Genomic DNA, 288,358 nt, shown 5'->3' on the forward strand with positions numbered 1-288,358 from the left:
GGAGGAAGTGAAAACAAGAAGGCGGAGGAGCGGAGGGTGAGGGATATACAGACAGTTCATTTACCCAGAACATCAGCCCACCGCGCATTGTCTGAAAGATAAGGAAAGTGAATGCATCATGCCTGATGGAAAACAAAGGCAGCAATTTAAAACCATCTGCATCCAACACATGCACTCTCTCCCTCCACCTTTCTGTTTCTGTGTCCTGACTGATATTGAAACATAATCCATTTGGAGCGCCGACGTGTCATTATATTTCTGCTCCCTCTCCCCATTCAGGACAATTTCAGGTGGCTGCAGGTTGAACAGGAATGTTTTATTTCAACCAGTCAGACAGTCAAGAGTCTTCACTTTGAATCTGCTCAGAAGACAAAAAAAAAGAAACTCCCCAAAAAACTGAGATACAAAAACAGGACTTACAGTTTTACTTTAAATTCTTCTTAAGGAGACCTCAGCTGCTCCTGCTAGCTTCTGCAGGTTCAGAAATAAATATATATATATATTTATATATAAAAAACAATCATTCACAAAGATTCCGAGATCAAAACTCGTCTTTACTGGGCGACTGTCTTTACTAGAAACATCACACACCACAAAGGCCTCTGACTACTGTATTCTGCACTTAGATCTTAGCAAAGAAAGAAGAAAAGAATCAAATGTAGGTTTTCCAAGAGTTTTCTTCAAAATACGTGTTGAGTCTTCCTTTTGTTTTACTGTGTATTTCTCCAAGCCAGTGGTTCTCAAACTGTGGGGTGCAGGGGCCCCACTGGTGGGGCGTGGATGACTGGGGGGGTAAAACACGAAGAGAAAACAAAATGATATTTCACCAAAAAACACAACTTATTTGATCAATCTACTATAAAATCCTAAACGCTCAGAAGTGTTTGTTGATGAAAAACATAAATACAGTACAGAATTATATTTGTTAGGTTTGGGAAGTTTAAAATATAAAAGATGTCAGAATCTTGACCCACACTAAAGTAAGCATGTTCAAATTTAATTTTTAAGTATTATTTTAATATACTTTTAATGAAGACATTACTAATCCATGTAATCAGTTAGGTCTTTGGTCTTTTTCTAAAATCTAAAGTTAGAAAGGAAGCTGGAAAAAAAGGTTAGATTATGGGAGTTTTTGTTTTTTAAAAATCTACAAAAATCATTTTACAATAACTTATTTATTAGTTTTTTGACTAACTGTTTCAGCTTTATTGCATACTCAGTTACCAGGGGCAACAAACCTACCTTATTTTTCACCATTCTAGTACCTGGTCAGGCACTTTTGTTTTTTTTTTTAGATCTGTCTTAATTTCTAAACCTTGTTTAGATTCAACAAGGTGCTGGACAACATTTGTCAGAGATTTTGGTCCATATTGACATTAGAGCATCACACAGTTGCTGCAGATAGGTTGGCTTCATATCCAATGTGCCGTAGAGTTTTAAAAATGCTTAGTTGGTGCTAAGGGGCCCAAAATGTGCCAAGAAAATATCCCCTACACCGATGATATAAAGCAGGATGCATCCATGCTTTCGTGCTTACACTAAATTCCCTACCATCTGAATGTGACAGCAGAAATCAAGACTCATTACGCCAGGAAAGATTTTCCAATGTGTTACTCTCCAGTTTGGTGACCCATAATGAATTGTAACCTCAGTTTCCTGTTCTTAGTTAACTGGAGTGTCATCTGGTGTGGTGTTCTGCTGCTGCTGCAGAACACCACACCAGATGCCACTTGTTACTTTTGTAACAAACTCAAATAGCTATTTGTTACTCTGGTTACAAAGAGTGGTAATTTGACCTACCAACCTATCAGCTTGAAACAGTTTGACCTCTTCTCCTCTGACATCAACAGGCATGTTCATCCAGAGAGATGCAACTCACTGGATATTTTTCACTGGAGCACATCACGTTCAAAAGCACTTAAATGACCTTTCCTTCCCTTTCTGATGCTCAGTTTGAAATTTAGCAAGTCATCTTGATCATGTCCACATGCCTAAATGCATTTAACTGATGCCATGTGACTGGCTGATTAAATTTTTACATAAATGAGCAGTTGAACAGGTAAAATTGGCTGGCAAGCGTAGAAGAAGAGGTTGTCTTGTGAAGATGATCAGCTTTGTACATTTTAACCTTTGATTTTGCTCTTTTCTTTTTCTTTTTATCGTCTGTTTTGTCTTATTCTGACATACAGTATCCTAAGCTGAAACTGAAAGAGCATTAATAAAGGTGCTCTAAGTGCATTCGTATCATTTTTTGAAAAGTTTTGTGAGTGTGAGGAGATTCCTTTGTATACATTCCTTTGATCAGCTAATAAATAAAAAAAAACGCTTTCAAATGTTTGTGATGTCTCAACATAGTTTGAGTCCCTTTACAAAAAGGATGAAGAGCATCAACAACAGACAGGCTTTAGCAATAGGATTCAGCGTTCTTGATTCAACAAGATTTAAGTGGTTAAAACTTAAAAATTGCGCACAAATACGAACAAAACCTGTCAGCGTGACACATTCATACCCTATTCACGACCGATTCATGACTGATAAAAAGCTCGACATTTACTCCATAATATATGATGAGAGCTCCTTTTAACTGAGCCGTTAGACTTCAATCAAAAGCCGTGCGGTACTGCTGCAGAGAGAGGATGGAAAGTAAACTTTTATCAGCAGCAGAATACAAACAGCTCGAGAAAACAGATATGGGTCAGGAGCTGCATCTGCACAATTACATTGTTAATGGCAAAGACAATGAAAATGGCGCGGATGGAAAACAAAAGAATATCAAATAACTCGCTCGAGCTGCGTACACCTCAGCCATCGCTACTCAAAAATACATCCAGCGTTTTGAAATGAAGGGCGGAGAGGGAGTGAGAGAGAGGGCTGAAAGGAAGACGAAAAAGCATCTTGAACATCAGTTTTCAGTCTAATGTTAATAATTTATGTTGTCTGTGCTTTTTATTATTATTATTTATTTATTTACTACTTTCTTTTCAGCAGCCTGCCCATTTTTCAAAGGCATCATGGACAGGGAAGCTGTATCAAACTTTTGAGTTTAGTTTCAAAAGGCTTTCTCCCTGTTTATTTATATATTTCTCCTTCTTTACACTTGTCTTGTTGTTATTTGGTGAGGCGAACACATGAAGCTTTGATGAGAAGCAAACCTGACACGTATTCTTCTCTGGTGACCCCAAGCAAATGCAAATAAAGAGGTAAGTATTAAAATACACGCCTCTTTTTTTTTACAGCGTCTTCTCTCATCAAAACACTTTAAATGGCCAGTTACATGCATTCACCCACCCTTCCATTAACAATAGGTCAAACGGGTCAAATAACTCTACATCACCTCTGATGTGGAAGTTTGTTCGGGGTGATTCAAGATCCATGACCTCCCAAAGAGAGAGAGTCAGGACAAGTGATTTTATTTGGCACTCTCAATAACTCTGACTTTGAAAAGATGAAAGGAGAATCAGAGATGTTTTTAAAAAAAATATTTGTATGTTGCTCAAAACTTTGAACTCGACAGCACCTTGTGCCCTGAAACACAAAATAGCTCAACGGTATTTGGGAGAAAATATAGTGTAACAAAAAAATTTGTTTCAACTTGATTACATTTATTCAGAGTATTTACTGTCAATGATTATTATCGTTTAAATATTTTGTGTATAAATAGAGCAAACTGTAGCTACAAAGCCAAAATGGTTGCTGATGTTACTACCCTCTGCTAGCTTGTTACATTTTTTCCTCCATAATGACCTAATTTCAATTAAAAGATGTACAATAACAAACAGGTTAACCAACAGGGAAATAAATAGGCAATCTATCAAAATCAATCTAAACTGCATAAATTGCACTAGAGACATAAGCTAATGTGGCTTATAACTGCTACTCGCCTATGCTAGTTGCCGTTAGCTGGAGGTTAGCTAGAATTTTTAATTTAGCCGCAGAGCAGCACAGTGCCACGGTGGTTAATACTGTTGCCTTACAGCAAGAAGCTCCTGAATTTAATTCCACCATCAGGCCTGAGCTGTTTTATGTGGACTTTGCATGTGTTTGCGTGGGTTTTCTCCTGGTACAGTCCAAAAGACATGCAGTAAGTGGGGTTAGGTTAGCTGGTGATTCTAAATTGCCCGTAGGTGTGAATGTGAGTGCAAATGGTTGTCTGCCTCTCTGTGTTAGCCCTGCGACAGACTGGTGACCTGTTCAGGGTGTACCCTGCCTCTCGCCCTATGGTAGCGATATGATAGGCTCCAGCCCCGCCCCCCCGCAGATAATTTAGCAGCTGTTTTAAGGTTGTGAAATTGAAATTGACCTGTGATGTCAGTGAAACGTTTTTGTCCAGAGAACCTACGCTCACTGGATATTTTCTCTTATACCATCCTCTTTAAACCCTGAGATGGTTGTGTGGGAATAGTCAGAACGGCCAGCACCAACAACCAACTCGCTTAAATCACCTTTCATCCCCTGAACATTTCTGATACACAGTGTGAACTTCAGCAGATCTTATTTACCGTTTTTACAAGCCTAAATGAATTGAGTTTCTGCCATGTAGATATAATAGTGTATTAAATAAAGTTATAAATTACTTCCTGACTTTTGACCCAGTGCTGACTGTGAATTTAATTCAGTTTTTATGTACTCTTTTATTTAGCTTCTTTGCAGCCCCATATCTTTTATCTTGGCCTGTGTTTGTCCTTAATGTTTGGTTTCACTGCATAGCTCTTTGAACAGTCTCGTTGTTGGTTTTTAAAGTGCTTTTAAAGAAAGTGGTATGTTTTGTATTAATGTGTAATAAAACACTTACTTGCCTAGACTGAACTAAATAATGCATTAAACTTCAATATTGCTGTCCTATTTCTATTTTAATCCCCAGCCAATTTAAATATAAAGCAATATTTAGAGCTGGCATAATCAGCATTACTAAGCTAGTTAGGTGAACGTTTTTTTTCTACATCATAAGAAAATTTATCTGCCATAAGGGGGACTTCCAGGGTGTTTTTTAATAGTATGGCACAGGGGGAGACCAAGAACAAAACAGGTGGTGACAGGAAATTACAGTATGTATACAAAAGAAAATTCCCATAAAAAAAACCACTGAGCATAATTTTCAGGCTCATGCTCAGCCTCCTGTCCTACTACAGATTTATTACAGGCAGGGTTTGCACATAATTGTGCGTCGGATAGCTGTTTTGTGAAATTGAAAACATTTCTCTAGTCAGAAAGGCACATTTTAAAAACATCAGTGCAATTTCCATTGAGGCAAGCAAGGCACTTGCCTAGTGAAATCTAAAAGTAGACAATTTTACCACTGTGAACATGTTCTCTCTCCTTTGTTCTCAAACATTGTTCTGTTATAGTGCTTATTGGGTGTTTTTCCTGTCACCTTGTGGCTGCTGTTGCCTGTGGTCTCTGGAAGCAGGATTGACTCTGCTTGACATCCAACAACAGAAATCTTATGTTAGTGTCTGAGTCCTGTTAAAAAAGGCTTGAGCTATTCAAGCTGAGAGGCTTGTTTGCACATATGCATTGTGGATAAACCTCTTGTATTTGATTGGAAACTGATGAGAGACCAGCATGCTAGCCAAGCTGCCACTAGCTGCTTTCACTGTTCTGAGATCTGTTAGCATCTCTGCTTTGTGTGCAAACAGCATCATCATCTCAACAGATGAGTTTTCTCTTACTAACGACCTTGGTCAAAATGTGATGTAGAGAAGTTAGAGTGTGGCGCAAAATAAATTTTTATGAATTAATTGAGCACATTAGCAATGTCAGTTCCTGCCAATCATATTTCTAGTGGCTATTTTGGACGTCGTTTCATAGAAAAAGCATAACTATATTAGCTAAAACAATCACAGGTTCCCACACGTTACTATGTTCTGGCCTTAAATGACAGATTCTATCATAACACACAAACACAAAAGTCATGTCAAACAATTGTTTATTACTAATTATGGTACAAATCAATGTGACAGACTTGAAGCTTTTTTTTTTATTTTTGTTTTTTAGAAATACACAAAGTGCTGCTTAACTGACCAAACAGATATTGCTCTATAGATTACAGTTTTCAGTCTATATATAAAAACGAAAATAAAATAAATCAACCTCTGCAGGCTCTTCAGCTTTGGTTTCTAGTTCTTTGACTATGAACAAAATTTCAAGCCAGTTTGTCTGTGTTAGTAAAATTTCACAAACGTATTTAAGGGTGGTAAACAAATAATCCTAATTGAGCTAAGAGCAACATTACTGTAATCTCCTTTTCCCTCTATGTAGGTCTACAGAGCTGTGGAAACTGAGAGGTGAACGTATGGCACAAAAAAAAAGAAATAATACTACAACAATATAAAAGATGAGTCACATGTGGCTCAGGAGACCACTTCACAAAAATAAAACAATCATGTGTCACGTAATAAAAAGAAAACCCACAAGCGTCTCCTTCCCATTGAAGGTGAACATGGACACACACAGTGCAGAGTTGTCATCTTTTTCATCTTTTCTACTGACCTGCGGATGCTTGTATGGCATTTTTATGATTCTCACAAGAACAGTACTGAGGTAAACCTTGGATGAACTAATGTACAATTCTACTCTTCAATCCTTTTCTTCTCAGATTTTAAAGATTGTCAACATCATGAATCTATTTCTCTGTACAATGTGCATAACTATAGAGCTTTGGTCCAGCATTGAAAAGTTGAGCAAAGGCATGACTCCTTTCTGTGTCGTCCTTTATTTTTTTTGTTTTGGTTACAGCTTTTATTGTTAAGCGTCACAACGGATCCACTGCTGCTTTCTAACATCTGTGCAGAGGTTTATTTCTTGGCCAAAGGTTTGCCTGAAGTTAAGTGTTTTTTCTTCTTCTAGAAGCAAAATAAAAATGCACAAAATCTGTAAGTGTGAATGCATCGAAAAGAAAAACAAAACAAATATCTGTGAAAAGAAGTACAGCAGGAGCTGCTGTGGATGTGCAGATGAAAATTTAGTGAAATTCTCCACAGTCTGCGATTGCCTTTTCTGCCTTTTCAAGACAACCTCAGTGATTTCTTTAAAAACACAGACATGTAAAGCTTTTTCAAGTGTTTTTCTACCATTTACAGTGGGTGTGTGTTTTCCAGGCAGCGCAGAAGAACCTGGCAGTTCACAAAAAGGAGTGAAAAACTGAGATAACCAATGTGACATGAAAGGACATATATCGAGCAGACACATGATTCTGAATAAATTGCATCAAATTTCACCTCACTTCAAATTAAGTTCACTCACTCTGACATGTGACACTTATTCTCAGCATTCACCTATTTTTTTTTTCATATGAGGGTTTTTGCAGGAGCCAAATATTTGCAGTGACGGTTTAAGAGGGTTTTCTTTCTCTTTTCTTTTTTCCCCCCTGGATTATTGACGTTTCTGACAAAGTAAGAGCGCGCAGGAATGGAGTGTGAATTACTCAAAAAATCAGTGGACTGAAATTGAACTCTTCAAGTTAACCTCTTAAATTAAAAGGTGTAAGATAAAGGATGGTGTATTTTTTGATTTTATGAGCATGACATTGACTTAGTTGAAAGGAATGCAAAATACAGTGGAAAAAGAGCAATTTATCTTTGCAAAAGAACACACTGATGTTTAGTCAGTGGCAACAAAAAATGCTTCAACCACACGTTTGGCTCATTTCATGTAAAATAATTATGAAAATTCCGATTTTTAATGTTAATTTTGGCCTTCCTGGTGAAATTCATATACACTATCTTATCATGTGGTGCGATTTGAAGCATGCAGTAGCAAATCGGCTCAAAAAGAAAATACATTTTCATCACGGCAGACACTTTTTGGAGCTGTTTGACATGACAGTTTTGACTCTTTTTTTGTTGTTTCGTTCAACTTGACCCACAGAATAAAACACTTTAGAAAAAGGGGAGAGAAAGTCGTGGGAACAGATAAATAAAAAGGTAAAATTTTCCCCCAGTCCTTGAGCTGAAGTTGTGTGTGTTCTTTGGCTATCAGGCTTTGGCAATAGAATGACACAGTAGCTCGAAACAAAGCTGCAGTAGACTTGACAGACACCGAAACCCCTCCTCCTCCTCATCATCATCGTCATAGTTATCATGTGACAGTCCATAGTTTCTTAAGTCCATCCTTCGAATCCATCTCATTAACTTATTAATAAATACCTGTAAAAGTTGTACAAAGTTACACCGTGACTGAAAATATTTGCAGATGAAACACAAGTCGGAGGCAAACAACATTATTATGCAATTGTTTAACAGCAACGGTTAAATTTTTTTTATGTCCAAAAAGAGATTTTTTTTTTTTAATCAGCGTGATTTCAATTTGAAGACAGCATTTTTCTTTTTTCCCTTTTTTAAGTATTTACATACAAACAATGAAGAAAAAAGTAAGCGAGACAAAGATAAAATGTATACTCAACCTCACAGATATAGCTTAGATTCTGCCAGTACAAATGTAAAAATTTAGAGCACATTTACATTACAAAATTATTCAGATGCAACAGACTTTGGTAAATAGTGTTTCGATTTGGTATGATCTCTCTACTAAATCCCTCCTGGTGGGAACCAAAATTTGGGCGACAGTCTGGTCTGTAAGGCCAGAATCTAAAAACTCTTTGAAACAGCACACCGTATGTTTTTTACATAATTCTCAGATATTAATCTCTTTTTTCATGTTTTTGGTTTCGCCAAGGTAATTTACATAATTGTGGTAATCACACTGACAACACATAGTTTTTCGTTTGCAAACTCATGACTGTCCATCCGGGTGACTTGGGCAACATTTTGTCAGTTCTCATTTCGAGAGGAGTTCATCCACCTTTTGTTGTTTTTAATGGCTGCCACTTTTCCACTCCACTGTTTGGTCAGAGAGCTCGTTCATTTCGGGAGCTCCTCTAGAGAATCAGTGAGAGGGTCCATTGGTGCGCCAGCGCCGAGGTCGGGCTGTTTCAAACGCTTTATTGTGTTTTTCAAGGCTTGCCTCTTGTTGCAGAACCAGACACGCACCACCTCCCTGTCATAGTTCAGTTTCTCCGCTATTTCCGTCATTTCCTGTCCGGAGGGGTGCGTGTTCTTCTCAAAGTGGCTGTTGAGGATCTCGAGCGCCTGTGGGGTGAAAGAGGTCCTCCGCTTGCGTTTTTTCGAAGGTTCGCTGCCGATAAACTCAGTCAGGTTCTGCATGCCGGATCGGTGGCGGGCTTCAGCCTCGGCCATCCAGCGCTCCAGAACGGGCTTAATCTTCTGGGCGCTTTTAGGGGTGATGTCCAACTTCTCAAACCTGGCAGGATATAAAAGGCCAGGGTTCAGTTTGCCTGTAAGACTGTTACCTATAGTGTTCTCTTGGGCTTCCTGTGGTAGGAAAAAGTGGCTTCTCAGGATGGTGTGTCTGGGGAGAATTGAGAAAAAACAATCTTACTTAGGTGCCCTGCCAGAACAAGGGATAAGCTGCCTGCCTTTAAGTCTCCTCAACCAGAATGCCACAGGGACTGAGACTAACATCCAGGTGAACAAACTCTGCATCCTGCACCTGGACACACCTGAGCTGCAGCAGCTCGAGGCGATGCTTTGCCAGTGATGTGTTAATTTTCTGGACGAGGCTCTGGTTCTCTGTCCCAAACTGGCAATAGTGGAACAAGGAGATATGGCCAATGGCTAGCAATCGAAATATTTGCTCTTTTAAATATTTCTCATGAACCAAAATCACAAAAATCTTCTGCTCAGGTGAAATAAACCCCCACCCCATCTTCCCCCCAAAAATCCACTTATGCATGCAGTTAAATATGGCACCATCATTTATTTACAAAAAGAGCTTGAATTATTCATCAAAATGTACATTTAATACATTTTTAACCTTTCTTTCATCTTCTAACAACCTCTCATTTTATATTTAATAAGAATACATTTACAAGTCCTGCAACTTTACTCATAATTCAGCCATTTCTCTGCATTTCTCAAGTCACAGGAAGTAAGACGAGAGGAAGGCAGAGTTTTAAAAAGCAATGCTAGCTGGCAGCTCAGCGACTGTCGGGTGCAGTTTGGACATGATATGAAGTCTGAATTAGATGATGTTTACTAAGAATGGAAGAACAACTATTTAGGATTCAACATCATGTCATTTTGTTCAGGAGTTTGAATGGCAACAGCCCAAATATCAGTGTGTTCACTGCTTTTTTCCTTGTATGGAACTGAATAACAACAGTGCAGTTTGAGGTAAGTATTTGATAAGAAAGACATGACAGAGTTTGGAAAATCTGTTAATAAACTAAGAGCACATTTGCCTTTTTGTTAAAGACACTAGTACTTTAACAAGTTTTTGAAAGAAATATCCATGACTGTGGACTTTGCGAGCCTTACGACAGTTTGTGTTCTGTAATCATTACAAAGGTGATTGTACGAAAATGTACATATTTCTAATAAAAGAAACCACAAACCGGGCGGCTAATATTTGCCGAAGATATTATTTGGACATAAAAACTTGATCAACAAAGCTGAAGTGACAATGTTTTGTGGCTATTTGTCACGTTGACAAAAAAACATGAGAAGAAACGGCAGACGCTGCAGTTTTAATAAGTTTCCAACAAGTGTCCAATTACAGTACACCGCTATGAGCAGTTCCTTGCACTAGTGATATTAGCATGGTAATTTCCATTTATTTCTTCAAAGTATGTCATAATTTTTTTAATAGCAGGTTATGGAAAGTGGCAGAAATTTAGATAGTGAGATGAGACATAACGACACATGATTCAGTTCTAATAACAGTTACTCTTAAAGGCCTTATTCCCAAACATTATGGGAACATGACAGACACAAGTGTTATTTTCAAATGTTTTTTAGTCTAAAAACCTACAAAGGTTAACTGTACCAAAAAAGTTGTAGTGCGGTTTTGTGGCTATTTCTCATTTTGACAAGAAAGAAAGTCACGGACACGACACTTTCACCATGTTTCCAAATGCATGTCCATTTAAAGTAGTCCAGTATCAGCAGTTTTTATTCAAGGAGAAAATCAGGATGTTTAATTACAATATTTTTATTTCTCTGTTCCAGGAAAATAAAAATCTTTATCACTTTTACCTCTTTCCATTAATCTTTGCACTGGTGATTTGAGCATTCTCTGGATTATCTCAGGATTTTTGCTTTTATTTGATAGCAGATTACAGAAAGCAGCAAATATTTAGGTAGCAAGATGAAACATACCAAAATTTAGTCTCAAACCAGAGATGCTGTGGTTATGGTTTTAGTTAACCTTAAATTTAACTACATACCCAATAAATAAGGTCTACAGATGATTTGGTACTAACAACATCAACTCTTAAAAGCATCACTTCCAAACATTATTGGATAAATGGGGACAGAAAGTGTTGGTTTCAAATGTTTTTCAGTGAAATAACTCTAGAAAGAAAGCTACACTGAAGCACTGCTCTCTGTGGAGCAAACAATGCAAAAAGAGACGGTTTTTAATAGCGAGGGAAACAGAGGCCCAGATGCCCATGCATGCATGAACTTTCTCTGTTTCTACACCTCGTTGGTGCATTCCTCTTTGTCGACAGGCGGTATTATTTATAACCCCGTCCTCCTCCTAAACACAGGAAAAAGAGGAGGGCTCCATACTGAGGGGAATACATTAGTAAATATGAAGAGTCACCAGAGACAGGACATTTCATGGATCAACAGGAACCGCGGATACTAAAATGAGTTGAGAGCTGCTCAGCTGGGGTATGCACTCCCCTCCTCTAGTGCATCAGCACGAGGGAGCGAGCCTCTCTGGCTCTTCTTAAAAGTACCTAAGGAGCTCTGCTTAGACATGCTGCATGTTTGGACTGAGTTACAGTTTGCTGCAGGGTTTACATTCAATACCCACAGAGAGCTATCTGAGTGGGACATACATACAATCAGGCTCGCCTCACTCTACTCTCATTTTACGTCAGGTTTATTACAAGTCCAGACTTTGTGTTCTTGTTTCCTTTTAAACTCTAAATGCAAAATTGTTGCAAAATGATGTATCTTGACAGTTACCATCATAATTATTCAAAGACTAACACTGCTCATGTTGCTCGGCTTGTTTAGATTGATTTCGATTGTGTCGTTGTTAAGGCTGCATTATGTTGATGTTAAAATGTTTGGCTACGTTTGTTGAACCATTACGGAAATCTGAATTTAGTTTATAGCTCTCATATGAGCCATATAAAACTATATATATGACTGGTGTTCTTCTTTCCTAAGCTTGTTATTTTTATTAACTGTTTGTTCATATCTGGATAAAAAATATGTTTAAACCATCAAATATTTTAAACCTGAGCTCAGCAGTTTGAAACAATTCAAAATATCCATCTTAAACCCTGTAATAAAAACAAAAGATAGCGATTTTATTTACTTTAAGTTTTCATTTAGCGTATTTTCCCAAAAGGGGCCACTCAGGCACATCCCTGGCTTGATGTTACCCTCATGTAAAGCCTGTGCCTGTTTAGATAAACTAATAAAGTGCCTGGAAACATTGTGAGCAATGAAAGCAGACAAGATGGAAGCATCTGTCAGTGTCTGTTCACTGTCTACGTCGGGAGCCGCAGCCCCAGAGCTACTGTGACGTCCCGTTTCCTCCTCAAACTTCATGTCTATGTTGATGTTAACTAAACTAAAGCATGTGAAGTTAGCCCCACTACTTAAAACATCAGGACATCATGTCCAGTGTCATACAAACAACAAAAAAATTGTCTTAACGGCATGAATAACAGCCCACAGAGTGTTTATTTTTGAAGCTAATGGCTTTTAATGTGTGTTATAAATATTTGAATTATGTCTGGCTGTAAATATTTCATGTGTGATTTGACGACTTTAAACATTAGTGCGGGCCTCATAAGAACCCCCCGCTCCTGTAGTGTTTCACATTTTATCGGCTGTTTGATGTTGATGTGATGAAATTTTTAAAGGTGCGTGGCAGTGCCGTGTCACATAAACAGTACAGGTCATCAGCAAATGCACATGCACTTTGAAGGGACATTAAATTTAATACAGAAACAAGATTAGGGACTTTTATTGAAAGAGATGGATGCAAAACAAGAGAAGATTAGATTTGAGGAAAACAAAACCCAGTTAGCGTTAACTTCCATATCTAATCTGGACACTTAAAATACTTTTGTTTTCTATTTTACACCGTTTAGTTCTCTTTTAAAAGCAATATTTGGACACCATGTGGCCCAATTATTCTGTCTCGAAATGGAAACGTGGCTCATTTGGTATCTGCATGCAAAACGTTAGTCAAGTGGAACAACAGGAGGAATGAAACACTGATTGTCTGATAGTCTCATGAATGTATAATGTCCCATTTATGACTAAACTGTCCTCGTGGAAGCAGTAAGACACAGCAGTCTTATTAATACATCATTGCCGTCAAGCTCCCTCATGTTCAGCCAGAGCGAACAGCACCGGGCCTTAGTAATTATTAAATGCTTTAAGTGCTCCGTGTAATACTTGTGTATGTATTTTGCATAAGTGACGGCCAGCTGTCATGTCAGGGGAAGGAGTTTAAGTAGAGACATGAGAGCTTCGTTTGTCAGCCAATTATATATTTTAATATGTTAACGATGCCTGTTAAAACACGGATGAGAGCACCCGACAGCTCATTGCAGCTGCGCTGCTTTCACTGATTAGAAATACAGGTAGACAATAGTAGTCGAGTTGTTTTTATTTTTTCCCCCTGCGTTTGTCCTTACCTGCAGATGGCAGACTGGCTGTAAGCCGGCCCCTCGGCTGCGCTGAGCGCCTGGCCCACCTGAGTCTGTGTCAGGCCCAGGGACAGCCGGCGGATCTTGAATGCTTTGGCAAATTCACGAATCTCCTCCAGGTTGACCCCGTCCACCTCGCTGGGGGCGGTTTGCGGGTCTACAATACAACACACACATCTCATTTTATTAGCCCTCTGCTCACCTTATTTTTCAGAGTGAATGAGGCAAACATCCAACCATATGCGATCATGATGCCTCTAAACAACTTTAAAAAAAAATAGTCCTGCTCTGGGTCAGAACTTATTATTTCTCTCTACACATATCTGAGAAATGTTTTGAAGAATAAACTCATCTGAGGTTTGAATACAGGCGTGTTGTGGCTTCGGCTTTGGCAAGTGTAAATCTTTAATCTCACATATAAAAGCATATGGACAAAAAACAGACGACACATGGCTTGTTAATTCAAAGGAAAGACAGATAGGTGCTGTGCTACTATAGCTCTCTGTATGAATACACATATATTTTGAAGCTGGCTTTCTCAGAAAAACATTAAAGAATGTATAAAGAAATTATTTCACCCATCTGACCCCCCAAGTCAACACAGTTCAAGCCTACAAAGCAGCGGCGAGCCTCGCTCACAAACGATACCCTGCTTTTACACAAAGAGAGGCTGTTTGCGAAGCTCCACATTTGAAAACTTCACTGAAGAATTTCTCCGCTAATAAAAAGTGATTTCACGTTGTACATCAATGTCAGGTGCCCTGGCATCCTGCTTACTAAAGCAAAGTTTGTGCCTCTGAATTATTCATCCTGGTCATTATCAATGAATTATTAAAGGAATCCTCCAAGCGTATTTAAGCAAAAATCTATGGGCCTGCCATCTCGCTGTGCCTCATAAGTGACGTGTAGCGTATGCGCCGTGCTCCATACGTGTGAACACACAGAGGACTCGCAGCTTCCTATCATCTTCACAGTGATGAGCATCCTCCCATCATTCCCACTGGAGCCTATTTGCGTAGCAGTTTGAAAGACTAGCGGCAGCCGGATCCATATTTTTCTTTACCCAAACACGATTTAAGATTAAAGACCTTCTCATTTACCTCGCAATAATGAGAGGCCTCACAAAAACAGACAGATTAGTGGACAAAAGGCTCACTTTTAAAAGCACTGAAACAAAGAAAAGGAGGCTGACTTTTCTTTACAACAGTAATACACTTTTTACTCTTAATAATTACGACAGGACAAAAACAAGTGAAGCAATCAATGTATCTGCTTGAAAGGAAAATTAGGAAGAAAATGCTGCCTCCATAAATTACAGGCTAGACTTGTGCTATTATGTGCCAATGTTTGTCTTTCAGTTTAGCAGAAAAATACTTCTTTTATGCTTTTATTTTTACTTGAAGTGCTAATAACTGATGATGAAGTTTGTAGTGTAGAAATTTGGAAAACATGACTCAGAAAAGTGCAAACACCAGGCAAACCTGATGATCAGACATCCTATTTATCCGAACACGTGATTTGATCCCACGGGCCTCTGCAATCGCAAAAAGGTTTAAGCTATTTAAGCATCTTTGTTCTGGAAGCAGCTGTATGGATATGATGTAAAAACAATGTTATTGTTGTTGCTTACGATGATGAATCTACAGTATCTGCTTAGTAGTACTCTGATTAACTGTTTCTTGTTCACAAAACCCAATAATGTCTACTTCAAATTAGGAAGGTGATCAATGATCATTACTCCTCCAAATAGCTGTCTGATCGCAATATATGCATCCACACCTGCATTAGCTTAAATGAATCCTAACACTCTTCCAGATTATATTAAGGAGAGCACTTTTTTCTGCTTCAATAGCTTAGCTGTCCTTCTCCACTCCAAATAAAAAAAATTAAAACAAACTCAATAAAAAATATTGCTGGCGTTAGTCCTTCTATTAACAGAAATCCTGAGGTTTTCAATCTGTTTCTGGCACTTTGTTTTTGGCCAGCGAATGCTTCTGTCGCTCTGATTCTGTCACGGGATTTTGCTTTGCCTATGAATGCTGTAAGTGATATTGAGAGGAAGTGATATGGCTCGCACTCAGCATAAAACATTAATTTCATTTACCATACAAGTGGCCCGCTATGATTTTTGTCCTCATAAGATATTTTCTGAGCTGCAAGTAAACATAAACTAAACACAAAGTCCACAACAAGTTGATCAATGGCGACTTTTTTTTAAAATTAGATTCAGTGGCATTGTAGCTGCCTTTGAAATGAGTTTACATGGAGCTTAAGAGAATCGACTCTGACAAATGAAATTTATCTGAATAAAACAGAGTTTTTAAAGGCAATAGCTGCACGCTGACAGGCTGTGGACCAGTGATTTATAAGGCCCTGCCAAAGCCCACGCGCTGGCAGAATGAAACTTATGCTCATTTTACATAACAGACGCCAGTTTAGATTGTCTAATAAACCAAAGAAATGACAGTAAAGGAAAAAATAAAACAATCCTAGCAGGCAGGGATCAGTCAAAAGCTGTCTACACTGAGAGTAATGAAGATGTGAAGTAGCGATGCTAAAGGTTTGTTTATTAGAATTAGAAAAAAAGGAGAAACATGTAGTTAATGCAGCAATGCAGATTTTGTTTTTATTTTCTCTGGTTTTAATATATTTGTTTCTGAGATTTCTGTCATTGATGTTGCAGTATTGGGCAAAAAATTTAAATTAACATCTCTTTCAGTGATTCTATTTATTTGAAAGGGACTATTTGTTAAATAGTTTTCTATTATATATATTTATTCTGTTCATATTAGATTGCAACAGTTTACAAGTTTGAGTTTGTGTCAGCTTATGTTAACTCCTGATCGTTAAATCTTTTTATTATTGGTTATTCATATATAAATCCAGCTGCTTTAAATTCCAACTAGAACACCAAATGTTTTAATCCGCAGCTTTAAATTTGGTCCTCAATTTTGGTTTCTGTGTTGGATTTCCTTGTTTTGGTTTGGTTTTGATTGTTTAAAAATGCTGCTTTAGATCAGTTTTCAGTAGTTGTGTGTTATTGCGACTGGTACACGCCCACTTTATGGTTTTGTTTGCCCTGTGTTTTTAGCCTATTGTTAGGTAGTTGTTTTTGATTTTACTGTAACAAAATGAAAACTCTACAATGTTTATAGGTATTATATGTGCATAAATGCTAAAAATGAGTCATGTTAGCCTGTTGTTAGGTAGTTCATAGGCTGTGTTGCTAGGCAATGTACTGCCATAGTATTGATGTATAGTATAGATGAGAACCTTCAGATGTACCTGTTTACCACATCAGGTTGCTTAGTTTGCAGACAGAGATTTTGTGTATTACAGTACGTTATGGTTGGTATTTCTTAAACTGCAAGTTCAGAGCATAGTCAAACTCTTATGGTTAACTTTTTTATATATAGTTCAATAATGGCACTATTCCCTGTTTTTAATCATATTTATGCATATTTAAGGTTGTTTTTTAGTTCTTGCCTTCGCTTAGATGCTGACTTCATTTTCTGTTTTTCTTTATTTCATTTTATCATTGTGACGTGCTTATCTTCTCTCAGTTTCACTAAATTCTGTCGACATCTAAATATATTATTTCTACTTTTATTTCCTTATAAATGGACTTATATTGAGCAAAAAAGTTAAATAAACATATAATAAATAAAGATTGTAGGTATAGAACGATGCAATAATGTAATGCAACCACACAAAGCATTTGATATAGACCTTTGTAGAGACCTTTGTCACAAAGTGCTGAGATGTGAACTAACACACGGAATGTTGTTACTTTTATTCTTTAAGAAAATAAGAGCATGCCTCAACTTGAAATAAAAACATCTCTGACAATTGGAGAAATCCGCAGTGTTATGTGGCATGAAACACCGGGGATAATGACAACACATTGCTCTTTCAGCGATCGACAACCTTCCACCTCGGCTGTATTGAATGACAGAAAAATATTTCCATGGCTACGTTCCGCTAGTTGTGTAATTCCTCTCGTTATAAATCACATTATAAAATGCTGTGAGCTGAGCTGTGTTGGACACTTACTGCTGACCAGCTGCCCCACGCTGAGAGCCGAGGAAGAGGAGGAGGTGGAGGAGGAAGAAGAGGCCTGGTGGAGAGGACTCTGTCTGTGGGGCATGTGGAGCAGGTTGGGCTGAGATGATGCGGGGCCTGTCTGACCCTGCTGAGCCTGAGGCAGCTGGACACAAACACACAGAGAGAGAGAGAGCTGACACGATATACTGACAGCATGTTTTACTCTCTGTGCACATCGTCACAATAATCAGAATTTACAGTAATCATGTCATTATGGTGATTGGGCCACAATATCAAATCTAATCAATTAATCAGCAGCTATTAAATTAGCCACTTAGAAGGTGAATATAATTAGATTTACCTTGTACCTGATGATTACTGCCTGCAGTATTTGCACTGACAGAGCAGACTATAGTGCCAATAGTCTGCTCAATAGACTAGAGCAGTAGTTTACCACTGTATTTGACAGTGAGGGTCTAAAAGGAAGCTTGTTCAGCTCAGGCACTCCACTGTCTCTGTGAGCTTTATAATCGCCTATCTGCAGAAAAACAATTAAGAATCTTCTTCTGCTCTGTATCTTGATACTAATAACGGCAGCCTGAATCCTAAATAAAAACATGTGGACACAGCAGTCCCCATATCAAACATAATTCATGATCTGCAGGCTACGTGCTCTGATGGAAAAAAAAAAGAAACAGTGTATTTTCATGTTTTATGCACATTTGAATTGCTTTTACAAGATCAAGATGGTGTGTCTCCACTCTTAAAAGCTGTCTCCGCCATAAACTGGGCAGGCTTCTTCTTCTCCTTCTGTGCTATTAATTATTTTCTCTGTGGCATGTGTTTGTTTGGATGGTGGGGGGTGTCAACAGCAATGCACACACTGTCAGGACTGTTGACAGGCTCAGAGAATTATCTAGCTTCACTGGAAATATTCGAGACTGCAGGCTGTGACAACCGTAAATTATGCCCGCGGAACAATGTGTACATGCGGGGCTTTGAAGTGGAGACAAAAGTATAAACATTATTACAAATGCATTAATTCATTCAAGAGTATGATCTGCCGTTCTCGGGGGGGGGGGGGACCCACAATTAGGTGTCCGCCCGCTAAGAGTTCATCCATCCTGGACTGTAGAGGCCTTCAATGTGAACTTTTACCCTATAATTCAGCCCTGACATCATCATTATCAAGTCAATAACTTTTCACTGTCGGCGTGAATGCATCTGGTGCTGCACGCGTTCGCCGAAATTGGGAGGAGGTGTTTGCTCGAGTGTTCCTACTTACAGTGTGAACTCAAACAAAAAGGAAAAAACAGAGCTGGGGTTTTTTGTGTGTCTCTCTTTAAATAAAACAAAATGTTTCATGTTCAGGTCAGAAAGGACAAATCGTAAGGATGGAGAGTGTGACTGAGGCAGGAGGAGGAGGGTGAGTGAAACGGAAAGCAGGTGGAAAACAGAGCGAGGAGTGTTTCAGTTTTAAGTGGGGTGATGAAAAGTGGTGTGTTTTTTTTTTTCTTATGTTGGGCTCTGCAGGGGTTTAGCAGTCTCGCTGAGACTGAAGCTGAAAGGTTGGTTGACAAGCACACACACACACACACACACACATGCATGCATTGTGAAAATTGTACCAGGAGCTACAATTTTCCAAGTGGAGTGATGCAAATGAGCATTATGAGTGTTGAAGCGGGAAAAATATGAGGTGTTTATCATAAAACAGAGCTGCCTTGGCTTTTGCTTTCATGAATAAACAGGCTAACTCTAGTTTGACTCCACTAGGTGTTGCTCATTCGACAGTTTTTAAAACACAGCTCGTGATCACTTGAGGAGTACGAGTTTAAGAATGTAATAAGCTGCTCTGCAAGCCTTCCTCCTTTTTATACGTGTGTGTGAGAGTGTGTTTGTACATGAGCATATATGTTACCTGCTGTCCAGGCTTGATTGGTGACAGCGTGATTCCCTGGGTGTTGATGACAGGCAGGATCTGATTGCCGATCACTGTGGCGATGATCTGGCCTTGAGCGTTGGTCAGAAGCTGAGGTGTAATTGGCTGTACCTGCAGTGCTGGGTTGCCACCCCCTGATTGGCTGGAGGGCCCTGCAGAGTTGGGCATCAGTGGGATTGTTCCAATTATCTACAAAGGGGGTAAGAGAGGAGACAAAATCAGCTGGGTGGTTTTAAAAAGTAGAAAGAGCGGAGAGGCTAAATGCTACTGGAGGTATCAGTTGTAATGATATCTACTGCTGTGAGTCTTTAGGCTTTTTTTTATGTGTTTCTGATTGGAAATGAAGTTTAAACTGGTCATATCTCATGTTCTGTGGTTAATGAGAGCGCTCTGCTTTTGAGCTGGTCTGTTTGTGATTCGGGGAGGAAAAAACATGCAGAAGTGTCCACTGATCATCTGTCACTGAGGTGGTTTTACAGCCTAGAGCAAGTGAAGCCAAAGCAGACTGCTGGGAGCGCACTGCAAAGGTCAGCGCTGAATACCTGTGTGTGTGATGGTGCACACCACTGAGTGTATTATCCATCACCAGGCCAAGACTGGGATGATTGTGAGTGTGTGTGTGTGTGTGTGTGTGTGTGTTTGTGCTTAAGTGTCTTTGTCTGTCTCTGGTGAGAAGCAGTGAGGCTGCTGAGAGACAGAGACCCCCATTTCACCCACTCACACACACACCAGGCCAGGGAGGAAGAAGTGGAGAGAACAAGTAAGAAAAGAAACAATAAGAGGAGAGAAGAGGAGCAGCAGAGAGTGAGACAGGACCCCGTGTCTCTAATTCAACTCTCAGGGTCCCAGGGGTACTTCACCCCTCCTCCTCCCTCCCTCCATCCCCTGCTCTCCTCTCCTCTGTGGCTGTAATCAGGAAGGGCAGATCAAAGGGGGCAGCAGAGTGTCACTGCAACATTTTAGCTCTCAGAGCTGCCAGAGTGTGGCCAAGAGTGGCGCTTTAGGGGGGACTTAGCGCCTCTTCACCATGATGAAGGTTAATGTCATCTGGGGACTGGTTCTGGGCAGCTCCTGAGCAGCAGTCGCCCTGGCTCCCCCGCTGGCCGCCCTCCTCCACCAAGCCTCATTACACCAGAGAGCAGCTCAACACGGATGAGACGCCCATCATTCTAAATTCTGTTATTTGGCAACCGGGCAAAGAGCTACTTTTGCTAAGATTGCACTGTCTTGGAAGCTTTCTTTTTATGTTTATATTTCAGTCCGAGCTTCTGCACCTCAGCCCAGAGCAAAGCAGAGGCACAGGCTTCTCTGGTCCCTAGCTCCTGTTTCCACCACCGCTAATGTGTTTTAGCGCACGGTCCGCCTCCCCCTTCCCCCTACCCCCGTCTCTTTGACATAATAGGGAGGGATCAGCGAGAGAAAGGTGGGCCGACAATCTGTAATTCATCCCTGCCACGGCTCATTTGCTTACGTTGCTTCGCATTAGGGGAGAGATAATTTATCTCTCTCTCTGCGCTGGCTTTACAAATTCTCTGCAATGCTCTTCTGCCACTTAGCATATTTTATTGCCCTGCCTGACGCTTGTGTCTCCTGAGTCCCACTGATCCCGCTTTGCATGCCACGGTGGCAGGGAACTTGTTCCGCTCAATTATTCATCGTCATTGGACTAAGTGGTTGTTCTATAAGCATAATAAAAGAGCAGGCGACTGACAGCTTAGCTCTCATCCCCGTCCCGCTATGCCATCCTTCACCATCTGCATATCTCAGGCAGATGTTTCGTGGCGCTGTCACAACTCTTCACTCAGGCTGGAAGGGCAGGGCAGGGATGTGACAGTGTAGTGAAGTACCTCGGTGTTAACTTATGGTCAGGAGGGAGGGCTTTGTTGTATAAGCTTATGGGAAGTCCTGAATCAACTAATCCTATTTATTTTTCATTTCTGAGCACTGAGCCTCAATGATTTTTTTATGACCACAATTAATCTTTTAGCAGTGAGTGTTGAGCAGAACGCTTTGGTCAAAGGCCATCATTTAACCGTAATGCAAGAGACACTTTGTTGTAGTAGAGGAAAAGGAACCTCTCTTTTTCCTTATTTACCTTAAAAAACAAGAGTCCCAAACAATTAGGTCAGTTTATGTGTGAGTGATCTCTGTCAGTCAAAGCAACTTTTTTCCTTCTAATCATTATCACTCCTCAGGAAACACCTGGAAAATATGCACCTTTTCTGTCTTTCTCCTCAGACACAGTTGTTTTCGTTTCTTCAGTTCTCCTGCGTTTTTGCCTTAGGCTTGGTTATTGGAACAACTTTTTCCATATATAACAAAATGTGGGGATGGCATCGTGCAGACTGCAGGTAGCAAGCATAAGTTAATTGGTTGTGAACAAAACTGAGTGGTGCACGTTTTACAAATTGAAAGCTACATTTTTCCAAAACATACTTCTACACACGAGTTAGTGAATGAGTGAATGACGTTATCTCTGGCAGTGAGCATAGAAGCCCCACCCACCAGCACTTCAGATCTTCTGTTTGTAAGGGACAGCCAATCAGAAGAAAGGCGGCTTAAAGAGCAGGGGGAGGGAGCTGAACTATGATTCAACCAAAGGTACTCTAGTAGTGAAGCTAGAAAATGTTTTTATGTGACAAACTAATTTATCTAGTTAACAGCACAGTTAAAGTCCTGTTTTTGAGTCTTTTTTAGCAATTGCTAAAGCTATTATGATAATATATTTATATATGAAGCTACTCTGCTCATGTTTTCTGACTGTGTACTTCCAAACCTGCAGTCCCCTGAAGCAACCAGAAGTGAATTCTCTTACTCTACAGCTAGCCTGAATTTCATGGATAAATAAAATCATTTCCTATTTGAAAATGTCCAGCTGTCGGTTTCTTTCATCACACAACCATTTCATAAATACGCAGCCAAAGGAGCTTGCAAAGAAAAGCGTCTGGACTTCTTTAAGTTGCTTGAAGACGTTTCACCTCTCATCCGAGAAGCTTCTTCAGTTCTAAGGTCAAATGGTGGAGAGTCCCAGATATAAACCTAGTGGGAGTGACCCCCCACAGAGGGACAGAGAACCTTCACAGACATAAATACGCAGCCTTCAGGTACTCCTCCCATTCACTGCTAACTCCCTCTCCTCGCATGCCTTTCCGTTTTCTCGCCTTTATTTGGCTTCCCATGTTTGCTTCCCTTTCCAGTTCGTGGAATGACATGTGAGAAACGTGCCTCTATCCACCCAGCAGAACTCATTAAGATTATGCTGCTCTTGTTTCCGCAGAAATGCCATCTCATCTCTCCGGCCAGGGCAATCTGTGTCTTTAGCCATGGTGGCCAGGCAATATCTCTGCCCATTTTCTCTCCACCACTGTTCATGCAGTGAATTGAAACTCGGGAAGGAAAATGTTTGGGAAGTTTGGACTTGTGTCAACATACAAGTCTAAAGAAAGCTAGCGCTTACAGCAAATTAAAGCTTCAAACAGCAGACTAATAATGGTGCACCACAGAAGATATTTCCTGTTTCCTATCTGCCTCTATTCTATCACTATTTCCTGTATTCATATACAATTAACCCTATATGGTATTGTGGCTCAGCTTCACCTGTTTTAACTAACTTTGCAGGTTAACAGCAAGTGCAACTCTTACCTGTTGCGTCAGCACATGTCGTGAAAGGTAGAAGATGCTGGGAGAGATGTGATGTTCATGCACAAAGCCAAGGAATCTGTCCTAACCATACCAGGATCGTTTCAGGGATTTAAGTCAGGAAACAGCCCTTAATGTCCCCAGTGCTCAATGCAGTTTTAACTGCATTTTAAAACAGTGAGAAAAGAATTTGCACCGAAGAGAAGAGGTTCAAAAACGGCCAGAGATTTGTTTAAAAAGAAAAAAAAGATCTCAGGAGTGACAGTGACTTAATAATTGTGCCTTTTATCCGCAACTGTTAATCACTGTTGCAGAGGCAGTGAGGATAAAAGAGCCTCATTGATTTCCCTTGGAGAATAAAAAAAAGCTTGGGCCAATATAATTAAGATTTAAAAACATACTGAACTCCAAACATCCACCAGGTCTGACACTTCTCAAGGTTCTCAGAACGCTTGCTTATGAAAAGGTCTTTTGGGAGAGTTGGCAGAGGAAGCGGCACAGAGGCACAATTTAAATTCAAGGAAAGGTAACTTTTTACTCATGTATTACAGACATGACACATAACTTGTCCCTAAATTCAGTTTAAGACACATCTTAAAGATAATAGCTGCTCTCTAGTAAAGACAAAATAAAGCCGCTGTGTGTGTTTGTTAGACCTCCAGCCTTGTTTGAGGTACGCATTAGCCTGTATAATATTTTCTGTGGTTGGGGGGAGGAGGGGCAGGACCTTCTGATAGGGCAGTGCATGTTTCAGAGCCCTCCGTCTGAATAATGCTGAGGAATAATGAGGTGGGGAGCAAAGGATGTAGCCTAAGGCTTTGACCGTCTCTGTGACCTGATTATGTCAGGGAGTGTCAGCCACCAAGACACTACAAAAGCACAGAGCATCCCGTCAAGTCCATATCCACAGTGATCTGTTCCCAGTGCTCCAGGCACCTTGTGAGCCAGGGAAGTCCATACTGTCTCATTAGCAACGTTTAGCATCAAGAGTTCGGACACACTTTACTATACGCAGTGAAGCGCGGTCGAACTGGTGGCTCTGAAATGCTCCTGCAGTCGGTTAATTTTAAAATCCAGCATGTTTTTGTGCTAAGAAATGCTTCAACATCAGCATACAGTGCAAGTGTGAAACAGCGATGAAACAGGGGTTAAAGTAAATAACACGATGTGGCACGAAAGGGCACGCGGTCCATACAATCTTCCTTTAATATGTGCTGTGTGCACCTGAGATAAGATGATTCATTAGATAAGGCCCTGCAATGACAAGCATCATCGTTCAAGCCTCTGGCTACTGATGGAACAATTCTGCAGCCACCCTGTGAATATGACAAGGTCAGCGTTTTGCTGCGCGTGAGGATAAAAGAAGGAAGGGCTTTGTTTATTCCCAAAATGCTTAACATGATGTGGGGCGGCTACTGGATTGTAGACAAACAACTTTAAGACTAGCTACTAGAAGTCTGCGTGGAAAGATCAGACTGTTTATTCTGAGCTGCACTTTTTTATACGTGATAGATGAACTCCCAGCATCTTCTAGAGCTCTCTGGAGTTTTTATTCAGCCCTATATTTAAGCTCGTTGCACTCACCTGTCCTTGTGCGTTGGTGACCAGCTGCCCGGTGGCCCCTTGCAGGTTTGACAGGGCGTTGCCAAACACCTGTGAGCCGGCGATGGATCCCATGGCTGCTGCTGCCGCTACCGCCGCCTGGCTGGCCAGAGGATTCATCTGGAGAGGGCGAAGACATTGTTTGATGGCACCAGTGCAGATGTTTACAGCACAATACAGATTCCTACAGATGCAGGTTTACAGGCGTCACACTTTTGTTTATTGTTTGTGGGGCCAGAATAGGCCAACTGCAGTGAGGGCTGCACAGTCCATCATATAGTTCCCAGAGGTCTGTGCTCCTGGACCCAGTGGGAGGCTCGAGGGTAGGGAGGAGCAGCGAAAACAGGAGGGCGGCTGTGAATAAGTGGCCATTTTACCACTCTAAGTGCTTTCTCTGGCCCCCGGGGCTCCCCACGGGCCGAGCCGAGTCTTTCCACCCGCAGCAATGACCCAACAGCTTCCCGCTCTCACAATAGAGCCAGGCGGCGTGGCCATGCATCACTGTATCGTAAAACCGCTTCAATATGCTTCGACTCAGAAATCCTCTGACTCACTGTTACAGCTGAAGCAAAGGAGGGTTAAAATGACCGCCTTTGCCCTCGCTGTAATGGACTCATCTGGTCTGGCCTGTGGTTGTGAAAAGAGGCTCGGTGCATCAGGGAGAGGTTGTAGAGCTCTGCCACATTGCTGAGATTACCCATATAAATCAAGCTAACCACTTATTAGGGGGCTGAAAATGCACTGCTGATTTGGTTGTAGTGCAGCAGAGCAAAGTCTTATTAGGTTGAGTAAGTAGATCAAAGACCAAGAAGAGATAGGAGACCTCCCAATTACTCAACAGAATAGAGAAATAATAGAAACACTGCTTAAGAAGCAGGCTGCCCGCTCCCCGCTGCTAATGCTGGTCGGGTACATGCTTAAATTAAAAGCAGGGTTTATTTACAAGATTTAAAATACAGCATGCTGCGACAAAAAGTCTCCCCAGAAACATCAACTTTTCCACACTTTCTCTGCAGCGAATTCAGCTCTGTTCATCTGAGATCACCCAGTCGCCATTCATCTTTTACCGTACCCCACCACCATATATATATTATTACACTTTTCGAAATCAAATGATGAAAAAATGCCACCGAGCGATCGATACTTTTTCATTGACAGTAAAGGTTAAGCACATTAAGAATGACACTGCATTTGTCTTATGAAATCATATTTCATGTTGGTGGCCTCAAATTGGCCGTGATTGATATTGCCTCCTCTCGTCTGAAAGTCATCCAGTTTTTCCTCGATAATCGCAAGATTGTCTTTTATGTGTCCAGCAGTTGTCCTTTGGATATCTGAACATCTCAAAACGCTGAAAAACTGCGCGCCTACTTTTAGCTGTATATATGTAGCATAAGAGAATTCAGGCTGAAATAAAGACTAACCTAAGCAGCACAGCTACAGCACATCGACTACAGGCAGGATTATCTGAGTTTACAGTGCTGCTACATTAAAGAGCATCAATGTACAGAAGCAACAATGGGAGATGCATGTACGTATCATATGGCAGCCAGTATTTCTTACACAATGTGTCATTTTTAGTATGTTTGAATCTCCATTATGTCCCCATTAGAAGATAAAAAACAAGAGTAAGACTTTACTCTTATATTTTCTCTAAAAGATGCATTTGCTTTTACTAAACTGCCCTTTGACCCACATCCTTGCTAAACACTGATAAATTATAATTCAAATTTCATGTGCACATTAATAATCTCAAGGGGCTGGAAGCATTTGGCACTGTAAGCAATTAATTAGGTTTTATACGTGACTACTTATCAGTGACATATTTAAAGGATTTTTCATGCAAAAATGTTTAATTTTTTGCAGCGGTTTTAAGTAGAATCAATAAAACCAACATTATTGTTATTTAACCAGCTTTGTTAATTGGGTTTCATTTTGTCAGACAGTCATAAATAACAGGGAAACACAGTTTTCTTTCAAGTAACACAGACTCACTGCCTTTACTGCATACACACCGATTGTGCTTAGGTACAAAGTAGCCCCCCAGAGGCTCCTACATAACCCAGGAAAAACCTGATTTATAACGGTGACTGTACTGACAAATGGCATATCCTGATAAAAGTGTAAGTGGTTATATTACACATGGATTTTTTTCTATGTACAGAAAACTTTGGCTCCCACTAAACAGGTTTTGGCTTTCCAGATGCAACTTTTAAGTGGGGTTTAATTTACTCAAGCTTATCCTCCGGAGGCCTGAGCTCTTGTTTGGGGTGCATTTATAATTTCCTCTAGCTATTTGGCATTAGTTGGACCTTATAAAGATAAAAACTGAGCATCAAATTTAAACAGACACAGATGGGGACAGTGGGTTTATTTTACAGCATAGCACAGCTCTGTCACCGTTGTTTAAAAACTGTATTTATTGATTAGAAGGAAGTATAAGAGGCAGAAAAGCCAAAATGTAATGTTCCCATAAGAGGATGAAGAGTCTCGATAGGATAAGATGAAATTTTATTAATTATATAGCCAAAAAAATAACTGCCGTATGGAGCCCAATTTTGTGTCTGGAAAAGCTTTGATTATACTTTTACCTTTATTACTATCATTATACAAAAGCAAAAATTGTAGAGAGATTCGTAGCAAAAGTACCTTTATTGCGATGAAAAAATAACAGCAGTAATGCTTTCCTGGAAGAGGGATAAAAAGGAGTCATCACCGCTGACTTCGTATACGCTCAAAGGCGAATGTGAATTGATGATTGTTGTGGAAAAACTTTGAGAATCAGTCGAGAATGTTTTGAAAAGTCGGTGACACATGAAAGCTGAAACGGCTCCACATCCTCCTCTGGCATGCTGCTCCCAGTAGTGCTTTCTTGGCTTTTAAAATGTCTTTTCAAAAACAAAAACAAAAAAAGAAAAGCAAAAAAAAAAAGAAAAGAAATGGAGATCACAGGGCGTGATCTATTTGACCAGCTTTGTCTTTCACACAGAACGCACATAAAGCAGCATTATCGCCCACGTTATCATCAGCAGCAAAGCCTAAAAACTGCTAATCCTGAAAAATACCACAAGTATGAAGCGACTTGTAGCGAGACTGAGAAACTGAGAGGCAGACGATCTCCTCCCCTCGTCTACCTGAAGAAGAAATAAAAGCTGCTCCGGCCGCTGTGGTAGCCCAGGTGAGACAGGCTGTGAATGTAAAATGCTGACTTGAGAGTTCTTTGAGCCGTTTGGGTGAAAACACAGCACTGAGGGTGCTGCGATTGTGAATGGGGACACAGAGAAGAGCCAACACGGTCAGTTAAACAGAGTTAAACAGAGGCTACAGATCAACACACAGATAATATGATCTGCTCAGGCGAGCACGCCCAGAGTCTGCCTGAAAATCTGCTGCGCTCGGCGTCATTGTGTGAGTGATGGGTTGTTGGAGAAGCTTTCAGATTTATCTGAAATATTATCATTGAGCCTCATTCGATGATAGGCCTTTCAGATGCTATGTTATTCGGGTAAATCTAGGTGAAAAGAGAGCAGGCTTTATTGCCGCGTCTCTGGCACGGGATAATATGGATAGCAGTTGGAAGGAGAGCAAGGAATAAGGAGAGGCGAGGCTGTGTTCAACACCTAAACAGGTGATTTTCCGCCACGGTGACTCCTCTCAACACCTCGGCGGGAGGCACAAAATGACAGAGCTGGCCTAGCATTTGTACTGATTGCATGTGTTGGAAGAGATAAACAGTGATCATCCAGTTTGTAGAGCCTGCATGTTAACCATTGTGGTTTATTCTTTTCATTCGCTACGAAAAAGGGCGTCTGAGAAGATTTTTGGCAGATCGGGATGCTCCGGTTTAACGCAAGTGTTGAAATAAGCTCACGTCGGTGTGTTTATTTAAAAAAAAAAACAACTAACAGTTTTAAGGTAAAATTCAAGCCAGCAAATTCAAAGCCTCCATTATATCATGTGACAACATTTTGTCACCTTTAGCCCCCTCTAGCTGCTTCGCTCTCCTGGTTTAATATAGGCAAACTTGCAAGGATACACGGGGATAAACACACACAAAATAAATGTGTCTGGCGGGGAGGAAAAAAAAAGCCTGCAAATTGTTAAAAATGCATCTTTTTCGGTATGAAGGGGGGAGTCTTTAAACTCCGCCGGGCTCTCCGTCGCCTTGTTTGACCATGAGGGTCACCTGGTGCAGCAACCCGTGTAATCTCAGGAATAGAGGGAAAAATAGTGTCCCCGCAAACCGTGGAGAGACCCCTGAAAATAAAATCGTCTGACACGAACAACTGGAGTTTATTCTTGGTTTTTGCTCTTTTCATGTGGCCGTTTTAAACTTAATTGCTTTTCCCCCCCCTTTTCGGGGCCTGCACTAGACAAAAAAAGAGCAAAGATAAATGGACAAGTGGTGGAGGTGCAAGCAAGAAGGGGGGGCAGATTTGTCTACGCTCGGGCTCTGGGATTTGTGCGAAGCGTATTTTCTGCTCATCTGTGAGTCAAGAAAAGAATCAAACGTGCGTTTAACCTAACAGGGAAATTTCAAAGAGAATTGACCTGATGCTGAAAGTGGTTACATACAAACTTTTTACAGGTAGAAACAATCATCTACAAAAATATCGGAAAGTTTTACCCTCAATCATCCAGCCACAGCTGAATCAAAGTGGACCCAGCAGGGTAAATCATCAGTCAATACCACTATTGTTTCTGTATGAGGAGAATGTCCTTTATCTGGAGCAACATGGAAGCTTCCCTCGTCCGTCCTCGCCCCACATCTCTGTCTCCTCCCTGCTCTTTTCCCACTCCGGAGTGAATGTAATCAGCTGTGACATGAGAAAACACGTTCTGTGTCTGTCAGGACTCTGCAAGTCTTCCGCTGACAGTCCTCTGCTGACTCCCCTCCTCCCCCAAAAAAGCCTCTCGCCCACCTCCCTGTCTCCCCTTCCTCACATCTGCTGTGCTTATGAACATCAAAATGCCATTAGGCCCTCCAAAACACCTCTAGTCCCTTGGTTGGCGGGGGCCTCGCACCGTGGTTGTGCACTCTGAGCCCTCCCAGCGCCAAATATTGCTCACCACTGGGCCTCAGCTCCAGCCGTTGTGAAAAATAAACCCCAAAAAGAGCCATTTTTGAGGAGAAATATTGGAACGTGAAAGACAGATAGAACAACTGGGGCAGATAACACCCGGCAAAATACAATAACGCTGCATCCGGTGACAGTCGGGCATTGTAATTGCTTAAGGCAGCGTAGGGATGGTGGTGGCAGCGGGTGTGGACGTGGAGGTGGCCAAGGTGGCACGGCGGGTGCTAATGGAGTGATGTCATATGGAAGACCAGAATGACAGCTAGTTAACTGAGGCGGTTTGGCTGATCAAATAAAATGCATTAACTCCAGGAAATGGATATCGCGGGCGGTCTCAGAAATGGCCATATCTAATGAGGCGAAATGCAAATGAGGGAGGAAAAGAGTCGTGAAAACGTTTAAACTAACTATAAAGGGATGATGGAGTGTCGGACAGTGGCCGTCAATCTCCCCGCTCATTACCTTCATGTGAAATTAACAGCAGCTTTAATCATTACATAAAATCTGCTCCAGCCCATTTGTTGATAATTGTGAGGCACGGCGGTTCAGAGCGGGTTCCTTGTCATTAATCACCGCAGCAGTATATTTCCACTGGTTAGGGGACACTCGGAGAGTAAAAATATAAGTTATACTACAGTCCTCCAACACTATTCCTCTTCCTGGAGAATGATCTATAATATTTAGCTGTTTCCAGATGTATTAAATTTGAAACTACTTGGTGATTAAGTATCTACAGGAAAGTGCTGACCATTTCAGCTCATGATGTGACATATTTGGTGCAGTTATTTCTGTACCATACTAGCGCTGGGCTGGAAATCACAGCCGCGACCAGCGTTGCGGGAAAATATACTGCTGCTCCGGCTATGATTTCTTAAAGTGGGTACCTGGCCACGGGAGAAAATGAAAAATCAAATCATTAGGCGATCCGACTGTGGAGAATCAACAAAGACTCTTTGCAGCCTTTAGATGAGCATTACCTCAAATATTCAATGTTTAATAAACCATATTTCTTGATTCTTGAGTTGTATTTCCACTGGACTGATTACATCCCATTGCTTTTCGTTTAGGTGGAAATGGCATCTCTTTTCACTCTGCTGTTGTTTGACATATAAATATAGCATTTGAATGACTTTAATATCTTCCTAATCAATGTCCAGTGATCTTTTGATGTCCTCAATTCAATATAGGAAGGGTCATCCATGCCGCAGCTTTATAAACACAATAAAGGTAAATGATTACTCTCCACAGTGGTGTCCAAAAATACGGCCAGTAATGAAGAGAAATGGAGGAGTTTGAGGAGGAGGCCTGTCATGTGTCATTGGCCAACTCTGAGCCCTAAGATTAATCACGAGAGAGGGGCTCTGTGGCTAAGATGTGGTCACTCTTGATCAATAAATCCACCACCCTCCCTCCCCTCCGTCCATGTCTCCTTCGCTCCCCCCCCCCCCAAAAAAGAAAAAAAAGAAAAAGAAACAAATACAGAGTTGTTGGCATGAGCTAAATCAGCATAAGTGGAGAAGTGAATTGATGAAATATGCCGCCGTATTTGTATTGATTATCTCAGTTTCGACTTCAAAGGTTTCCCCCCACCTTTGAGGAGTTGACTCAAGGAAGTGCACTTTTCTTGGATTCCAGTTGAGTCTATTTACAAAACCCATCAATTGTACATTCCCGCTAATAATGAAAAAGGGCAGGTAGACAGAGGAGGTGGGGGTTGGGGTTGGGAGAAAATGCAAAAAAGCTCCTCAGAGAGTGCAGGTGCAAATGAAAGGAATTTAAACCCACACAGCCCACTTCATATTACAAAAATATACACCAAATCCAGCCTCGGCTTACTACGACTGGAAACACTGCAGAGAAGAATTTCTGATAATATTCTGCAGAGACCACAAATGGGACTTTTGACTTGCTCTATGAGGAGGGTATAATGCAATAACATTGCATTAAAAGGGCCTTTTTACAGCGTGGCAGAGCCGCGCAGCTGTATTCCTCGTGCGAGCCCGGTGCTCTGTTTGCGGTCACTAATGGGCATCAGAAATTACAGGCAGTGGAATCGCGCCCCGCGGGGGGACTGGCCTCCTCAGCAGAGCGGAGCACTTAGACGGTGTCTGGGAGGCTGCTGGAGGAGAAAGGGGGGAACTCAATGTCACAGCCCTGCCTCATAATTAAAGAAACCCTATTCCTTTTCCACTGTTAGGTGAGCCCTAGCTCGGTGCTCCATCTGAGGGCTCCCCTGTGGGCGTCTAATGCGTGTTGCCCCCAGTGTCCATGTGGGCTGATCAGGGAGCTGTGCCTTTCTGCTGGGTGTCTGAGCTGCAAGCCCTCTGCCCACCTCGAGAGTAATGGGGCCAGGCTTAGAAGGATTGCAGATTTAAAAAAAGAAAAAAAAAGAAAAAGTGACGGAAATATCAACTTGGCGAGCTCTGAAAACTCAACAAAACCAGAAAAGCCAAAAAGTAAGTGCAAGGTGCAATGTGGGTGCAGTTTTAAAAGTGAAAGTGCCCTCACAGTTTTCCAGAGGATCCTTGCGAAATATGATAAATTTAACTTTCGCCTTATTTAGAAATTCAAGGCTCATCGTCGCTCCTTAAGTCTCTAGATTTTCTCCCTGCCTAATCCCTCATTTGAAGTAAATAAAAGTAGTAGAGCTGTCATGGTCAGGTTGTTTTCCTCATCTAGCTCCCATGCTTTATAATTATTCATATGAAATGTGGTGCTGTTGATGGGCAACAGTCTTATTTTCTGCTTCAGTCAACAGTGCACATTTGTATTTCTAAATTGTGGAGCGCTTGTTATGTAAGGCAATTTTCTGCCTTCTTAAGAGCCGGATCTCCTGTGCATTAATAAGAGGCTAGGCTGAGCTGCTGGAGAGCCGAGGGCCCGCTCATGCTCTAAAACCACGCAGCTACCAGCAGCCATTTAAACACACAGCCTGCCATCATATACCGCGAGTATATATTTAAAAGTTTTATTTGAAATCTGGGGATTTAAAGCAGGTGTTATTGCGGATAATGCCAGGACGTGAGGACACTTTAAAGCTTCTACATGAAAGTAAAATTATAAGAGAAGAACGCCCAACTTTTATTCTCATGCATAAATATTTTTAAATGGTCTTTTTAATTGTCATTTCCATTAATTGTATCTTCCTCGCCAAAACTGGCAGAAAAAAGACACTCAAAACACTTTTTACTGGAAGAAATCATTTCAAATAATGTGTTTTTGTAATTCTTTTTATTTCAACATTTAAGAGCGACTTTTCCCTTTTAACGTAAACGCTGCCCAGCGTGCGCCACTGGGCCCACATTTAAGCATGTCATTTTAATTTTGATTTAATATCCTGCAGAATGACGGCGGCTCCCTCTTTGCTAAATTCAATGAGCACGGAGCTGATCTGGAAAATCAATTAATCGATGTGCAAGACTCATTTAATACACATGATAATATAATGGGAAAAATGTCCCCCCCCCCTACAAAAAAAAAAAGGGAGACATTTGGAGCAAATTGGACAGTGGTGATTTTAACAGTGGTTGACATAAGTAAAAGTGCACTGCAGCGGAAAACAGTGACATGAGTGTCTGAAGGGGCCTCAGCTGGAGACAAAAGCAGCAGTGATGGGCCCGAGATTTGAGGAGGATGGTGGAGTGAGCAGGAATGGGGAGGAAAAGGAGGAGGAGGAGGAATGGGAGGATGGCAAGGAGGTGAGGAAAGATGGAGAGTGCAGACAGCCAGGCCTCTGAAAGGCCGTTGTGGTTGGCAGCGGCTGACCTTGGTGACGATGGGTTTTCACCAGAGGCTTCTAATGAAGGCTGATTGCCAGGGAATAGTGAGGGAGCCAAAGGGGTGGAGAGGAGAGCGTGGAGGGGGGAGAGAGAGAGGAGAGGGAGAGAGAAAAGGATTGAGGAGAGACTCAGGTAATTGCAGCACTTGTGGGTTGAGGCCCTGCAGTCTTGTGATGTCGGGGTGCAGTGGGGAAGAAGAGAGATGTCTGTGGACGCTTTGGTGGTAAATTGTGGAGCACAGGGATAGGAGGCAGGCCCCTAGGCTGTAATTACCCCTATGAGTGTGTGGATGGAGAGTGGACAGGCCCAGTGTGGGGCTCTGACAGCGATCAAGGAGACGACTACGAAGGGGAGAGAGACAGACGGCGGGAGTCTGACGGAGGAGGAAGACAGGACGCCTCCACCTCCGCCAGGCCCCCCGAAAACCAGCCAGCCAGACACTGGACCAAGGTCAGAAGCTATTAGTGAACACACAACACGCTGGTGACAAGACAGCCATGACAAGAACAGCAGCACTGTAAAGGGTGCAGTTTCTGGATGGAGGAAGACATAATGTAGAAGGGGGAAAAAAGGGGCAATAAAAAGCAACTAATTAGATTAGAGGCACAAAGAGACGGATGCCGGGCCTCCGCTGGATGGCGCAGCAGGGTCAGGAGGGTCCGGGCAGACGAACTGGAATAAGACATTTGATAGGCTGGCCTAAGCTTCCCGCTGCCATGGATCAGTATGTACTGCCTCTCCTTTCCCCTGCCTGGGCTGATGTAACTCACTGGAGTGGCAAATTACACCAGACCTACAGCTGTAGCCCGACATTATGATTAATTTGATCAGTAATTTCTCCTGTTTTTCATTTTAATCGCCGAGACCATTCTGCTGTGGCAGGTCTTTCAGATCTAATTAAGATCAATTCCGGTGTAACAGACTTGGCGCGCCTTTACCCCGTCAAATCCCTGAGCTCTCCGGGCGTGGAGAAAACCCGCAGCTCTAATCAATCAACTTCCAGCAAAATCCAGCGGGCTCCCACAATCAGCCCATTAACGCACTTAAGCAAATTTCATAATCTTCCTCTGTCTATTTGTCATCACTGTGGTGGCTATTTCAGGCAGCTCCAGGCTGCCTCTGACTGCACTCTGCATGTTGGGGAGCTGCAGACAGAGTGTGTGAAAGGTGTAGGAAGGTAAATTCTCCCTTCATTTAACCACATTAGCTTCACTAATATAAGTTTAAAACACCGACTCGAGGGGGTTCGGTCTGCTGCCGTACGATTTGTAGTCTAATACGAGTATTAATGAGCTAATTAATGAAATTTGACTCACAAATTAAAAAATGCCAAACCCTCAAAAACACCAGGGATGTAATGAAGGCTTAGGATTTCTTCTCTGTGAGTTTACAAAGAATATCACACACCTCCCATGAGAAGAGAATTACAATGGGACATTAATTGGAACATAATGAGTGTTTGTCTCTCTGCGGCGCTGTGCAGTCTTTTCTGCAAATAGTTGAATGGCTGAGTGATTCTACTTGTTTGAATAATGACGGTAGGAAATAGGGGTGTTATCTGCAAAATGCTCATTGTATTATGGTAATTATGACTCCACTTTACTGCACACACTGGTTCCTCTGGGTAAAACACAGAAACACCAGAAATGCCCTTCTGTGCTGTTCATTAAAACATACAAAAGCACGATCGGGGTGACGGTGCTCACGTGCGCACGAGAAAGTCTCCACTCGGGGAAGTGCTTTGAATTTAAAAACTTCTGTAAATGAACCAGAGACGTGGGACTGAAAATCCAATCACTGACCCAAGCGGCGGAGGGAGGCGGAGCTGCTGTTTAAATCCTATTGCAGCCATGAGAGGGTGCTGAGGCCGCGGCCTGTCCTTCAGAGAGCCCCTCCCTGTGTAACTCACCCCTTGAAAATCCCAGCAATGACCCAGAGAAACTAAACCTTTTATGGCCATTTTGCTTCTTCTTCTACACACACACACACACACACACACACACACACACACACACACACACACACACACACACACACACGCACACACACACTATAATCCTATTTGATGAGGCAATATCTTAATGATACCCGATGTGGCCCCTCTGGCCCCCTCAAAGAAGGTCTGTCCTCAGCCATCGTAATCAGCAACCCTGCTTCCTTCACAGAAACACCACCTCGATAAAGCTCGGGAACTCAGACACGCAGTGAGCTTGTTTCGAAATAACAATGGTTCTGCTGCTTTTGTTTAGATTCTTGGAAATTTAACCAAGTGGTGGTTTCCTAGCATATTAAAGCTTAAGAGAGTATCTGTTACTTAAGGTGTTTACACACTGTCTGATGCAAGCTTAATGTGTGGATCTGTATGTTGGTCAGGAGCTCTTGTATCCACAGTCAGACCGGACAGCCTGTTTGGCGCGATGTAGCGGCCAGCCTTTGGAGCCCATTAAATCCAGAGGCTGTTTTTCCTGCTGAGTCTCACTAGGCCGTGACAGGGCCGGAGAGGGCTGCGAGGGGAAACAAATAGCCCAACTCATCCTGGCCATAAAGAAGCTTGCACCACAACCCAATAAGGGTCTGACGCTGATGAATGTGACCAGGGACAGAAAGGCGACCCTGGCCAGTCTCCACCAGAAATGAAACCACAGGGATATAAAATAGGTTATTATCGTCACACAGTGACAGGCAGACGGACAGAAGGGCAGAGATGGATGGACAGACAAAGTGACTAAAAAGGAGGTTGAGTGGGAAGAGCAGCAAAGATTAAAGGACTGATTACGACTGGAAAGCCTAAGGATAGATAACCTCAGAATCCCTCCTCGATCTGCAGCAGCAGGATACGATTAATGCGTCTCGCCTGGCTGTGAGGTTGGATGTGCTCAAGTGCGTCAAGGCTTCAATAAAAACATGCATATTCTAATAGGTCCACATGGACACCACTTGATAAAGATCATCTGCAGACAAACAATCGAGCGCAGAGTATACAGCTGCTGGTAAAGGCCACAATGATGCGATTCCCATCCACATGTCAGCTCATGAAGCACTTTTCTTTTTAAAAAGAAACACTTCTTGGCCTTACTGCAAGATCAGTGAGCAGAGCTATTGTTACTATGGTTGACGTAGATAATCTGTATTAATAAAAAGAACAAATTAATGGGCAACGGCAGTGACATGATGATAAATACGTTTTAACTCTGTTCTGATGTAATTTAAAATAGCCTTTAAATATTTACATTCTAAACCAAAACAGAACTAATAAAGACCAAAAATGAAACCTCAATCCACGTAAATATAAGAGTACTGATGTAGGTGAACAGGTTGGATTAAAACCAATCAGAAGTGCCAAATCCTCTTTAGATCTACCCTCACTCATACCAGTTGGCAACCCCCTGGCAACCTCTAGAGACAAGGACAAATGTATATTCCCTGAATGGTTGGCAAGTGGTTGCTGTTGCTGGAATAGATAGATCTCAAAGTGTGCGGCACCAAAAACCTCCTTATGATTGTTTTGGTTACTAGAAGATTGATGTAGTTTGCAAGGAAGATGCCAACTTGCCAACTTCGCCTTCAAAGTAAAAGCTCGGTTTTTTTAAAACATGCTAGTTTAAGTGGTTTTCCATTTCCAGTTTGTTAGAGAGACTTTGCAGACAAGTCATCATCTTACATGTGAATCTGCTAGCAGCCAAAGCAATCACAAGGAGGATTTTGGTGCTGCACCTTCTTTGCGATTTACTTAATCTAACGACACCAATCACTCGCCTATGTCTTTGACACTGCATATGTCTTTAAGACCGATTTTGCCTAGTGACACCAAGTGGCCTCCACCAATCACTCATTAACTTGTCAGGGAGTACACATTTTTTACGTATCTGGGGCTTAGCAATTAATTTTCCAGCAACCTCCAGCCAAAAATCCAAATAGAGTGTGCTGAATTAGAAGTTGTTTTAGAGAGAGGAGAAGCTGGACCTGTGCTTATCTACAAATACATGTTAGTTTGTGGACTCACGGGCAAAGGCATGGGTGGAGTGACGGGTGACGGGAGGCTGCGGGCTGGAGACTGGTTGGGTCGGTGCGGCGGGGACTGCTGCGGCTGCCCGGAGGTGGAGGAGCAGGTGGAGGCTGGAGACGGGACGGAGGTCTGCTGCTGCTGCTGGCTGGGTGGGGTCATGTGATGCTGGGATGACAGCTGGTTCTGGTTATGGGAGTGAGACTGTTGGTGATGGTGGTGCTGCTGTTGCTGCTGCTGATGTTGCTGTTGCTGCTGCTGCTGTTGTTGCTGCTGCTGCTGGTGGTGCTGCTGCATCTGTTGGAGCTGCTGCAGGTGCTGGAGCTGGGAGTTCAGTGATGAGGTAGCTGTTGATGAAAGGACAGGAGTTTGATTCTTCGTAGTGTCTGAGCCACACGCTGCAGAAGTGTTTCAGCACATAAACAAGAGGCCTTCATTATCTGAAGAATATTTTCACACCAAAGACAGAAACACATGCACACATAGAGTGTGGGATGCATAGGGTAAACAGTGAAAGACAGATGTAAATTGCATGGAGCCACAACAAGGTCCTCCTGGGTTTTTAGCCTGCATGATGGAGTCACTGAATTCAATTTAGCTAGTTGGAGGACAAAGCTATCAAGCCTGACTGATATAATTGCTCTCCGGAGCCAAAAGTCGTCATTGTCACTCGGAGAAAGAAAGAATCTTTGGTTTAATGGCTCAAAATCTCATAAGAAAGAGACATCCATCTTCTCTGTAAGAGTTCAGAAATAAACCCATTAACTAATTGGATCCAATAATAGCGTGCCATTAGAAAGTAATTCCAACATTTAAATGCTTATAAATTTTTATGCTGTTTAAAAAAAAAAATCAGTTAACACTCAAGCTGCAGCCACACCAGACATGCAGATACTACCAAGTAGGGCTGGGCGATATGACCCAAAATTCATATCTCGATATTTTTTACCTGGATGGCGATATAAGATATATATCTCGATATTATTATTTTTTTAAGCCATAAGTTAAGAACAAAAAGAGAGTTCTTAGTCACACTGTGTCCCAGCTGTCACACGGGCACTTTTACTTACATACAGCGTAGATGTACATGAAGAAATTACTCAAAAATAAATTATCAGCATTTATTAAATAATCATGGTCCATAAATAAAAGAAAACAATGTTGTTTTTGTGCATAACAAAAAGCTCACAATTGTGCAGTCAAAATGTAAACTAATAGATGCTGAGCGTAATAACAAAGAGACAGATTTCACAGCTGCACCACGTCTCTGAACAGGTCCTTATACACACACAGTACGTATCACTCCGCGAGGCTCCTCCTCGGTAGCCGTAGTCCTCTGACAATCCATCAAGCGGTGCAACTCCGTAGCTTAGCAAAGTCATATTAAAACATTTTTTGACAGATTGCTGAGCGCTGTGTACCACATAAAATCGGTTCGCGGTCAGTAAGCACAACCAGAATTCATACATAAGGTGCACTGTCGATTTCTGAGAAAATGAAAGGATTTTAGGCCGTGCAGCACCTCCGGGCTGCATGTCGTTAGCGCGGTTAGCTCGCTAACACGTTGACACCGTCCAGCCCCACGCACGGTAACTCGCTAACGGAGATTTTCCGCTTTCATCTTGTCATTGCCTGCAGGTGAAGCTATGGGGGAGGCGGAGTTGTGTTCAGTGAAGGAGAGGCGAGGCCGAGTAACGCAGCGTAGAGACAAAAGTGGACGAAAGAGAGGCAAACCTGCGGCTCCACAAGTATAATTATAACGTAACATAGACTATATCGATATAAACGATATTGTCACATCTTATATCTCGTATGAAAATATATCGATATTTTTTAAAAAACTCGATATATCGCCCAGCCCTACTACCAAGTACCCAGAGAGCACACCTGACATAAAACAAATGTAAAAACATGTTGGTGTGACCGCTGTGCAGTTCACTCCAAACACCCGAATACACAACTTGGTGGATCTTCTGTCATTTCACACACACAAACACACACTTTATGTTTGAATGTCAGACGAAAGCCACAGCACAACACAGACAACGAATGATTTCTACTAAAGGAATCAACCGTAACACCATATGTGCGAAATGGGCTAAAAACAACAACATCTAAGCTGACCTTCACACCCTAAACAGAAGAAAGGACAAACTGAGTTTACACACAGATGTGATGGATAGAAGAGACTTTTTAAAACCGGTGTATGTCTTAACATGTTGACAGTTCAACCGCTTAAAAACAACTTTACATATCAGAACATATCATTGCTACGCTTGACTTCCAGCAGACTGCTGTGGACTGCTCGGTGATGCTACACAGCCTTAGACAGAAAAGAAAAGAGTGAAATCAACATTTGACTGTTTCTGTGCTGCAAAAGATAATTTGGGTTTAGTGGAGACAGGACTGATCTGTATGGAGATATTTCATCTAGCTTTTTACAGTGTAGTGCACAATAAAAAGACATTTCTGCCCTATGTAATTGTTTCCACAGTTAAAGTTACTTTCAGCTGCTCACTTATTCAGAAGAGGGTGACCACAGCAGGTAGCTCTGCATGTTTGATTTGCCCTTCTTAACACAACCCACAAAAGAGTTTGTTTCTCCTCCCAAAATTGAATTCAGCCTCATTTGCTTGTTAGGCAAAAGTGTAAACTACTGCACTATAGAGCCACTTCAGTTCTTAAAAAAAGTCAAAAAATAATCTTAAAACCTACAACTTCTTTGGATGGAAAGTAGACTCTGATCTTTCAGTACTAGCATTTCAATTCCATTCAATTCAGTTTATTTACAAATCCCATCAACAGTCGCCTCAAAGTGCTTAAAACATCAGAAAAATGAAAATGTAAACACAGAAAAACACCCTTCAATCATGCTATGAGTGTTGATGTTGCATAGTTTGCCCACCAGAGGGCACTCTACAATATGTCTCTGGGTTGCAACAACCACAACAGGCAGTTGATTCAAGAACTATCGGGCGGTGGTAAACGAATAATCCACGAGTTGTTGTAACAGCAAAATTACTTTTTAAACATCACTTTCGTTATCTTAGACTACACTATTAAATTACTCCATATAATTCTGCGTTGTGTGTCTGAATTAAAAAAATTTCGGATTTTTAAATCACCAAATATCGGTATCGGTCTTTAAAATCTCATATACTAAAAAGCAAGGTAATTATGCTGAGTAAAGCATATGCTGTCTAAACAAGCTAAATTAACAAGTTTTGCGAAAAATACACTTCCTGTTTTTAGAATTAGGAAAATAAAGACTAAATAAATACTTCAATTAAACTTCTATTAATAACTAAATTAACTATGTTTGCCTCTTTTAAGTCAAATGTTCATGCTTTAAAACTAAAAATCCACAAACTAGGGTGTAAACTGTGATGTCATTCTGAAAAACATATAAAGTGTCGCAGATAATGTATTTATACTATATTAACATACACGGCCGAACTAAGCTAAGCTAAATATTTACAGTGTCTATAACACAAAGGCCCTGATAACAAACACTGGAAAATGACTTGTGAACATCTATTGATAATACGGCCCAGCAATTGTGAACACATCGTAGACAAGCTTGTACACACACCGAATCAATGCACTTAAATTATTTAAGTATGCTTGTCTCATAAAAGATGAATAAAACATCAGGGCAGACAAGTCTTTGATTAGCGTGGTCACTTCGTCTCCAGGACAGGCACAGATGAACATTTGATGAAGATCAGATCATCCTCCTCTTTCCTCACTCTGCAGAAGCCCAGCCAAAGAGAGCCGGCATCTCTTGGCCAGTAAACAGCACACTTTTACATTTCTTCTACCTCCTGACACATTGACACCTCTCTCACACCCCCACCATGAATTATATATCATCTGTGCAAACGGCAAGAGTCCAATTCGCACTTGAAATGTTGGGGCAAGTTGTCTAGCAAGCGCTGAGCCCCTGACAGGACCGGCTCTTTTCCTTTGCAACTTCACAACGACAAAATGTTGAGCCCCATTTAAAGATGGAATAAAAGGGAACAAAGACGGACAAAACAAAAGGGGGGCAAAATGAGATTTCTGTCAAAAAATTATCGAAACCAGGCGAAGATCAAAGACGATTGAAGAATTTCCTCCAGCGCCAACCATTACGCCAAGGAACACGAGGCACAACAAAAGAATATGAAGCAGAAGAAAACAAATACAGAGGGAATATGGAAGAAGCCCCATGTGGCCTTATTATAAGGGCTACACTGCAGGTAACTATATTCTTTAACAGCAGTGCTTTATAAATTCTGTCATCTTGTTAAGACTGTCAGGACCACTGACCCTCCCTTCCTCTCTAACTGGGCAACTGGCATTTTGAAGCTCATTCTTTTAACCACAGCTGTCTGATTGCTTTGGTTGAGCACATAATCCAAACAGCTTGTCTCAGCTAATTGTTTGTGCTCCTTCCTCCAGCAGACACAGGGCCGAGGATGAGAGCGGGAGCTTCACTTGTGATGGAGAGAGGGCAAAAGGGTGCCGGGATCCTATAGAGCTCATTATATCTCCCACTGTCTCTTTGTTGTGTTTCATATTCACTAGTTCTCGTCTGCTGCGATGCAGTCAGCGCTCCCACTTAGTCATCGCGCCTGAGGGGTGGAAGAGCAAGGGTCTCACTTTCAGTGTTGTCACAACTTGCCTATGTTAATGTTTCTAATGAGGAATGAGCCAGATCATGCGGCGCAATGATCAGATGCAAACGAAACTCAATTTTAAACTTTTAACAACAATCATTTGGGACTCCGAGACACCAGCGCTGAGAAGTCTCAGGCCTTCAACCTCAGCGCTTTGAGAAACTGTCTGCCATCTCTCTTTCAGAGCTTCTTCTTCTTTTTCTTTTTTTTCGCTTTAGTGCCACAGTAGAAATCAACTGTTATCTCTGACTGTCCTGGCCCAGGCTTGTGAAGTAGTGGAGGACGAAGCGAGACTGATTGTCAGAGGTCGAAAGGCTAGGTCAAAGCCGGCTCGTTCGTCAGACAAAATGCTATTTTTGTTTCCTGTGCGGTTGAGTAGTGGGGTGGGAGGGCGGGCAGTCTGCTCTCTCATTACCAGCGCTATCTCAGTAGTCACTGCCAACCCACCTATTACAGCACTTTTCTCTCTGGGGCTGATTCAAGCTCCTTGTTTTCCTCCCGATGTACAACACCTGCCTTTGTAACTATTTCCCTTGAATTGCCTTATACACCCTTTGCCTGTGTGCTTGTTTGTGCATATGTAAATGAGTCTGGCTACCCGTTGGTATCGTGTCATCCTAACATCCACAGTGCATTTTTCGAGTTAAATGAAATATGAAAACATCTGTTGATGCATTTAGCCTTTCTGAAAAGCAAAAAATAGGTGGTCGTCATGTTATAGCGCTTAGAAAAGACCCGGGCAAGGCCAGCATGAAGAGTGATTGCAGGGTCATAGCAATCACATCTACACAAAGGGACTTTGACTATCATTCGTTCTATCAAACTGCACGTGATCTGTGTTGCATAAAGTATGGACAGAAGGAGTCGGAGACGATGATCTCATGTTGGAGGCATTCAGTATTTCTAGCCGTTAAAAAGGAAACGATAGTTCACAAAGCTTGGACAGAATGTACTGAGTTTCAGGACTGAATAAAATCTAATGGTACCTTTTGTATATTCATGCATGCACACTGGCTTTCATATGCATCTCTTCCTTTAAAGCCAAGAAAAAGTTTTTCAGCGTTCGATACTGTTGATCATAATATCCTATTAGAGCGATTAGAACATGCTGTAGGTATTACAAGTACTGCGCTGCAGTGGTTTGTATCATATCTATCTAATAGACTCCAATTCGTGCATGTAAATGGAGAGTCCTCTTCACACACTGAGGTTAATTATGGAGTTCCACAGGGTTCAGTGCTAGGACCAATTCTGTTTACATTATACATGCTTCCCTTAGGCAGTATCATTAGAAGACATAGCATACATTTTCACTGCTATGCAGATGACACCCAGCTCTATCTGTCCATGAAGCCAGATAACACACACCAATTAGTTAAACTGCAGGAATGTCTTAAAGACATAAAGACCTGGATGGCCGCTAACTTTCTGCTTCTTAATTCAGATAAAACTGAGGTTATTGTACTCGGCCCTGAAAATCTTAGAAATATGGTATCTAATCAGATTCTTACTCTGGATGGCATTACCTTGGCCTCCAGTAACGCGGTGAGGAACCTTGGAGTCATTTTTGACCAGGACATGTCCTTCAACGCACATATTAAACAAATATGTAAGACTGCTTTCTTCCATTTGCGCAACATCTCTAAAATTAGAAATATCCTGTCTCAGAGTGACGCTGAAAAACTAGTTCATGCATTTATTACTTCCAGGCTGGACTACTGTAATTCATTATTATCAGGATGTCCAAAAAACTCACTGAAAAGCCTTCAGCTAATCCAAAATGCTGCAGCAAGAGTCCTGACAGGGACTAGAAAGAGAGAGCATATTTCTCCTGTTTTGGCTTCCCTTCATTGGCTTCCTGTTAAATCCAGAATTGAATTCAAAATCCTGCTCCTCACATACAAGGTCTTAAATAATCACGCCCCATCTTATCTTAATGACCTTGTAGTACCATATCACCCTATTAGAGCGCTCCGCTCTCGCTCTGCAGGCCTACTTGTTGTTCCTAGAGTATTTAAAAGTAGAATGGGAGGCAGAGCCTTCAGTTTTCAGGCCCCTCTTCTGTGGAACCAGCTTCCAGTTTGGATTCGGGAGACAGACACTATCTCTACTTTTAAGATTAGGCTTAAAACTTTCCTTTTTTCTAAAGCATATAGTTAGGGCTGGACCAGGTGACCCTGAATCCTCCCTTTGTTATGCTGCAATAGATGTAGGCTGCCGGGGGATTCCCATGATGCATTGAGTTTTTCCTTTCCAGTCACCTTTCTCACTCACTATGTATTAATAGACCTCTCTGCATTGAATCATATCTGTTATTAACCTCTGTCTCTCTTCCACAGCATGTCTTCTATCCTGTCTTCCTTCTCTCACCCCAACCGGTCGCAGCAGATGGCCGCCCCTCCCTGAGCCTGGTTCTGCCGGAGGTTTCTTCCTGTTAAAAGGGAGTTTTTCCTTCCCACTGTCGCCAAAGTGCTTGCTCATAGGGGGTCATATGATTGTTGGGTTTTTCTCTGTATCTATGAAGCGCCTTGAGGCGACTTTTGTTGTGATTTGGCGCTATATAAATAAAATTGAATTGAATTGAATTGAAATTGAATTGAATTGAATCTAGCTGCTTATACACTGCTGCACTATCTGGATGTCTTTAGCCTCACTTAGGAGAGGAGTGCAGTAAATTAAGAGCTAATCAGAAGCTACAGAGGAGCCTTTCCAGGTTGATGAAATTGTCCTATGTGACCCACCCTGTATCTTTAGGAACTGCTCTCGTCTCTAAACACGGCTGTCATTCTCCGACGAGAGAGGTGAGGGGGGGACAAACAAGCTCCCCATTACTGCTCTGCCTCACGTTCCTCTATGGGAGTCCATAAACCACTGTCTCAATTGCCTTTTCAGTGAGTCACACTGATAATTACTCCACTGGAGGTAAGGAGATTTAGACTCTATGAGATCTGGTAATTATGAAGGTGGTCAAGGGAAGGTCATTTTTTACTCTGTGGATTAGATCGGCGCGCTCGCACACTGATGAAGGGGATAACATCACTGTTTCTGCTCTCATTTCCTTTGTGAAATGTTAACTTTTAGTTCACTTTCATAACACTGATTACGCGTCAAGGTAATTATTTCTATCACTGGTCATTCTGTCTGTCTTTTTTTTAAATTCAAAAGTGATTTATTAAAACACAGAAAGATGAAAAGAAAGTGGCATCAGAGGTGGAGCATTTAGTATTAACCTGATAAATGACAAAAGGCATGAATTTGTGTAAATTGACACAGTTTAGCACAGGAAACATTTATTTTTGTTTCCTAAAGGCCATACTGGTGAGATAAGCAAACAATAGAGGTCAGTTATCTTAAACTTCCTGCATTTAATACAAATGCTAGAATATTTTATAGCTTTTTCAGAGTCTGGAAATACTTTATGTTTCATAAAGCATTCATTTGGTGCCCACTGAGTTCAAAATGAAAATCTGACTTGCATAAAACAATCCACTTATCATAACTATCATACTAACATTTAAATTCACCTACATCTATCTAATTTTCTGACAATGGACCACTGCTTGCATGAAACACGATACATTATAAATATTGCGTCAACTGTTTTACTCTGACTTGAGCTTTAATATACAGACCTGCATCGCTGAATCAAGTAGAAATTAGACTTACATTTACTATTTATGAATAAAGGAATAATGGATCATTTCTGAGGATCATTGCTTCCTTTTTTAATAAGTAGCACAGACTCATTACAATCATTCACCTTAAAATTTATTAACACAATGGTTGGTTTTAATCAGTTTTTTAAGACACTGCAGGCTGGACTGAGATGGCCCGCAGGCTGTATTTTGCCCGTGTGTGGTTTGCAGCATATCTGGTTCAGTTTTGGTAGAAACACTTAGACCAGGAGTGTCAGTGTTTAAACCGTGGGCCACATACACCCATAAACTCGGATCTTAAATGTGCCGAACCAGCTAAACTCCCCTTTGTGTATAGATGTTTAGGTAAACGTTTAGTTTAGCAGTGCACTTTCAGCAGTGTGTCTCCGTTTTTCTACATGATCAAGAAATGCTGCTGTAGTAAAGAAAGAAATCTGCCAGCATGACTCTTTGGACTTAAATAGTTAGAAATCCACATGTAAAATTACAGGAAGAGTTCATTAGCCATAAAACCTCCTATTTCTTTTTCCCACTGTAGTCTCATTGTAAAAATATGAAATGTATATAGTAAATAGTGAAAATGAATTTTTATGTCATTGAATTATTTATCAATCATTTAATTGCTTTGGTTTAGTATGAACGACCATTGGGAAGGTCTTTATTGGTGGGAAAAGCTGTAAAACTTATGAAAATACAGTTAAAACTTCAAAAATTCATTCAGTACCTTCCTTCACTTGTTCTAAAGCACATCCAGTGGGCCGAATTAGAGTCTTAGGAAGGCCAGTTCTGGCCCCTGGACTTTATGTTTGATACCCTTGATTTAGACTGTCAAATAAAGGCAGCAATACTGAAAATACTTCAATACTAGCTCTGTATTAAAAAGTAAAAGTATGAAATACTTAATACTTCATAGTTTACACCTCATACAGTGGAAACTATGATAACAATGCTAATTAAAGTTTTATATATTAATTCATTGTTGTTGTCTACATCTCTAATGTCTGCTGATCAATACTTGTTGGCTGTACTTAGATCCAACTTAAAGACAAAGGTGATGGTGCTTTTGAGTTTGCGGATCCCGGTGGACACCGTTGATACCTTTAATAATAAACTTTAGACCCACCTGTTCAGGCTTGCTTCTATTTAGTTTGATCTATTTGCTGCAAACTGCTTGTCAAAGTTGTTCAGTGCGTTTGTACATGTTGCTGCTAAAGTGAAGGTTTTTCTTTCAGAAAACACTACGATTTTTCCATGCAGCAACCAGCTGGCATTAATAACGTCTCTTTCCTTGAGTAAAGAAATTACGAATCATCGAGTGGCCCATTTAGTCTTAAAGGCCATGAAACGCAACAATCTAGTTTGGTATTTTGGCAAAAAAATGCAAATAATCAAGTGAAGTATCTCATATTTGTGCCTAAATCCCTGAAATAAAAGTTTAGCTAGAGTTAGAAAGAAAAAGGCTTAGAAAAACAAACACACGTTCTCACTCAGAGCTTCTTTTTTTTACAGCTTGCAACATATTTGTGTTACATTCCTTCACCGGCGAGTGCATACAGCTGGTAATCACGTTAAGGGGATGGAGAATAGATACCTGCGTTGGCAATGGCTGGAATGAACACGTGGAAAATGAAACGTTAAAGGAGCTGGAGAACTACTGAATAAAAACATTACTCAGAGAGCCACAGCAGTCAATATCAGCATTTCAGCTGCAGGAGGAACTCAGCGACTACAAAAAAGAAAGAGAGAGAAAAAAAATATAGGTAGTTAAGATTTGAGCGGAGTCGCAGTTACAGGATTTTGGAGAGTAAACCACATCGCTTGTAGGGATCCAGAGATAATGCTTTCACTTTGTGATGCAAGGCAATATCAAGCAGTGTTGCAGGATTCTCACTCTGGGGGAAGCATTTCAAAGAATCAAATCCTCTCCATGGAGTTGTTACACATACAAGAAAATCCCCGTGTGCTCGATAACGTTGCCCTTTTGGTGTTGCTTACGCTTTGTTATTGATTTCCAAAGTGTGGTCCGGGAACCTCTGGGGAGGGGGGGGGTCCCGATAAAGTTCCAGGAGGTCCCAAGCAAAAAGAGAGAGACCGAGTTTATTTTCCCTCTGATTTCAATCCTTAAGATTTTTATTTTTTCATTTTTGTGCAGTGATCTTACAGGTGAGGGTTTTTAAAGATTAAACCAAAGCGACTAATTAGTTTATCTCGCTTTGCTTGAAAGTTTCTTAAATTAAGTGGCAAACTTTCTGCACTAATCCTGGTTTCAAACATTTTTTATAGCTGTCTCATTAAAATCTCTTTGAATAAATAAAAGAAATACTTTATTTTGTCTAAAGCAACTACAACGGCTTCATTTATGACCAAACCTTCACATTCTGAGATATTTTCAGGCTCCATTCAAACACACTCCACATAAACGGTATGTAATGCAGTGAAACCCAGTATGGGGTCTCCTGCTTTTGTCCTTCAAAGTCCAGAAGGTGTTGAGCCCCCCCCACCCGCGCTCCCCCTTCCTGAAAAGAGCCTGTCTGCCTGGCAGGACAGACCGGGTTATTACAGCGTGTTCATGGTCCCATCATGTGTCGTCAGACCAAAGCGGAGGCCGCGAGTAAAAGCCTCATGTAAAATTTATGTTCATGCGGCTGTTTCAGTGGGTGGAAAAATCAATATTGCGGGCCTGATGCACGGAGATGACTGAGTGCTCTCTGACTGACAGTAAAAGCTGAGAGAGATTGAGGGGCTGCATTTACTGCTCCAGAAATGGAGTGGAGTAGAGTCGCCCTAATAGTCTAGTTCACCTTAAATTTGAATTTCATTGTGGATTATTTTGGTAACAACTTGAATACTGAGGGGTTGAAGAATTACTCCATTAGATTAAAAAGAGGACTAAGCAGGATTGTTTCCAAATCGTCTCGAGCACATCTTGCATTGTGACTTCTGAGCAGCTACAGTATTGTATATTACGGGGTTATTAAGCCTTCCCTTCCTTCCCAACTTACACAGATATAAAAATGATTGTAGAATAATCAAAAGACAATGTGGGTATGAGGAGGACATCACAGGGCTTTTGTTCTGCGCTGCTTCGCTTACATATGCTTTTGATAACGTGCCGCATACCCACAGTGCATTTGGGGAGGAATGTGAGAAGAGAGCGAAAAGAAAGTGAGAAAAAGAAATTCAGTGGGATGAAATAACCCCAAACAATGGGATTTGCTTTCCATTCTTCTGCCTCCATCTTCTGTCTTTAATTATTCCCTTTGGTTGTCTGAGGGAGCGTGTAAGCACTTTCACACAGCACAACATGCCCAGCAGCACAACACTGTCTGCCTTAGTGATGTGGAGACTTCTGAGTGACACTGAGCCTCTTGTGATTATTAATGCTGTTTAATACAACACAGAGCAGCCACTATGACTGAGGGAAAAAACAGATTTCAAAATGCATGCATTCAAAATGCAATGTGAATGGAATTATGTACTACATGAGCACTGAGCACTTGAGATACACCCCCCCCCCCCCTTTTTTGTCTTTTCCTTGCTACATAAACAATGTGTACACCGCAAAATGAAGGCTAATGTTTTGTAGATGCAACGATAACAAGCGGCCCAGTGTGCTTTATTTTTGCACACAGCATTTAATGGAACCACAGCTGATCCTGGTGGGATCCTTTGTGCCGGTTTAGTAGTTTCTTCCTGAATCGCATATGAGATATTTGAGAGCCCAGAACGATGTATGATGAATGAAGTAGCATGCTACTTATACGCTTATCGTGCTCACTGACTAGCAACAGGTTCAGCAAAGGGCAGCGGCAGTAAATGAAATTCCGCACCAGGACAATATATCATCAAAAGAAATGTATGCACCCGAAACTTACAAGCCTTCTTCGGATGCGGACAAGGTGCCTGACGGGGTTGGGGGAAGGGAGAGGCGGAGGGGATAGTAAGGAGAAAAAGAGAGGGGGGTGGCTGGAGAGAAAAGAGGGGAGGGTTTTCCTTTTTTTTTTTCCTTCTTCTTTTTTTCCTGGATGGGTGAAGAGCAAAGCAATGGGAAGCAGCAGCAGCAGATTTTGTTGAATCAGTTCTATTTCCATACTGGCTGATCTGTGTCTTTTAACCATTTCACTGCAGCTGGAAAATGAAAGTACCAGGGCTAATTTCACAGTGAGAGCTCACTGAACAAAACCCCCCACGGTCTGTGGCAAAAGGTGCTAAGTCTACTTTGTCATTGTGAATTACGGCAGTGTAATTCAGGAAACAGCCTTGTGTATTACAGACAAGAGTAGGAAAAAATGTCCAGAGGAAAAAGAGAAAAAAAATGCAAGAAAAGCCTTTTTTCCCCCTCCCCTCTATACCCTCACATGTACTTAGTGAGTCTTTCTTATGATCTGTAAGTATCAGATACCTCTCTCCAAACATGCCGTCCTGTACTGATGCCACGGGATCCATCTGTGATGTGTCTGCAGTTAGTCCAGGAATAGCACCCGCGGGACTTGCGCACTCCTCAGGCCTCCTGCGGGACCTTTTAAGCTGCATTGATACTGATAAAAGCCCCCACAAATCTGGCCCCAAGATACCTCAGCCATTAATTAAGGTAATTAGGCCCTGGTCAGCAATTAGTAACCACAGATAGCTTTTAGCTGGTGAGGGGTTTGGTTCCACACCATCTGCTGACAAATGTCACCACGGACTCTTTGGTTTCACACGCGGGGAACCGGAGAGCTGTGTTTAAAAGTGACCTCTGTGTGATCCAGACTCCCACAGCTCCTCTACTGCCGCCGCCGCTGCTGCAGGATCACTTTGTTTGTTCTTCTCTCAGGTTTTTTGCTTCTTTTCTCTTTCAAACACGAAAGAGCGAGCTCTATGAAAATCCATACATGTTGTACACGGTCAGAGCGGGAACAGGAAACGTTCACTGCACAAGTTATTGAACAAAATTAAAACGTCTGGGCCCAGTGTAAGGAGTATTGATCAGCGCGTAATGCTACATTGATTTGCTAGTATTATTAAGTCCATTATAGATCTGTTTTGATAACATTTTACTTTATATTATAATGTTATGTACATATGTACTTACTGTGAGTCAATTATGCAGATAGGTATAAAACATAACAGTGACAACACAAATACCTTTGGAAATCATTAAGAAAAAGCAGAATAGACCTGCTGAATAAGTCTGGGAGAAACATTTGTGCCCTTTCTACTAATATCAAAACACAGCAGCGTGCACGCTTCATCCGGTGGCACAGGTATGTGATATAAGGCACCCTGACTGATAAAAAACAGGCTGAACACACAAGTTCAACCTCAGAGGACACATCACGCAATAACTCACATTATTGGGGAATGGGAAATAAAGGATGCCGCTGTGCTGCTTTACACAATTCCACATTTGAAGCAATCGGTGATAACACCATTTTCATTCCAGTTCAGTCCCATAAAATTACCATTAACATTACAACTCATGCAGAACACAGATAAATGTAAAATGTCACCCAGTTCTGCCAGGCAGGACTTCCAGTTCCACAAGATTACCATCTCTGTCTGCTCTCTCCCACTGCACCTTGTCTAATATTTCATTTACAACATTTCATAAGTTCATTTTCCCCTCACTGACCATGTAAATCACAAATCAATTTTCATTTAAAATGCTTGACTACAGATTGTTGCTGAAAGCTCCTGAATTGCGCCTCAGCAATATGGCAGACCTTTAGCAAATCTTTCGGAAGCGGTGTGGTCAGAGGAGGGAGGCTAAAAGTGAGATGTAATTTCCACAAAACAACTCTGGGGCCGAGTGGTCAAGGCATTTACTGGAAAGACTTTACAAGTGCTGAAATGCCACGAAAACAATGTATTGTAATTTATACCCCATTCAATATTCCCTCATTTAACTGGTCCACTCGACGGGAACGATTAAAACAGATGAACTCTATTGATTGTGCATAATTGTTTAGAATATTAATCAACATGCACAGCTATCATGGTGTAAGATGATTTCATTGAGCGTGTTAGGATTAGATAATTGAGATTTTATTCAAAAACGGTTAATTTGGCTAAATGAAGCCAGCAGTGTGGCTGTTTCACATTTAGACACTTAATTACAGCAGCTAGAGGGTAATCTCTTTTAGCTCCGGAGCTCGGGGAATAGCGTATAGCCGGATTGCTCCACGTGTTTTTGATTATTCACATAACTGGAAGCTAATTTCAGAATTTGCCATCTAGAAATTCCGCCTCCTAATTCGGAAAACGATCCTCTCCTAATCCACGCCGCTTTATTGCCACCCTGAGTAAAATCCATTAAAATGAATGCATCACACTGCCTGCACACACAGCGCAGACGGACACTGTGCGATGGTGAGCGACCGCCTTGTAGACTGTGTGTTTATGGCAGGTGGTTTTGCAAAGAGCCTCCCTCAGTGTTTACCAGTGAGGGCAGATGTCAGGGTTTGCTGTGGAGGAGCAGACACAGCCACATCTGATTAACAATATTATTGTCCTCCTCCACACCGCCATAAAGACTCATCCCCTCCCCTCTCCCCTCCTCTCCAAGCCTCCCCCTTTTTTCTTTCCTTTCTTTCTATTTCGGGCTCTGGCAGCGTGCTGTCCTGTGGCATGGCTGAACCAGAGTGACACCGCCACCATCCATAGAAACAAAAAACGAGCCAAGAGCCAGAAGGTTAACAGACACACACACACACACATATACACACACACACACACAAAACAACGGTTTCTTACCAGACACAAAACACAGAAATGTCTGGGGATGCATACATAAAAAAAAATCATACTGTATATTCAAGAAACACAGAGGATCGTTGTTTTTTTAAGCAATTATGGAAAATATGTAACTTGAATACAGAACAAATGATTAGCATGGCTGCAACAAGTGAAGCAGCAGGAGGTGAAATTTACTTACATCTCAGCTTGAAAACAGACATCAGAGTATAAATGAGCCTCATGGGAGAGAGCGAGTGTGTGTGTTTATATGTGCATCAAACCCGTGTGGTTGATCCTAACCCTCTTAATGCTCTGCTGTTTGTTCTGATTGGCGATTTTTCCCCCTCTTTTCTCCTTTCTGTCGCCAAACTGTCACGAAGGCACTAACCCGGCACGTTTCGGAGCTTCTTATTGAAGACAAACAATAAACCACTGGCAGATATCAATGGCAGAGATGAGAACTCGGGTGCCATATCTGCTGGGACTGGCTGGCGAACCTGCCTCTGCCTGCGCTTCATCTCCAGCAGCACCTCTCACTCTCAATTATTTGGCTGCTGTCACAACAAATCAATCAAATTACCGCTCCAGGACTGTGTGCAGCTGCTCCTATTGCACCGCTAGTTGCATTAGCTTTGAAATGTATGAGGTCTACATTTTATCACTGTTATTTATTTAATGCGGCTCTCTCCCCTGCGAGTCATCTTACAACCACAGCAAAGTTAAATCATTAAAGGACGACGTGGAATACATACTGCTCGAGAACACTTCAAATTAAACAGTGATAAGGGAGAAGGGATGGGTTTAGCCTCTATTGTGTTAAGATGGCAGATGCGGGTGAGGAAGTGTGAACCGCTTGCGCGTGGCGCTTCCTAATGCACTCTTCTACTGGCTGAATGTGCCCACAAACAGCAGCGGCTCGTTTCTTTTCTCTTCTACCCCCCAAAATGATTTGAAACATACACAAGAGAAAAGCAGCCGCACAATGAACGGCTGCTGTGTTTGTAACAAGCCCAAAAAGAATATCTGAAACTCTCCGGCTCTGCTAATGTAATGGCTAAAGGGACACGGAGGCATTCCCACAGAGGACAGAGGAGGCAGAGGTAGTCAGCGGCCTGGCCCGGTGAGCTAACCTCTTAAAGGAGCAGCAGTCAGCTGAGGCAGAAGAGATGCAATCTGACATGTCTAACTAGTGTGGAAACATTTGGCTCTTCCCCCCCAGGAGCCCACCCTTTGGTGGTGTAATGAGCAGAGTGATTTCCCTAATTTGTATCACGGCAAAACCCACAACCTGCGAACGACACCGCTGAGCGTTTTCATCAAAACGGCAGACATGCCTTTGATTGGCACTGACACGGGGTCTCATTACTGCAGGTGAGTGGGATGCCGACCTTTATCAGGAAGCTTGAGTGCTGTTTTGTGTTTCCTGCGGACGAGTACAGAGGAACAATGCTCTCACCTCACCATTAGAACTCGGCTCTCTGATGTGATGTGCTCCCTGGCTTTCTGCTGAGAGCAAATAAGATGGGATATGCTTATTAATATGAAAGCGCTCCGGTAAACTAGCTTCTTGCATTACCTTTGAGTGAGTCGTAGAGGAGAGGAGTAGACAGATGAGACTTTGTTCTGCTTCCTCCCAATGAGCATTACATGTATAGAGCTTTGAAACAACTAGTTTTACAAGTATGGTAATCATGCTTTGCTTGTTATGAAGTAAAGGCCTATTAAAAATGCAGCAGAAAGGTAGCGTCATATTCAAGACCAGAAATCTGCAGATGTCTGCATCAGTCGTGCATACTTAGATCTGAAATTGTGAAAATCATGTATGATTTTCTTTTATTTTTATTCCTATCAGCCGTCATATTTACAGACCTCTAGCATGACCCAACCTAGTTTTTGCCTCTGTGAAGTCAGCTAGAATTGTGTGCACTCTGTCACAAAAGATAACTTTCTCCCTTGTTTAGTTTCATTGGGGATTTGTTTTTACTGCATGTTTGCAGGCATAAATCATTCTGACAAATAACCAGTTACACTGGTGCTTGTGTTTACTGAGTCTGCCACAAGATGCTGCTCAGTTTTATTTACTTTATAGCACAACCCCATTACAGTGATAGTTATTCATCACAGTCTGAGAGAGCTGCCCTCCTAAAGCTAGTACAAGTCCAGTCGGTTCCCTTCTGTCAACATTTATTCTCACAGAGCCAGCTTTGATTAGCCTGATCAAAAACGCTGCGGTTACTGTTTCTCTTTTTACTTCATTTCCCTCATTAAAGGTTAATATAAAAAAGCAAAAAGTGCATGCACTGAAATCCCTCATTTCATCTAATATAGCTAGTGAAACATGACATCCTGACAATGTACAGAGATTTAATGTATCTAATATCCTCTGTCCTACACCGCCCACTCCACAAGACAAACAGCCTTATTAGTTGGTCATTAGCTGCCTCATTACATTTAAATACAGCCATTGGCTGGGCTCCTCCCAGAGTCTCATTACTGTGCCTCACTGTTGTCTTCTGTCTGATCTGACACTAATTAGCGAGCAGTGTGAACGCTGTAAACTACACTCGCTCCCAAAGTCGTGAAATGAGCTGACTGCTCCCTGGCGACAGTGCGGCATCGTATTATATGTGTGATTAATCAGGCCTGGAGGGTCTGGGAGGGGGAGCGAGGGGGACACGGGGGCAGAGGCCAGAGCTGCAGTTGTCTGACAGAGGTGCTGTGCCAGCAGGCCTCATTCAGCGGAGCTGTGATGAACTCAGACAGGGGAGAGTGGAGGAGCGCAGCGTGGCTAGAGGGGCCCGGACACAGTCAAGACATTTAGCTTCACTCGTGACTTGTGTCACTTTCTCTCCACGGAGGTCCCTTCAATGAATCCCCTTCAGATAAGAGGACGTGCGAACAGGCAGTCTGTCAGTCTGCACGCTTAAAAAAAGATCTGCCACAGAGGCATTTCTCCACAACAGTTTTTTTCCCCTCTGTCTCTCTCTTTGTGTCTCTGATGGCTGTAGAATTTTATCAGGACATTGGACTCAGATTCTTTGTTGGTTTGTTTGGCAGTGGACAATATGGATGACTGAGAGGTGTTTGTTTTGGTGTTCTGACACCCTGACAATGTGTTTGTCGATCAGTTCATCGGATCGCTGAAGCCTCTGGGTTGTCCCTCACGCACCACGAGGAAGATGTGTTGAAGTGTGAGTCAGACGGGCCTGCTGGGCCCATTATCGTCCACTACTGACGGATACATTGAAGGGCTCGCTGGATAGATGCGGGTTTATTAAAAGCTCTGCCCACAGCGATGGCTGCTGTTATTTATGCATGTTTGTGTCCATTAGGCCTCTACCTCCACATTTCCTCACTCAGGGCATCTATCCATCCATTTCCCCCACATGAAGGGAGACTTCCCTGCACTTTGTGCTGCACTGGCATTATTGTAATCTCCCTCCTAAAAACACACTGCTTTACATGTAGCCTGGCATCTTTTTACATTAGTGCGGCTCTCTCATCTAAGATTTATGGCTGACGGTTTCCCCATCCATCCCTCAATCTAATGGTATAAAAGAGACAATGTTTTAAACATTAAAATGAAAACCATTTACAACTATGATCAAAAGAGAACACTTGGGCATTAAAGTTTAAAAGGCAAGGATAAGTACAGCCATGTGGATGGACAGATGAGGTGGAAAAGAGATAAAAAAGTGAAGTACAGTGCACTCTTATGCACAGGAAAGAGGCATAAAGTGCTTCTGTGCTGCACTGCAAAACGCTGACCTGTAATTAATATGGTTGGTTCCTCTGGGCAAGTCGAGGATAGCTGCTTTTTGGGATCTAAACCCCTCAAGGACTCTTACCTGGCCGAGACCTCTAAAGCATTTTGTTGGGGAAAAAACATTGTTCAGTGGCTTAAAATGAATGCGCACAAAACTCTTACTTGTTTTATGTATTACTAATAATTCCCGAATCGTCTGCTCTACACGAATACGAGGCAATAACAATTCCTGAGAGTAGCTGGGTCATTTTTCTGCAGCTTCTTGTCTACAGCTCCCTTTTTCTCACCTTGCAGGTTCTGGAGGGGGAGCGTCATGATGCCCCCCGCAGCAGCAGCAGCCACCAGGCTCTGGATGTTGGCGGTGGGCAGGGAGAGCACCAGGCCCTGCTGCCCGCCCAGGTGCCCGCCTGCGTTGAAAGGAATGAGGATGGGCTGGTTCAGGCCTGGCGCCGCCCCGGACATCACGCCACCTACCGCGTTAGCCAGTTGCTGCGCCACCAGGAGAGACTGAAGAGGGCACACATAAAAACACACACACACACACACACACGCATAACATCATAGGTCAGATAATCGCGGATGCTTTTCTTTAAAATGTTATAAAAGTAAGGTTTAATACATCATTCGATATATTTCTATGTTTGTGCGAAATAAATTGTGTTTATGATCTTATTACTTGCAGTTATTTCAGATTTTACACACACACACCCACACCGACACACACACACACACACACACACCAATCAAAGTCTGCATGAATATTATACATTTACATCAGTATTTTGATTAAAGTTGCAACTTTAAGCTATAGTTTTTTATTTAGACCCACTTTAGAAGACACTAATGCCAAAAATGATTTCATAAAGCAAACAGTAAAAAATTTAGTGTGATATGGTTAAACGTATTGTTAAGACACAGGACTGTGCTAAAATCTTGAGGCCCTTGTTTCTTTAGATTTCGCTTTCAAGGTGTCAGACTTCCATGTCATCATGTCATCCTTTGAAATCAATGAAAGGATGTCAGGAGAAAAGCACAGAGTGTCTATAGCTATCTGTAAAACATGGTGGAGGCTCTGTCATGGTTTGAGGCTGCGGTGGTGTTGGAGATCTTGTCTAAACCGATAGAATTATGAACAATGAAAAGTATCATCTCATTTTGATATACTATCCAGTACTATCTGGAAAGCATCTGATTGGCAACAAATTTGTTTTTCAGCACGACAATGACCCCAAAGAGTCATGGACCGGCCTCCCCAGAGCTCGGACTTTAAGGTTATTGAAGCAGCGTGGGATCTTTACAGAGAACAAACTGGAGCTAAAATCCCAAGTAGAGCTTTGAAGCCTATTTAGAAATTACAATAACAGCTGCCTAAGAGAGTTCAGACTGTGTTGGTCACACCAAATATGCAGTTTTAAGCTTGACTCTGTTTTTACCTTATATGCGACTTTTCCATGTATATTTGAAGGTGTTTCAATATATTACTGCACCTATTTCCCAGAAAATAAAGACTCTGCATATTAAGTGCTGAACATACGGGCTATTTTAAAATCCTGACATGCTTAATGGAGACAAGTGCAGCAGATGTTTCTTGACTTCATAACCAATCAGTGTGTTCTGATGAATGCAGCTGTTTTGCAGCTGAAAGCTGTGCTGCTCTGCTGTGTCACAGACTGACAGTCAAAACACACTGCTGTTGGTACTGACAGAAATCAAACCCCATCTTTGTGAAAGAGCTGTGATTTTTTTCCTTTCACAGAAATGCAGTGATTCATGTTTCATCCCACTGAACAAATCCCTGGTACCACGGAATAATGTGCTTGAAATACACAGTCTTTTTTTTTTATAACGTAGCAGTACTTTGCCCTTTTGATGAGTGCTATAACACATCACTCTCGTCTCTTCATGTATCCATTCATTCATATTAGTTAAAGTGGAATCGCTGCAGTCATACCCATAGAAGAAAAGATAAGTTATCACAAGTATCGCTCTGAGATATTTTGCACACTTGAAGCTCTCTTCATGTATTTTCCGAGGAAGTGGGGCTGGGAAAAATACACCTACACATTTATCGTTGAGAGTTTTGAGCCCAAAGTAGGAAGGTTTGTGCCATGGCTCTACGAATACACACAAAATTACACATTAATTTGCATTTATTGTCATTAATCATTGATTAAAATTGGACTGAGAACATTTAAACGTGGAATTTGAGTTGTTTGGGAGTCAAATAATAAAAGCGCGTTGTCACTTTGTGTTGTGTCCCCAACAAAGCAGGCTGCTTTGGACATTAGTAGGTGAGTCTGGGCGCGCTGTGGTGCGACTTTAAGTTCACAAAGCTTTAACTCCAATTGTCAGCTATCTGCTTGTGTTTTGCATGGTGTGTCTGCAGCTTGCACAGGATGCAGAACGAGCTGACTGGTGTGAAGCGGGCCCACCCTGCTCTCGAGCCTGGTGCTCATAGGTGACAGGCGTGTCACTGTGATAACCTTGTGTGGTGCATAACGCCCGCTCCCACTCCGACGTACATGTGATCGCAGTTTAAGAGGTACAAGGTCACGTTGGTTTAAAGCCAAAAAGCATGGCTAAAATATCCGCACTAAGAGACAAATGAACACCAGTTTGTGTTTCTGAGCCGTTAAAAGGATAAAAAAAAAGAGAAAAGCTTGTAGAGGTGAACGCTGCTGGCAGGAGTTTTCACACGCACGCTGTAAAGGATTCCTCTTTCTCAACATTTGCTTTGATACGCAGCAACAGTGCATAGCATATGACAAACTGACGCTTCTGACAGCATTCGAAATGACATTTGCCATTAACTTTAAAAAATGAATTAATAATTCGGGAGCTCAAAGAATCCTCAAAGGACACTAACAAAGGCGACGCGTTTGTTAGCTGCAAGTGACACGTGTTTAATCTCAGTTTTTTAACTCAATTTAATCTCAAATCGAAGCGGCGCATAATCAAAGACGCTCTTTGAACATTTCATCTCTGAATCAAACAAAATGAGATTGCCAGGCTTGACAGTAAAGACAGCCTCACATGGAAGGGAATAACATTAAAAGACAATTCTGCAATTATCAGATGTAGCCCTGATTTATTTATCATTACTGGCAGCTCTGGAGAAGCAGACAGCTGTTAGGCACAGAGGCAGCGCTGAAGAGAAAGCACTGTGGAGATTCTTTAAAGCACGAGTGAGCTCTGGGTGTTTAGGCTGTTTGTTGCGCCAGTTTAAGCCTGATTATGATCTTCATCTGCCGTGCGAGGGCTGCATATGTGCGTGTCAAAATCTGAGATGAGAAAGAAGTTAGCGAGAACATAATTAGCTCAGTTTTGCAGCCACGCAGCGAGCGAATCCCCTGCGTCGCTTATCCGGATTTTACAGGCAGTTCACCCTCTGCCTTTTCACCTGATCCTCTCACTCGTCTTCTCCATAGGTGCTGCTGGAAAGCTGCTGTACAGTGCTTGGCAGACCTGACAGCTGAGTGTTGAGAAGTGGTCTCCCAGGGGCCGCACAGGCGCACGGACCGGGTGTGTGTGTTCGGCTCTGGAAGGGGAAGCAGCCCCACTCAGGACTCGATGTGGTACCCAGCCTCTCTGCCCATCAGGGGAGAATAGGCCCTTCTATCTGCTTGGCAGCTCTGGCACTGAGAAATTGCCCATAATCACCCAGATAGCAGACTTTTGTCATCCTAACTGCGAGTGGGAAACAGAAGGAAGGTAGATTCATGTTGGGTAAACTACCATCGGATAATGGTTGTTCGAACAATATCCGGCTCTGGAGCGAGAATCTATCAAAACATATTGATCCTGGAACAAGAGAATTGGGTATGGCATGCGGAGCGCCTTTGTTTCTGAAAAGTGTTAGCTTCACAGAGACTGTACTGACAGCATTAATATATTAGATGGTGACTGTTGAGAGCCGCATGCTGAGCCTCAGACTGTAACTGCTGCCTGCTTGAGAAGCTTTCTTTCCCCTGTTTATTCTTCTGTTTATTTCTTATCTAATAGTAAAACAGCAGATTTGACCAGGGAGGGTATGTTATCAGAACAGCGCTTTTAATTAAGGACATTTTTTATCGCCACTTACGCAGACTGAGTCTTTCACTCGAGATTCCTCACCCTGCAAACCTTCCCAACAGACCTGAATTGCTCTCCCAACGTCTCATGTTTCCTCTTTTGTCTCTCCTGATGAGGACTGACTGTCATTGACTAACACTGAGTGCAGGGAGAATGGCCTTATTAAAGCTGGTGGAGGAAACCTGACACTCTGCGAGTGTGCATGTGTGTTGAGCGGTGACATTGAGCAACGCTAATGAGATAGATGTTCATTAAACATCGCAGAGCCACCAGGCCAATAAATCCAATCAAATAGGACAATGCCTGATTGAGCTATTAACAAGGCTGCAGGCTCAGGCTCTTTGCTCCCAACGTTGTTTTGACAGGCCCTGTATTGTCAGCTCATTAGTGCCACAACTCAATAACATTTGAAGATGATGTGTGCTGATTAAATACTTCACAATTTCACAATTTTGCTGAAAAGAATTCAGAGGATTCAGCTCAGGCGTGTTTCAGTCATCACATGCACTGAGATAATAAGGCTACGTTCACACTGCAGGCGAAAGCGCATCAAATCCGATTTTTTTGACCCTATGCGACCCATATCCGATCATGCTATGACAGTGTGAACGGCACAAATTCGATATTTTCAAATCCGATCTGGGTCACTTTTGTATGTGGTACTGAATCCGATACATATCCGATGTTTCAGAAAGCGACTGCTGTGTGAATGGTCAAGTCGCATTAAATCCGTCTTTTACGTCACTGATACAAGACAGACGTCAATTATCAGCGCTGGAGAAGCGCCTGAGAAGACATCGCGAACGCTTCCTGGCCATCCCGTGTAGATGTCAGTGAAACTGTTGGGAAGACAACGTTGGAGAAACGTGAACATTTTATTTGTACTGCATAATCTGCAGACTCTTACAGAAATCTGCAACTATCCTTTGAAGCACCGCTCCTCTCTAAAACAGCAATAAGGATAATTATTAGGTTATCTACATTATTATGTAGATAACAAAATAACTTAAAGCAAAAATTGGGAAACGTAAAGTCCAAAGTCTTTATATTAAGGGCCATCTATCAAACAATATAGTTTGCTCTGGGTCTAAACAGAGCGCGTTGTGTGTGACATCTTCTTTTGCGCATGCGGGCCGCTTTGAGCGTTCACACTGGAGCGCGTTTGCTGTCGCATTTTATTTGTAGTGTGAACGAGCAGACAAAAAAATCGGATTTGATCAAAAAATCGGAATTGAGCATTAAGACCTGCAGTGTGAACGTAGCCTAAGACTCAATCTCAATCTGGGTGTGTAATCCGAGTACACATAACTAGAAGACCCGTGACTCTGATGAAAGTTGGTATACTTAAGAAAATAAAAGCGTGCCTTATAAAATAGATAGAAAGACATTATTGGCCACGGAAATTGTCCCGCTTACTAAAAATACAAAGAAAATAGATCAATTAATTTAAAAAAGGATCATTTTTAGAGACTCTGAGTCTAATTAAAGCTGTCAAGGACGTAGAGTTATCTCTTATCCACTGAGATGGTTCCTTTTGAGAACAGGCTTGAGAACTGAACAGTACACAGCATTATGTAGCAGAAGTTTTAGGCTTCATCTTTCAAACTGTTAATGAATTTCTTGCAGCAGCTCCTCCTACAGCCTCTGACATCATCAGCACCAGTGGCAAAAAAAAAATGAGTGGAAATGTATAGAACTGGTTGGAAATTTGGCACCGCAGTTGTAAATACAGCAAAAATAAAGCCTTCAGCATCTAACTAGAAGAAATGGGGAGTTTTTTTTCTGTACTTCTGTAAGTTATCTAAGGTACCATACATATGCTTCATGCCTAATTCTTTATAATATTTAATTAAAGTGCAGTCAGTCAGTGAAAACTAATGAAACAGTCAAGATGGGGGAGACATTTGAGCGTTTAATTCTTAGCAAACAATAACTAAAGATCTCTATTTTTTTAAGGCATTGTGTCTGGATTATTTAATTAAACTGGATGATTTCAAGAACAATTAACATTTGAAGGAAGGTTCTCGGGGGGGGGGGGGGGGGGGTTATATGTTCTTTGTGCATTTGAAGAGCCTCGTTTACCTTTATTTTTGTCAGCGTATTTCCTGATACTACTTCACCAAATGCCAGAAAAGTGCAAATGCCTTTACTTTTATTTGTCTAATATCTTATTAGTTTTCCTTTAATTAAATCTTACCTACAGTCTGTCAGCTTTATGAGAAATCCAACTTTTTTAGCTGAGTATCCCAGCTTGCACTGTGTAAATGTCTTTAACTTTTAAGATAATAAAGGTTTTCATCAAGCCTGTGTTCAGATTTTTGTGTATCTTCTCACTCACCTGTGGACCCATTGGGTATGCTGGGTGAGTCTGGCCCAGCTGACTCTGCTCGGAGGGACTGCTGCTGGCGTCAGATTGAACCGATCCGTCACGAGCTCCTGAAAGAGCAACAGGCAGAGAGAGCCATGTAGCAGAGTCCAAAGAAAAAGGGAACAAAACAAACAAACAAAAATGAAATCCACCTGAGATAGAGGCAGGCTGGATAAGTAGATAAATGCACAGCACACGGTGCACTGCGATGTTACAACATAGAGTCTCGTACAGAACAGAAGAGGGCAGCTGGGGAAAGAGGGGGGGTGGAATTTGTATTTAAGTGCTTTATCAATAACCGCTGTAGCACTGAATAAATTACCAACCAGCGGAGAGGCTCATTGATGGGGGATGATGCATACTGGCGGGTCCCCGATGGCCTAGATTACCGCTGAGAGATAGAGCTCCACCACAAATGCAGGGGCCACATTATTCAGCCATTTACATCACTGAGTATCACTCATCTAAACCCACCACCACCCCCCCTGCTCTGGGCCTGCAGCCATGAGACACAATTAGACCTGTTTGCTATGAGGGCAGAGTGGAGCGGAGCAGACAGGGACATGATAATAAGCTTGCTGATGGCTGCAGGGAAAATAAAGGGCACCGATGATTGGTTATCAAAGCAATCCCTATCTGAGAGAATCTCCCAGCAGTCCTCTGAGTGTGGACTGCTCTAAAAGGTCCAAAAGGCTGATTTGACCCTCACTCTTTGACCCTGATGATATGGAGATCATGTGATGCCTTAATATTGACACAAAGACTTAAGGGCACTTCTTGAAAAATCTTAAATGATCCTAAATATTTACTATCCGACTCTGGCGATTTAAAAAGAAAAAAAAAACAAACGAAAGACTGCAGTAAAAATCAGGATAAAGTGCAGCAAGAAGTGCGGATTTTACAATTACACGATCTTAAAAACAACATCAAAGAAGCTGACAAACACCTGATAAACAAGGCCCAACACACACAGTAACCTTCTATTGATTTTCATGAGAAGACTTCAAATATGAGAGTTGAAAAGAAGCAGTTTCATGGTTCAGAGGATTAATGTGTTTTGAATAAGTTGGTTAAAGTGAACGTGTAGCGCTGCAGAAATGTAATCTTGCAAAACTATTACAAACAAGGTCCCTCACTTTCTTACAGTCTTCCTGTCAATACAGTAGATTTCTACTCATAGATTAATCTTATTGATGGCACGTTTTATTATATTAACCTTAACCTGAGTGAACAAAGCTGCCTCTGATTGACCTTCAAGCTCTTATTCGAGGTATTTGCGAGTTCTATTTGGAGACATCTTTATCAAGTGATGGTTTCTTAGAGGATTTTTCTTTTTCTTTTTTACATTGTATAATAATTTGAAAAAAAAAATGTCATCAGCGTGACATCCTGTCCTTTCCTTTTCAGCTCTGATTGATTTGTATGTAAAGGACATTTTTTTTTGTCTCTTTTTACAAAGTTTAGTTTAGTAGTTTCTAAAAACTATGGAAAATGTGCGCGCTTCCTCTGAGTACCATGTGTGCAGATAATTAATACATGATTTTTTAAAATTAAAAGTGTCTTATAAATTAGTCTACAGGTCATGAAAACCATGTCATGAATTTTCTTATTTTGCAACTTACGGGTTGGAGTGTATGTGAGAACTTCCTTTCTCTGCCAAAGTTAAATCAGCTCTGTGGATTTCACCTGAGAGATTTCTGTATTCATATTATTTTTTTCTGCTCATCTTTTTGAGTTGAAGCAGACACTTTTGGGACAAACTAGATGCCTCATGCTATCATGCATCAGTTAGGGTTCAGCAATATTTGATTCAAAACTGATGTCTGCTTAGGTTTCTCATTAGATCTGAACAACTGTACCCACCCTATCTCAATGAGGCGAAATGGCTCACTTCTTTTCAAGTCTGATTTTTCTAAATAAAGGCCTGAAAAAGCTTCACCGTGAACTGACAGCTGCTTATTTTTAGTCACAAATATGTCACATTATGTCAAAGACGGTGTCTTTTTTTAAAAAATAAAGACGTGTGGCAATAATTGCCCTTTGTTGCACTGTGGCTGTGTCACTTCCTGCAATATTTCACATTGTCCACAGTGGAGAAATACAAAAAAAGATAATGTTGATGTTATGTTTGATGTTTTCTTTTTGGATGAACTTAGGTGTAAGTGCTCGCTAACGCTATGCATTTTAAGTTTTGTGGCTAATTCATAATAAAATCCAGTCTTGTGCTTACAATTATATGCTGAGCATGAAGAAAATATTTACTTTGTATAAGCAGTACTTTATTTTTCTACACTCAAAAACATATTTATGCCAAAAATATGGAATCTGGAAGTATATGGAAGTATATTTTTCTTAAAGAATAATCTTTTGAATAAATAAACTTTTGATTTTATATATTTCATTTGCACTCAGGATGTTGCGGGTAAACTGCTGTTTTTTGAACAAATCCTGGACCGAGCCAGCAGCCATGGTACCATGAGAGACAGCTACCATGCTTCCAAAGCAACCAGGTTTTGCTAGCTGGCTGGTTTGAAGGTCATTTAGAGCCCCGCAAACCAAACATTGACCACCTGCTTCATGTTTCCTGTGAAAATGATATTTTTCTTCATCTTGACATCTCATTGGATCTTCTTCTTCATTTGGCTGCTCCCTTTCCCTTTGCCTCCATCTCTCTATATCCCAAGCATCGCCTTCGGTCACATCAACTCTCTGCATGTACTCCTTCCCTACATCCATGAATCCTCTGTCTCTAACTTTGTCTCCAAAACACTTAACCTGAGCATCTAATCCTCTCCCAAAGAAAATCTAAACATTTTAAAATCTGTCACTTCCAGTTTTGCCTCTTTTTATTGGCTAGACAATATAAAACTTGTATCTCCACCCCAAAAGAGACCGTTTAACTTTGAGGGTCGTAGACACTTTGTCAATTTGTCCACAAATGTGTCATATTTCTCTGGACAGGCATCAGTCAGCGGGCTTGTGTTATACCAGAAGTGACAATAACCATGATATTAGAAAATTAAATGGTGATTTGATGTTAACAATACAGTTATGATAATTATTGCTCTTATGCACTGTTATATCTCTCCCTACACTCGTATTATGAGTGTGAATCACTTGCAGAAATGAAAGCAAATAGACAATAAACAACATTAAAGGTGACTCATCTGAGGAAAATGTTGTTTTCATGCAGTCTTTTGGCTACAAGAGAAAATCTGATATTCTGATATTGCCCTGCTAGCAGCTGTTGTTTGTTATGAGAAAACTGAATGAGTCTTGCTATTCTGCTGATCCTTAAACAGACTTAAGAGCTGTGTGTCTGCATAATTTAACCAACATCTGAAAGCTGAACTATGTGTTGAATATGTTGCAATGCTACTGGACTGGACAACCTGTGGTGGAAAGAAAGAAAAATACTTTTTTTTGTAGACTCTCAATAGACTAAAATGTTCCTGTTTTTTTGATGAGCTTTAAAATTGAAAGGTTTTCATACTTCTATTACTCATAGTTACCAAGTAAATTTACAGGCACAATAAAACTGACTTACTTATTTCAGATGTACACAAAAAGAGGTTACATGTCATGTGGAATTTAATAAACCCGACCATGTTTTGAATGTAAGATACAAAAGGCCTCCCAAAAAGTTAACACATCTCTTTAAATGCACTTTATTCCTCATAAAACAAGTCTTCCCCTGAATATAATGGTAGATGAAATCAAACCAATCATGTGGAAATGGTTTTGAAGGCCACAAAACCTTGCTAAACTGCACAATGTCGGCAATGAATTGAAAAAAAAAAATTAATCACATTTCCACTCCAAAAATTGATTTTCTTCAATGGAATATCACAGCTTTTAAATAAAGAACACATCCCTGATGCATTGTGTCTTTTTATTCACGGCCTTTCGTTTTTTGTTAAATATACTGGGCATGCAGTGGTTTCTAGTACTTTTATAAAAGCCTCATACAAAACGTACTATTCAATAGCCTTGCCAGCAAGATCTTATTGCCTGTCAAGTATATTTATGCAGTACATTTTAAAACTCTCCTCCGCCAACTAAAATCATTTCATCTTTGCATAAAATCCAAATAATTGGTGAATGGCATGACCCAACAAATGAACCTCAAGCATTTGATGGTTGATGTGAAAGCCCAAGGGGGAGCCTGCTTTTCTAGCTGGTTTCTACCTCTGGCTGGCTGGCCCTGCTTCCCGATAAAGGTCCACATCCTCTCGCTTATCAACCTCGCGACGCAGTGGCTTTTTTGACAAGCCAGTCTCTTTTCACCAATTATTTCACCCATTACAGATCATGCCGTGCCCGGCCCCACCCTGTGCACTCAGTATCTGGAATTAAGATCAGTCTGAACATACAGGAAATACTTTGTGGCTGTATTACAGTCAATAAAAAGCAGAGATACTACAAAAGCCGTCATAATCTGCTGTTATTTATTTGGAAAAGCAGAGAATAAATATTACAGGACCATAAATTGTTGCACTGGATGTCATTAGCCGTATTGTCTCCAAGCAGTTAATTCTCAGTTTGAACCTTATCAAATGAAAGCAATTTTCCTTCCTCTAGACTTGAAACGGTCTTATTTTCATTTACTGCAACTCAAACTTTCCAAGCATCTCAAAGCAATTCTCTAAATGCAGCTGCCACGCTGTGATAACAATAACACACCCAGTAGTGCTACTGAGCAACTTCTCCGCCAGTGAATTATCCAATTACCATCATAACAAAGTCAATTAGCAAAATGAGGATATTCATCTAATAATGAAAGAACAACACTTTATAAAATCACCTATAAGCTCCAGAGAGTGGGGCTGATGACTGTAGTTAAGATACTGGTTGTGAATAATAGATTCTATCTGATAAACAGTGCGGGAGACTTAATGAATAACGATTCGTTGATGCCTTTCATTGCATCATTTCACAATAACTTAGAAAGCTTCATCCCCCTTGCAAATATCTGTAACGTTAACATGTTTATCGCTGGGGAAGAAATCGATAATAAATAAATACACATGCACATCTCCCCCCAAAGGATTTGTGTAATTTCTTTAACTAAATTAAATAGCTGACAGAAGAAATACCCGGGGAGTCAATCTTCAATTCTTCTTTATTACTAAAATCTCACGTACACGTTTGGCTTTTCTTTCCCTAAAATAAATAAATAAATAAATTTAAAAAATCTTCTTGTCCAACGTGAATGATTCTTAAATGTATTTCCAGATGGAGACTAATGCTGCATACAGAAGAGGAAAAATAGAGTATATCTCGATCAAACCTTTACTGAAAAGAAACGCCTTTGATGCCGTGATTATACACAGGTCACACAATGGATAAAATGGAATGAATGGATGTATTGATGTGAGGAGAGATGAAAGAAGAGGACAAACGGATGAAAGAACAAGCGTCGTGCATTCAGCATAGCTTTACATTTATCTAGGACATTCAGGGTACATCTCCTTTTTTACTTTATGAATTCCTAAGCAGCTTTAATTGCCGTTGTAACTGCGCAAAGTGCCTTTAAAATACAGCTTCATCTGGAGGAACAAAGCACCCTTTAGCCCACAAATGTACATACATGCATGGCTTCGTGGCCTTGACTGCTTACACGAAGCAGTCTTTATTAAATTCAAACTCTTTCTGACGGTGACATGACGGGAACATCAGAGCAAATTCGCTCTTTTAAAAAAATGTAAGCGGAATAATTATGTTTCTTACAGAGCACTGAGTGCAGCTGGATGTGAGTTATGCCATGGAAATATTGCCAATATCCACCACTATATAAATTCTCTCTCATTGATCACCAAAGTGGCCACTGGAGAGTGACTTTCAATGCCACACAAGGCAGAAGGCCTCTCAGGGCTACGTGGGTGCTGAGGGAGGGAGGGTGGCGGGGGGGCAAAGAGCTATATTTATTTGACTTCATTCGGCCTGTCTTAATGCAGCGAGCCCCAAGGACTGCACCACAAAACAATTAGCCTGGATTTCATAAAGCAATCAGCACGCCACCTTGTCTAATGCAACCGCTTCACACATTGACAGTCTGTATAAAGTGGGTGTTATTGAAAGCTGTTCACGTTAGCTTTCGCCTCAGTGCATTTATGAATCAATTTTTGCCCATAAAAGAAGCTTTAACACTTAAGCTATTTTAGTGGAAATGCATTATGTAAGTTGTCAAATGTACGAGAGGCCCGGTAACGATTCAGGCTCTTCAGAATGAATAGCCGGCCCCCATTTTTATAATGGTCCTTTTGAAAATGTCTGGCTGAGTGCGTGTGTTTGCTATTAAGATGTTGTCAATCATTTTTCCACTGAAATCTAATCCATGGAAAATAATTTCACATTTAAAAAAAAAAAAAAAAAAGAGTGAAGATTAAAAGTTAATTATGTCCTTAATTGTTTGCTGAGCGGAGCTGCTGCGGCGCTGCGACAACACGCGACACTATAATACGGTTTTCATCATCAAAAGTGTGTTGCGCTGCTGACTTGGAGCATTTATGTTGGACGGGGATATGCGGGCTGTCGGAGCGTAAAGGATGAGCGCGAATAGACAACAAGCCACATCATACACAAGGTTTAATTCCATCAATACACAACCAATTGTCCCAGATTGTTTGACCATTGATTTTGTTAATACCACTTGGAAAGTTGATGTGGCATTGCGCTGAGAGCCGAGAGAGACAGACCATTTCACTTTCATTTTTCTATCTCAAGCAGCGTGGAATAAAGTCTAAAAAGTAATGTTACACCCAAGGCACAGTGCTTTATAGAAGAGAGCAGCCTGTAATATGCAGTGCGAGCTTTATAGTGATTTACTTAACTCCTTGTAGAATGCAAGAGAGCCAAAATCACCAGTGATTTAGCTCAGTGTTTCATTACTCCCACCAAAGCCCTCAACAATAACACAGGGCATAATCTTCTGCCAATAACTCCAGGTGCTCTTAGTCAGATGGCTCCCTCTGGACCTGCAGGGAAGTAATACTCTGTTTAGAGGCTGGGGTGGAGAAGCTGCAAGGGATAGGTCAATAGTGTTTCTGGGGATAGAAAATCACCAGGGACTGACTTTTGAGTGTCTGCCGGTAACACTATTAGCTACATTATGGCTACTGCTGCCGCTAGGAGAGCTGTCATTTCCTTAATTAAGAGCACAGCGAGGGGCAAGAGGGAGAAGAGGCCACGGCAATCTCTCCGGGCCTCCCGCATTAAAGCCTGATTCCTCATCGCGCAAGGGCGGAGACCTTACAGGGGAGAAAAAAAATCTACCTCATTCGTTATTCTGGCACAAAGTGGAATTATGGAGTTAGGGAATTACGTCGGAGGTGGTGCCAAACAGAAAGGATTTTACACCTCAGCAGTTCTGCGACTTGTTCTGAGGCCATGTTTAAGCCAGAAGCAGATGAGGAAGATCTCAAAGGACAGACAAAGAGGAAGTGGATGAAAAACGAAGGCGACAGGTTATGTATGAAAACAACAGAAAACAGTGCACTTCAGTTTGTAGAAGAAAGCCTGCAGTTTGTGATGAACGGGTGAGGAATATGCATGTAAACAATGCTTAAAGCAGCGAGGGTCATGTGCGCCAACACTTACGCTCTCACTCATGGCCACAGGTCTTCACCAAAAGGCTCTCTGACATGAGAGTGCTCTGCTTCGGCTCTTACCTGTCTCTTCCTTGATGCTGGAGTGGGGATGGAAGCGGCACAAGCACAAGAGGGACCAGAGGGAGGTAAATTGGTGAGAAGAGGCAATGCCCATTTCAAAGGTCAAGAAGGAGAGATGGTGTGATGACGAGAGGAAGCAGGAGAAGGGAAGAGGAGGAGGAGGAGGAGAAGAAAAAGAAGGGGAAAAGAGGGCTTTTGTGTTGCATCCTCACAGGGGACTTGGGACACTTTGCACATGAGCACATCTGTTATGGAGCGTCCTCCTCATTCCCAAAGCAATGTCAACCTGATTAGCTCAGGGTTGAAAGAGGCAAATAACAATCTAAATTATTCTTCATCCTTTTAAGGCCATCAGTAAAGGAGGGACGCTGCGATGAAGACTAGTCTTAGAGAGCTGTAAGCCTTTTAGGAGATGCCTGCTTCACTATTGCTCCTCCTCTTAAATTACTTAAATGATATTTGCTGTAAATAGGATTCTCCCGCCTGCAGCCTGCAAGCCAGTGATGAAAAAAGGCCTTCCTTGCACTCAGTATCATACCACTCTACTTTGTTTTTATAGACAAACCCACATAGTAAACCTACAGCTCTTAAAGTAAAGCTAAAAACATTTTAAAGCAAAAAAATTGCAATAAATAAATAGAGACTTGAGCTGTTTATTGCGAACTATTTCAGCTTCTCTTTGTTTTTTTTATCATGTGAAACGAATAAATCTGGATTTTAAGTCACTGGTTGAACAAAACAAGAGATTTAAACCTTAATTTCTGTGATGACTCCTTTTTTACTATTTGCTGATGATTTTACACCAATAAATTAGCAACTGGAAGCAACTTTTAGCTGCAGCCTTGTCTTTGACTTTAAAGTAAACTGAGGGCAGTAAATAACAAAAACTTTGATGCATCCCACTTAAAGAGCTTCAAACTTGTATCTTCACACTACGATCGGGTTAAGAGGAGGCTTTTGTTTTTTTAAACCTGCATCTGGTAAACTGCAGGACATATAGAAGTAGCCGGTGGGGTGCGAGCCCAATCCAGCGTGGTGTGTATGAGTTGTGTGTGCACGTGTGGGGGGCTAGACACCCACATGTCATGCCTGACACATCAGCCTCGGCCCCCCAGGCTATCTGGCGCTAATGCTGCCTATGTCCCACTTTCTACCCCTTGCCCCTCAATGCCTCCTCTCCTCCTCCCCCACTCCTCACCCGTTTCTTCTGTCATAGAGGTATAATAACAATGGATCACAGCAGCGCTGCAGCACAGGCTCAATCACCACAGGATAACATCAGGTGATACGGGCTGCACAAAAGTATATCTTACCTCCACTGAACCTGAGCTATCTGGCCAAAGTATTAGTTCTTACTGTATTGCCCTGTTGTGGCCATATTTACAGAGCTGAGTGGGTACAGGTGGAAACAAGCAAATAATCATACAGCTAAAAGGCACCCCACCCCAGCCCACCACTCCCAGCACATTATTCTGGTGGAGCAGACAAATAGTGGAAGGAGGGACGTCAGGAAATAGTATTGCTTTGAAGTCCATAACTCTGTTCTGGAGGAAAGAAGCATCACAGTGTTATTCCTCATCCTCAGATATAAAGGAAAAAAAACATAATAACTTCTCGATAGCCTGGATCTCCACTGCCCTATACTAGCTCTCCCCTTCGCCCGCCCACACCCCTGCCTCATCCACCATACACCCACTTCTCCTGCCTCAATCTTTGGTTTCAAAGGAAGCGAATCAGCCAGAAGGACAGAAGGTTATGCATTAGTACTGGTCATTGCTCAAAGAGCGAGCGTTATAAATAATAAAGGCTTGTGAAGGACACAGGGGCTCTGGGATGCATCTCTAGTTCACGCCACACAAGTCAAAGACAAGACTGTAATTTCTATTCCGAAAATGTGACCCTTGCAGCTTCAATTACATCTCAACAACACAAACCGTGTCCGTGCCAGGAGATGTGATGCCTCTTTGTTAGCTCTACATGAAAGGCTTAGAGATATTGGTTATGGAGTGGATGCAACACATGCATGGTTTGTTTTGTTTTTTTGAAAATTATTTGCCAACTTAAAGAACGTGGATAACTAAAATAAATGCATACTCAAATTCAATTTGTTTTCTCCCCAGATGCCCACCTATAGATCTTGTAATCTAGTCAATCTTCTCAACTTTAAGCCAACAAAGAATGGGGAAGAATTAAACTGGCAGATATTTTGAAGTTCTACATTTTGCTCAAAGTCATTTCTGCATAAACAAGCATCAGAAACGTGATGACCTTTGCTGCTGCTCGTAGCAAAAACAAGAAGTCCGCCTTGCGCTCATCCTCCCTCCCTGTCCTCCTCGCCATGCACTGATTGTGTTGCGCTAGCCACGGGCTCTGCGGGCACATTAGCCAATGTATTACACCTGCTTTACAGGCATGCATTAAGCTTGTTTTAGAGTTTGCGCAGACAGCTGAAATCCCCATAATGAGATCCACCTCCCGGGGAGAGACTTGTTCCCTGTCGGCCTCCTTTATCCACTCTTATTTACTCAGCGTGGCCCATTCAACGGCGGGTTTGCGCCACTTTATTACTTAACCTCACCACACAACGTTGCGAGGCTCTCTGCATCAGCAAGCTGCCTTTCACATCATGCATCCCGCTCGCTAAGCTGATTACACAAAAATAATAAGAACCCGTGCCTCGAGCAGTGTGCGCTTGTGCACGCCCCTTTGTGTGATTATATGTGTGCATGAAAGAGATTTTTTTACACAACACAGTTGTTTTGTCTCATAGCTGCAAAATATATCTATCACCAAGTATGGAAGCATTCAGAGAAACAAGGTCCAATCTACAAATCCAGTTGAAAACATTATTCTGGGTTGTTTTCTAAGAATTCTTGAAGAGGATTCACCTCTGCTCGCTATTTATTCGTTTTAATTGTCATATTTTCACATGTCCACTACACTGAGAAACACTTTTCCATCAAAAGGACCTAAAATACATTTCAAAATGCCAACTTCAATTTCAGTGACAATTACAAGCATTTAACAATCAAGTAAAATTATGAATTTGGGGTAAAATATCGTCAAACTCAAAATATGTGAAGCTAACATCATGAAAAGGTTAAAGAGAAAATCTGATGAAACCTTTGGTTTGCAAAATGTGATTAAAATAGGAGTACTACAATATCTGTAATGACACAAATCAATAATCAGTGGATATGATTTCTTTCCTGGATTCAAATTAGATTTGTCTGAGGGGCTCTATGGATGGAAAACATGAATCAGAGAACTGTGAGATGCTTTCTTTGAGTTTCTTGGAGATAACAGATACATTAAAATTCTTTAAAAAGTAGTTAAAATGAAATTACATCAAATCGATATGTTTACCTGTGATGCTGTAAATAAGCAGAAAAAGTGTTCCGGAAGAAAAACATCCTTTTTAAAATATTTTCATGCTTAATTTAATTTCATTGCATTTACTAAATGTTTACTCATATTTGCCTCCTACCTGACTTGACGCCCTGTCAAAGAAGCTTCGAGTGTGGCTTCATTTTTTTTTAAAGTGTAAATGTTATTTTTGGAAATAGGCGTCCAAATTACAGCTCAGCGACTAGAATGGGAAAATATCTCAAGGAGAAATTACGATGTTCTTCCTTTTTACTTTAAAAGTGAACATATCAGAAATGGCACCGTTCAGTATGTTTTATAAGACAAAGTAACAACTTCCTGTGTTTCCTGTGTCTGCAAGTAGCAGCAACAGCTGCAACCATAACCAAGCTGGATGTGAATTCCCTACTCTAGTTTGGGATTATTCCTAAATCATCCCTTGCTGGGATCAACACTTGACTATAGGCTGCTTCACACTGACCTTATTAAAGTCTTTTTTAACATAAGAAGGTTACCCTCAGTTATGATGGCCAGTGTTGTTAATCGAGCAGATTGGACCTCTTTCAGTTAGCTGAGACTGTTTTGTTTTGGTTGATGTTTTTGAGTATAAGTGTTAAACTGTACAGAATAGAGCCCAAGTGATTTATCACAGATTTGCTGATTCTAGTTATCCAACAATGCCACTGTCTAACTAAAGTATACTGAAGTATACTATAATTTTCCTTTCTCAATATACATTTAAAGAAATGTTTCTATGAAAATCACATTTTTCAAAAGTCCACTAGTGGTCGGACTTTAGTCCAGATGAAATTAGCATCAGTAATCCAGAGTCCAATCTGATTATAGATGGGAACGAAAACACCCAACAGCACGCTGGAGCGTTACAGCAGACGTACCGTTCGGGTTGGACTTTCTGTTCCGAATGACCTCCAGCGCTGGGAATCAATGAAGATTCGTTTTGTTCTTTTGGGGAGGGGGGCGTGCCTCTAGGTGACCTTTGTGAAAATGTTCCACCATTTTGCCAGAATCCGTATAAGTGCAGACCATTTCATGTAGACAGTAAGTGTATGAAATGAGTGCTCCTGTCGTTCCAGCCTGGCTCTCTTTGACAGCATGATGATAGAAGCGTCACATCCTTGGGAGAGTAAATGCAAACTGACAAGAGATGAGCCTTTGGTTGCTGAATATAATACCGAATTGTGCTCTGAGTGTCTTATTATCTTGTCTGTTGATGTCTGAAAGGGGGAGATTTGCTTGAGAAGAGAAGACAGAAACTGTACGCATCCAACACCATCTCGTCCTCTGGAAAAAAAAAAAAGATTGCTTGCCCTACTAACCACAGCTTTCCCACCTAATGTCCACTTCTACTTGGAATAAATACAAGGCAGCAGGATGTTTGTGGTGCCTCATAGCCCCTGTTACCTGAAGTGGAAGACTATTTGCACAGGCAAGCTTTTAGGAGGAGAACGACCCTTTCACAACTGCAGTAAGCATGTGGTGGGTGTAGAAGATGGACAATTTACTGTAGACAAACATGACCGCTACTGTCATTGTCTCCCCCTGACTTCTTCTGGCACAAACTCTTTTAAACACTATTAAGGCTACAATGAAAAAGTCATACACGAGGCCTACGGGAAAGAAAAGTTAGCTTTTTGTCGTCCTTACAAATATAAAAACACATAAATGGCACATGTAACCACATCTCAGTGCAGACGCTCATTAATATTGATACTCAGCAAAAGCTGTTTGCTATCAACAGTCCTCCCCCCACCCCCACCCCCCCAAAAAACAGCAAACAAACAAAAAAAACCATCTTGTATAACCTGGAGTCTGTCACTATATTTCAAACTGTTTGAATCATGAATCGAAAGACTCGGTTAAATTACAGGGGAACAAATGAAGTCTCAACATGATTTACATTCCCTTGAAACTATTAGTGCGCCGTCTATTCGTGCACGTCTGTCAATCAAAAAACTGGAGCAATTCTGTCAGGGATTTTTTCAAAATAAGAGGCGTAAAACAGAACAAAGTCGTATTTTCTTCTTGTGAATGTGAGGAATGAAAGTATGCCATTATCTCGCTTCCTCGCCACACAGAGTTGAAACACATAAAGAAAAGCATTGGAAAATATAAGGCTGAGTTTAAAGGCCTGTCTCAAGGTTGGAGCATTTATAATCATAATACATAATACATAATACAATCTCTCTGCAGCCATGAGAGCTCCCTGCAAACACGGGTATAAGCAAATGTAGCTCATAATGACAACAAAAGCTGTAGTTGTTAATTACTGGTGAAGATCTTTCTCTCTTTAAACTATTCATCCACTCAAAATTGGTCAAATTTGTCACCTTTTAAGGAATTAAGTTAAACAGTCTAGTTTATTTAAACCTTTCTGGGCACACGTGTTAGACTAAGATGACTTGGGAGAAGCATCAGAGATGTTGTTATGAATCTTAATGGCAAATACCAAAAAAGAATTACTTAAAAACTAAAAAATACCAAAAAGTTACATTTGCAGGAGCATAAATTACCACCACACCATGCCTTTCCTTTTCAGTCCTGAAGCGTTTCAAGAAAGAAAGATGCTGATTCTCTTCTTCCTCTCCAACCCCTCACCCCTACCCTCACCCCCACTCTTTCCACTTTCTCCCTCACAGCAGAGGACATGACTACGCCACTTCTCCTCGCCATTCCCTGACAGGTCGTGTGGGCAGCGGTTCCCAAACTCAACCTGCTGCTGGCACAGCCCAGGGCTCTGCCACCGGGCAGAGAGGAAACGTCTCCTCGAAATTCACAAGTTAAAGAAGAGCGGCTCCGACTAGACACATGTCCGATGATGACAGACCGTCAGCAAACATCAAGCAGTGCTCCAGGAATTACTGGATCTATGCATGTTTTTCTAAGCATTTGCTCCATTAACAAAGCAAATTAATAGCATCAAATAAATATATATAAAAAAAAAAAACTAGCAATGCATCTGCTTATATTTTGGTGTACACACGTGAGAGAAAAAGACAAATAAAAAGCAGTGAGAGGACTCAGAACTGATCAGAAAGGAAGAAAAAAGGAGAAACTTGATGCTTATTAAACCAAATTGCAACACTTTTGAGACAAATCCTGCAGAACGCAGTCCTTGTTTAGAAGACTAGCCTCGGGTTATTCTTGAAATAAGGATTTAAAAGACAACCGAACTCTCTCAGATTGGGTCTGAGAGTAAAATTTGGCTCGCCCTCCTCTAAATTCATATTTTGCTTCATTCACAAATATTTGGCCACATCACTCTATAGGCATGCTGCTATACTTTCTTCCACACCCCCCTCCAACACTCACACACACACATTCAGATAGAGACGCACATATTCAACATATTAATGCCTCTTATTAAAAAAAGTTGCACTGTTTACTGCACCAGAAAAAGCAATTACATATCAAAATCACTCACACACAAAACCCACTTCCACAAATACAGAGACAGCCTAACTTCCAGACCATCAAAAGCTGAGGAGAAGTTTGAATACATATTCAGTGCCAACATCTGAAGCCATTAGAGGAGAATTTTGTCACTTGCTTTCTTCCACATCAAGAAAAAGGAAAAAGAAAGAATATAATAAACTAATATTAAAATAAAGATAAAAAGGTCAAATGCTAAGATGATGACATAATCAGCTTTTTAAATCCTTCAGATGTCTTTCTAGAACATTTTAAAAGGTCTTTTGCAAAAAAAGAATCAAGCAGAATAAATAAACTCCATAATATAATAATTTAATATGTGAAGATGGATAAAACTCACAAATATGGATAAAAGTACATAATTCTCATTGAATTCTGTAATCTCAATTTGCCTCTGTGTGACAGAAAAAATAATAATAGATCTTCAAATATTCAGATAATAAAAGCAATGATGAAAAACAAACGTTTAGAGCTAATTTTCATTTTTTCATTACAAATTATAATTAGAAAACTAGCTAAAATGATTATTTCTGTCATTATGCTTATTGATTTATGACGAGGCTTGGTGATTGAGTTTTTTTTTTAAAATCACACACTTATCTAAACACAGCCCAAACAGTCTCAACACTCAATTAATGAGATAACTGCAGAAATAATGAGCATGCTGACTGAGAAATTGTCTAATTTTGAACACAATTCCCAACTTCTAGACTAAAAACAAGCAGCATTAAAAAAAATAGAGGTCTCAGCAATTATGCAGATGCTAGATTTTATATGTGATGTGCTAAGAATTAATACAATAATTTTGGGAAGAATGCATGTTATAATTAGGATCAGTTGCATAAAATTCATCATTGTTTAAATTATAAATAATCAAGAGTTTCTCCATTTAGATTAAAGATGAACTGTATTACATTATCAGACACTCTCAGAGATGTGAAGTTGGAGTGAAAGCAAAAAATATTCTAACTGGAAAAAATTAGTCAGTTTGAGATCAACTTTTTAATTGACTTTATAATAGAAGAGACCCATAAAATGCTGCTTTCATAAAATACACAACAATATTAAATACTTTTTCCCTCCAATCATAACTTATTCAGGACTAACATGCAATAAAATAAAAATATACTGCAGCTTAAATACTTGTGCACATTTTCTGAAGTCTGTAGGTGAATGAATTCTATTAACACTAATTTAACCATTAACAAATCTAAGCACTTGCTCGTTGCTGCACTTAGTTTGCCGCTGCTGACACCTGTCCCAGCACTGGAAGCCCTCTGCTTGTACCAGTTCTCACCCAGACCTCATCCAGCAGGTTTGTGGAGGAGAACGGACGGACGTGAGGTGTAAGTTGACTTACCGTAAAGCTTGTTGGGAGTGCCCTCTCTGTCCGTGGCCTCGGAGGGCAGGAGCAGGGGCTCGTCGTTCAGATCGCTGTCTGGGGTGGCCGCTTTGTCGTCCGCCCGGAGTTCTGCCACGCTCATGTCGCTGCGCAGGGAGAGCAGCGGCTTGCTCAGCTGCCCTGTAATCATCGGATCCTGGAGGGAGCTGAAAGCCCAGGTGGGAAACAGGGAGGAGAGGGGGGGGAAAAAAAGAGAAAATGCCCCTGGTTAGATGTGCTTCGTGGTCTCACCCTCACCGGCTCCTTCTCTATGCCTCTACTCACTCTCTCTCTACCCAGCTTCTCCTTTCTATGGCTCACTCATCACTCTCCCTCTCTCTCCTGCTCCCTCCCTCTCCAGCTCTCTCTTTTATCTGAGGCTGGTGCTACCCCGCTGATACTGCCGGCTGCTGCCTGGTGAAGAACTGTTACGGATCGCGTGGCTTTGCCATTATACCCTGCAGTCCTAAAACAGTGATACATCCATCTCCAAGGGCTCATTACTACCTGACATGTGCCTCATCTTCAGCAAACACTAAGCTGACAGCAGTCTACAAAGAGGTCCATGGACTGTGCGCTGATAAATAAATGAAATAAATCTAATTCTACATCTAAAAGGAACATATGAGCGACAGTACACACCGCTGATTATATCAATTTTCACATAGTTTGCGACAACAGATGAGATTAAGGGTGACACCGCGCAGCAGAGTGGGACAACGTGAACTTAAGGCCTGATCTAAACAAGAGATGAAGTCGCCGATGTTCCCAAATTTTTATCCCAATTATTATCTTTTCTTTTTCTTTTGTCAACACTTCAAAACAAGAATGAGAAGCATCAACGTGACGCGATTAAAGTATTAGCCTAAACTGAGGAAAATACACAGTGTGCTAAAAATACATAATTTAGCAGCAGCACTTGCGCCTATTTAAGTCTGTTTTTTGTTTTCATTTTATGGAAAACTTTCTTAAAAAGGAAAAACTTCTCTTACCAAGACAAAGCTCCAGCAGAAAAGATGGGAAAAAGTGTTTAATGAAAGTCCAAATGTTGAAAAGAGTCAAAGCAGCAGCTAAAACCTGCTAAAACCACCACAGCACAGGGACTGGCTATTGCATGCTTTCTACTGAACCAGAAGCAGCCTCCTCAACCTTCCTGCATTTGAATGGCCACCACAGGTTCAAGCCTGAGGTAGCTTCCTAAGACAAACCCTGGAGATGTCACCTCCTCCCTCCCTCTCTCTCCCTCTCTTGTTCACACACACACACACACACACACACACTCTCCCTCCCTCTCTGTCCCTTCCTCCTTGTGTCTTCGCACTGGAAAGCTCCTCAGACAGCGTTCATCCCACCTCAGGCTCTGAGGCGCAGACACGGAGCAGCAGGACTACGGCCTTCTTTCTTATTTATGAATCGAGTACAACCTAAATACGTCTGAGCAAAGGACAGGTGACCATGCGGCTCATACAGGCGCAGAAAAGGAAAAAAAGAAAAAGAAGGGTGAGCCTTATCTCGCCCCCTGCACCCATCAGCAACCCCCACAACGTCTATTAGGGTGGTCAATGAATTCCTACCCAGAGGGGCCTTTTTAATGTGCTCATCACGAGAATCTGCCCTCTTTGATATGACACATGATAATCTATGAAAATGTTAATCAATAGGGGTAGTTTAGGCTGTTAAAAAAACGTGAGCCGACTGGTCAATACTCATATCCCCGGTAACAATGTCACTAGTCATCAGGGCTTCATTTGTGCAGCACTTAAATGTGGGACACTGCGCATCAATGCACCTCTCGGCCCGCCGAGGTAAACACATTTTCCCCTCTGTCTGAGCTTGGCCGCACTCTGCATGCATGTGGGTCCACCCCCCCCAACCTCCACCTCCTAGCTCCTCTCCTTTGAGTTGCTTGATAGGTCCACTGGAGGGCAAAATTAATACCTAATTGAATCTTGCAGTCATCAAAATAATCAATAGTTTTTTATTATTTATTCTTCACAGTCTGTTGACTGTTTGAAAGCTCAGAGGGACAGCGGAGAGCACAGGCAGCCCTGAAATTTCTACCGTTTCACAATGTAATTTTCACTGGGGCATGAGAGTTTGCAAGACCTATAAAAAATGAGAGCAGTGGTTTTTGTTAGGAGGTGGGGGGGAAAAATAAAAGGAAAAATGGGAATCTTTGCCCCAGCAGCTATGATGAAAAATAGAATAAACAAGCTACTGACACTTCAGAGAAGGGCAGGGTCCTTTCTGTCCATCCCTCCATCTTTTTCCCTTTCCCTTTTTCTCCTTATTTCATCATATCAGGAGTGTGGCGCTACCTCTCTAATGCTGGCATTTCTCTTCCTGACAGACTCCAAACAAGTGCTGGGAATGAGATCAGAGCTCTAATCTTCCCCTGGCCTCTGAGGCTCCAGGATAAGGGGGCAACACATCTCTCACCATCTCACACAGCTGTTAATTACTTCAAAACAGCCAGCTTTGCTTTATTGCAGTCACTCCAACCAAAGTGCATGTTTTTAACTTGTTTAAGCTGAGTGAGTAATGAGATAACGCTAATCTTGTTACAATAATACGTAATAAAAAAAGGGATATTTAAAAAGTTGACATCAGAAATTGCATTGCTGCTTCTAAGGATGTAACGGATTATCTTCATTATTATAAGTAGCTCTGAGACCTGTGATTAGCAATAACGTGAGCTACTGATGGCAAGAGCAGACATGGACAGACTGGAGAAGGTTTGTCTCCTCACCCAGTCTGGCCTCGGCTCGGGAACAGGTCGCAGAAACAAGAAAAAGCACTTGATGCCCTGCTCTTCGCCTCACGCTCACCAAAAGCCCTCAGTGGGTGGAGAATCGGTGGTTAGCAGAGCGTCCCGAGTGTCATCAGATATCCAAGCTTAGAGCTGGTGGTTTTACCAGTGCCGTTCCAGTGTGAGACGTCACTGGGTGGCGGTCTTCAGCATGTGATCGAACACTCAAGGTGAACACTCCTGGTTCACAAAGAAAGAAAAGATAAATAAATAACACCCTGTGTAACTGTCATGGCATCATTTTATATTAATAAATGATCTCCGGTAGTTTTAAAGTATACCAAATTATATGTGACTCCAAAACCGCATTATTTTCTTATCAACAGCGGAAAAAAGCAACAAATGAAGATGTTTCAGAAACAGGAATAGTGTCAAATTAAAACTGAACAAAAAAGATGTTACATAGTTACTGTGTAATGACATAAACAAAGGTAGAAAGTCCATTTGAAAAGCAGCTGTCTGATGGTAGATTAGTTTGATTAGTTCAGCAAAAATTTGCTGATCAGAATTTTTAAATGTAAGAATTGTATCCTTTTGTTTGCTATACACAGATTCTGAGACATTTCAAATGTTCAACATGTGCATGTATTTAAAAAGCTAGGGGTCGCCACAGCAGGTAGCTCCTTTTTACGCCGGATGCTCTTCCTGTCACAACACCAAAGAGGTTTGTGTCTCCTCCTGGGATTAAACTGGGTCTCTTTCACTTATTAGGTGAACGTGTAATATACCCCACTGTGGGACCACTCAGTATTTCCTTGCAATTAGTGATTATTTTAATATTAAAGGAAATAAGTTAGAGATATTAGAGATAAACTGACGATGAAAATGATCATTAGTGGCAGCCACATGTCTCAAAACAAACTTTTCTCTCACAAAACCAGCCTTATGAAGTGAGACTGAAAAAACCCTGGAGATTAAATATTCTGTAATCTTCTGAAGCTTCTTTGTTTTTTTAAAAGTTGCATTGTGGAAGAAAAGTGCAAAAGAACCACACAGTCTGTTGAAACTTTAACAACTATGGTTAATTTTGTACATATATAAATATTTAACCTCCTGAGACCCGAGCTCTTGTTTGGGATGCATTTTTAATTTCTCCTAGCTATTTGGGATTAGTTGAACCAGAAAAGTATAAAATCTAAATATTATGTTTGAACAATGGGCACACGCTACTTAAAAAATTACAAAACACTTTATTGAGCAGCATTACGAAGAATATTCAAGAGGTTAAAACATGTTTAGAGTAATTATTAGGTGTGGAATTAAAGCACAGTTCAATAGCTTCAAATGATCTCCAACATACTGGAGGCATATGCAGGGTGATTTCAACCTGGGACAGGCTGCAGCACACCAGCCTGCTCTGAAAAACGCACGACAGAATGAGGTTTATAATCCACCCTAAAGACAAAATTCTCTTTCATGCTTTCTTTGTCCTTAAACATTAATGTAACGTCAAACCATCAGCTCGCTCTGTAAGTTAACACGACTTTCCGAGGTGACAAATGTTCTCCAATCTCTGAGAAATCACACACAACAGCTTCATTTGCTGCTATGAGTGACGTAAAAGGCACGTAAATACTTTAAGTATCTGATTTTTCTTTGGACCTGTGTAATGCAAACAGACACATACGCTCAGATTAATAACGCCTGATATCGGCGAGTATTCATCTGCTTTAAGATTAAAATAAGGTTTCTTTAACATTTTGTAAATCATTTTATTTTCCACCTTAAATGAAACATATAATGTCTACACTGAAATAATGTATCGACACTTTTTGAAGCGATCATTATATATTTTATGAATATGTGGATGTGCTGTGATGGCCGAGCATATGGAGATGTGTAATGTGGTTTGTTAGGTGATGATTTGTCTCCCCCTTAGGGTTATTAACCAAACTGTTCTTCTGTCTATGCTTTCACTTCATGCCTTTGTGCATCTAAATCTCAACAAGTGCTGTTAATAGTGTTAAATTACTCTCGGAAAAATGCAGCCAATTTGTATTATTTTATCTGCAGCTGATCTAACAGACTGTTATCGGGACTCGTGGGGTCAGGGGTGTAAATATCTGAGACTTGAGATGATTTTTCTTTTCGCGCTCGTTAATATGATCAACAGTTATCCCTCTCTCCTCCACTAAAGCTAAAATGCTCCCCAGCGGACGGTCGGCGGGTCAGTGAAGGCTGAGGGCTATCAAAGCAGTGTATTAAAAGGAGCTCTTTGAAGCTTGTAAACCACAGTGCCCAGCAGGTCCACAACAGATAGACGCCTCTGATTGGTCAGGTGTGTGTGTGTGTGTGTGTGTTTTCTGCTGGATCGATCCACCGAGCTGACATTCTGGAGCATCAAAGCTTTCGGTGCACTAATCTGACTCCTCCTATGAGGGCGAGGGTTGTTTTTACTATTTTACTTTTTTGTCCATGAGGTGCTTAAACTTTAGATGGGGCTCTTGCATGTTGCATGATGGGAGAGCGGGCAAAGCATATGTTTTGGAGGTTTGAAAGGGAATGAAAACAAATCAAGCTTGGATACTGTATTTATCGAGTGATAAATAATGCAAAACTATAGAGAGAGAGATGGAGAGAGAAACAGAGAATCACAGGGCCATCCATTGGGCGTACCACTGGCAGCAGCAGAGGAGCGACACCGCAGAGATTCACACACTGCTGCTCCTCAAAGTCAGTTTCCCCTCACACTGTCTCTGGAGACCTGCGCCACATACACACTCATGAAAGGTGTGAAAATCTGATTTCCCAAAAAGGATCGGTAATTCTCTGTGAGGGTGGAAGCCGCAATCAATAAATCATTGCTAAGCAGATTGTAAAGAAAAAAAAATTATTCCCCCTTGGTATCAGTGCATTAGGATTCTCCTGAGGATGGATGAGGCAAGACAGGGGTGTGAGACAATCTCAATAAAGAAGAGGCAAATCATACCTTTGGCATTCATCTGGACTCAGGCAAGCAGCTGTCAGCAGAGTGACGGAGGACCGGGCGAGTCGACCAATATCCGAAGCCACCATGTTCAGAGAAGTCTGCAAATATATAAAACAAATAGCCTAATTATTACTGGAAGTCTTGCTGACTGTGTTTGCTTTATTAGTGAATGCACATTCCTTTATTAAGGCAGGCATAGGAAACAACCTCAGAAAAGTACTGTACTTTTAATTGTATATAAATCTACCACAGATTTTACTTCAAAAAGAGGCACAATAAATACTTTCAGCTGCTATTTCTCATCATAATAACGCACAATCTGGATGCAATTACTGCTTATTACCAAGTGGACAAAGTATTCATATTCTTTACCATCAAGAGTAAAGATGCACCCATATACATATTTAGCTTCCTTCCTACAACTGTAACACTGCTAAACACCATGTGACAGTAATTATGTACAACCCTCATGTGCAATATTCCACTACCCAATTCCACATCCCATAACTCGGGACATACCTCACTGTGTACATTTTATAATATGTAAAATAACTCATGTAAAGTGCACTTTTGTACTGCTCAGCTTCACACAATTACAACCCTAAGGCATATACATTACACAGACAGATGCACAGCCTGTAAATAAATAACTCATGTTCAGTCCAACCATGCAATATTAAGTCCCAATACTTTTTACTCTTTAATGCTTGTCAGTAAATGTTGTATTTTATATTTATAATATTTATATTATGTATTTATGTAAAATGTTTATTTTATCTAAGCTTTTTTTCACCATCTTAGCAAGTATTACCTGATTTCGTTATGTTTGCTTAATGATAATAAAGTGTCTTGAATCTTCAATGCAGTCTTGGTAGTAAAATGCATATTTAAAGTATCAAAATATATATAATTATAATTTAATATTCTTCTGAAACCAGGGGACTCAAACAATAGCTGAAGGGTTAATTTAGCCACTACGTTCAGACAAATCTGGACATACTTAAATCGAATAGTCTTAATCATTTCAGTTAGTGTTGTTTGTCCTGTTTTATTCAAATTGTCTTAATTAAGACAAAGAGAGATTGTGAATGAATTTAAAGTCTTGTAAGTTATCATTTTGAGATTATTGCTTCATTTAGTGCTCAATTATTAGAAGAACATTTTGTGTATTTTACCTCACATTCTTCTGTATATCTGGCTAGTGGCAGTAAATAATCAATATAAAAGGGGACAATGTGTACAGTAAATATTTTTGCCTAACAATTCTTATAATGATACTCATAATTACTTCAGACATTACTTTTGTAAAAACTACTTAATTATAAGTAATAGTATTGATGGACCTTAAGCAAAAGTAGCATGTTTCTGCTGTTTGGAGCTATTTTTATTATTTACTATAAATGATATAAATTTCTCCTCTAGGGAAAAACTACACTATTTGCCACTGATATGTTTCAGACAATTAATACAACAAATTAAAATACTCAGCTGTATACAAGGGGGTGGATTTAGCTGGCTCCTTTTAGCCTCTTATTTGAATACCTTTTAATGACAGCAGAAATCAGCCTTTTTATCATCCCCCTTGGGGAAAGTTTGGAGGACTTTTAGTCCAGGTTAATTTATTGTATCTGGCGACCGTTCAAATTTTTAAGGTTGGTCTATTAATGTTGTCAGTGAAGATGTGCTTTATGGTTATACCTAGCTTTACTGCGGGTTATTTGGCTGCAGTTTCAAGACTGTTAGCTTCAACTGAAAAAAAAGACATTTTCTTCACAAGTTTGCCGTCCGACACTTAAGAAAAGAGACACTTGGATTGTTAAAACCCAATAAAACTTGCTACAAGTATTTGCCACGAAAAACATATGAACTGTCACCTGGCATCGTTTTTTAAATAATCGTCTCCTTTTATTCTGTCGGAGTATCCGCGTTGTCGTTTCTCTATCTGAATGACTTCATTACCCATAACGCCTTGATACTCGAATTCAAGTCATGTGATTTAGCTTATGACTGGAAGCAGGTTTCGACAACAAACATCACTTTGCTGTCACGTAACAGCGGGTGTTTCTGAGACGAAACGAACCTTTAGCGGAGATTTAACGGATATTTTAAAAAATATTTGTTAAAGTATTATAGCTGTTACCTTTGGATATATCGCTAAATAATATCACAATGGCGGAAGTGGAGGAGCAGGTAAGCTCAAAATGATAAAGCTAGCTAGCTAAATGTTTCTGTTTTAAACGCACTTACATCAAAAATGCATTCAAAGTGTGCCTGTGAGAGCTGTCTGCTGTGGTTTCATTTGATTTAGCTTCTCATCAAGCCATTCTCTGCTTGGAAAGCTAACATTTTAGGTGCTAATTTAGCTTTGCAGTTGTTTGGTATATATTTAATCTCTAAATAAATAGTCATGGCCTTTGAAACCAAGCTTTAACATTAATATATTTTTTTAAAGCAACCCAACATTTTTCTGCTTTTAGGTCAGACATCCAAGTGAGGAAACCACAGATGAGTCTGAGGTAAGAATCAAAAATACCTCATCATTTTAGCTCATCTAAGATGAATTTATTTTAAGAAATCTTGATATATATTTAAAAAAATAATAACTGGAAAAAATGGACTTGAATGTGTCATGCAGTTGCACCAGTATGTCAGTGTAGACATGCATCACCAATAATATACTGTCAGTGACAGAAGTGTTCATATTTCTGTCAGGTTTGGATGCTTTTTGAAATCTCTGCCTACTGAAGGGGCTGTAATACATAACATAGCCTTTATCAGCACAGCTTGATCCCTAAAGGATCTTTGTCAGGTTCTGAGAGGTGTCAAACACTCATGAATTACATATAGCTTTCCAGATCCATCAATATTATGACTGAACTCTGGCATGTTACAGTACACCTGTGCTTCGGAGGATCTCACATGGGCTGAATAAAATATAACATTACACATCACGCTGACAGGAAGGAGAATTTTTCTTCATCGGTAGCAGAGGATGGAATCATATATAAGATATATGCTGCATTTTGGACACCTGCACCTTTCTCAAGCTACTACTTTTTTTCTCAAGAAAATAAACCAGACTTGTAAATAGTGGTCTGTCTGTGCACCATGTGTTCAGTAGTCATGGACAAACACTCACTGGACTGTGGGATTGCAAGTCTCCTCTGAGTGGCTGCTGCAAACAGGTGATTATTTGCTTACAATATTGCAATATACTGTAGCTGGCTGCTGTTGTTACCAGCTTGACAGCAGCCTCGCTAGATGAAGGCAGCGAGGGGCTGTTTGCTCTACACTCTACTAACAGAAGAGATGAGCAGGGTAACAATCTGTCTGAGCAGTGGCTCTGGAAAGTCAGAGGCATTCTCTTCATCAACGTCATGATTTGGTTAGATTAGTCTAATTTGTAATAACATAATACAATAATAAGTCTGATTTGTAAGTGCTTTTTAGTATGCTCAGCGGATCAAACCCTTAAAACGATAGATTTAAGTAACATATTAGTTGACTGATTGCACCAATTTCCCCCTCTTTCTGCCTCAAACAGACTAACATGGTTAGATTTAACAGCTACAGCGTTCCCCTTAAAAGCAGACAAATGGGCGAGTCTTGCTTGAACCTTGAACATTAAGCTAGATGATGACACGAGGAGTCTCATTTAGCTCAGCTGTCAGTAGATGGAGAATATGGCAAAAATGGTTACAAATCAAAAGAAACCCCAGCAGCTGAAAAACGAAAGGGTGAGTTCCATAAAAGCCTGTCAAAAAAATGTACTTTTGTGGTCCCGAAAGCACATAAAAGGTAGAGAATGAAGGGTAATAAATGGAAGAAAAGACATCATGCATTGTATTTTTAGCAACTTGCTGGACCACTATAAGGCTCTAAGTGCTCTACATGATTCTGCCACTCCTTTAGAAGCAAATGAAATGGTTTAATGCATATTTTAGCTTAGTTTAGTTTTATTCAGTCATCACATATTGCACAGACAGTGTAAACAGCACACAATAAATCAGGATCTCTGCACCATGTAGTGACTGAACAGAATCAGGCAGAAGCAACGCTTCTGTAAGCCTAGACTGCGATCTTTTAATTCCGGAAAGAATAAATGGGAACAACATAATCATTCACACCCTCAAGTGTCAATAATTGATGATGTCTTTGTGCTACTGTTGGAAAAGAAAAAGCAAATTAATTAAATTCATTTTAGCAATTTTCAATAATTTAACCTCAACACTAGAAGTTCACTTTGAGTACCAAAATCTAAAAGCTAATTTGTTAAACAGCATTATGAACACACTTTCATTTTATGGACAAAGGACCAAGCTGATGTCAGCTGGGAAAACAGTTTAAGCAAAGTTTTTATAGCATGTTATATGCTGGTTTCATAAACGTAGGTCTTTGGACACGACCCATGCAAATCAGGAGTTTGGTGGGAGTGCCACCAGCATGCGTGCTAGGATTGAAATTCATAAATGCAGTTAAGTTCAATATAGATGTTGATAATGACATCAAGACAGCCACTGTTAATATACTGCAGGTTGCGAGACTGACAGGAAATGATGATGTATGAATTTGACAAGTCTATTACTGAATTTGGGATCGTGGGCAGTATAAAGCTGCCACTGATGTTATGATCAGGATAAAGGTATGATCTCCAGTTATTTAAAAACAAGAACAGTCCTGCAAACAAATGGGCAAAGTTAGAAAACATTGGTTTCAGAGCTGTAAAGAAATGGCTTTAATCCACCCAAGTGGACTGAAACAAGCAAATATAATGATGGAAAAAAATTATTACCAGACTCTTGATTTTGTTTGATATAGGCAGGAACCCACGCAAGCACTGAAACATACAAGGTGTGCTTAACTAGGGTACATGATAATGTTAACTTTGTGTATTTTATCCTGTACATGCCCAGGTGTGACATGTATAGCTCATTAGTTTGTGTCTAAATGCTACGTTTCTGAATGCCATAATTCATCGAAGATCATATTTTTAAATGTAAATTGATAGTTTATATATGACAGTTGTAAAACTGTTATTACTGTGTAACAGTGTGTCATAAGCACCTTGTCCTGAAACTGTTTGGTCAAAAATCTTCTTTTAGTGATATTCGTTCCCTTCTTAATCAACCGGAAAGAAACAAAACAAACAGCAAATGAGTGACTTCGGTTTGAATATTGTTTGCATTATTTTAAATAAACTGAATCATTCAGTGGATCAGTGTGAACCTAATAACCAGCCGTGTTAATAATGCATGTGGCTGTTTTCTGTAATAATGGATTGAATTTGTTTTGTATTAAAGGTCAGTCCTCGCAATAAGAAATGTGGGAAGTGAGCGATATGTTACGTAATCTTTTAATATACCCAGTTGATTACTGTTATTAATTATTTATTGTTGTTAACATGCAAAAAATGATAACGAAAAACCTGTAGCAGTGCGTCTTTTCTATCGTAATTTATGATCAAGCACAATGCCTAGAAGCAGAAATACTCAGTGAGGTGGTTTGACAATCTTGGTGGAGAGCACTGTGTATGGCCTGCTGTGTTGAGTTGACTTTAAAGGCTGCAGCATGTGATTAATATAATTTTTATATATACTATGTGTTGATCTTTCCCTTACTTTGCCACCTGTGTGTAAACTGTGTTTATGACACATGATGATTTGTTGTTTGTCTTAATAATACTGGGTACACGCCTTCGTTTCTCCAACTAGTGTGGTCCTCGCTGTGCAGTATATTTAAAGCTGAATGTTTTCCTTCATGCTCTATTTTAACAGCCAATACTAAAAGAAAATGGCAAAAATGGTTACAACATCAAGGCCAGCTGAGTAGTTGACAAAACAAAGAGCAACTTACAAGAGATGGCAAAAGTTTTAAAATGGGTAGTTTCTCTGTGGGGATGAAGTTTGCCTTTGTTGTTTGATACGCCTTTGAAACCCGTGACAAATGCCCTCGCATCAGAAATCTCACAACCAGAATACACAGGAAATAGCCTAGATATGGCGTTGTTGAGTGGGAAAGGATTGTTTTTGAAAATAACATTTTTTCCACGCTATTGTCCCCCACCTCCAACCCAGTAGCACATAATGGCAGACAATGTTTTGAGTTGATGCACCCTCTGGGCAGCCACAGACTGTGCAGCATTGGTTATAAACTGAATTATGAGTAATATTCAGGCTGTGACTGGCCGCAAATGTTGACTCAGGCTGGAAAGTGTAACACAGTATAATACCTTAAGTTTGCTTTATGAAAAGACTATAAATTCATGTATTTCACTGGGGATGAACAGTGTCATGAAAAGATGTTGCTTTTATTGTTTTATCAAGCATTTCATGCAAGGTGATGGAAATTTTGTCTTTGTGCATACATCCCTCTATACACATATGTTCATGTACACAGGCTTCAAAAATGGATTAATCACAGTTATTGGAGACTGAAAGCTGCAATAAATGCTGCTGAAAGGAATCCCAGTTATGCTTATACAGTAAATTTGTGCATTACCTGCATATTAGAAATGGATAAATAGCAGTGAATTAAATTAGATCGGTTAAAGCAAAACTGCCAAACATTTGACAATTTTGTCTGCTTTTAGGTTCTCCAATGTGAGGATCTTATTCATCATTTCATCATTAAGTATAATGTAATTCAGTGATTGAAATAGCTGTTGTTATAGTGTTGTCATATTTTTAACTGTTTTCTCACTTTTGATGAACAGAATAATAATTCAAAGTAAAAAAAAAAAACCTGATTGGGCTACAATAGAAATTTTGGGTGTTTGTGTCATTTTGTTGTTATTTATTCCTCCAATTGTACCAAGGGAAAAGGAATAAAAGGAAATGCTCTTTATAATAACTAAAAAAAACATCATTCAACTCTTTATCTCAGTGTCTTTTAAGGGTTAGGTTAATATAACCCTATTTGGCTTGAAGTGGCATATAATGATAATAAGATGATTATGTGATTATAGTGAGATAATGATGTGTGGGAAAGAATATCGGTGCATCTCTATTTTAAATGAATATTTTATTATTTTCAAATTGAATGAAGATGAATGTGTTTCCACGTAATCATCGTCTCGTTCAGCTATTAGGAATTCATGCAAAAACTAATCATTTGCAGCAATTTGTTGATCGGCTGTTAGTACTTCATTATGATAAGTGTGATAAGTGATAAACTCCAATTCTAATCAGTTTAGAAAAACATTAAGCAGGGATGTCACAATACCAGAAATTGAGTAGTTCCAATACCAAATGTATTAAATGATTCTCAATGCCCATTTAAATACCGTGGTGAAAATAAAAACAAAATTATTATTTCATTTACTTAAACATAAACTGCTTTATAAAATTCATTTCAAATTGTGTTGGCAGGTGACTTGCAGCCTATGTACAGACTATGATATCTATTATTTTATTTGTATCTTCTGAGAAGCACAGGTAAATTCACTGACCTTCAAGTGATTTTGCTTACATTAGTCATATCACTATAACCAAAACAAGTATTTAACCATTTTTGGTGCCCTCTTGATTGTTTTTGTAACAGTGACATTCACTGTTTCTCATAAAAACAAGCTCAATTTGTCTTCTAGAGTAATGATGTGTTTCTCCTTCTCTGTTATCTTAGTTCACACATCACTGCATTTGTTTTCTGTCAAAAAGGATAAAAATGGTGTAAAATGGTCTTTATGTCTGTTGGTATTGTGGTGCACATCTTTTTATACCCTTTTGTGTGCTTGCATAAAAAAAGATGCAAATCAGGGACTCGCGTGTAAAAATGTTGCTCCATAGAGCCCCTAGTGGTCAAAAACTAAATAAGGCACCTTTAAGATGTAACGTTGGACAAATAGGGATTTTTGTCATATTTTGTAGCACGTGTTTCATAAAAATCTGATTTTAATATACAACATCAGGTTGGGTGGAGATTTTGCATATTTCTTTTCACTGCAGTGATGATTTGGGGGGTTTTAGGGAACAAGAATAGCGGTTGGAAAATATCATTAAGAGACTGCTTTCTTCACCAGGAGGAGGACAGTGAGGAGGAGCCCAAGCTGAAGTATGAGAGGCTCTCCAACGGGATGACAGAAATTCTCCAGAACGATGCAGCCAGCTGTATGACCGTCCATGACAAGGTAGAGGTTATGATCCACCACCCGCAGGGGCATTTCCGTGTCAGGTTCACCCATCTCGCGCAGACATTTCACATTGTTTAGGTACACATTTGAGAGACGTCAGCTTCAAAGGTGGATTTCTTCCCTTCTGTTGAATCTGTAAAGGCAGACCCATTATTTTCTCACCTTCCCCTGCTTTTCCCTCTCAGGGAGGTGAATCAGAAGGCATCAGGCACCATTGTCTTCTCCTCTTTTTATTCCCACTCTTACATATTTTTTGCTCCTCGTCTCCCTTTGTTTTTTAAGAGGGCCACTCTCGGCGAGATGGTTAATCATCGTGGCACCAGCGGCACACTTGCACGCCTGAGCAGAGCAAAAGTCATACCCAGTTATGTCTCCTCACCTGATGTTTTATTAACCACTATTGATGTTCGTGTATTTGTTTGTACTTTGAGGATTCTGTTCCCCCTTTTTTCCTTCTTTTAACCTAAAAACAGCAACTGTGCCACAGAGAGAGAGACTGCTTTGCTGAAAATTAAAATTTGATCTGACTTGTCTTTCTTCTTGGGATTTCTATGCTTATGTACTTTTTGCCATCCAGCTACCTGTGTGGTCACACCACCACTACCCTCCCCCACCCTCCTCTTCTGTGGCAAACTCCCACAACCCTAAAAGCCACCGACAGCACATACTGCCTTATGTTGCCTCATATTTTAAGTGTCTGAATCGGAATTTCATTTGAACAATTCCATTCTGATAAATCCCTTTAAAAGTCGCTCCGCCTCACAAGGTTGAACCCTTTATTTATTTATTTTTGGTTATTTTATTTGGGGAGATTGCAGGGGCTCTGTCTGACATGCTCAGCTGTGCCTGTAAATATAAGCATTTCATTATAGACTGCACTGAAGCATGCTGGCCTCGCCGCACATCCACATGCTGGTCTAGAAGGGAGGGGGATTAGGAGGAGGGCATGGAGCAGGGGCTGGGGTGGAAGAACACACACTTAATCTAATGCCAAAGCCCCCGGTTTCTATAATTTTTTTGTCCCAGTGGACTCGTGTACACACTCGCACGCACACATACATATGCACACGTGCGCTTCTGCCGAAGCACAAGACACGGAAACCAGTTGCTGCTCAGTAGAAATAATAGCCTTGTGCTGGGCAGGGAGGTGATTGGGTTGCATGGGAAGAAGTCAGATGTACAGTGCATTTATTATGCTTAAGCATTTTAATTTGAGGGGAAAAAAATGCCATTTCACACTGTCTGCTTTAATAAATAGGGCTTTTCCACCCCCTGCAATTTCACAGTTTTGCCTCCAAGCCCACCCAATCCCCACTTTGCCCATGCCACTGCAGATCCAGGAAATATTTTTTTTATCCTCTCCCACAGCCGTCATAAACACAAGATTTTTTTTTTTCTGGAAAATCTGGAATTGATTTCAGGTGTCTTCTGGTTTAATTTACATTACATTTGTCTCCTTTCAGTTTCTTGCCTTAGGTACTCATTTTGGAAAGGTCTTCCTGTTGGACATCCAAGGAAATATTACTCAGAAGTTTGAGATTGTGAGTACATTAAAATGCTTTGGGTTACATTAACCAATTACTTTAATTTAAAACACTTTTTAGCCTTGTTAGCTCAGTGGATGCAATGAGAGTCTGCTGTTTATGTTACTAACTACATTATATTGTTGTTCTATTTGTTTATCAGTTGGCAGTCATGGTCCCGAGAGGAAACGTTTTAATAACGCTGAGATTTCTGTAACTTTAACCTTTCATCCAGTGATGTCATCAGTTAGAAATCTGAATTTACTTTCTTGTGTAACTAAATACCTGTAAAATCAAAGTGATACTCATCTGCTGTACTTGGAATTCAATTCTACTTTTACTCCAAGACATATTAAACACATGAAATAAAGAATTGAGCCAAAAAACAAACATGTTAAAATAAAGTTAAAAAAAACTAGGGGCGACCGTGGCTCAGGGGGTTGGGAAGCGTATCTGTAACCGGAAGGTCGCCGGTTCGATTCCTGGGCTCTCTGTCCTGGTCGTTGTGTCCTTGGGCAAAATGGCAGCCTCGCTTCTGTCAGTCTGCCCCAGGGCAGCTGTGGCTACAACCGTAGCTGCCTCCACCAGTGTGTGAATGTGAGAGTGAATGAATAGTGGCATTGTAAGGTGCCTTGAAAAGTGCTATATAAATCCAATCCATTATTATCTTTATTAGAGATGGCACGATACCACTTTTTTATGTCCGATACCGATATCATAAATTTGGATATCTGCCGATACCGATATGAATCCGATATAGTGTTTTTTAATCAACAAAACTGTTTTTTAAAATATCTTGCTGCATTTTGCAAGTCTGCAAGTTCATACTCAAGTTTAAAACAACAACTACACTAAAGCTATTCTGTTATACCTGTATACAAAAAAAATATTTAATAGTTCAGCAATACTGATCAATCTAATAAACTTAGACCTACACCATCCTCCCTATTCTGGTATTTTAAAGAGTACTTAGCGTAAATATTAAGCAACCTAACTAATAGGGTTCCAACTCCCAGCAACAACAAAATTAAATAAATAAAAAATAGGGAACCACCCCTCACGCGCCACCTCATGATGCTTAATCGACGTAATCAACCTTAATTTGATGCAGTGTGAAAAAAAATGCACAGAAATCAATTATTTTTCAAGAAATATTAAATAGATTCAACATCTTTCTTCAACAAAATTGCAGACTGCACAGATGGTACCTTCCCAAAGGAAAAAGTACTATAGCTTACTAGGGTATATATATTAGACTTAATAGTTACTATATACAGTAATTGACTTCTATTCATTTTACATCAAATTAAAACTTTGGGTGTCAGATAATTATTTATTAAAAGCTAGACATTTTAAATGAGAATAAGAAAGAAAAGTATGTCTTTGTGCCCCCTTTTCCCTGTTAATGCCCTATCGGCCCCCCTGGCTAAACTTTGCTAGATCCGCCCCTGCACAGTTACCAGCGTCAGCTACGTAGAAAAAGATCCTGGTGTAGAAAGTAATATTAAATAAATTCTAACAACAGCTTATCAAGCTTAAACGTGCTGCTGTTGTTCAGCCGCTGGTTTCCTCTTTCTGGTGCAAAGTGGGCCAAAAACAAAGACGGACTCGCGACAGAAAAGCCTGACTGAAGTCTTCATTCCTCCATGCATTTCCTAACCTGTTGGAGCTCCAACATTTTAGTAGCTGCTGTTTAAGATGTATTAGCTCCAACATGCTCAGTTCAGTTTCACTCCTGAGTCATGCACACCAGCACACATCAATATGTAAGAGACATCAGCATTAGTAATTCAAAGCAGCACTATAAATTTTCCTTTAGCTTTTTAAAACATGAAAGAAACATGGATATTCCAGAGCAATCAAGTACCCTCCACACTTGTTAATAACAAAATAAGCACGTCATGCTTTGTTATCATTCTTGACTCTAAAAGGAGCCAGAGTTTACCAAAGAACATCATTAGCTAATAAATAAATGGTAAATGGCCTGTATTTGTATAGCGCTTTACTAGTCCCTAAGGACCCCAAAGCGCTTTACACAACCAGTCATCCACCCACTCACACACACATTCACACACTGGTGATGGCAAGCTACACAAATAAGATAGGAAACTGACAAATTAGACCACAAACTCATCAAGAAAGTGTTTACTGAGGTCACAGCTCGAGGAAGCTTACGACTGGATAACATAGATTTTTGCAACCCCATTTTTAGCCATTGTTTTTAGTTCTGCTGTCTTCAGAAACTGTATTTTGTTATATGAATGACGCAGAAAGCTTTAGTAGTGAGACAGACAGTGCTGTGGTCAAGACTGATACTGCTGTTAAATCATTAAAGGTCTAAGTGGAGTATGTATGGAATCATAATAAAGGTAAACACTGAGTCGAAAACCACAACTGGCTGATCAGATACCCAAAGAGGTTTTTTTTTTTTTTTTTCATTGTAAAAATGCAATTCTCCTCCTGGCTGATGAAACTTTTATATTCCTGAAAAAAATACCTAACAGTCAACAGTGTTAACTCGGGCCCTGCAGACAAAATAATACAGTTTAGATCCCATGTGGAAGCAAAAGGAGATATTTTGAGATTTCACGTAGTACCCTGAAGGAAGATTTCACACCCAGAAATGAGCTTGCCTCTCTCTAATTTACTCCTACTATTTTACTACATTACTTCCACTGATCTGGAGGGAATGAACTCTGAACAATAATTTAATTTACAAGTCAAAAAAACAAAACCAAAAAAACCCCCCCAAACAAAACAAAAAACAAAAACTCAGTAATCAGGGCTGATTTGGTAGGCAGGGAGGAGTGGGTTTACATTACTGTACCTGCACTCGTGTTTCCAAATGTCGTGCGCCTGCTGAGCATGTTGATTCAAGTGCTACTTACCAGAGAAACTTACTGCCAGTTTTTAAAAAAAATCATAACCCGAAACAGTGAGGTTGTTTCACAGAACAGGAGAGACACAGCTGTGCTCTAGCTGTTGGATTTAATATGATTACCAAATAGCTGAAGCAACTGCTTTGGAAAAATTGGAAATCTATGATAAGCAAAACAACTTCTTTCCTCTTCAAGTCTACACTGAGGCACCGTCCTCACTTTAGGGACGTTTTTAAAGTAACATTTGCTGTAATTTATGCCATTTAGTTGATCCTTTTATCTTAAGAGCCCTAAATTTAAAAGCATCTGCAGCAGAGGGACCCCTAACATTTTCAGTATTAATGCACTCTCTATGCATTGACACATATGGGACCATGCATCCATTGCCTTTTTTTCTTTTTCCTGGCATTTCACTTAGTTGGGGTAAAATGTCAGCTAGCAACATTTGGCCATCCACTATGATACTCGCCCACCTCTTTAAAAAAACGATGCCGTGATATTGTGTCTCCGCAGAGTTCAGTGAAGATCAACCAGATCAGTCTGGATGAAAGTGGAGAGCATGTGGGCATCTGCTCCGAGGATGGGAAGGTGAGATCTCTCCACTCATCACCGCTGGCTAGTGATCTCTGGGCCTGCAGCAAAAAATGAAATCACCAATCAGTGCTTCTCATCTTTCATAATTCATCCTCTGATTCATATAAACTCGCCTTATCAGCCTGAAACTTTATCATAATGATTTGGAACTAGCAGCGAATTTTTAGACGGCACTTCCTCCGCACTCGGTGCATTAACCTGGAGTTTTATCTTCTCCATATCTACACATAAGCCCCATATTTTTTTCATGATGTGGGAATTTATAAAAAGCTTGTAACAATTTTGAAGCGTGAGGAGGGGTGGGAGGGAAGGATTGCACTCAGATCCGTTGAGCTGTCAGTCAGCCATCAGCCCATCTATGGATACCCTCTCCATGTTCTCCACCTTGCTGTTATCTTGTCTCTTCTCATCATTACCACCATCCTTCATGGATTTTGCAGTCAAGATATGCTTTCTGATATCGCCCTCCCCCTGCTTCCAGCACTCTGGTGGCAAAAACAAGATCTTGTCGCGCAAAAAAAGTGGAGCAGACAATTAAAATCAATGCTATAGCAATTGTTTGCCCTCACCAATTCAGCTGGCTGATAATCCTTTGAAATCTAACTTAATCCTTAACCACTGCTGCGGTTCAAGAGATGAGATAGCGTCAGAGTTTTATATTATTTCCCCATCTTTTTTTGGTGGTGGTGGGGGGGCTTCAGGTAGAGGAAAAGTGGGCGTCATGTACTCTAATGGTACATTAAAGGCTACTGTAGCCAACTGAGGCTGTGGTCAGTCCACGATTAGGATTTCTGCTGTAAACCCTGCAGGGTTCGAAGAATCAACTGGCCCCACTAATTGGTGACCCAGCGGAGAAGTAGGGAGCCAATCAAAAGTCTTTTCTGACCACACTTCCCCCCGCTGGCCTCAGATAGTTGCAGAGGCAGCAATTAAAGGAGAAATTTTGAGTTATTCACCTTTGCTTGCTGTTCTGCTGCACCGTCTCTGTTCCAGGTTCAAGTATTCGGCCTCTACACAAGAGAGGGCTTCCACGAGAACTTTGACTGTCCCATCAAAGTAAGTTTTTCTGCAGACTTGCAGTGTTATAGGATGGAAAATAGAATGAATAGATTTCGCTCTTCTAAACTGTTAAACGTTCTTCACAGGTGGTCGCATTACACCCTCAGTTCACCAGATCCAACTATAAGCAGTTTGTCACCGGGGGCAACAAGGTAGGTTTGAGTAGTACTTTTTACTTGTGCGCTTGTTACACCCACTTTTGTTTTGTTTTTTTGGGGTTTTATTTTTTTAAAACCGCCATTTTCAAGACATTTCCTGCCGCAATAATGCGTCCTGATTGTGTCCGGGTGAAACCGAATCCTGCACACTGTCTCGCTTTGGCTCGGCTGAGGGCGACGCGCAGGCCTTTGTCTGGTGTGAAAGGCTCTTACTTTTCTGTCTTTTCGCTGGAGTGCTCTCGGGAGAGCTGCCCATTTTCACAAAGTGCTGTTCGCTCAACAGTGTTTGAAAGGCAATGCTTCACAAGCACAGCAAATAGATGTCATTATCAAGAGGGTACATAGTCTTAGGATTTCCGGGCACATATGGTGATCTCTCTCTGGAAGTTGCCTCCGCTGGGTATGTCATCGCGGAAGGTGAAAAGCATATTAGACATTAGATTTGTCATTTTCTGTTTTTTTTCTTCATCTTTGAGGTAAAAACAGCTACCTACTAGCGCTTGCCTATTACACTACTACAAGCTGCACCGATGTGGCGCCATTGCACAAACCACCTATAAATAAAGTGTGCTGACATTTATACAACAGGGGCGAGGAAAAACTTTTACCACAAAACTCCATTGTTATTGTTACTTTGCTATTTTCTTTCAATTGGCACTGATTTCTCTCAGTTCCAAGTTGTGAAGGCCTCCACAAGTTGCCTGTGATGAAAATCAATACCCCTCAACGGGAGCCACATTCTGTCAAAGGAAATTCAATTTTGTTTCCCCAGTTCTTTTGTCATATCATCTTTTTGTCGAGCAAACTGTTTATTAACATAGGCCAAATGTTGAATTAAAGAGCCTATACAAATTTCTCCCGGCCGCCTTGGTAATAATATGCACTTTTGGGGGGCTTTTTGTATCACTTTATATAGTGAGAACCGCAACAATGCAGGGAATGTGAACGACTTTGTCCTCCACAGAAGGTGCGGTGCAAGGCCTGAAAACTTAACTTAAGCTTTAATTCATGAAATAGCTCTCAGGGCTGTCAATGCCACATTGCATTGTGGTTAAAAGCACACAAGCCACGCACATCACTCAAAGCTCTCTCGGAGCTTTCACAGCTTTTTCGAGACGGCACAAGAGTAAAGATGGTGCACGCAAAAAGTAATGAACTTACTTATTCGTGTATCTTAAATTGTTATCCACGGCACCTTATGTTAATGCCGTGTATCCATGTTATGATGAGAAGGATCCATTCATTCATTTGGTTATTTGTTCATTTTCAGGCACAACAAATACCTATATTGAACATAAAATGTACAAAACAAAAAACAAAAATTGCCTGAAAAAGGAGTGGGACGAAGAAAACTTATGTATTAAATCAAAACTGTAATGCCTCATATTTTCAACACCATCTTCACAAATGATCTCGGCCATGTGGATGTTTAATGTTTTCGTCCACCAGTGGAGCTGGTGAAGCTTCTCCCTCAGGTTGACTCACGTTGAGCCATCCATCTTTATTTTCTTTGTGCTTAAATGCTCCAAAGTGGGATTAAGTCTGCACATGTGGAGGAAAATAGGGCTTTACTTCATGATTTTATCAGACATAGCTTCCTAACTGCTTGTTCCAGTATAATACACTGTTCATCTACTGCCCTCTGTAGGCTGGGGTGTAATATTGCACCCTTGAATTAAATGTCCTTACTTTTTTCCCCCCTTCAAGCTCCTTCTGTATGAGAGAAACTGGCTGAATCGCTGGAAGACTTCAGTTCTACATGAGGGCGAGGGAACAATCACTAATATCAAATGGAGAGCTAACCTGATTGCATGGGCCAACAATGTGGTGAGATCTCCGCGACAGTTAAGCAAACCCCGATCCTTCTGTATGCACAGCTTCGTATGTAAAAATGCTGCTTGTTTACCTTCAGGGAGTAAAAATATATGACATCAGCACAAAGCAGAGGATCACCAATGTGTTGAGGGATAATGTGAGTTTGAGGCCCGACATGTACCCGTGCAGCCTGTGCTGGAAGGACAACACCACTCTCATTGTCGGCTGGGGTTCTTCCATTAAGGTTTGCTTTGTTTCCTGCTCGTGTTAATATTAATCACAGGCGCCGGCTGTGGCGTGCGTTCAGTCTAATCTTCTTATTTCTCTTCAGATTTGTGTTGTGAAAGAGCGAAATCCAACTGAAATGAGAGACCTGCCCAGCCGCTATGTGGAAATAGGTACAGAGCACCCCATTTCGTCTTCCACATATGAGACCACTGAAAAATGTGCACACTCTGAGTCACAGAGTTAATGAAATCTGTGCACTGAGTAATATTTTTACATAAGTTAGAGATTGCAAACGTCCTCTGTGCCTCGTAATTTAGCTCTAATTTTACATATCGTTGAAATCGTGTGGTTACGATATTGATCATCCTAGTTAATCCTATATTATTGATTGTGCTTCTGAGGAAAACTTCTGGCATTTATGTGCATCGTACTTTAACACATACCTCTCAGCTCAGCGTTGTTGCAGACCAAAAACACTCTCATGGCAATACTTCTCCGATGGCAGCAGCCTCTCTTCAGTTTTATCTTCTCGGTTCTTTTGTCATCTCTTTGTAAATCAATTTTTTTTATTAACATGGCCCAAATGCTGAATTAAAGAGCCCTCTCTTGGCATCCTTGGTAATGTTAAGCGCCTTGAGATGACTGCAGTGAATTAGCGTTATATAAATTAAACTTAATTGAATTGAAAATGGAATTTTAGGTACTTCTGTGGGGCTTTTTGTCTCAGTTTATATAGTGATGATTGTAAAAATTCAGGGAATGTGAATGACGTTGTTTCCCAAGGCCTGAAAACTTAAATTGCAGTTCATGCTCCTCTGGCAAGACAAAGGCTCACACTGCAAAAACTTTTTGGGAGTGGCTTGGTTTTAAAGCTTGGGGCTGATCGGGGCACAAAGTATAGATGTAAATATGATATTATGGGAAATTTCTACCACGTCAACTGCAGAAGAAGGCAGTGCTGCAAGAAGAAAGGGTCCTGTTGTTCAGACGGCTTTAGATAAATTGAAATGGCGCTCAGGTTCAGTCTGTGCATACTTTTAAGATGGAAAAACAATTAAATGAAATAAATGCATTTCATCTCCTTTTTCTGCTTTCTAAAGTCTTTAACTGAGAAACAAAAAAGTTTAATAGTTGCTTACTTTAGTAGTTGTAAAGCTAAAGGCTGCGTTATGCACGTATCCTTTTAAGTTCAATCGATGTATGAAAACAGAAGGACACTTGCGTATAACTACACAAAAATGTGAGGCATTAAAGGGAAGAAATATTTCACCTTGTTCTCACTCACTTTCTTTAAATGTGGATTGTTGATATTTTGTTTCTTTTAGTTTCTGCTTTTGAGACCGAGTTTTTCATCTGTGGGTTGGCACCACTGGCAGATCAGCTGGTCACTCTGTTCTTTGTGAAGGAAAACTCTGATCAAATGGTAACAATATTTTTTCTTTTAACATACAAGAAAGTCAATAAGGTGTTAGGCATTTTTTGTGCATCTTTGCATCTGTCTATGACACTGGATTGTAAATTCAACAGTCAAGATGGAAGTGCATACTTTAAGCTTTAAATCAGTGGGTTTTCCAGAAAGGTTGTATTACTGTTTTATTCATAGTACCTAATTTTCAGAGTGACAGCGAGTTTCATTGCCAGGTGAGGCCTGTACCCCTCATCACTCCATGAGAAATTAAGCAGATAAAAGATCTGTAGTTGATTCCAAGCGTTGAACTTTTATGTGGTATCTTTTTAGTGAAATTCTCAATATGAAGTCCAAAGATGTGCCAAAGTGGTCATCATTAGGCTAAAAAGCAAAAACCTTAGGAATAACTAAATTCAATCTGGTTCATTCTTAAAAAGAAGGAATCCACTGTCCGGCTGAGCAGCACCAAAAGGCTGAGAGACCAAAGAAGACGTTGATGATAAGTTATTTCTATGGTTATGAAAAAGAACTTTGCGACATGTAACCATGTCGGAAACACTCTCAAGGCAATGAATGTGTCGTTGTCATGGTCTACCATCAAGAGATGCCTTCATGAATGTAAATATAGTGTGTTTACAACAAGGTGCAAACCACTGGTTACACTCAAGAAGAAGGCCAGATTAGACTTTTTGGAAAATATCTAAAAGAGTCATGAAAAAGAAATGGAGGTATGAAATCAAAATGAACTTTTACCAGAATGATGGGAAGAGAAACAACTCATGATCTGAAGCATACCAGATCATCTGTCCAACACGGTGGAGGCGGTGTTATGGCATAGGCATGTATGACTGCCAGTGGAACCAGGGCACTAGTGTTTATTGATGATGTGACTGCTGATAGAAGTAGCAGGATGAATTGTGAGGTGTGCAGGACAACACTCTATACTCAGATTCATTCAAATGCTGCAAAACTGATTGGAGAGAACTTCATATTGAAAATGGACAGCGGTCCAAAGCAAACTGCAAAAGTAACCCTTCTTTTTTTTTTTAGTCTTTGACTACAAAGGATTTTTACCCAGGTGTTAAAAACAATCCAAATTTTTAAAATTATAATTTTTGTTTTACAATTACTGTTGATTGTATAAGAATAGCTGTAATTTCTAAACAATTAATGCAAAAGTTTTTGTTAAACCCTTAAATTAAAGCTGAAAGTCTGCAAAAGTGTGCACAACAAATGTGTAGGTGTTCAAAAACCTAAGTCAGATATAAAATCATTACATATGTTCGCAGGATGAGGAGTTATGTGCGCGGCCTCGTCTCGACATCATCCAGCCTCTCCCCGAGAGCTGTGAGGAGATCTCTTCAGACGCGCTGACGGTGCGCAACTTCCAGGACAATGAGTGCAGAGACTACCGCCTCGGTGAGACTGTAAAATCTGCTCCCAGAGAAATGTCACGCTGCCTTTTACTGCAGCCTGATTTCATTATGCATCGATTATCAAATGTCAGCTGTAATGTGGGAGTACGCAGAGGAATAAATGTATTTTCATCAACAGAGCATTCAGAGGGAGAGTCACTCTTCTATATCATCAGTCCCAAAGACATCGTTGTGGCAAAGGAGCGAGACCAGGACGACCATATTGATTGGCTGGTCCAAAAGAAGAAATACGAGGTTTGTGTTGTTGAATTTCATGAGGGTTGCTAAAGGTTAACGGCTGCAAGGTCAGAGTTTGATTTTGTGTCCTGTTACTGCGCTTTTAACCATGACATCAGGAGGCACTGATGGCCGCGGAGATTAGCTTCAAAAACATTAAGAGGCACGACGTTCAGAAGATTGGAATGGAATACATCAACCACTTGGTGAACACGAGAGACTATGACAGCGCTGCGAGGTAAGTCCTGCATGTTTGCAGGTGAGCAGTGTTGGCATGAGATATGTAAAGAACAAGATAATGTTTTAGGAGCTCAACCAAAGAAAGTGCTTAAGTCCCTCAGTGACTGCTCTAAAATTTGGAGGTGATCCCATAGAACATAACGCTTTTTCCTAATTTGTGTGACCCTGACCTTTGACTTAGAGCTTGAAGTATTACAAACTAAAATGTTGTATCTTTATTTATATAATTGGACCACTTATGCTTTCTCTTCAAAAGACCAAATGTAAAAATCAGAATCTTCTTTTTATCATTTAAATGATTCAAGTGTTTTGTTTTTAATTTAAATGTATTTATTTATTTACTTTTATTCAGAAAGTGTCAAAAGGTCCTGGGGAAAAACATGGAACTGTGGGAGAATGAAGTGTACAGGTTCAAGACCATTGGACAGCTCAAGGTAGGTTTTAACGGCTGTGCTTTGAAGGCATCACTAAAGTGGTTATAACGTTGCAATGAAGTGCGACGCTTGCCCTGTGGAAAGTTGTGTCTCTTATGCTGTATGTGGTGCCACTTCTGTCATGTTTCAGGCCATCAGTCAGTATTTGCCAAGAGGAGATCTGCGTCTCAGGCCGGCCATTTATGAAATGATCCTTCATGAATTCCTGAAAACTGACTATGAGGTAAGTTACACCCCCACCCGTGTGCAGTCTTGGCGTGATGAACGTACGACGGCTGATAGTGCGTGCTGCTTTTTTCTGTAAAGGGTTTTGCCACCCTGATCCGGGAATGGCCGGGAGATCTTTATAATAACATGGCCATCGTTCAGGCTGTCACCGATCACCTGAAGAGGGATCCCACCAACAGCACGCTGCTCACCACATTGGCTGAGTTGTGAGTGGTCTTAACTTGAATATTACTTGAATATTGAATATTACGGCACGGAGGCTAAGTTTTTAGGAGCGATTCCATGCGTGTCATTCAGTCTGTAAACACAATGAATTCTCATAAAACTTTGTAAGGGTGTAGATTGCGGTAATGTCAACAATCCATTAATATAACTTAGAAACTGCTATGGTTACACCTGTGCTGTGTTTTCTCAACATATACAAAGTACCATATGAAGATTTGACATGACATGATATTTTAAATCTTAAAAACGTCTTTAAAACATCACTTTTGACCTCTGACCTGTTCTTCAAGGTTGATCTGAAGGTCAAAGTGATCATAAGGCTATACAGAGCTATTTAAAACTATATTCTATATTTCTTACTTTTTGTATTAATAACATATAGTATATAGAATGATATATTTGGACCTCTGACCTCTTCTTCAAGGTCAAATAAGGTGAAATTTTAAAAAAATGTCTTTCATCTTTAACACTTTGCTTAAATTTCGACTGCCTTTGTTTATATTGGCAACATTTAGGAAATGATACTGGTATATGGGGATTTTAAATATCATGTTAAATTTGTTGTGAGTTGCTGGTGTTCGATGCTGTTTCAGGTACACCTACGACCAGCGATACGACAGAGCCTTAGAAATCTACCTGAGACTGAGGCACAAAGATGTTTACCAGCTGATCCACAAACACAACCTTTTCTCTTCCATCGAGGACAAGATCGTACTCCTCATGGACTTTGACAAAGAGGTAAAAAGTCATCACCGACTGATTTCCCCTTCATTTGTTACTTATAGATGTTGTTCTTATACATTTAAACCATTTAAACTGTATGACTTCATGTTGTCAGAAAGCTGTTGACATGCTTCTCGATAATGAAGACAAGATATCAGTAAGTACCCCTGAATTCTTTGAATCTTCTTTATCTTCCTGATTTAAACAAATGATTCTAAGTGATGGATTTTGTTTTGACTCCAACAGATAGACAAGGTGGTGGAAGAACTAGCAGACAGACCTGAACTTCTGCATGTGGTGAGTTATATTTGAGCACCTTAGGTTACTGAATTCAAAACAGATGTTATAATGCAGGGAGTTTGACCAGCCTTTTGCCCACAGTACCTCCACAAACTGTTCAAACGGGACCACCACAAAGGCCAGAAGTACCATGAGAGACAGATAGGCCTATATGCCGAATACGACCGGCCAAATCTGCTACCTTTCCTGAGAGATAGCACCCACTGCCCTCTTGAAAAGGTACATGTCATCCAATCATAAATTCTCGTCTTTAGAAGTGAAGTTGGGTAACATAAGTCATTTTGTTGACCTCCTTAGGCTCTTGAGATTTGCCAGCAGAGAAACTTTGTGGAGGAGACAGTTTTCCTGCTCAGTAAGTGTTGATTAAGGATTAAGATTCGTACTCTCATTTGAAAAGATAAGGAAGAAGCTAATCAGACATGTTTCTCTCAGGCAGGATGGGAAACTGTAGACGAGCCTTGCAGATGATCATGGAGGAGCTGGCAGATGTTGACAAAGCCATAGAGTTTGCTAAAGACCAGGATGACGCAGAGCTGTGGGATGATCTCATCTCTTACTCTATTGACAAACCACGTATGTCACCAAATCTCCTATCGAGTCAGTCATGGTAAACCTGTGCATCAATAAATCTGAACTTTAGTTATCTCTTGCTTTTTACTTTATTTACTCCAGCATTCATCACCGGTCTCCTCAATAATATCGGCACTCATGTTGATCCTATTCTGCTCATCCGACGCATAAAGGAAGGCATGGAGATCCCAAACCTCAGAGATTCCCTCGTGAAAATCCTTCATGACTACAATCTACAGGTCAGACATGCGTCCCGGAGATTAGCTTGAAATTTTTTCCACACCCTTCAGCCCATTTCAAATTTACTGGGCCGTTTATAAGATAAAGGACATATGCTTTAATATCTTAAGAAATAAGTGAAGGAAATTTCAACAGTTCTTCTGTTTGTCCACATTTTGTCAGTCTGCTTTCTCAAAGAAATACATTGCCACAACTCCTTGGCTTACCCATCTTACTTTGGTGTGGTATGGAAAGCTGAAAGTAGTTCTGAAAAGAATGCAATCTATTCTTGACAACTCGCATCACAATGCTTCTTGGTGCAAACTACAGTATGTCCTCCTCAACTTTAAACTCTGCAAAAGCCAATCACTAGTCCGGATTAGACCCCTTGGTAGGGCAATCGTGATTTAAGATCCTATCGATCATTTAAAGCTTAAAAGACAGTTCTTTTCAATAATATAGTTGGTTCTAAGATCAAGGGACATATACAGAGTATAAAGAGATATAAAACCAGAGAGACATTTTAAATATGTTTGAGTTAAGTTGCAGGCGTAGTCATTGGAGGTTTTAATAAACTGTCTGACTGCAGTGCTGTGAATAAGTACAGCCTGTAGAACCACCTTTAACATCAATAAGTTGAAGTAATTGTTTTCTGTTTAACTTTACCAGTCTCTCACATCATTGTGCTTGAATTTTGACCCACTCTTCTTTACAGCGCTGTTCAGTTCATTAAATTTTGTGGGCATTTGTTTATGCAGAGCTCTTTTAGGGACTCACTGCAGCATGTCAGTCAGCTTGAGGTCTGGGCTTTGAGTGGGCCAATGCAACACCTTGATCCTCTTCTTTTTCAGCCATTCTCTTGTAGATTTGCTGCTGTGCTTGGGTTCATTGTCGTGTTGCATGACCCAGTTCCAGTTGAGCTTCAGCTGTCAGACAGTTGGCCTCACATTTGACTCTGGAATACTTTGGTTTACAGATTAGTTCATGGTCAAACAATGACTGCAAGGTGCCCATGTGGCGTGCCCATTTAACACGCTAACAGAGGCCCGTAGAGTCTAAGATGTAGATATTGGGTTTTTTGCTATTTCTATGTGCTCTGTGGAGCGAATTTGCTGGGACGTCCAGTCCTGGGGAGATTAGCAGCTGTGATGAATGTTTTCCACTAACAGTAGAATGATGAATCTCAAATCTTTTGGAAATTGGTTTATAAACCTTCCAACACTGAACTTTAAGGTCATGATTGTTGATGTCTTTCCTCCTTGGCATTAACTTACATTAAGCATTAACACACCTGAATGCTCCAGACCGGCAAACTGCTCAAACTTCTGCTTCTATAGATATGCTCACACTCACTGATGATCAGTTAATCAAGTGAGTTTGATTAACAGCACCTGGCTGCTCTCTCATCTTCTTAATTCAGTAAAGATGTATGTTCTTTTTCATATGACTATACTGTTAGAATTTAATTTGACCTCATTCGAGGGTGGTTTTAAATTGCTCAATTCACCGATTTCTGTACCTCTTATCCTGTTTGTTGACAGCTCGTTTGATTTCTTGTTTCTAAGATTCTTTTAAGGGAAGGCTGCAAAAAGATCCTGGTGGCCGACTCCCTCTCCCTGCTCCAGAAGATGCATCGAACACAGATGAGAGGCGTCAGGGTTGATGGTGGGTGCGCTTTGGTGTTCGTGCAGCTCCTTTTGAGATTAGCTATATTAAACTGGACTCTTAAGAACGTTGCTGCTTTTCTTTTCAGAGGAGAACATTTGTGAGTCATGTCATGCTACAATTTTACCCTCAGGTGAGTCATGTAATGTAGGTGTATTCATCTGTTTTTAATGTTGTATTGCATTTGAAAACTCTTCTTTGCCAATTTTTGCAACGTGTGTTTCAGACATGGCCAAAACCTTCAACGTGGTGGTGTTCCACTGCAGGCACATGTTTCATAAGGAGTGTTTGCCATCTTCAGGAACAGTAAGTGACATCTCTATATGCTGTATCACTCTTTACACATTGGTGCTGGGGTATTTTATCTGAGAAGCTCAAATATGACTTCCTGTAACTTTTCGCTCTTTCCTGTCTCAGATTCCCGGGTTGCAGTTTTGTAACATCTGCAGTGCGAAGAGACGAGGGCCGGGAAGCGGAATACTTGAGATGAAAAAGTAATAAACGGTGTACTTAGAGTCTTATTACTGAACTCTCATGTCAACTCAGCGCATTGGTCAATAAATATTACTTCCCTTCAGTCACTCTACTCTAAACTTGCAAAAATCATAAATATTTATGTTTGACTGTCTCTGTACATTTACGTCTGCTTGCTTCTGTTGTGTGTGTGATAACCTGTATGAAAATTAAAATGGAATTAAAGCAGTTTGTGGTTTGTGTCTGATAATTATACACATCTTTGTTAAAATCCACTTCAAGCTAATTGGGTAGAAATGTATTCAAAGGTAGAAGATGGCTGCCACTCCCCGAGCCTGATTCTACAGGAGGTTTCTTCCTATTAAAAGGGAGTTTTTATTTCCCACTGTCACCAAGTGCTTGCTGAAAGGCCTTGAGCTGAGTGCTTTTGTGATTTGGCACTATATAAATAGAGTTGAATTGAAAAGTAGAGTTTAAAATGTTATCGGCTCATAAACTTTAGCAAACTTCAGCACTTCACTTTTGTTCTTAAAAACCAGTACCAGCACACTAAAGGTGTTCTCAATTCTCATCTCACTCTTCAAGATTGCATTAAACAACTGAATTAAAAATGCACCGGGCTATCTCCCAGACATCTTGATACCGCCACAGGTTTGTCATCTGGACCAACTGCCTTTCCACTTTTCATCCTCTCAGCTGTCCTAACTTCCTCCCTACTAATCTTCTGCACTTCCTGTTTCACAAACTGTCCTCAAGCCATTCTTCTCTCTCTTTGATTTTCTTCCTTCATTAGCTCCTCAAAGTAATACTTCCTACTTCTCTGCACACTTTCTTCATATGTTTGTATATTTCCATTTCTGTCCTTAATAACACGAACATGCTGCACATCCTTTCGAATTGATACAAGTCCCTTTCTTCTTCCTTAGTATCCAGTCTCATTTAAATGATCATTAGAATTAAATAAGTATTTCAAGAAATTATATGCCACAGTAGAGATTTTTTAAATCATCATTCATTATAAGAATTTCTGAACAAGCATCAGAATATGCTCTCCCATTATGCTCTCCCGTTCAGTCCAACGAAAAGAATATTCGCAAAACACAAAAATAGAGTTTCAAATACAGTGTAAACAGTATAAATATATATATGTAAATATATATGTGTGCACTTGAGTCATTATTTATGTTGTGTGTACGTTCGGTAAATAATAATAATAATAATAATAATTAGACTGTAATTATCAGTATCAGTAGAAACCGTTTTAAAGCTGTGACTGAATTGGGTGATTAAATTTTCCTCTTCAAAAACTACAAATCTCGATTTTGCGGGCGCAATGAGTGCTTCTACGTCATATCCGCCGTTTCCCTCCGGAAGTACAGTTAATTTTTATTCACGGAAAAAAAAAGAAAAAAACAGCTGTTGTTGAAAAAGAAAACATCAAAGTGAGTTTCATGGACGAATGCCGTGCTTTACCTGTTCGCTGACTTTAGTATCGTGAGGACTACTGTGTGGGGGCTGTGTTCGGTGTGTCCCGCCGCTCTTTAGGCTGATTTGGAGCAGCGAGGCTCGGTTCGCTCATTTGTTGCGAGTTGGCTGCTGCTGCTGCTAGCTGTTAGCTGTTAGCTTCCATCACTGTGGACTTCCAGCTAGCACGCTAGCCACGCTCAGCTAGCTAACTGACCATTTCTGAGTGTCTGATGAACTCCGAGTGACAGTAAAACCTGCTGGCTGCCAGACAGCTAATGAAATAAGGCGCGTAGATGGGGAATTAGTGCGTGAAAGTAGATCGTACATTGTGTGACTCGTTAGCCTCCTAGTTTACGATTTATCACTGTTTATGTCAAACGTTAGCCAGCTTTGTTGCTTGTGGAAGAAATAGGTAATAGTTGATGGATTTGCTTATAATTACCTTATCATTGCTTATCATTTCCAAGAAAGGAGGTGTTCCCATTTTACTGAGAAAATCCATGATGCTGGAAAAAAAAGTGAATTACTTTGTAACTACAGGATTATTTTCCTTGTAAGTCCTCGCCTCAGCTTTATCATGTTTTTGTGAAATATTTTGCAGAATGCCGGCCTCAAAGAGAGGATCGGCTCCTCCAGACTCGCAGTCCAAGATAAGGAAGTTGGATGAGGACGGAGAGGCTGCGCCATCCAAAACTGTACCAGCCGCCAATAATCAGTCACATAACAACACAGGAAATATGAAAGAAAAGACAGCAGCCCCACGGACTAAGAAAAAACTCTGTGCTTCACCGGAAGGGGGACATAAACTAGCCAAGTCCCCCAAACAGAGCTCGCCTCTGAAGGATTCCAGCAAAACTTCCCCTGACCCACCTGTCAAAAAAGCCAAGCTCCAGAAAGCCACAAGTGCCTCCTGTGGAGAAGCTCCCTCACCGAAAGCGAACTCCAAAACCTCCCTGAAGCGAACTGCCTCCATGGACTCTGACGACTTGATTAGTGATGGTAGTAAGGCTGACTTCTTCAGAGAAAGGGATGATGAAGACAAGGCCCGCTGCATCAGAAAATACTCAAATCGAGTCAAAGCCAAGCGAAAGACGGAAGAGTCTCCTTCTGTCTCCGAGGATACGAGTCAAGGTTTATCTTCTCCACCCAAGGACCCCATACAGATGGACCACAATTATGGTATATTCACAGATTCACCATGTCTTGAAACTACAGATGAGGCAAATGAGAACATTAAAAAAGAATCTGCAGAATCTTTTACTGAGCAAGAGAGACCACAAATATCAGCTATTGCACCACAGGAGGTGTCAAAGGAAACTACGGTCTCTGTAACAGACACCAAATTTGAGTCTTCAGCTAATGAAAGTAAACATAAAGAATTACAAAATGTAGAAAGCCAAAAGGGTGTAGATAATGAAACACCAGCATCATCAAGAGACATTTCAGACCATCTCATATCCGAGGCTGAAAAGAAGGATGAGGAAGAGTTCGTTCAAAAGGATTTAGATGATAAAACACTACCATCATCAATGGAAACACTAAGTTTGGCTGCTGGAGAGGTGGATCCAAAGTGTAAAGATGAAAAACAGTCTTGCATGTCAGAGAGTCTGAGAACTGAAACTAAAACAAATGAAACCACACAGTTTGTTTCTGGAGAGAATAAATTGAGTGTTCAGTGTACAGCTAAGGGATCAACTGAATCTGCCACCATATCTGCAGCCCTTAGTAACGAATTCAACTCTGCATCAGAACAGCTGCTTGTGGAAAGTGGTATTCCAGAGAATGAGACTCAAGCAGACATTGTCAGAGCTCTCGCTACTTCCGACGGGGAATCAAATCTTGTAGACACGCAGGATGACGTGCCAATTGCAGTTACCGACACGTGTGTTGATGTGGAAACAATGGTCATAAGGTCTGAGGAAGATCTTCAAGAAAGCGATGGAAAAGAAGCTGACTTCCAGTTGACTCAGGTCGTCTCTTGTCCTGGAGGTTTGGTTGAGAGACAACTGAGCCATGACTGTGTGATAACTGACAGCTGCACTGAAATATTGACTCCTGATTGCGAGGCTGTTCAAAGAGAAGTGATTTCCGAATGTTTTACAGTTCCAGACGGTCAGATAGCACCTAGCGTAGATCTGCAAAATCAGGAGAACCACAGACTTTTTGACAACACTGCAGAAAAGCCTGATGATGGAGTTAAAGAAGATTCTGAGAGCACAGAAGGAGACACGAGCATGATTTGTGTCACTGCAGCAAGCAGCCAGATCAACATGGATATACTGACTGCAGCAGCATCAGAGGAGATTTCTGTAGTGGAAATACAAAGACAGGAAAAACAGGATGCTCCTGAACCTATTGCAGACATATCTACAAACTTTCATGAGGATCATGTGGGAGAAAACTGTAGAATTATGGAAGACAAACACTCTGTGAGCTTTGGACATAGTAGTGGAGCTGAGACTGAAACTAAAATAGAAACACAGAACATAGTGATTTCAGAAGTTTCTAATACAGAAGTGCAAATTCTTGAGACCCAGGAAATCTGCAACGCTACTACAGCCGAATCCACAGAGGTTCATGTTATGGATGATAAATCTGACAACATTAAAATCTTTGAATGTGCTGATGGGTCTGAGAGCCAAGAGAAAATACAAACACAGAGCTTATCAGCTTTGGAGGTTAGTAATCCAGCAGCTAAAGTGGAAGTACAAAACCAGGAGAGGCCAGACGGCGAAGCCACGAGTGACAAAGTTCAGGAAGATCTGAGGACTGCAAACTATGAGAGCAGCAAAGAAGCTGAATGTGTTGCTGCTGTGGAAAAACGAATGGAAACACCAGACGATGTAGAGGCTGAAACCACATCAGTGGAGATCTGTAACATTGAGCAAACGCATCAGATGAGCCAGGTGGACAGTGAATCTACCACAGCTGAATCACACATGGATCAAATTGTTGAAAATGTGCAATCTGTGGAAATGCAGACAAAATTAACAATGGAGGTTTCATATCCATCCGCTTCAGTGGAAATCCAGAGAAGTCAAACAGAAGTGGAGCTACAGACCACATTGGGGACGAGTTCTGACATTGCACCTGGAGCAGGAATACAAAGTCACAAAAATCATGAAATCAATGAATGCAATACAGACGACATCCCTAAAGAGATTACAGAAGACTCAATGATTGAAAATTTCCAAACTGTGCAGAATGAAGATAAATGTGTGACACTAACTCCAGAGATTTCTGAAGCAGCTCATTCAGTGGAAGTGCACAGTGAGAAAAGTCCAGAAGTAGTGGAGATGGAGTCTGCAGCAACATCAGAGGAGGTTTCTAACATACCTGCAGCGCAAATACAAAACCAGGAGAATCAGGATGTTGGTGCACATATTACAGACACAGTTTATACAGAGTCTGTGACTGTCCCTAAGAACGAAAACAAAACAGAAGATCAGCCTAAATCGCCAATAGAATTTACCGGACATGCCTCTATGATGGAATTACAGAGTGAGAAAAGTCAAAATGAAGTTGAGATGGAAACTGCAACAACATCAGAGGAGGTTTCTGACACATCTGCAGTGGAAACAGAAACCCAGACGAGTCAGGATGTCTGTGAAGATGGTGCAGGCATGCAGATCGACTCTGTGACTGTTGCAGAAAATGAAAACAAAAAAGAAGAAAAGGCTAAAACCACACCAGAGATTTCCGAAGTGGTCCCTTCAGTGGAAGCACAAAGTGAGAAAATTCAGAGTGAAGTGGGTATGGAGTCTGCAGCACCTTCAGAGGAGGTTTCTAAGATACCTGCAGTGGAAATCCAAAGTCAGATAAGCAAGGTTATCACAGAATATAGCACAGATGTACATTCACAGTCAGTGACATCAACACCAGACTCCCCTAAAGAATCCACCTCAGTGGAAATCCAGCTGGTGCAAAGTCAAAATGAAGTGGATGCGGAGCAGAAAACACCAGAGGAGGTTGCTAGCATACCTGCATTGGAAATAAAGGGCCAGGATGTCATTGAACATAACACAGACATACTCATGCAGCCCATCAGTGTCTCGGAGAATGAAAATGGAATGGAAAAACAGGCTCCATCGATATCAGAGGCAGAGATTTCAGTGGAAGTACAATGCGGCAAAAGTCTATCTGAAGTGGAGATGGAGACCACAACAACATCAGAAGAGCTTTGTATCCCACCAGCAGCAGAAACGCATAAGCAGAAGAGTCAGGATGTCAGTGAACACACAGAAGATTCATATACGCAGCCCGTCGCTGTCCCAGAGAGAGAAATTGAAATGGAAGAGCAGGCTAAATCGACACAAGAGATTTCAGTGGAAATACAAAGTGAGAACAGCCTAAATGAAGTCGACATGGAGTCTGCAGCTGCATCAGAGGAGATTTCTAGCACACCTGCAGCGGAAATACAAAATCAGACGAGCAAAGATGTCTGTGAACGGAGCACAGACGTACATACAGAGCCTGTTACTGGTGCAGAGAATGAAAACAAAAAGCAGGATACATTAATAGCAGATATTTCTATTTCAGCACACAGCCAGGAGATACAGGAAGCCGCTGAACCTACGGGAGACATATCTAAAGAAGTCCACAAAGGATTAAGGAATCCCACAAATCACCCCAACAAAGCACATTGTGTCACTGCTGCTGAGAGTCAGGTGGAAATGGAGGCAACAGAAGCACCAAAGGAGACATCTGAGCCAACAAATAACCCAAGCCAGAAAGGTCAGGAGGTCAGTGAACTGACTATAAACACTACAGTAGAGAAAGACTTTATTAATGCTCTGAGTGAAGAGGAGGATGATAAGGTTAAGGCCGACTGTGTCATTGCTGCTGAGAGTCAAAGAAAAGTGGAAGTGCAGACAACAGAAACACCGGAGGAGGTTTCTGATCTAAAGAATGTGCCAGAAACACAAAGTAAGAAAGATCGGGAGACCACTGAGCTCAAAACAGACACTGAGGCAGGTAAAGATTTCATTAATACTGAAGAAAAGGATGACAAGGTCGATGCTGAATGTGTCAGTGTTACTGAGAGTCCAGGAGAAATGGAAATACAGACAGTAGAAGCACCAGAGAAGATTACTTATCTGACAAATAAACAAAATCAGAGAGGTCAAGAGGTCAGCGAACTCACTACAGACACTGAAGTGGAAAAAGATTTGACCGGGACAGAGTGCGAGGAAAAGGATGTCGAGGTTAACGAGGAAAGCTTAAGCGCTGTTGAGAATCAAGGAGAAATGGAAGTGCAGACAACAGAATCAGGAGAAGAAAGATCTGACGTTGAAGTACACAACGATGGAAATCAGGAGGTCGGTGACGTTCAGGAAGATCTTATGTCTGCACGCTGTGAGACTAGAAATGAGGAAGAGCCTGCTTCTGAATGTGTTAACATTTTAGAAACTACTGCAGAAGGGAGTCCTTATCTAACAAAACAGCAAAGTAATGTTACTGAGGAAATAAATGAAGACACTACAGCCTTATTAGAAATTCAGAAACAGAGAGGGCCTCGTGCTGACGTGGATATAACAAGTGAATCAACAGAAAGGGAAGCTTCAGTGTTAGAAGAGGAAACGGGGAGCCAAATGTTTAATGAGGTCAAGGCTGACGGATCTGTTGGTAACATTGAAGGAGGAGGAGCGGATAGCAGCGAAGTAATGCTTTTTGTTTGTGGGCAAACCGACAACAACAATGTCGTAATTCAGCCTTCTGAGGAGCAGATTGAGATGGTTAATCAGTCAGCGGTCGGGCCCCATGAAAACCAGATAGTGTACGAGCCCATTAGTAGCCCAGAGAGTAATGATGATCGTGATGTGTCTGCAGCGGCAGCAGAGAAGCACGATGCCGTTTCTATATTAGATATACAATGCACAGAGGCTCAACAGATGGAAACAAACTTTTCCAGTAATGAAGACAACAGAGAAATTGGTGGCATGCAGCTGGTAAATGAAGTTGCTAAGGAGGAAATTTGTGTCCCAGACAGCCAGGCAGGGGTTGAAATGGAAGTACAAGCGCAGCCAGCACAGTTGGAGCAGATTAACGCTACCGTGGATGTGAAAGAAGTTGCACCGATCAGTTCTGGCAGTGACATGAGCGTGGCAGATGGAGGGTCAGGAGATGCTGCAGAAGTGAAGAGTGAAATGACAGTGAAAAGTGAAGGAAATGGCATTTCAGAGTGCATCAGAGCCACTGAGTTTTCTGAGCAGGTGCAGCACGATGCTGGCGTTCAGGAAGCTGCGGGCGTCACGGTAACAACAACAACTCCACCAACAACGACTACATCCTCCACTGAATTTGAGGTACCAGGTGGTGCATCTGAGGAATATGTGATTTTAGAGCCAGTCCCACAGAGTGAAATTCACTTTGATATCGTCACTCAAGCTGCAACCGAATCAGGTCTGGCGGCCTCTCTTTCAGAGCAGGTGAATCCAGAAAGTGAGTCGATGGAGGAGAAGGCGGAGAGTGAGAGGACTTTAAATGGTTCCGAGCAAACTGTGTTTACTGAAGCGGCGGCTAGTTCAGGGGAGGTAGCAGAGCAGGAGACAAACATTTCACCTGTGGAGGAAGACGTTCAGGTTATTCAGCCTTCTGACCACCAGTCATCTCACATGGTGGACATGAATACCTCCCATGACTCTGAACCCCAAAGCCTGATTGAAGACATTAATGTAGTGGTGATAGAGGATGCTCAAGATAACCTGGACATACAAGAAGTGCAGATTCTAGAGGACATCGAGATCGGACATGAGATTATAGTGGTGGAGGAAGAGAATGATGAAGACAGTGACATTGCAGTAGTAGAAAAGCCACAAGAAACAGCCGAGGCAGGCCTGCCTGAGGAAAAGGTGAATGAGAAGTACATATGTAACACTAGTGGGCCTGACATGAAGCAAAACAGCACAGCTGAAAAGACCGAAGAGGAAAAGAAAGCTCAAGAGCCAGAAAAACCCAAGAAACAAGAAATGAACACGCAAGCGAGAACCAAAGCTCGCCTCGCAGCTCTGGCTGAGCAGAAGGCTGCGGCAGCTAAGAGAAGTGCAAATAGGCAGCAGCTGAATCTCTTAGCCCTGTGTCAGGAGATCGCAGAGGACATTGCCACAGACAGCATGCTGCTGAAGAGGATAGAAGAAGAAAAACAAGCGGCAGCAGCAGCAGCCAAGAGTGAAGCCAGCAAGAAGGAACGCCCGCCTGTTAACACGCAAGATGCCAACACGGTTAATGTCCCAACTCCTGCTGGACCAGAGGGATGCGCCCCTCCTTCGGTGACCCCTGCTCCTGAGGCCCCCCCAGCCCAGCCCTCAACGGCTGATTCAGCTGAAACTCAGCCTTCCGCCGAGCCTCCAAAGAGACGTTTCTTCATCACGCAGATTTCAGTGCCGCTGAAAGTCCACGAGAAAAAGAAGCTGACTCGATATCAAAGACTCAGACAGGTCGAGCTGCAGAGAGAGAAAATGTCGTGGGCACGTGTGAAGAAACTAAAGTCTGACCAAGCAAATCAGATGTTCTCAGACATGGATTGGCAGGCACCTTTTTCTGCTGCCTCTCTTTTTCCAGTGAGCCCTGTTACCACACCACCTCCTCAACCTGCAGCCAGTCCAGCAACCTCCCAACTGAGTCCTTCTGCATCTAGCAAACCTGCTACACTGAAGGCAGAAGCTCCCAAGAATGAGCCTAAGGCTGAGCTGGCTAAAACTGAACCATCTAAAACTGAACCCACTAAAACTGAACCCACTAAAGCTGAAACCTCCAAAAAACAACCAACGATAACTGAAACTCCTAAAACTGAACCCCCTAAAACTGAAACTGGCAAACCTGAAGCCTCTAAAACGGAGCCTCCTAGTACTGAAAACCGTAGAACTACACGGCAAAGCAAGGCTCAGACTACTAAAGCAGCAGCTACTCCAGAGCCCGCGCCAAAAGTCACAAGATCAGGAACCAAGAGAACCCTCCCAGCAATACCACCTCCCATGCCCAACGGACTTAATGCTCAGAAACTGAAAATGGAAGTTGAGTACAAGCCATACAGACCCAGGCCGAAATATTCTCCTGACGATTTTGAGCTGGATGATGACCCATTACCAGCAAAGCCGAAACCACCCGGCCTCCAGTCAAACCCTTCGGCTCAGCCTAAACCCACTCTACTATCAAAGCCCACGCTCACAGCGCAACTTGCCAACCAGGCAAAACTCAAAGCTCAGACCAAGCCTGCTGGGCAGATCTCAGGTCAGTCAAAGCCCTCTGTTGCAGCTCCAGCTCAGTTAAAGCCCGCACAGTTAAACCCAGCTGTTGCACCAGCAACACAGTCTAAGGCCACAGCTGCAACTGCAGCTTCATCCAAACTTGCTTCTTCAGCGAATGCTCCGTTAAAGTCTCCAGTCCCGACTGCAACTCAGTCTAAAGTTGTTTCAGCTCCAGCTCAGTCCAAGCCTGCAGCTTCTGTTTCACCTCAGCTGAAGACTGCAGGTGCCGATGCAAATCTAACACAGCTGAAACCATCTGCTTCACCTGCAGCTCGGCCTGCTGTTGCAGCCACATCTGGGATGAAGCCTGCTGCCTCTAAGGCTGGTGCAATTTCAGTGCCTCAGAGACCCACAGATCCCGCATGTAAAGAAAACGACAAGTGCAAGGTAAGTCAGAAATAAATTATTCTATGATCAGTGTCACAGGCGCTGTACATGTTACTTACCTTTTTTCTTTCATACACAGAATGCAGCTCATCCACTTTCATCAGCTCCACCTGAAGAGAGCGCCAAAGTGTCTGACAAGCTTACAGGTATCTGTGTATATTAATTGCAATCCTGACTCAGATTTACCTCCATCAGCTCGTCCAGATTGTCTACCTGTCTGTGCCAGTGTCTGCTAGCAGGATTACTCAAAAAGTCATGGAGAGGTTTGCCTGAAAGTGCTACCAGAAGTGTCCCAACGTAGACGTGATTAATTCAGATTCAGACTCTTTATTATTTTGAGGAAAAATAGAAAACATAAGCTTCACAAATACATGTGAAATGGAAAAAAGAAAAGTTGGGAGGGATCATCTTGGTTTCTTGAAAATACCTCCAGTTAATCTGGATCAAGCATCCAGAGAGTCTGTATTTTCAGTTATGGTAGAGGGCTGCACTACCAGTGTACGATCCACAATTTTTTATGAGAAAAAAAAGTTAATTTTTATCATTCAGATTTGAATTAGGCCATAGACTAGAATAATTTATCAAAATAATGAGGCAAGCAACACACATTTTAAATCCTGCTCTTTTAGGTTGTTTCTTACTTCACCTTAATCAAAATAAATGCATAGAAATGTTTTAAAAAAGTGAAATTCACATCTCTCATCTTTAACCAGCTTATTCTTCCTGGCAGGCCGACACTGTTGCATAAACGTGGTTCTTATCTGCCTGCTTATAGGACAGCAAACACAACATGCAGTGTTTGGATAGCTGTTAGGTTGAAATTCAGGCCTCTAAATACTGATTACATTAAGGTAAGCACCCCTGTCAGCGTGCACTTAGTTGCGTCTGCAGCTTTGTGCTGGTAGTGTTATGTCTCACATCGCCGAACACTGGACCTGAACAGGTTACCCACAAGGTCACGTTCCTTTAAAGGGTAAAAACGGCAATAAAACTATGTCCACCTCAGATTTCAGCTTCTTTCATCAGTTAACCGCGAGTGCAGCACATGTTGTCATATAAGTCCAGTCTTGGATCTTTGACTAATGTTTCAAAGCATTAACTTTTCCAAGATCAGCGCTAAATGTTATTTATTTACTTATTTTACTCTCAATATGTTGTTTAAGTAAATTAGGAATTTATATTTTAAGTTTTTTTTATTTTTATTGTATTTTGTCAACAACCTTCTTAAATGTGTGTATAATTATGTTGCTGTGTAAAATCCTTTATTTTATACGTTGATCTTTCTCCAGAGAGTAAAGCAGAAAGCTTGAAGGAAGCAGAGCAGACACCAGGAAAGCCTTGTCAAGAGTAAGAAGCTTTTCTAAAGTTGTTTGACATGTTTTATTTTGGTTTTTTTGCTTCTTAGCGGTTGAAACCTTCAGTAACCCGATGTGTTTTTGAATCGCAGCAAAGCTGTGAAGCCACAGGATGGCGGGGCTCCTCTCTTCGAAGCTTGCCTGCAAAAAGAAGTCAAGAAGCTAAAGGAGGCTGACAAAGATGGCACCCAAACAGTTATTGTGAGTGAACGAGATAGTTTCCTCTGACCTCATTTTAAATCCTGCGCTTTTGCAATGGAAAACATGGATCATAAGTTGGGTTCTTTCTGTGTTCTGTCACTCTGGAAAACTAAGTGAAATTGAATTCTTGAGAGTGAGCTTATTGCTTTGCTTTGTTCTCGCAGGATGCAGGACAGAAGCATTTTGGAGCAGTGGCCTGCAGTGTGTGTGGGATGCTCTACTCTGCTGCCAACCCCGAGGATGAATCTCAGCATTTGCTGTTTCACAACCAGTTCATCAGCGCCGTCAAATATGTGGTGAGGGAAAGTCACATGCCTATGCCTGTTAAACTGACTCCCTGGATCAGAGCAATAAATGCCAACAAATTTATAGATATGGTTTACAAAAAATATACAATGCAGTGCAGGGACAACTGAGGATTCTTGATAAAGGGAGTCTTGACCCTCGTCTTCCACTCTATGCTGCACTACAGTGAGCAAGACTGCAGGTATTTGATAAGATTCCTCCTTAGGATTGCCCGTTGGACATTTTCTAACTTCCCACCTCTAGAAAAGTAGGTCAGCATAGCTCTTTGTTTATTCAGTTCAAGTGTGATTTATTCTTACTGACTTTTCTGGTGGCAGAAGAGACAGTAAATAAAGTTAAATTGAAAATGTAATTTTATTTGGTTTACGTCAAATGATTCTGTCGGCTTATAAGAAGATTTATTACCTGGAATGTTTTGCGCCTATTTGCCAAAATTGTCCAAGATTGGGAGTGACTGCATATAGAAAATGGATTAATACCTACTTAGGACATTTAGATGACATAATTAAATATTTTCTATTCTTTTTGCTTTCCTTTTTTTTGTCAGGGTTGGAAAAAGGAGAGGATTTTGTCTGAGTTTCCAGATGGCAAGATCATTCTCGTCCTGCCAGATGATCCCAAATATGCTCTGAAGAAGGTATGTTTACACCAGCGTTTGCTAGCGTGAACTCTTCAGGGCTTATATGTCTGGATTGATAGTTAGGTCCCCAAAACAAGAAGTTCCCAGTTTTTATATTTTTTGGCTCCGTCTTTTACTGCCACCGAGTTAACATGAAATAGCCAGCATGCAGTTGAATTACAGACTGCTGTAATTCTACAGGTTGCAACAACCTCCTCAAGTGTAACAGAATAATAAGTATAAATACATTTAAATAAAATACTCTTTTGAGAATCCTTTGCAGGGAGTGACTGTCTGAGGTAGCAGTCACACGGGCCTAGCAAAAGGTAACAATAGGTACTTTTCTCCACTAGGGAAAAATGTGTATTCCCTGACATGTTGCCAAGTGGTTGCTTTGTGTTGCAAAGAAGGTACTGCACCAAAAATCTTGCAATTGCTTTGCTTGCTAGTAGATTCCCATGATCACTAGAGGTGGGCAGGTCAATCCAAATGTGTTGATAGTGTCGATCCCAACACTGGTATTGGTATCAGATCGATACTAGCACGATATGATCGATATTTTGTTTCCACTCTCTAAGTTCAGTATGTGTCACACTGCATTGCGTTAAATTATTTTTGGGGGAAATGGAAAAAACACAAACCTCAAGCATGCACTAAAATTTTATTTATAGCCTATAGTAGGGATGGGTATTGACAAGATTTACACGATTCCGATTCCATTTTCGATTCTGTTTAACGATTCGATTCTTTATCGATTCTTTTTTTTAAAAAGGAGTTTCAGACAAAGTTCTAAGCTAATCGACTAAGGTCGATTAGCTTAGAACTTTGTTTTATATCTTCTCTTTGAACAAGATAGAAATTTAGGAGTAGCATGGCCTTACAAACCCAACAGTGAGGTCTTAAGAGATCCAGCCTATGGCTCTTCAATGGGGTGTCACAGGGTCCCCATGAAAAAAAGTTGTAAATGTAAAATAATAAAATAAATATTCTTCTGTAGCAATAACAAAGTATAACATAAATTATTCTGTAACAATTACACAAGAATATCCAGTAATGTCCCTGCCTACAATTAAACACATTCACTTACCGAAAATCGGGGGCATCTGCTGTGGCAAATGGGTGCAAGCCTTTTACCACAAACTTAGTCACTGCTCGGTGACATTCGTCTATCCTGGCCTGAAAGGAGACGCTACCGGCAGACTGCAGCGAGAACTGCCAGCATCTGAGCCAGCCAGACTCTGTCTCTCTCATCATGGTCACCTAAATGCACAGTAATGGCAGGTTTTGTAATAAGGCAGATCGCGCTAACATAATATGCACTGTTAGTTGATGATTTACCTGCTGCATTAAAGGGAGAGGACGTGCAAACGTTACCGCTGCTGCTGGGTTGAGATTCACGAGTCCGGAGCGGAATTAAAAACATGACATTCATTTAAGGTCATCACGTGTTTTGTGAGCAAATGCTTTTGCATATTCGTAGTGTTTCCTCCCTTAAATGAAATATCTACTTTGCAAGTATTGCAAGGCGCCCTGTTGTAATCCGTTCTCGTAAAGTATAACCAAACTTTTTAGCGTTTGAGCCGCCATGTTTCCTGCCAGGTAAATGACACTCCGCAATGTGGTGACGTCATTTGGGGCGACTGGAATCGATAAGGGAATCGTTTGCAAAAATGGCAAAAAATTGCAAGGAATTGAAACAGTGGAACCGGTTCTCAACAAGAACCGGTTTTCGATACCCATCCCTAGCCTATAGCACATTTAAAGAACAGAAGGCATTTAAATTCTACATTTCTAAAAAAACACCAAACTGTTTCAAAATGCATGAAAAACTGAAAGGTGTGTATTACTAAGTGGCTTGTACTTTGGAAAGTAAAAATCACAGCAATTTAGTGGCCATTAAAATGTGTTCAGAATTTATAAATTAGTGATGATTCGACTCATAAATCGCGACACATTGCTGTTCCTTACATAAGCTGCTTTTTTAAGTTAATAGTATCAGTATTGGTATCGCTAGTTTTGGCTCTGTATTTACTTAGTATTGGTTCAATACCAACATTTGCAGTATCACACAGGAAGACGTTGACTTGCCTGCAAATTGATAACTGAGCACTAAGCTGAAGTTAAACTTGAGAAAGTGGGACACAAACCAGAAACAGAGAATGTTCCCCTTCAAAGTAAAAGTCGTAATTTACTACTACTACTATTGCCCGCCACCCCTCCCAGGGTATGGGGTGCCACGGGTAGATCTCAAGAGATTTCTGTCCTGGGCCATTCTTTCTAGTTGGGTCGAGGTGCAACCAATATATTTTAAAGGGTGAAGGCTTTGCTTTGAAGGTGGATGTTTTCTTTTCTTTTTTAGTGAGTTTTTGGTGAGTGTTTGCATTTCATTCAGCAATAGCCTTCAACAACTCGCCAACTGATTGGGTAATTTTTTTCCGCTAGCAACGAGCAGTTACCTGGGAATCCCTTGCCAGTCTCTAGGCCTGTGTGGCTCGGGCCTAAGGTCTGAAACTCAAAGCTTTTACTGAAGCTATTTACTGTTGTAGGGTCTTTCATCGCTCAGTTTTTGTCTTCAGCAAGTAAAATGCTCATTCATGTTTGTGGGTCTCTGTGTGACGTAAGCAGCCAACTTTGCTGCGTTTGTCTGAGTCTGAGCAGAGAATTCACCCTTATGCACTTAATAATTTAAAGAGCTGTAAACAGCTGAAATGTGAGCAGACAGACTGCATAACCTCTGCTAAGGCTGAAAAGCACATCACAAGAATGCCTGGATCTGGATTAGCTCGTTATATTTTCCTGAAATTTAAAACCGGGTATCTCAGTTTTTCAGCTTGCATTTGTAAATGTGACACCAATACTCCAAGTCTGCCCTGCCTTTGAAAAAAAAAAAAAAAAGTGCTCAAGTCTCACTTGGACTGTATCCTTAGATATGCTCCAATATTTATCATCCCTGCATTAGCATACTGATTCTTGGATGTACAATAATCTGTTCCTCAGGTTGAGGAGATCCGGGAGATGGTGGACAATGACCTCGGCTTCCAGCAGGTGGAGACCAAGTGTCCCTCAAAGACCAAAACCTTCCTCTTTATCTCTAATGACAAGAAAGTGGCTGGGTGTCTCATAGCTGAGCACATACAAGAGGTAAGAGATGATGATGAGCACATTTGTGAATGATCATCATGTAAAAATTGGGATAAATGAAATTCTTGGCTGATACAGATGTTTAAAATAGCTTAAAATATGAACTAAAATATTGCGTTTTGTGTTTCTAATCTTTCTTTCTTCCTCATGTAACAGTTTTAAGGTATCTGAGCATTTAGACAGACCAAATGGATATAATACAATAAACAGATGTTCGACCGCTGCTATCAGTAAGTGTCCGTTTATTCTGTGACGTTTACTGAGGATTGTGCATGCTCACAGGGGTACAGGGTGATTGAAGAGCCCATGCCAGAGGGTTCGGAGGGAGAGAAGTTGATGTTTGAACGTCAGAGAGCTTGGTGCTGCTCCACAACGCCAGAGCCTGCCATCTGCGGCATCAGTCGCATCTGGGTGGTCAGCGTGATGAGACGTCAGGGCATCGCTTCGCGCATGCTCGAGTGCCTCCGGTCAGTACGGCTGCAAACCGCCAGTCATTTCATCGTCATCATCACACACACACACACACACACACAATCAAAGTCATATTAATGCAACTCGTATTTGTTTGTTTTTCTGCACAGGAATAATTTCATATACGGTTCATACCTGAGCAAAGATGAGATCGCCTTCTCCGACCCCACTCCCGACGGGAAACTCTTCGCCACGCATTATTTTGGCACTTCCCAGTTTTTGGTTTATAACTTTGTGAGCGGGACACGCTCGCACCAACCCAAAACCCAAGCAGTATGACGGTCTTCGGATACCGTAACGATGGCTTCATCTGAGACGCTCACCGACCAGTGGGACATCCTCACCAAACACTGAATCTTCACGTGTGTTTTAAAAAGAAAAACCTCCTCGGAGGGGTTACACATTGGTTCAAATCTCAGGATGAAAACAACGAGGTGTTGTTGAAACATGATATTTCACCCTTTAATCCTTCCCCGCATAGTATTTTGAAGAAAAAGAGTATTTTCTTTATACATTTTTAAGTAAACAATTGGTTTTATTAGGAGAATAGAGTTTACATGCATGACCTGACAGCAATAGAAAACAAAGAGCATTTTATTGTTTTATCTTTTGAATCCTCGTGAAGCGTAACCATCAACCTGCTGCATTAAACAAATGGTTATTTGCAAGTTTGTTCCTCAGTCGGTTTTTGTCATTTTTACACCCGTTTCCTGTAGTGGAGTGTGTTAAGCTGCCGTTGTCTCCAGATGTGTTTAAGCGACGTCGATAATCCCTGAAGGGCACAACTGCACAATTTCTTTTGAGGGGTTAAGCTGTGTTTCCTACACTTTGATTTCACTGTCATGTTTTTATTGTAGTATTTCAGAAACAATTTCGACACCTTGATTAGAGAGATGTGGGTTAGAACTGTAGCTTGGGCATTATTTGTGTGCTCCGATCTTCTGAGATCACATTACCTGACTTTTTTTCCCTCAAGCCGAGCCATATACTGTACACCGTTTAGCGAGGCGTTATAGCCTAAACTGTATGAGTGGTGTCTTTAAATTTCACCAAGGCTGTCTTTTGCTTTGTTTGTGCCTGAATGAATCATGTGTGACTTAAGTTGTTGATTTATTTTCTTTACTTTTTTAGCCACATGTTCTTCTTAAGTAGCATCTGGCTTTGTTTTTTTATTCCAATAGTGTAGATTATCATCTTCCTATTCCTTAGTAACAATGAATTAAAATGTATATCAAATTATCATGTAGATTTATGCATAGTATAACAAGATTTATAATGAAAGATGGGCAAGTTCTTAAGTGTCACGTGTTAAATGGTGTTTGAGTGAAGGTAAATATCAACCAGGTTCAGCCTTTATGATTGAAAACAGGGATATTTGCTCAGTGATCAACATGAGGGGTTTAGATTAACCCGCCTCTCTTCAGATTAACAGTATCATCGTAATCCACCTCTTATTTTCTTCTTCCTCCTTGTTAAAGCGGTTGATTTTAGAACGATGTGGTTGTGTAAGAAAAAGACATTTGATTTATACGAAGCTGTTATGTAAATATTTATTTAAATAAAAGTAAAATGTAAAACATTTTTGGTGTTTCTGATTAGCTGCTTTTGACCTTGTATGGATTTTTCCTAATTTTCTGTCATGTAAATGCTGTTATAGTCATGGCTTCTGATATTAAAAGAGTTTCAAATAACGAGGTCAGTATACACTCGCTGGCCATTTTATTGGGTACATCTTACCAGTCTTTTGCCTCAATTCTTTGTGGCTTAGAATCAACGACATTCCTCAGAGATTTTGGTCCATTTTAATTCAGCAAGCTCTTGATTAAGAGTCATGTTCAAGAAATATGTTTGTGATCATTTGAATTTTGTGACATGGAAGCAGCCATGAGAAGATGGGAACACTGTGGTCAAATGGACATGGTCAGCAGCAATTCTGTGGTGATTCGGTGATGCCCAGTTGCTATTAAAAGTCCCACATCCTCACACCATCAGCAGCCTGAAATGTTACTGGAAGGCGGGGTGGATCCATGCTTTTATTTTTATGTCAAATTCTGATCCTAATGAAAACTCCTAAGACCAGAAACCCTTTTTCTGATTTTGGTTAGACTGTTTGTATAGTCAGTTTCCAGAGTGTGGTCTTCTGCCGCTGCAGTCCTTCTGAGATGCTCTTCTGCATAACTTGCTTGTAATAAGTGTTTGAGTTATTGTTTCCTTCCTGTCAGCTCAGAGCAGTCTGGCCATTCTCCTCTGACCTCTTAACAGACATTTAGCTTAACAAACAGTTGAACAGCATGTTCAAGTTGATTGATTGTATGTGCAAATACTCGCTTTGAACCAACAGTTTAGGCTTAATGTCGTAATCACTCAGTTTTAGACCGTTTTTTTTCTGACTCGACTCTCAGCGATGTCAGCGAGTGTGGATGTCCCTAATGTGGTCATCTCAGGCACAGAAGCCCCACCCACTTGCTGTTCAAACATAAAGTTTAAGGAGGTACAGACCGTGATCTGAGCTTAGTATAAGATAAACAAGGATTATTTTCAATAGTGAATCATGCAAAGCTACTATACTAAGATTGAAAATAAATATACGTAGCTGTAAATCAGCATACTAGGTCTGCTTTAATTGCCCGTGACCCTGTTTTTTTTTATGAGTAATGCCATCTAGTGATCATCGTCCTGGTGCATCTGTGTTCGGTGATAGTCGAAGGATTTTTACCCTTCTTTGCTTTGATGTAAAAATCAACTTCAGCAGAAAAGATAGTCTTAAATCGTCTCAAATTGTGGGAAATGTCTGGCTGCCGTGTTTTCTCTTTGTAGTTGCACATGTAAACACTCCCCTCTTAGCGCATTCCTAGACGCTCCTGTCACAACACGGGCCAGCTCGATGGCAACTTCTGAGAAACAAAACAGCCTTAGAACAACACAAATGCTTCCTCAAACAGAGTGAGAAAACAGAGGTCTCCGCTCCTCTTCAGAAATCTGCTGATGCTAATCAGCAAGAGAAAACAAGCGAGCTGAGCTTCTTGAGGTGTCTGTAACACGACGCCCACCTCGGCCTTTACACTTTTACTCACCAAAAAAGGCTAATCTCCAAGACATTAATCACCCAGGATCTATAAAAATAATCTGGACTGAGTTTAGTGTAAAAGAAGTGAAAAATAGAAGACGAACATTTGGAAACACATACTTTTAATTCTTAAATGTCAATTTTAAAAGACAGAAACATCACAGCTGCCACATCGTAAACCATAACACAGTTTGTCCTAATGATAGAAACCAGGTTATTGCAAATATGCATTAAGCTATGGATACTAAGCGAAAACCAGGAAAGGTCCTATTTACACTGTAGTCAACTGATACAATATGTATAGTACAGAATTTGAGTTCCAGGCCACAAACTGACCTGTTCACTCTGCGGGGTTGCCTGACATCTGCTTGGGACTTAAAGTGTTTAGAGTTTTAAAACGAGATTACAGTAATGCTCTGAGTGCTTGTTTTGATAGGCAACCTATAGGGTGAGAAGAGCTGCTCTGGAGTGTAAAATGGCAAATATACACTTGATGTATCAAACTGTTTTTTCTGTGTACTGAACAAGCAATATAAAAAGACAAGTCGAAGCACAAGGTCTTGTTACACACGGGCAAATGCAAGGGTTGAAAAGGGTTAATCCACTAGCTTGTGCATCTGTGACGCATTGTTACACACTTGGCATTGGCTCAAAAGACTTGACATATGATAGTGTATTATGCCAAAGCTATGGCAACAGCAAAAAAGTAGGCACCAAAGAAAATATTTCTCACTGTAATGAACACTTGTTTCGTCCATATTCTGTGATTATGTGAAAAAAAGCTGCCCCTTTTACAGTAAAGGACAATGCTGTCCACAAAAATTGTACAGTACATCTAATACGTCCTGCTCCGGGAGCCTTCTATTAACGACACCCTGAGCTTTTCCAGGCTGCACCACCACTACAACTTCGCCTTCAGGTTGAGGCTCCATCATTGGGTGCACTTTGTTGTCCATCATCTTAAAGTCAGCAGGCAGCATGCCGTTCCTCTCGGCCCACGTCTTGGTGTCTTCTGAGCTGTCCTTTTCCTCTGTGATGCTGTCGTCATATGCGCTGCTTTTGCTCACCGTGCTCAGCTCGTCCTGATATATGTCCGACTCGCTGCCGTGGGGCAAAGAAAAGTAGGTGCACTTCCCGGAAAGCAGTTTGGTCTTGTCTTCTTCTGGTTCAGGTTTTGTGGCGAACAGAGAATAGGGACTTTTCTCCTCTGTGTCCTCAAACGCTCCTTTGCCTTCAGGAGTGTTTGTAAAAGATTTGTTGATTCCAATTGGATCTGAAACAGACTTTCGGATGAGGGTGTTGTCTCTAAGCAGCCAGCGTCCGTTATCAATGGGAATGCTGTCGCCGGGCCCGACCTGTGCATTAAAAGCGATGCATCTCGTCGCTTCGCTTAAGGTGTCGAGGGCATTTGTGGAGTAGAAGTATGAGACCTCAGACATTGCTTTGGATCGGGCTGTGTGGAAGGAAGCGAGGATGCCCGACTGTCCATTTTTCTCCTGCTTTGGCTCAGATGGGGGCCTTTCACTTGCTTCCTCAGCAGTATTAGCATCCTTCTTGCCGTAAAGCCTTTCGATTGTCCTCCTCACGAAGCCTTTAGTGATGGATTTCCGCGCCGAATCATCTTCCCCACTCGACAGTTCGCTTGAAGTCTGAGATTGATATCCACCACTGACGGAGGTCTCGGCTCTTAGCTCAGCCAGCTCTGATGTGTGAGGAATTGGGAAACGAGTTTGCTGGATGTTGGTGGCGCTCCTGGCTAAGAACATCTCCCTGATGGATCTGACCCTGCTGCCTTCGGGCTCGGTGGTTATAACGCCACTGGAGTCGTAGCTGAAGGATAATGACGACTGGGGAGCTGATCGGGTGCAGAGAGTCACCTGAGATGTGGGTGATTCACAGGGTGAATCCTCGTCGCCTGAGTCCTGAGGGGCCTCTTTTTGCGAGTAAAATCTGACTGCAGAACTTTTTGTTGTGCTTTTTCTTTTCTCTGCATCAGCAACTCGCTTTTCTAGAAGAATTACTCTCTCTGCAACTGACTGGGAAATCATTTCTTCAGACTGGACCTTCTCCACAGACTTTTCAGAGGTAGTGCCTTCAGACTGTGTTGCCAGTGCAGGAGCTGCTTGGTCGGTTACAGTTTCTCCTTTATATCTGTCCACATGAGCTTTTTCCTCCTCTGAGCTGGACTCTTTTTCATAGTAACTTAACTCTTCAATTGAGCTGGTGATTTTTTCCTCTTGGACCTTCGGCTCCTCTTCATCTGCGTGCTCTTCAAAGCTGTTGTGATCGTTCCCGCTATCATCGTCTGCATTAAACCCACAACTCTCTTTTTCTAAAGTCTGATTTTCTATTAAATTGCTATGCGTGCTCTCACTGTTTGTCCTGTCATAAATATATGTCTCCTCAATGTAAGGGTCCTCATCTTCTGAGCTAACCTTGTCTTCATTTGGCTCTTCAATCAAAGCTGTTAAAGACGATGAAGCTCTTTTCTTTTGCTCGCGATCATCTGGAAGGTCACAAAGCTGTTTCGCCTCCATGTCCTCCTGCTCTTCCTCAGTGCTTTCTTCAACAATAACTTGCAGCTTCTTGCTATCAACCTCTGGCTGCTCTTCCTCTGAAGATGGCTCATCCATGTCTGAGTTTCCGGTGCTTTCATCCGTCAGTCCCATGCTGTATGTTTGGCTCGGGTGTTCCTTCTCAGAGCTGGGCTGACACACAGGGGCAGACGAGTCACCTTTGCTCATCTCGGTACACGTGACCTTTGTCCGATTTTCTCTGTCTTGGCTGGTTATGCTTTTCTCCTCTCTTACATTTAGTTCCACGTATTGGCTGGGGCTTGGTAGCTTGCTATCTTCCTCTTCAGAGGGACTTTCAGGTTTGGACAGGTCTTCACCCTCGATACTCTCGTGTTTGATCTCCTCACATGAAGTTTCCGACTCGTCCCCTGAGCTCTTCAGCTCACCTGCATCTGAACTGATCACACTTTGCTTACAACTCCCTCTTTCTGCTAATTCTTTACTGGCACTTGAGTTCTTTTTCTGCCCTTCATCATCTGCACCTGAGTCCTTCTTGAAATTTTTCTTACTCCCGACTTCTACTTTGATGATATTCTCCCTTGATGTGTCCTGACATGACTGCAAGTCCTCCTTGTTCTCTTGTAGCATCGATGCTTTACTGTGAAGCCACTTTTCTTCAGTAACAGTAGGGTTAGCTGGTGGATCATTGTCTTTAGTGGTTGGGATTGTCGGTTTGTCCTTTGCTTCCTCTGCCATCAGGTGAGATTTGTCTGCTCCAGATTGTTGTGTTTGCTTAATGATGGACCTTACATCCACATCCACTTTATCATCTGGTGTGGAATCCAAAACAGTGGCGGCTTTCTCTTTGAAGAAATGATCAGCAATTTCTTTACTGCTATCTTTAGGTGACGACTCTGTAATGTCAGATTCACTTTTTGGACTTAATGAAAGAGAAGCCAGTTCCTCCTTCAGCTTCTCCGGTACATCGAGGTTATCCATGATCTCGTCAATAATGTTTTCTTCAGCGACACGCTCTTGTTCGGGGTTCTCTCCAGTTAGGAGTTCTGCCTCTGAACCATTTGGCGTTGAGCTGCGGCTTTTGCATTTGTCACTGAGTTCCTGAAAGCCCTTCCAGCTCTGCAGGAGCTGCTTTGAGGCCGTTTTTTGCAAATTTGACAAACTCGTCTGTAATCTGTGGGAATCCTCGATTCCGGCAATTTCTCTGAGCGAATCGATCATTTTTAAAGCCTCCGCACAGCTGACGCTGTTTGCGTTCAGCTCATTCCTATTCAAGTTTGTAAGCCCTTCCTGGAGGGTCATGACAGCCAAGAAAGCGAGGAGAGCTTTAGATGAGGAGCCAAACGTAGACGCTACGTGGGAGGAGAAGTCTGGCAAGCTGTTGGACTTTTCCAGACAGGATGGACGTTTGTTTTGAGTCATCTGTCTTATTGACTTGATTGAGTAGCAAATCTTTTCAAGGACTGGTTTCATGCTTGGCTGCTTTGCAGTGTTTGATGGCTTTATTATTTGCATGTTTGTCACAGGGTTCTCTTGATCTGCTGCTTCACCTTCTGTCTCGTTCTTTTCAATACACTGGTCCGCTTCCAGTGGCATGAAAGTGACAGAGGTCAGCATTTTATCCAGTTCGGCTTTTGAATTTAGTGACTGTGGTGTCTGGTGATTTTTTCTTAGGATTGATGTTGTCGTTTGTCTTATAGTTGTTTGCTCTGATGGGTTGTCAGAGGAGAGATCTTTGGAGAGCAACTTTCTACCTGACTTGTGTTTGACAGGCGGCGACGCCATGTCCAGAGACTGGGAATATGGAGAGAGTCTCTTTTGCAGTTTTGGTTTATTAGTCTGCTTTCTCTCAGTGGAGGGGCTGCCATCTGAAGCTGCATGTTTTTGTGGTCTGATGTTTGGAGACAGAGTTTTATCCACGGGGCGGTTTTCGAACTTCCTCTCTGGAGATGGGCTGGTTTTTGCTTTTGCTTTTTTCACCAGGATCTTAGGTGTTGATGTCTCTTTTTGAGTTTCTTTACTCATTTCTCTCACTTTAAATGGGGTATTACTTGGCACTGATGCATCATTTGATGAGATACTGGGCGATGACAGCCTCTCATCAGATGTTAAACTAGATGGGGACACAGAATTACCACACGACGGGCAGCTCGTCAGACCTGACCAGTGTGCCGGTTCTAGTTGGGCTTCGATTGATCGCTGCGATGGTGTTGAACAGATGCCATCACCTCCCACAGTGTTGTTCTCAGTAAATGATGTGGTCTTCTCTGGAGTGGCCTCACTGCTTAAAGCATATTTATCAACAGAAGCCTTTCTCACTGACATTTTCCTTTCAAGAGACAGATTACTGACCAAAGGGGCCCTTTTAATAGAGGGTGTTCTTGAGAGCAATGCTGTTGTGTCATCTTTAAATGACGTAGGACTGATGGGTAATGGATTATTATCTGTCCCTTCACTGCTCACTGATGAGAGCCTGTATAATGGGCTGCTGTTCACTAATAACGCATCTTCCGTGCAGTATTCAGTGTTTGATAGCTCTGTGCTTTCAGCAGGAGGAGGTGGCGGTGGTAGCTCCATTGAAAGCGTATTAAGTGGCGTTGCTTTTTGGAACGAGATCCGGACTGAGCTTGATTTATTTTCCACTTCACTGTCTAACAGTGTTTCTGTTGAGATCTTATCACTTGGTGGCACAGGATGGTTTATTTCTTCTTTTTGGGATTCGTTCTTCTGGTTTCCTGTGTTTTTTGTGCTTGGAGAATGATGAAGTTGCTGCCTGGCTGTAGCTTTCTCGACGGGTGGACTCGATTTGTTTTCAAAAGACTGGACTCTAAGTTTGACAGATGTTGCCAGTGAACTCTCTGGTGGAGGTTCTGAAGTTTGACACATTTGTATTTCCGAACACTTTACATCTTCTGCCACATCGATCAGGTCATGCTTATTTTTAGGCTCTTTATACTTGCCATTTTCTGCTTCCAGTTTTTGACGTTCCTCATGCAGGTGAGACGGGTGGTTGAGGTGGGCTTTCTGCAGCCAGCTTTCTACATATTCATTTGTAACAGCGCTGGAGGTGTTAAAAGCAGGCAACACGCTTCCATTAATATCATCGGGCTCGTTTTCGCTCCTTTTCTCCACATGCATCGATGTCTGCCGTGTTAGTATTCCCCGTATCTGGCTGACTTCATTGGGAGAAACATTCATCTGGCTTGTATCAAAAGAAACTCTCTCTATGGATTTTTTTAATACTGATTGCACATTTGAATCTTTGTCCGTGCTTCTTGTTGTCTCATCTGACACTTCTGAGCTCTTTGCTGTAACACCTCTGTCCCTGTTTTGTGCTGGTCTCTTTTTAAGGTTTTTCGATGACTTCATTTTGTTTCCATAAATCCTCCTAATGTATCCGGCACTGGAGAAAGCTTTTACTTTTTTATGTGCTTCCGTTGCCTCTGCAGTATTCTGTTTTAGTCTTTTTCGTGGTGTTGCGAGCCTCTGAACCACCTTGGGCTTTGAGGATGCCCTCTTATCCATGCTGGCGCCTTTTTGATGGGTCTTTGTTTGGATTTTTCTGGGATTTTGGAACTGCTGCTGTCTATTTTTTCCTCCACCATTGTGCTGCAACTTTACTGACATACTTTCACTCTTCCAGATACTAATGGACTCGGATGCAGTTGACGGTCTGCAGAGTTCTGATTCAAATTTATTATTCGATGACATCTGCCCTGTTTCTGAAGTAGGTGGCCTTCCAACAGTCGTAGTAGTGTGTGCACAAACATTTGCAAGGAAATTGTCCTGGCATGTTTGCTGTTCATATGTGTGCATGACTGTCTCAGTCACCTCCTCTCCGCTGGATTCACTCTGCACGATCTCACTCATTTCTGCAGATTTAAATCCAGAAACATTTTTACTGTTGACATCAACAGAGCTGAGTCTTCTTGGTTTGGGCACCGGTCTAGTGCTGCTCTGCTTGGCCATGCAATACTGCTCTGTCATTGTTCCATTTCCTGTCTGCTCACTGTAGGAATAAGAGCCAATAGTTCCTTGCTGAATCCCATCTTCTGTAACTGATATGATACTCTCCACAGAGGCTTGCTTTTTGCTAATTTTCTTGTATCCTGGTGTTGGAGCTCTCCCAGAGGACAATGCATCTGAGTGGTTTTTGACGATCTCCTCTTCCTTACCGCTCTCACTTAAAGCTCCATTACCGAGCGATGGTGGATCATCGTCATTGTTGTCTTGAGTTTTGTCCTTGTTCCACTTGGTGTCGACAGTGGCAGCAAGACTCTGTAAATCCAGTGAGTTTGATTTAGGCGAGCAGATGTCCAGCTCTGCCTCAGTCTCTGGTAAAGAGCTCGCATTATGCTGGCTGGTCACGCTTGAGCGTGTCAGGGTGGTGGTCCAGTGGATGGCTTCCTCTTCCTTAATTGTCAACCTCACCTTCATCTCCACCGTCATGCTGCCGTCCTGATTCACCTGGAAGGACTTCTCAATATTGTCGTCGCTGGGCAGCATGTAGTCCTGCCCTTCAGCTTCATTGCCATCTGTCTCTGCTACAGACTCCAGGATGCGATTTGACTCCAACTCAACAGAGTTTGTGGGGTTGCTGCGTATATCACAGGAACTCTCTGCGATGGTGTTGTGGATCTGATGAACGATGTACCTCTCAGATGACGAGGAAAAATTCCTTGACTTCTTTTTACCTTTTCAAGGAGTCAGGCAAAAAAAAAAAAGAGTCGAAATATCCAAGGATTGAAGACGAGAGGACACCCGAGAAGCATGAAGGGAGAAGAGAAAGAGCAAAAGGAAAATTAGAAAGATGATATGAGTGCTGCTCATCAAGCAGACTAGCCAGCCAACCCAGTGACTGTGTATGTAGGTCATCTACAGTATTATGTACATAGCGTTGCCTCAGCACTTCTCCAAACTTTATCCCATGAGGCCAGGTAGATTACTCCAGACGCACTGATTACGTCATATGAAAAGAGGTCTGCTGAACTGACGCTACTCTTCGAATCGTGCCTGCAATGTATTCTCCTCATGTAAATACGATAATTTAGTCTTAAAAACCTTTAAAAAATTAATTAAAAAATGTTTATTGGAATATAAACTTACGATTCAAAGCCTTTTGCCTCTTGAGACTCATTTGCTTGGTACGCCGCCATGTTGGAGATGGAGATTTCTGTGCACTGTAGTTTGCAGGCCTGAATGGCTCCCTGCCCACAGCTACCACAGTTCCAGAGCACAATATCAAGCCTGGAACACCGTCAACCTGCAGCAGACAAGAGATAAAGAAGTTAGTCCTTTCAAATAATCTTGATTTTAATAACACAAATTGCATGCATAACTAGAAAAAAGTATTATTTTCTAATTATTATTTGTGAATCACCCTCAGGTTCTGATTGTATTAGCTCCTTGACCTAAAGCCTTACAGTGCAGTATCCCAGAAGGCCTTTCTGGGTATTAGGGTGAGTGGCCAAAGAAGCTTAACACTTTCTCTCCTCATGCGACAGGTATTTTATGCCAAGGTTAAATCAGTCTCTTATGGGAAGTGTAATCTATTCAACAATGATACTAATTTGTTTCCAATTAGAGGAAATGTTTTGTGAATATTCATTAATTCTTAAATCCTTTTTCTATGTGTTGCACTGACAGAGGAGAACACTCACACGTCTGCCATCAGGAGTGTGTAATTTCACCACATGGAACTGCATGAGCTCTGAGATATATTCCAGGATAGCCTCGTAACTTGGAGAAGTCTTCTTGTGAAGCACCACAGTGTGTTTTACAGAGGGGTCCCCATTGCGGAAAACCAGTAGGCTCTTGGGTGTGCGAATAAGCACTGGCTCCTGTTTGTGGATGCTCTGGCCTGGGAAAAACCGACCCTGCTGAATAGTCCGACGGTGAGAGCTAACCGGTCTGGTGTGGTACCAGGGTGGCAGCTTCTTCCTGGCCAGTGCCAGATTGATGGGCTTTACCTTACGGCTATCGGAGCAAATGTAGGATTTCCCATCCTTAAGTTCATCCAAAGATTTGACTGCATGAATCCCCCGAGGAGTGGTGATGTTCCTCACCCCAAACGGCAGGGGCACCTTCTTGGAGAGACTGTCCAAGAGTGCATCAAAGGTCTTAAAGGTGCGGTTGTTGATGACAAGGCGCAAACCATTGAACTGAGGATCTCCGCTCTTGTAGAAACAGACCCTCTTTGATAAGACAGGGTCAATGACGCTTGGGTGGCGTGAGGTGGCAAAAGTTTGCCCACTCCCCGATGACTGGTCAGGGAGGGCGTTCCGAAGTCCTGCCTCATTCATCATTGCTGATTGGCTGTGAGAGGAGAGAAAGAGAGGAACAGAAGTTCAGCAAGAACAACGGATTTTCCTTTACTGTTGTGTTTGACTGGTTTTGATTGTTGCCTTTTGGTACAAAAAGCTCCTCTAGTGTTGAGTTATTGCTCAGAAGCAGCCCAAATCTACTACACATGAAATATGAAAATATGAAACACCTTAGATTTTGATGTTGGCAGAGTGTGACTGGAATTCTTCCCTTGGCTCTCCCCGCTCAGAGTTTCTATATAAAGTCCATGTATGTTGAACATCCATTGGACTCTTTAAAGTGGTTTCTGTGGTGTCAAACACTGCACTGCTGCTGTTTCTGAGATAGACATAAGGTATTCATTTTGCTGGTGCTGTGACACACTTGCCATAGTCATACAGCAACAATGTCGATATATGAAAGCAGGATTGGCTGCGGGGATATAACTGCCAGCCAACAGGATGCTGGTCTTTGTTTTTGCATTTAATTAATTTTCACTTGTTTTGTTGGTTTCTTTTTTTTTGTGCTTGCTGTTTCTTTAGGTTTTGGGACCAGAACTACTTGGTTAAGTTAGACCTCAGTCACACAGACCTCAAGACCCACATTGACCCCCTGACAATCTACGGTGCTAGACAAAAATATGTATTTAGTGAGTGGTTGGTGAAAAATTGTCCCAGTTGCTGGCAGTTTGAATGGAAGACACTGACTTGTCTGCAAACGCTCTTAGTCTCTGAGCTAATCAGATTATAACTCTTTGCAACCAGTTTCATGACACCCAGCAACCACTTGCCAACTGGTTTTCCCTCGTAGCCAGTGATTACTGGAGGGACACCGAGTGTTCTCTAAGCCTATGTGAAAAAAGGGTTTCCTGAATTGATTTCCCACTTACTGCCATGAACTCTGTCTACAACTCACAACCATTTGGTGAATACACATTTTCTCCTCCTGACCGGAGGTTACCAGATGGTCTCCAACTGGTCTCTAGGCCTGTGTGACTGTTTGCAGTCAGAGTTAATATACAATCAATTACAAAGTTAACCCTGCACATTAAAAAATGACACCATTAAGTACCCATGACTCCAATACGTCCTGAACACACATCTAAATGTGAGACACTGGGAGTGAGGCCCCACTGTAGTTTCCTGCTGATGTGTCAAAAGCATCTTCGCGCAAACAAACAACACTCGGTCTTCTTTGTGAATCAACTTCATATGTCTTTTTTTCTTTTCATTGAATTAACCATTTCCAGTTATTTATATCAGATGTACATTAAATTAACATTTAAGTATATTAATAATTATTCTTCCTCTAATTTTGGGAGCTATTGTTCGTTGACAATCAAATGCTTTTTGTCCATTTAGACAGGTTTTCTCGTACTTTGCGAACACCTACTTGACCTTTTTCTTCTCTGAATCTTAAATACAGCTATCCTGCATTCAGGGTGTATTTTATAAAGCTGCTTCATGAATTTGTATTAAAGATGACTGTACCTCGTGGGATTTTTGCAACGACACAAACAACTTTACACCATGTTCGAGGCAAACAGCTGAATGACGTCTTCTGAGCATATGTTGTTTACTTTGCTCAACTGCTGCCATCAGGTAACATGATCTAACTTTTGGGAAACCAGCCAGTTGCGTGGCGTCTGCTTCTGATTACCTGGCTTAGCGGCGCATAAGTGACAGAAATATTTCACAATAAATTCCCTCTTACCAGTTTTACTTTGAGCATATACGTAAACATGCCACAGTTACATGTAATGTTCAAGTTTCCTTTTTTAAAAATTTCCGGTGCCATTTAAGCTATTTAATTTATTATTGATAGTAAAGTTAGTTGGAGCAGACTATAAATAGATTTTTAAAAAAGCATTTTCAGAATGGACAAAGTATATATATGCTATCGGTACATAATCTGTTAGGATTTTTATGGTGTTACAAACACTACAAGTATAAACACACTACACCTGAGTAAGTAAATAGGTTAAACAATAGCTCAGTAAGTAAAAACAAATAAACAATTGTATGATTTCAGTGGGAACTCACCTTCTTTGGCATCACAAAAGTCCCAAATGTTTTTAAGAGGATCCATGAAATGTTATTCCGTGCTCTACATTGTGACTGCTGTTCAACTGACTGCACAGTAACAGTGTATTTCGGGAGACTCCATCATAGTTAATTTGCTTAATCTTTGCTCAGAGTTAATCTGCGCTGCAGGTGCAGGTGCAGCGCTCGAAAATCCTCTCCAGAAAGGTGTGTCACAGAGAAACGTGGGGGTGTCACAACAGGTTAAAGAAGTAGTCAGAAAGATCTCAGGTTTATTAACTATGTGTTTTAAGTTGAAATGTAATTACACGTCATGCATGTGCGTCTTCACCTGGGAAAATTTTGCAAGCGGCTGAAGAAAATCTGAAAAACTTTGGTTTTCCCCACCACCATTTCAACATTCAGAGTGTTTGTACTCATATTTGAAGTTGAATTATGAGGTTAGACAGGTTAAAATGTTTGGTTTTCTTCACAAGTGGCAACAGATGGTCCACTGATGTCCACAATATTTGTGCAGGGTTGTAATCTCATTGAAGACCTCTTTAAGTAATAAGGATTAAGGGACTCTCCATTCTCAGGACCCACAGAGACGATCACTTGTTTTTAATGAAATGGGTAAACATGCACCTTTTTTCCTTGAGAAATCTCATGACTGCTTTATAATTTATAATAGAGGTTAGTTTTGTCTTTGTTTTGAGCCTTTCTGAGCAGAACAAATGCACTACATGACACATAAAAGTACAATGACAAACACTCGCAGACTTTTAGGACTTTACTAAACAAAAATAGTGTTTGTTCCAGAAATACAATTAGGTTTAGAAGGGTAATGGACTCCAGTTGTAGATCAGGTTAAAAGGTATTACTGCAGGCATTAGCCAGTCACGAATATCCTTAACCATGAACGATCACGAGTTGCATAACAGTTACCAAAAATGGGCTGAACTGAATCTATTTCTGTAGTGAAAGGGATTAGTGTGCAAGGATGACTTAATTCCACAGTAAACCTGGGGCTGAAGTGAAGGAATCAAAGGAATACACAAAAGTTATCGGGTTTCAGCTTAGTACAAAAGGATAAAGTGATGACACTCTGTCGCACTGTTTACTTTACTGCTGTAAAAATATCTCAGGTGTGTACGAAACACACGATATGTGCTGTAGGAAAGAATTCCTGCCGAGCCCCGACCAGACAGGGATTCAGGAATGCCACAGGAGGCTCCCATGGTCTCAGCCCATGACCTGTTCCCAAAACAACAACGAGCACAAAAATGTGAAAAATCCTTCAAAGGAAGCAGGGGGCGAACAATGGAGGAAGCCCTCAGCGTAAACAGGTAGGCCCGAAGCCTGCATGCCCCTCATTCCAGCCCTTCACTGCAGAGAGATAAGAGACAAGCATAGGCTGAAACGGAGAGCGAGGGTTAAAAACAGTCTGGTTACACTGATAGAGCAGTGCGGATCCCGCCAAACACGCACGAATCGGACTGAAAATAGTCTTGAGCCGAAGCTCTGCACTTAACGGAGCGCGGCAGGTAATAGCAACAGTTCTCTGAAGCTCCATTTGTCACATAACCTTCCACGTCACAGTCAGAACAAACCAGCTGGTGACATGAATACTGTTGTTTTTCCTTCACGTGAAATCACAGGCTGCCATGACGAAGACATCTGTCTCTGCGTTCCGGGTGTATTGCCACCCTTTGCCATGCTCTATATTTAAAGCCCGTGCGCCTATACTGCAACTAATTGGCGCCAAGTTAGATTCAAACCTATGCTGTTAATGGGAAAAAATGTGGGATATGTTTTGGCCCTTGTCCCCTTTCTATATTTGGCCCAGCGTCTCTCGTGCAGCTGTTCCTCCAGATCTGTCTCCCCGTGTTTCCATCAAACACCTCTCTTCAGTCTGCCTATATTGCCTCAATTCAAGAGCCTCTGCCAGCCTCCATCAGGCCCTGCTACACAGAAAATAATAATAGTTTTCCTCTGATGTTGAGCCACATTTGGGCTTTGTGTTATGACTTAAAATAAAATGCGATGCTCTCTGTTTAGCCTTTGTAAGTTGTGGAACTCCTGCCGGCACTGCAGCTGTCAGAAATTCAATTAACAATGATACAGCTGCACTCTAACCAGAAACATTCGCTCCAAATTAAAGTCGTGCAACCGAACCCGCAACTATGACCTCTTTTAACTTTTCTTGCATCCATGCGGGCGCGCTATTCCTACAGAAGTTTTAAACATGTGTGACAAAGTTGATGAATTCCATTTTCCTCCTCTTGGCGTCGATTGGTTTAACTAAAAAAATGTGGCTTGGCAGACGTTTACAGAAAAATGTGCTTACTATTCAAAATTCCATTCAAGCCGCATGATGTTATATCTATTTTCCCCCTCCCAACTTCCAGTGGAATTCCCAGATTTTGAATGAATCCGTGCCAAACAGGACTCGTAAGGTCACACCACCGCCCGTCCCGACCCCTCCGAAACCCCTCGCACAGCAGTCAGAGGTCCCCACCCCGTCCATTTTGAGCACTCCCTATCAGCTGTGCCAAGCTTTTAATCTGCCTGGTGACATCCCAGTGTTTCCTGCATAGGACAGAGGGAGAGATAAGCACACTCTTCGGTGCGGTAAATCACTCCGCACCCCCCTCGTTCACTGATATCACCATTATTCAATTGGGGCAATTAGGTTGGTAATTACAGTAAAAAGCTTGCAGGGTGTGCACGATAATTTCATGGCTGGAATCTTTTTCTTTCCTTTCAACAGCATCACCTTTAATTATAAAAACAAACAAAAATCCTATTTAGCGGTAACTACGCATTTTTTTTAACATACTGCTTTTCTGTAAGAAATCAAAAGCACAGGTTGTTTCTATTAACTGAAAATGTGCATTTTTATATTACAGTTCATCATAATTCTACTTTCCTTTTATTGTGACAAGAAAGCAGAAATCTTTGTCTTGTTATATCTTCCAGTTTTTCATCAGTGTGGTTTGAAATCATGACCAGTGGAAAACTGACTTAATGCAAAGCATCTCTATCTCTCATGTAAACCTCATCTTATTATTCAAAAGGCCAATAACAGTTAATAAGGCTGATATGGGCATGTACTGGTGCTATGCAACAGCCTATCTTGTTAACTGTTAAACTAGGGGATTAGCTCTTTGGATTAGCATTAGCCTTATAGCTCACTGGACACTATATTAGGTACATCTTTGCAGTGAACTCACTGTCATGTTCAAGAAACCTGGAAGCACCCATCAGAGGATGGGCGCACTGTTGAGATAAAGGGACGGACACGATCAGCAACAGTGTTCAGGTAGGCTTTGGCATTTAAATGATGCTTGGCTGGCATTAAGGACCCCAAAGTGTGCCAAGAAATATCTCCCATACCATTGTATCACCACCACCAGCCTAAACCACTGACAAAAGGCAGGATGTATCCTGCTGTTTACACCCAATTCGGACCATCCACATGATGCAGTAGAAACTGAGATAGATCAGACCAGAAAATGTTTCCTGTTATTAGCTGACAGGAGTGATGAGGTCTTCTGCTGCTTCAAGGTTTGATGTGCTCCATGTCCAAAGATGCCCTTCTGCATGCTTGGTTGTAACAAGTGGCTATCTGAGTTACTGTTGCCTCCCTGTGAGCTCAAAGCAGTCTAACCATTCGCCTCTAATCTGACATCAACAAGGCATTTTCATCCAGAGAACTGCCGCTCACTGGATATTTTTGGGTTTTCAACCCATTCTCTGTAAACCGTGAAGCTGGTGGTGCGAGAAAATCCCGGTACATCTCGGCTGATACTCAGACCAGCCTGTCTGGCACCAACAACCATTTCACATTCAAAATCACCTAAATTATCTTTCTTCCCTATTCTGATGCTCAGTTTGAACTTCAGAAGTTCGTCTTAAGCATGTCTAAATGCCTAAATACACTGAGTTGCTGCCATGTGATCAGCTGATTAATCTATTGGACTATTTCCATAAATGAAACAGTTGTACCTAATGAAGTGTCCAGTGGGTGCACATTACTTGAATGGGGAAATTTACGTACACTGGTTCAGCACATAAATAGCTCAGACTTTATCTTTCATCTGAGCAGTAGAGTGTAAATATAACTATATAAACAAAGTTTCTTTCCAGTATTACAAAGAGGGAGCCAGTGTGAAGGGAAAAAGTATTAAATAAGGAAATAAAGACAATATACAATGGCGGATAAGAAAATGTTCAGTGGACAGTGTCTTTGCAGTGTCCCCAGATTGTGAGGCTACACTATATCAGCATCCAAGCCTTTCAACAGAAATATAAACACTGATATGCACAGAATGTGGACTATTATTCCCCGGAGGACAGTGGCAGGCAGGGTCCTCCTCACCAAAGGGCTCAGTGCCGCATGGCTATTAGCTTTGGAGGGCCCGGGCTGAGGGCCAGTCCGCTGACGGGACACCCTGGCTACACACGACCCAGATAGCAGCCCAGGGTGAGGAGTGATTTATCCGTCTGTGCTCGCATCGGACAACCTTCCTCTGATTAAGGGTCAGTCACTGAGCGGCAGGGCTGAGTGGAGAGGGCGAGACAGGCGGCCTCCCTGTTTGAGACACTGGCATCCTGACCGCCACTCAAATGGAGTTTCCAGACGCTGCGAGCGGCACATGTACTGCACGCCTACAATAGACACACGTGCACTTATGCACATTATTACCAGCGGGCATATACACAGGAATGTGCACGTAGTCATTATTTCTACTCTTTTATGCATGACTTACACACACTTTAACCCACACACACACACACACACCAAAGCCAAGATAAAGACTTATTGAGTTGGCCTTGACTTTCTCTGAACCTGACAACAAAAGGATGTGGTGAATCCAAGTCGCCCACTGTTTGACTTGTCTCTGTGGACTGTTAAAGATCAGTGCTCCTGATGTTCAGGGTTCACAAACAGGTTACCGCCTCAATCAATTTCAGCCGAGATCGTGTCTATTGTGTGCGTGTGAGAGAAAAATGACCCAAAATACTTTTTCATGCACTCATTGTTTCTTGAAATCAGCTCTTGCCTTCACTTGGGGATTATTTTAATATTTGTATTTGTATGAGGTTTTTCTCTCTTAAGCTCTTGTATGAAAGCAGTAAATTGGGTGCTAATTGGAAACATTATTTCATCTGTATATCTTTAAATCTAAGCAACTTAAGTAGGCCCATCTTCCTCTATACAGTTGGGTTGTTCTGCATTGCTATTGACAGTTTCCCTTTTCTATGTTGTGGTTGTTGTGGGTCCTTTCACCCTGAATACTTGTAAATAAGCAGCTGTTGAGCAGAATTTGGTTAACTCATATTTAAATCACACACTGTACTTCTGCTTGAGCGTGAAACTCAACTTCTCTTTTCATTTCAGCTGCTGAATGGTGAACTGAAAGAAATTACAGGCTTGTTCTCATAGTCAGAATTTCCAAAAGAACAAGGCGTGCCATCGGTTCGTCCTCTCTGACAGTCAGGCTGGTTTAAAATGCTCTGTCTTATTGTGGAGTTTAGTCAATCTAAACACATAAATCTGAGCTAACAGATTTTCTTTTTAATGATCAGTGGTCTTTTTTATCTGAACGTGCAGCAGACATTTTCACACAACAAATAGGCAGATAACAGTTGCCAGAGGAAACTCTAAATGATTATCACTGCAGTTTGAAACTTGAAACAATACACTATACAACAATCCTCTGCTTTTCCATATGTTTACAGCCGCAGCCCCCCATCTGATTTTTACAATCTTCCCAATGCTCAAGGAAACAGGACAAAACCAGGAAATGGTGATGTCAGATATAGAAATTATGCAATATTCAAAAGGCTTTGCTCCACATTTCCATCAACTATTTGCTCAGACCAGCACATCCAGATGGCCCGAGCTGTTTGTAGCACTAAATAAAGAGTGTGATGCCATGTATGCAGTCAGGGATCCCTATTAATTCCTCCTTTTAGCTGTACAAAACATGGTGCGGCCAGCACAGTATGTCATGAGGTAGTAAATAGAAGCAGCCTGGACATGTGTGCACACAAACACACACACGTACATCGCTGCATGTTTCTGAGTTGCTATAAAAAGCTAATTATGATCACTCGATAAGACCTCTGTAACAAAAAAGATGAATAATGATTAATCAGGTAAGACTTCTCAAATAATTACTGACTCTAGTATGATCAGAAATTAAAATGTTTTATATTTAATGCAGAATAATTTTATTGTGCAAGTCGTTAAATCTATACTTTCAGAACACAGGAAACAGACAACATTGCATTTAATGTAACACAATACAATGTGAAGATTTTATCAGATGTCCTCATCATGCCTTTCAGACAGTCAAACTGACCAGCTAACTGAATAAATAATTAAATACAAAATGCCGTTTTTAAATGGTGATTTTATTTATTAAAGGAAGAAAATGATTCCCAAATTTATCTGGCCCTGTTTTTCACTTCACTGTGGGGGAATTTTGCGTGTAATTCAGCCACACTGGAGGGTTTTCCAGCATGAACAGCCTGTTTAAGGTTGTGCCAAAGCATCCCAATCTGATTTAAGTCCAGACTTTGACTGGGCCACACTGAAACCTTTTTTTTTAATTCCACTTTTTGTGTGTGCGTGTGTATGATTGAGAAGTGGACTTGCTGGTATGTTCATAACCAAAGTGTGCTTGAACTTCGAGTCCTGAACTTCTTCTTCAGCATTTTCTGGGAATAAGCAGAATTCATGAAGCAGCAAAGCAGTCCCAGACCATTACCTTACCACCACTATGTCTGACTGTTGGCTTGATGTTCTTTTTATGAAATGCTCTGTTAGTTTTACACCAGATGTAACGGGACTCAAACCTTCCAAAAAAAATGTGTTTTTGTCTCATCAGGTCACAGAATATTTTCCTAAAAGTCTTGCGGATCATCCAGATGTTTTCTGGTAAATGTGAGATGAGTCATGCCATTTCCCCCCAGTCTCTTTCTGATTGTCGAATCATGAACTCTGACCTTAACTGAAGCAAGAGAGGCCTGCAGGTCTTTAGATGTTGCTCTGAGGTCTTTTGGGACCTCCTGGATGAGTCGGTGATGTGCCACGATGTGTTGGTTTTTGAATCTTTTAGCCTGCTTCACTTTGTCAGACAGGGTCTACTTAAGTGATTTCTTGATTCATGATCGGGATTTTACTTTTTCACATAAGATCAGGTAGCTATAGATAGCGTTTTTCTCCATTAATAACTGAATTTTGTATTTTCGCTTGTTATATTTGGTTAAAATTTGCTTGATGATCTGAAACATAAAATATGGACAAGTATGCAAATAACAAAGAAATCAGGAGGGGGGCACATATGCAGACTCACTAAAGCCATTTGTCTAACATCATGCTGCCTTTTTTTAATTTTTATTTTCAGAGTCTATTTTTTTCTTTTTAAAATATGGGGTGGGCAGGTAGGCTGAGATGTCCAGGTTCTGGTCCTTGTGTTTTAAAGATTTTAAAATAATGTATTTTTATGAATATATTATTTATTATATTATATTATATTATATTATATTATATTATATTATATTATATTATATTATATTATATTATTGTTTGTTTGTTTAGCATGCATAAAAAAATCTATTTTAAAAATCAGCACATTATCTGTATATTAAAAATTACACTATAATCAAAACATTCAAGTAACCTTTGTGTCTTCATGAATTTAAAATATTTGCTGTAACTTAAAATTTATGTGCAGCAAAACATTTTAGCGTGTGATCGTGTGCATGCTAGATATCGTAGTTATGTAATTATAATTTTTGTTGTCACGTTTATTTTGACTCGTGGTGTTAAAATAAGTTATTTCAATGGTGTGTTGCAAGAAATGCTGAAAGCAAAAGCAGAGCTGGAGCTTAACATACCAGGCCGTGCATCATCACTGCAGGGCTTCTGTCCGGGATTACCCGGCTATCCCACCTCACCTGCATCCACTGCAGGCTCACGTGCTCCCAACTAACCACACACTATGCTTTTTCCCACGCACTCTGCGGTAATCTCACACTGACTGGCTAAATTATCAGCCTTTTACTTTACAACAGGGGTCTCAAACTTAAATGTGCTGTGGACCACTGCTGGCACTGTCATCTTATGTGAGGGCCACTTTAGTCTTTAAGTAGTACAAAAACAAACAAACAAGAAAACACCCACAAACATGTCCAAAACTGTAGTGTTTTGTTTGTTTTTTGAAAATTTAAAACATTGTATGAAAAGGCAAAACTGCAAACATGAACACAATTTTTTTCTAACTGAAGCCTTTCACTGAACTACCAAATAAACAAACTGGTGCTCTCTCTTCCAGGCCAGACACGTGGCAGCACTTCTGCTATAATTTTGTTCATATTTAACAAAATAAAAATGCAGACATAACTATACACATTAGCTTTTGACTGCTAGTGAAACTTGTTTTCTTTACAAATAACTGACTGAACTAACACAGCCAATCCCTCAACACGTTTGTGCTCTCTGCACATACTGCCCTTATATTAAATGCTTTAGAACTTATTTTAAAATTGCACTCAACAACAAACAAATCCTTCCTAACACAAAAAGTAACTGCATTATATTTATTCCCGTTAATACACAGGCCAAGTAGGGGTGACGTGGGCCACAAGTGGCCCCCGGGCCACAAGTTGAGACCCCTGCTTTACAATGTTCTGCATTTACAACAATGTTAACAGAGAAATCGCTAAATGTTTAATTTTTTCACGAGTTACAACATTTTTGATCAGGTATACTGTGCAGTTAAACTTACTGTTTAAAGTACATCAGATACATTTAAAGAGACAGGATAAATTAAAAGAAAAACGGCATTATTTAGCCCTAGTGTTAAGAGCTTTGGAAATTGTGATCAACTTTATCCTATGAAACACTTCTATCCGGATAGGAGTGGTTTATTCCAGGATGACCGCTTACATGAGTCACAGAGGGTCACTGAGTGTTTTGATGGATATAAAAAAGTTATGTGAATCATATGCTTTGGTATCTACTATCACCAGTTACATTCTTATGGGACGACCAATACCATCATTCAGGCCTTACATGGGTAAATGTCTTTTGAAGGAATGGTGTTTTTTTAAAAAAAATATTACATATATGTTTAGTAACAATCAGTATAAATGCAAGATAAGTATTTTGAAGTATTTTGTTATATAGTATATAACAAAAAAACTTTCCCCACTATATATACAGCGTCTTTATATAGTATTTTAATCAATATGCCAATGTGTTTTACATTTATTTTTAGTTTACATACATACAGTGTTATACCTGCCTAATTACATCACAACATTAATATTAAACTTTAATCATATAATGTTATCTTAGATGTTTTTGTGCTTGGATATTGAACTTGCCACATTATTGTAAGAGTATGTGTTTTAAAGACACACACTTGGTAAAGGCTGAACAGTGAGCTTCACGTAGCCCAGCACTCAGCTGACCCCTGGTGGCTACAACCAACAACACAGATGGCTTCTTTACAGCCTCCAGAAAACGCCAACCACTCTCTAACAGCATTCAAATATTAAAAACCTGTTGAATTTTAAAAAAGATTTTAAATACCAAAATATGTTAAAATATATGAACGCAGCACATCGTCACTAACAGATGGGGCCTGCTGTGGAGGAGACAGGGCCTTCAGGTGGAGGAATGAGCTCCTGAGGAACTGGAAGTGGGCTGTTTGCTATTTCAGTGGAAATGTGTTTGATGTTTGTTTGAAGTTCATAATCCAATATCACTAGCGCAAATACGCTTCCTGTGTAAGAGACAACCTTCAGACTCACAGTGTTATTGAAAGAAAAACACCAAACAATGTCTAGACAATGTTGTGCTGCAGTTTATTAAAATGTTTATCTCAAAATATGATATCAAAACTTTTTTCCAAAAGTTTCCCAAGGCCTCACTTGAGACGTTAGGTCTTTATAATGAAAACTATTGGAAAGCCATCAAAAATAATTACCTAATTTAGCAGGCTGCCTTATTCTGAATGCAGTATTTTTTATTTCATATCGAGAGGTTAGCATTAAAACTGTCCTGTAATCACTTATCAAACTGAAACAACTGATTAAAAGAGATACTGAGCTCAAGTTTCAGTTTTCTAGGAAGGTAAAGTTGACTTGAATGTGGGTAAAATCTAAGATAAATGCACAAACAATAAAAACATCTCATAAATTGTACAACACCCCAGTTTCAGCAGCTCAGACATACACTCAAAGACACACTCATTCACACACAAAAACAATGCGACAACAAAGGCAGGTGACCTGGGTCATGACACTCTGCCCTCTCCTCCCTTTATTTAGACTATATTTTTATGTATTTTTATTTTTTAGGAAGTCCTACCGGTGATTCCCAAAATGGGTCCAGTGGTGTGAATTTCACAGAGCATGGTTTCCTCTCGGATAGAGGATGTTCCCAGCCAATCTTTCATGGATGGAGCAAACAGAAGTCATCGGAACGAGGAAGTGGGGACAGGTGCTCTCTGAAGATTCAATGATTGAAAGAAAGAAAGAAAAAAACAGAGCTACAGACAATGACCCACGTTTATCTTGAGCTGCAGTATTTTGGATGTTATTAAATCAGTTTGTTGTAGGATCTGAAAGATTCATGTCACTGTTTATTTCAGTTTCTTTTAGCTGTTTACTCAATTTTTACTCAAGTGTCTTTTCATACTCACAATCCATGACCTAGCTTCTGTTGGTTTTAACTATAAATCAGTTACTTAACCTATTTCATCAGTTTTTCTTTATTTACTTATTTACTTCTTCATTGTCTTTTAGCTATCTGCTTAAACTGTTTAGCTAAGGCCTAACTATTATTAATCCTTAGCTAAGTTATTTTTAAACCATTTCTGTTGTTTTTAGCTAAGGGCTAATTTCTGATATTTAAGTAAGTATTTCTGCTGTTAGGTTTGCTATTTCATCTGCAACTGAAAGTTTTTGTATTTTTTCAGGTTTTTCTTTCAGAAATTATTATTTATTTCAGCAGTTTTTAGATTCTGTTTCAAACATTTAGTCCTCATTTTTCGGTTACTTTTCCTGAACTATTAATCTGCATTTACATAGCCTGCTGCTTTTAATTATATTTCATTAAATGTTGTACTTTATGATTACCTTTTGCTAATTGTTTCAGTCACTTGTTAATTGCCATAAGCTAGCAATTACATTAAATGTTTTTTTAAAAATCTGTTTTACCATAAACATGTTAGTTGTAGCTAGCTAATTAAGCTAACCAAATAATTATCTAATTTGTTAGTATTTGTCTGTTAAATACTTTTAGCTATTAAACCACTTAAATTAAGCAAATGATTTCAGTAAATTGTTCACTGAGTACATTTCAGCTACATAACTTTATGATTTTTATCTGGGCTTTTAAGCAAAAACGAATGGCCAAGAAGTGTAAGTTTGCGTATGTCAGTTAACTTGTATTTTATTTTATTGTTTTCAAAGCTTTAAGCTCTTGTAGAGCTACACAGTTTTTTTTTAAGTGTTTTTATCTTTTATGGTAAGCACATTGAGTTTACATTTAATGAACTGTACGATATAAATAAGACTGACACTATTTAGCTTTTCCATGACGATATTTTAGGATATCCATTGTATTTTATCTACATTTCATACATTTTTGCCCTTTCAACTTTTCACTTTGCTTTTAAAGTGTATTTGAAATTCATGTTGTAATTTTCCACATTATTTGGATTTTGCATTCACTTCTTCTCAACGCTGGCATCAAATTGAAGTTACTCATTAATGACTAATCATATTACACAATGTTCTTTGTTCATCATTGCTCACTTTCCTTACTTGTTTCTCAAGAAAGGAGCCAGCAGGGAATCCTGTAACAAGAGGACACAAAACTTAAAGAAAGCAAAGTGTGGCTGAACACTCTGCCAACACCTTTTAGCCTCCCAAAGAAAAAACACAGCCGAGAGGAAACTGACTGCTGATGTAGTCATCTTATACTCACTACCCGCCTGGACATGAGCTAAAAATTGTCCTGAATGCCACAAGGGGATTCAGACAAAAGAACAGTGAGTGCTGAGCTGATCAGGAGAGGCCTGGAGTTGATTCAGCTCCCTGAGTCAATTCCTGACTGTGAAACAAATGTGCTAGCCAGTTTGAAAAATGTTCTCTGGCACCAAACCACAACTTTATAATCAGCACTATCAGACCTAGCTTCTGTTGGCCTTATCTTACTTATTTCTGCTGCAACACTTTATCATTTCTGCATATTTTTTACTCTCTTTTGAAACACCTTTTTAAGAAACGAACCAAAACAAAACACTTTACGTATGTAGGCCACCTCTGCTTTGAAGCTAGGTTGAGCACCAATACTTTTATACCTGCATGCAGCATCTTCATGTCTCGTAAATATTACTATACTCCTTCTATTGGCCTGTTGGTGTTTGAAATTACATAATGTATGTAATATAAAATGAATGAATGTATTATGCATCACATTTTGTGATTGTTTTAATTTCTCTAAATGTCCAGCTTTTTTTGCACGAAGCAAAAATCATGCAGTTGAACTTTTAACTAATTTATATAAAACAAAACACCTTCCTGTGAAACATGTTAACATTGCCTTGCAACCATGCAATTAAAAAGACTTCAAGTCAGTAATTATTTATCACAGAATACCTGTTCAATTAATTAAATCACAAACAAATTGCTTACATCTGACTTTGTCGTCATAGAGAAAAAAAAGAAAGCTTTTTAGGTCACAGCATTGAGTGGAGATTGACTGTATCTGTGAAACTATATATAGTGGGAACACAACTGGACGATGGTGTGACAGGCAGAGACCATAAAAGCGATCAGGCCTGAGAGGGATAGCATATGCCTGGGATTATGAACAACCAGCCCTGCTTTAGACAAAGGACACACCCTCTCCTGCAGCTGTCTCGCATGCTGTATTTGCAATCTACTATCAATGACTTAATCAGTTTGCAGCCCCTATCTGTCGCTCTCTCTGAAACCCAGACTTTCAATAGTTTGCACACAGAGTTTTGATTTATGTGCGTTACTGCGTCACACTTGTGTTGAAACTGAACCCATTTCAAAGTCAGTTACAGATGTAAAACCATGTTGAAATCTAACCTCGTGTCATATGCATATATGATTTTATTTATTTGTGCGTCATTTTCATGCTGATCAGTCTTCATACAATTGACCGATTAACTGTTTAGAATAGAAAATGCCAGGAAATAGTGAGACTGTACCATTGTGAGTTGTAGCACAAATTGATGTAATCAAATTCCTTGTTTTGTTGGACCAACGTTGAAAAATGTCAGCGAAACACAGCAGATCCTCACGTTATTTTGAGCCACAGTTTCGTTTTTTTCTGTATGAATGGTATTAAGACCTAATAGGACAGTATTTTAGTACACAACTTGAATATAATAACTTTAATTACTTGATTACTTTATTGTTTACAAGCATTTTAAAAAAAGCAGCATCTATTGTTGTCGGTGTTGTACAGCTAAAACAATAAATTCATACAAAACAATGAGAGAGATTTTAAAAATCAAAGCACAAAACGAGAAAACTTCAGTAAAACCACACACGTAAAGTCGTGCCTGGCTTAAAAGCTGATGTGAAGAGTTAGTTCAGGTGTACCTAAAGGCCTGATCTCCTTTATGTTTTTTGGCTCAGCAGACTTCAGGGATCTAGTGGGAGTGTACAAAGTTAAGAGATCAGAGAAGTAAGGAGGCGCCAACCTATGCAATGCCCTAAAAGCAAACAGTGAAATCTTAAAATCAATTCTAAAACTGCCTGGTAGCCAGTGTAAAGAAACCAACATGGGGGATATGCAGTTGTTAAGCACCGAGTCGCAGCGTTTGGGATGATTGACACCTGAATTAAATCTATTACAACAGTCAAATCAAGATCAAATACTTATTTATTTTAGGTGGTTTGTAAGGTCTTAATGAGAACCAATTTGGCAGGTTGTGAAAAGTCTCCTTGGGCAATGCTTATGCTGCAAATGCTGGTAAAATATCAGAAAGTCCAGGTCTTCTGCAGCCTTTTTGCATAAATCTCATTGTATATTTGTATAGTTACTATAAAAGGTATTCTAGTCTATTCTATAAGCTGCTGAAAAAAGTCAAACCAAGCTGCAGTGAAATTGTTTTAAAATAAATACAATGAATGGATTATTTCTCACTATAAATAAGGTGTTACCAACCTTAATAAAATAACTTTATGGAAAAAATACTTTTATATAATAGTTGATAAACTATTAGCTTTTTATTTTTTCTTTATAGTAAAATCATATTCGGGACATTCACGTGACATGGCTTTTTATTTGCTCTCCTTGTTACTGAATGGTATAATGTTAAGAGCGAGAACTCAATTAGGGATAAGTGCTTGCACCTGGAGCCAGCTCCTCAGGTGAGCTGTATTATCTATACTGTGCGTTTGCTGTTTATTGAGCATAATCACGCACTGCTGTGGTGACATAATAATATCTGCTAAAACCTCTCGGAGGTCAAATACAGCCGACGGTGCCGGTTTGTTGAATCAAACTGCAGCTGTCTCCTTTGCGGCTACACGAGGCCGTATTTGTCTGTGTGTTTGCGAAAGGCAGCTACCTGAGATGAGATTAGGGCAGTGCCATGATTAAGTGCTGCTGTGTTAATGCAGCCCGTCGTGCTGCTGTAATCTCTGAGTGGCTCCCTGCGCACTGCCTGGCAGCGAAGCCCCAGGACACACGGGTACACAAAAAACCTCACACACACACACACACACACACACACACACACACACACACACACACGTGCACACTACTGCTGCAGTGGGAACATCATGAAAGCCCTGATTTCCTGAGCTTTGAGCTGTGCTCTCTTTGCTCTGACAGAATTTCTTGCTTTTACCTGAAAACATTTCAGTGCTGCTGCTTGATACAAACATCACTGTTATAAATAGGCTGAAAAACATTAAATAGATGCTCTTCTTTCTTATATGTGGGACAATATGAAAACAACCAGTTGTATAGTATAAAATATTATATTAAGAAATGCATGTTTGTGTTATTGTGGGGTCTACCTCACAATATAAAATGCCTTTGGTGACTGTTGTTGTGATTTGGGGCTATATAAATAAATTTGAACTGAATGGCCTCTTAACACCATAAACTGTATCTAGCTTGTTAAATACAAAAGCAAATAATAATTAAGTCTTTTACATTAGTAAGTAATTACATGTACTTATACAGTGCTTTTCAGGATACCAATCACCACCTGTGTCACATCCAATAAAACCAACAAAACAAAAAACATAAGACCAGAAATAAAATTACAACATCTACATTCTACTGCTGAGAAATTTTACGTTTTTATAAATGTTGTTTTTTTATATAAAAAGCAGAATGTTTTTCAAGCTGTTTTTAAGTGAATTTGATTCAATTATAAATGAAAAAGAAATATAAACAAAAGAAATCAATCAAATAACTGATTAAAAGTTTCCATCATATCTCCAACATGTACATAATTTTATCCAACACCTCCCACATCTGTCTGAATTGTCAGATTTCCTTGTTGAGCTCTTCCTCGTCAATTAGCCCGGGTCAATTATCGTAATGAGATAATATCACGGTTGACGTGGGGGGTCTGCCTCTCCCTAAGTCCGCGCAGGTGACCCCCACCCACTGTGCTGATGCCTCGGGGATCGTGGCCTGAGCCTGTTGTTATGCACCTATTAGCGGTAACGACAGGGAGGATAAACCTGCCACTCAGCTGCAGACTGAATTTAAACACATTCAGAGCCATTACGCTGGATTCTCCTGCACGGCCTGGAGGTAGATACGTCAGGTTTGGGTGACAGAAGGGAAAGCAAAACACGTAGCGAACTGTGGGAAGAGCATCAGTATTTACCCTGAGCCCAACATCTGTTTCTGCATAAGAGAATACTTAGAACATTCAGAGGGAACAAAGTGTACGAATACATATACACACCTCAGGACCATGTTTCCTCTGAAGTGCTAAAAATGGCTCGTGAGGTCAGGGTGATTGACCCCTGAGAGAAGAACCTCTTCCTTTTAAAATAGGAAAAACCTCTATTTATAAAATGGGACTCTTGCTGTGTTATAAATACATCAAATTACCCTCAAGGTCTGGGTTGATCTCTTAAAGATTTTAGCCCGATAAGTTTGATTCATGTCAAAGCGACAGACGGGCATTAGTGGATAAATATATCATCGCCGTTCGGTATACCCACAGAAATAACGCCTGATGTCACTGCCATGTTATTAAGCATAGCTGGAGGATGGATATTGAAGCGTATACCTAATGCTCTGTTGTTAAACACGCAAAAATAAATGGTCACCATTGTTCAAAAGACGTGTAGTTGTCCACACGTAATTTTAATGGCCCCTACCATTAATCAGAAAAGACTAAATCATTTACAGACAGGATATCCGGAGCATAAACTGCTCTCCCATGCTGCGAAAACAAGGCGCCATGTGTAACACAGGCACTGAGATTGCCTCCACTGTGTCCGGGCCAGGAAGCCGGGTCGCAGCCCTCCGCTGCCCTGCTTCCAGGTGAGCAACCGTTTCTGCTGGGAACGCGTTCAGCTCCGTGTGGAAGTCGGAAAAACAAACTACCACATAATAAGGAATAAGGCTGGGCTGCATAAAAAGGTGAATTTGTGCTATAATATTTTTATAACTAAATATTGACATATTTATGAAATAAAACATACCCCAATATAAAATTAAAATATGAAATCCGATGCATTTCATCAAATGTCATTCTGAATTTAAGAATATAGACAAAATAATACGCGAGAGAACAAGACTATTTGCAAACATTTATTTCTCAAAAGTGCAAAAGTATAAAAAAAACATTCAGTATATACATAAACTTTAAAATAGTGACTGTACAATATTTATCATCACAAAATGACTTCATATCCCTGCGAGAGAGGAAGAGAAAAGTTCAAGCCAGTGTTCCTACTAAAATCCTCAATGGCTTTATTAACTGTTCTTGTACAGTACAAAGCTGGGTTTAAATCTCCTAAACCTCCTGCTTCAGTAAAAAAACCAAACATTTTTTGTTCAGATTTAGCTACAGAGATTTGAGGTCAGAGCATGTGTCCTTGTTGCAGGGTAACAGGCCGGGCAGGAGGTTAGGAGTTGTTGTAGCTACAGTAATACACAGCTGTGCTGGCGTCTGACAGCACCGATGATATGAGGCTTTCAGGTCCTTGCATGCCTGCCTCGTGTGACCCGTACGGCAAGCCTGTCATGTCCGCACGCGCTGAAGAGGAACTCAAATACTGCTCGAACTCGCTGCGGTCTACCTCACCGATCAGGTCAGAGTGGTGCATCTGCTCCACGCTGTCTGCTGAGTGAGGGTGAGCGTCAGGAGGTGGGGAGAGCTGTCCTGCTCCACCGGGGTGCCGTTTGGTGTGACTGGGATTGCAGTGGTGAGGGTAATACATGGCTAAAGGGTTGGGGCACCCCATGTACGAAGGGGGGAGCTGAGGGGGCTGCTCTTGAGCCGAGGCTGGGTGTCGGTGCACGATGGCGTTGCTGTGGTGGTTGGAGAGGGGGTCCTGGGGCTGAAATTCTGCAGCTTGTGACTGGTAAGAGTATGCAGGCATCATGTGACAATCCTCTTGTGATTGGGGGGGAAAGAACATGGACTCTGACTCCACAGCGTCCAGGGGAGAGGTGTCAGGTGTGGGCAGGCTGTAGGTTTCATAAGAGGGGCCTCCAAGAGCCTGAGCATCACGGTAGTGACTGAGCGGCTGTGGAGGAACCTGGAAGCCGTGCTCATGGTAGCCAATGCCAAGGCTATCCACACCCACCCTGTTCTCCCCGGGCATCAATGAGGCCGTGTGATCTGACACGCCATGGACCAGAAAGCCAGAGTCCAGCCTCTTAATCCTCTTCACCTGCTTCCGCCGCCGGGGCCGGTACTTGTAGTTGGGGTGGTCCTGCATGTGCTGGACCCGCAGCCGCTCTGCCTCTTCCACAAAAGGCTGCTTTTCTGTTATAGGAAGCGATTTCCATGATTTTCCTGCAGGTCAAGAAGAGAGTACACATCAGTGATATGTCAGCAGATATCGTGTGCAGTCTGGTGATGCACACAAAAATAGCCTGTTGCCATTTTAGGGGACTGGGACAGGTTTTTGAGGTTACACCTACAGCCAACTCAGACAAGAGTAACTTTTAAAAACGTCACGTCATCTGCTGGGAAAGGACTATTTACATTTATCTGAGAATAAAATTGACATAACAGTAAAAATGCAATCACGTAAAGACTGAAAATCAGTGGAAAATAAAAGCGTGACTGCACAGATGTGACAAATACAGTTGTTTAGAAAAGTATGAACGCCCTTACCCAGCATTTTGCTCAGCTCTGCGTTGTGCAGGTCCGGGTTTTGCTGCGCCAGTCTCTTGCGCTCATCCTTTGCCCAGACCATAAACGCATTCATGGGCCGTCGGATCCGAGGTTCGCTTTTCCCGCGATTCTGGCTGCCGGAGCTGGACGCGCACGGCTCGTTTTTCACTTTTGTGTCCCCAAGAGGACTGAGAGGGTCGGCCCACTGGCAGTGTCCCATTCCAGGCATCATGACTGACAGCGTACACCTTCCCTGGGTCTGATCGTCGCTGGCGTAACCCGCATCGGGACTACTCATCTCTGTCCAGCTGGGAGGATTGGAGAGAGCCACCGGACAGCTCGCAGAGGCGACAACACACGACAAGTAATAAATTCTTAATAATAAGTTTTTGTTTTTTTTAACAAATCAAAGAAAAATCAAATGCGCCTTGCTTTCAGAGTGGAATGAAAAATAATTAGTCACATCCATTAGCGTCTCTTAGAAGCCGCATGGACCGAAAGATACCGACTACTCAGCAGTGAGCGTGAATGTCGGTGCGCTATAAACGCAGAAGCAGCCAATCGCCGTGTGGAGGGAGTGCCCACTACTACAAAGGTGTAAAAAAGTTCAGAGCACGCCCACGACCCTTGTTTGGTGTGGTGACATCCTTCAAAGGGGGAGGAGGGGGGAAGCAGCGGTATTTCAAATAGGTGCAGAAAGTCATGTGCAGCTAGATGTTGAATTCTGCAATGAATTTAAACACGTATCCTGCCATTAGTGCAACATTGTCAGACTTTGCATTTGGATTTATGCGTTTGGATTAAAAAGACTTGAAACTAAACAAAAAAACTTTTAAATCCACAATAAACGGAGAGGCAGAGCCACGCGCGCCGGTCGCGTTGTTATTCTCACCTCGCTCTTGCGTCAGACACCAATACCTCATCACCAATCTGTGTATTGGCTCCCAAACTGCGTTAGAGGCTCTTGCAATCTAATGGACTTAATGGCTCCGTCATTAGCAACTTTTACGCGCGGCTGTCTCGATGCAAACTTTCTTTGAGAGCAGCATAATAAGACGCGCTGGACAAAAGACGCCCATTGAAGATTCGAGTCTTCTGAGAGTGAAATGAACAGGGGGGGGGGGGTGAAATAAACATTAAAACCACAAAGTGTTGTGATACTGGAGCGCTGCAGCTTCTCTCTCAGCACCCCGATGTTCAAAAAGTCAAGTTTCTCCTGCTGTAGACACACCGAGGGTCTGGGCTTCGATGTCAGCAAACAGCTGATTGATTAAACTGAGGTCTCAAAACTCTCTTAATCACATCCCTTCGATCCATCCACTTGAGAACGTGCTTGCTTGGCAGCCTTATTAAAGGGCTTTTTAATTTCATTCCCAGCGATTATACTGCACCCTTTTCAACATCGCAAGGAACTTTTAATCTGCAATATCTCAAATATCACGTCTAATAATTACTTTCATCTCATTAGGTGCTCATTCCTGTCATTTTGCTCTCTATTATACTTTGTATGAGTTTTAAAATTAAAGATAAACCTGATTTTACTATGCAAAGAATATTTTTGCTTTCTATATTTGCCCTTTCCTTGTGACTTGAAGTCTCATACTGAGCTGGAGGTTAAACCTTTGGCAAGCTTCTCTTCGGATATGGAGATGACATCAGCCAGTAGTCAAATATAAACTTTATAAACTCGCATGACACACACACACACACACACACACACACACACACACACACACACACACACACACACACACACACACACACACACACACACACAGACAGACAAACGCTATTGAATTGTGCAAAAATGTTTTTTTGTTGTTTTTTGGTGCAACCGACTCAGACCTGGGTAATGGTGCAGAGGCAAAGGTTAAAGCAACCTGTTGCACCTGAAATATCCAGACATGGTGTGTTTATCTCTCAGAGAATGAAGCCCATGTTTGTGGTCAGAAATCCAAACATCACCCCCAGGCCACGGGATTTCTTATCAGAGCCAGCAGACCCCAAACTGTCAGCTCCGTCTTTTCTCAGACCATTCCCATCTTGTTGTGGTCTACGGCCTCTCTGACATGTCAAAAGGGGCTGACAGAAATATGACAGATGCTTATGCAACCTTTTCATGCCCCGAGCAGACACCAGTAGTACTCCAGAGCATGCTGGGTGACCCTCTAGGGGTTAGTAGGACGGTGTTTTGGATGGAGGTCCAGCTGGGAGCTGCATGGGACAGGATCTGGACTATAATACTGTCATCGTCTATTTTACCGCTGATGACCTGATAGGGTTTTCCCCCTCCGTTCCTAAGAGAAAAGAGAAAGAGGGACGCTGTGTGTGTGGTGGTTGCCTGTGTGTCTCTGTGAATGCGTGTGTTGATATGGGCGTGGGGTATGAGTGTGCCCTGATGGCCTCTCTCTCTGTGTGGGAGTGAAAAACCCTGGCTTTTGATGGGAGAAGTCATAAAGTCTGGAGTCGTAGCCACATTTCCTCTACAAGGTGAGGTTCAGAGTCAACCCAGAGGAGGGGAGGTGGTGTTGTCGGTGTTGGGATGGTGGGGGGGGAATGTGGAGGTGACACGCCTCATACCCCCCCTCCTCCTTCCATTCCTCCCCCAGTCCCTCCACCAAGTCCCCCACCCCGTGCCTGGGGAGTCTGGGGCTGGGTGGGGGCCAGGGCTCTCGACGCCAGCCTCTGGACTCTGCGCTCAGGGAGAGGTCACTTGGCTTGCTTACACAATGGCATTATCTCAGTTCCAGCCTCGGCTACTGCAGCGGTGAGCACTTCCTGTCCCTCTGCAAGCACTTCCTGTCCTTGGCGTAGCAGCACAAACTGTCCGCCTTCCAAGTGAGTTCTGAAACGCAGTTGAGCTGCTGGTCGCCAGTCTTGCTGTATAAATGTCTGTGGGTGGCTTTCTTGGGAATTGCACAATGTGTTTGCTGGCTCCTTTGTGCTGAGCGGCGAGGCAGGAGTGTTAGTTTAAATCACAGGAACGGAAGGTATATATATGTTAGCACTCCACGCTGATCCCCTGAGCCGCTGGAGCTGCACAGGCCACAAAGTTTAAACAATGCTCTGGTAATTAGCAGCAAGTGTTCTAGATATTCTGCCCTATCCTTATAAAGAATATGGCCATAAGTGGGTGAGTGGACTGGAAAACTACATCAACTGATTGACAATGGTTTTGAAACCTGCTTAACACACATATTGCACAAAATGTGCCAAACATTGACTACTTTAAGCTCTTCAAATGTGAAAAATGTCTGCCTACAAGAAAGTTTATAAAGAAAGAAAAAACAGCTTTGTCCGGGTTCTGCCTATTCCACTAGTGGGATGAATACAATTAAATCATTCATTTATGATGCCTAAGAACATAGACATATATATATGGCTTGTCATCCATTGTTGCATATGTAAACTTAAACTTGCATTAACTTAAAAAAAAACAAAAAAACATTTTTAGCAAATAAAGGCAAAAAGCTGTAAAAAAAAGAAGGACATATTGCCTCCGTATAAAACCACATTACCACTTAATTAACTTAACTTAACTTAACTAATTATATAGATAGATAGTTACAAAGAGGGCAGTTTTACCAGGCAATTCAGATCATTATGCAAACTCTTTTGAATCAGATGTTTTACTTTAAGACATATGCTAGTCTCACACGTCACACATCTCCAGAGTGTACCATATATTAAGTCTGACCTCAAAATACAGATGATCTTCTCCGCCTTACCTGTATACCCCTGTGTGGAGCTGCTTCTTAGGGTCTGTTTCAGAGTCACCACAGCTGTATGTTTAGCATATGTATTAGCAGCATGCTATGATACTTAAATTAACAGGGAGAAGCAAGCAAAGAGGAGACGGGATTATTGGTTACCTATTTTGTACTTAGAAAGAGTGGGAAACTCGAGCTGGTTTGTAAAGCTGGGATGCTGTCTTGTTGCTCGGGGACTGGAGATATTCACAACTCATAGCTTACGCCTAAAAGTTTATAAGAATATAATATAACTAAAAAAAATCCCTGAAATGGGAGTTTTAAATCCATTCATCCATGCGCAGAGTGTTGGATGAATGTACGAAGGAGGAATCATTACCTTTTTTAAAGTTACCTGGCCACCTGTCCAGGGTGTACACTGCCTCTTGCCCTGTGGTACCTGGGATAGGGTCCAGCCCACTGCAACACTTATGAGTGGAAGACAACGGATGGATGAATGGAAGTTATCATAATGAATGTGCTTTCTTAAAAAAACAACAACGAAACAAACAACTGACATGCTGCTTGTGAAGTTTGTATTTTATCACAGACTGTATAGAAAAGATGGCAGTAGCTTCTGGGACTGATTCCCTGTTCACACGTACACAGCTATTTTGGTAGTCATAGCGTTTTATATACATTTTGGCCTAACTGCATAAAACAGTGTAGACTTTTTTTTTTATGTTGTTAGGTATGTATCACCACCTGTTGCGTTAGCATGCTCTGGGCAGTTAACATGATGTTTTGTGTTTTCATTTAGACAAAGATATTTTATAAATATCATAAGGTATTTTATAAAATACCCTTATGCATGTGGACTTGGATTGAGCTTAATGGCTAAGTTGGGTGAGACAAAAGAAAGAAAAAAATTGGGCACCAGTAAACACTGTCCTGATGTGCTAATGGTTTCAACCACTAGTTTCAAGTCTTATTAATCACCACATGATGTTGAGGTTGTAAATTATGGTTAGGGTTAGAATCCCATCTAAAATAGATGATAATGGAGGGTGTGTTTAATGTGAGTACTACCATACAGTGTCACAAACGAGAAAGATGGTCATGGCCAAAATATTCAAGAAATCACAGAAATTATTTCACTAACCAGCTGGTAGTGTAGGTGGATATGGCCATCTTTTATATACAGTCTATGCCTCTAATCTGTTTATATTCTTTATTTTAATTTTTTAGATTTTCTTTGGTTTCAGGAATTATGCATTACTTTATTGGGATGTAATAAAGTGTGAGTTTAGGGGAAAAGCAGTCTTTTACACTCAGGAGTTTAGTCTCCACCAGCAAAACAACAAATTATTTTCATTATTGTGGACCGGCTTTAAAAATGTTGTTCTAATTTAAATTTCTGTCCAGTGATTAAACAATGTAATAGATCATGTAACAGGAAATAAATAATACTGAAATTAGAGTTGGTTTCGATCGTGTATCACACTTTCGGGCTGTAAATGTTTAGTGTCTGGTTATTGAAGCTTTGTTAAAGATAGAAAATAAATTGGAAGCCATTCAGCGTTGGACCTCTTCACTAGTGTACAGACACCTGTTGTTATCAGCTGCGTGATAGCGACTGTTTAGATTGTCTGATTAGGCTATGACTTCCTCCAACACCTGCTCGGGGGTGCAGGAGGTGTTTCAGGATGGGGGGGGGGAAGAGCTCTTTAGCTAAAGAGGGAGTGTGGGGGTTAAGGAAGCAAGCACGTAACAGGTGTGTGAGGGAGAAAGGTGGAGACAAAAGTCAGAGATTGAATCTGTAAATAGAAATCACACTTTTTCCTGAAGCTGGAACATTTCAACTTTAGTCCTTCCTCTTGTCACCTGTCAAACTACAGAAGCCTGCTGAGGACCAGACACGGGACTGTGTCAATAAAAAGCGCAGTTCCACTTATTCAAAGCTCGTGCTGTGCTGCTGGTTGCTCTGTAGTAGCCTGAAAATCACCCCGCATGTGAGATAGTAGATATGAGAGATCATCCACAGGCTATGGTGGTTAAATTATGCGCACATGAAGGATGTGAGAGTCTGTGTTGGTTCATGTTTTTTCCAGAATCCGCTAAGCAAGACTGTTGGTTACAGAAATTGGGGACTTGAAATTATGGCAAATGACGCAAAAAAAGAGAGAGAGAGAGAGAAAACGATCACGTTGTCTTAAATGTTGCGTCTCTGTCACATGCACACACAGATGTTTTGTGTGTTATTGGTGGTATAGTCTTCCCCCTCCCTCTGGGGATTGCTGGGAAAGTTTCCTTGCCCGTGAGCACACACTCTAACCACACTGAAAGGGTAGCGCAGGGATGTTGTCTGCCCCAGACAAGAGGGGGGACACAGAGGAAGCCGTCTACGCTCTCGTCTCATTGTTCTGGAGGCGTTAATCTGTCAGGGATCTGCTGGGAATCAGGTGGGAATCTACTCAGCCCCTTTTTGTGTTTATTGGCCAGTTCATTCCACGTTTAGAAAAGGGGACATTTTGATATCTTCGCCACCCTGCCTCCACCCACCTCCTGCCTCATGAAGATGCTCTAATGATAAAACTATTTCTTGTTTGTCTCTGCCGCTCAGTTTGGAGATGAGCACATCCGCCTTATCTTCTCGTCTCGCCCTCTTTCTCTGTATGTTTTACAAAACTGAAGTCTGCGTCCAAGACAAATCTTAAATATGCTTTTAGTCATGCTAACACGAGGATGTTTGGAAACTGTTCGCCACAAGTTGAGGTGACCTCTGGGTTTGCGCACTGCCAGGGGTCAGCCAACAATAAAGCGGAAGCAACAAGTAAAATAATCAAAGTCTCTTTCCTGAGAACATCCATAGAGCTGAAGTTTCACTCAGGCCACTTAGAGGATGCAGCAATGCAACGCTGTAATATCAAGGATATTTTATGAGTCTTTGGAGGAGGGGCTGCAAACGTGGGAAGACTAGTAAATGAATGCATCATCCTGGCAAAAGTGGTAAAATTCACCTTTAACTCACTTTAACTCACTGGATATCCTTTAGCATCAAGGTTGATGAACTTTATATCAATGGGTTTCATGTTGGCTGTCATCAAATTTGACAAGCAAGGGACTGAGGGACACTGCACAGTCATAATGGAGTGACTTGTCAATCACGTAGTGGACGGTTTATCTTCTAAATCTTCAGTTTAAGTGTAATTTGACAAAATAAACATCATGCGTTGTTTCAAAAGACTTTAGACCATAAATGCACCAGGAAAATGTTTACCAAAGACACAAGTAAAAGAAGCCAAAGACTCAGTTTCCTGTTGGCTTCTAAAAAATATTTCTGTAACCAGAGGAGTTATCCTTTGCTTCTGAACTAGCTTCTCTGTTCAAACATAGAAGCTAAGCTAAACTACAGTCCATTTTCTTACAATTTATCAACAACATTTCCTTAATTATTGCTCTTTTAACCAAGACACACCCTTACATATATTGTTAATTGTATTGTTAGTTTCATATTTGGTCTCCTTACCTGATCTTCTCCCCAGGAATAAAAACATCTTGTTGAACTGCATCTAGAAATACTTGCAGTTCATTTATAGTGTTTTAATCGTGGTTCATCCATCCATCGCTTGAAACAAATACATGTTGGAAAGAGAACTCCTTAAACATAGCACAAACCGTTGACATTGTGAGAGAAAACCCTCTTGTTTTCTGTGAGTTTCTGAAAATGTGGACGAAAGGCCAAAAAACACAGAGTTTTCAGAAATACCTGCGCCATGTACTTGTGGACAGAGCCTTAACTGCAGACAAGAACGTGTCAGTGATGACCTCATCCACACTACTAACACCAAAAAGTCAGGATGCTAAGATGAATCTCCATGCCGACATCTTAGGAAGCCACAGCGATTCATTGCTGTAATGCACAGCATGACGATCTAACTGGTTTCCAACATGTGAACAGTACAAATATAAAAGCTGTAACTGATGTTACAGCTCTTGAAGAAACACTTTTATCTGAAGATCGACACATCATTAACCCGGCGAGCTGATTATTATAAAGTTCTCCTGTATTTTCTATTAAAACCAGACACTTAAGCATGCCCTAGCGAGCAGTTTATTGTACTTACATACATTTAACTTCAAGGCACCCTTTGCTCTCCGGGTGACGTTTCCTTATTTTTAAAGTACTGCATTCCCACTTTGTTATCCCAGAAAAATCTATTAATAAAATGTCATGATTGATGGATGAATTACAATTAGCAAGAGGGGAAAGGGAAAACCCAGGTTTCCTCACTGAGACGAAAAAGCTGGGTCAGCCACACGGGAGAGCGGACGCTTTCATCTCTTCACTTTTACTGGCCCAGCCCAAATCCTCCCCACCAGCGGTGCAGCTCATTGTCCCGACCGAGTCTAATTGAAACCAGTGTTTATCATTTTTATGACTTTATCCAAGAAGACAGGGGGTACGGCGGGCTTCCTGTTCTCCAGGTTTTCATGACAGACCAGTCGCATTATTAGGGTCAAGCTCAGCTCCCATCTTGCCACTGCATTGTTTCCACTGGTGCTATGACCATTCCCAAACTGATAAGATTCGTCTATTTTGGGTCCGTCTTTTCTTTTTGTCCTTGGCACATGACCGTGTACCTGAAATAACCTTTATTTTTCATCCACTTATTACAAACTTGAACCACACGATAAAAAGAAGTTTAGCTGTATAATAAAGAATTTTTCCGGATTAATTGAATCTAGAAATGCTCCGAAACAATAACTAGTCCACTCCTGTGCCAACAATACCCAAACACCCAAAGAGCTGTTTGTCATTTTCAACACTTACATAAACCCCACACTGACTGTAGTCTTTGTGTGGCAAAATAAGGAACTGCTTTGTAACTATTGGTGAAAAAACAAATGATAGATTATGTTCAGGCCACATTATTGTTTTCCTGACAGCCACCGGCCACATAAATACTACTCCCTGCAACTTGACCTGCATTTGACCCCACCGCCAGTAGAAGTCCCTCAATTCATCTAATCTGTTTTGCAGAGACGTGACGATGCAGTTTGAAGACGCTGCTCTTTCATTCTCCGATAAATCTAAATCAGAATATCATTGAAACTCTGAAATCAGCGTCTTTATAATGAAAGCTGATTAGTTAATTACTGATCGGACTCTCTAGACTCTCCAGATTTTGGAAATGAGGGAAGAAAGGAGACAGTGAGGCCTTTGTACATGACAATCAGAGCGTGAATTGATTCCTCAGTCGCTCAAACACTCCCGATCCTTTCATGTGTGGCCTTTGCCTTGTTGAGGCGCTAAAGCGTCACCGCGGAACAACAATGCTGATACCCCCGAGGTGCTAACAGGACGCCATGTTGGTCCAGCGTGGCCAAAGTCAATCAATAATAGCATGTGTGATCAGTGGCATCGCAGCCAGTAGGAATCTGGATCAATAGAGGTACGCAGGGAACTTCAGAAACAGAAGATAAGAGAAAATCCTGAGCTGTGGTGGAAACAAAATCATAAGACTTTTTTTTTAATGGGGGACTTTTCATAGTGTGTCTCTTGCTGTGAAATAATAATGACATTTCTGGAGATTACAGAACAAATACTCCAAAAGTCATGCCTGGAACTTCCTCACAGACTTTGCAACTTCTCCTTTAATGGACCGCGGTTGAGAGCTCCTTGAAACTGCTTTCCCACATCAGCTTTGATCTTTAAATGTCCGTTACTGATGTAAGCATGCTGTCGCTGAACGGTCAATGATGCAGATTTTATGCACAGAAATGAGCTCCCAATCAGCTTTACTTCAGACATACCAGAAGCTACAATAATGTGCAGACCTTGTTGTGTTTTATTGTGCAAAAGCGGCAGAAATGGCAGAGGAATGCGCCTCGTGTTGTTTTTGCACAGCTGTGGTTTTATGGAGGAAATGCACTGTGTGTGTGAGTGCTTCCTCCCTGCGTTGTTCCCTTTACACTAACGCTGTATAGAAACAAGTGTCACTGAGAGGAAGAGTCTGCCCACCTTTTAATCGGATTCACACATATTTTCTGTGAAATTGTTTCTTCGGGTTGAAAGCGTACCCACCCACCCTCTCTTCTCAAGCTCAATCCTCCTGTCAAATTAATGCCCTGTCTTCCTAATTAACAATCACGAGGCAGATGGATGGGTGTCAGTGGAATAAAAATCAGCCTCAGGTGTGAAAACTTTGCCTTCACCTTTTTAAAAATGTTCCTTATCGAGAGGGCTGATATTAACATGTTCCAGGAACGCATCTTCACAGTGAAACCTGTCTGTTTTACCCACGCACGTCACTGTGAAAACTACGTCATGAGATCACTTTACCAGCTCATTATCTCACATATCTGGCCTATCTTAAACTTCAAGGAGCTCCGGTGTTTGACTAAACCTCTCAGAGTCTGAAATCACCTGATCAAGATTATCTCCTCTGTTCATTTACACACAATGGTCTGGATCATCAATATCTGCTCACTGAGGTTATAAGGCACCAAAGAGGAGCTGCAGCCCCAGTTTGCCCTCTGACCCATTTGAGGTTAAGTTAAGCTTTAGCCACACACTAAATAAACACTGTTTTCAGAAATTACAAGATCTTATCTTTTAAATAAAAGATAACACCCTTTCTTAACTTTTTAATTTGGTTATGCCTAATTATGTAAAAGGGTGAAAGTTAACCTGAACCTAAAGTTATGTTTTAATGGCTAAACCTGACAACCTGGAGTTTAAAATGACTATCAAAATCTGACTTTAACCTCACCCCAAGTGAACTGTTCTACTCTCGACCAATGATTTCAAAGGACTAGCCGTCTTTGTGCCAAACACTTAACTCGAATGTCATCTTTAAGCAAAATTCACTCAAAATTAGACCCAAATATGAGCCACTGGATTATCCTAACTCTAACCACTTGATTTAAATGCTTAAACCCAAATCAAACTGGATTTACAGCCAAACCAGAGGATTAGGAGTTATTCTCAAGTAAAAAAAAAAACCAACCCAAAAAACAGTTGATGCTAAAACTGTTTTCTACATTTTAATCTTAGACTTTGAACCTATGAGTCAGACGTTCTTAATCTCTTATTTAAACATTTGAGGGAAACACAGGAGTGGACATTGGCCTTGACTATCCAGTTCACTCATCCAGTTGGGCGAGCCTTTGAAAACTTCACTTTCTATCCTAAATTGGTGAATGTTAAAAGGTTAGACTTGTGCAGAGAGTATGAAACCACTGGCAGCATCTGGTGGCAGAAAACAGCTACCCTAGCTTGGTCCAAAGGTAACACAACCCACCTGTTAGGACCTCTAAAGATCAGTAACTTAACATGATAGTGTGCACAATGCGAGGTTTTGCGGTGGGTTACGTAGCCTACTGAAGAGCAACCTGTGAACACTTCACATTGATTTGTAACATGCACAGCCAGCAGCCAGTCAACTTAAAACCACAGCTTGCTGTGGTTTGGTGTGGGCGAAGGAAACATCATATAAACACACTATGCATTTTATTACCTTTATACAGCATCGGGCTAGCTGGTTCCACTTGTTTATAGTTGCATAGCTAAGCTAACCGGTTGCATGCACCAGCGTCATATTTATCGCCCCGATGTGCGTCATCTGTAAGCTAAGACTCGCCATAAGGTTAACAGTGATGCTATGTGGTAGATGCTGTTACATAAAAACAAAGCTAAAGCACATTTTAGCATTGCATGTCAGCCGATTAGCCTCCCTGTGAATACTTCGATTAGATAACCTGGGAAAAAGTTGCATCAGGAAACTCGGGGAAAGTCCCTCCTGATATCATCACTGACTGCATTCGAACAAAAGCCTGCTACCTGCGCTGACATGCTGCAGCGCGTGGAACAATGGAGACCCAAGAGGACTCTATTTGCAGTTGAAAAATTGCATCCACATATTCTGATCAGTACTCATGAAGTGGACTTTGAACTTTGCAGTTATTGTTGCATTCTGTGCAGCAGCAGGTTCAGCTCTTTTGGCCTGATACCATCCAAAACATGTGTTATCGTCGCAGGCTGTGCAGCATGAAGGCTTATCAGATGGCCTTGTGGCCTTACAAAAACAAGGACTCTATCATGCCTTAGCAGGCCCCTATCTGGCAGCACTGTCACAGAATAATAACAAATGCAGCAATTCACATAAGATTACTCAAGATGCTCCTATAAACTGGGATAGGCTGCTTGAATCTGAGATTTAATGTAGGAAATATACCAAACCTAGTCTGATACATAGGTTAGTTAGTGCAATCTTTTACTTTGATGAATGCTACGAATTAATGTTGTTTTTCAAACAAATTTAAATATGCGTCATCTCAAATATGTTTTTTCGTATTTTTCCCTCCAAAAGTGGACTCCATGGCCTTGGAAGATCTTCTGTCCCTGACTTCCACGTCCCAGATTTTGTCTCAAAGTAAATCAAAGCGGAGAATTTCCTCAGCTCAGAGGAAAACCCCTTGGAGGAGAATGAGTTGATAATGTCCCTGCGTGCCCACGGCTTCCTCTCAGATAAATAAATACATAAATAAAAACACGCCTGGCCACTTCAGATTTATTGTTCCTCTGTAGGCTGTGAAGTAGGGACTATATTGTTTATAGTAATTAAGTCCATTAACAGATTTGGCCCAGGTGGGTGAAAGGGGCCTCTATGACATCCTATCACCCCCTTGTAAGCAGCTAGTCCCCACCAGGGCTGGATCACTTCCATTTAAGGCAGTGATGGCCAAGGAAAAAGGGGGATTACAGAGGTTAGCGTTGGTTTGACTGGGCTGAGACTGTGTCACGTTTTCTGGAGTGATAAGAGCCGGAGCAGGAAGCTGTGAGAGGGCAGGAAGGAAGAGAGCTTAGGTCTGGAAGGAGAGAGGGGAGCTGTGGAGATGGAGGATGAGGGCAATGAGAGATGTAGGAAAAGGGAGCAGAGCAGTGGGGAAAAAGTAAAGAAAGAAAAAGAAACAGTGCTATGTGGTGTATTTTCTCTGCACTGTTTCTCTGAGCTGTGCTCTGCTAGGAAATGCAAAGGGAACCTGGGGTCCAGGGGGAAGTGAGTGGATGACTAAATTTGGTCTGAAAGGCCACGTTAACATACACCTGCTTCCCGCAATCAAACAGGCCACACAATGATGACGATATCAAGCATCAGGCTTTTGTCTGTTAGCACCAGACCCAGCAATATGAAAACATACAATGTTATCCTGCAGCTTTTCCTAAAATCAGAGCTCTCAAGTGTTTCTGAAACTGAAATGTGCTTGAGCAGGCATGCAGTTTGTATTATATGCATGATCATGCTTCAAAATATGTGCAGCATGAACATGTCCTTTTACTGTAATCACTCTTTTTTTTTCATTTCATTTTAACACAACTTAGCAAAGAAAAAATTCTTTAGTTGACTCTATGAAAAATGCCAAAGATAACCCAGTTTGAGAGGCATAAAACTGTATTTTTGTACAAACAAATGATTCTCAAAGAGCTGAGAGTCGAACACTTGACATATCTCAGAATGGTGTCAAGTCTGGTGTTAAGAAAATTGTGGAAACTGGACAAGAAGAGGACCAAGGAAGGAAAAAGTGGTAGGCATAAAAACTATTTACAGCATATGAACAGTATCTGAATGTCATGCTCTGGAGAAATATGAAAGAAATTCAGAAAAGAGCGGGCCACGTGAGACGCATCTGGCACTTTGGTGGATTTCTCTACACCCTTCAGTGGAAGGGTGGCTGTCAAGAAGCCCATTCTTAAGAAAGGAAACAGGAAGAAAAGGCTGAGGTATGCCAAATTACACAAGAACTGGACTGAAAATCAGCTGCAGCAGGTTATGGCGTGATGAATCCAAATTTGAATTTTTGTTAGTTTTAAACCACCATTAAAATGCAAGAAGGAGGTCAGGAGAGAGGCACAACATGAGTCTGTACAGCCGTCTGCAGAACACGGAGGAGGCTCTGTCATGGTTTACGTCTGTATTTAAGCCAGCAGTGTTGCAGATTTTGTGAAAATAGTTAGATTTTGATCTGCTATGCAATATCAGTGTCATTTTTCAGCATGACAATGATCCCAAACAAACTGACCCTGCAGTAAAAGCATACCTGGATTAAAAAAAAGACTCAGACTCCAGACCTCAACATTATTGAAGCAGTAGTCTGGAATCATCTTGACAGAGAACAGAACAAAAAGGAGCCAACATCCAAAGAAGAGCTTTGAATGTCCTTTAAAAAGCCTGGAGAACTATTCCTGAAGACTACCTAAATAAATAACAAGAAAGCTGACTAAGAGAGTTCAGACTGTGTTGAAGAATAAAGCTGGTCATACCACATATTAACTTTCCAGCTAATTAGAATTGTACAAACACAGCTTTTGCCTGTTATATTGTATTTCCATGAATGTTTGCACATATTTCCATAAATTGCAATTATTTCCCATTTTCTTTGCAAAATATAAAGACATAAGAGGTAGTTCAAGACTTCAAGACAGCACTGTAGCACCAGAAAAAGTGAAATTTCAAAGGCCATATCATTAAAACAGGATTTCACAAAGCAATGCGTGACTTCATCTTTCACTTCTATTTTTTTAAATATGGTTTTCACTGTTCGAGAGCTTTAGAGGTGCTCGTAGGTGCATTTTGCTACCTTTGGACAGAGACAAGAATTTTCTGCTTGTTTCTGGCCTTGGTGCTAAGCTACTGGTGAATGTAGCTTTGTGTTCATTTTACTCTTAGAAAGAAAGCTCACCAGTGTATTTCTCAAAAGGTTAAACGGTTATTTTGAGTAAAAGTTGTGATACCACAGAACTCTGCACATAATTCATTATCAGCTCTGAGTGAGAGATAAATAAGGCTAACCTAAAGATAAAGAGAAAACCTTTCATTTGCCTTCAGGTCAAACAGGATTTCACCTGCAAGTAAAAACGACGCGTCTTGAAACGTTTGGGTTTTAAATCAGCAAACTTGCTAAGCTTTAATTTGAGAACTCCCAGGTGAGAATATCGGCCGTACAGGTCAACCACACGCTCATCTTTTCTCATTTTTAATCAACCTGTTCATCTAAAAAGGATTTCTCTATTTTGAGATTTTAATCCAGTGACTGAGTTAATCTCTGAAGCTAAGGGATTGGAGGAGGGGAGCGGACGTGGCATCAAAGCCACTCAGCATCAGCTCTGCTCTCACAATTACACCCACAAGGCAACCAATAAATCACACTCTCATAATGCCTCTCACAAAATTAATTTTTTTTTAGGCTCGGGTCGCGGTCATGTAGGTCAGATAGTGGAAGCCGGTTTGGTCGATTTACAGGCATTTTTCAGTCAGATTAAAACACGGGAAGAGACAAATGTAAGCGAGGGTCAAGCATCTGTCAGGCTGTATTTGAAAACAGCAGCTCGGCTGAATGTGATCTTTGATTTTTCACCTTCGGTCCAAAGATGATGGATTGGATTCACATCAGCACAATTATGCAGAGTTTTCATGGAAAACACATTTAAGTAAAATGTCTTTTTGTTCTCTGAGATCAGCAGCTCTGCTTCTCTGTTTTACATTTGGTTTGTTGAGTCCTATTGGGAAGGTCAGCACAACAGAGGGGAGCCCTCTCCTGGAACTCACATGCATTACACTTCAGGTTAGATTGAGCTTAAACCCTTTTAATCTTTCTTCTTTTTTTCAAATGCACATAACTAAATACATAAAAGACATCTATCTATATATCTCTCTATCTATTGCAGTAAAATGCACATGCAGAGGCCTTTTGTCCGTTTAAGTGCATAAATAAGAAACTTCCTCAAACGATAAACTGGTTAATCAAGTTAAGACTATATTACCATATTTTCAGCAGTAAAAAGCGCACAAAGGCGGTGGAGGCGGCAGCATCATCATCTTTCCAAAAATACAAAGACCAACACATGCTTTTTTTGAGTCACAATTTAGTCAATGAGAAGATAATTCAATGAGAAATATGCCTCAGTTTTCTTCACAACTCTGTATTTTATAACTCTGAAGTCTTCCACATTCAGGGCAGAGCCAGAGAGTCTAGCCTCTACTTGCCCTCTGATGTATTTATTAGTGGTCTATTACTGTAAAGTTGCTATCAGCAACTTGTGGGGGTTGGGAGGAGTCTCCCAGGCTGCCACTAAGCAGTAAATAAATATGAGGCTATTGTATTCCTGTAGGCTCACTGTCCTTGCTCTCCCATGCTGAGTAAACGCTCATGTACAATGGGAGGCCGGACTGCCTTGTCATTCCTGATCCCCCCTGCATTGCTCTTCTGGGTCCGCTGCCTGGGAAAGCGGCAGCGGAGGAAAGAGGAAGCAATGAAAAGGGGATCAGACATTAGAATATGTGTCTCATGCCAGAAATAAGGCTGATCTAAAGGTGCTTTTCCTTTTTTTTACCCTGCAACATCAAAGGAAACACCACCTGATCTCATGTGAAAAGTAATACGAACTAAAAGCATTATCCTATTGTTGTTTTTCATGCAACATAAGTAAGCATGTTGACTAAAGCAATGCTCCTAAGTACAGTTTTGAGGTAGGTGTTGACGTCTGATACTTTTTTAAGCGAGTGTTACATGTTTTATTGTATTTTATCAGCTATCAAGCAATCCTCTCTTTCATTAACATGGTTTTAGAGGTTAGGTTAGGGGGGTTAGGTTTTAGGGTTAACCCTAAAAAATATCACATAAATTTCACTTGGTTTAATCAAGTGTTAACCTTCATTATAGTGTCCAGTCGAGGCCATCTCCAAAGGGGGTCAAACTCCATAGACTCCAATGTTAACATTCTCAATGTGATAGTAAGAATTAGTTTGTCTGACAGCTTTCCAGATGGAAATAACTCTGGGTGCAAAAAGACTTGTGGTGCTGTAGAAATCTATATGAAACTTTCTCCTCTGACCTCTGTAAACACTTTGCTGTTGAGTTTTGGGTCATTTAGACTAAATAATGTATTTTATACATTTTGGTTGTGCTGTCTCAAGACAAAGAATTAGCAGACATATTTTCCACTTGCTGACTAATGACTTGTTGGCAGTTTCACTGTCAGGCAATGAACGACACGGGTTTTTATGTTCACTTCACTTTTGTCTGCAACTGACTCATTAATCCATACACCAGTTGTGTCAAATGCTTTGGACACTGCCCCAATCTGATAGCAAACACTCTTGTATGTTTGGGCAGTGCGTGCTAGAAGGATAAAATAAGCAAAGAAGACCTTTTAGAAACTGGTAGAAATTAATTATTTTAACAGTGCATTTTTAAAAAATATTTTGAGCTCTATTAGCTCTTCATTATATGAAGGCTATTTTTTCTTTAACAGTCATCCCTTTGACATTAAACAGAGGAATGGTAACTTTGACTGATGTGAGTCACTAAAAGGAACCTCTTAATGCTGTATGCAAAGTTAGTGGCTTTTTGTACAGTTTGTTGTGCTAACAGTGCTAACGCTTTCCAGAAAATTCTGTGGTTTAGTTTATTTGAGTGAGTTAATGAGTACTATTGTAGACTTTTTTACCACTGAAGTAGCACGTGTGGATTCACTTTGCTAACCACGGTAGCTAGCATTAGCACACATGGTGATAGCTATGATGCATAACGGGGTAAAGCAACCAGTCTTTGCTTTTAGTTGCAGTCATCAGCTTTTATGAAATTTACTGTTGAAATTAAATTGTCATTTTTAAGTTTTGGTTGCTTGCATAGCTGCCATTTGCACCTAAATGATCTGCTACTTAGAAGTTAAATGCTCTGACAAAGTCAGGTTATAAATGCACGACTTGTGCTTGAGCAGAGTCTGTTATCTTGTGTAACTGCTTGCTTTAACTAAACGGAAAAAAGCAAGAAATTGAAAGTTGGAGAGGTTTCTTGCCACCTCAGGTGGCCTGGTGGAGCTTCCTTTCCAGTTTCTCCACAGGAAGAGCGCCAACAGGGCTGCATGGTCACATAGAGTTCCTTGCATGAAAGGACAAGTGAGGCCTTGAGCAAGGAAGGTTGCGCAGTATCGTCCCCATGGGACGGTATTATTCAGGCCTGACCCGGTCCCGAAGACCTGGGCATGAGGCTGCCAGTACCAGGCACAGGCGGATGCTGCCGTCCTGTAATCACCGATGACATACATGAAGTAGTTTTCCAGATCAGGTTTTCCTGTCCTTCCAGCTGAGAGTAGGGCAAACAGCACAGGAAGAATAACACAAGTCACAGCCCAGCACAGGGAATGTGGCCTTTACAAACACAGCACAAATTAAAAAAAAAAGTTAAAAGGCGTGCTGCTCTCCTCCTGAGCGCCTCTGAGCGAGGGAAGTGAGGCTACGTCCTGAGAGAAGGCTCGGCCTTCCTCAGCACCCCCGCAGACTCAACAATAACCTGCCAATCAAACCGAAAACTGTTTACTCGGAGTTACCTGCCAGAGCTGAAGCCCGAATCAAGACCACTTTTCTGACATGCTGGGCTTGTCTTGTACGTATTTTGTCTCAGACTTATCTTCATCTCACCAGCCTCTGGGTGTTGAATCAGCTTTTTCCTGCTAATATTTGCAAGGAAAACTTTCCACACTTTGCAGTTATTCTGACACCTACGTGGTCAGATTAGTCAAGCAAAGTTGTGATCAAAGCAGAAAATATTGCATTTACTAGCATTAACACTGATTTTGCAGCCCAGATTCATGCCTTTTGTTTCTGACCAGATTATAAAGCTAATCAACTCTACAGTCATGTTGAAAAGAGAGTACGCCCTCTGTCACGTCTAAGGTTTTACATACCTTGATGTAGTGAGCTAGCACTAGCAGTTTTTAAAATAAGGTAAATACAACTTCAGATGAACAACAACACATGACATTTTATACCCTGTTGTTATTTATTTTCAACAAAATAAAACCAAAATTCATAAGCAGCGTTTGAAAACTAATTACAGCCTTACTGGTTTAAGAGGGTGTGTAGCAGCCAGGTGCTGTTAATAAGATGCACTTGCAGGTCTCTGAGGCCATGTCCACACTAGCCCGGATAAATCCGTGTCCACACTAGCGTTTTCAGTTGTTTTCATAGAGTTGTGCGTCCACATTGAAACGTCCAAAAACGCTTATGTTCCAGTCCTGCAAATGTGTGAAACGCAAGACGATTCGACCTGCCTCATTTCTGTCTGCCGTTTATTTACTTTCCAGCTCAAAAGCGGCAAAATGTCGTGGAAAAGCACCGAGTTTTTTAAATGGACTAACAATGAGGTGGAGTTGTTGCTGCGAGTAACACAAAAGTACAAAGTTGCAAAAGCAAGTGAGAATGAAAGAATTTGAAGAAAAGCTATCTGATCATGTACAGACTGATATTAATCTTTAAGGGAGTCAAAATTGAGAGCAAACAAACAACTGCTGTATAATGCCCTCCGCTAGCTTAGTTTAATTGGTCACATGACTGCATCACATGACTAAAATGTGTCATGGTTTTCGAAAAGTTCCAGGTTTGCTGTCCACACCGCGACACGAAAACGCTGTTTTCAAATGTATCTGCTTTTCCGAGAGCGTTTTCAAAACGCTGCGTTTTCCTTGACGGCCAAAACGGAGAGAAAAAGTATTAGTGTGGTCATTGCCTGAGCATTCAGGTGTGTGTTAACACAATGACAAGGAGGAAAGATACCAGCAAAGATCTTAGAAAACTAATTGTTGCTACCCATCAATCTGCGAAGGGTTATAAATGGTGATTTATAGAAGTCCTTTGGACAAGCAAGAGCAAAGTTGAAATCTTTGATCATAAGCCACAGCACCACGTTTTGAGAAAACCAAACACAGCATATCAGCACAAACACCTCATAGCAACTATCAAACTGAGTGGTGGAGGGGTGATGATTAGGGCTTGTTTTGCCACCGCAAGACCTGGGAACCTTGCTGTCATCGAATCCACCATGAACTCCTCTGAATACCAAAGATTTCTAGAGTCAAGTGGCTGAAACTGGATCACAGAGCAGCCCAATGATGACTACTTTAACTTCAATGAACTGAAGCAATGTTGCAATGAAAAGTGGGTTAAAATTCCTCCAAGTAGATGTGAGACACCAATGAAGAAAACCATTACTTTGTGTTATTGCTGCTAAATTTTTTTTTTTTTTATTGCTGCTAAAGTTGGTTCGACAAGCTATTAAATAATGAGCTGTTCTTAGCTTTTCACACACTTCTTCAGCGTTTTGGGTTAGTTTTTTTTATGTGGCAGTAAAGACTTTTTATTATGTCCTGATATGTAAAACTGTAGAACTGAGACTGCACTTTCTTTTTACAATGACTGTTTATGTTTTGCTTTCCTGCAAATCGTGACCTCTCAGATATGCCTTGTGACCCTTTGTGGGGGTTCTGGCCATGAAGACAATGAGGCTTTCCCTCCACTGTAACTGCGATATCAATGCATTATAACCAAAGCAGTTTTACAGCAGCAGCTTAGCACACAATGCTTTGCTGTCAGGTGCCACCAACTTGCCTCGTGCACACAGTCCGCGACCTGCTGAGGGGCCTGGTGAGCTCTTAGGATTTAGACCCTGCTAAGTCAATCAGCGGAGGTGTTAAAGACGCCACCACAACACAAACTTACAGGTTCCCTTTGACAAGCTGGAGAGAGGTGGAGGAAGTGCACAGAGGTGGTGGATTTAAAGTGGGTTCAATACAGCGTTATCAGTGTGTGGAAATACTACACAGGTGCAAAAAAGCTTGCAAACAAAACACATGTAAATGTGAAACAACAACCCTCTGCAGCTTTTTTGTGCATAAAACATAAACATAAGCATTTGCCATCTTACTTTACTACAACATGATCAATGCTACACTAGTATCTATTATGCTAATCGTGTTATATTAGTGCTATAAGTGAACAAACCAGGATTTTTCTAGACGTTTAACACACTTGCACGGAGCACATATGTTAGAAAAATATGTCACATTTAAAACAACTAAAACACGACATGCCCATATCAGCGAAATAAAATAAACAAACAACAATGAAAGTGGAAATAATGGAAAAGTCTGTTTATCTGCCCCAACCTAGCATGTTCAGCTAACCGGCTTCTAACTAACAGTGCACAAGTAAACAGTCTTTACTTCCAAGGCTAAAACCTCTGCAGGATAATGCTAATAAAAGTCTTCTCATGAAAAAAAATGCTTTTTTACTTCCTTTATGCTTAAACAAACAATAACGCAAATTATAAATCCAACCAGTTAACGTTCTGATATTACATTTGTCTAGCTAGCAAAGTTTGCACTGTAATTATAGCTCAAGAACAATGATGTTATTTTCCAATGGCTCATTTCCAGGAGGGGATGCAGACATGTGCAGCTTTACATTTCAGCCTTGATAATGCACATTTTTGTCATCATGTTCATGTTTAAAACAAAAACTGTAATGTTTCAGCAATAAGCCTGTTACAGTCATACTCCTAAACTACATATATGGTCTGTGGAAGTTTGACTGGTGTAGTAGCACTAAGGTTTATGGATGTGCAAAATGTAAATGACCTTAAAAAAAGGGGAAATATAAGTAGAGTAATTCTTCCTCACAGCTCTGTTATTATTCCAGAGAAAAAAAAAGTATTAAATAATAGGAAATGCAAAAAATGAAATGTGCATAGGAAAAGAAAAATTAAAAGCATGACATTAGGCAGCTCTGCGTCATTTAATTGGTGTCTCGCTCTCATCGCACACAAACATGCACGTGTATTTGGCAACCAAGCCTCTGGACATACTTGCACAGTGAGTCATGGAGCATCAGGAGACACTGAGGAAGAAGGTGTGACGCTATTTTCTCATGAAAAAATAAATGGTATAAATGACGTACATGGCATTCTGATGACATTATCTGATGTGTTTTTAAGTTGGAAGGAACAGTAGATGCACATCTGAGGTGTTAAACCTTAACAGAAATATAAAAATCAGTCCAGACACAAATAAACACACGTGCTTCTGGTCAGTTTGAGGATTGTGCTAATCATCCTCTGAGTGTTGTTGACAGGCATTAGTTTCTTTGCTAAGTGTATTGTATCTGCACAGCAGGTTACAGTGCCACACCCAGCAGCTCCCTTCTCAGTCTGCTTGAGCCTTTCCAGTCAGCTGTCTGAATCTTGGCTGGAAACAGGGCGGAGGTCATCATAACCAAATATGGGCCCGTTTTCCACAGAAAGGTATCTTCGGACTTACTTCTTGCATCAGCCCCTTCATTAAGCACACCTGTTCAACCACGTGTTAATGCAAATATCGGATCAGTCAAGGGATTTAAAGGCAGATAAGGGAGAAGCTTTGTAAATTCAGTCATATAGACACGGTCAAGGTGACCCGCTGAAGGTGAAACAAGCCATAAGAATGGGAAAAAAAAATGATTGAAGACACTTTGAATGTGGCATGTTGGTATTGCAGAAACTGCTGATCTACTGGGGTTTTTGAGACACAACCATTTCGAAGGTTTAAAGAGAAAGATCCAAAAAAGAGAAAATATCCAGTGAGCAGAAGATCTGTGGGTGAAAATGTCTTGTTGCAGCTGCTTTTTGATGCCAGATGTCAGAAGAAAGTGGCCAGACTACTTTGAATTGATATGAAGGTAACAGTAACTCAAATATTTACTTGTTAAAATTAAGGTATGGGTTTATAACACATTTCAACTTGCTGCAGAAGACCACACTGAGTGCCACTCCTGTCAGCCCAAGAACAGAAAACTCATGGGCTCTCCAAAACTGGACAGCAGTGAACTGGACAAATGTGTACCCATCTTCTGATGGCTGCCTCCTGCAGGATAAAACACCATGTCACAAAACTTAAAGGATCTCATTCTTGAACATGAAAATGAGTTCAGCGTACTCAAATAGCCTCCAAAGTCACCAGATCTCAATGCATAATGCAGTAGAACAGCAGATTATTGTCATGACTGTGGAGTGGACAAATCTGCAGCATCTGTGCGACGCTATCATCATCATTAACAGTGTTTCCAGCACCTTGCTGAATCTGTGCCATTAGTTCTGTAGGAAAAAGGACTTCCAACTAAGCTGGGAGGTGAGTATATATCCTCTCATGAGGATCGTTTTGGTTTTATGTAGACATATTTTAAACATGTTCTCTCTGTTGTTTGTCGTTTGTCAGTATAATACAATAGGGGCATAGTTAGAGGTGTAGCGTTATTGTTTTATTTTTGCATTCAGCTTCCGGCCTGCAGTAAATCCCGCTCGTGTGCTGGTCTACTTGAAGGTGACCAGGGTCTTGATCCTGCCTGTGAGCACAACTACTGAGGATGCAAACCTGTTAGACATGCTGGTGAAAAGCCCTTCTATCAGGACTGCTCTGGTGAGGTTATCTGATGGGCCCAGTTAGGCTTCATTAGACTGGATCATAATGAGGTGAACAGACAAACACATTAAATTCAGCTGGAAACTCTTCTGTACTGCCTGAAATGTCATGTTATTGGACTACATGTTGTTGCAGTTGCAGAGGGGGGAAATGACGAAGCCTTTATTATTTCTTTAGGATTTAAAAAAAACTGTTGAGTGTCTCACTTCACGGCTCTTCCTGTTTGAGTTTCCTCACTCTGCTCCGCACAGAGCAGACGTCCCTGCAGGATAATACTCGGATGAGCATTATCTGCAGAAAGCAGCCTCAACTTAATCCAAACTGCACCGAGGGCAGGAAACTATTGACGACCCCCGTGTAGAAGGTGAGACGAGAAAAAAAGCTAATCATAGCTCACAAAATCTCAAGAATTCCACGCGTTCGTGAACACAGATCTCTTTTTAGGTTTAATATAAACCCCAGCTATTTCTGTGTCAATATTGAACATGCAGAGATTACATATTTAATCTCTGACGCGGATACTATTTTATGGTCGAGGAATGCTTTTGCTGAATTACAGCATGTTTGACATTGCGAGATTCCTCACATTTTTCACCGGTGATAAACTCCCAGTACGCTTCTGTAAGCCTACTGGCGCAATCCAGATGCAAAAATACCCGGGGAAGAAGATGACATAAAATATTTTGCAGATGGTCCAGAAATTCAGACCTGAGACTTTTGTAATCTGTGAATACTTCACATATTCGTTGCGGTCTTTGTCACATGTGAGAATTAAAGCTCGATGTAGGTGATGATCTCACTTTAATTCAGGTTTAAAGATGATTAAAAAAAAATACTTTCACTCTAATAAATCAGAAACCTGATAAAACAGAGGCCTGTAAATATTTAAGTTTCATAAAACTAACAAAGATATCTGAATTGCCCATCTGACATTTCCACCGCTGTTTATTGTTGATGATATTTTCACCTGAAACACTGATATCATCCAGTTGTTTTTCCTTCAGGAAGTTCCTGCAACTGCTCATTAATTGTTGCTGAGGGGCCAAAGTTTGAGAAAAACAAGCTGCACCACCAGCTCCAAGTTCAAGTTAACTTAAGAGGGAAAATAGGGGCTGAGGGTAGATTTTATTGTTGCATTAATGGACCGTTCTTGCACCGAATGTTTGTGCGCTACCGTGTTTTTCTGCATTTCGCCTTGCCGTGTTGTTTTGTAATATTGTCATGGGAGTTGAACTGACGTCAGATTTCTTCCTCTCATTCAGGTGGCGGGTGGACTCTAGCACTAGATCTTCATTTTCCCAATCAGCTCTTCTGCTCTCTCCTCCAGAACGGGTCGTCCTTCCCTCGACCTCTGTGCTCATCCATTTCCTTCCAACTCTTTTAAGATTTCTTGTCCTTTTCACTGACTCATGATGTTTCCTTATGCATGTAAGGAAGTATTGGTTGTACTTAGCTTGTTAGGGCCACCTTTAGTACTATGTTGAAGCTTTTTGCTGCAAAAACATCCTCAAATACACTATAGGTTTCAGAGCCAGGACATTTTCAAGGAGCAGGTAAGAATATATTTGCTTTGGAGTTCAGTTTCAGTGGAGTCGAGGAGCATTTTATAAATAAACTGGGAGTCCATCCAGCGTGTTACACGTGTCTCACTCCTGTCACAGCTGGAAGAGGCTCCAATCCGTTCTGCAACAATGACCTTTACAGGCAGCAGAAAATAAATAGATACCTTTATATTATTTTTGCAATAATATTTTGCAAAAGTTGACTATTTTCACGTGTAAATAAATGTTTTCAATGTCTTCAAAGTGAGTAGTTACCTGTCAAATCAAGATGATTAACACTTGAGAATCTGTCAAAGTCTTATAATAAGTTTTGCCAGTGATCCAATAGTCTAACAACTACAGCGACCAGGTAGCAAGCTTAATGAGGAACCACGGCTGCAACCACACAACATTTTCATCCCTCTTCCCTCCAAACCAGGCTCACGTGACGCCTCGTGACCTATTACATGTTTATTATGTGAAAGCGGTGCAGCACAAGAGTTTACACATAATTTTTGGTTGGATAATTGTTTTGAAACACTGAAAAGAAGTGCTAAGTAGTAACATGCGTACAGATGAAGCTTATGCATAAGTCTAATCTAACTTTACATCACTTCCACTTTCTCATGCTGTCAAGCTGATTGTGACATCACTGGTATCATCTTTCTTCTTCAAAGCAATCAGCCTTCACTTCCCGTACATTAAATCTCACTGCACATCTGTCATTCTCTCTTGCAGACGCCTTCATGCAACCCACCTCCTCCCCATCTCTGCCTCTCCCTCATCAGTCAGTCTCCATTTAAGCCTCCATCTTCATCTCCACCACCATTGTCTAGACTCTGGGGGGTCTAGACATTCCTTATCGGCCCATTCCTTTTAAAGAGCTCTCCTTATTGAAGTACTTTTAGTTTCTGGAGATTTCAGGTTTCAATCGTGTGGTCTCGGACATGTTTTTGTTTGTTTGTTGGAGACTTCAGGCCTCTGTCCCCTCACATTCATCCAGCACAGAGTTCAACCTCGAGGCTCTGACACACAAAATATGGGACGGGAAGTAAACATTTTCCTAAATGGGTAAACATTTGGCAGCCAAAGTCATATGAGTTTGGAGATATGTCGATTTTTGGGGCATATTTTTAGAGCCTTTGTGAAATGTTTTAAAATGAAACAGGAAGTTGGGAAGTTTATGGCCCCGCCGCCCACCCTACTTCCTTCGCTCAGCCATGAAAGACATGTGGAGAGAGATAAAACAGTGTGTCAACAGACTGCCAGAGGCTGGCCAGTATAGCTCTGACACAGTTTAATGTTACAGATATTTAAAATAGTTTGTTATCTGCTTGTACACCAGTTTCTGCTGTGACTAACGCTTACATGTGCTTTATAAACCATTATTAATCATTTAATTAACCTTTAAATGCTGATTAAGAATTATAAAGAGGAAAACTCACAGTAAAAAGTTGCAAGGTTGCAAAACAACACCGTGGCCACTTTAAAACCTCGGACAAATAATACTATCATTGAACCGTTTCCTCACCTGGCTCATGTGTGCCCAGCCCAATTTTACTCTTTAAGTGTGTGTGTGTGTGTGTGGGGGGGTGGGGGGGGGGGGGGGGGGGGGGTATGTATCCATGATCGTTTATGTTAATGAGAGTGTGGGGAGTGAGTTGGAGGGCGGGGTGGGCTGCTTTTAACCATGTAAAGCACTTTGTGCTACATTTTTGTATGAAAAGTGCTTTATAAATAAAGATTGATTGATTGAACCATTTGATCTTCATTATAAAAGGCTCAGTGGAGAATATGTACAAGCCAAAAATGTTTGTGTTTATTTAATAAAATAAAGACATTAAAAAATGCCAAAAAGCACAAAGTTTATTTACCAGCATGGATTTTAACAAAATCTGCAGGATTCATTCCTCAAGTTACTGACATTGATTATTTTAGTTTAAATTAATTAAAAATAATCATAGTTTTCTATCACCGTTTTCAATTTAAGATCTCAACAACAACATGATCATTAAAATGAATTTGTTAATTATTATTTCCATTATATTTTTAATGACATGACATGGAAGGACAACACACTCAAGATCTACGATATATAATATAATTTAAATAAATATGCCATTCTGAACTGTTTCATGAGAGCAAGCGTCTGGGTATGTGGCTGCTTTGCTCTTAGTAACTGCCGGGATCCACTGACTCGGGCCTCTGGGGGCTTGGACCCAGGTACTGTTCAAACTCGCTGCGATCCAGATCATACAGCATATCAGCCTTAACCCTTTCTAAGTAGAACTCCAGGGATGGCCCAGGAAGGCACTGGGGGCCTCCATAGACCCTGAACTCCCTCTGATTCCCAATGGGAGCTGCAGGACTGGAGAAACCTTCCTGGATGTGGCCCTGCTGAGGGTCAAAATACCCTTTAGCCTGTGCAGCGTACACAGGAGGGTTTGAGTATATGATAGGATTATTTGCGGCTGTGGCTTCTTTTCCTTGGTCTGGGAAGTCAGGGGTGTTTGCATAGCTGCTGTGACAAGAGGTGTAGTTAGCTGAGGAGTTTGGGAAGGTGTGTGCATTTTGGAAAGGCTGCTGGTGATTCTGGAGCAGGTAGGTGAGGTTGTAGGGAGGTCTGAAGCCTGAGCTGCATAATGAAGGTGTCGATGCTTCTGGAGTCTTTGGGCTTTTCTTAAACTGCTTCCTCCTGCGTGGCTTGTACTTGTAGTTAGGATAGTCAATGGTGTGCTGCACTCTTAGACGCTCAGCTTCCTTCATGTAGGGACGTTTTTCAGCCAAGGACATGGCTTTCCAGGCTTTCCCTGCAGAATAACAAAGCAGTAGAGCTCTATACATTGACTAGCTTGATAAAACTGACCTTTGACTAATAAAATAAAATCCTGGTTTGAGGCCATATCTGAAACATGTTGTGTTATTTAAGAAACAAAAGACACAGATTATTATTTTACCTAGTATTTTGCTCAGGTCGGTGTTTTCCAGGTCTGGGTTGAGCTGTGCCAGTCGCCGGCGCTCCTCTTTGGTCCAGATAATGAAGGCGTTCAGGGGCCTCCTGACCCTCTGCTGTGCCGCAGCAGATTTGGGTTCGGGGCTGGTGCAGCTGGAGTCCGAGTTCGCCGAAAGCGGGCTGGAAGGCCCTGAACTCGGGGAACACACCTGGGCCATCTGGTCTCCGTCTGCGATTGGCAACTCTTCGCTGCACGAAACGGAGCTGCAGAACTGGAAATCTGCGGGGTCCTGACCGAAGTACATGTTTGCAGATGGCTCTGTTGCTGGCTGTCATCCTCCTGATGATGAAGAGTTATATATGTGGGCGCTCCTCCAATGGGAGGCCAGGAGGAGTGGATTTAAGGTGTGAATTCCAGGTGTGTTCTCAGGTCTGTGACCCGGCGACCCAATCAACGATTTTACGAAACTTCAGATTGGGGTCCGTGTAGAGTCTGTCTATACCCCACAGTTTTTTTAATCTAATTAGAAAAATAAAGTTTCACCCGTTTTATTGTCAAACGGAATAAACTCAAAGTCAACGTAATTTGTGTCTTTATCCACGTGTAGATGACACAATGGAGGTTCTGCACTGGGACAGGATTTATGTTTGTGAGGTGAAAACGTGACACTTTTATATCTTCTACATAATCAAAAAAGGTTTAAGACTTGTTAACATACTCAGATACAAACACGTGAGCTTTGCGCTCTTTAAATGGACAAAACAGACACACAAACACACACACACACACACACACACACACACACACCTTGTTGTTTTTACCTCTGACCCACCTATTAAACCCCCATTAGTAAAACCAAATCACGCCTTTTGATCAATAGTGCCTGAGGGCCAGGGTAGGAATTGATGAGCCCACATCAAAAGTTTTCAGGAGGCAAGGCTGGTTACTAATTACACTGTGTCTTTCAGCTCTTATCGGCCATCCACTGTCTTTATCAAAGTTCATTTTACACAACTGAATCAAACGTGATCAAGGCGCGTTTATAACGCGATTACTGCTCGCAAATGTTTGCGAACACGCACACAGAGAAAAGCGTTGATAGGCCCACACAAAGACCCATGATGAGCCATTATGCGGGACAGCAAGAAGGAGAAATTGCCCGACCTTATCGGTCTCAGCAAAAAGATGAAATAAACAGTGGGACAGGCTGACTGGCTCCCCGAAAAAAAGTGGATTGAAATCCTCAGACATTCAGACGCACAGAAACTGCAGTTGGCGCATCGCTCTCCAATTCCAGCTCAAACTGTCTGTGCCACCTTCTTTACAAAGTTTTATCCTAATTTAATTCCAACACACACACACGAACAGATTTTATTTAATTTGCTGCGAATATTAAAGCTTTCCTTCACACTTTATACAGTTTGTAAACGAAGAAAACTGTCAGGACCGCAGTTTCTTTACAATAACACACAAAAAAGGAAATAGCCACCAATTAAGTCCACGCAATGACATTATAGTGATAGCAGCAGTCATTTACAAACACAATGGGATAAAAGTGACTTTAAATGAATAGAAATGACCAGCCCAGAAACCCGGGAGGCTCGCGCTCCCTCTGTAATGCAATTGGATGCCATTACAGGTGCTAGCTTCCCCTTTACGGTTTCCATGAATGTCTGTCTTTGCAACTGACGGCATGCATTAGACAGACAATGGGTGCATTATGCAGACATTTGCAACTTTGAGTCTGCAATATATGTCTGTCTGCGGTCCTGACTCTCCACCATTTGAACTGAAGAAGCTTCTCGGATGAGAGGTGAAACGTCTTCAAGTAACTTAAAGAAGTCCAGACGCTTTTCTTTGCAAGCTCCTTTGACCAGTCTGCAATATACTGTGCATCCGTGAGACCTGCACCTGCTCTGCATTATCTACTTAGCAGAGTCACTTACGCGCAACTTTAAAGTGTAAATGTTCTACGGTGCTGTTTAAAGTACAGAGGGTTAATACACAAGGGTTTGCACTGATCTTAAGGCGAGTTCTGCTAGAATACACATATTGAAAACACAAGTCCCCACTTTAAAGGGCCTCGAAATGAGCCCGTAATAGGAGGTTTTTTTATTTGCTTTTGCTTTGGACTTTGTTTTAACGTCGCAGTCAATCAGGTGAAATGGAGATCTTTAAGAAAATCAATAATGTGTCACGCAGGCAAACTCAATAATAGACGTAATTAAGGTGAGTTGTTTCAACCGTGTTCCCACTATTGGCGACCAAATATAAAACTAAGAGTCGAAACTGATAAGCTGGTATGTAGCTTTGGTAAAGAAACCAATAAAAAAACTTAAAAAAAAAAAAAAAAACCATGACAAATGTGGAGGTTATATGTCAGATTTAAAGTCGAATTACTCGTCAGAATAACTGGTGATTTGGTGGTGGGGGAGGTGGGGGTGTCCTTGTTTCACAGCTTGTCAGAATTATAGGTTGAATCCACATCCGCGGGGTAGAGCGGGACGCATGCTCCAACGTGCTGTGAAATGCGCTAATGGATTTAATCAATTACCTTGAATGGCGCAGCGTGAATACAATAATGTTAGTTTCGGCTGACTATCAGCGCGAACTGAGAGGGCTAAATATTAGACAACCTCTCTGTGTGTGTCCTTTTATTGTATAACCCACTCCAAACTCCACCACCAGCAGGGCTTTCCTTTGCTGAAAAATGTTTGAAAACGTGTTAAAAGTCCTTTATGTTTGGCTTTATTAATGAATCCTAATCTATGAGGTGACAGTAGGGTATCAGTGCATTGTATCATAGCCAAACAAGCAGCGAGCTGCCACTGAATGGGCACTATGCTTTCTGAATAGGGATTGTTCTCTGTGGCTTTCTGATCACAATGTGCCATTGTATTGGACAGAACTCATATATGGGACACTCCTCTCCTTCTCCACTTTGGATCAGTGATGATCAGGCTGGCACAGGTAGAGCTGTGCAGTCAGGACCTGTAGGAATACCAGAGGGCTACCTTATGAAGGGACAGGCCAGCAGGCTCTTGGAAACGCTGGACAATGCCTTGGTTGGATATTTACTAGATGTGGAGCATGCACTCATTTGGTTTTGTGGTTTTCCGCTTGTGGGCTCTAGTTTTCCGTCTCTGAAGGTGCTCCAACACCCATGCTCTTCTTGTACTATGGATATAAAGTGATTTAAGTTTGCTGACATGGAGACGCTTTCTTCGGGCTTCTGTCCAAAGGAGAAATCTGATCAAAGCCACAGAGGTGCAATGCAGGAGGCCCGTGTCTTGACCTCTGACACTGCAGCACTGTATTCTGCCTCGGCTTCACTGTCATCCCATTGACTTTCCTTACAGTGCCTCATTCATAAAGAGCTGCATTGTTTTATAGCTGGAAGGTGTGAAGAGGATATGATAGTGTTGTCTCAGGTGACCGTGATCTTCGCGGCGAGAAGCTATATTGCATTGTTGAAGTATTGTATGGGCACAGCAGGCCAGCTTGAGATATACTCTGTCAAGTCTCAGACACCATTCTATGCAGTGGTCTGGTTCCCCCGCCTCCAGCTTCACTTCTCAATCGCATGTTTGAGCAAATTCAACAGCAGATGAGGCCTGCAGGGTCCCGAGCGTCAGCCTCCACACTCCCCGTGTAAACAGCGCCCTGCCCGGCTGGCCCAACGTCAAGCCAGCTGAGAGGATTACATGCCCCCTGGTGTAGACAGGCTTAATGTGGCCTCATTAACAGAGCACAATGATGCCCCCACCTCTGAGCAGAGATAATAAGCAGAGCTCATCCAGACTTCAAACACAGCTCAGACAAACTCGGGAGCCCGGGTGGTTCAGAGTGTCCAGGCGAGGCCACGGAAGTTGAAGAATTTCTGCACTACTTTAAGTAGCAACTGCAGACTTTGTCGCCCAAGTGTGCCGAAAAAGGAGAAAAAGTGCTATTTCAGCATCTAGAAATGTGAAGATTTTAATGAAAGAGGACATGCACTTCACCGTGTAACTGAGAGTACGGCAAAAGCACAAACAGCATGAATAAAAATCCAGTAATATAATTTTTTATGGGACAAACTGTCTTGTAAAAAGTGCAAAGGAGGAAATTATTTAATGTTTTAGAGGAAGCCTTTTTAAAGGCCTTCTGCTTGTCAGTTGACTTGTGTGTATGTGTGTGTGTGTGGCATTTTCGAATCTTATTTTATTTTCTGCACTAAGTGACTAATTAATGTAAGAAAAAAATCACTAATGAGTAAATTAAACAGTGCTCTTGTGTTCACAGTATTAAATCACAGCCTCTAATTCCTCTGTCTATCTCCTTCCTCCTTAAACTGCTTTCTAACTTCATTTCATTTTTCTGTCATTCAGAGCTGCTCAGACTGAGACTGGCTAATGAGGCGAAGCTATGATCTCGTCACAGAAGCAGCTCCATTCTTTGTAAATTAGGAATTGTATCCTACACTGATAAGAGCCTTAATTGCACAACTGAGTTGACATCTTTTACTTTCCAGAGAGCTGAGCTTTGGACATTGGATGTCCTCGGTCCCACAGTTTGAAACTCACACCTGTGCCCGGCACACAGCGGAGAAGGAGTCGTGCATTTAACTGTAATTAGCCCTGATTATTATCTGACACTGGCCTGAGACTTGCGAGACACAGCCATGCACAGCGTCTGTCTTAAACGGCTCATTCAAGGCAGCAGATAATCAAATCGATCTGCCGTGCTCAGCACCGACAACAATGTCTGAATGTTTAATTAAACAGTGTGAAATGGTTAGACTCAGACATTAGATTATTTGGAGCAGAAACCAGACACAAAACGCCAGTCTGAAACAAATCTTTTTAGCCAGCTGATTGAGGAAAATACTTGATTCCACTTTGTCATTCTTCTGTGCAAACCTTCAGGCAGCCACACGCTCACAGGGCTGATGTTTGTGCCTCTTTGCACATAACAAAAAAAAAATTGTTTAGCTCGCTCCTTTTCTCTCTGTTGCTCGTCTGAGACCTGATACAAATTCAAAAGGATCTGCTGCTTTGAAGATAAGAGCTGTAGTTCTGCCATAAACAATGATTGTGCTGTTTCTTTCCTGTGGCGTGATTTATTTAAAGTATTATGCTTTAAGGATTTGGGCAGGTTTTCCTGGCAGGGCCGGCTGTGTATGTATCCACCGGCCGTATTGGATACTTGAGGATTCAGGAAAACACTCAGGGAACCACAAGGAAAGTCATCAAAGTGAAACCTTTGGCTCGTGGGGTGAAAATTTACTATTTCACTGAAGCTCACCTGAAAAATTATCTTTTTTTTTTAAACGCTTAACGAAAACTTTGCATCAGTCCTTTTTCTATTCTTGCATAATTAAGATCTGCCTGCATTTACTAAGGTGGCAGTGGGGGTGGGGGGTGGGTTTAAGACAAACACAAAGCTCGTGGTGGTGCACACACGCACAGGCATATGCTTCCTTTGATAAAGTGTTTTTATAACAGCACAAATTCTATGGCAGCCTCCCTCAAGACAATATCTGTGCAAAATACCAAGTTATTTATAGGGAGTGTGCCATTTCGACTCCAAAAAAATAAACATGAGCGTAATCGTGAGCTCAGGAGAGATGCGATGAAGCTGTAACCAGTGAGGTTACACTCCGGCACAGGCTTAATTTATAGTGCGAACAGGGGGCAAAATAGAAATCTCATCAGGATGCATTTGAGTTTTATTAGATATGAATGATGTCTTGATTCGGCTTTCATGTCTCCAAAGCATACAGAGGCAAGGTTGTATGTATGTTTTTTGCCTGTGATTGTGTTCCAAAACAGGGGGAGGGGGAGGGATCTTTTGAACGTCCACACCAGGATACAGCTGCCTGTGACTAATTTCAAACTCCCCTTCTAGGGCCTAGGCAACCCATTTCACAAGTAACACACATCACCAGGCATCTGTTTCCTGTTTTCATTCTTTGAGTTATCTTATTTTCCTTATTTCCCCCTCACCTGTTACAGTTCACGTTCCTTCCATCATGCAGCACGGGCCACGGTCGTGCTTGGACACGAGGCCGTCAGATGTTGGCCACCGAGTAGTACTCCTCATACGGTTTGTGGCATAAAATCGACTACATTTAACTGTATTAATAAAAGATAATACAGTGAAAAATATATTTTTCAACATAAAGTTTAATGGCAACACACAGACTACAGTTTTCCATACAAAATGAAAACGCTTTCAACACCCCCAGCTCCCTGTAAATAAACAGTATTTTTCTCCTAACACCTACGAACTGTAATATTTCATCAGTTTTTCATCAGTTGGTTTCAGGATCTTCTTCTCAGGCATGTTAACAACCCAGCCTGGAGAAAGGCCAAAGAAGATCTGTCGTATATCCTTCCTCATGGCCAGCATGTGATACAGTTCATCCTTTGAAATATCTGGCAGAATGTAACCATACTTCTGTGCCAGGGCTAGCCGGGCCTGCTGGATTTTGTCCGGGTCTGCCAAATAACCCCGGTTGTCAGCACTTGTGTAATAAGGGAGCATATTCTCCCCGGGCAACATTCGCTTTGGGATCGGCTGCCCACGGACAAAAAATGGGACAGGCTTGATGAGGATATCTGCAAAAAGTGAGAGCACATTTTCAGGCCTTTTACTTTAAAATTTTTTTTAAAAATAAATAATAAATAAAATACATCGACTTGGGCAAGTGGATAAGATCAGTCATTAATGAGTTACCGAGACTTATGGGATCGTAGAAACTGGTTGTGATGACCCCTCCGTTCCTTTCAATAGCAGCTATGGCTCCTTCAGTCGCTCTCTGAACCTCAATGTTGATTTTTGCAGCAAAAATCTCAGCGCCCTGGAACAGGACAAACACGTGAGCTTTAGTCAGAACTGGCTAAAATAATAACCTAAATAAAAATACTGAGGAGTCAAGACCAGCATCTTAATCTGTTACTGTCACAGTGACAACACTGTCATGTGGTGCCACCTACTGGTATGTCTACTAAAATTCTTCAGTTCTAACCAATTGGATAACCTCACAGTGATTTTGAAGCCATTCTTAAAGAATAAAACCTTTGCTGGTCAAACTATAAGCTGTTTAAATTGTTTTATTTGTCTTGCAGCAGCTATGCATAAAGTCTTCAGCTCACAGGCTCTACTGATGACAGAGAAAATACATTTCATCAATATTTAAGATGTTCTGCTCATAAAACAGATAAAGGAAATGAACAGGTTATCCATTAAGAAACCTTATACTTTCAATTTCCATGGAAAGGAGATCCTCTGGTGTTTGTAGCATAGCATTTATAATTTATTTAACATCAATAATCACGTCTCTCAAGTCTTGTTTCTGTGTTGACACTAAATACGCCAGGAAGTAGCTGTTTGTCCTCAGATGATTGTTAAATGATTTTAAAATCAGCTGTGATGACAAATCAAGCTTCCTAATTTGATCTCTATGAAACAGATGAACAAATCAAAAACCTCGTCAACAAGCTGGACTCCATAGTCGCGCTTCAGGGGCTGGATTGTGACTCCTCTGGCGTTGACGAGCTGGGTCAGGTCTATAGGCTGAGTCGGGTCGACTCGGCCCAGATCGATCAGGTACTGCAGCCGTTTTAGCGTCAGAGGGTGGTACTGCGGACGGCGACTGAGGAGGAAGAAGTACAAATCGATATGCACTGCTCAGAAAAATGAAGGGAACACTCGATCATAGCAGCGTAACACAAACTGAGTTAAACTTCAGGGATATCAATCTGTCTAGTTAGGAAGTGGAAACCACTGTGAATTCATTCGAGGTGCACCTGCATCTTTGCTCTCTCCTTATCCCTCATGACTAACTTTTGTTTAATGCTACTGGCAGCATGAGATGGTAACTGCAGTCCATTCAGGCTGCACAGGTAGTCCAGCTCTTCCAAGATGACAGATATGCAAGTGACATCGCAAGAAGGTTTCCTCTGCCACTCGCCACAGTCTCCTTATATCTCCTCCCTTCAAAACTGTGGAGGACATACAAGGGGATGGGACATTACATGGGGCAGAATTTGATCTTTTGTGCAAGAAGGAGAGGAGCAGCATTGCCCATGCTCTACAAAATGACCTCCTGCAGGGTGCTCAGGCACATTTCTGGCTGTCAGACTCCATGAATGTGGCATGAGGGCCTGATGTTCTTCAGTGGAGTCTGTGCTCTCATCTATGAACAGAACAAGGTGCCAGTGGCAGACCAGTCACTCCAGGTGTGCACTCACAAATGGCAGTCCACCTACCACAGCATGACTCTAATGCTGGTATTAAGAGATCAGTGTGGGTAGTGCTGTGTAGATAAGGTGTACTGACTGACAGATAAAACAGGTTATAAATAAAGCTTTGTGTTTTCTGATCCGAGCTTGATGGCAACCAAGTGCATCTGTCATTTATGCAAATTCGGCGTGCCTCTTACTCAAGCAAGCACTCATCGATTAGCTTCACAGATAAAAGGCATTTGACGCCTTTACCTGTGCCCTTCATTGAATCCGTATTTTGGTATGGCCAGGTAAAAGGGGGTCTGCCCCCCCTCGAAGCCCAGCCGAGGTCGGTTCCCTCTCTGCCGCTCTCCTTTGTGTCCTCTGCCGCTCCTGTTGCCACCATACTGCCCTCTGCCCCGGCGTTTCTCCTGCGACACAGGAACATTTAGGACCATCTCCTCTTGCTTGCACATAACCTCATGAGAACAACTATCTCCGCTGGATTACTTTAGCTGACATTAGCTGCGTTAGCCACAGATAGCTACAAAATTTACGAGAGATTAAAACTTACCGTTTGCCGGGCTCCTGGTTCAGGCCGTAGGTTCGCTAAGGTTATCCGCGGGAGGTTCTGCAAAACATCCAGTGCTTTACCGCCTGGTTTCTTAGGGAAAGACATGTTTCGGTCGCTCACATGTCAAAGGTAGCAAACCAAGGGCATAGAGGTCACGTGACAAAGACGGCAGCGGAAGTATTTCTCGTTGACGCTGTCACGTTTCAAAATAAAAGATTTGGGAGGTTTGGCGCTCCTGTTTTCCAAAATAATCCGTGTTAATATGCAATTTTTATTATTTAGAAAACAGCCAAAATGGTCTGGCTCACGATAACATTAATTAACATATTTTGAAAATGTCCCAAGCAAAAGCCAAACGTTGCCAGAATTCTTACTAATATTCAACATTCACCATTATTTTTTTTTTTACAACTTTTCCCGTAGTATTGTCTCTGCACACCACCACTGTGGATTTTAAATCAAACAATCAATATGTGCAACGACTAAAAAGTGAAAAATGACTTGGGGAGGAGGAAAAAATTACCTTGGGGTTGCATCAGGAATAGCATCCAGTGTGAAAAAAAAGTCTTCCAAGTCAAAACATGTAGAGCCACTTTCAGTTGCTACTTGTTTGTGGATGTTTCTGCATCCAGTTGTTCCATTTCATAGCCAAAAAGCATGCTCTGTTGGGTTGAGATCAGTTGACTGACTTGACTATCGAAGAGTATTCTTTGCTTAAAACTCAAACCTAAACAAAACTCTTGAGTTGCCTTTGTAGCTTGCTTTGGGTTATCAGTAATCACTTTTGCGGCATTTGGCTGAATCTGCGAAGAGAGTATTTGTACACTTCATAATTCATCCTGCTGCTTCTATCAGCAGTTACATCATCAATAAACGCTAGTGATCCATTTCCACTGGCAGCCATACATATCCACACATAACACTGCCCCCACCATTCTTGGCAGATAATGTGGTACACTTTGTGTTGTGATCATCCTGGTACAAATTCACCTCGGTTTCATCGCTCAAAAACATTTTTTTTCCAGATCTGTATTGGCTCTTTTGGATGTTTTCTGGAACAATCCAATCTAGTTACCACAGCTCTGCAGATCATCATTGTTCTTGGAAGTAGCTTATGTTTAAATATGTAAAGGTTCTTCTTTTTTTATTAGCATTATTTATAAAATTTTGAATTGTATTTCTTCAGCTGTGCAGTCACATTATCTGTAATTTTCAAATACAGAAGTGGGCTGTGGAGGATTTAACAGCCCTCAAAGAGTCGCTCATCGACATTTCGCTCACCCAATGGCTGATGTGCATTTGTAATCGGGCCGCTAACGACATCCAATCAAAACGCGGAGGGGGCGGGACTACGAAGCGTGCCTGTCTTTAGCGAGTAGAACCCTAACCGTCGGTGTGGTTGTTTTTAACATCACATTTCAACTTCTAAGAAGAAATTGACGACTGCCAGCAGGGACAGGGGGCAGCGATACTTTGACCTCCATGGTCGGTCGGTATTTTGTCCTTCAGCTGTTTTATATTTGAACGGCAGAGTTGGACAAATCTCGACACGGATTGACAACAAAGGGGAGGGCACCGTTATTAGCTAAGAACAGCTAACTTCTCCCGACATAACAGCTGCCTCAGCGCTGCATGTGCGGCAATAACATGTCAGCGCCCTTACCTGCCATTGTGCCTGCTGCCCGTAAAGCCACTGCAGCGGTGAGTTAACAAGGCGACACAGGTCATTCACATGTTAGTGAAAAAAGCAGCTGTTATTAGACAATAAAGAGCCTAGTTTGTACCAGCATGTGCGAATAGGTGTTGTTTGTTTTGACAGGTTATATTTCTGCATGGCCTTGGCGACACTGGGTATGTAGAGAGATTTGTTTACGTCTTGTGTGTAATATTGGTGTTCATTAGGACCCAAGACACTTTTGCTTTCACCTTAACTATAACTGTGTCCAAAATGACAGACATGGCTGGGCAGAAGCTTTCGCAGGCATCAGGATACCACATGTGAAATACATTTGTCCACATGCGTAAGTATTTAGAGCAGTTATAACAGGAAAAGCAGGTTTTGGGAAAGTTTCAGAAAGTCCGTAAGCGCTTTAAGTAGACTTGAATGCTGTATTAAAGGCTGTGAAAATGTATAAACCTGTTGACACATGTAGGGCAGTTAGGGCAAGCCATAATGTTACTCTTTTCCACTGATTACAGTCCCATCATGCCTGTTACTTTGAACATGAGGATGAACATGCCTTCTTGGTAAGCCTCGCAGTTAAGGAGCATTTTTCAATTGAGAGTGTGGCTGTTGCATGTCGGATGAGCCTCACATGTATCTGCTCCCTTTCTACAGGTTTGATATCTATGGGCTGAGCCCGAATGCAAATGAAGACGAGGCTGGAATTAAGAGAGCGTCAGAGAACAGTATGTTGAAAGAAGGATTTTGATCCTTTTCAGGCCTTTTCTTTAGTCATATTCAAACATAAGGGGTTTCCATTTCAGTTAAAGCTTTGATAGACCAAGAAGTGAAGAATGGGATACCTTCACACAGGATTATCCTGGGCGGATTTTCGCAGGTAAGTGTGGGATGTGCAGGAATGATATGTTATATAACCTTGTTTTTTTTTTGTGTGATTTACAGGCAGTGTTATGATGGCGCATTACTGCCACTGAAAGTAAAAAAAAAAAAATCACTGGGTGAGGGCTGGTAACATCTTGCGGAAAATTATTTTTCTTTTAAGTTTACTTACATAAGAGAAAATTGAGAGAAAAACTGGTTATTTCATAGGAAGAAAACAGCAGATTTACCAGAGAAATGTGTCAAATTGATGAGAAAAAACGTGGAAAAGTTGTGCATTTAATTTTTTTTGTTTCAAGTACAAGATATTTACAGATTTTTAAAGTTAAGTTGGAAAGAAATTCACAGCCATGAGAAACACTAAAAGAATATGAACAGCACTTCCTTTTCAGTCATATTTATCCAGGCAGACAAAAAGCTACACTCAGTTCTAATAAAATATGTACTCCTTCGACCTGGAGTAACAGCACCAGTCGCTGCGTACAACTTTAATCTTGAAAAAACGCTTGATGCTAGGTGATGTTTTCTTTCAACTGCAAATGTGCAGTGAGGAAGGTGAGTATAATCATACGAACCACGTCTTTGGGTCCGTTAATAGTAAGCACTTATCAAGGAAATATTAAAGCTACTTTTGGTTGCTCCCTCATGCACAAGGTCGCCACATTGGGTCACTCCTTATGTTTGATTTGGCTGATATTTTACACCGGATGCCCTTCCTGATGCAACCCCAAAGGGATTTGTGTCTCCTTTTAGTTGAATGTGTACATAACTAAGCCATGGAGCCATAGTAGGAGGCAGTTATTATATAGTGTATTATTATGCTGTAAGCAGTTAATACAACAGCAGCCATCTAACATAGACTGAAAATAGGTTAAACACATGTACCGTATCTAAAGCTTAATAACTGTTTGTGTAATCTATACAAAAACGAACTAAAAATTGAACAATTTGTTTTTATGCTTATGCGCAGGACTATTTTTTTGCTAATCTGTTTCTTTCATTTGATATCAAACAGCACGATAACTGAAAAGATTAACTTGATTTAAATTATGGATGTATTTTGTGTCCAGGCACATCTTAAATTTAGGCAAGAAAAGCAGAAAAAACAACTAGGCACTGTTTTCATGTACTTTAGGCACTTAAAATACAAATAATTTATTTCCAAATAAATTATTTTAAAAGAACAAAAGAGGACTAGAGCCTTTAATCATGCAAACATACTCATGTTTTGACACTGCTAAATGAGCCTTGTATGTAAATGTGAATTCCCTTTATTTGACTGACAAATGTGTATTAATGAAGAAGTGTATTTGTCATGTTTCCTCTACAACCGCATTCTTTGTATTTGTATCCTCTAACAGTGAGAAAGGCCTGTAGTGTCACAAACGTTCTGACTTAGATGAGTTACTTGTGTTTTCTTGGAGCTGTCATACTTGCACTGGGAGTTGTTTATTATTTATTTAGTTGGGTATGTGGCCGTTAGCTCCCACCTGTGGATTATCCCATAGATTTAAAAGTCTGTTCAGTCGTTTATCCAATGAAAACTGACACACACTTAGGTTTTGCTATAAAAACTGGACTGTTTAAATCAATCAAGTGTGGATTAATCAAGTGCTGTCCTCAAGCTGAGGTTGTGTTGATGTGTAGTTGTAATCTGTTGGTGTTAGGCTTAGTATCTTTGTGAGAATGATGTTTTTTTTTGTGTGTGGTTTTTTTTTCCCCCCCAGGGTGGAGCATTGTCTCTTTACACGGCTCTGACGACTCAACAGAAACTTGCCGGTGTGGTCGCTCTCAGCTGCTGGCTTCCTCTCCACAAATCCTTCCCTCAGGTAGAAACATTTCTGAGGGTGCAACCTACGCTTTTAGACAGATCCACCTGAAATTTGTAGTTCTTAAAATTTTTGATAATTGACACTTCATAAAGTTGTGAATGCAAGTATTTTCTTTTGGACCGGTTAATAATAAGCACATATATGAGTGGGGTTTTATTTTACTTTGGGTTGATGTCTAATACATTTAGTAAGCACTGTATATATACATGTAATGCTTCAAATTTTTAATTTATTTATTTATTTTTTTAGCAAACTACTCCTTCAATTGGATTACACTACCGGGATATCCCACAGCCAGCTCACATTCACTCATAATCAGATAATAAAAATAATCCTAATCTGTTCTATTCTCAGGCGGCTGCCAACAGTGCTAACAAGGACATGCATGTCCTGCAGTGCCACGGGGATGCCGATCCCCTGGTTCCCTACGCATTCGGCATCCAGACAGCAGAGAAGATGAAAGGTCTCATCAATCCTGCCAACATTACCTTCAAGTCATACCGTGGTCTACCTCACAGCGCGTGTCCAGAGGTGAGGGTGGGAATAAGAAAAAAAAAAGGCACATTTGACCGTGGAGTTCCGTCTGAAATGCTTTTTGCATCTTTTTGTGTATTTACAGGAAATGGTGGATATCAAGCGATTCATAGAAAAGCAGCTTCCTCCTATCAGCGACGAATGAACACGAGTGTGTCCGCTCACCTGATCAACATCAACAGAGTCCTTTGAGCTTGACTCCCGTGAGACTACACGGACTCGAGGACCACTGACTTACTTAATTAAAAAATAAAAGAAAGGAAAAAAAAAAAGAAACCTGCTGCTACTCATAGATAAGAACGGGGCTGTCAGCCTGCAAGAGGCATGACTGTACTGATGCTGCATACTGACCTGGAGCCACACACAACCCTCAGTGTTACAGTAGAGTAACTAACAGTAGTTGCTTGATTGTGAAGCTACTTTTCATTGAGACGAGCCATTTCTTGCAGGAATTGTATGTATTATAACAACTAGGGCTACATTTCATGGTTTAATACCTACTCTCTCACAATAAATGGCCTGTTGTTAAATGTTTTTCTTTTTCATTAATGTAGCTCTGGTCTGGTGATGAATTATTAATTAAGGCACATCGCCAAGCTAAAAGGTCAAATATTTATTGCTGCCAGCTTCTCAGATTTCTTTTTTCCTCCCTTTAGTGGTCACCACATTGAATCATCTGCCTCCATCTCCCCCTATCCCAGCGTCCTCTGTCACACCAACCCCCTGCATGTCCTCTTTCCCCTCATCCATGAATCTTCTCTGAGGTCTTTTCCTCCTGTCTAGCATATTCAGCATTCTTGGTCAAGCATATCCACTATCCTTCCTCTGCACATGACCGAACCATCTCAGCATTGCCTCCTAGACTTTGTCTCCAAACTCCCTCTGATATACTCATTTCTACTCCTGTCCACTCTGGCCACTCCCAGTGAAAATCTTTAGCTCGGCCTCTCGTCTTTTTATCAGAGCCACAATCTCCAAACCATCATAGCACTAGCATATTATAAACCTTCCCTTTGACTCTTATCTCTAGCCATCTTTTACAAATCACCCCTGACTCTGGTCTCCACCCGTTCCACCCAGACTTTACTCTCTTTCACTTCTCTCGTGCACTGTTTATTGCTTTGGATGGTTGATCCCAGGCATTTAAAATCACCCCCCTTCACTTTTCCACCTGCCCCCCTCGCATTTAAACACATGTAGTTTCTCTTCTGCTTTCTTTCATTCCTCTCCTCCTGCATTTGGGTTTACATAATTGTAGATACAATATTAGCACCTGGGATTTCATCAGCCTTCTTACCTGATTAAGTAGGACAGCCAATATGTTGTTGGCTGTCCTAAAGTGTAAGTCGTTTCTGAAAACTGTTCTTAACACACTGCAAAAACTACAGTACTACATGTGCGATACATAATGAGGTGAAAGCATAGACTCTACTGTGAATGTTCATGACACATGACAGGAAACGCAACGTATGATTGTGCTTTATTTATGTGAGAATTCATATAGTTATTTCACACAAATTTTTAAATACACAAATATATCAGTGGTCATGGTCATGTATTCAGTTTGTTTTTCCCTGTTTTGCTTAAATTAAATATAGACTAGTATCACAGTATTGAAACACAAAGACAAGATCTATTTCTGGGTATCAGCTCATCAAGTTGTAAAAACTTTGATCTTTGAGAAGAGCTAAAAGCACCAACGTGTGAAGTCATTGTCGCACCATTCGTTTTAGACCAAAGGTGCTAGTGTAGAAGATCTTATTCCAAGGCACTTTCCTTCTTCTTAATTTTACCGTTAAATAAAAACTACTACTTTCTACAAGAACTGGATATGCATTAAGGCTCACAATATACCTAAATACAAATGCAGTGCTCACAGATACATGCGTTCCTTCATTAAACAAGGTAGAAAAGTGCAATGTCAAGCGTTAGGGAGTATATAAAAATATAGATATGTTTTAGACAAGTAACTGATGCTGAACCGAGCATTTGTTCTTGTTTGCTCCAAAGGTTTTGGTAAGCTAATCGTGGGTAAATAAACAGCAGTTACAGCTGGATAAGTAGTGTTCATTTTCACGTCTGTCTTTCTTTAAATAGCAGGACTCCAACATGAACACGAAACTCCTTCGGGTGGGACGCATGCGCTAGAAAGCATTGTGTGGCAGTGGAGAGTCTATGGCTCAGAGGGAGACTGAGACTCCTCCAGGCTCTTCAGCAGATCTGCGTACGCAGATGAGTTTATAAAGCGGGGGTACGAGTCTCTCTGCATCAGCGTGTAGATCTGCTGCTGAGCATCGTCGAACGTGTGCGAGGTCGGCTCAAGCATATTGCGGTTTATCACTTCTCGGACGCGTGAATCCAGACTGACCTGGAGAGGACGAGGAGACAGAAGAATGTTCAATAGCACGGATGATGGATTTAAAAAAAATGCACATATAAAAGGACAAAACAACTTCCACATGAGGATTTTATACTCTGCGTGACACTTTCAGATGCTTGTTTAACTGCTCGTTACTGCAAATGCCTTATTAGCCAATCACACGGCACCAACTCAATACATTTAGGCATGTCGACGTGGTCGAGATGACCTGCTGAAGTTCAAACTGAGCATCAGAACACAATGTGATTTAAGTGAATGTTCCAGTTGGACTGGTCTAAATATTTTAACTGCAGATCTAAAAATGGTAAATGGCCTGTATTTATATAGCGCTTTACTAGTCCCTAAGGACCCCAAAGCGCTTTACATATCCAGTCATCCACCCATTCACACACTGGTGATGGCAAGCTACATTGTAGCCACAGCCACCCTGGGGCGCACTGACAGAGGCGAGGCTGCCGAACACTGGCGCCACCGGGCCCTCTGACCACCACCAGTAGGCAACGGGTGAAGTGTCTTGCCCAAGGACACAACGACCGAGACTGTCCGAGCCGGGGCTCGAACCGGCAACCTTCCGATTACAAGGCGAACTCCCAACTCTTGAGCCACGATCGCCCCAATCTACTGAGATTTCTCCACGCAACCATCTCTAGAGTTTAAGCAGAGTGGAAAAGAGAAAAAGAGGAAATATCCTGTGAGCCTCAGTTCTCTGGGTGAAAAAGCCTTGTTGATGCCAGAGCTCAGAGAACGGTCAGCCTGCTTTAAGCTGGCAAGAAGGCGACAGAAGCTCAAATAACTGCTTGTTATAAGAAAGATATACAGAAGAGTGAATAAACAACATGCTGAATCTTGAAGCAGATGGCCTACACCAGCTGAAGACCACTCCGAGTGATCTGATGTCCGTTAAGAACAGGAAACTGATACTACAGTTCACACAGGCTCACCAAGACTGGACAAAAGAAGATTTAGATTTCTGTTGCCTTCTATCAGCAGTTCAGGCTTCTGGTTTAATAATGTGTGGGATATTTTCATGGCACACTTTCAGTCTCTTAATACCAACTGAGTGTCGTGTAAACACCACAGCCTACCTGGGTATTGATGCTGACCACGCCCATCTCTTCATGACCACAGTGTTCAAATTAGAAACTGGTCTTTTGAACATGGCAATAGATTCCAAGGTGACCAGATCTCAATACAATACAGCAACTGTTTGATGCTGTTGTGTCATTATGTAAAAAATCTCAGAGGAATGATTCCAGCACCTTGTTGAGTCTGTGCTATGATGAATGAAGGCAGTTCTGAAGGCATAAGGGGTCCAGCCTGGTACTAGCAACATGTAACTAATGGAGTAGCCAGTGAGTATATATCAACGAGGCTTCCTGCTACCAGCTTGAAAATGTAAAATTACTGCTTTAACCACTTTTGACTCAAAAATATCTACTTACATGCCTTCTTTTGACATAATCCATAAATTAGTAAGGCGACTTCAACCTGTCAGTTCACATGCCTTTTATATGTTGTTTAGTGGTCTCTAGCTAGTCTTTTTTCCTTTTTTATGACTGTTGGCTGGTTTATGTTACTGGTAGCTACACTTGCTGTTGGTGGGTTATTAACAATACTGTTCTTGCAGCCTGTCATTAACATGATATTTATAATACTCCACTTGTTGTCAGTGCTGTTATACTTTGACACCCTGACTCTATATACACTCTACACCCTAAAACAGCCACTGTGAGACTTTTGGTGAAGTCGATCTTAGAGCTAAAAAAAAGGAACATAAAAGCTGCCTGCAATGCAGCAAAAGCAATCTGCAATATTACACCTGTTCTGTTGATAAACTTAGATATGATCATTCTAAGTATTATTTACTCACCTCTTTAGGGGAAAGGATGGAGATGAAGTCCTCATAGATCTGGCGGACTTTCTCCTCCACCACAGTCTTGTTCGTCTCCTTTTTGAGCTCCTCGCAGGCGAGCCAGAACATCATGTTCTCCTCGCTGAACTCTGTTCTCAGGAACTGCCTGAAGCAGCTTCGCCCGGCTGCACTTTTCATCACCCTTTCAAATGACATCGCCCAGGAGCGAGTGTCTTCCAGAGTAGGCTTTGGGCTGGAAAATAAAAGAATAATGGATGCGTTGGCATGTCACCGAATTTCCACAGCAATGTCACAGATTCTGTATCGCTGAACTCACCTTTCTTCGCAATTAGTGGTTTTGTCCGTCCTGCTCTCAAACGTGGACCTTTGTATTGTTTCGTCTTCGTTTCTAACAGTCAAACTGAAAGACAAATAACACGGAGAGCTTTGACGTTTTGATCATGAATGTTTTTAAAGCAGTTTGTCACCCGGTTTTCAGTTTTTCACCCTGCAGCTTGAGCTAGACATTCAAATTGGAAAATCTTCTAATGTGACCATTTGTTATCAGACAGAATAAATACATGTTATAATTCAATGCATGGCAAAATACATGTGGAGGCCCTTAAGGAGACATGAAAACACCTGCTGTTGTTTGAGTTTGTGTCACACTGGGCCTACGATCAGAACTAATGGGATCCGTAGCTACATTAGCCATGCAGTGTGCTGACATTACCATCAGGATTAAAAGTAATGCATTTGTTCCTCAGTCGCTGTGACGTGCATCACGACTGTATTTGTCCTTACAGCCAATAAGAGAACATTTTTAACATTTTGCTTGTGGCTAAACAATTTAGAAATAAGGGCCGACTGCTCATAATTTGTTTGCAGGTGTACCAGCTAGCCTCAAAGCAGACATTGTGTAAATATGTTACATGATGATGCAAGTAGCAACCTCTGGAGCCGAAAACTGCATTTCCTCTAGTGGCCACTTGAGGCTGGCTCCATAATAGAGTCAACACCCACAGACTTCCGTGTTAAAATGCCCAAATTTAGAGCACGTTTATAATATGGTATTTTTTAATATGTAAAACTCATTGTTCAGGATACTGGCATTAGCAGCCTAGCTGTGCAGATTCACAGCTGTCCAAAAGTCAATGCACTGCACCGCGGTTGTACTTTTGTGGAAAATAGATTATCTGACTAATGTCATGATGACTAATGTCACTAGTGTCATGTCTGTGAGGTGTAGCCATCCAAGATGTTTGTGCTTCAGCTTTGCTGAGTTAAACTGTAGTATTTTTTTCCTTTTACTTTGGGCTTCAAATCAAATCAAAATGTATTTATATAGCACATTTAAAAACAACAGTTTTGATCAAAATGCTTCACAAATTAGGAAATAAAAATAAGACAAATACAACGCAAGACGAGACAAACATAGAAACCAACCAAATGATAATCAAACTATCTTACATCAAAGCCAGAGTAAAAAGATGGGTCTTTAAATGAGATTTAAAAGACTGAACAGTCTCAGAAGAGCGAATGGCAATAGGGAGTCTTACAACGTGGGAGAGGTAGCTAGGAAGTGGGTCAAAGGGTAACAGTTAGTTGGTTCAATGGAATATGGCTGTCAAAGACAATAACTTCAGTTTTACTGTCATTCAAGGTTAAAGAGTTTTGAGATAGCCAGGTTCTCACATCATGAAGACAGTTAAACAATGTATGCAATGGATCTGTGACATTCAAACCGCTTATTAGTAGATCCAAACTTTTCACACAACTCTATGCACTATGCAGTCATTGGTTTGACCGCAATCTCCCCTGCATACCAAAAGTATTCTAGAGTCAAATGTGAGGCCATCTGTTGAGCAGCTAAAGCTTGGCCCACGTTTGGTTCATCCAACAGGACAACGATCACAAGCACAGGAGCAACAGGACTCTATGTAGTCCTGTGAAAATCTTCTTTTTCACATATAGCTAGAGCCTTGTAACCAGGCTTGCTAGAACTAGCTGATCACTTAACACTCCACCCTCTTGTCCAGATACAGTTACTTCTGGCTCCCAAAAAGCCACCATGGTGGTGACCAATACACTAACCTTAAGGCCTCAAAATGCACAGGCCAAAAGCAATGTGATGGTTGTGATGGCCACGTTTTTATGGTGTGCGCTCAAGAGCAGTGTTTTTCTTTGTATAACTCCTTTCGATATTACATTATAACTCTGCTAACTTTTTACATTCATAGGGAAAGTGACATACCCCAAATGCATTATATGGACTTTAAAATTTCTCCAGCAGCAAACAATCAAAAACCTCAGGAACCATTGGTTTAATATTATACAGTCTAGATACTGGTGTCTACAGTCTAGAGTCTGGTGTCTACATACCCTATATGTAGACACTAGACTGAGATAATATCAAAACCCAGAAATACTTTAAATTTCATGCAATCCTCAGTCAAAAAGTCTATTGCAAACACTGATTTCCAACAGTGTAGTGTAGCAGGAGCACTATGCATTCTATAGTTTCTTCTTCATTTGAAATGAGAGAACATTTACAGCACGTTCAGGCTGATCCACTGGGAACGTTTCTGTAAAAAGTATAGTGTGTCAACTGTCCAGCTCATCCTGTGAGTCTCACCTGTGTGGAATTAAAACCTTCTCTCTGCCTGAAGTAGCAGCTGGCTGTCGGCTAATTGGTTCAGGTGAGAGTCCATTGTGAGCCATCCCACCTGGGAATGTGGTGTTTGAAGCTGTGCAACAATTAAATTAAAGTCATACAGATGTAGAATAAAAAACGTATTACTCATCCCCAGCGGAGTGAATTATCGCGACCACGTTCTGCATACAACAGGTCGGCTGTCCTCAGAGGAAGCAAAAGCAAATAGCTGATAATTCCAAAACAGGTTTAACCCCCCCTGAGGCCTCCATCCGACGAGAGCCGGCGCCGGTCACGGGGCCACTGAGTTTATGTTTTTCTGGGTTGCTGTGTGGATGGTGCTGGTAAATGAATGAGAGGTTGGAGTCAAAAGGGAGGTGCATCTGTTGTTGAGCTGTTACTACAACATACGTCTCATTTTATTCCAGACGGAAACTATTAGATTTTTATTTGATTTAACGTTTTCTGGTTTATGTCTCTGCAAATTAAAAATCATTGTTTGGACAAACCAAGACAGTTGGCGGTGTAAACTTTTGCTCTGGGAACTTGTAATGACCACTTTCTTCATGATTTGCTGTTTGTGGAAGCTTTTTTGGGAGCAGGGACCACTTACAGAGGACAAAATAGTCCTAATAACAAACTGAATATACACCTTCACTACCATTTGTACTCTTATGCTCAGCACTATTTCCATTCTAAAACTTTTCAAGCAAAATACTCCAGACATGTGATGTGATGGCTCAAAATCATATGGGAGTTTCCATAGCTTCAGAGTTAAAAACATTAAGCTCATGCTACTGCACAAAAAGTCCTCTTTTAGAACATCAGGTGTTGGCATCGAGGCTGATGGAAATATGAACACCAAACATTACCATCAGATTTGATCCACCATCTGAATCACATTTGAATGGCAATGGCTTGATTTTTCAGTATTAAAATGATCACAAACACACTCCTAATGCAGTAAAAGCATACCTGGACAAAACAAAAAACACAAAGTGGTTGTCTGTGAGTCATGGATTGGCCTCCCAGTAGCCTGGACCATAACATTACTGAAGCAGGGTGGGGTTTGAATGGCCTTCAAGAAGCCTGGAGAACTATTCTGAAGACTACTTAAAGAAATTACAAGGAAGCTTGTCTAAATAGTTCAGGCTGTGTTGAAGAATAAAGGTGTTCATACCAAATAATAACTGTCAAGCTCATCAAAATTGTACAAACTCAGTTTTTGTCTTATATACTGTGTTTCCATGTATGTTTGCACATATTTCAGTAACACATGCACCCAATTCCCATTTTCCGAGGAAGCTATACAGCCATGAGGGCTGGCTCAAGACTTTGCACAGTACTGTCCCTATCTGTAGATATACCCATTTTAGTAATACAACAATCTTATTGGTTGCAGAGCTCTAGGGATCCTGAATCGCATTTCGAGAATCCTGCAGCTCTGTTGGGAAATGAGTTGTGAAAACACTGGATAATTGTAATGACTGGTTGTTTTCATGGGCCACTTACTCAGCAATCAATAAACTCAGTGTTACATCGGTAGATTTTTCTGTTTAATCGATCATAAATGACAAAAATGCTATTATAGTCTGTGAAATCTATGTGATAGCATTGCCAAAAACCGTAAACATTGGCATTGTGAAGTCACAAAACCAGAACACTTTAAGGTTTGGGTGTTTTTTTTCCCATCAGGTGCTTATCAGCTGAACCTCTCCCTTCTCTCATGCCTCTTGACAGGCTATATGTAACACATTTTGTCATACTCGCCATCTTATTATAGAGCATGAGTGCTTTATTTTGTTTGTCATATTCTTGTTTTTAACTTGAACAGGAAATTCAAGGAAACTGCTGCATATTTTTATTTCTTTTTAAGACCGGTTTCATTTCCTGTGCATATTTCATTGCTTTTAAAAGAACTGTCCTTTTAGTCTTATTGCTATCTATTATGCATTGCTATAGTTGTGTAGTTGTGCTTGCATTCTGTTTTAGTTTTCTAATTGTATTTTTTCTTCTTTAGTTTTACTTAGGTGTAGATAAAATACAACACTGTACATTCTGGCTACGCTTTAGTGCAGTTCACTGGGCAGGGTTGTTCAGCGTTTTTCGAGCGTGGCGCACTCCTTTCTGTGGCAACTAAAGTGATTTAGTTTAAGGCCACTTTGGTGCCTTAAACACGTGTTTTGGAAGTAAAAATAACAATTGGTGATCAGTGGGAGACATGAAAGCAAAACAGAGATACTAAAATTGCTCAAAAACAAGATCCACTTGAGTGGGGCTGTGGCAGAGACATAGAATAATGCGTGGAGACAATGGCACTCAAAGCAGCAGCTCACTCAGGAGCAACAACAGCACCTTGCATTCCTATGCCCAGCCCTACACTAGCTGAAGAAGGCAACTACCCTCCCCTTCACTATCTTCTTTCACTGCATGCAGCCCCCAACCAGCTGCAAACGACACCCTCCCTCCCGAATTGTACGTAGCCACACCATTTGACATCTTGCTCCTTGTACACACGCATGCCATATGCCCGCTGCTTGCTTAAGTCCCACAGTCTTATTAGCTGTGAAATTAGCTACAGCTGACACCAATCAGTCCTGCTGGACCAAATTTGAGTGAGTTCAGGATTCATCTCGGCCACACAACAACAGCTAGCAACTCATGCAAAACTCATGAACCCGTGAAATTTAAGGAAATGTAATTAATGAGAGGACTTAAGTCATCAGTGTATAAATCTGTGTGTGGATGTGTGGGATTCAGTGGAGTGTTTCTCCTTACCAGGAACAGCTACAGCAGCAGCACCAGCAGAAGCAGCAGGCATTTGAGGCGTTGGTGGGGGTGTTTCCCATTCTGGTGCGCGCTTGGAGGACACTGGCAGCTGCTTCTTGATGAACCTGCACCTGTGTCTTACGCATCTCCTCCCGCTCTGAGCCCATGGGCTGAAAGCAGAAGACTACAGTGAGAGAGCTGCGCGGAAAGCAGGGTGGTGGTGATGGTGGTAGGAGAGGTTTCACTGGAAGATCATTACCGCATTAAGCGGAAGCATCACACGCAAAACATCACAGTCCAAGAAATCGCAAGAGATTAGAGATCTGACAGCCGGCGCGCAGTTCTAAGGAGGATTGAGAGGAGGAAAAAAAGCGACTCAAGCCTAAATGATACGGAAATCTCGTGCTGAAATCCGTGCTTGCTAAATTGAAACTACCTGAGGTGAATAAACGTGTCTTGCGGAATGCGCGAACACTTCACGATCAACTTTTGCACAATGCAACAGCGATCGACATGAAATATATAAATATATGAATGCAAACAGCTCGAGAAGCCAGTGGATTTTTTTAATCAAGGGTTTGCTGGATTATGCTGAATGTAACAAAACCCAATGTGATGAGCAACAACCCCCGCCCCCCTGTCCCCCCCCCCTCCTCTCTCCCTCATCTCCCCTCTCCGTCTGTGAGGGATGAGCAGTAATGATAGCGACAAGGCGTTACTCCTGGACCGCAGCAATCGCATCCTCGGGAGGATACACGATACAAGGAAAACAGTCTCCCTACAGCAAGCAGCCATTTATAGGAACATAATGCAATCATTATGATCAGAAATACTGATAATTTCGCGTCCACTCACATTATTCTCTCTCCCTTTAGAGGCAAAAAGAAGCAGCAGATCTGCTAATATCTAGGTTCGTTTAATGATCGATGATTTTATTTTAGCACGGATGACAGTGTGCACAAATTGTCTAGAAATTAATTCTAATATTCCTGGTTGCTGGAGGAACATCCAGATAAGAATGCTTCAGCCTCACTGGACCCTGTAACTACCCGCCTTATTTTCCAAAAAAGAAAAGAAGAAGAAGAAGAAGAAAAACTGCACAACCAGTCGTGCTTTCAGTCGTTTTTAAGACGCCCTCTCTGTTATAAAAATATAAATGTGTACTCACTGTGTCACCATGAATGCCAGAATACAGGTGATTTTTGGCTCGATCACGTCCGTCTGCCTCGGCTTGACACAAACCAGTTGGTTTCCTCTATGCGCATGCGTTTCCTGCAAGTGTGAAAAGATTTTTCTGCGTCCATGCATTAACTGCCAGAACACAATGTGCGCTGTCTGTTACAGCAATGGCTTCTTCTTGACAGATGGGGCAGGAAGTCTATTGCGTGGCACAGATAATAAACAGAGATTCTTGTAAATTATTATTCATGGGGGGTTTTGTTTTTGGAGGCAATGAAATGCTGCTGGTATATAATCAATAAAGTTTCTGCGATTGGGTCAATTTCTGTTGAATTGAATTATGAAGAAACGTAATATATTCTTAAATCGTTGCCTGTATCACTCATAATCTGGTTGGTAATGCATTTATTTTACTGGGTGCATTTTTGGATTCTGGAGTCAGTGGTGGCAGATATTAAGACGCTGTAGACGTCACAACCCTGACTAATTTAATCAAACATCTGGAAGATCCAAATCAACATCTGCACCTAGTGTGCTCCCAGTGTGGTCAGCACCACTTGAATCCACCAGAGGGCAGCGGCGCTCTATTTAAAAACGCCGGGGCCTAGCAGCAGACCCCCAGGGGATGCTGAGCCCAATGGAGGGCAAATCAGGAGAAGTAAAATTCGATTAAGTGACTGTTAACTAAACTGAATCTAAATGATAAAAAGCAATCACTGCACTTCTTCAGCCATGACAAGATTCTGCTTTAAGTAGAGAGCAGGCTGCATAAACCCATCTGTCCTCATGCTGGGCTGAAGCCAGGATTTTAGATCAGTTTTTATCTCTAAAAATCTCTGGCTTTTATTAACCATTTATTCTACACAGTTCATTTAACCACTCAGTTATTTGTCTTTTCAGAATATGCAATAGGCTTTTGTGCATAAAACTAAAACAGAGTCACATATAATGCTGCAGTTAAGAAAATGCGCTGGAGCTTTTTAGATGAATGCTACTTTTTATTGTGCGTCAATCCATGTAAACCTATGTAATTTAAAATAATTTAAAATCAAACCTATTTTTTTTTGAAACTCTGGTGTCAGTCTCCATACTTTTGTTGCAGCTTCTGAGTCGGGTGGTAACACCATGTACTGCAGTGATAGGTGTACATGGTGTCACAGTAACAGATGGGTAAACATAGGTGTATTTCTAAATGACATCACCTCACTAATGCTTAATAGTGTGACTGGATTATAAATTGCTATAGAATATAGAACATCTCAAATCATTTTTTACAGCCCTGTAAAAAGTATTTGACTTTTTTTGCATATTTCTCACATTTAAATATTTCACGTTATCAAACAAATTAGAAAATTAGACAAAAATAACCAGAGTAAATCCAAAATGCAGCTTTTAAAGGATGATTTCATGTATTAAGGATTTTTTTAGTTATCCAAAACCTACATGGCGCCGTGTGAAAAAGTAATTGTCCCCCAAATCTAATAACTGATTGTGCAACGCTCAGCAGCAAATACTGCAATTAAGCCTTTTTGGTAGCTGGCAGCGAGTCTTTCACTTCACTGTGGAGGAATTTTGTCCCAGTCTTCTTTGCAGAATTGTTTGAATTCAGCCACATTGGAGGGTTTTTGAGCATGAACGACCTGTTCTAGGTCACGCCAAAGCATCTCAATCTGGTTTAAGTCTGGACTTTGACTTAATTACACTCTAAAACCTTCCTTTTTACTTTTCGAGCCTTTCAGAGGTGGACTTGGTGGTGTATATTGGATCATTACTTTTCTGCATAACCCAAGTGTGCTTGAGCTTTGGGGCCAAACTGTCATGTTATGCTGTGTTAGTAATAAACAAAGCAAGCCTGGGAATCCAAGGTTTCCAGAAATCATTAAACATATAAATATGGGACTAGGAAACCCCCAGCTTAGAGGGATGACTTGACAAAGGACACATGGAGACTCAGACAAAATACACAGAAGGTAATGAAGGAAGAGAAAACAGGCGCACAGCTGTAGAAAACTAACCAAACACAAGACTGAAAGAACAGAACAGGAACACTAAAGGGAACTAATACATCTGAAGTCATCTATAACTAACACAAGAAAATACAAAATAACACCATTAATAAAGAAGTATAAAATAACACAGAACATGAACATAAATTATTTCTCAAAACTCAAAAGGAATAATGAACTAACAGAAAACGCAAAACCAAGGGCATGAGACCCAGGGACCGTGACACACAATGATGGCTGGACTTTTGCCTTCAGGTAGAGCTTCTATTAGAGAGCAAAATTCATGGTTCCATTAATTACAACAAATCACCCATGTCCTGAAGCAGCCCCAGACCACCACACCACCACCACCATGTCTGACGTCTTGGTACGGTTTTATGTGTACATAGAAAATATGCAGGAAGAAATCAGGATTGTAAATGTATGTTATTTATCAGTAGTTTTAGCAAATAGAGACATTCATTCTAGTCTTTCTTAACACAACTGTCACATTTATCCAGGGTCTGGACCAACTCTAGTAGTACGCTGGCTCATGACCATTTCAGGTTGGGGTTGTGTCTTCTTTTGCTTTTGAACCAGGGATCTATTGCATGTAGAGCAAACATGCAATTAACTATTTTGGAGCTAAAGCTTCACAGGTAAATACAAACTTCAGAAATAGCATTTCCTGCCACATTTATCATCTCATGGTGACCATTTGTATGAATATTGCCCTCAAGTTGTGAACCATTGGGTGAAATGACCAAACTGCATACAGTTAAAATCAGCTCCAACTCCTACAGCAATAAAATGCTGTGTTTATACCTGTGAAGGATCTTAGTGGCTCTTTCAACACTGTAATTCAAAGTTTAAAGGCAGAGTTCAAAAATAATTTCAAAGTAAGCCTTAAATAAAATTTTGTGTTATTTGCAGAGTGCAAAACACCCTGGGTCACAAAAAAGAACACAAAACAGACTGCAAAAGGTAATATAGAAAACACAGTTTTGTTGTCTGCAGTTGTAGTCTTTGAACTTGTGGACACCAATTTAAAAGATAAAATCTATTCCGGAGACAGCAACTTTTCATGCTGTATTATTCTGAAGTGTTGCGTAATCTAACCAAAAGAGAATGTTTTCCTGCAGTAGAGTCCTATCCTGCAGTGACGTCGCAAGGCTGCAAAAATGAAGCCAAACCACAAGTGCAAAAAAAATGCTGTCCCTGAATGGCCACTTGAAGCTGGCAGTCAATTTCCATAGACTGCCATGTTAAAATACCTGACTGTAAATGAGAGTCAACCATGTTTATGCCCTGGTACATGCAAAGGGGAGGAAAACTAATCACACTGAATATGCTTATTTTTTCACTGTGCAGCACATTTTGTGAAATGAGATTATGCACTTCAACTGAACTGGCATATGCAGCTGTGGAAATATGCTAGCTGCTTGGCTGGCAGCAGAGGGGGAATGCCCATGCCTTTCCACTTTGTATGTGTGACGCAGCTATAAAACATATTCAACACACACAGAGTCTCTCGCCCTAAGGTTCGCAATAAATCAAACATCTCGTCGCTCTAGTAATCTTTAAGAGGAATTGCCTCTTTAATGCCGCCTGCTCTCCGGTGAGATAACTGTTACTGTGATCTACTGCTGGAACATGCAGTTATAAGCACATGTGTGAATCTTTTAATCTTATCACATGGATGCAAGCGCCTGTAACCTGACAGCCAATAGGGCTCTCCGATATGGGTATCATTTTCAATTCAGTATGGTATCAGTCTCAAAGCTTGCAGCCCTGTACAAAATGATCCAGCCTTCCAAAAGACATTCAGTAAATCACCCACCCAGCTGTCTGTCGAGGCAGTTTCCAGCAGAGTGGAACGCACGAAATGTGCAGCTACACTCGCTCCCGTTATTATGTCTCTCATTTCACCATCTTCATTAAAAGTCATTACCTCAGTGATTTAAAATAGAGTTACACACTGCGAACTCCTCGCCAGAGTTTATCTCAGAGTTGCAGAAGTTTCCACTATAATGACTTCACTTCCTTTTTTTTATTATCAGCTCTGCAGCTTGACTGGCCATGTTGGGCTGTTGCATATCTGAGTGAGTGGGAGCCAGAAATATCCCGAAGGCCCCTGCAGGGCACTGCTGCACAGTATGTTTTTTTGAAGAATATACCTGAATGTGTCCTCGGGTGAATCACATCCACACAGCTGACGGATGTGGCTTAATCCTGGGACTCTAAGTGAAAGTAGACATGCAGAAGCAGAGTACTTAGTAGCACATGAAAGCCTTGCTCATATATTACTGGATGGGAATTACTTGTGGATTTTCTCATATATAACTTTAATGTTGCAGCTGCTAAAGGTTGAGCAAATTTGATTAACTTTATCGCACATTAATGTTCCCCCTGGGATCAGGAATGTCCCGCCTTAATCTATAATAAACGTGTATTTAATCTTTTCGGCAGCATAGGGAAAGGCTGGTTAGCGCCGTTTCCTCACAGCAAGGAGGTTCCTGGGTTTCAATCCACCAGCCAGCAGGGGCCTTTGTGTGTAATTTGCATGTTCTTCAGGCCCCATGTGGGCTTCCTTCGGGTGTTCCAGCTTCCTTCCACAGTCCAAAGATGCACATGTTAAGTTAGCTGGTGATTTTAAATTGGCCATAGGTGTGAATTTCTGCATCTGCATGAGTTCTAGGACAGGTTGCTATTGGTTACTCACTCTATGACAGCTGGGACGTGCTCTAGCATCCCTGTCACCCTGACATGGATAAGTAGAAGAAAACGAACGGATCGATTGTTAATATTGTATTATTAAACTATAAGTAACCAAGGACTAACGAGATCTTTTGTGGCTGTCTTGCTATCTTTGGTTTCCACCACATTGCCAGAGTCACCCACAGATTGCGTGGAAGATACTGACTGACATTTGTTAACTATCCAACAAACTGTAGTGAAACTTGAAAGAGTGCAAACTGCAAATGGAGAACATCAGACTTTGAAGTAAAAGTTGCACCTTTTTACAGTTGAAACTGTCATGTTTAAACATCTTGAGGTCTCTAGGTTTGTGTAATAGGGGCTCAAGCAATCAATTTTTACAGGAACTGCCAGCAACCTCTAACAACCGCTCACAGCTGGTCAGAATTATAAATTTGTCCACAGTGACTGGTGGGTACCAGTTGGTCTTTAGGCCTGTGTGCCTTGGGCCTTACACTGACATCAATAAATATTGTCAGTGCCATGATATGGTGATGTTTTAGAAGATTTTATGTCTTTTACAGCCAAGGTCACTACTCATATTACATAATATCACTCAAACACTTTCATTTAGGGGTGTGACCGCTTGTGAGCTCCTTGACCTCTCAGTACTTCACATGTTACAGTAACCTGTGAATTGTGCTGAACTGTGGGCCGGATAAGATACGATGACACTGATGTTTTGGCCACTTGGGGACATTAAAAACTCACCATTCGCATCAAAGAGACAACGTCTTTTAGGCTAACATCACATCTTCTGCATTATAAATCTGGTCTTTAGTGTAAAAAATAGTCCACTTACAGATGAGTGAAAGTTTTTCCTCTCTTCTTTGAACTTCAGTGCATTTATAGAAACACATTTCCCTCTGTCAGAGAACTGCAGCTGGTTTCCGGCAAACTGTTCTTACTGGAGGAAATTGGTTTGCCACAATGTTAACCAGCCACAGGCAACTACAGGGATCAGAAGAACAGAAGGAGCAGAAGACCTCCGACTGCATACAGCTTAAAGGAGGGGCGTCATCAGTCGGCAGACACTTTCATTTCGATGAAATGAAAACTTCAGAAGTGTCTTAATTTGTTTTCCCTCTGAGCCCTTCATAGATATTTAAAGTTTTGGTTGCCGCCGTCATTTTCTTTGTTGTTGCGGAAAGCAATACCCTGTGACAGATGCTCACAATGAACATCCGCTATATGACTCTTTGCAGCAGGGAGGTGGAATCATAATGATGAATATTACCTTTGGAGGGCTTCCAGTAGAGCGTAACACTTTTATTTTTTATTCAGGACCTGAATTAAAAATGTATGTTTACTGACAGTGCAGGCATGCTGATTAATGCTTCATCCACCTTCCAGATCCCCGTGTGGAAGACTGTGCTATATTCCTCCTGTATCTGTGTGATATTTTGACTTGCTTGACTTGTTTTGACACATCTGATGACACCTATAGCACTGTGGTGACAAGTATATGTGAATACTAAAACTAAACACAAATGAGAGTTGTAAAAATCTCACATTAAAGCCACGGGCATAGATCTGCTCCTCTAAAAGCTTCCACTCTTCTGTGAAGGCTTTGCAGAAGATTTTGGAGCCTCGGCTGCAGGGATTTGCTCTGTTAGCCGGCATTAGTGATGCTGGACACTGATGTTCAGAGATAAGGACTGGCTTACTATCAGAGTTAAGACTTAAAGAAAAAAAGTTTTCTTTTCTGGAGTTAGTGAACCAGGGTGTCACCTCATTACCACCAAGCCGTAGCAGATCCATCGTTCCGACATGATAAGAGACTTTTTTTTTTTTACAGCAAACAGTGAAAACCAAGCAAGGTGGTAGTTTGTATCGTTTGACTGCAATTTTCTGGTATATATCCTTTAGTTTGGTTTAGTTGAGTCAGGTGAACTGATATTACAGATACCTAAAATGTCTTGTTCTTTCCTTTTAAGTAACTTCTGTCAAAGCCTTGTACTGTACGGTGGCCCTGAGAGGTCAAACACACGCTGCGAAAGCATGCAAAACACAACAGAAAGTGGAATAAAGCACAGTGGAAATAGAAATATGAAAATCTCACAAAACACAATGTTTTTTGGGGAAACAATAAGGTGACAGAAAAGCAGTGACAGAAACCAAAACGAATGATTGCACTGAGACACGTATTAACTCGTGTTGTGAATAAGAAGAAGATGCAGGCAATGTGAGTTTTAATTTCATGACTGATATAATACTTGTTATGAGCCATTTACAGTTACTTTGTCACTTCTGTCGCTGTTTTGTCATTTTCTTGCGTCCAGTAACGTGACAATAATTTTTTCATTTTACTTTTGCATTGTTTTTTTATTTTATTTCTGTGGTGTTTTATTTGGCTTCCATTAATTTTGCAGCGGTTTTCTATTTGGTGGTGATTTCTTAAGGTGCAGTGCATTTGACCTCTCAGAGCCACCGTAGACTCTCCATGAAACAAGATTTCAGCTATTAAACCAGAATAGAACCAGTTCTGGGCTGGTGGAAATGTCCATTGGTTAAAATACGATGCTCACATATAAATCAGGGAAACTGCCTTGTTATTAACAAAAAAGGTGCAGAATGAAAAGAGATATTCTTCTTGTTTTAATTAGAAAAAGTTCTAATTTCAACAGGACACTTTTCTTGTTATACCCTGTTGTTCAACTTGTGCAGCACAAGGCTACTCTGACTTTACTTTTTAAAACATACAGTGACAAAGTGCTTCACAGTTTGAATAAAACCACACATTAAAGACAAGTATAAATGTCCCAGAATACTAATTCTTGAAGACTTTGGAGTAGCTCAGTCAAACTCCTGACTTGAAACTGATCGAGATGCTGTGGCATGACCTTAAAAAGGTGAAAACCCTCCAATGCAGCTGAATTACAACAATTCTGCAAAGATGACTGGTTCAAAATTTCTCCACAACACTGTGAAAGACTCACAGCCAGTCACTGCAAACGCTTGATTGCATTTGTTGCTGTTAAGGGTGGCCCAACCAGTTATTAGGTTTAGGGGGCAAACATTTTTTCACACCATTGCATTTGCATTTTTGCCACTGCTTCTTGCAAGTCTAGTTACAGTTACAAACAGAATTTGACATTTTTCAGCACTTACACCAACAAATACACTTTCCTTAGTCCTCTAATGACACAATACAGCCACAGTGTTAAATATACATTATATAATATAGTTGTAAAAGCTCTGTTTTGTGCTTCTTTTCTCCTTTAAAAGTGCTTGTTGCTTATATATACACTCATAGGCAAAGAACAACAGGAACACCTAGCATAACACAAAGCTTTTGAATACACTCGCCCTGCAGTGAGAATGCATTCCCAGGGGAAGGAGTTGTAATGAGAAGCACAGAGAGCAGGTAATGGAGTGACAAGTACCAAGGTACTTCATATTCATGCCTCATTCGCTGCCAAAGAGGAACAGTTTCCAGCAGAAGGTGGAGGAAGGCAAACACATGAAAAGGCAACAGCAGACAACCCCCCTCCCAAAAAGAACCCCCAAAACTGCAGCTCTTTTGCGTTTGGCGCTGATTCCTTGGTGTATTTTTGTGTATTTTTTCTCTGCAAACTAAAATGATTCACTGCATCATTCTTTGATTTCTAATCTGGCTTCCATTATAAACTGAGTGTATACCTCCTCCTTCCTCTCCACCCCCCATCCTTCTCCTCCTGCTCTCTGTCTCCTATGCTCACACATCTTGTGCAGAGGACTGTAGTGACACCATACATTTTGGTGTTTTCTTCAAAGTCGGGCAGTCATGTGGACTCGGGCTGTTTTTAACATCTTTCTGGAAGCCTGTTAAGGTTTAATGTTCTGCCACAGCTATTACTCTATTACAAGGCTCACCTCATCTGCTGCGGACAGCGACTTGAAAAATATGGCAACTAATTAGGGATCCCTCTCAGTTAAAATGAAGGTCGGGAGAAATGGAATATGTTCCTCCAAAATAATTGGACTGAGAAAGTGATGGCTTGCTGCACTGACATAGAAAAAAATAAAGTCAGCAACTCGGCTTCCACCTTTTTGGTTGGTAGGATTTGTTGAGGATCCATCGTATTTGTTCTCATGGAAAAAAAAAATATACACAGTACTATATAGATGTATTATATATAGTACTGTACATTTAAAACAGGCTCCAGAAATGACTCTTATTTCTGCTGCAGCAGTATGATTGGCTCTACCCCCTGAAAATCATTGCAAATGAAAGCAGTGACGAAATATTAAAATGAAGTTTTTCAGGCGAGACTTTAAACTATCTAATGTAAAATTTGACTATGTTCATTTTTTGTGCATTTCGGGTCACAGAAATGATTCCCTGAAAGCTTTTTGCCTGGAATTGCAAGGCACTTCTACACAATCTGCATAAAATGCAAGAGGAAATCAGTAGGTACCAAAAAAAACAAAAAACAAAACTGGCAGCAGTTGTTAACTTAAATGGGGGGGCTCATTATGCTCAATTCTACCCTTTATTTATATTCCAAGACTCCACAAGAGCTTTGTAATTTTATTCATGGCAAAAAAGCCCCTCGGTTCATTATCCGTCTGAAAAAAGCCTTTTTAGTTCGTGCCTCTTTAAGCCTCGTCTTCTTGACTAAAAGCCAGCTGTTCTCTCTCCCAGGTTGTCAAATATGCTGTTTTGTCACAGTCACTTGCATCTCGGAGTTGCTTTGGTGCTGCCATACACATGCTGTGGACTGGACACCAAGTTCAAATGTTGGGAAGGTGTGGTGGTGCAAATGATTGTCTGCCTCAGGGGTCTTGAACCTGTGGCTCTTTTGCCCGTGTCCACTGTGGGCCCCTGTGGCTTTGACAAAGAAACGAGATGAATGTGAATATGGAAATGAACTGAATTTTTAAAAAATATTTATTTTTATATATATTTATTTACTTCAATACAATCCTGTGGAAAAGTCTTGAGCCACCACTTATTTCTTTATTTTGGGATGGCTGTAGCTCAGGAGGCAGAGCAGGTCATCTACCAGCCAGAAGATTGGACACTGGAGCAGCCAGGGATCCAACCACCAGTCTGCATGTCTACGTGTTTTTAGGCAAGATACTACACTTCAAGTCGCTCTCCATTGCATTCATCAGTGTATGAATTTGTGAGAGTGTTAGATAGATAGGTGCAGAAAACACTGCTTGAATGAATGGGTGTGAACAGGTGAGTGTGGCATTTACATAAAGAGCTTTGAATGCTCAAGTAGATCAAAAAAGACAATTTTTTAAGTCACTTAACATTCATCTATGAGTCATTCAGTCACCTGATTTAAGGAATGAACCAACACTGTTTCTACATGTATCAGACAAATTAAGTTTATGTGTAAGTTCAATAAGGAAGATCTATAATCACTCGTTTGCCTGCTTTCCTGGGTGTTAGGATGTTTCTTGTTCCTTACATCACCCACAATCTTAATACTGTCCAGTCATCTTGTTGCTTGCCTTCTTTGGGCCGATCAGCCTCTGCTATCTCCTCCACCTGTTGCAAAAACACATAATTTATCACACTTCCTTTTGTTGAATCAAAATTTCTTTACTCGAAAACCCTCTCAGCCATGGATTGCGCTCCCTAGATCTCAGACCTCAACATTACTGAAGGAGTGTGCGATTAGAAAAGAACAAAAACCAGCTGGCATCGAGGAAAAACTTTGAAAGGCCTTCAAGAAACCTGGAGAACTAGATTTGTTCACATTCAGTTGTTTCCCTTATATATGCTGTATTTCCATGTATGTTTCTGCATGTTTCAATAAATTGCTCCACATATTTTTCCTCTTCCTAGCAAAATTTAAAGAAATGAGGCATCTGCATCATAGCCGCTGTCACCCTATGCCTCTTAATCTTGCTCAGTCCAAGTAGTGGTAGCAGTGATTAGCACAAACAGTGATAAAAGCACACATATATTTCTATTTCCCTAAACTATGGAGTCTAAATGGCAAAAAAAACACTAACTGTGGCTGACAATAAAGAATTTAACAGGACATGGATTTGTTACTCTTTGCTAAATATTAATGGAAACGGTTTCATTTGTACAAACACATTAAGTTCACAAAATTGCTTTAATAGCTCCAGAGTTACTGTTTCAAAGTCAACCTAAATATGCTAATAGATTTTCGTCCTTCACTTCAATTACTCCTGTTGAACAATTCCAGTTATTGTGTTTCTATAATGCTGTAACAACAAAGCATTATTGTGATAAAATGTGAAGTCATATTGATAAAAAGCTTTCTTCAGAGTGTTAAAACGTTTTAATTAAATCGTAAAGAGTCCCAGAAATGTTGTTTTCACTCAAGGTTTTGTCACATAATGTATGCATGTTGTTTAACCTTACATACATATATTAAAAAAAAAGCATAACTCATAAGTGTATCCACCACATTTAAACTGGTTACATTTAATAAACTGTCAAACAGAATACAATTGTGTAGTTGCAGCTCCAGTAACATGCCACTTGTGTAGGTGGAGGGGTGTAAATAAAATGACACGTTCTTATACAAAAAAGCCCTTGTTGTTGTATCCATGGACTCAAATGTGGTGCAGATGTTCTTGGTTTGTTTATGTAACAAAGACAATCGTGAATACTCGACACATTATTGTGGAGCAGTGTTACATGCTGTAGTGTTAATAATGCATCATCAGTGGTCTGCGCTGCACTGAGCAGTGCACCGAGTCCACTCTGTAGCAAACAATGGATGAGGGTGTGAGTGAGTGAGCAAGGGCGTTTTCTCTGCTTTGATTAAATTTATCAGAAGCCTCATTCATATTTATAGAATAACAAGCCGAATATCCAGCCTGTTAAACAAAATTACCTTTTATATTTACAGACAACAGCTTGCAGGGAAAAACACACCACCTAACTTTGAAAGGACCTTAGGGCTAGTGTTGCGAAATCAGTTTCACCCCGGTTCTTTTTATTCCTCGAAGCATCCAGAGACGGCACCGGAACTCAGTAGTCATTTCACAAAACCTTTATTCACCTTTATTCATCTTCATTTAAGCATGCATCTTCTAGAAGGGAAGACGTGCAAGGCCGGTGTCCCTCTGCAGATCTTCACTGCTTTGTCTGTGAAACACAGTTTTGTAGAAGTGACCCCATCATAAAACCCCATGGTGTGCTGCAAACTCTGTGTCTGTGTGTATGCACGACCATGTGAGTGCCTGTATTTGCGCGTACCCGTATGTCTATGTGAGTGCACGTGAGTGAGTGTGCGTGTAGGTGTGGGCGTGTCGTAACAGTCAAAGCACTGTGTGTGTATGTGTCTTTGTATACGTGACTTCCTGGGGGTCATAAAAGTAATCTCCTCACCCAAGCTACACCAAATTCCTTTAGACAACATACAAAACAGAGCTAACATATTACAAACACTGAGACCCCCACTCTGCATCCACTGGGCCATTGGCCTCTTGTTGTCTTACATTTACAGATATGGTGGAGAGTCTCCTACAAACCTACTTCTAAGTTTATAACAATTATGAGTTTTAATAAATGTACAAGCATCAGCATCAGCAACCCCCAACTGTAGCTTCCTGTCTCCTTCTATGGCAGGCAGACCCCCAGTGTCCATAAATTCCTTTCTCTCAAAACAATTACACACACTCTCAGGGCTACAGCTAAGCCAACTTAAAACACAGACAAATCCTTCCTTATTCCTCTGATCTAAACAAATTTAACACATCATATTATAATAATTATTTTCTTGTACTCACACTAGGCATGCTTAGTTATTGTCATTTTGTTGTTTCATGTCTATTTTTCGTGAAGTTTTTCAAACTCTTGGTTTAGTGTTTCCCTACTAATTCTTTCCTCTCTGACTTTGTGTTTATTTTCCAGTTTTGCTTTGTCTCTGTCTTCATGTTCAGTGTGAGTCTTCTTGTCTCTGTGATTACTGCCTTTTGGATTCTTACATTATTTATATTGAAGGTTGATCTTCTTGTGCTTTACATTAATTTTGCTCCCTCCTCTTACTCCCTGATTGTTTTCATCTGTTGATGATTGTGTGCACCTATATCTCATTATTGTGTATATATATAGTACTGTGCGATTTATCGGAAAAATACACAGAGATACATGGAAATACAGCATATATAAGGGAAAAAATGGAATTTGTACAAATCTAATGAGCTTTAAAGTCAATATTTGGTTTGACCACCTTTATCCTTGAACATAGCCTGGTGTCTCTTAGGCAAGCTTTCTTGTAGTTTCTTTAACCTCCTAGGACTTGGCGTTCACATATGTGGACATCACATTTTGGGTTATTTAGACCAAAATACCAAATTTTCCTCTACATGTGCCTGATATCCACTTACGAGGACATCATACTGCTACTGTTCTATCAAAATTTTAAATGAATACCCTCATATGTGGCTCTTATTTTTCTTAAAAGCAAAAATAAGGTAAAAAAAAAATCGGGTAATTTTTGTTTGTACATTCATCGGGCCCCAATATGCCCAAATATCAAAGAGAAATTAAAAATGCATGCTGTGGAAGAGTTCGGGTCTTAGGAGGTTAAGTAGTCTTCTGGAATAGATCTCCAGGCTTCTTGAAGGACATTCAAAGTCTTCTTTGGGTGTTTGCTGAAGTTTAGGTCCTGGGGAGGCCAATCCATTACCAGTCTATGTGTGTTTTTCTATCTAGGTATCGTTTAACTGTTTTGGGTGTTTAGGATCATTGTCATGCTGTAAAATGAAGTAGTGGCCAGTCAGACTCTTATATCTCACTTTTAAGCCAATATCTCTTTGGGAATTAATGTTGTTAGTGCAAAAACATTATTTCATGCTTGTCTATCTGTGTTGTCTTTGGTGGTTTTTTTGTAGAAAATTTGTTTTTGAATAAGAGCTTTATGCTTTATGACACAATAGTTCACTGACTGATTCATGTTCAGTGTTAATGGTCATAAAAGTCTTTCAGAAAACCTGGAGAACTATTGCTCAAGACCTTGGAAGACAAATATAAAGAAACAAGGAGTGAGTCAAGACTTTTGCACAGTACTGTAGCTCAGCCTCTCCAAGTTATTTGTTAAGACTTCTGTTATGTTCTCCTCTTGCATGACAGACGTAGTCTCTGCTTCTGTGTTTGAGTCTGAGTGTTTCGTCTTCACTCACCTCGTTTCACTCTGTGCACTAACACACCACTCTCCATTTAACCATTAGGTATTGTTAATCTCTGGGTCTCTTCCACAGTGTGTCTTTTATCCTGTCTCCCTCCCATCCCTGAGCCCGAGTCTGCTGGAGGTTTCTTCCTGTTAAAAAGGAGTTTCATCTGATTGTTAGGGTCTTTACCCTACATTATAAAGCAACTTAGGGTAACTGTTGTTGTGATTTGGCATTATATAAATAAAACTGAATTTATATGAATTTGTTCATGGTCCTATTAAACCATTTTTTAAAATTTATTACTTACTGCTTTTTAATTTGTTTTAGTTAATATTTTGCATCATAGTACAGTATATAATCTCTTCTATATTGCTGGATGCAGATCTTTCCTTATTTTACTTTACTGCCTGGAAAAATGCCTTGTTGCATCATCATGAGCGCCCACAAAACAGTAGGTAATTCACAGTTAACACCATTGGCATTTTCCTGTTATTTTCAGCAGTCTGTTTATGACAAATGTAGCAGGAGGACTCTGGGTGGCAGATACATGCCCACTCACATGCATCAGTTCCTTTACTAGGCTGGCGGCCCATAATCCTTTATTATTCAAATTCAAATTCAAATTCAAATTTTATTTGTCACGTACACAGTCATACACAGTACGATATGTAGTGAAATGCTTGGACAACTGCTCGTGACCTAAAGAAAACAAAAAAGGAAAAGGCTATGAATAAGATAGGAAATAAATATGAAAAATTAAAAAGGGTAAATTTAACTAGGAAGGAATAAAATATAAATTAAGGTTAAAAATGAAATAACTGTACAACACAAATTAGAATGAAGGGTAAATTTAACTGGGAGAATAAGATAAAATATATAAATTAAAGTTGAAAATAAAATAACTGTACAACAAAATACACAATACACAATATAGAACTATATAAGAATGTATGAAGAAATATAAATAAATATATACACAATAACAGCAGCATATACACAATAACAGCAGCGTGATTTAAGTAATGAAGTGAAATCACAACAGAGAAGCATGCCTCAAATGACACAAACACAAATTTTCTATAATCTAAAAAGGGTGTCTGTGAAACAAAAAATAGCACATTTTAAAAATATTTATGAGCTTTTTGTTCAGGAACTGTAACTCTTAACTTTTTAGTTATTTTATTATTAATCAGAATGTCACATGCCAAGATGGCAATAAAGGAAAGTGGACTGAAGCAAAACCCAGGGCAGACTGAGAGAGAGGAGAGGTTAGTCCAGGTGAGGAGTTCCACAGAAATATTCCAGAGGATTATGTTTGACGTGGGTGAGGTGGCTCACTTGGTTTGTCTGGGAAGAATGCATAGAGGGGGGACCGCTAGTCTGATTTATGTCTGGAGGAGGGAGAGGTTTTCTTTGTGCCTAAGATGTTATAATGATATGGCAGCATATAAAAAAATAAAATTGAAAGGTTTTCAGATGAGGGATGTCAAAGGGACAGGACAAGCTTGATGGGAACAGGTAGCTTACGCTGAAGAGCTAGCTGCTCTTTGGCTACAGAGGTAACACTTGGAAACAGAGAAATAGTGATGTTAAACTTGAAAGTTTGCAAATCTATGGAAGAGCCCGATTCCCACTAATGAAGCAGAGCATGTGGTGGAAACTTGGTGTTGGAGCTGGTCCTAAGGACTGGCTGAAAATGAGACTGATGCGCAACAAGGGAGTCAGCCGAACAGCGGGAATCCAAGGCGGCCCCTCATCTGTCCAACCCTACCTGCACTTGAAGAGAGTTGGAAGACCAAAACATGCAAATGGCTGAAAGTTATGGCGTGTAAAAAGTTGCTGCAGTGTTTTATGGTAAGCCAGAGCTGTGGCTTCCTGAATAACTTCAAAACTGCTAATGGATGCAGGGTCTGTGTTTAGACTTTTGTGACATGCAGCAGCCCAGTGTCTTAATTATTTGTTATTGTTTTTATCCTTGAGTGACTCACAGTGATTCATGTTCAGTCCTTTTAATTTTTTTACTCTAACTGGTGAAACTGGCTGCTTATTTCTAAAGGCACAAGTTTTTTTTTGGATGCAGACATTCAAGGACTTGTAGACTCAAATTTCCTCTCAAAATGCCCGTCCCCTCTGAGAAGAAAGATGGTTCACAAAGAGGTAATATACATCTTCACGTCAGGAAGATTACAATCTTTTTTTTAAATATAGTTGTGAACAGATGGCCACACAATGTCTCTGGTCTCCACATACACAAACTGTAGTGTGCTTTTTAAAACAATAAATATCTCTATTAAGCCATTACACATATTTTACATGATAAACTGAACGTTTTTGACTGAAACAGCCATCACTTCTCTGGCCCTGATGTCAGTGTCATAAGCCCGGGGATGGACCAGTTGAGCTTAAAGTCAATTAGAAATAGGCACGAAAGCCTGAGATGATATGTGTTACATTTCTTCACTTTGCTCGATTCAATAAAATGATAGTTGAAAATTATTCTTTAACACAAATTTAGTTTAATTCAATGAGGACATTCAGTGACGTGACTTCAAGGAGTTCCTCGGACTGATGCTGAGGTCTGCAAAGTGGGTCCACTCTTTCATTTTAACAGCCAAAAGTTACTTAATGCTGAACTAATCCCTGTGAGGTTTCTGTAGAGAAGATATGAAGTGTACAAATCTTAGCAAGCTTTCCTCGTGCCCAAGTGACAGAGCTCTCTAGTTACAGAATTTATTATGATGAAAGTGACTGAAAATGGAAAAACTCACAAAGGAAAATAATTGAGGTGGAACGATGGGTCAACAAAACATTCAACTTTAAATTGGTTGCCATCATTGCTTCAGCCTTTAACTGTATTTTATTATTGCAGCCTTGATTCATAAATAAAAGTACATCTTTAATTATTTTAAACAATGCACTTTTCCTTATGACCTCATGCTCATATCAGGTGTTAGGAGAAATGATCCATAGGTTTATTTAAGTTTCCTGTCCTCTGTTTGCCTGGCTTAGATGAATAACTTTGTGATTTTACTGTGAGTGAGAGCTTGGGCAGCGTGGTGTATGCTGAAGTCATTTAAGGAGAATCTGTGACATGGCGATGAGTCAGAGGTAGGAATAAATGCGCCTTAGAGCCAGAGGAAGTGGTTCAAGTAGATACTTCAAATAGTTTTTTGTTTGATAGAAAGTAAAGGGGGTCACTAATCTAATGTTGGCCTTTGGCTTTCAATGACCACTATTCAAAGCAGCTAGATGAATGTGACCCATTGTGAGCTATGTCTTTCATTAGTGCAATAATGCAGAATCCCTATAGGTCCATGTCTGTCTTACATGTTAAAATGAGAGGAGCTCTAGAGTTTTCTGTTAGATAAAACAGAGTTTCTTGTTGAAACGCAGAGCTGTGATGTGCGGGAAGAGAATAAGCATGCAGTTTATGTTTCGTTAACACACAGATAGATAAGAATGTTGGGTAATTTTCAAACAATGTTGCCAATATTTTTATGTCCAAGGTGTCACGATTTCTGCCCGTTTAAACTCTTTGTGTGTTTACAGCATGCACAGTGTGATAAAGCTGTGATAATTTGCACAAGAACAAGCGACACCCCTGTCAAGAAAAATGTGCCCGCTCTGACTAAACCAGTGAAAATGCAGTGACAGTGTCCCCCGCAATGCTAATTTCTCAAGCACCATGAGTGAAAATCTTTCAGCTGTTTTCTCTCATTTCATTAGGATGTGGCTCTATTTCATGCACAGCAAAAGAATATTGTCACAAAAACACATTTTGACTTTTGGTGTGATATAAACAATGAGAAATTGTTGGTAGATATTCATAAATAAGGTACTACTGTGTTTTTCCCTTCACTTTCCCCCTTGTTAGATCAAATCTTTTTCATGCAGCCCTAATAACAGATACATGAGAGAGCTGTAGTATTAACATAACAGTGTTAAAAGACATAAAAAGATGGGATTTTTTGTCTGTTTAAATTCTGGACCGCTAAGTCTATATAATAAGCATGCACAGACTTTGGGTACTTTCACATTTGCAAAAGCCTTCAAAAAAAGTCACTGATGTCAATGAAAAATCCATGAACGCTAAGGCAAAAATAAATCAGTTTCTGTTAACACCACGAGAAGATTAAACTTCAACAGCTGTGTTCTACAGTTTCAAGACTAAAACACGAGGAAATAGGGGATAATACAGCAACCTGGAAACAAAGATAGTAACTGTGCAAATACAAAGTGGCAACTTTTGGTGCTACAGAAAAAGTGGTCAGTCTGCTGACTGTGATTCAATCCCCGTAAATCCTCCACAGTGAAATGTTCACCTGTACAGCAGAGATAAACAGCCTGGAATAAACGGATTTCGGCTTTTGGTCTAATTTTCCCCCACAAGACAAAAAACATAATTTTTAACCAGCCCACTAATTTAAATTGCATTAATGTGTAAAGTTTTGCATGCTACTTTTAGCAAGAGGTGGAGTCCTTTTTGTTGTTCTACAATTTAGTTGAACTAAGATCAGTTTCTTTAGTAATTCTGCATTCAGTAAAGTTAAAGGCGCTTCAGTAGCAAAGTTGAAAAAGCAACAAAAAACAGGATTTGTTTTGCTCCTTAGCAAGCCGGAGCATTATGCATCACCAGCAATACAGCACAATGCTTTGCTTTTTGGGGAGTTCTCTTTTTTTGGCACTTAAAAATACCATCACCACATATTCACAAATAGAGCCTGGTCAGTGCTCTGTGTATGGCTAATAGACAACAATTGACTGCCGCCATCTTGGATTTTTACGTGGGACTACTTTGACTTCTTGAGTTGGAAGTCCAACTCAAGTGGATTTTCCAATTGAAAATTCCAACTGGGAGCTTGGAAATTCACACTTCACCAGGAGTGGACAATCTGTTCTTCATAACAAAGCTAGCTAGTCTGTGCTAGCAATAGCATTAGCACCCTAAATGTCCTGTTTGATTTCACAAAACAAGATGACAACATCAGAGATGCCAAACTTGACGCCCTTTGGCTGTTGCTAAACCAAAACATGTCCATTGATATTATAATGGATTTATCTATATTATACATGTTCAGTAGTAACAATTATATAGATGCAAACAGAACATTTTTTTTGTTTTCTTCTTTCTTAGTCTTCCTAGTGTTTCTGTGGTGCCTTTCTATTGATAGTAGAGATGGCACTATACCACTTTTTTATGTCTGATATCGATACCGATATCATAAATTTGGATATCGGCCGATACCGATATGAATTAAACTTCCGATATAGTGTGTTTTTTAATCAATAAAACTGTTTTTTAATATCTTGCTGCTTTTTGTATAAGTTCATACTCAAGTTAAAAAAACAAAACAAAACAAAAAAAACTAAAGCTATTCTGTTATACCTGTATGCAAAAAATGCATTGCACCCAAAATATTTCATAGTTCAGCAATACTGATCAATCTAATAAACTTAAACCTACTCCATCCTCCCTATTCTGGTATTTTAAAGAGTAAGCAACCTAACTAATAGGGCTCTAAAACTCCCAGCAAAAAAAAAAAGAAAAAAGAAAAAATAAGGAACCACCCTCCACCTCATGATGCTTAATCGACGTAATCAACTTTAATTTGATGCAGTGTGAAAAAAAAATGCACAAAAATAAATTATTTTTCAAGAATAATTAAATAGATTCAACATCTTTCTTCAACAGAACGGCAGACTGCACAGATGGTACCTTCCCAAAGGAAAAAGTAGTATAGCTTACTAGGGTATATTAGACTTAATAGTTACTATATACAGTAATGGACTTCTATTCATTTTACATCAGATTAAAACTTTGGGTGTAAGATTCAGATAATTATTTAATAAAAGCTAGACATTTTAAATGAGAATAAGAAAGAAAAGTATGTCTTTGTGCCCCCTTCTCCCTGTTCATGCCCTATCGGCCCCCCTGGCTAAACTTTGCTAGATCCGCCCCTGCACAGTTACCAGCCGTCAGCTACATAGAAAAGGATCCTGGTGTAAAAAGTAATATTAAATAAATAAAACAAAGATAAACAAACAAGAGAGACGGACTCGCGACAGAAAAGCCGATCAGCTGATCACTGATCAGTTTCATGATTGAAGTAGCAGCAGGAGAGGGAGGGGGAGAGAAGAGGCAGTCGCTCCATATATCGGTTGTTAAGCTTAACGTGGGAATGCTTTACAAACATTCAGAGATCAACTTACACACTTGCTTTACTTCTCTCTGGGATCACTTCCTCGGAGATGAAATGCTGGTTTGGTAGCGAAACTACAAATACACACAGCCGCTCTATCACGTGAGCATACTGCTCCAACATGCTACGGTTAAGAGGAGAGTTACGCCGTGTCGCAAGTTTTGTGAGGTGCTTTTTTGATATCTAATGGATCGATTACATTTTTTATTTCGCGCCGATATCCGATCCAGTAATTTACGTCAGTATCGGACCGATACCGATACGTAATATCAAATTGGTCCATCTCTAATTGATAGCAAACAAAAATTGACATGACATTTCGCTCTGGCATTCATACTCCCTGAAATAATTTTTATAAAGGAAAATGTGTTTGTCACAGAGAATCACTGTTTTTAGGCAATCCTCTAAATGCTGCAACAAAGGAGATGAGTCGAATCTCCCTATAATAACTCATCTGGCAGAGACTGAGAAGCTGTCAGAGTGGATCTGAGCACTGTGTTACTGTACACCTGTCAGGAGTGAGTGCACATGGTCCGCAAATACTGCAAAAGCCACGGGGATGTTAGTGTTGGAAGTCAAATTACTGTTTCCACCCACTGATTTTTTACTGCTCTTGGTTTATTGTAAACTATAAAAAAGATTAGGAGTATAATCTACCTTAATGAGCCTCATCTATAAAGGCAAGCTGGTTTCATACATCCTTGGAGAAATGGTGTGGGTAGACTTGGGTGAGTTAGACTGAAAAAAAGCTAACAAACGGAAAACAAACATAATCTATTAGCATTTTCATTTTCTTCCACTTATGAAAGCAAATTGAAAAAAGCAACAAAATGCTGAAAAGGTAAAATAAAAAAGAGTCAAAGCAACATGATAAAGTTTATAATTCATATTGGAAGTATCAATTAAAATGACCCTTTATGAGTCTCAGTCAAGATACCCAGTGAGACCAGAGCACAGAAAGGTGTGCATAAATAATATTATATTTAATCATCTATTAAGGAAAATGTCATTAAGACCACCTCCATGCACGCCCTCGCCAATATGCACTAGCCGAAATACAATATGAAAACATCAATCAAGACAAGGCAAAGAAACTCCAATGCCAAAATGAATAATGATCATTGCAACAGAGTAGAAGGTTAGTTTGTTCCAAGTTAAAGTAATTAGTTTTTGAAGAGTGTTGTGCATAAACTCCAATAAGGAAAAAGTGAATTTAAAAGTTAAATTGATAGATTTCTCCTGGAGTCCATGGAGTCATTGGTTCAACACTGAATGTATAAGATATCTCGGCAAGTAGCAGACAGATTTCTTTGAATAAGACATTTATAACTGAAAAGAGTTTTGATGATTTCCTAACTTGGGTGACCTCTTAGGCCGAGGGACTGGTCTGTGACCCAAGGCAAATCCTTGTTGCTTGAGAAAAAGAATCTGGCTGTTGATGGGTGAAATAAATTAGTATTATACCAACAACTTCCTTGTGATTGCTTTGAGTCCTTTGAATTCAAGTTGAACAATCTCTGGTTTTGGTTTGTATCGCAAAGTATTTTCTTTGCTAAGATAACATGACAGGTTAGTTTTGCAAAGTTGCATCTGAGTAAACTACAAGACTTCTGGAACAATATCATTTGAATACATGAAGCCAAACTGTCAAACATGATGGTGGAGGGATGATGATTTGGGCTTGTTTTGCAGCCAGGGGACCTGGGCACCTTGCAGTCATTGAACTGACCATGAACTCCTCTGTTTATTAAAAATATTCTTGAGTCAAATTTTTCTGCTCAATAACGAAAAGTTGCCTGACACTGAGTCATGCAACAGAACAATGATCACAAGCACAGCAGCAAATCTTAAAATAAATGGCTGAAAAAGAAAAGAATCAAGGTCCAGACCTCAACCTGATTGAAATGCAGTGGTGGGACCTTAAGACAGCTGTGTTCCTTCACATTGATGTGAGGGAGTGATAATGTCACACAGAAAACAATTAATTAAAGTTATTGCTGCTCAAAGTGCTTCTAGTGCTTCAAGTGCCAATGCTGTGGAAACAGAGGTAGTACTGATGAATAAAAAAAGAAATTACCCAGGAATTTATCTCAGCAAGCAAGTTTTCTCTTGCAAATCACCATCATGTGTGATCATGAAGAGTGAACATCAGCTCCAAAGAGCATGTCAAAGTGATTTTTCAACATAATGAGTAGTTGTACTGTTGATACACAGTTTTACTTTGAGGTGATTTTCATACTGTGGTGTTCCTATTTTTACTTCTCTTTGTTAATCACTATTTGAATTTTCTTCTGATATCTAACACGTGTTTTAGCAGCACAAAAATATCTCCAGTATCATTCTCTAATCTCTGGTATCATAAACCTATAATCAGGTTGTCTTTGATCTTGTGTTTTCTTTGCGATTCTGAGCCCTTTCCGTCAGCTGAATCGACCTGATGAGCTGTGCTCTGATGAGCTATATCAGGCCCCTCTTTTGACTGTGATGGGTTGAATTTTTTCCTGCATCAATTCATGACAGTGAGTCACATGAAAATTACCCTTCCTCTCCCAGAGCATCTACCTGGTTTAAGCATACTGTGTTATTTAAAATCACTCTTACTGCCGCCTTTCAGTCAACACATCGGCTGGCTGGGACATTTTACATCAAAGTAGAAAAATTGCTGCCGTGTTGGGATTACATCTTTGAAAGTAAATGGACAGGATGGAAATTACGTGACAGCCATGGCTCAGGACCAAAGACCACTCCAGCTTTGTTGCATCTTGTAACGGCGTGCAGTCTACATGTAATGCACCGCAATGCAAAAACTAGATTTGTGAGGAAATGTGTTATTCTTATACTAAATTAAAAATACATGTCAAGTCTCGTACACAGTGATGACACATGTGGGAGCTCATTTAAATTTTATTTTGGAGTCTCAACATGGATCAGTTATGTGGGTGTGTAGAGGCAGGCTAAGAGAGAAGCTTGAGATAAAATGAACAGGTGTACAGTAGGACTGACATAAAGTCTCCTCGCCAAAGCAAAGAAGAGGAGACAGCTGATGAGGGCTGTGAGGAACAGAAGAGAAACTTATAACTGTTCAAACCAACTGATTACTGCCCGACTACTGATCTCAAATCCAAAATAATAAGATCTGTGACCACCTGCACAGTCTTTGGAGCTGTATTAAGTTTTCTTTTAGGGGTTTTTTTCCCGCTGCGTAACAGGTGGTTTAGTGTTGATGAAAAACAAGATCTTATTTCCAGTCTGAGCAAGCTTGTTTTGGTAATCTGCTGAACACTGCATGGGAAAAGCCAGACTTCATTATTTCCAATCATGGCTTCTCAGCTCGTGACAGCCTAAAACGTTTTGACACTTCCTGTTTGGACATTTAGAAACTGTATCTATTGCTTAAAAAAGCATCCAACTGTCCAATCTAGACTGGGCAAATGATATAAATCTGAAGTTTTCTACTGATTAAGCAGAGGTTTGAATCTTTCTAGTAGAGACAAAACAAGTCAGTCATCATCTGACTCTCCCATTATGTATTTTTCTTTTACACACTCTTTTGGTTCCATTTCATTTCTATTTCCAGTACTTTAAGCTTCAGCAGACAGCTGTATTCAGCAAATAACCCACAATCCACTGCTTGTGCAGCACCAGAAAGTAAATAGACTATACTCCATACATAAAGCCTGTCAGTGGTTTACAATGGAGCCAAACTGAAACCTTAAAAGCTTTGTGGTTAACCCCCGTCTATTGTTGTTGAGGGAGGCTCTTCGAAATATGGGAAAACAGGGTGATATGAGAAAGAGAGAACCTGAATGAAGGGTAGAAAACGTGTACAGAATTAGCAATATATTTTATAATGGCCAGGATGCATTAAAACTGGACGGCATTCACAAATACTTACAAAGAATAAGCCAATATGAGGAGCAGGCTGTACATTTTCTGTAATAAATGATGAGGAAATAAGAGGTCATCATATCAAAACAATAAAGATGTAGCTTTAATTCATCTCCCTAAACCTTGCCGGTCTGCCTCATTCACATGGCTTGTGAATCACTCCATACATCTGTTTGAGGACTAATATTTATTTAATTATGTTATATTAGCAAATTAGGTAATTTCAAAGTAACCTAAAGCAGGAGTGTTCAGAAGGATGGAGCTAACCAGCTATTTAATGATACAAATATCTGAGTAGATTTTGAATGAGAGTCAGAGACTTATTGGCAGGGGAGCTTCTTGGTTGTTTTAATTGTATTTAATGAGGTGGTGGTGAGGTTGGGGGGATACAAAGAATCAGCAATGGTGGCCACACCGGTAATCAGAAATAACTACAGAGTTGAAAATTACCTTAGAAGTGAACAGTTCCTTTACTGAGCCAGTGAGTTAATGTCTGTCAGAACTCACTGAATCTCGTTGTTGCTCCATGACCACAGTACCACTGACAGTATCAGTCTGCATCTTAAGGTCCAAGAAATTGTGCCTTTATTCTTCAAAATTACAGGATGAGCTTCTTTGGAGCTTACCTTTATGAGCAACTGAGAGGCTTTACTTTGCAATACAGAAAAACAAGAACATCCCAGTTCACATGTTTAGAACTTTGTTCGTACCACGAAGAAAGATGATATCGAGCTGAGTCATGTCTCTGTCATTTGGAAAAAGGCCAGATGGGGTGGATGAAACTATCTACACCCTCACTTATCTTAACTGCACTACTGTATAGCTCTGTGTAAATAATCATTCTGTACATTCGATAATTTTTAATCCTACAACTGTTTACAACTTGCATAGTTCCCATTTCTGTATAGCTGTATATCTCAGATTTCTGTAAAGTTATTTATTTCATATTTATATCCTGTTCATAGCCTGCACATAGCTTGTACTCACTACAGCCTGTACATACTTATAGTTATAGGAGTTATCAGGAGAGTTTTCTCCAAGCATGACATCCCGGTGCATTTCAGACCCAGCAACACACTCAGACAAAAACTGGTTCACCCGAAAGACAAAACGCCAAAACACAGACTTAACAATGTGGCGTATGCTGTACAGTGCAGCGAGGAATGCCCAGACCTCTACATTGGAGAGACCAAACAGCCACTTCACAAGTGCATGGCACAACACAGAAGAGCCACCTCCACAGGACAAGACTCAGCAGTCCATCTGCATCTTAAGGATAAAGGACACTCCTTCGAGGATGCCAATGTTCACATTTTGGACAGAGAGGACAGATGGTTTGAAAGAGGAGTGAAAGAAGCCATCTATGTCCACTGTGAGCGACCATCTTTGAACAGAGGCGGTGGTTTACAACACCAACTCTCTGCCATCTATACTCCAGTTTTGAGATCCCTTCCCAGACGCCTTAACGCCCACTCACATCCTGGGCCATCTGATCTCAGGAATTCGCATGATAAGGTGGGGCCAGGTTTCACAATGAACTCACCCGAAACTCTGGCTGATTGGGACCCACACCCAGTTTCACACCTTGGCTCAGGCGATTAGAGGATCATCAGGGGGTCCTTTTGTCCCTCTGTGGGGGGTCACTCCCACTAGGTTTATATCTGGGACTCTCCACCATTTGACCTTAGAACTGAAGAAGCTTCTCGGATGAGAGGCGAAACGTCTTGAAGTAACTTAAAGAAGTCCAGACGCTTTTCTTTGCAAGCTCCTTTGACTATGATGACCTGGATGACTGAGAACCTTCACAGACTTATAGTCAGTGTTGGGGAGTAACGGAATACATGTACCGCCGTTATGTATTTAAAATACAAAATATGAGTAACTGTATTCCGTTACAGTTACCGTTTAAAAAGGTGGTATTCAGAATACAGTTACTTTGTTGAAATAAATGGATTACACTGCGGTACTTTCCTGTTTCATATTGTCGCGGGTCAGGACTGTTTGGGTTTGTTTGACAGCTACGTTCTGTTGTTCCAGGCGGCAGTGCTACGGTTGCCAGGGTTACAGGGCGACGCTCTCTCTCTCTCTGCGACTGTGTGTTTCCTAGGTGAGAGAGCGCCTTTTCGTTGTTGTTGTTGTTGTTGTTGTTGTGCTAAGCTAACAGGCAGAATGCTACAAGCATAGCTCTAAAGAATGTAGCATCATGGGCAGTGTAGTCCGTGTTGCAGAGAGAATGGACTGCCATACACGTTATGGGTCTGTGAGCGTGAGGAGGGAGAGAGAAAAAGGGGAGTGGAAAGGTAGGAGTTGTCATCGAGGAAAAACAGGAGCTGGAAGCATGTAAATATAATAATAACCACTTCAGCCAAGCTATTAAGACTCGACTGTACACCGTGTTCGTGTTTTCCTCCGAAAACAATAAGTTCCGTTGGAGCAGTCTTTCAACGCCTCTCTCTGTCTCTCGCAAGAAAAGTTGACCCACACAACAAAGTAAAGCTAGTTTTCGGCTACGAGCCGACAGGGACCCCGCCGTATTAGTCAGAGGTCCCTTTACTACAGTTCGGAGTCGCGGACCTTCAGTAATAGTAATAAATCACACAGCAATAGTACATTCACGTTGTTGTAAAAAGCATGATAATATATTAAGTAATCCAAAGTATTCAGAATACGTTACTGTCATTGAGTAACGTAACAGAATACGTTACAGAATACATTTTGGGGCATGTATTCTGTATTCTGTAATGGAATACATTTTAAAAGTAACCTTCCCAACACTGCTTATAGTTATAGAATATTCACAACATACTTCATACCGTGTACATTATAACATACCATAATAGACCCATTTCTGTAATATACTTACATATCTATACTATTGCTAATATATATTGTAATATATCTATATCACTAAAGCACTTCTGGATGGATGCAAACTGCATTTCGTTGCCCTGTACCTGTGCATGTGCAATGACAATAAAGTTGAATTCTATTCTAATTCTATGCCTCCCCATACCCCCTTTCTAGATGCACCCCTGCTTTTTGGAGCCAGAACCTCGCTGTGTAGGTTAACCTCAGTGTATAGGTTATAATTATACAGTACATGATTGCCTCTTGCAGTACTATTTTAAATGTACATTCACTTTTTTGTTTTAAATTAACCATGCATCTTAGCTTATAACCTCTATTTTGTGACATGTGACTCCAAGTACACCTGCACCTGCATAAATGCACTTTTTGAAAAAATGAAATAGCAAAGAGAGTTGAACCAAATGCCCCCCTCGTGAAGCTTAGGTTGCTCATCCAGCTCATTTCATCAGGAGGAATAGAGCTGCAGATTTTGATACTTCAGATGAATTCAAATGCATCCTCAAGCAGAAATAGAAATAATGTCTGGTGTCGAATTGGCAGTGGCCCAAATAAAAGATTAAATCAATTAAATTCAATTAATGCAGGTCAATAATTTTTCACTGTTTGTTTTCTTTAGGCTGTGCTCTTCAGCATCACTGACATGCTCTGATATGACCCAGCTCATAAAAAATATTTTATTTATTTCCTTCCAAATAAACCTTCAGCTGTTGTGATTCACATAGAGATTCTGATTGTTTGATATTTATTTGCACACATTTATATGCTGTTTTATTCTCCTGAACAGGGCATTTATTAGCGCACAGCCTAGCTGTGAACCTTTTCTTAGGATCCACGGGAAAAGTAAAACACCAGCGTTATTGGATATAAATATGTATAGCAATCTTTACGAGGGTGAAAGCATCAGTCAAAGTATGAATAAAAAGAAAATCAAATGAAGGTCAATAAGTGAAAGGTGGGCCCATTTTTCAGAGAGTGAATTTTGAGTAGACAGCCCTTTTTTCATATTATTTTTGATCCACTGAACTCTACCTCCGGCAGGTTAACCTCGTAGCACCGCAGCGATCAGTCTCACCTAAAGGAAATCAACCTTTGGGACACCAGAGAGCCCAGAGCTGCCAGTGTGATTGCATTTACGAGAGAACTTTGGACATTTGATCCAACAAGAGGGAATCATTTTTGAAACTTTGAGGCAGAGAAGCACAGCTGAATTTCACATTCGCCCCTGGGAGACATTTGAAGTGTTTGTTTTGAAAGAGGCCATCAGTTTATGTCCATCTGTACAATGTAGCTGGTAGTTTAACGTTGATTAGCAATTAGCGCATCTAGTTAATCTTTGTGTAACCACTTTTGGTGCGTGATGGGAGGAAGCGCTCTACTGGAAGGCGCTCCTCAGCAACAACTATCAGATCTTTTTTTTATTAAAGTCGCTCTTTCGTCCAGTACTGCACCACCACTTTGCGTTTCTTCTCAGCTGAGGAAGGGGAAAGGGCAATTGGTCTAACACACCTAGGATGTCAGCTTCAATCACTTCCAAATGAGCTGACATGACATAACTGACATGAGCTGACTGTGATCCTGTGGACCGTAAGACGGAGCAGAGTATCGGGTATAATTAAACCAAAGGAGAAGAAAGGCCAAAATGCTGTGTCTATTGAGCTGATCTGAACTCTCTTCACTGTTTGTACTGTGGAAAAATGGCTTTTACTTTTCAAAGGAACTTTTCTTGGTAGATTGGCTGCACATTGTTTTTCTTTTCTGAAAGAAGAAAACAATTGCAGAGTAAAAGGCTAGCCAGTGTCCCACCACACTCTGGCCTTGAGGTATAACATGCTGGAAGAGATAAACATAAAACATAAAAATAGGATTTTTCTGTACACCGGCCACAAGATTCTATGTCAGCAAAGGTAAAAGCACACCGTGCAGAGACAAAAAAAGCAATTTCACTGGAGGTTACACATCTGTGTCAACACAGGCTAATAAATGCTTTTTACGCTGTTTACTGATTGATTTTGTCTGGTGGATCCATTTACAATCAGACCAGCAGAGAGCGAATCAGCCTTGAATAATTCAGGCTTTGAATATCTGAATAATTAGGTTTCTTACTTTGTGCTGTCCATACTTCAAAAAACAGAAAATCTGACAGTGATGTAAAAGACAGAGTTGCTGCAGCTCGCAGGAGAAAGTGCAAGAATGAATTAATAAAGATTCTCATGTAATTTTAAAGGTTTATATGACAACACAAGTCCTCTAAGTCTCGAGCATGAGCTGTTTGTAAGCTCGAACTTCAGAAAATCAGAGGCTCAAACATCATTAAATGAAACATGTGGCACGATTACTTAATAATTACATACAAGTGCAACTACGACATTAATTCTAGTAACCTATCCTAAAAATATCAAAGTTATAGCCTACTTACTAAATTATACAGTAACTTGAGGTTGAGCTGTGTCAAACCCATTTGAACCCATTTTTTTCCGCATGTTAAAAAAAGAAGAAGCTAAAATTAGAACCAACAGGAGCAGGTCTTGTTCCTCAGCTGCCATGTTAACACATGGACAGCTATTATGAAGCATTATTTAATTTACCAATCATTTCAATGGTAAACAGGATCATCAAATTTCATGTAGAGAATATTCTATCAAACCTGCTACAGTCACCACTCAGGAGGTAGAGCGGGTCATCTGCTAATCAGAAGGTCCGTGGTTCGATCCCAGGGTCATCTAGTCTGCATGTCTCATGGATCCATCGGCATGTTAATGTTTGCCAAAAGCACTGTATGTGTGAAACCCAGCAACAAGGAACACAACACCCCACACAGTGCTCCAACAGTGAGTATCAGATGTACCTTAATCTGATGAAAAGCCATAGACTGAGCAGCAGATGTACTGTCGCCTTGATGTCTTCCATTGTTGTGTTGCATTTGCATTGCATACTAATGATGTCACAGGACTTTCAGGCAGCCTTGCCATAACGTTCCCACACAAATTGACTTTGTGCTGAATTGGATAATGACCAAAACTGAGTAAGTATAGTTGAGTGAAGCTGAGTGGGTGCTAGTGAAAAAAAAGCTTCAGATACCACAATCTGCACCGTACCAGTGCCGCTTCCATCACTACAAACTGAACCACAATGCTGCAAACCGCCTACTTTCTGTGTAACCTTTGAATAAGATGGAACATTTCTCAGTATCAAACAACCACATAACTAAGCCGATACATTATGCACAGATCTGCAGCTGATTTAAAACAAACATCTAAACCAAAAATGGACATTACACGTCACGTTTTAAATTATAAATTGAAATTTCCAGTTCATCAAATGTCTCTTAGTGAGCAGTCCTTACCCGAGGAAAGAATCTCTCTTCCTCGTCTGTCCTCTCATGCTTACATCGTTTTTGCATCTGTGAGAGTGTCGCACATTAACACTTCATTCCCCTGCAAAATACAGCAACTGCAGCTTTAGCTTAGCAGGCACATTTGCCTGTTTGAAACATTGCATTCAAAATGACTTGCCAGTTTAAAACAGGCACTCTGTTTCAACTGCCTCCTCTTCTGTAGCACTAGTTGCATGTTGAAGTGAACACATGATCTTGCAGAGGGTGCAGGAAGAATAATGTGGTGACTTACCTGTCTCCATGACACCGGCTGAAAGGACCAAAAAACTACCACGCATGAAAAATTAACTTGCCATTATATTTAACCTAACCAGCTTTAATTAACCTCTCAGTGTAATACTGTGTTTCCTAAAGCTGCTATTTTTTATACTACAGTTTGTGATGCTACAGTGACTTAATTTTGCATAGATGATTACTTTTAACTGGACACCACTGCAGAAGTTTTCCTGCAACCAAGTTAAACTTCTTTGTAGCTTTTAATATTTCACTAACTGTAGCCACTAACAGGCCTACTTGTTGTTCTTAGAGTATTTAAAAGTAGAATGGGAGGGAGAGCCTTCAGTTTTCAGGCCCCTCTTCTGTGGAACCAGCTTCCAGTTTGGATTCGGGAGACAGACACTATCTCTACTTTTAAGATTAGGCTTAAAACTTTCCTTTTTGCTAAAGCATATAGTTAGGGCTGGACCAGGTGACCCTGAATCCTCCCTTAGTTATGCTGCAATAGACGTAGGCTGCCGGGGGATTCCCATGATGCATTGAGTTTTTCCTTTCCAGTCACCTTTCTCACTCACTATGTATTAACAGACCTCTCTGCAGTGAATCATATCTGTTATTAACCTCTGTCTCTCTTCCACAGCATGTCTTTTATCCTGTCTTCCTTCTCTCACCCCAACCGGTCGCAGCAGATGGTCGCCCCTCCCTGAGCCTGGTTCTGCCGGAGGTTTCTTCCTGTTAAAAGGGAGTTTTTCCTTCCCACTGTCGCCAAAGTGCTTGCTCATAGGGGGTCATATGATTGTTGGGTTTTTCTCTGTATCTATGAAGCGCCTTGAGGCGACTTTTGTTGTGATTTGGCGCTATATAAATAAAATTGAATTGAATTGAATTAACTGCCAGGTGTGAGATTTATAAGGTTAATTTTAGCTGAGAAAAAGCTGGTATATGTTATAGGATAATTACTTTAAACTGTCTGATTATTCCCATTCCCAGATGTACAACAAATCATTCCTCTGGCAAACAAATGACTAAAATCTGTATTTGCATTAAGTCCTGTTTGTAGAGAATTAATGGGCATCTGTTATGATTTAGAAATCTATTTGTTGAAAGGGATACCTGATACTCTGCAGCACATTGTCATGGTCCCTGGGTGTCGAACACAGGATTTTGAGTTTTCTTTAGCTTTGTTTTTTCATAATCTTTGTTTCATGACTTAAGGGTTTTCTTGGAGTGTTTTGTGTTCTGGTTTCATACTTTCTGGCAGTAGCATTTCTTGGTTTCAGTCTGGTTTATGAATCCCTGGTTATTCCTGCCTCCCTCGTGTTTCTGTGTCTGGCTCCTGGTCTCAGTGTTTGTACTTCCTGTTTTATTTTGATAGTGCCTCATCTTATGTGTGTGTGTGTGTTGTTTAATTTTGTGTCCTTGTCTCGTTAGTTAGATTCTGCTCACATGTGTTTTATTTACCCCAGCTGTACCGTCATGTGTCCTCTCTCACAGTACGGTTTCCTGGAATATATAACTTGGTTTTCTTGTTTTTTATTTTATTTTTTCAGATGTTTACATCTGTATTATTTTGTACTCAATTTAAAGTTAATAAAGCTGTTTTTTAGTTTAACTCCCTTGTTCCTGAGTCCTGCATTTGTGTCCTACTCAGCCTGCCACACAGCCAGTCTTGACACACACTTCCATAAATAGCATATCTCTCATTCTTTCAAGATCTCACTCTTCTGATGAATTTGAGCAGCCTTTTAAGTTTGATGCTACAGTAACTGGAGTCTGAATTTTCATCCAATATGGACTCTGCCCTTGAATAATGTTTTTTAGTCTGAATGTTGCTGGCCTCATGCTGCAGACCTGAGAGATAGCCCAACCTCGAAAGGAAGAAAGGCAGTGGAAAGTGTGAAGAAAACAAAGGAATGAATTGATAAATTAATAAATAGATCGTGGGATTAATACTATCCCTTAGGTATAGCAACTCTGCATTATGTCCTGGGCCAGATATTTTTTCAGGGGCCTTTTGTAATGTTGCACAGGAGCAAACTCGACATCTAACATTTCAAATTCTGGTGGCATACAAATCCTCCTCAAAGTACTCCACAAACTTGGTCACAGATTTACAATATTTATCTGTAGAGCAGCAGCAAGAGGCATTCAAGCCAGCCAACATTGTTCAGGAACAAGATTTTGTGTTATAACATAAATAGAGTACTATCAGAGACATGCAGACACAGGAAACAATAAAATGTGCAGCAGCTTTACTTTCATTTGCCGAGACCAAGACTGCAGAGGGAACTTTACTTGATTAGTTGGTAGCTGACATTAAAGAGTTACAACACGCACAGGCTGCATGAAACACTGCAGCTGGTGACACACTGAGGGTTATAGAGGAGGGTAAACAAATGTAAACAGTGTTAGTTCAATTTTAGGATATTGAGAAACATATTAATGGCCGCGGACTTTAATGCTGAGGCTCCGAGTTGGTAAGTGCACCGCATTTGTTCTGTAAATTCTGGGGTCGTTTGTTCTGGATGATCTCATCCTCTTCTGAATACAGAACAGCCATTAGTCCGACACTTCTCTAGGTGAGAATTGAAAACCAACTCTCCTATATAATGTAAGAATTAGCTGAGGTATTCCTGAAAAAAGATCTTGTAAGACAAATACAAGGGAGAACTCCAGGAAATATAGAGTATACTGGAGGCAAAAAAGACAGAAGCCTGCATGACTGGTCGTCATATCAAATTTGACTTCATGTGTCAACTTATGATCAAACAAGACAAACAGACTAAAAAGTGTTCAGTGTGCCAAGTAAAGTACACCTTTAGTTCTGGATCAGACCTTTTTGTGCTTTCAGAAATGGGACATTTATTTTTGTGGCAAAGAGTCAACAAGTGCTGAAAACATTCCTCAGAGATTTACTTCCAAATTGAAACAATAAAACTTACACAGTTGCTGCAGACTTGTTGGCTACATACCCATTATGTGAATCTCCCAAAGGTGCTTTATTGGACTGAGATCTGGAGACTGTGGAGGTCATTTCAGTACACTGAGCTCATTGTCATGAGATGTTTGAGATGATCTGAGCTTTGTCACATGGTGTCAGGTAGGCTGTGGCACCACCACAGACACCAAAAGCCATGATGCATTAAAAATCACTTAAATAACTTTTCTTCCCTTTTCCAATGGTCAGTTTAGCCGGTCATCCCGCCTGTGTCTACATGACTAAATGTTGCTCCCTGTTATTAACTGAGCAGATATTTGCATTCACAAGCAGTTGAGCAAAATGACTAGACCACCAGGAAATGTCCTGCTGTACTAGCTGTCCAATAAAAAAAGTGTATTAAATCATTTTCACCAAACACCTTCATCGCTAACTAGTGTTGTTGATTGAAGCCATTTTTAAAAATGAGAATGAAATAGATCTTCCTGAAAAAAAAAAACTTCCAGGATTTCTGCTGTTGTGTTATCATTTTGCACCATTTGCCCATGTTGCGTACTAGTGCACAACTTTAATTTTCATAAAATTGAAACCATAAATGTAGCAGTACAGTAATCAAATGTGTCCGTATTGAAACATTTAATTGTTGCTAAATTCAACAAGCACATTGTGGTTAAAAATCCGTTACAGTTTTTCTATTGTTGTTGTTGTAATATTGCTTTCGCAGTTTCAGCAAAAGCTGAAAGTTGTGTCTCTGGGTGCAAACCTCACCTTTATTTTTATTTTTATGTATGAGCACAAGACCGACAGCACAATTCGAAAACCAGCCTAAAGAGCCTGACTGGTCATCACTGCCTGTTACCTGTTGAGGTTCATGCTTTTCCTCCTTAAACCACATGGAGCGAAATCAGCTGATTGTGGTGCAAGCTGAAAGAAAAAAGCATTTTTGTTTTTATTTTCTTTCTATCTGTTGTGTGCAGATAATTCGAGAAACTTTGTAACACAAGTGACAACATAATTGTAACAAGTGTGTGATGTAATGTGATTACAGTTACTCTGGAACACATCAAACACACACGACTGGTCACCTCTAGATAGTTAACGTTATTTAACTTTATATTTATTTGTTATAATCTGCTCCACTTCCCATTTTTTTCTCTCCTTCCTCGTTCTTGCTCTTTTTTTCTCCCCACTGCCAGAAGGATAACCTTTCATTTTGGTTTTAGTGGCTTTGCTGTCATTAGGGTTGTTTGGAATCAGGTGAGGCCCCCTTAGGGAGGCCATATCGCTCCTACTGTCACTGCAAACGTTGCACATTGCCACACCTGTACTTGAGCGTTTGTCAGCCCTTGGGCACTGCTGAACATGGGTTTTGCATGATCGTCCTTTGCTAATGTTGTCTGTTTATCCAGTGTATTCAACATGTAAAAAGGTCTGTTTTGCAACTGTTGCATGAAATAGGCTTTTCCCAGCTGGTCATGATGAGCATATGAAGTCAGTCCAAATGGGAATATAATTTAGAGTCAATACATAACCCGAAACATAAACCTTCTTGTTATCTTCATAGATACAGGAAAGAGCTATGGACAAAAGCATATGTGATGGACTAAATAAACTCTATGCAGCAAGTGCCAATTTGCAACAAACCAAAAGCAATCACATCCTGACTCCACGACAATTTTTTGAATGGTCTAACTCACATCTCCTGAATCACTCAGGTCTGTGTTTCAGAGATTTTGACGCCGGTGGGGCAAGGTTGATGGAACATTCTGAATCCATCAGAACAGACCGAGGAGCCCGCAGCCATAACAGCTCTGCTCCAGTCGATTAAACCAAGCTGAAAACAGGCAGGTTGTCTGGCAAAGAAAATACAGACGTTACAAGAAGTTATGAGGGTTCAAAGCTTGAAATAAGGTGACAAATATCAACCCAACCCTTCAAAGGCCTGTGACTCAGCCATTATCCATAGCACATAGATTTTTGCGTGGATTCATTAGATTTACTGTTGCCGTACAGAAAACATCAACTGATTCTGATTGGTCAGGTGGGAGGTACTCACTGATTTAATATAGAAGGATCCATATGATTTATTTTTTGCTGTTATTCTGAATATCCACATTCATATCCATATCAGATGATTGAATTTGTGCACTTTTGTTCTTTTGACAAATATGTCATATACATTTTTTCATGGTCAAATGAAGCCAAACAGCATTTATTTAAATATATAATCATATCTACAATATCAGTCAGTCCTAAGTTCTTGTACTATATGATTTATAATCTATGTTGAGTATGAAAGCCAGGATATGGACTCCCTTCTTGTCGCCTACTCTGAGCCAGTTTGTGACTATTTGAGTAAAGCAAAGTCATTGTCCTGTCCAAGAAATCAGTTTAAGATTCATTTAAACTTTGTGACATGGTGTGTTATTCTGTTGGAAGCAGCCATCAGAGGATGAGTAGGCTGTGGTCATAAAGGAATAAAATGTACTGAGACAATATCGCCCACAGAGTTGGGTGGATGGATCCATGCTTTCATGAAGTTTACACAAATTTCCATTCTGTTTTATTGCAGTGAGAAAACACTCCACACCACCGTTTAGTCCACAGAAAGCAGGCTCTGTGTTGGCTGGCTTTGGTCTGATCTTCCATCACCACGGTATTTTCATCAAAAGGAAGACTGCAGGCTACACATGGTTATTCCTCATTAAAGCATCATTTGCATGGGGACATCCAGTCTAGGTTAACATGAAATTTATCACAGGTATGCAAGTTTAGGTGATGCTTAATCAAGTTCTGCAAACCTTGTGTCGTGTTTTTTTTCCTTTCAGCATTTCTAATAAATAAAAAAATAAATATGCTTGGAACGATCCAGAGATATTTTTTTGAGTATAGCTCCAGTGATATGAATTATAATCTCTCATTTTTTTAAGCTAATCCTAATTGCCCCAGGCATCTCGTTTAGAACATGTAAGGTCAGACATGTATCTGTATGAGAGATACAGCCCCATTAGCAGGCTATGTGTCAGTCTGATGACCATTAAACCGATGATACTTGCTGGTTTTCACCCCAATTAGGTGTAAGTGTGGGTTGGCGAGCCTCTGGCCCCAAAAGGTCTGGCGCAATAAGAACTGGTTGATGGTGTGTAATATTGCTTATACTCATAAATTATTCAAGGCCTGAACCAAAGTATTATGTATATATAAAAATCTCCATGTGTTCTTTTCTCAAAAGGAATCAAAATTCAATTGCAAAATAATAAGAAACAAACAACTGGTGGTCTGGGGAGGCACAAATCTGCTGTTTCTACTTGAACCTAAACAGGCATTTGAGCCCATCTGTTTCAGGATCAGGACTGGTCCTGGATTCCCAGTAACAAGCTCAACTGTTTCCAATCATCTCCTCTCCTGCGAGTACTTAAGGTGTTTTTTTACCTTCAGTCTTTGCTGGATTGTTGAACTGGCAGCTGCCAGTGAAGCTGGCCGCCCTGCTTGTTTGGCCTTGCGACCCAGCCTGAGTTACTTGTTGTTTTTGCAAACACATCCTGGAGATCGGAGAGTGAGAGACTTTGTGTTCTGAGACAGATTCTGAGGAGAAGGTAAACTGTGGAATCGCCTCATCTGTTTGGAACCTGGACTTCACTATTGTGACCTTTGTGTCAACAAATCTGTTACAAGTTTCATCCCCTGCATCAGCGGCCATCGCAGAAACGCTACTCAAAATGAATGTGAACGGAGCTGAGAGAGACAGTTATCCAGAGGTCTACAAAAGCTGCACAAAAATAATGATAAATTTCATGAAAAGTTTTAGGATATGTGGTATTACCATGATAGTTCATTAAAAATATATATTATCGTTCATGTTAAATAGAGCAACACCCGTAAGGCTGAAATTTGGGGTATGACAGGTCCCTTGGCTCATTCAGGCTCAGGTTTACGGCTAGCCTAAAGAACCATTAGGCCACAAAGAAATGTCCACACGTTTTCTTCCACAGCTGATGGTTTACAACTCTTTCTTTTGCTGATTTATTTTCTTATTAGTCATTTTTCACTCACTGGTTATGTTGACGCATTGAGATGTGAGACTGAGGTCTTAGAACTAGATCGGGCTGGGTTGTTTTCCCCTTTATAAGCAGCTAGGATTGGCTCCAGCGCCCCCCGCGACCCTGAAAAGGATACGCGGAAGCGAATGGATGGATGGATAATCTTCTTTATAAAAGAAATTGTTTTGTTTGGTGCTGTTTTTCCATATATATATTTAAACCTTGTGAACTGAATGAATGCCTATGGCTCATCTCATATTTAAATAGTGCCTGCTGTGGACCACAAAGCCATCGCATGGAGCCATTCCCAAAAATAACGCTGCACAATGAAAATAACAAGGTGCGAGTGACACACCTGACTCGCTAAAGCTTTAACCTGGAGCACCCGGGCAGAAATGCCAAAAGACACCTTGTGCATAAATGAAGAGTGCCAGCAGCTTTGACAAAACGGCGCTAATTGACACCCAAGGGATGAGAATGAACCGGATAGTCTACTCCACCCTAATTACCATCTGTATGTATTCACCTAATTGTTTCTGTCCTTTTTATAGTTTGTCTGTTGTCTTAGTTGCTGTCTCCTCATGAATGTCCTCCTTGTCAACGATTGGTCTTTGCGAACCAATTGTTTGGATTCACCAGTATTTTCTCTTCTGGTATTTCTTTGCTACATCGTATTTGGACTTAGGTAATGTTGGATCCCCAGCCTTTTGCTAGCTTTACATGCAAAAATTTATTCCCACTTCCTCTACTTTCATTTTCAGCCTCCTGCCCAGCCTGTACAGATGCTCTGCTTGCACTCTCAGCATCACGCCTGAATGCTGAGGTTTTCCTCAGCATGGTTCTTTCCTTGCTTCTGGCATCTCTTCACACCTGCTGTCCACCTGAACCCTGCTATTACTGTGTTTTTACAATTTATAATATGCTAAGCATGTCTACAAATAATTGTTTATTAATAAACATCCCCACAGTCTGTTATGAAATATTTAAGAGTATAGATACATGTTCTTTCACGCATAGTGGTCACTACAGTGGACAGCTATTCAAAGGGTGTTTTCTTGTATTTGTGTCAGTGTTGATGGTATACTTGCACATAAACCACTACATTGGACACTGATGTGTCACTCCATACACATCAGTTATCCACATAAGTGGACGTGTAAAAAAAAAACAAAAAAAAAACAAAAAAAAAAACTCTTTGAAAAGCAATTAAAAAAAAAAAATGAAGCTCAAATCTTTTTTTCATGCCTAAAAATGAATAAAAATACTTAAGAAAAAAAATCCTGATTGAGGTCATTAATTCATTCATTAAATGGTTAATATAATAATAATAACATGTGTTAGTCCCCATAGGGAAATAGTTCTTCTGCATTTAACCCATTCACCCAGTGAAGCAGTGGGCAGCCACCAATGCAGCGCCCGGGGAGCAGTGTGTAGGGACGGTACCTTGCTCAGGGGTACCTCGGGGTAGCCATTCAGTGGAGTTGAACCCCCGACCTTCCGATCATGGGGCCACCACTCTACCTACTGAGCTATCCCTGCCCCCAGGTTTGTTTGTTTTTTGGGTTTTTTTTAATAATGTAACCTAATATAAGGTTATTTTAGCACCATTGTCATTTAGACCACTTGCTTCTTATTATAATGTTGCTGAATTTGTAAACTTCTTTAAAACATATCAAAGTATGCAGTAGATGTAGGTTTTTATCTTTTAGGCTTAGAAAAATCAGAAGTCATAATAGGATGGATTTCATGACTAATAGCTATGTTTGATATTTTTATGTCTTTGTGTTTGGACTTGGATACTTTCAGGTGTCGTTCCTTTCAAATTAAGAAATGATTCAGTCAGGTTCTTGTCCTTTTGAATCAGCCTGTGATTCACACCATGACCCTCAGCGATGTAACTCGTGACCTGCAGCCCAGTCTTGCTCCACAAAGTACGGATGAGCAGCCCAATTTAAATACCAGGAGTTGATAAATGAATAAACAGGTATTTTCTGGATAAATATGAAAAAGTGTCTGAGAATGAAAATACCCCTAGGAGGGCCTTCCCTGCCCTCCCCTGCGTGATTTCACAGTAGGTGTCCAATAGCATGCTGTCATTGTCATATGAACAAAATTTAAATAACATGCAAAAATAAAAACAAGTAAATAAATCAGTTCTGGCACAGCCTAGCTTTAACCACGGGACTTATGACAGACTTGTCGCTCCCAGCGGGGATTATGTTGGCTTATCAAGATGATTTGTGTTATTTTGAAAGATGAGTCAATTCTGAACATTTGGAGTGGAATGAAAAGACAATTCAACTCAGTGCTTCTTAACCAAGTGTACCACTTTAAAATATCAGAGGAACACAAGTGATCGATCATCCTTTGACCTCCAGATCAACTTCCTGTCAACCAACAATAACTTAAAGAAACTTTATTCCTTGAATGATCATTTATTTTGCATCGCGGTGGTGATTAATCTGAGCGCTTGGACTTTCAAGACGCTCAGTTTTGCTGCTGATGGATGCGTGGTGTGTTCCACTTTGACGGGGCTTATTAGTAAGAGTAATGCCTGCTGTCAGGAGGCCACCGCTTCCCTCCCACTGATTCCATGTGTTGCTGTGTGGGACGTGAGATCTGGATTTGTTCGTCATGGTTTAAGAATAGGTGCAAGTGTGTCATTCCTGCTGGTGGATGTGTGAACATCTCAGCGTCAAATCAGAGGAACATCTGTTACCTTCATTTAACTGAAAAATAATAATAAAAAAACAACATAAATCATGAGAAAAGACTTCAGAGGAACTAAATACACCAGCATCAGAACTGTTTTGATATAAAAAAAATGGAAAGTGAGCAAAGAAGCAGGAAGTCAGATTGAAGTGGCAGCAGAGCTTCATTTCTACTAGAGCATACAGGACCTCATAGAACCAGAGGAGAGATCTTTTAAATAAACCACACCATCTGGCCGTCCTTTCTTCTCTGTGCGATGTTCATCTTCTGTATCAAACTGAAATTATATGACAAGATTATAGTGCCAAGACGCAGCTAAATGTTGGTGGTAATTATTTTAAATATACACACACACACACACACACACACACACACACACACACACACACACACACATATATACATTATATATATATATATATATATATATATATATATATATATATATATATATATATATATAGTATATACACTGGGTGAATGTGCAGTAGTAGCAGCAAGCAGGTGAATTCTGTACATTAATATGAATAGATATCTGACTATTTTACAGGATAGACAATATAAACATATTTAAAATTAAAGGAATTTAAAATGTACATTGTGCCTTGGTTTAGTGTCTGGAAGAGTCCTGTCTCAGTCAATTATAGATGATGTGAGAGGGCGGGTGTGTGTGTGTTTAGGGCCCGGATGGCTTGGGGATAGAAGCTCCTCTTGAGTCTCTCTGTCCTTGCCCGGAGGATGCGGAACCTTCTACCAGATTGCAGAAGTTGGAACAGTTTGTTGCCAGGATGGGACGGGTCCTTCAGTATCTGCGCTGCTCTAGTCCGGCATCTCCTGGTGTAGGTGTCCTGAAGCGGGGGGAGAGCAATCCTGCAGCAGCGTTCTGCTGTACGGATCACTCTCTGGAGAGCTTTTTGGTCCTTCACACAGCTGTTCCCAAACCACGATGTCATGTTCTGTGTGAGGATGCTCTCCACAGCGCCTGTATAGAAAATCCTGAGGATCTTTGGAGAGACCCTGAACTTCCTCAGTTGTCGTAGGTGATACAGGCGCTGCCTAGCTTTTTTGGTCTGGACCTGAATGTGGGCAGCCCATGTCAGGTCTGAGGAGATGTGGACACCAAGATACTTGAAGGACTGCACCCTCTCCACTGGAGCTCCATTGATGATAATGGGCTTGTAGTCTCTGTGCTGACCCCTTCTGAAGTCCACCACCAGCCCCTTGGTCTTGCTGACGTTCAGCTGGAGGTGGTTGTCCTGGCACCACGATGCCAGATTCTTCACTTCACAGGGCGATCGTGGCTCAAGAGTTGGGAGTTCGCCTTGTAATCGGAAGGTTGCCGGTTCGAGCCCCGGCTTGGACAGTCTCGGTCGTTGTGTCCTTGGGCAAGACACTTCACCCGTTGCCTACTGGTGGTGGTCAGAGGGCCCGGTGGCGCCAGTGTCCGGCAGCCTCGCCTCTGTCAGTGCGCCCCAGGGTGGCTGTGGCTACAATGTAGCTTGCCATCACCAGTGTGTGAATGTGTGTGTGAATGGGTGGATGACTGGATATGTAAAGCGCTTTGGGGTCCTTAGGGACTAGTAAAGCGCTATATAAATACAGGCCATTTACCATTTTTACTTCATCCATGTAGGCCGCCTCATTGTTGTTGGAGATGGCACCCAACACCACTGTGTCGTCAGCAAACTTCACAATGGTGTTGGAGCCATGGGTGGCCACACAGTCTGAAGCGTAGAGGGAGTAGAGCAGTGGCGAGAGGACACATCCCTGAGGTGCTCCTGTGTTGATGGTGATGCTGTTGGAGAAGCACCTGCCCACCCTCACCACCTGAGTTCTGCCAGTGAGGAAGTCCAACACCCATGCACACAGACGGCTGTTAAGTCCCAGATCCCTCAGCTTTGTGAACAGTCTGCAGGGCACTATTGTGTTAAACGCTGAACTGTAATCAACAAACAGCATTCGCACATAGTTACCCTGTTTCTTGTCCACGTGGCTGAGAGTGGTGTGTAGGACGTGGGCGATGGCATCCTCTGTGGATCTGTTGGATCTGTAGGCGAACTGCAGCGGATCTGTGGTGTCTGGGATGGAGGAGGAGATGATGTTCTTCAGCAGCCTCTCAAACACCTTCATTACTACCGAGGTCAGTGCAACTGGCCGGTAATTGTTCAGGGATGAGGGTTTGCTGTTCTTGGGCACAGGGATGATGGTGGATCTTTTGAAGCATGTGGGGACCACAGACTTCGCCAGGGACTCGTTGAAGATGTAAGTGAACACACCTGCTAGCTGGTCAGCACAGCAGCGCAGCAGACGGCCGGTGATGCCGTCTGGCCCCGCCGCTTTCCTTGTGTTCACTCTCCTCAGTGCCGCTCGGACGTCATGCTCCGCGATGCTGGTCACCGGTCTCTCGCTGATGACGTCACTGTCCTCGGTAGTCAGGCGGTAGATAGCATTAGCCGCCTGGCTAACCTCGAAACGGGCGTAGAACCGATTCAGCTCGTTGGTGAATGCAGAGTCGGCGTCGATCGGCGCAGTGTCCCTGGCTTTGTAGTCCGTAATAGTGCGTAGTCCGTGCCACATACTCCGTGTGTCGCCCTGGTGGAAGCGGGACTCCACACGTTCCCGGTACCTGCGTTTGGCATCTCTCACCGCGCGCCGCACGCCGTATGAGGCCGCTTTGTAGGCGCTCATATCGCCAGTGGCGAGACCCGCGTTGTAGGAGGCGGTCCTGGCGTTTACTGCAGTGCGGATCGATCTGTCCATCCACGGTTTCTGGTTTGGGAATGTGGTGACTCTCGCAGTGGGGATAATCTCCTCCACTAGCATATTGACGAAGCATACTGCTACTTCCGTAAACTCGTTGATGTCGACTGCGCATGCTCTGAACATGTCCCAGTCTACGTCGTTGAGTGCGTCCTGTAGCGTAGCTTCTGATTGGGCAGTCCACCGTTTTACTTCCTTCGTGGTCACGTCTTCCCTCCGTATGCTTTGTTTATACTGGGGAATGAGGAAGATGGCGTTGTGGTCAGACTTCCCAAAAGCCGGGTGTGAGACAGCTTTGTAGCCCTGCTTGTATGGCGTGTAGCAGTGGTCCAAAATCCGATCCCCTCTCGTTGGACACGAGACATGCTGGTAAAAGTTTGGCATGACTTGTCTGAGGTTCGCTTTGTTAAAGTCTCCTGCTACAATGAGGGCTGCGCCCGGGTCCTTGTTTTGAAGCGAGCTCAGCACATCATGTAATTCGGACAAAGCCATACCTGTGTCCGCTTGGGGTGGGATGTAGACCACCGTGGCGATGACCGAGGTGAACTCACGGGGCAGATAGAAAGGGCGGCACTTAATGCTCAGGAACTCCAGCTGTGGCGAGCAGCCGCTGGAGAGAGTAGAAATGCTCCTGGCATCACACCACTTTCTGTTTACCATGAAACACACTCCCCCACCTTTGGTTTTGTTTGACTCTGCCGTTCTGTCCGCGCAGAGCACAAAGAATGAATCCGACGGAGTTACGGCCTGGTCCGGCACGGTGGGGGACAGCCATGTCTCCGTGAAGCACAGAATGTTGCAGTCCCTCATGTCACGTTGGAAGGTGACCCTTGCTCTTAGGTCATCGAGCTTGTTCTCCATGGATTGCACATTGGCCAGTAGGATACTGGGCAGTGGTGCGCGATGCGCCTGCTGTCTCAGTCTGTTCCTAATACCAGCGCGTTTTCCCCGGCGCTTCTTTGTTCTGCGCCTCGGATGAGCGGCCCGTCCTTTGTTGTTCTCCGCGCCGCGTAGAATCTCTGGCGGCCAGGAAGGGTCAGGTTTAAAAGTGTCCAAGATTAGATGTGCAACCTTGGCACCGATGTTTACAAGTGATCCGCTGTCGTATACTATAAGACTAGTAGAGGATTTTGGGATGTAAACCAGAGCAAAAAATAAGTAAAAAACAAGAAAAGTGGATAGTCGGAGCGGAGCAGTCAGGAAGGCGTCTGGACGTGGCCGCGCCATCTTGGAATCTTTAACGTTGTTGACATCCCCCCTGACATTTTTCTCTATTCATAAGGCATGAATAGATCCATGCCTTTTATCCAGGATTCTGACCCTCTCGTCCCATTCAAATGTCACAGCAGAATTCGAGACTCATCAGCAACATTTTTCCAATCTTCTGTTGTCCAATTCTTGCGTGAAGGCACCCTGTGTAGTCTTCTGCTGCTGCAGCTCGTCTCCCTCAAGGTTTGATGTGTTGTGCATTCAGAGATGCTCTTCTGCACACGTTTCTGTTGCCTTCCTACTGGCTCAAAGTAGTCTGCTCATTTTTCTGAGAACCGCTTCTCGATAGGTATTTTCTCTTATGCAGACCATCCACTGTAAACCCCAGAAATGGTTCTGTGGGATAATCCTACTACATTCTTAAATGCTCAGATCCCTTAAATCACCATTTCTTCCCCACGCTGATGCCCAGATTGAATTTCAGCAGATCATTTTGTGTGCCTAAATACATTGAGTTGCAGCCACATGATTGGCTGATTAGATATTTACCTTAACGAGCAGCTGAACAATTTTTTTTTTAAAACAACTGTTCTGGTTTGCATCTGTGACTGAAAACAAGTTGATTAACAAACCAACATCAAATCTGCTCTGTCAGTGCAACAGAAGAGTCTTCGCTGAAACCATGTTGGATGCTTTCAGGTGTAAATTGTACGTCTCTCTGCCATCAGCCCTCATCAGTCTCCTTTACTGAAGGATGCACAAAGAGCTTAATTAGCACAGGTGTGACTCATTATCCTCTCGGGATGCACCTGGCACTCTGCTCTCTCTCTCCACTCCACTTTCTGCCACATCTGCCCCACATACAGAATTTACAAGTGAAAGGTGTTCCGACTTTTAAATGCAACTGTTTGTCTACAATGAATCCAGCTCTCCTGTTTTATATTATCACTGTCAAAAGAGTTGTTATAATACCAATGGGACTCTGACATAACACTAAATTATAGTTTATATAGTTCTTGTACTTGTTGCATAAAGAGTGTGTAAAGAACTCACATTGCACAGCCAAAAGGAAAACTCAAAGAGAGATTTCTCCAGTTTTTTCATGCTTTTTATTAAAGTGGAAAGAAATTTGAATACATGTTTAATTATATATATATTTTTTTAATCTGCACTTGAGGCAGAGTCTGCTTCTGCTGATTATTTTCCAGAGCTGCTTACAGTCCTACCGCCATGGTCACTTAGCCCATTCTCACTCCCATAACCAAGTTATTTTACACCAAACCAGACACATAAAAGTAAAGCTTCTGATAAAGCACCCAAAAGACTATTGCGATGCCAGAGACTTTTGACAAATACCCTGAATGAAGTTGGAGTATGAAAAAGATTTTATTGTATTTTCCTCCCATTATGCCTCACCAGCAAAATAAACTGTTTTGCTTTATAGTGAAAGTGCAGAGCAGTTAGGTAATTATGATATTAGCACAAAATTTAACCAAGAGAAAATTCTAATTAAGGTTGAGTATAAAATTTAAGTCCCATACTTATTTTTATAATATCTTGTTTATATTGTGCATAATGTTGTTTAACTTGAACACATTGCACAGTCGGCATCCTTGGTTACTTTTAGTTACTTAAGCACCTCCCACTAACACACCCATTATTTCCCTGAGATATCCAATGCACTACATCAGGATGGCACGGGATTTAAAACTCCAATAAAGTCAGAGAGGGACGATTGGGAAATAAGATGCAGGTGAGAACAAGAATATCATGAAAAGAGGGAAAGGACCAAAGTGAAAACAAAATAAGGCACATAGAGAAACTAATCTTTAAAGCAGGAAGGCAAACAGACCAAGAACTCATATGGGCAAACATGGGGACAGAGATCAGATTACACAAGAGCCTGAAGGAAACACAAATGAGTACAGCAAAACCAGAAAATATAATACAGAAAATGCCAGTTTTATTATATCAAATGCTTTATATTCTCCTCCCTGAAGTATTTGGTTTCTCTACAGGGGAGCCATAAAAGTCACGGTTTTGTTTTTTACCTTTCACTCTATTCCCCTCACCTTAAGAAGGTGCACATCACTTTCCAAAGCTTTAATCAGATTACGAGGTTAAATATTTAGATTTATTTGGCAGAGGAAAATGTAAAAATCTGAGACAGACTCAGACGGCAGAAATCTTGTCATGGCTCTTAGCTGGCTGGCTCCTTTCAAAACAGATTAATTACACCATTGTGATGCTGCTCTGCAAAATGGGGTTTTGTTACTTATTCACGGTGATGGATTGAACCCAACCAGTCACTTAATTTACTGTTGGAAAACAAATGGAAACGCATTCGTTTGAAGGTAGAATTTGTACAAGTCTAAAATATCTCAATTTCAGAAGAGAAATTACCAGTTAATTAACAGTAAGGTGATATTTAAGAAAATTAATAATGCAAATATATGACAAAAACAAGTACAAGCAATAATCTAAACCCTCCTCAGTACATGAAACATATTTAATGATTATTGGTGAAACATACTAGATGTGTTTATGTCACAGTATGGCATGGCACACCGTGGAAGGAGTGGGGAAGGAGGACCCAGGCGCGGTGCTCTATGTATAGACAGTGTTTATTTATAATGGTGACAATCCAAACAACGTAACAATAAATCCCCGTGTTTTCCCAGACTCCCGTGTCGTGTCTCCCCGTGAATAGTCCGTGTTTCTGTGCTCTCCGCTCCCGTGTCAGCACCCCCCGGTGCTCGCTGCTCCCGTGTCTTCCACGCTCCTCCTGCGGGAAACAAAAGACGCAGCCGTCAGGACACATACAACGCGGGCATACACACACACTAACTCAGTAACAGGACGACTAACGTGGAGTCTCATGCAATGATCCCGCGTCAGTGGGAGCTCCAAGACTCTCCTAAGTAGCTCCCCCGACGAGCCCTGATCAGCGGCAGGTGTGTGGCTTCGGGTGTGGCCAGTCCTTCCACAGGGCCACACCCCTCAGGCCTGCAGGTGGCTGAGCTCCATCCTCCAAGCATACCCGCAGACGTGTACACACACACACACACATCTACAAGCATGGAGAAGAGCAGCAGCAACACCAAAATACTAGGGGTGCAACGATATTCGTATCGATATTGAACCGTTCGATACAGTGCTTTCGGTTCGGTACGCATATGTATCGAACAATACAACATTTGTAATTTATTTTATCAATTTTCCTTCTGACGATGCTGTCTGTGTTGAGCGCTCAGTGAATCTGCATTCGACTACTCCGCCTAGGCTCGACAGTGCAGCCTAGGCGGAGTAGTCGAATGCAGATTCACTGAGCGCTCAACACAGACAGCATCGTCAGAAGGAAGAGCGCAGGGCAAGCTAGCGAGACAGAAGTTAAGCTCTCCTTGTAACAGGCAAATTGAACCTCATTCAGATCTGGCGTTTGGAATTATTTTGGTTTTCATGTGACGTATGACCCTGAAGGTAAGCGAGTCATGGACTAAAGTAAAACAGTATGTTGGATGTGCCATGCAATGCTCAATTACATTGGTGTGAACTAGTGTGTTAGCGCAGTTAGCTCGTTAACGTGTTGGCCGTCTAGCCCCATGCACGGAGCGATCGGCGGTAGCTCGTTAACGGAGATTTGCCGTGTTGTGGCGTTAAGGTCATTTCAACGAGATTAACCTGAAAGCACTAGTGGGAACACAACGAATATGACTGCACATTTACGCCGACATCATCCTAGTGCAAAGACAAATACAACAAGCATGCTACTAACTTTAGCCGAGTCATTTAGACAGCTGTTAGCACATGATTCTCCTTATGCTGCTGAGAATATAGCCCAGAAGAAGCGGATAGTATAGCTTTTATTTTGGAAAGAGACATTTCTCTGTAATAAACTCTCTTTTCCAAAGATGAGTGATTCCTCAATCAGATACAGGGCTCGCAATATCGCTAGTCCGACGTCCCGGAGCTAGCGATTTTTTCAGTCGGGCTACCAAAATCTATCTCTTCCCTGCCCGTCGGGCTATTGTAGGAAAAATATATGTCAATGCTTTTGCATTCTTTCAGAAATGTAGCTGGGTAATTATGTCATTGGCATCGGTGAGCCACTGTCAATATGTGACATATTGAAGTCGCGTTTGAATTTGCGCTTGTTTTTTTGCTTTCACTTTGCAATCGTGCGAACTGTGTATAGAGAGCGACAGCACTGATCTGTGAGTGATGATAATTTGTGCACCAATTCCTCTGACATCGTCTTATTAATCGTTAGCTTACTATGCAAACATGACAAGTGAAATCTCCCGCAGCAAGCTTAAACATGTGAGAGGTTGATCGTGCAGAGAATCGCTGAGCTTATGTGAGTGAGTGTGTAAAAGCATTTCAGTTCTGCTGAGCCAAATAAGACAGGTCAGGGTGAAGAAGTGACAGCCAAAGAAAAGCTTACCACAAAACGGAGAAGTTATGACAAATCAGACTATGAGGCAAAAAGAAAGTGCAGCTTTATGGTTTCATGGACAAAAGAATTTCTGTGGCTGCAATATGATGAGCTAAATAACCAGGGCTGCACATAAGTGGTCCGCAGGTGCGCATTCGCTGTCAAAATAAAAAACACGCACAAGGGTTAGGGTTAAATTTAAAAACTGTACTTTTGAGTTAAAATATATATTTATAATTTTAATAAATGACAAATAAAAAATGCATGAACATTTTTTTTGTATCGAAAAAATATCGAACCGTGACACCAAAGTATCGAACCGAACCGAACCGTGAATTTTGTGTATCGTTGCACCCCTACAAAATACATATAATAATAATAATAATAATAATAATAATAATAATAATAAATAACTGCTCAGGGATCCTGGGTCGCCCAGTCCCAAGACCCTGACAGTTTAAGTGTAATTACAGCTTATTACAGCTCTTTTTTAGTGTAGTGGTGCTTAAATTAACCTCGTAATAACTAATTTTTCCAAGTGTCGATGACTGATGAAAAACTCTGTGGTCTTAACTTTTATGAAGGTGAAACATTTCAAATTTATACAACAGAACTGAACACAGGTGAGCTATGACCGGTGGACGTGGTAATTGCAATGAAAAAAATACCTTGTATTTTACCAAGCATGAATTGGAGTGAATCGGAACTACACTTAAGAGCTCCAGTCATGGGAAAATGAAACACCTCTGGAGGTGTTCTGTAGGTGTATTAAAGCAGCTATAATTATCGTTCTCATATTAGTAATGGATCACATGATGATTAATGCAAAGGAAATCCCTTGTATAAAATTATCATCCAGCTCTAAAGTTCTTTAAATCATCCCAGAGCTCACTGGTTTGGTTTTCTGAACGTCAGCCTCACTGTTCTGCTTCATCCTCACCGCAGACAGCAGCTCGTTGCTGCTAAAAAGCAAAACTGTGTGCTACCTGCTGTGCACCAAATGACAGAGAGTATTAACCAGCTGGTGAGCATTGTGGAGCACTTAGCGTCTGAAAAGTTGTAAAATTAGATGTTAGTTAAGATCTAAAACAGCATTAAAGGAAAGCGAATATTGGAGAATATACGCAAATCTGTCAGCATTACTGCGGTGATGTTTCCCCACAACAATCTGCACACTTTGAATGCCAGGTGTCGTACCTTTATAGCCATCTGGTGGAAATATTTTTATTGTTTGGTGTGTTTTCTGTCGTTTTGATATTTTACATGCAGTCTCCACCTGCTCAATCCAACTGCTTGACAGATAATTCTAGGCGGGCTCGCCACCTGAAACACAAATGAAAGGGTATATATATGAGGAAAAGCCATGAAGGAAGAATATCTCTCATTCAAAAGAGACGATAACTTAATAAAAACTAACGCATGATGACAAAAACTATGATGAAATGTATTGACACTTTAATCCACGTCTAAAGACACAGAGGGAGGAGATCCAATCAGAACTAAGGATGCAGAAAGGCGGGAAAACATTTGCTTTTGATTGGATCACTTTGAATCTCCTACTGCAGTTGGGTTCACCTAATGACTGTAGAAAACACAGTATTTGGGCAAAACGTGCACAAATTGATCTGCCCTGACAAACAGGTGGGGGGGGGGGGTTGGGGGAGGGGTTCCATGCTTCCTGTTTGTCATGAAAAGACAACAAAATGTGAGTGCTTGGGAGGAAGAGAAGAGCAGACATGTGGACATGTTTCGCATTGGATGTCAAGGAAAATGCGATGCTTTGTGAACTGTGTGGAGAAACTTTCACCGGTAATACGCACTAAACTTTTACTCTTTGTTTTTTAGTCCACTGACTCAACTTTAGATTTAATTTGCTGTCAAAATTAACAGTGGATCATCTGCCTCCATCCCTATCCCAGCATCCTCCTTTGTTACACCAACCCTCTGCACATCCTCCTTCACCGCATCCATGAATTTTCTCTCTGCTCTCCTCTTTTTCTCCTGCCTGGCAAGTCTTCCATCACTACTACAATTTCTAAAGCCTGAGTCTGATTACTTCTACTGGGCTTAAATTACAATAGGCTGAAAGGTGATTATGGATTTTTTTTCCCCCACTGACTCCAAGAACATGATGTTTGTACCAGGTTTAACATCGTTTGTTGTGTGTAATATTTAACACAAAGCACCGCAGCAGCCTGAAATGATGAAAGATGTGTTTTCATGCAAAAACTGAGTGCAGCTTGTTCAGAAAGCTTGAACAGACAAAAATGAGTCAGGCAGGAAATGTTTTCTCACCACTTAATTGTAAAGGGCCTGTTTGTAGCTGTGCAAAGCTATAAGTCATCATTCTAAATTCTCAGTACAATGCATTTATTCAATATTTGCTAGTTCTGTGAACTGATCTGCACTAAAACATTTGTGCTTCTGTGACTAAATAACAGTATTCTCCATCAGTTCACTGGGCTCTCATTGAAAACATAGAGGCACTGCAATCAAAGTCCCTGAGGGCGTTTCCTTGATCATTGATTTCAACCGGTGCCTTAGTGAAAGGCGATGAGTGGTGCAAGAAGTCTGTGGCGTCAAAATGAGAAATCCTTTGATCTGCCCCGGCACATGACGATAGCAATCCAGCTGTGTTGGGCAAAGGCCAGTCATGCCCTTGATTATTTCAGGTTTCTCCTTATTCTGAATGGCTCAGCGAAAGTTGATTCTGTGATGCATTCAGTGGCTCTAAAGTGCTTTTGTGCATTAAGTGGCATTCTGCTGGATCAGAACGACAGCTCGAGGTAGTTAATGAGGAAGAACACAAGATGATAAGGCGCTATCTAGAAGGAGTCCAAAAGGACGACTTCAAAGATCTTATATGATAACTTTTACTTGTAATTGGAGGTTGTAGCGGGCTCGGCATGACTGAAGGACGTCTGTGTTCAAAAGTGTCTGTTCACTTTCTGTATCTCTTCAGCAAACTTGTGTTTATGTTGCTAAAGTCAATTTTGTGTTAGTTTACAGTTGCTAGTTTACACATTTACTAGTGTCAGGAATGCAGAGAACTACACGATTTGAACCCGCTAAAGAGCAGTAGCTGGTGTTTTAGCTGCCTTCAGTGCGGTCACTATGTGTTGATATATTATAATAGGACACTAGCTGTCAGTGAATGTAATGCATATGTGCAAAGGTGCACTCACTTTTACTGCCTCATCGTAACCTGTATATAAAAGATGGATGTAGCCATTCTGACATCACCCTGAGATTTTGGAATTTTTGCTGTCACCATGTTGGTGTTTTTTAGTGTCAGAAGTAACCATGGCTTCAGTTGAATACTCAAAGTAACTCACAGTGCTATGAAAAAGTATTTGCCCCCTTTCTGATTTCTTAGACATTGCTGTGGACACAGGAGGGAATTGTGGCCCACTCTTCTTTGTACGCCGTTCATGTTGGAAGCATGAACGGCCTGTTTAAAGTCATGTCAAAGCATCTCAATTTAAGTCCAGATTAAGACTGGGTACTTCAAAACCTCCATTGCGTTTTTCTTTTTTAGCCTTTCAGAAGTGGACTTGCTGGTGTGTTTTGGATCACTGCTGCATAACCCAAGATGCCCTGTTGAACCTTGAGGTACAAGGAACAGGGAGAGACCAGACAGACATGGACATGACCGACAAGACAAAACGCATGATATAACACGAGAGACATTGAATACACAGCCGAGGTACAAAGCTAGGACAGACTGGACACAAAAAGGGAACTAACACAAGACTTAGAAATACAAATAACAAAACACAAAGGCACCCAAGAGCTTGAATATAAGTGTCTCATAATTTCAAAGAAATGAAACAAAAGTCCAGAACAGACTTAAAATGCAAAGAACTAGGACGATGACACATGAGGGGGGCTAATATGTAGCAAATAAGCAAAAAACTAAGGCATCAGGAAGGGGTTCAAATACTTTTTCTCAGCGCTGTAGATAAAACCATCTTACGATCACGATGATACACCATAATTCACAAAAACCAACAATCAATGTAACTGATAAGTTTCACAGATCATGAAAGGTTAACTAAGAGGCTGTTTTTTCATGTCATGCCATAACCTGCTGATCTGTTGTGACCAGTTCTGTCAAACCCAAAGGTGAACCATGAATTTTACACTAATAAAATCTGCTTCGTCTGAAGTTCCCTCACACAAAGATTTTTAAAGCTCTATATCAGGGGTGCCCAATCCCGGTCCTCGAGAGCTACCGTCCTGCAGCTTTTAGATGCATCCCTACTCCAACACAGCTGAATCAAATGGTTTGATTACCTCTTCAGCATGCCATCGTGTTTGGCAAAGGCCTGATAACAAGCCATTCATTTGATTCAGCTGTGTTGGAGTAGGGATGCATCTAAAAGCTGCAGGACGGTAGCTCTCGAGGACCGGGATTGGGCACCCCTGCTCTATATTATAGTAACCAGCTTCACCATAGCATCAGTTTGAGCGTTGTTATATTGGCAGCCTTTAAGGATTAACATTAATTACTTTCTCCTCAGTCACAGAAAGCCTCAATAAAGGCAGGAGGTACACCGGCTCATTTCTCCAGCAGGAAGCATGATATGAGTTGATGGAAAGAGCCAACTAATCTCAATTTGACAAGCATTTCATTTCACTTTATGGGCTATATATTGCTACTTCTTCAAAATTAAAACCTCTGAAATGAAGAGAGATTTTTCACTGGTTGTTCTCTTTTATGACTTATATCAAACTACATATTAAAAATGCATGGTGATGAATCACAGCCTCAGAGCCCTGTAGTTAAAACACATCACGTAGTTTCTGTTGTCCTGCGTCCTCAAATCAATTTTTCCCCCAATCAGGGCGGATGAAGAGTTGATTCAACCACAGACAAGAGTGATGAATTATAAGTTGTCAGCTAACAAGCAACTTGTCTAACATACATGAAGTAATGTTAGAATTTCTCCCTCCCAGGAACTGGAGCATATACTTCTTTGACAGGATGTTAGCGCAATTAACCACACAGCAATCCATTATCTGTCAGACAGCCTAACAGTATTAACCATGTAACCTGAACCTTGAAATAATTGCCAGAAAATTTTTTTCTTAAAGATTTTGAAACTGGAGTGTTTGTTGAACCTTTGGCAAAAGGTTCAACAAACACCTTTTGTTGCCAAATAATATATATTTTGCCAAAATAAATAAATAAATAAATATATATATATATATATATTACCAGAAGGTGGTGTAATGTTGTGGGGGATGTTTTCTTTGCACATTTCGAGCCCCTTAATATCAGTTGTGCATCTATCACATGCAAACTGAATGTGTTAACTAAGACAGTCATTTTAAAATGGGGCACACAGTTTTTGGCACTCATGCATTGGCTTCATTTGAGGTTAGAACAGAAGGAGTGTACAAGTAAGTTAGTTAAGCTAGCATTTCATGCCCTACATGTGTATGACAAACATACGTTTTACAACTAAAATTTGCTCAGCTGTATGATCTTTAAATGTTCTTTGACATTTAAAGTGGAAGCAAAAATGCCACATCCCCAGCTTTGGACTCTATTTTGCAAACCTCTTTTCTAACATCTTAGTTGAATTTCGAGTTTTGATGTCACCTTTTTCAGTCTTTTAATGTCTCCCTACTGTATTCAGATGCTTTCACCCTTTCTGGTCACAGTCGCTCAGCATCCTATCATTATTCCGTCAGAAGCACTCTCTGGCCATTAACAGCTCCCTGTACCATTTGAGATAAGAGTCAGGACTACTGGAGCCAAAGCCTCCGTTGATCAGAAGCAGATGCAGCTGATGTGTCGACTCCATGTTTAGATTTAATTGTTGGAGCAGCTGGGCTTTTAGAAAGAAACACTGTACAGAAGAGGATTTCACATTTTCAAGACTAGATCAAAAAGAACTCATTGCAGCCTCCAAGAAGCCATCATGACTTTCTTTTTGTCTGTGGCACTTCAAAATGTGACTTATAACCCCATCACTGCCCATTTTGACCCGATTTAAGGTTTCCTTTCAAGAGCAAAAATAACGACTGTACTTCAAAACCCAGAGGGGACGCAAAGTTAAATTATGAGTCAGGTGAAAAGGGACATTGTATATTTCATCCTGTCTGTATTCTGGCTGAAAAGTAGTAAAAAAAATGAACGTGTATGACTGTGCAGTGGAGGTTCCCGAGAGGCCTCTGCTTAATGCTTTTGTTGCAACTTCAAAGAGTATTTCACAAGGGAATGATCTTTTCTCCTCCGCTTCCCCTCCTGAGATCAGACAGTATTTTGAAAGGATGGGGACACTTCTTTGTGCTCTGGAGAGTCACATTGTTCGGCTTTCCCTCAACAGGTGAACTAGATGAAAAAGAGATTTTGATTTTTAAAAAAAAGATGTTATGTTGCAGTACTGTTAGATTACCTAGAAATTCATTTGATAATTAAAAAAAACTCTACATTAGTTGATCGTGGTTCATGTACAGAAACTCAGAGAATGTTCTTTGTTCATCATTTCCACTGTGCTTCAGTGGACATTTGATAGCACGCACACATATATTATTCTCTCCCACCAATAGTCTAATAAAGTCATGTGAAACCATTTTTCACGGGTTCCTGTTCAGCACTGTGAAGTACACCCATACTGCTTCCATAGCAATTAAGGGCCATAATTTAATTTTAAAAAACAAAAAAACTCCCAAACTTCTTTTTTTGCACTTGAGATTGAAATGAACTGAGTGCACCTACGATTAGAAAACAGCACAACTTCTCTAAATGAGCCGTAAGTCCAACCACACCTGTGAGAGCTATTTGAGGCTGTTTTTCCCCGTTTAGTAAATTTGACCCAAAGAGGATAGGTGGCAGTCAGGTGCTGCCAATCAAATGCACTTGATTAACTGATCATCAGCAAGTGTGAGTCTCTCTATAAAGGTTCTGGCAGTTTGCTGAGCCAGAGCTTTCACGTAAGGTGTGTGTTAACACAATGCTGCGATTAAAAGCAAATGTGGCTCAAGGAGAGAGACTGCAATGTTCAGAGACTGTAGAATCGTAAAAACCGACTCTGCAGGCTGCTGTTAGTATGCTAAATGTTAAAGTTGATGACAGTACAATTTGAAAAAGACTGAACAAGTATGGCTTGTTTAGAATGGGTTACCAGAAAAAAGCCTTTTCTATCTCTCTAAAAAAGAAAAAGGCAGCACAGCTTAGATTTGCAATGACCAACCTCGAACAAACAGACTTTTGGAACAATGTCCTTTGAACAGGCGAGACCAAAGTGGAGCTGTTTGGCCATAACACACAGCACCAAGTTTGGAGAAAACCAAACGGCGCATCAGCACAAATGCCTTGTAGCAGCTTTCAAGCACAGTGGGGTTATGATTTGGGCTTGTTCTGCAGCCACAGGACCTGTACACCTTTTAGTCGTTGAGTCGACCACAATCGATGAAAAAGGAAGGTGTTGCAGTGACTAAGTCAAAGTCCAGACCTCAACCTGATTGAAATCCCTGCAAACCTCATTGAGCTGTTGTAAGGAAGAGTGTGAGACTGAAAGTCATACGGAAAATAATAACTTCAAGTTACTGCTGCTAACAGCAGCTTTTACGGTTGTAATTTGAGGACATTATCATTTATTAATTGAAATTTCAAAAAAAAAGATGTACAAAAACATTTAATCCACATACAGTGTTAAACTGTGTTATCCACAAACGCACCGTTGCAGCTGTAGATGATTGTAGGTGGTCCATAATTAATCAAACATCTTCCACCGAAAAGAAAGATGGAGGCACCTCTGACCCAGCCTCCTGGATTCGTCCTGGAGCAAACACCTTGTAATGCTTCTTATACTTGAATTAAGTTGTGTCGCAACTTAACCATTTAAAATGTTCCAGAGATTTTTAAGACATACGATTTATTCTGGCACAGTTTAATTAAATTTAAAAACTGAGTGTCAGGGAACACTCCATGATACACCAAATGAATCCAATAAAGATGTTTGTCCCAAAATTTGAACATCATGTTCAGAAATTAGCCATCTCTCTCTCACATCCTCTTGCTTTTAAGACTTCATAATCATCTCTGTATTTGGCCGACCGCATTGCCAAATTGCACTAAAATAACATAATGATGCTATTATGTTGCTCCAAATATCCTGCTGATCGTGACTACTTTGAGTCCATCCTCACTCCTGAAATCCATTTTAAGCAGTTTTCCTTTCTGTGTCGAATCTGTTTCTGCAATCTGCTGCTGATTTACATGCATCGATCATTTAAGAGTTTGTTGAAACTTTAGAAGAGAAGAAGACGTTTGGCAAAGCTGACATCATTCAGCACCGAGCAAAAGGGAGGGAGAAAAGAAAGCGTTATTCAGCTGCTACATTTCAAACATCATATCTGTGACCTTTAAGTGCTGGCATTTTTAGTCCTCTGTTCTTTCTTGACTTTAGGTGGCTTGTCAGCTCGACAACCCGAGGTCAAGAAAAAGTAATCCAGACAATACGTTTAACAAAACCATCACCCTGATTTGTCTCACCGTGGCTGACGTAGTTCGCTCTGATTTATCAGTTTCATATAGAACTCGGACAAAGGATTATGAGGTTGTAGGAGGGTTACATATGACAGAAATGGGGCTCAAATTGGGTTTTTGTCTGACAGCCCTGCGGGTAGACTTTCAAAGGCAGCAGTGTGACTAGGCCACCTGTAGCACTGGCTCAAGGCCCACTGATTTGTCCCTGAGCCACACGCTGAATCCTTACAAGCATCATCCTGAAGTGAAGCAAATCATGAGCGATATCCCATAAGCAATCATAATATACTGCTCATAAAATTAAAGCAACACTTTGAAAACACATCAGATTTTAATAGGGGAAAATGAAATCAGGCTGGATAGCTATACTGGTAATGGTTAATCAAAGTGGAAAATACTGCAGGCTTGCCCATTCTGCAAAATGTTATTGCAGCAATTTAAAATGGGTGGTGTCTTGGTGGGATTTCCCCATCTGGACCAGGGTATCACTGAGCTCGTGGACACTCTGCAACCTGGCAGTATTGGATAGATTAGGGCTGCCACGATTAGTCGACTAGTCACGATTACGTCGACTATTGAAGGATATAAAAAAAAACAACAGCAATAGAATAATATTAAACACAAAGTGAACCCGTCTTCCTTCATTAAATAGGTTCTTTTAGATGTTAAGGAGGAATTGACTTAACCAGGCTGGCGGAGAATGAAGACAACCGGACACCTGCTGCAGATGGGGAATCAGTGAACTTTTATTGAGACAGAGACAACCTCTCAACACAGCTCACATCAAGAGATTCCTAATATTTGCTGTGAGGATGGGTATATATTCTCTAAAACTTACAGGAGGGGGTTGTGAGGAAAGTGCTGCATTAGCAGAAAAAACAACTCCATAAAAGGAAATCGGCCTTGGGTGTTCTAGTCTCTTCGCTTGCAGATATCTTGCACCTGCAGGATGAGGCGATCGCTTCTTATCGCTCTCAAGGCCAAAGTCGTGAGCACATTTTTATTACACAGTTGCACAGTAACTTTAAAGCTGAACAATATTTAAAGCTGAATAATGTTTGATCAGATTATATTTTCTTCAAATCCCCCTTTTGACCCATCTTAAATGGGTCAACACACAAAAATAAGTAACATTCAAAGGAACACAGAGACGTGTCGAAGCCTGGCTCGAAAAACTCCTCGGGTCTTATCATTTGTCTTTATCTGTCATTGCAGATGAGGAGAAAAGAGTCCAGGCACCACCCTGCCCAGGGGTCGGCTGCAAGCAGTCTCGGTTCCCGACGAAAGCAGTAACAGCTGTCCTGCAACCAAGAATACAACGAGTCAGTGCAACCAGGGTAGTGACACAAAATTAACAGTTCCTGTAACCTAGCAACCAAAAAGCATAAGTAATGATAAAAATGTGGAGAGTGCAGAGTATACTATAATAATGAGAGATATAAACGTGAAAATGTGAAAGAATAAATCAATCGTAAAATAAACACAGAACGGTAACTGCTAAGGACATTCAAAAGTGAATATGTTAAAAAGTGAGGAAGGGGTGTGGAATAAAACAATTTATATCCAGTGGTGGGAGTACACATTCGCTCAGGCTTAAGTCCGGAGACCCTGAGAACATCGCTGAACCCTCACAACCCGACCAGACACAGTTCAACCAGATATATCCTTCAAGAGGAAGTGGGTGAGGGAAACAATTAATAACAAGCCTAATACAACACACCACAGAGAAACAACCATTCTAGAAGCATTTAAACAAGAGAAAGACGATAATGTTCGTCACCCTCACGATCAGAGTTTTCATCATCCGTTGGCGAGGAGGTGGGAAGTTGACCAGCTAATAAAGGCATCTGCCGGGCGAGATCCTTATCCTCAGGAGTGAGAGCTGTAACAATCAGTCTCTGGAAGAGGGATCGAATGCATGGAATACAACAGCAACCGCAGGTGACTAGGACAGCAACAAAAACTGAGATGGAAACTAGGACGGAAGCTACAAGGGCCTTATATTTGCCAAACATGTTAAGCCAAGAGTCCCACATGGCAGTATCAACGCCCGAGTGTTCCTTCATTTTAACAGTAAGAGCTGTGAGACCAGTAATAGCTTTAGTGAGGGAACCATCAGGAGCTGTGTTATTGGGGATATAGGTACAGCACTCCTGACCAAAAAGGCTGCAGACTCCGCCTCTTTCTGCGAGGAGAAAATCCGTTGCGACCCTGTTTTGGAAAGCCATTAGGGAAGTGGCAGATAACTGTGCATGCACAGCTTCAAAACCATCTCGAGTGTAATTAGCCAACAGTTGCACATTAAAGTGAATGTAGTTAATTCTGTCTACATTCGCATTTATTTCAACCATCCAAAGTATCGAGGCCCATCCTGCTTTAACCTGGTCTCGCAGTTTATATTCATCGGGGACCCCACGGGGTATACCTACAGCATCAATATAGGTTGGATTATGAGCTGAACCTGGGATTAGAGAACGTTTAGAGCGGCGTTCAGAGGAGGATGGGAGGCCAACTTCGTGTACTTCTATAGAGAGATCTACTGGAGTGACTGAAACAGGTAAAATAAGAGTTATGAGAGCGCAAAGACCTGACGCATCCCGAGGGAAACCATCATATAACTTGTTATTGCCACACCACCACCACAAATCAGCCCTAGCCGTAGGTCGGAAGTTCGGTTTCATAACCGTCATCTCAGTGCACCAAGAAGAGTTCAAGCTACCTAGTTTTACTGCATTGCCAGTCAGGTTAATACAAGTGAAATTGTTCACAGCTACATCTGAAGAAAAGAAAGGGGGTTTATTAGAGACCGAGCGTTGAGTTTTAGGAAAGTGGTTTTCCAGATATGAGCAATGACCTCGTTTTGTATTGTTCATAAGATGCAGGAGGCATGCACTATTGACTGGCGCCGGTACGACTCTTAAAGTGGGGCGGGCTCCCATACAGACTATGCAGTCGGAAGCCGTCTTGTCAGCAGCTTGCTCAGCTAGTAGTAACCAGTTGTTTGTTGCTCCAGAAATACCGGTTAGAATTTGGAAGAGGTCATCTTTAGACATTTTATTTGTGTCTACAATGCGTATTCGGCCGTTTCTCCCCCCGTTTGTATATGTCACCGGAGGGCCATTAAAGGTGGGGTTATCATCTTTAACTACAGAGCTTGGAGCTGCACCAACGCTAGGGCATATTTCCATTTGCCAATACAGGGCGGTGCGATCAGTCCAAGGGGCAAGTATAAATTGTTGACAGGAGGTCAAGGCCAGATCCTTTAGGGTAAAAATTAAGCCTGAAAGATCCGGTTTTTTTGCTATTCTGAGCATATTTTGGTTTCTCCAGTGCAAAGCCTGACCCCTAGAGTGCTTGGACCAATCGAGGTCCGTTTCTGACACTAAACTGGACCACTTCCACTGATGCCAACCTCCCAGGGTTATATACCACACTGAGGAGGAGAGATGTACTGCAAGGTTAAAAAGATCCCCCCCTTGGTCTTTGGTGACGGGAGTGACTGGGAAGCTAGCGAAATCTATTTCGACTACCCAACTTTTATTGTTGGGGACACAGAGAGTAATCATTCTAGTCGTACTTGGGGTGCAGGAGGTAACCGTGTGTCGTTTCTTTCTAAATGGATCGGGCGTGGGCAAAACTGGAGAGGAAGTGGTGGGCAAGACCCTAGGGGCTACATTTGTCAGATTGGGACTGTCAGAAGGGGGCGAAGCTTTTGAACTTGAAGGTGTCAGAAGTGTCGGGGGCCCTTCACAGATCAGGATTATGCCAATGGGAATGAGACCCAGGGCCAGGAAGCAAACAAAGACGCAACATCTTTGCCTGCCTGTCATTTCAGGGGGAAAGGGCCAAGACATGTTTACTTAGCTTGGATGTCTTCTAATAGAGGATGATGGGGCAGAGAAAGGTGGTCCAGTTCCCCCCACCTCGCCAAGGGCGTGTTCTAGGAGTTAAAGAGCAACAAAAAGTATCAGTGACACAACTTTAAATGAGCTTTCAGCAGTTAAAACTATTGCAATGTAAAATGTAAATCTTAAAAACTCAAGCCAATATAAAAGCAAAGTCATAAAAGATGTTAAAAATAGAAAAATAAAAATGTTTAGTTCAGTATGAAGAACACCCCCTTTTGTAACCAGCCGGCTTGTAGGTTGAGCTTTGGCTCCCTCAAGTGGTTGGTGATGCTGTTGCAGCTCCTTCTGACAGGTCCTTCTGCACCTCTCTCAAGGTTCTTCCTGGTTCGGTGGCAGCAGCGCACTGTGTGTAATGAAACCAGGTGTCACCTTTCCCTTCGAGCCTGACAGCGTGGGAGGTCCGCTCTGTTATGCGGTAAGGGCCTGTCCAGCGAGGCTCAGCCCACTTTCTCTTTGTGACTTTCAGGAGGACGTAGTCCATTCCAGGTGTAGCCGCCTCTTTCAGCTCTTGCTGGTTTCTTTCAGCGACCTGTGAGGAATACTGGGCAACAAAACTGCGGAGCATGTTATAATATGTCCTCGGATCGAGGTCTGAATCAGCTTCATCCGACATTAACAGGCGAGAGGAGGGGCCAGGAAAAGGCCTGCCATGCTCCAACTCAAATGGAGTGTAACCAGAGGTTTGATTTACTGAGCATCTTATGGACATTAATGCAAGAGGCAATGCCTTAACCCAATCTAATTTGGTCTGTGCACAGATTTTAGCCAATTTAGTTTTTAGAGTTTGATTCATCCTTTCCACTTTCCCCTGGGATTGGGGGTGGTAAACTGAGCCAAACTTATGTTTCAAACCTAATGCGGCTTCAACCCTCTGCAGATCGTGGTTCCTGAAATGTGAACCATTGTCCGACCTTATGACCTCGGGAAACCCATGCTGTGGTATATAATGATTAATCAGACACTTCACCACAGTTCTACTGTTTTCACTTGCTGTCGGCCAGGCTTCTGGCCAACCTGAAAATGCATCCACAGCCACCAGCAGGTACCTGTAACTACCTACTCTGTCCACCATGTCTGTGTAATCAATGATTATTTCTTTCCCTGGGCAAAGTGGGATGGGGAAGTACCCTGCTATTGGCTTGAAGGCGGGCTTGATTCCAAATTGGTTGCACTCCTTACAGGTTTTAACCATGTATTTTGTCATGTCTTTTAGATAAGGGTGCCACCAGGCGGCTAAGTTCCTCATCATTTGTGCAGGTCCCACATGCCCCACTCCATGTGCCTCTTCCATTGCTGTCTGTCTGACCCCTGGCGGTAGAATGGGCCTTCCATCTGGGCCACGCCAAACATCTGTGTTTGTGGCCCCTCTTGTTACCCATAATGATTTTTCCTGGGGGCTGGCTTTGTCCTGTAACTCTCTGATTGTGGCTAGGCCTAGTTGTATGGGTGGTCTTTCTGGAGGGGGTGTGGCTTCTGGGTCCATTACCATAATCAGGGAGGGTAAGTAACCAGCTGTCTGCTTAGCTACTAAGTCGGCCTGTTTGTTACCTAATGCCACTAAGTCCAATCCGGCACTGTGTCCTTTGCATTTTACCACTGCCACCTTAACAGGTAACAACAGTGCTTCCGCTAATTCCCTCATTTCTATCTCATGTTTAATAGGCTTTCCGCTGGCTGTCAAAAAACCAGCTCTTAGCCACTGCTTGAGCTCCACATGCACTGCTCCCACAGCATAAGCTGAATCACTGTATATATTCACTTTCTGTCCCTTTCCCATCCTTAAGGCTTCAATCACCGCTCTCAGTTCAGCTCTCTGTGCAGACTGTTGTCCTGTCAACTGCTCTGCTTTCACTGTTTTCCATCTCATGTCTGTCTGTTCCACTATTGCCCATGCAGCCTTCAACATTCCACTTTCAGTTCTAAAACAACATCCATCTGTGAACCAATCTTTTTCTGCATCCATTAGAGGTTCTGCCTGCAAATCTGGCCTGATTTTCTCCTGTACCTGCACAACCTCTTCACACATATGTGGTTCCCCTGATCCCATGTGATCAGCCATGTTTATGCCTTCATGTGAGTAGGTGATGTGTGGTGCTTCCAAAATGGTACTGAGGCGTCTCTGCCTGAGTGAAGTGAGTGTGAAGGCCTGTGAGGAGACGTAGGCCACCACACTGTGTGATGTCAAAATTTTTAGTGGGTGGTTCATCACTATGTGTGCTGTTTTCTGAATGATTTTTGCAAGTCCAGAAACGTGTTGTGTGCACGGTGGGTGGCGTTTTTCAGTGTTGTCAAGCATTACGCTTACATATGTCAACACTTTTCTCTCTCCCCCTTTTTTCTGGAACAGGATACCATTGATATGGGTTCCGGTTCCAGAAACATCAAGATGAAAAGGCAAAGCATAATCTGGCACAGCAAGGTCAGAGGCGACAGAAAGCTGTTGTTTTAACTTTATAAACGCCTGTTCTGTTTCTGTAGTCCATGAGAGGGGAGCAGAGAGGTTTCTCATGCCTTGTTCATTTACCAAAACGCGCAAAGGGGAAGTAAGGCCAACATAGTCTGGGACATAGGTCCTGCTGTAACCAGTCAGGCCCAAAAATGACAACATGTCTTTTACAGTTAGAGGTTTTGGATGGTGCAAAATGGAGTTCCTGTGTTCTGGGGACAAGGAAATACCGGACTGTGAGACCATGCGGCCTAGAAAAGAAACCTGTTTTCTTGCAATCTGTAGTTTGTTTTTGCTCACTTTAAAACCTGTGTTGGCCAGGTGGTGAAGTACCACTCTGGTGGCCTCCAAACAGATGTCAGCCGTGGGGGCAGACAGCAAAAGGTCATCCACATATTGTATTAACATACAGTCAGATGGTAGTGGGCTGGTTTGTAAAAGTTCTTTCAAACACTGATTAAACAGTCCTGGGGAGAGGGCAAATCCCTGTGGTAAGCGAGTGTAACGCCATTGTCGGCCTCTAAATGTAAATGAGAAAATGTCACGCAGTGACTCACGAAGTGGGAGGCAGAAAAAGGCATTAGCCAAGTCAATGCAGGTGAACCAGGCATGAGATGGTGGGAGGTTGGTCAAGGCAACATAAGGATTAGGCACAGGCAAAGTAGGAGTGCCAAGTAAGGCATTAATCCTTCTCAAATCATGTGCCATTCTGAACTTCCCCGTGCCTTTTTTCTCAACGGGTAGGATGGGCGTGTTCCACTTAGAGCAGGAGGGCTCCAAGACACCGGCAGTGACCAAACCAGAAATTGTTTCTGCAATCCCAGCCTCAGCCTCCGGTCTGTGTGGGTACTGAGGCTGCCACAAAGGGGTAGCAGATGACAGTTGAAAAGAGACTGGCTCCACATCAACTAAACCTACATCTGTGGGTCCAAGGGACCACAAACAATCTGGAAGAGAGTCGAGTAAAGGCGCAGCATCACAGTGGTCTGTGTGTTCTCTTCCATGTGACCCGCTGACCACTCCATGTTGCAGTGTTGAGGAATTAAAGCAATCATTTAAAATTTGGTATGTCTTGGTAGATGGAGAAAACAAAACCTGTGGGAGTTTTGTAGGTGTCCAGTCAGTGGCCGCAAGGGAACGTTTAACCATTCCACCCAGCTCCTTAGCCTGGTGTCCAGGATGTAAGGCCAGTGACACATGGGGAGCTGCCTCATCAGACATCATGTACCACTGTAATTGATCTGTTGTAAAAGTAACCGCTGCTGCCACTCCCTCCGGTGCCGCAAAAATGCACGACATGTTCAGAGACCAAGCCCGCCCCTCACACTGCTCTTGGAACATGTGCTGGTACCAGGTGGTGTCATGCCTGTCATAAAACAGTGTAACATGAGGTGGGTCAGGGGGAGGGACATAAGGATGTAGGAGTGAGAGCCACGGCCGCCATTGCTGAAAAGCAGTCCAAACTCCTGGTTCAGCAGGTGTTTCAACTTCCAATAATGCCCAGTAGATGTCAGCAGAGTCCGCCAAACAGGAGGAGGGTTGCAGCAGAAACTGACCACCTCCCTCTGGGCCCTCAGAGCAGGGAAGTACAACCCCAGTAGGGAGAGTCACAGTTAGGCCTTGTGAAGAGCAGAGTATTGTGGCTCCTAATTTAATCAACAAGTCTCTTCCCAGTAAATTCACAGGCGCCTGTTTTGAACAAACATAGGTGTGTAACAAGGTCTGATCTCCAACCGTTGTGGGGAGGGGCACGGTGTAAGGCAGAGTTTTAGGTTCCCCAGATATGCCCACCACTGTAATCACTCTGTCAGTAAGTCTTTCACGAGCAACATCCTTAATGGTGGAGTACGTAGCTCCAGTGTCCACTAAAAAGCTGCTTCTTCTTCTATCTACAGTTATGGACAGCATAGGGTCCGCCGTTGTCCCTTCACTGTCCTGGGCAGTCTGTGGGGTGTCCTATAGCTGGGGACCACCCTCGTAGTACTCCCACCCCATCACAGGCATCTGTGGGGCCGGGGGCACTTCAACTAAAGCACCACGAGGTCCACCTCTGTGGCCAGGATGCTGATAGGGCCCACCACGGGCTCCCCTGCCTCTTCCAGCAGCCGGGTTCAAAGGGCACGCTTTAGCCCAGTGTCCAGGTTGTCCACACCGGAAACAAACATACATCTGGCCTCCCCTACCACCTCCCATCTGACCCCTTCCCCTGAAACCACCTCTGTTTCCTCCAAATGGGGAACCTCTCTGCCCATAAGGGGCCGGGGAGTGATAAGCACCATACTGGGGGGGCTGTGGATCAGTTGGCCATTGGTTCGGATACAAATCAGGGGCAACTGGACCAGGAGCGGGAGCCGCAGCGGCCACAAGCTGCTTTTTAGGCTTGTCACCTTTTCCACCCAGGTCGTTTTTAGCTTTCTGCAGCTGAACCTTCAACAGTTGCAACTGTAAATCTTCGACGCTCTCCGCTTTATCATCAGACTTAATCTGCACTTTGTTAAGATTAAAAATCAAATGTTTCTTCCAGATTGCAAAGTCACAGTCCTGCAAATCAGGATTATCCTCCATTTTCTGGCTTACTGACTCCGGAATGCCCCTCAGCACCGCCCTTCTAAACCACATGCTCTGTGAACAAGTCCTACTGGGGTGATGACCTGTATGGTTCACCCAGTCTTCAACAGCCTGATTTAGATACTGGGTGGGATTTTGCTTTCCCTCCCATTTAAATTTCTGTAAGGTGCCTTGATTTTTGGGTGGGAATTGTTTACGCAGGGCCGGTCCAATAAACCTCAAGGCCTGCATTAGTGGCACCTCGTTCTCATGCATGGTAGTACCCGCATTTTGTTCCAGGTCCGCTGCCTGAGATCGGGATGTGCACCTAGTTATAATAGCTCTAAAATCTCCCAGTGCGAGGTCCTGTCCAGCTGTGTATTTATCCAAACCAGCCAACCAGGCATTCCCTCCCTCCGTTATGTCAGGGAGTTTGTCCACTAGGGCCTGGACATCTCCGAATGAATAAGGTTGATACACTGGTCTACGTTGCGCTTTAGTCTGGACCAGGGGAAATATGCCTGGAGGCTGAGGCACAGGGCCCTTAGATCTAGTCTGATATCCTAAACTGGGAGGGGTAGAGGGGCGTGTATTGTTAAGGTCACTGAGTTCATCATCAGTATCCTCAGTTTCTTCCCCGCCTGGTGGGGTAGCAGTGTCAGCAAAAGCGTGGGCTAAACTCATCTGTGTTTCCGGATCCTGACGGCCCACCAAAGACATGGTAACTGTGACATTTGGTGAAGTGCCAGGCTCAGTTTTTGCAGTAGCAGTCAGATCTCCTTTAACAGCGACAGGAGTGCTGGCAAAGGGGTTGGACCGGGAAAGAGGGGCTGACGCAACACGATTATTCACCTGGACCACTGACCTATGTTCATTTAAGCAGCTGCGTAATGCTGCTTCTAGATCAGTTAATTGTTGTTCAGTGGGTTCCTGTCTGTTCATTCGAACCGCAAATGGTGCGCTCGCAAATGGGTCAGTTAGGCCCTCAGATCCGGTTCCAAAACAATGGGACATAGAAGAGGGGGCTCTACTACTAGCTGAGGATGTCGCCGACAGAGAGGAGCTTCCTGGGCAAAAATGCTTGGTATCTATGGGAGTTGGAGCTACGGGCGGTTCTTCTCCAATAGTCATTATTCCACCAGAGATATTAAGTACCGGATATATGCCTGCTGAGGGAGGAGTTGAGGCAGAATAGGGAGGTGGCTGAGACCTATTTTTCTTCATGTGTGGTTTTGCAGTTTCCCATAAACACACCCAGTGATTAAATTTAGCTTTGCGGCCTGCGTGCTTATCTGCTTCCTTTCTGTGTCTCACCCCGCTCATCACACCTGCACCTGCTGCTGCTGAGTTGGCTTCTTCCTCTTTCTCTTTTGCCTGCATAGCCTTATTCTGCCAAATTATTCCCCAGTTACCACTACTCCCCTCGTCCTTTCCCTTTTCTTTCATTAACCTTTCAGCTGTTTTCCTCAATGACTCTTTCTGCTTTTTTGCTTCTTTAGGCTGGTGTGTGGAGTTGATGACTGTCTCAACACATGTTAATTGTTCTCCCAATGTGCTAAGAATAACACCGGGACCCCAACCATCATCATTAGTTTCTCGATCTAATTCTCCATCCATTTTACTGTCAATGGAGGAGTGTTCTTTTATTGATTTTAAAGGAGAATTTGGGCCAGCTGGGTTTCTGCCTCTGTTAGGCACTAACAGCTGGGGCGCTGCTTTAAAGGTGAGTCAGCACTGAAATATCCCTTCAGGTGTTACCAAGCTTCTACCAAACCGGGGTCTGGCGGGTAGCCTTGCCTAGAGCTTCCTGATAGGGGTGCTAGTTGGTTGTCACCTTGTTCACACGTCTCATTCACACTTCATACATTACCTGCAGTCACTCATTACCCTCCTTATGTATGTAATAAATGTGTAAAAAAAAAAATTCTATGTGTGGTGTATTATTTTAACCAAAAGAGGAACCTAGTTCCTTTAATTGTGTAATCTGTGAACAACGGAGAACCAAACTGTCCTGCCCAGTGTTCCACAGCAAGCATTCAGCGTGTATTTATGTGTGTCCAATATCAAACAGAACATCAAAACATTCAAAACACTAAAATCATCGGGGTTTTAAGAAGAGATCCGTTTTCTCCTATTGATCAAAGGGACCCCTCCTTTGGACTCCAACCAGTACTTCTCCTTTTTAAGTTTTAGAGGATCTTTTCTAATAAAGTCCTCTGGGCCTTCCTAACCCTTCTGTAGTTTAGAGAATATTACTAAAAAATATTCTCAAGGCCTTTAACCTTTTAATTTGTTTAGAAAGGCGTTACTAATAAACCCTTTCAAGGTCCCAGACCTGCACTGAGGTATGTATCCGACACCGGAGAGCAACCCGTCGGCTGCAACCGTGGTCAGACCTCAGTTCACTCTTATCTTTATTCACTTATTCACTTATTTCTTATTCACTTATCTCTTATTCACTTATTTCTTATTCACTTGTCTGATTCTCAACAAGCCTTAAGTAAGCCAGACAATTTTGGTTATGAATTACTAGGAGTTTGGACACTAAGTATTTTTATAATGTTCAATATAGCAGAAATAAAAGGTCTGCTTACCTTGTTTTTGTGTGCACACAGCTTTTGTCCAAACTCCGTTCACTCAGACCACGGCCGAAATCCTCCCATCCGTTCCAGTTGACCTGGAGCGGATCCTGTTCGTGACGCCAATTGAAGGATATAAAAAAAAACAACAGCAATAGAATAATATTAAACACAAAGTGAACCCGTCTTCCTTCATTAAATAGGTTCTTTTAGATGTTAAGGAGGAATTGACTTAACCAGGCTGGCGGAGAATGAAGACAACCGGACACCTGCTGCAGATGGGGAATCAGTGAACTTTTATTGAGACAGAGACAACCTCTCAACACAGCTCACATCAAGAGATTCCTAATATTTGCTGTGAGGATGGGTATATATTCTCTAAAACTTACAGGAGGGGGTTGTGAGGAAAGTGCTGCATTAGCAGAAAAAACAACTCCATAAAAGGAAATCGGCCTTGGGTGTTCTAGTCTCTTCGCTTGCAGATATCTTGCACCTGCAGGATGAGGCGATCGCTTCTTATCGCTCTCAAGGCCAAAGTCGTGAGCACATTTTTATTACACAGTTGCACAGTAACTTTAAAGCTGAACAATATTTAAAGCTGAATAATGTTTGATCAGATTATATTTTCTTCACTATCAAAATCGTCGACGACTAATTTAATAGTCGACGCATCGTTTGAAGCTTTGTAAGATCACAAAAGACACAGGAATAAATAGTAGGATTTAAGAGTGTAATAACGGACTGAAACAGAAGATGGTAGCACTGCATGTACAATAGTGATGGGATTTCCGGCTCTTTCGGTTCGGCTCACTAAAAAGAGCCGGCTCTTTCGGCTCCGAACCGGCTCTTCAGGTTGTTTTGTTGCTTTATTTTATTTATGGGGCAGGGATAGCTCAGTAGGTAAAGTGGTCGCCCCATGATCGGAAGGTCGGCGGTTCGAATCCACTTAACGGCTACCCTGAGGTACCCCTGAGCAAGGTACCGTCCCTACACACTGCTCCCCGGGCGCCTGCTTAGTGGGCTGCCCACTGCTTCACTGAGTGAATGGGTCAAATGCAGAGAAAAACAAGTAATTTCCCCATGGGGATCAATAAAGTATCCATTATTATTATTATTATTATTATTATTATTATTTCATTTATTATTAACAATAATATAAAATTATGCACAAAAGGAATTACTAACGTAAAAAAAAAAAGTGGTTTTATTTATATATGTTTATATATAGATATATGCGGTGGCCCCTAGAGACAAAACACGTACAAACTCCAAAACACATTTCTAGCATGAACTGAACTTCCAAAGCAGAGCTACTAGATCACTTAAATTACACAATTGAAAGCATATGTGTATTGTTTGTGTATTTATACACAGGCACTCATATATATTCAAATAATTTTAAAAAAAAGTTCATTTACCTGTTATTACCACACACCAAATCCAGTCGTTGGTACTTGCTGGCTTGTGTAGCCACAAGATAACAAAGGCTCAACACTGTGCCCAGCATCCTGGAGCACTTCTGTTGTCTTTTGTACGTGTTTTGAGTTTTTATGTGCTTCTGAGTTTTTATGTGCTTCTGAGTTTTTACGTGCTTCGGAGTTTGTACGTGTTTTTACGTGCTTCGGAGTTTGTACGTGTTTTTACGTGCTTTGGAGTTTGTACATGTTTTTGAGTTTGTACATGCTTCAGAGTTCGTACGTGATTTGAAGTTTGTATGTGCTTTGTCTCTAGGGGCCACCGTAAATATACTTTTATTTATTCACTCCACATAAAATGTAATAAACAAATCATATAATACAAAAATCAACTATTCACATTTCAACTTTTAACTATTTAAATTTTAAGCTTTTTCCTTTTACAAATTTAAAGTGAAAAGAACACAAAACACTGCAAACCACAACACAATTAAATATAAATTATAATATGAAAACTAAAAGAACATGCATATTCTCTGTCATATGGACCTGCATGAATAAACTTTCTCAATCCTTTATCATCTGCAACCGAAAATAGTTGTGGATGATTACTATATCTTTCTAATGTTGTTGTCCCTGCCTCTCTTTCTCTCTCTCTGGCTCTGTTCCTGTGCTACTGAGTGTAACTACCGCCCCTCCCCCCCTCTGCCCAGCGTAAAGCACAAGGCTCGCGTGCAGAGTGAAGCGGAAAAAAAGTGCGAGAGAGAGAGGGTGAGAGAAAGAGGGGGGAAAAAAAAAAAAAAACCCACGTGACGGCTCGCGATAAGGAGCCGGCTCGCGTCGTTTCGTTCGCGAACGACCCATCACTAATGTACAAGGATGCCAGCTGCTGTTAAACCCCGAAGAAGTAGCTGTGTCCCAGAATTCATAGCACAGCCCAGCTCAGTTTACAACAATGGCGGCAGCTAGTTAGTTTTAATATTACTCTTATTATTCTTTCTGGGTCACAAAATAAACGTTTAACATATTTTTAGGCGAGACTGTAACTGTGTAAACCTCAAATATCTGCTCAGTTTATCAAGACACCACATATTTTTAAAAGCGCTCCGACGTTTTCGGAGACGTCTGTTACCCACTAGCTTGATAGCTAGCCGGGGGCAAGGCTCACTAGAGCCCGTGAGAACACCGGACTCCCAGCAAATCGTTTTCAAACCCACCGCCGTCTTTCACTACTCAGGTGAAACATAAGTCACTTAGATAACTTAAAAATGTTATTGTTTGGCTTTTTTTAGTATTTTATTTGTTCCTGAGTAAATCTGTTTGGCTGAGATTAAAGTTATAGTTTTTACACAGCTGAATAAACGTCAAGCAGACAACTGATTATCAGAAGTGTGAGATGCTCGAGAATATACTCCGGTGTCCTGTTATATTTTAGATAGCAAGGAGTTTATTAAACCGAAACAATCTGCAAATTTCATTAAAATTTAGTAAACTATCATCTTGTCTTTATTTTTAGTTAGCACATACCTTAAACACTTAAAGCTGTAAGCTAATAGTTATATAAGAGCAGATGCATGCTGGTGCAATAGGGGCAGGGATAGCTCAGTAGGTAAAGTGGTCGCCCCATGATCGGAAGGTCGGCGGTTCGAATCCACTTAACGGCTACCCTGAGGTACCCCTGAGCAAGGTACCGTCCCTACACACTGCTCCCCGGGCGCCTGCTTAGTGGGCTGCCCACTGCTTCACTGAGTGAATGGGTCAAATGCAGAGAAAAACAAGTAATTTCCCCATGGGGATCAATAAAGTATCCATTATTATTATTATTATTATTATTAAGCTGTAGGTTGTACGTTCAATGGATGCATGATCTGATTAGTCGACTAATCGCAAAAATAATCGGTGACTAGTCGACTATCAAAATAATCGTTTGTGGCAGCCCTAGGATAGACTAAAACTGGCCTAACCTGGCACCTCTGGTCAGGTTAGGCAAGCATAGGGACAGGTCAATGGTATCAATTCCTGCATCCTCCAAAAACTTCCTGCATACTCTCGTCATACAAGATCCTTTACCAAGAACCCTAGACCCACTGCACCAGCGTGCACCACCCTAATGACAGTCAGGGTGTTGTTGCTTAGCCTGTAGATGCCTCCCCCCATGGATATGATTTCTCAAGTCATCGCAGGGCACCAGTGGTGGACCAGCCAATGCTGGTATTCCATAGCAAATCCCATCCATGCGTTATGGTGCTGGGCAGTGAACACAGGGCCCACTGGACGATGTTGAACCTCCACACCACCCTCATGAAATCTGTTTCTGATTGTTTGGTCAGAGGCATTCACACCAGTGGCCTATTGGAGGTCTTTTTGTAGGGCACTGGCAGTGTTCATCCTCTTCCTCCTTGCACAAAACAGCAGATACTGGCCCTGATAATTGGTAAGTGCTGTCTAAAGTCCTGTCCAGCTCTCCGAGTGTAACAGCCAGTCTCCATGCTTCTGAGACTGTGCTAGGAGACACCAAACTTTCTAGACATGGCCATCCTGCAGGAGTTGGACTACTGTGCAGCCTCTAGGAGGTCCATGTATCCCCTCATGTTACCATTAGTGACTCTGACCCTTGCCAAATGCAACACTAGTGGGGGAAAAACAGTCAGAAAAGATGAGGAGGGGAAAAATGTCAGTGGCCTGTTTTTGTTTTTTATGTTGGAGCGTGGTTACGGTGTACAGACCTAATGACAACTTAAACCTTGGTTCCTCTGGTTGCTGTTTATTATTTTCTGTTTTCAAATAGCTCCTGCTGAGCGACAACATGCAAAACATACTGTGTTTTAATGAGCTTATTGTTTGCAGCGCTTTTTTAGGATCTAAGATTCTGGGTGCTGGGGCGAAAGCCTTGTTCATGGTCAAACTTCACAACTTCACATTATACAGGCTACTTGTATTTCACAAGGTACTTCATTAAACCGTAGCTTGAGGTACATTTTAATTAATATGAGTGAAGAGTTGTCTCTGGCCACTCTGCGTCTTGCTACCAGTACATTTTTCCATTTTTAAGTTGCCATTTAATAAACAGTGTGCTCGATCTTCCCATATTACAGCCTGTGCGCCTCTATTAGTCAGATTTTAAGGGTTGTAAAGAGTATGTATGAATCTATAACGACACTTTAAACCAGGCCCCCATGCTGCTCTACTGAACATCTTTACAGTCTGATAATTCAAGTGCTGCTGACAGGACTTAATAGAAATGCACTTCCAGTACCTTTTAACTCCCCTCTCTGCCTGATATATTTATTAATACTTGCCTCTTGAGTTCCATGTAGTTTCCCAGAAACAGCTGTCTGGTGCGCGACTGGAGTCAAACATGCATATGTCAGTTTCCAGCTACTTATGCTTCTGGAGAACTGTGGAAACTCTTTGGATTTCAACCTTAATGAGCCATATGGGGAAATGGATCATTGTTTTTGCCTCATTATGTGTTTTTAACTTGCAGTATTGACTGCAGACCCTGAGAGCACAAGCGCAGATTTCAAGAGTACAGTAACGGTACTTCAGCATGTTCAAATTTAGCAAGCCTCTGTCCTAGTACATTACAACGACAAAACATCATGAAATAACTACGTTTGTCATTGTCAGCAGCACTCTCAAGGTGATTATGCAGCTCTTTTTTTTTTTCTTTTTTTTTTTTCTTCCTTTTTTTTTCAGATCTGAGGACATTTCAGGACAAATGTTAAAATTACATTCATTTTCTCTGAGGAAACTCATCAAATGAAATGGGAACATTAGAATTATCAGCAGCACAATACCGCAGACTCTTATTAACACGTTTCGTTATCCCTGATAATGCCCCCCCAGCTTCAATGCGTCAGTGGAGGTGTTGATGAAACCATATTAATAATGTGGCAACACAAAAGCTTTTCAGGCTGGTCACTTATTCTCTTGGCCTAATGCACAGCAGCATTAGCCTCAGTGCTTCCATTATAAAACGCAAAGTCAAATCAGAGCTGGTCCAGCCCTGTGTTATTAGGTGCAGATTGGAAAAACAGCCTCGCAGCTCAGCATCAACGGTGATTTACCAAGTTAATTCCTCGTTTTTTTTTTTTTTTGTTTGTTTTTTTTTTGACAAGCCACCACCAAAAAGCACACATGTAACCTTAAACGTATATGGCAACGTTAATTAAGCGGTGCTGCCTTCTGAGCTTCATTTCTTCAAGTTTGTTTGGCTCAGGCGTACAGTGGCTGGCTGTTTGTTTATTCAGTCTTTCTTCTTTTCATTTGAAAACCTGCGTATTTTGCTCATGAGCTCTTCAAAAAGCATTTCTATTTAAATTAAGCAATGTGCTGTATTTAATTTTTGTTTAAAGGTCACTGCTGCCCACGTTTGTCATCAAAATGTAGATGCAAAAAGCGGGCATCTATCCTGAGAAATCTTAATTTAATTCAGCAAGCTACAGTGGAGGGTTTCTGCCCCATACATCAAATAAGAGGCTGAGTGAATGAGATTGAAGCAAAAGTTGAAAATTACAAAGCACTGTGGGAAATTGCTGGTAATTTAAGCACTTTGCATTTCCTCTACAACATACAACAGAAAGTAATTCAATTTGTGGCCAGGACTGGAAAAAGAAGAAGCTATGCAGCGTTGCACCACTGAAACCTCCCTGCAGCTAAGCTGTAACCAGCAGCTGAGCAGGAAAACAACAAGAAGCCACAGGCAAGTTTTAAAGCTGTGAAAAATATTTTTTAAGTCAAATGATAAAGCTCTGAGCCACATAATGAGGTCATATGAACTCAGGCTCAAATAAAATCAACACACAAACAAGACAAAGTGACACAGCTCATCAAATGTCCAAATGTTGTAATTGAACTTGTGTGTTTGTCACGGCCCCGACAGGCACTGTCTTTCTCTCTCCTCCTCTCTCTCACTCCCCCAGTCCCTCACTCTCTTGCAGGCTCTCTCTGTGTAGGGTGAATGCTGCTGGAGGGCCACATGAGCAGCAGCTGTCTCTGGGCTTCAGTCCGCCCTTTGGTTATTGACCGGCAGCTTGGTGGTTAGCACTGTTCCAAGGCACAGCAAGGAGGTCCTGGGTTCAAATCCTGCCTCAGGCCTTTCTGTGCGGAGAGTTCATGTTCTCCTCATGCCTCCTCAAACCTAATCCAGTGACGTCTTGATGCATTCGCAATCATCCAGGTAAATAAATCTCCAAAAGTGATAACGAGGTTCTTGTGTTTTCTGTATGTGTTGCTTAAATCCAGCAATTTAAATATTTTCTTCCCCAGTTCCTTCCTGTTTGTGTCAGGCAGTTTTGTACTGCTTCCCAGAAAAACACTTCTTAACCTGTGATAGCTTACCAGACGCTTTTTAGTGATCTCATGGAAAGAAAATGGGAAAAGGACTCCTACCTGAAAGCCTTTCCTGCCTGCAGACTCCCCATCTGCAGGCATAGGGGCTCTTACCTGGAGAGTAATCAGTCATTTTCCCTTCCCTCTAAATTCTCACCTGACAGTAACGCTGTACAATCTTTATAACTCGTGACACCGTCTGTGTGCTGAGTCCACCTGTTCTTTTTCTAAAACTGGAACTGGAACAGGTGTACTTGTTGTTCCTAAAGTTTCCACAAGTGCATTGGGAGGCAGAGCCTTCAGCTGTCAGGCTCTTCTGTGGATGCAGCTCGCAGACACCCTCTATGTTATGCTTAAAGTGTGATATTTCACTCCCCTACCTCTCTGCAGGTGTCTCTGGCTCTGAGGCAGTATGTTTCTGATCTCAGGTTGGTGGCCTTACACACACACACACACACACACACACACACACACACACACACACACACACACACACACACACCTTTTGTGTCATCTTTTCTCTCTCTCTGCCCTCGTCTCACCCCAATCGTTTGTAGCAGACAGGCATCCTCCCCCAGAGTCTGGATCAGTCAGAGGTTTCTGCTTTCTAAATAAGAACTTTCCTCCTCACTTTCACCAAGTTCCTGCTCAACAGGGAATCACTGAGTTTCTCTCCACAACATCATTTTGGCCTTATTACGTAAAGTGCTTTGAGATGACACATTTTGTGCCAAATAAAATTGAACTGAATATAGTTGTAGAGGCTTGCCAGTCATGGCACGTTCGGTGGTGGGTCAACTAGTACTGTTGTGTTGTTCCAGTGAGAAACTGTTTTTAATAGATTTAATCATACCATAAAATAGTATATCAAATCGTCTGGCCTCCATTTTTATGAGGAACTTGACATGTGGAACTAGTTTAATACAAAAGACTTCACTAATTGTATTATTAGGTTTCATAATGAAACACATTTTATTAAAATTAAAATATTGTATTAATTTACACATAGAAATTAGTGATGGGATTTCCGGCTCTTTTTAGAGATCCGGCTCTTTCGGTTCGGCTCACTAAAAAGAGCCGGCTCTTTCGGCTCCGAACCGGCTCTTCAGGTTGTTTTGTTGCTTTAATTAATTTATTATTAACAATAATATAAAATTATGCACAAAAGGAATTACTAACATAAAAACAAGTGGTTTTATTTATATATGTTTATATATAAATATATGCGGTGGCCCCTAGAGACAAAACACGTACAAACTCCAAAACACATTTCTAGCATGAACTGAACTTCCAAAGCAGAGCTACTAGATCACTTAAATTACACAATTGAAAGCATGTGTGTATTGTTTGTGTATTTATACACAGGCACTCATATATATATATATATATATATATATATATATATATATATATATATATATATATATATATTATATATATTTTTTTTTTTTTTTTCAAATAATTTAAAAAAAAAAAGTTCATTTACCTGTTATTACCACACACCAAATCCGGTCGTTGGTACTTGCTGGCTTGTGTAGCCACAAGATAACAAAGGCTCAACACTGCGCCCAGCATCCTGGAGCACTTCTGTTGTCTTTTGTACGTGTTTTGAGTTTTTACGTGCTTCGGAGTTTTTACGTGCTTCGGAGTTTGTACGTGTTTTTACGTGTTTTGGAGTTTGTACATGCTTCAGAGTTCGTACGTGATTTGAAGTTTGTATGTGCTTTGTCTCTAGGGGCCACCGTAAATATACTTTTATTTATTCACTCCACATAAAATGTAATAAATAAATCATATAATACAAAAATCAACTATTCACATTTCAAGTTTTAACTATTTAAATTTTCAGCTTTTTCCTTTCACAAATTTAAAGTGAAAAGAACACAAAACACTGCAAACCACAACACAATTAAATATAAATTATAATATGAAAACTAAAAGAACATGCATATTCTCTGTCATATGGACCTGCATGAATAAACTTTCTCAATCCTTTATCATCTGCAACTGAAAATAGTTGTGGATGATTACTATACCTTTCTAATGTTGTTGTCCCTGCCTCTCTTTCTCTCTCTCTGGCTCAGTTCCTGTGCTACTGAGTGTAACTACCGCCCCTCCCCCCTCTGCCCAGCGTAAAGCACAAGGCTCGCGTGCAGAGTGAAGCGGACAAAAAGTGCGAGAGAGAGGCTGAGAGAAAGGGGGAAAAAATAAATAAATAAATAAAACCCCACGTGACGGCTCGCGATAAGGAGCCGGCTCGCGTCGTTCACGTCAAAGAGTCGGCTCTAAGAGCCATTTCGTTCGCGAACGACCCATCACTAATAGAAATAGTGTACTCATGAGACCTATTTTACTAGCAGTGACATGAAGAGATTTATCCATTTCCACTGATAAATTGTGAATAAGTACGTTTACATGAATTATTTATTTTCTGTGAGCAGTAATACAAATGTAGAAAACTATTCATTTGTATGCATGCTAGACATGTTGCTTAATATAACTAATCTCTACATTTCTTTGTGGGTGGCTTCTACTGGGCAGAGTAATTATGATGGATGGAAAATCGGGGGAACGCCGAGATGGGCGCAGGATTTTCCAAAATGCTGGACTTTTCTCCTGCTGTTTGACTGACAGTAATTGTTTCTCTTTTTTAGCATTTCATCTTCCATAAACATCATAATATAACAATCAAAACGTAAAGTATACATTTAATGCAGAGTCACAAAGGCTAAAATCCAAAGACAGATTCCAAGTTTGGTTGATTTATTCAGCTGTGTGATGTCACCAGGTACAAATAATAACCAGCATTATAAATCTGTCAGCTTTCATATTTAAGCATTTTTAAAAAGTCATATTTGTCTTATGTTTATATCAGACACCCACAGAGTCATAATGTAAGCATTTCTTTAGAACACTAAACGGATTTCACCACAAAAGTCTTTCAGCAGAGGTCATTAACAAGTTGTCTCTCGTGTGTCTGAAGGATTTCGTAGAAGACATCTTTTGTTGTAGAGTTCCCTCATCTTTTCCTGAGAGATCTGCAGAGCTCTGATTCTGTCATAACGTTCCTGCAGGATAACTTTTCTTTCAGGAGTTCATCCAGAATCGGCCCAAAGTTGCTCACTCTCTGGATCAGCTCCACTCTGTGTTTATTCACAAAGTGGTTTTCTTCTGGCATTCACACACAGCAATAAACCAAGAAAACACAGGTTGACATGATGAGTTCAGTGATCTAGGACACATCAATTTCTATAGTGAAATACTATCAATAAACGAACCACAGCACTTTAGCCAAGTGAACAACATGTAAACAGTGGGCTTTCTAACAAGAATACACAAGGAGAAAAGAAAATTTCCCAGGAATACATGGCTTGGAAACACACAGCTAACATGGGAAAGGACAAAGGAAGACTGAGGCAGTGAGGGAAGAAGTCAGCAG

General features: G+C 41.2%; 9 protein-coding genes and 2 long non-coding RNA genes across 14 annotated transcripts; 4 read left to right on the forward strand and 7 right to left on the reverse strand.

Annotated features, from left to right (window-relative positions):
* Positions 1–8,294: 8,294 nt before the first annotated feature.
* Positions 8,295–86,557, reverse strand: pou6f2 (POU class 6 homeobox 2). Of its 4 annotated transcripts, none has more exons than XM_082546883.1 (11): positions 86,505–86,557; positions 84,631–84,728; positions 78,872–79,059; positions 62,996–63,093; positions 56,874–57,093; positions 37,787–38,133; positions 24,909–25,046; positions 19,665–19,874; positions 17,753–17,906; positions 13,688–13,856; positions 8,295–9,366 (listed from the first exon to the last, which is right to left on the reverse strand). In XM_082546883.1, exons 2-11 carry the CDS (start codon positions 84,714–84,716, stop codon positions 8,859–8,861), a joined length of 2,118 nt encoding a protein of 705 aa, XP_082403009.1. In that variant the 5' UTR covers positions 84,717–84,728; positions 86,505–86,557; the 3' UTR covers positions 8,295–8,858. The 4 variants fall into 4 exon arrangements, with proteins under 4 accessions (XP_082403009.1, XP_082403010.1, XP_082403012.1 ...); XM_082546884.1 differs by lacking the exon at positions 86,505–86,557 and adding an exon at positions 81,721–81,881 and having other exon boundaries at positions 84,631–84,708; XM_082546886.1 differs by lacking the exon at positions 19,665–19,874.
* Positions 86,558–86,603: 46 nt separating this feature from the next.
* vps41 (VPS41 subunit of HOPS complex) lies at positions 86,604–109,380 on the forward strand. Its single transcript, XM_082546881.1, has 28 exons — positions 86,604–86,820; positions 87,108–87,146; positions 92,648–92,755; positions 94,222–94,299; positions 97,674–97,748; positions 98,748–98,810; positions 98,900–98,965; positions 100,679–100,798; positions 100,884–101,030; positions 101,118–101,184; positions 102,340–102,437; positions 103,712–103,841; positions 103,977–104,092; positions 104,194–104,312; positions 104,667–104,748; positions 104,879–104,971; positions 105,055–105,182; positions 105,795–105,939; positions 106,040–106,081; positions 106,171–106,221; positions 106,306–106,443; positions 106,522–106,576; positions 106,657–106,797; positions 106,897–107,033; positions 108,579–108,678; positions 108,767–108,811; positions 108,905–108,984; positions 109,096–109,380. The coding sequence occupies exons 1-28, from the start codon at positions 86,800–86,802 to the stop codon at positions 109,174–109,176; spliced, it is 2,565 nt and encodes an 854-aa protein (XP_082403007.1). The 5' UTR covers positions 86,604–86,799; the 3' UTR covers positions 109,177–109,380.
* A 1,278-nt stretch (positions 109,381–110,658) lies between these two features.
* On the forward strand, positions 110,659–126,924 carry LOC309714420 (uncharacterized protein). The gene is made up of 10 exons (XM_082546870.1): positions 110,659–110,676; positions 111,221–119,252; positions 119,332–119,398; positions 120,542–120,599; positions 120,700–120,808; positions 120,973–121,104; positions 121,662–121,751; positions 124,731–124,874; positions 125,157–125,341; positions 125,456–126,924. The coding sequence occupies exons 2-10, from the start codon at positions 111,222–111,224 to the stop codon at positions 125,622–125,624; spliced, it is 8,985 nt and encodes a 2,994-aa protein (XP_082402996.1). The 5' UTR covers positions 110,659–110,676; position 111,221; the 3' UTR covers positions 125,625–126,924.
* Positions 126,925–128,517: 1,593 nt separating this feature from the next.
* On the reverse strand, positions 128,518–139,402 carry LOC309714928 (uncharacterized protein). The gene is made up of 4 exons (XM_082547657.1): positions 139,292–139,402; positions 136,607–137,261; positions 136,053–136,209; positions 128,518–135,640 (listed from the first exon to the last, which is right to left on the reverse strand). Exons 2-4 carry the CDS (start codon positions 137,249–137,251, stop codon positions 129,204–129,206), a joined length of 7,239 nt encoding a protein of 2,412 aa, XP_082403783.1. The 5' UTR covers positions 137,252–137,261; positions 139,292–139,402; the 3' UTR covers positions 128,518–129,203.
* Positions 139,403–156,118: 16,716 nt separating this feature from the next.
* On the reverse strand, positions 156,119–158,251 carry sox17 (SRY-box transcription factor 17). Its single transcript, XM_082545716.1, has 2 exons — positions 157,669–158,251; positions 156,119–157,344 (listed from the first exon to the last, which is right to left on the reverse strand). Exons 1-2 carry the CDS (start codon positions 157,964–157,966, stop codon positions 156,449–156,451), a joined length of 1,194 nt encoding a protein of 397 aa, XP_082401842.1. The 5' UTR covers positions 157,967–158,251; the 3' UTR covers positions 156,119–156,448.
* Positions 158,252–184,052: 25,801 nt separating this feature from the next.
* sox32 (SRY-box transcription factor 32) lies at positions 184,053–185,530 on the reverse strand. The gene is made up of 2 exons (XM_082547489.1): positions 185,150–185,530; positions 184,053–185,002 (listed from the first exon to the last, which is right to left on the reverse strand). Exons 1-2 carry the CDS (start codon positions 185,448–185,450, stop codon positions 184,365–184,367), a joined length of 939 nt encoding a protein of 312 aa, XP_082403615.1. The 5' UTR covers positions 185,451–185,530; the 3' UTR covers positions 184,053–184,364.
* Positions 185,531–191,292: 5,762 nt separating this feature from the next.
* mrpl15 (mitochondrial ribosomal protein L15) lies at positions 191,293–194,118 on the reverse strand. The gene is made up of 5 exons (XM_082546613.1): positions 193,928–194,118; positions 193,627–193,784; positions 192,617–192,782; positions 191,864–191,987; positions 191,293–191,745 (listed from the first exon to the last, which is right to left on the reverse strand). Exons 1-5 carry the CDS (start codon positions 194,030–194,032, stop codon positions 191,408–191,410), a joined length of 891 nt encoding a protein of 296 aa, XP_082402739.1. The 5' UTR covers positions 194,033–194,118; the 3' UTR covers positions 191,293–191,407.
* A 1,132-nt stretch (positions 194,119–195,250) lies between these two features.
* On the forward strand, positions 195,251–199,386 carry lypla1 (lysophospholipase 1). Its single transcript, XM_082546614.1, has 9 exons — positions 195,251–195,628; positions 195,747–195,778; positions 195,883–195,948; positions 196,127–196,174; positions 196,266–196,336; positions 196,415–196,488; positions 198,218–198,319; positions 198,677–198,853; positions 198,942–199,386. The coding sequence occupies exons 1-9, from the start codon at positions 195,560–195,562 to the stop codon at positions 198,999–199,001; spliced, it is 699 nt and encodes a 232-aa protein (XP_082402740.1). The 5' UTR covers positions 195,251–195,559; the 3' UTR covers positions 199,002–199,386.
* On the reverse strand, positions 199,105–208,957 carry LOC309714293 (regulator of G-protein signaling 20-like). Its single transcript, XM_082546615.1, has 5 exons — positions 208,770–208,957; positions 208,520–208,680; positions 203,426–203,509; positions 203,107–203,341; positions 199,105–201,224 (listed from the first exon to the last, which is right to left on the reverse strand). Exons 1-5 carry the CDS (start codon positions 208,785–208,787, stop codon positions 201,030–201,032), a joined length of 693 nt encoding a protein of 230 aa, XP_082402741.1. The 5' UTR covers positions 208,788–208,957; the 3' UTR covers positions 199,105–201,029.
* Positions 208,958–268,009: 59,052 nt separating this feature from the next.
* LOC309714930 lies at positions 268,010–270,493 on the forward strand. The gene is made up of 2 exons (XR_014279099.1): positions 268,010–268,508; positions 269,817–270,493. It is a non-coding gene; the product is annotated as an uncharacterized lncRNA (long non-coding RNA).
* Positions 270,494–278,012: 7,519 nt separating this feature from the next.
* Positions 278,013–278,799, reverse strand: LOC309714929. The gene is made up of 2 exons (XR_014279098.1): positions 278,408–278,799; positions 278,013–278,280 (listed from the first exon to the last, which is right to left on the reverse strand). It is a non-coding gene; the product is annotated as an uncharacterized lncRNA (long non-coding RNA).
* Between the last annotated feature and the right edge of the window lie 9,559 nt (positions 278,800–288,358).

Source organism: Aulonocara stuartgranti (assembly GCF_965226115.1).
Source record: "Aulonocara stuartgranti genome assembly, chromosome: 9".
NCBI lineage: Eukaryota > Metazoa > Chordata > Actinopteri > Cichliformes > Cichlidae > Aulonocara > Aulonocara stuartgranti.

What these genes read in the sequence shown, in the direction of transcription:
- pou6f2 (XM_082546883.1), bottom strand. Translation starts at nt 84,716, where the DNA reads ATGGTGGCTTCGGATATTGGTCGACTCGCCCGGTCCTCCGTCACTCTG. An exon ending in CACTCCCAACAAGCTTTACG is followed by an intron (nt 63,094 to 78,871) that starts GTAAGTCAACTT and finishes TTGCTCTTTCAG; the next exon opens with GAGCTCGTGACGGATCGGTT. An exon ending in CTCCACCCATGCCTTTGCCC is followed by an intron (nt 25,047 to 37,786) that starts GTGAGTCCACAA and finishes CGCCCTCTCCAG; the next exon opens with ATGAATCCTCTGGCCAGCCA.
- vps41 (XM_082546881.1), top strand. Translation starts at nt 86,800, where the DNA reads ATGGCGGAAGTGGAGGAGCAG. An exon ending in GACTATGACAGCGCTGCGAG is followed by an intron (nt 104,313 to 104,666) that starts GTAAGTCCTGCA and finishes ACTTTTATTCAG; the next exon opens with AAAGTGTCAAAAGGTCCTGG. An exon ending in TTCATGACTACAATCTACAG is followed by an intron (nt 107,034 to 108,578) that starts GTCAGACATGCG and finishes CTTGTTTCTAAG; the next exon opens with ATTCTTTTAAGGGAAGGCTG.
- LOC309714420 (XM_082546870.1), top strand. Translation starts at nt 111,222, where the DNA reads ATGCCGGCCTCAAAGAGAGGATCGGCTCCTCCAGACTCGCAGTCCAAG. An exon ending in ATGGCACCCAAACAGTTATT is followed by an intron (nt 120,809 to 120,972) that starts GTGAGTGAACGA and finishes TTGTTCTCGCAG; the next exon opens with GATGCAGGACAGAAGCATTT. An exon ending in CCAAATATGCTCTGAAGAAG is followed by an intron (nt 121,752 to 124,730) that starts GTATGTTTACAC and finishes TCTGTTCCTCAG; the next exon opens with GTTGAGGAGATCCGGGAGAT.
- LOC309714928 (XM_082547657.1), bottom strand. Translation starts at nt 137,251, where the DNA reads ATGATGAATGAGGCAGGACTTCGGAACGCCCTCCCTGACCAGTCATCG. An exon ending in ACACTCCTGATGGCAGACGT is followed by an intron (nt 136,210 to 136,606) that starts GTGAGTGTTCTC and finishes TGTCTGCTGCAG; the next exon opens with GTTGACGGTGTTCCAGGCTT. An exon ending in GAGGCAAAAGGCTTTGAATC is followed by an intron (nt 135,641 to 136,052) that starts GTAAGTTTATAT and finishes CTCCTTGAAAAG; the next exon opens with GTAAAAAGAAGTCAAGGAAT.
- sox17 (XM_082545716.1), bottom strand. Translation starts at nt 157,966, where the DNA reads ATGAGTAGTCCCGATGCGGGTTACGCCAGCGACGATCAGACCCAGGGA. An exon ending in AGAGCTGAGCAAAATGCTGG is followed by an intron (nt 157,345 to 157,668) that starts GTAAGGGCGTTC and finishes CTTGACCTGCAG; the next exon opens with GAAAATCATGGAAATCGCTT.
- sox32 (XM_082547489.1), bottom strand. Translation starts at nt 185,450, where the DNA reads ATGTACTTCGGTCAGGACCCCGCAGATTTCCAGTTCTGCAGCTCCGTT. An exon ending in CGACCTGAGCAAAATACTAG is followed by an intron (nt 185,003 to 185,149) that starts GTAAAATAATAA and finishes GTTATTCTGCAG; the next exon opens with GGAAAGCCTGGAAAGCCATG.
- mrpl15 (XM_082546613.1), bottom strand. Translation starts at nt 194,032, where the DNA reads ATGTCTTTCCCTAAGAAACCAGGCGGTAAAGCACTGGATGTTTTGCAG. An exon ending in AACCAGGAGCCCGGCAAACG is followed by an intron (nt 193,785 to 193,927) that starts GTAAGTTTTAAT and finishes CCTGTGTCGCAG; the next exon opens with GAGAAACGCCGGGGCAGAGG. An exon ending in GAGTCCAGCTTGTTGACGAG is followed by an intron (nt 191,988 to 192,616) that starts GTTTTTGATTTG and finishes GTCCTGTTCCAG; the next exon opens with GGCGCTGAGATTTTTGCTGC.
- lypla1 (XM_082546614.1), top strand. Translation starts at nt 195,560, where the DNA reads ATGTGCGGCAATAACATGTCAGCGCCCTTACCTGCCATTGTGCCTGCT. An exon ending in CCCGTAAAGCCACTGCAGCG is followed by an intron (nt 195,629 to 195,746) that starts GTGAGTTAACAA and finishes TTGTTTTGACAG; the next exon opens with GTTATATTTCTGCATGGCCT. An exon ending in AAATACATTTGTCCACATGC is followed by an intron (nt 195,949 to 196,126) that starts GTAAGTATTTAG and finishes CACTGATTACAG; the next exon opens with TCCCATCATGCCTGTTACTT.
- LOC309714293 (XM_082546615.1), bottom strand. An exon ending in TGCTGCTGTAGCTGTTCCTG is followed by an intron (nt 203,510 to 208,519) that starts GTAAGGAGAAAC and finishes TTTGTCTTTCAG; the next exon opens with TTTGACTGTTAGAAACGAAG. An exon ending in CCATCCTTTCCCCTAAAGAG is followed by an intron (nt 201,225 to 203,106) that starts GTGAGTAAATAA and finishes CGTCCTCTCCAG; the next exon opens with GTCAGTCTGGATTCACGCGT.